Here is a 267647-nt window from a genome sequence, read left to right on the forward strand (position 1 = left end):
AACTTCACCATTATGAGTTTATTTAACTGTAAAATCCATGCTGCAGCTTGCACCTAGTTAGTATACCTTCTGGCCTGAAAGAATATAGTAAACACACCACTCTTGTCCTTTCACAAATCCCCCTAAATCTTATTTTCCCTGTGAACCTTTGACTCAGAAGGTATGTATGCATAAAATATGCATCATGTACATACATTTCGCATGATTTAAATATAGGAGGAACTGACACTGAACAAAACACTGGCTGTTAGAGATTGAAAAAGGGAAAATCCAAGGATACAACTCAGCCTTTCTTTGGTTTTCTGGAAAAGAAATTAAGCTATACCTGCAATAACCAGAAACTCCAAACAGATTCCAATTAATCATGTTACTTAATTTTTGGTGAAACATTGAGTAAGCATATCACATTATTAACCAAATGCTCTTTATGAGACCATAATTACATTTAAAACAACTTATTAAAGTGAATCAGGATTCTCGCTCCCTTTCAATCAAGTTCAAAGCAAGAAAGCAACTGAAGCTGGAACATGGGAGATATATGATGTTCAAAAACTGTACCAAGAATTGAACTGTTGGTAGACAAGAAATAGAATAATAGTCTCAATTTATTTACAGTATGTGGGTAGTTGGAAAAGTCCATGCAAAGTCAGCAAGATCACACTTCCAATGAATCTCAATGTTATTTTCATTCAGTAGCACCTATTGAAGGACCACAACCCTAGTTTCAGCCAGAGTTAGAACAATGGCATAATTTGAAAAGAATCAACAAAATTGAGTAGCATCAGACGAAACTTATAATAACGCTAAATGGGAGACTATGCTGAAAAATAAAAATGTTTTATCCTGAAAAATTAAAAAGTATTGATTTTTGCAGACTTTTCAAACGACAACCGTATTCTAATAAACATTTCACAATTTTTGAAGATGTATGTAACCTTTTCATTATCCAATTAATTTTTTGATGAAAAATTAATTACTTTGTTTATTCCTAGCAAGAAGGTACACAGTAAAGCCTATGATTTGTTTCCCACCAAAAAGAATGGGTAGGAAGGAAGATTTATCAACACCAAGGAGACAGAAAAAAAAAAGGTTGGGGATCCCTCCTCTTCACATTTCTGATGAATACAAAAAAAATTAAGTTCATACTTTATCGTGAACAGAAATAAGTTCATCTATCAAGATTTTTGAAGATGTTCACTTTGACCCAACACATCAAAAGTTCAGAGAAACTTCATTACTCGTTCCAAAGAAACCGCGGGAGATGCCGCAAAAATGACTTATAAGAGTCATCCACTAAAATATGCATTTCAATGAAACGATTTCAGAGTGTAAAAATCATTCGTATTGACCAGGATCCCGGTCAAGGCGAATGATTTTTACACTCTGAAATTGCTGCATTTTCATTACTTGTACTGAAATTAAATAATTCAAAATATTCTTATTCAAATGAAGTGCTACCCACTGGTTAACAGAATGGTAAGCACAGCAGCATTGAGCGATTTACTGGGCTTTACTATTTGAACTCAATTTATGTCCATTATGAATGATCCACAAATTCAAAGAATATTCAATATAATGTCCATAATAAGGGTGCTATCAGTGAAAATAGTCATTAGGTTTCAATGCAGCATTTTTTAAGTATGAAGATCATTTGCCTTGACTGGGATTCAACGTCTCGATCAGTGCTTTATTCAGTTTAGCTACCACTTAACACTTTGAAATTTTAGGGGCTTCAAAGGAACAAGATGTTCCGATGAAATACTGTACATACAAGGTCACAAGTATTTGTAGTTGTGTACATTACACCACCACCTAAGAGATTAAAGTCAACCACGAAGGTGTTCCTTTACCTAGAGCAAATTCAAAGAAACTGCGGGAGATGTCACGACAGTGACTTTTTAAAAGAGTCATCTGCTAAATGTGTATTACAATGCAACAATTTCAAAGTGCAAAAATCATTCTATCAATCAAAATCTTAAGTGCTTGGCTGTACATTGAGGGATCAAGGTTCGAATCCTGGCCAAGGCAAATGATTTTTACCCTTTGATGCACTGAACCGAGTAGATGACTAGTTTCCTCGACTTTTTTGAAGCTGTAAGACGTTAACATTTGTAAACTTATTTATTCAATAAGTTTTTCTCATGGTGATAATCTATATACGATATTGTATTGATTTTCACTCATGTTGAATATTCCACATTTCAAGATTCTATAATATGTTGATCAAACTTTCTCCTGATAGATTCTATTTTAGCCCACTTATCTAATTGGGTTACCAATTATTTCAAGGATTATCCATTGAAATTTATCATGCAATAAGCCCTAGGAAAGTTGATGACTGATTTGGTATGATAGGCCAGCTCTGAATGATACATCAAATCACTTGAAGAAATGGAATTATTTTAAGATGGACGATTGAATAGAAACGCATCCCATTTCTGCCTAAATCTCCAAAATTAAATCTTGTTTATATTTTAAAATTGTTATAAAAGAATTTCCTCTCCGTGCACAGCATTAATAACAAAAAAACCAAATCCACACATAATATTATTAAATAGGGTTAAATAAAAAGAGAAACAAGTTTCCATTTGGACAAGTATATTTGGAATGAAAAATTTACAGCTGATATATGAAGTGATGAAGCAGCTTTATATTGTATACACCACCACTCAAACATCCACTTCACAAAAAACTTGCGCATGATCTAGGGAACTGTCCATCACAACACTTTTTACATGAAATGCAAAACTCATCATCGCACGCATTCACACATCACATCCTGAAAATCACTGATCTTTCTGCACTCAAGCCATGATTGGCAAAAAAATAACTGGATACCAGTTATTTCATATTGATTTTAGAGACTCACACACATAAATCACCGAGGATATGCTATTATTGAAATTTTAAAAATATTTATAACAGTACTGAAAAGGATAATTATGCAATAGTATACCAGTTACAAAGACAGATATACTGCACATACAATATATATGTAGCAATAAAAAGATGCTTGCACGTTTATTTTAATAATTTAATTGTAACAATATCCAAAAATTCGTTATTTCATTTAAGTTACAAAAAAGGAAAGTCATACACATATCAAATTTCATTCGGACCAATTTTTCAATTATGGGCCAAAATGCATTTAAAAATGAAAATTTTTAACATTTTAACTTACCTGACTGATGGCACACTGTTTAAGGTTCAACGAAAACTTTCAAGTTTAATCAAAGGATTTCCAAAGGAGAATTTTGAGTGAGACAAAAATTTTGTCTACTTTAATTTAAATGTTGAAACTAAGCTCATTTAAATCACTTCCAAGTGCCATCAGTTGTTTCCTGGTTGATGAAAGCATTACACTGCTATCTGCTAAAAGGTATGTGCTACTAGTTTCATCTCACAGCCATGAAGATCTTTAGGAGAGTTGATTTAACAAAATTGAAGGTCCAATGACTGAAGGGTTCCTCAGAGAGATGGCAGAGAATTTATTAAAGCGCAAATTAGCCTACAGCTATCAGAATGAACTTTCTGAAGCTAAAAATTGAATACTTACCTGAAATTATTTAAAGCATGAATGTGAAAAAATTAATTTACCCCCCCTGAAGATAGATCTCATTTGAAATTAACTGAATATCAATTGAACTAGACCACAAACAGACAAACTATACAGTATACACACAAATATTGTTTCCACAACCGTCTATCATAGTAAACATTGCTCCCATCAATCAGAAGCTTATTCTCTACCAGCCCTAGGCATCACCTTCAGTCACTGCATGCACTTAGGATTATTTTCAACCAAAAGTAGTAACTGCAACAAGTGAACACCGAAGTAATCTTAAGTTTTGCATATTAAGGATATCAGATCATTCTTAGCCATTAGGTTCACCATTTTAAGTTGCTATTTAAGCAATAATTTGTGTCAGTACAATACTGTCCATATTTATGAAAAACAAAACTCCTTAAAGCATGGGATTATCAGACGTATAATTAATTTATTACTGGTATACCACCTTTAAAGGATGATCTAGTCTCTATGGCTGTGCCCTTGTTTCTTACTAAGCTCTACATATGAAGAAGATCTGGAGCTAGACCTTCGACTACCACCATTGTGCCGTCTCTTGTCACTCCTACTCCTGCTCCTACTCCTACGTCCCTTGCGAGGAGTGACTGAGCGCCTACTACTCCTCCGCCTGCTACCCCCACCACCACCACTCCCGTCCTTCTCACTCCCTCCACCCCTCCTCTTGTCCTTCCTCTCGGGAGTCCTACTCCGGCGACCGCCACTCCTCCGCTTATCACCCTCCCTACGGCTAGACCCACTGTCCCTCCGTTTCCTGTCATCGCCCCCTCTCCCCCGACCCCTGCTCCTACTCCTGTCCCTGCTGTGGCTCCTCCTCCTCGGGCCTTTCCCATCCCGACCGCCCCCTCCCCTCCTGCCCCTCATCATATCCTTACTCTGTGTCTCCTTACTCATTTGCCTACGCTTTTGGCTACTGTGGTGCCTGCTGTCTGAGCTGTCGGAGGACGAGCTTGGGGAGGAGGAGCGGGATGAAGAGGATGACTCTGAGGAGGAGGAGGATGACGTAGACTCCACAGAGGATGAAGACGACGAGGAGTGGGAAGTGTGACTATCAGACTGACTCGAGGTCTCTTTGCGTTTCTTTTTCCTCTTACTACTCTCCTTTTTCTTCCTCTCGTGTTTTTTGGAAGCATGTGACGTGGCATTTAGATTTTCCATTGCTGGCTGTGAGGGCTTGGGCTTTGCAACGCTGCTGGCCCTAACTTCATAATCCTTGCCCTTTGGTTGCTTTTCATCCTTCCTCTCGACGACCAACTCCTCCGCTTCTTTACTGTCGGATGATGACTGAAGGAATTTGGGCTTCTGGGCATCGTGTCCTAAAAACATAACAGAGACAGATCCCCATAACAGGACAAACAAACCAATTCTTCCCATCAATATTGAAAAAAAAGCACAAACAACAAAAAAATAATGATACCTGAGCTACGAATGAAAATGTGAACAAACACACCTCATTTGTTTGACATGTATATATTTTTTTTTATTTTTATATTTTAAGGATTTTTTTTTCTTTGGACATCTCCGCAAGAGAGATTCTATCAAGCACTTGGCAAGAGAAGAAAATGCCTCATCCCATTCAAGGGGATTGTGACATGGAATGCGTACGGGGGCAAAGGAGAGGATGGAATAAGAACTTTGAGACTTACCCTCTTGTTGCAAGGAAGGATGTTTTGTATCTGTTTCTTTCTCTACCTGTCTCTCTTCCTCCTCCCCAGCGCTTTCCTTTGCATCATTATCTCCCCCCCCTGCTTCTTCCATTACAGGAGGTTCCTCACCAGTCAACCTCCTCTCCCTCTCCCGCTCGCGCTCTCTCTCTTTCTCCTCTTCCTCTTGGAGGTGAGCCTCTATTTCTTTCTCAGTCTGAACAAATTCCTGCTTACGCCTCCTTATCTGGTCCTGGAGGGGGGAAGATACAAGAATGGTATATATTTCATTCTGTGACAACCACGATGAGGACGGCATGGAAGCTATTTCACCCACCATATACATATACATATGATGAGATGGTGCAAAGCAGAAATATAAAAATATCTGGCCAGGGAAATTTTTTGGAGGGAGAAAGAAGAAAAACAAACAGTACTCCTCTTTAACTTTTTATAACGTGTATTTAAACACGTATTGAGCTTTGTAAACATGAGTCAAAGGGAGGAAGGAAATGAAGACATAGGTTACTAACATTCACCAAATCAAATAGACAAGTGAAAATGAAAAAAATTTACTTATTAAACAGAGCTGGAAAAGAATTAAATGCCTTATAGAAGTCTTAAAACTTTTACTGAAAAGCATTACTGAATTTAAAAAGAGACATTTTTCATTGGTTCTCAATGATATGATTTTATACTTATATAACAGTGAATATTTCACATCTACTGGAGTCATTAAAACTAGTCAGAAACCAAATTTACTGTTTTTATTTCCACGAATAAATGACATTCTCACCCTCAGTTAGGACCCTATTTTTATGAGGGGTGTCTTGGTGCACAGATGGAAAAACTCTAATCATCACAATGAATATTAATTGATTCAACCTAAACGACATCTTTAAGAAAACGACAATTCAAAATGGTTTAAAGTGAACAAATATGTTTTACCCAACCCTTTTTGCAAGTTGAAGACACAAATGCAAGCATATGGACTAATGGAAAAGGTTTTCATTAATTTTAAAATTAGAGAGCTGATTGCAACTGTATTGCAATATTATGCTGGGAAAGTTGCATTTATCATAATGACCGAAAATTCAGGCTAAAATAGCATTGGGAGGTTACTAGATCATTCACCACTCTAGTTCGACTTCAAAAACTAGTGACATGACTATCAATACCTAAACCTTTTCATTCTCACAACATTGTTGGATTTCAATTCTAGATAGCTCACACCTTATTTCTGCAAATTTCAAGCTTTATTTAAATAATTAATAAATTTTTAATTGTTGGCTTGTTTTTAGGTCAAGCATATTGAAATTTTAACTGAAAATGGAAAACATTTTATTTTCCATTAAAATTTTTTTTTGAATGTGTCAAAATAAAAATTATTTTTATAAAAAGTGAATTGGGAAAACTAATCAGTATATTGCAGAAAATAGGAATAGATTGGAGGAAAAGGAGGCTAATCCACAACCTGTACATGTCTCAGACTGCTCAGGTGCGGGTGGGGAACGGGGAGTCCGGATGGGCAGTGTTAGGAAGAGGTGTAAGGCAGGGTTGTACATTGTCACCGTTGCTGTTCAACCTGTATGCCGAGGAAATGATTAAAGAGGCATGGGAAGAACTCGAGGTAGGAATGAAAGTGGGCGGGGAATTCATAAAATCAGTTAGGTTTGCTGATGACCAAGCTTTAGTTTGTCAGTCAGCCAAGGGGTTGCAAGCATTGCTTAGTGAATTGGAAATTCAGTGCGACAGGTATGGGATGAGCATCAATATTAATAAAACTAAGGTTATGCGATTTTCTAGAAAGAAAAAGGCTAAGCTAAACATTAAAATAGGAGGGCAAAAACGAGAGCAGGTAGAACAGTTTACGTATCTCAGTAGTGTTTTGGACCAATACGGTCAAAGTAGTAGGGACGTAAGGAGAAGAATTACACTAGGCAAAGAGGCTTTCACAAGGAGGAGGGAGTTGATGACGGGGACGTTGAGTAAGGATGTTAAGAAAAGACTCGTAAAAACTTTGATATTGAGCTTAGCTATGTACGGCACAGAAACGTGGTCACTGAAGCAGGAGGGTAGAGGTAGACTGGAGGCATTTGAAATGTGGGTGTGGAGAAGAATGAAGAAGGTGAAATGGACAGAGAAGAAAACAAATGAGGAAGTACTTGGTATGGTGGGCGAAGAGAGGGGTTTCTTGGGAGAAATCCTATGGAGGCAGGAAAAGTGGATGAAGACTGTGATAGAGGGGAGAATGTTGGGCAAGCAAGGAAAGGGAAGGAACAGGATAGGGATGTTGGCCGGGATGAAGGGAGGAAGAAAGTACTCAGAGCTGAAGAGGGACCTGATGTAGAGCAGGATGAAAAGTGAAGAGTCAGGCGTGATATTGTGGAATCGAGACATAATGAAAACTTCGTTGCAATTTTCCACAGTTAAAACTTTATTGCCGACCATGGTTTCGATACACTGTATCATCTTCAGGTGAGGAAAAATACAAGGAGAAGGGATATATATACACAAGTTACAAGAAGGGGTGGCAGGGGAGGAGGGAGCGGGGGAAGGGGGGGGGGGGTTTGTCATAAAAGGAGAAAGGCAGGAAAAACCAATGGAACCCCCGAAGTGCGGGCAGCTCACTCTTCGGGGGGAGGAGGGGGGGGGAAGGTGTCGTCATGAAGGGCTCTGAGGGAAGTTAATGGACAAAAGTGGGGAGGGGCAAGAGAGGAACTGAATGTCGTTAAGTAGCTCTATCTTCTGGTTTCTCCGTTGGATAATCTCTAAACTCTCGAGAGCGTCCAATTTCTTGCTCTTTTTGAATTTGTGCAACGGCTTAAATTCAAAATCCGGGGAATGGTTCTTCTCCAAAAGGTGGGTGGCAAAGATGGATGTGGTGTGGCCTAACGTATAACATTTCCGATGCTCCTTGATGCGTGTGGCGAAATTTCGTCCAGTCTGTCCCACATAAGTCGCATTACATTGGCACTTTAATTCATAAACACCACACTGTTTTTCGATGTCAAATTTATCTTTGTTTAAGCAGAGTGCTTTTGATATGGAAAAAGGGGTGTAAAATGAAACACGGAATTTATCCTTGGGTAGAATGTTGGCAATTCTATAGGACAAAGAGTTTGAGAAGGGGATTTTGCACCATTTACGCGAGGGGTTGGAGTATGGCAGGAGGGTTGTGTGGAGCTCGACGGCACTTTTTCTCAGTTTTTTCCTTAATAGGGAATCAATGAGGTCGTCGTTGTAGCCATTCCTCTCTGCAATGAACTTGATGGTGGTGAGTTCTCGGTCAAAGGAAGTTATCTGTGAAGCATGCAGTGGAAGCTTGCCAGCTTATGGGAAATGGGATGGCAAGAATCAGAAGGAATCACTAGGTCCGTATACGTGGGTTTCCTATAGATGGAAAAGACATGTTGGCTCTCTTTGATTTCAATCCCGAGGTCCAAGAAGTTTATTGACTGGTTCACTCCCATTTCCATAGTGAAATTAATTGAATTATGCCTGTTGTTTAAGAACTGCACAAATTGGCCCAACTGCCTTTCACTACCACACCAACAACATAGTATGTCGTCCACATACCTATACCAATAGACGATGTTCTTAATGAGTTTTTCGTTGGAATCAAACAGCTTTTCTTCAAAAAAGTCCATAAAGACTTCGGCTAACAGGGGAGAGAGAGGGGAGCCCATGGCAAGACCGTTTTTTTGCTTATAGTATGTACCATTGAAAAGGAAGTAATTTTGTTCCACACATATGTTGAGAAGCATAGAAATTTCTTGGATGAGGAGTTCGTTGGCTCCGGCCTTGCACAGTATGTTCTTGGCGTGTTCTAAGGCTTCCTGGGTCGGGATAGAAGTAAATAAGCTGCATACGTCGAAGGACACTAATTTGGAGTTCGGAGGTAACGTTATAGTTTTTAGGCGTTCCGTCAAGTCCACAGAATTTTTGATAGCATACTTGGGGCTGAAATTTGACAATTGGCGGAAAATTGTATTGAAGTTAAAAAAGTTAGCCTTCAAACTCAAAACAGTGTGGTGTTTATGAATTAAAGTGCCAATGTAATGCGACTTATGTGGGACAGACTGGACGAAATTTCGCCACACGCATCAAGGAGCATCGGAAATGTTATACGTTAGGCCACACCACATCCATCTTTGCCACCCACCTTTTGGAGAAGAACCATTCCCCGGATTTTGAATTTAAGCCGTTGCACAAATTCAAAAAGAGCAAGAAATTGGACGCTCTCGAGAGTTTAGAGATTATCCAACGGAGAAACCAGAAGATAGAGCTACTTAACGACATTCAGTTCCTCTCTTGCCCCTCCCCACTTTTGTCCATTAACTTCCCTCAGAGCCCTTCATGACGACACCTTCCCCCCCCCCTCCTCCCCCCGAAGAGTGAGCTGCCCGCACTTCGGGGGTTCCATTGGTTTTTCCTGCCTTTCTCCTTTTATGACAAACCCCCCCCCCTTCCCCCGCTCCCTCCTCCCCTGCCACCCCTTCTTGTAACTTGTGTATATATATCCCTTCTCCTTGTATTTTTCCTCACCTGAAGATGATACAGTGTATCGAAACCATGGTCGGCAATAAAGTTTTAACTGTGGAAAATTGCAACGAAGTTTTCATTAGAGCAGGATGTTGTGTTTTGCTAGGGGTCACAAATTATTTAATTAGTAATTACTACCTTGATCAAAAAGTTCCCGGAATAACCACCGTGTGGCGCTCCCATCGTTCCGATTTGAGTTCTGTTTTTTTTGTTAAATTGGTACATCTGTTGTTGATATTCCCTTTAAATCTTAGTGTCATAACTTGACATTTGCAAAAGTTACGTAGCCAAGAGTACATCTATCTCTGTGTGTGTTGGCGATTTTTTACAATTGCAGAAATGGATTTAAATTTGCAACAACGAACTTGTATTAAATTTTGCGTAAAAAACGGATTTAGTGGCGCACGGACGTTGGAAATGTTGGAAAAGTGTTTCGGCAACGATTCTCTAAAAAAAACGGTCGTTTACCAGTGGCACGAGCGGTTCAGAAGTGGTCGTGAGTCAATCGAAGATGATGAACGCAGTGGCAGACCATCGACATCGAAAGTCGGTGAAAAAATTGATAAAGTAAAAGAAATGTTGGTCAATAACCGCAAATTAACCATCAGAGAAATAGCGGAGGACTTGAACATTGCCTATGGATCCGCCCAAGACATTGTGGTTAATGATTTGGGTTTCCGTCGTGTAGCAGCAAAGTTGGTGCCAAAAGACCTCAATTTCATGCAAAAAAGAGACCGTGTTGACGTCGCAAAAGACATGATTTGCGAGGCTGAATCCGATCCCACATTCATCAAAAGGATCATTACTGGAGACGAGACGTGGGTTTATGAGTACGACACGCAATCCAGACATCAGGCAAGTGAATGGCGTTCACCAAATGAGCCGAGACCAAAAAAACCACGTCGTTTTCAGTCAAAAAAGAAGGCAATGCTGACGGTTTTCATGGATTACAACGGTGTAGTGCATCATGAATTTTTGCCAGACAGTAAACAAAGAGTATTATTTGGGCGTTATGAGACGTTTGCGTGAAGCAATTCGCCGAAAGAGACCAGAAATGTGGGCAGAAAACTCGTGGATTTTGCACCATGATAACGCACCGTCGCACAGTGCTATCATTATTCGTAATTTTTTGACGAAAAATGCAACAAATACCATCCAACAGCCACCGAATTCACCTGATTTGGCTCCCTGTGACTTCTTTCTGTTCAATCGAGTTAAAAAACCATTACGGGGAACGCGTTTTAGCAGCCGAGAGGAAGTAATGGAAAAATCGCAGGAAGCACTGATGGACATACCGAAAACCGAATATAAAAAATGTTTCGAGGATTGGATCAAGCGCTGGCATAAGTGTGTTGCAGTCGATGGGGATTACTTTGAAGGGGACAATATAGATTTAGATGAATAAACTTGTATTTTTAATTTTCTGAATAAATTCCGGGAAATTTTTGATCAAGGTAGTATGTCCATCCAAAACCCTACCTTAACCGGTAGTTTACCTAATAATAATAATAATTTTACTCATATCCAAATTTGATGCGAATATTCCCATTTGTTCATGAGATATAACACATAATATGAATAAGTACTTTTCACAACATCAGCATTTGTATTTGACATCTGCAAACACAACAATAAGCCTTTGGTTTGCATCCAGTTTTTGTACTTCTACTTTCGATGAACTGCCTCTAATTGAAACCCACTCTTTACCCAAATGCTCAATGATACCGATTACAAATGACTATGACTAAGGTTTCCTAGGTCCTTCGTAATTTTCCTTATATAGAACTTTTCAAAACCATCCTAGATATTATATTGAAAGCAACTTTCTACCAATATTTTACGCCCTTTCTTTCATCCATGCAAGTATATAGCATCATATCAGAGGTGTCAATCTCCCCAGTAAATTTTTATAATGACAAATTACTTCTAGTTTCTGCATAATTTTATCGTTTCCACATATGTTAAGACTTTACTCCCTATTCTATTGCAGTTGCTTGATTTGATAGTAGAAGAGGCCTTTTTTGAGATCGTTTTTCCTGGAAACCATAGGCAAGAACAGGTCCTGACCGACAGTATAAATTCCAAAAAACAAGTGTACTATAAATTCGAAAAAAAAGTGTAGAATTGTGTAAAATAAGTAATACGGCAAAATGTGTATTTACACAAACAAACAATATGTATCCTTTTGCAAGCATTGTCGTGAACAGGGAATACTGTGATTGGCTGCCTTTGGGGTGCCTACTAGGAGCTTTTCGAGGATTAATGCAAGTATTTGGTAGTACTGCCCTCTTAAATCCTCTCCCCTCCCCTTTCTAAACATCAGGCTTTGTGCGGATGAATGCCACTTAATTTTGTAAAAACTACGAAAGAGCCAAAGAATGCATACATTTTTAAAATATATTTTGCTCTGAAATGACAATTCGATTCAAATTATAGAATAATTAAATATGGAAAAACTTTGTGCAGGTCATAAAAAATCTCGCTACCTACTCCAATGCTTAAATTAGGGCCAGGCCAAGCCCTTAATGCCATCCCCTTAACATAGAACCAGCCTCAGTCCTGGTGAAACCATTAATTTTTTTAAACCAACTCCTAAATTAGCATGGTCAATCTCTACACATGCACAGAGAGAATTTTTGTCATTTAACTACCTTCAGTTCTTCATCAGAATCACTCTCGGGATCCACATTTCTTCTCCTTCCATACTTATCCCCTTTCAGATTTTCTCCATAATCACTATCCTCTTCACTGGATTCACTGTCACCATACATCCCCAACCCTGGAGCCATGCAAAAGAAAGGTGAACGGTCTTAGAACGGTTGAATGATTAACACCCCTAGGTTGAATGCATATTTAAAATTCAAATAGTCACATGCTAACAATAAATATGTACACAAAATGACACAAAATCCATTGATGTATGGCCATCAAATTTAAATTTTCATAGAAAATGGACATTGCCATGCTACTGATAATTTCAGGGTTGATTTGATCAAGACATGAGAATGACTTTCAATCATCCAGGTTATTTTTTAAAAAAAAGAAAGACATTCAGGGTAATGAGGAAGGATTACGCGAGAGATGCTATGGCTTATGAGAAATTTCAATGTATAATGCCTGAGAGCACAGCAGATTTACGATACACAGTGAGTACGTAACCACTATCAGTAAGGAACCGTAAGACGAGAGCATGTGTATGATGGATGATCACTTATTTTCTGTTTTTTTTTACACCAGGAAATTTTCATACATCCTACACAGCATCATTCTCCTCCCATTCCACTACCAACGGTAGACATATCATCTCATACTTCGCATTATTTGCCCACTTGATTTCATTTTGGTACACCATTTGGTCAATTCTCCACCATCTCTCTCGTAATGATTCCTCCTTGAGCCCCTAGATGATATGCGTGCATGGTCACTGAATGCAATGAAGTTAGTTGCATCGAGCAATGGTTTGTTTTTTTATCTTCAATTAAAACAAGGTTTGATTTTACCATTTTTTGAGATCAACAAGTAATAACATTAAAACTTTTACTAGTCTTGCTAGAAAATAGTTAAAGAGTAAAATTCTGAAAAACAAGATAAGTTACAAGTACAAAAAAACCCTTAGCTTTATTTAGGTCCTTCAAGGAGCACAAATAGTTCTAATTTTCAGCATTTTTCAATAAATGGATGAGAGAATTATTCTTGAAAAACTCCTAAAATTAATTAACTCTTATCCAAATAACACGCATGCATTGCAATTGCAAACTGCATACTGAATGTAACAGAATTTTCCATAATTCTGGAGAATCAAACATTAAACAACATATTTGATTACTATTTACAGTCATGTTCATTAAAATGGCTAGAGAAAATGACCTAAAATACATAATTATACTTGGGTGTTTCCAGTGAATAGCTTTAGAGTCAAAAACTAAATCAATCGCTTGACAAGAGTGTTCAGATGAGCAAGATCACCTCTCTCCTGAGAATGCAAAAAGACCTCTTTTCTATCGAAGAAGTATCACAATACTACATCAAAACATCTTATTTGTCTCAAGAGCTGATTGCAGCCATTAAATAATAGTCCCTAATTGTTTTAAGTACAGATCCCACTGTATTACAAATTAAAATTCAATTGGTTTAATTTACTAGATATCACTTCTTCTATTGATTATTGAAACAGGATATTTTCTGGGGTATGAGAATTAAGAACTTCGAGATGAGTTGCTTCATATTTAAGTATTATTATAATTAGAGTAACGTAGCAGAGAAGTTTCATGAAACATGGTGGTTTCATTCAGTATCATTTTTTAAAAGCCAGATCGGTTGGCATTCTTCCATGGCCAACAGGAATTGAAGCTGAAAATGCTTTTGGGAATGAAATGTGGTGCCCTATTGCTGCCCTGTTGTGTTATAAGCAATATTCAAGATCTTGATTTTCAATATCTTTACAATTTCATCCTTAATCATCTCCTATCTCTAAATGTAAATAGTAACCCATTCAACATATGATATTGAATAATTACATTTAAGGTGGTTGACCACTTGAGAGACTACACTTATTTATCATCATTAATCATTAAAATGCATAAATAATTTTACTGATTAATAACATTATGTACGTACGGCAGAATATTAATAATTCATAGAATAGGATCAAGTAAATGGTGTACCGTGAAACATGACTTACTGTTGCCATAGATCTATGCTAAATTATTTTTCATTAATATGCATAAGTAAGTTAAAAATTATTCATAAAACAGGGAACTTTTGCTTTATTTAATTATAATAAATCAATGTGGCTCTTTGGTGGTTGATCACCAATTAATCACTTTAAAACTTCAAACTGAGATATGGATCAACAAATGTCCAACATATTTGAGACAAAGTACTATGGGAGAAAGACAGTAACTTATGATGGAGTCATCCACTAAATATGCATAACAAGGCAATAATATCAGAGCGTAAAAATAATTTTCGTTAATCATTCATAAAAGCAAAACAAAACATAATATCTAAAATAAAATTTTTTTCAAATAATTGTGCTATCCCGTCACATTAAAACAAAAACTTCAATTGATCCTATCACTATCGTTCATTAGCTCATGTTAGTCATATATTTTTTTTTTTTAAGTACAGGAAAACAGGAGTGGAGAGCTCACTTATTAAGATTTCAGATGGATGAACCTACATTAAGAGATTCTTTGGTGAAATTTTCAGAATATTAAGGAGTTATCTGACCTTAGGCCAGAACCAACTTCAATAATCCTTCACCTAAACTACACAAAAGGTTAGCCTCCTAAATTACGTATTACTAATGTAACCATTTCCGTGAACATGACTGTAATTAAAAAGAGATTAGCTTGATCTCAATCTTAAGCATGAATTATCTATCTTTTGAAAATAAAATTATCCTTCAAAAAGACTTGACTTTTTCACAAACTTTCCAAGTTTGCATTTTTAAGCAATGGCTTACAGAAGGTTTTAAAGTTAAGATATAACAAATGAATAAATAAATTGCAAAAACTTTCATGAACTTACCCAGCTGTCCCGTCAAAGTGGCTAAAGCTGGGGTCTTCCGCAGTTGCAATGCTGGAGCTTTGTCATGAATACAAAATTTAGTACAGAATGTGACACACATTGACACAACTACTGCCATCAGAAATACAAACTTATCCCAGAAAATTCCATTGGTTGCTATACACCAGCCATTCTTTCAATGTTGGGCACTTATATGAAGGAAGGGATAATGATACAGATTTGGTTAGACTGGTTAAATGTTCCAAAGTGACAGCAATGAACGGTAATACCCAGGACTTCCAAATATGCATTAACTGCATCTTGAAATGAAGAGGGAAAAAAGTAAAACAACATGAACCATTTTTCCTTTGGCAATCTCGATTAAACAGCTCAATTCATAAGGAAAAACACCAGCAGTTAATCCCTCAGAAATCTAATAAAACATGGCTGTTTTAGGTATAAGGCCAAGAGAAAAAGCTAATAAAGACATTATAATTTTAAATTGCATCAACATGTCGCAAAATAAAATTTTAATTCTGGTCAATAATGTACAATTTACATTAATAGAAACTACTTAATTCATGGAAGCGTATTTCAGCAAAAACATTTGAGTGTTTGTAAACAGATAAAATATATTAACCAGATTTACCTGGGACAATTTCTAAAATAATATATATTATATATTATTTTATATGTTTATATATATATATATATATATATATATATATATATATATATATATATATATACATACATACATACATACATAAGTTAACCACATGAAACATTACCCCTTAACACCAATTAAGTCAAATTTTTAAAAACTTAGGTTGTTTAAAATTCAGTGAGATATTGCATGCATAAGAAAACCACACACAATAAATTTAATAAATAACCTTCTTTTAAATCATTTGTACTTCTTTCATTGTCTTTTCAAGAAATATTGTAACTTCTAAAAACTCACAGAGTTTTCTTGAATTTTATGTGCTTCTAGAAATATTTTTATGTCAATGAATCTTCATAGTAAATAGAATAGTAAAGGGCTAAAAATATATTTCAAATTAAAACTTTTACAACAGTCTGTAAACAAATAGTTGTTGAGCTATAACTATAGAGGAAAGAAATTAAGGAAGGGAAAGTGAGTGCTCACTTAGGTAGCATTAGGTTAGTTGGAAGGGAGGAGAGAAGCTACACTCCCATGTTTATTCACCCAAAATATTACAGCAAGCTGAAGTACTGATTCCCTTTACTCATGCTTCACCAGCCAAAATGCATATTTACCAATTATCAATATGACAGAATGGAAGACATTAACATTCACACAAGATGTAGGGGGTTATTCTTCAATTATTATGCCTGAAAATTATTTTTTGAGTTGTGCACATTATGTTTCTCAATAGGAGTGTAAAGTTATGATTCTGAATTCAAGTTTTTTGGAAGAAGGAAATAATTTTTAGACTCAAACTATTCTCACCAGTGGAAAATTCCTACTACAATAAATCAAACCATTCAGTAGCACACGCATGGGAAATCATAAAGGAAAGAAAAACAAAATGGACACAGTGGCTACTATGACAATTACATTTCATCTTCAAGAATGAAACGCGTTGTATGTTACAAATAAATCTGTGGAAAAGGGCAAATTTTTTTCTCATAATAAACTCATCAGTGTTATCTCACTGTATATTGCCAAACCATCAAGTCTCATTGGTGACAAACTGAAGAAAGCATGTTGCCCAAAAATGTTTAGCCAGTATTTTCATCTCAGGGATCAACTTACAGAAGTTATTTATTTTTATGCTTTTATATGCAAGATATAGGACATTCTCTGACCTATGGAGTAAATAGATGAGAACTGACAAGAAAAACATTGCAAATGTTATGGCAGCAACTTCAAAAAGAGCATGCAATGATGCATACTTGCATATAATTTATTGGTTTGATCATATATCTCTACTTAAATTGTCACCTATGTCTTGGTGATAATATCACAAATTTCATTGCAAGAACCTGTTCGAGTACCAATCTAATTTTCACAGAGAACCTGGCACTATACAAACTTTAGTGGCGAAAGATAAAAAAAATCTCACTAAAACTGAGAAAAGCATATTTAAAATTGATATTTTTCTCAGTAAGATAGTACTAGATACATAAATAAAATTAAGACAGTCGGCATGAAACCTATAAATTTTACTTTGAATGCATTTCTAACATCATAATCGACTAGCTTACTTATGCACTGCATAATGAAACATTTGAACAGGCTCGAGTTCATAAAGAGACCAAGTGGAACTGATGTGTTGCAATATGTATGCAAAGAGAAGAAGAGCATATAAAGATGATAAAGAAGGAATATTCTGAATGCAAGAAATAAATGCTCTCATTGATGAAATGTGATTACATGCTGCTTTTGGTCATGTCAATTAATGCAACCAATTGCTACACTAGCAACCATTTTCAAGTGCAAATAGCTAATTTAAGTTAAAATTATCACCAAATAAAAAATGGAAATTTAAAAAATTGATGCTTATAATAACACAAAAGGACAATTAAAATAACTCCTTTGAATTGGTTAGGAGGATCAGAAATTCCTAAAATCAATAATCATGAGCATAATTTCCTCACTTCACACTCAAGAAGAACTATAGCTTAGCAATGAGGGTAAAGTATAAATATTCAAAGATGGCAATAATGGAAAGGAGAAAGAAACAGTAAGAAAAAACTTCAGAAGAGGGAATGTGTTACCAGGGTGTCTAGGGATTAATAGTGCTCAAAAATCTGTATATTCCTTGCACATACAAAATAAATTGTCCGTAGATTTAGGAACATTTTTATTAAGTGTAGAAATCCATATTTTCGGTGCCTTTATATTCCAGATATGGTAGGTTTCCGTTTGACCCCAGGTTTACAATTTAATGCCTGAAAACTTACAATTTCATAAACCATCCTGGATCATTATTTCATAATTTGTCCTAGTACCAGGGGCCATGAAAAATGTACTTTTTAATGCACCATTTAATTTTTTTTGTAAATTCTTCAATACCCTGGGGAGTTTTTCCTTGGCTTTGACATCCTACTTTTGTAATGAAATTTGCTCAGGATTCTCATCAACTTACTTAAATTTCACCAAAGAGGAAAAAATGAGGAGACTGAACAAGGGATCAAAATTTTTAATACTCCCTTATCATTCCTTCAACATTTAAGGTCTGTCATGTAAGCAGCGTTAAGTTTGAATGGAACCAAACTCAAGCAAGGACTTCGGAGTTCTCATTAATTTTATTCACTCTTTATAACAACAATATGAGCAAAAAACGAATCCAATCATCTAAATCACCCAGAATTATCCTCCTCCAACAAAAATTTAAAATATACGGACCCCTCGTTTAGATTCTAAGACAGTCCACAAATAGTTAAAGCTAGGCAATGAATCTTGTCATCAGTCACTTATCCTACCAACTAACATGCTGCTATTTTACATAAACGCCACGGAAATTTACTGTTTTCACTTAATTTGAATAACACCCAATTTCATAATTAATCTAATATGTTATTTTTGCTTTTCTGAACTACATTAGAAACTAAGTCGACCGAACTTCATGGCCTTCACAAAACTTAGCAAGAACACAATTTACTGGAATGAATAATCCTTTGGTTCCTATTTGAATCTGTTCTATTTCTATTCAGACACAATACCAAAATGAAAGTCATTAATGAGTTTTGTAAAATAAAATTGCAAATCGGAATGCCAATTTCCATGTCTCACACAAAGTTGGGTGAACCAAATGAGGCAATTTTTTTTTTTCAAAGCTTGGCTTTTCTGAATTTTTCCTATTTCATTACATTTCCATCTTCCTCTTTCCTCCAGAGCCATAGGCCAATGGTCAAAGCAATATACAGGCATGAGAAAATCAAAAAAATGTTTTGAGAAAAAAAAAGTTTCTTATTCGTAAATGCTTCAATGTCAAAATCTATTAAAAGGAATGAAAGGGGTGCAGAACAAGCTCAGCTCATACCCATTACCCATGGCAAATAGTGATAACAAACAGAGAAAAAATGTGCAATATAATAAAGGAAGCAAATCATGAAGTTTAAATTTTTCTCAAGTAACAAAAATCTTACTTAAAACAGAAAAACAAGTTAATAATAAACATTTTTCTTGGTAAGATAGTACTAGACACATGAAAAATGATCAAGAGAATCTATGTGAAACCTATACATTTTAATTGGAATGCATTTCTAATAGCATAATCCACTATCTTATTAATGCATTGCATAATGATACATGTCCTATTTAAACTGGCTCGAGTTCATGGAGAGACCAAGTGGAATTGATCTGTTACATCTAAATAACAATGCACCACATTTATAATCTCAGAACAATGTTTTACATCACCTTAAGTATTTACATGAAACTTTTATTCCACAAAACTTGATTAGACTTCAGGTAATTAGTACTGAACACGTCAGTTCTTTCAAAGAACAAATATCCTAGTTAGACTGCGTCTACTATTTCCATCACTACCAATCCAGGGAATATTTGCTTTTATCTAATAAAAACTTGGAAGTTGAAAATTAAGTTAAAGTAATTAATACTAAGGAATATGTACATACAAAGTAGAGTATTATACGAGACAGGAATATAACAATGAATGCTTTCAGAAGAAAACATTAACTGTCAAACAGATAATCTACAATCTACAACTAGTAAAAAGGATGAATAGCATAGTAATTTATATATTAGGGAGTTGTCCTCAAATAAATAACTTATGTATGCATGTCTCATGTTAAATTGAATTGACTACCATCGCACACAATCTTGCAAAATTTTATAAATTGATTTCACTATTAATCTTGCATGTAATATAGGTTAATACGAAGTATTTCCGCAAGACAATGGAACCAGTAAAAGCAAAATGAAATGAGTGAGGGAACTTAAAAAAGCTAGCAAAATGAAATAACTGAGGTACATGACAAACTCACCATAAATAAAAAGAATATTGCTCTACCTCAAATGATATAAAAAAGCAAGAACAATTCTAATTTTAAACAATCTCAAGTGGGCTTCCAAAAATAAATACAAAGTGGAATGTTCTTAATTCACAGGATTATTAAATCAGAATTCAATATTTTTAATGAATGCTATGGTTAGGGATACATAGATAGATAAGAGGCATTTAATTGGGGGAAATTGAAACCTAATGGTCCCAAAGGATTGCCATGAAAAGTGGCAACTTCCTTACAGTTACTAACATATTTGTTTGAACTTATTTAAATATTTTTGTACATTCGTGCCATTTTAAGATGAAATTTAATTATGATCATACATTATGTTAATAACTAATAGTTGAAATAATGTGTGCGTTACAACTTATGTAAAATGATTGTCTGGGGGCATTTATGCAAAAAACCACACATATGAGTGCATGAAAAAGAAAAAAAAAGTAAAATTTAAAATTAACATCTGTAGACTAAATGGTAAATGTTTGCCAGAGACAATTAAATTTCACTATTACGGCATACAACCGTGCATAAAGAGCATAAGCTATATTTTATAAATTAAAAGTTAAAATAACTGAATTCAAAATTATATGAATCACTATCGTTGTTCCCACATTGTCATACTGAAAGATATTTGAGGGAATCAATTAATAATAATAAGTAATTATCCGACTTACAAACCTACGTAACAGTGAAAATTTTCAGCAGGTGAGCAACTGACATTGACTCACAAATGCTATAAGCAACATTTTGAATAACTGAATATGCTTTAATTGTGCAGCACTTACTTAGATAAGTTGCTGAGTTGGGAGTTAAATAGTGCCAATTCAAAACAACAGCATTCTTATAGTAGAAAATTTACATAATATGTATAGAAATAAAGACTTAATTGACCACAAAAATTAAGTATTTTTAAATTAATTTAGAGCCATTTGTAGGATAACAGGGTAATCAGCAATTACATGATTTCCGATTCCAAAGTTTTTAGGGATTAACATTTATCTTTTCAGGTTTTGTGTGATTATTTTTGCCAAATAGTCTCCACTGGACACTGCTAAATTTACATGAATTAATACCTCAGCATTTTCCCCATAGTAAAGACAATATTGAGTAAATTAATTAAACTTGTTTTAAAAGTCTGATGACTCACCAATAAAAATTCCCCTTACTGAATTAAGATTACCTCACTTGTAGTTTTGAAGTTCTACATGAAGAGTTTTTGACTTTTTAGCAAACCATACAATGATATCTTTCTGTGTTTGTGATTGCTAACTTTCGGGAAATATAAATAAGTAAATGACTTATGACAGCTTAATGGATTTGAATAGGAAGTCACTATGACCCTACGAGGAATTGATTTTTCCTAGAGGATTAGCAATTAAAAAATTGATACAAAATTTTGAATTTCTTTTTATTATACAACTACTAATTGGAATTTACTCAAATAAGTGTAAGTGAAAAATAATTCCTGTAATATAGAACAACTCTTCCATGCTATTCTCACTCAATGAAGTAACTATGTATCTAATAATTGCTACTCAGTAGTAATGTAGAGGTACATAAGCAGAGTTTTCGCAGCACAAGACACTATGAGCTCCTCCTATTTTGCCGAGGCTTTCCATACTATTCATAATTGATTCAACCAGAGCAGTTGCTAATTGTATAAAAATGTTAAAATAGAATTTCTCAACTAATGTGAACCCTTTCCTCAGTTATCACAGGATAAGGATCCAACAAAAAACTTAAGTTAGGGATATCCACAAAAGGAAAATATGTACATGGGAACTGACCTCAAAATGTCACCATAAGGCCTAGATATTGATAATTTCTTATTTGAATGTTGCTAAGGATCGTGATATGGTCTATTTTGATTGATTCCAGTTCACTGAAGTAAGGCCATAAAAGAAAACAAAACCATAAGCACAAAAAATATAAATTGAAGGGTAGAGAGGGTGAAGAGATTATTTTAAGAATATAAATGTTCTGGGTTGGGCAGAAAGAAGAATTCTTGAATAGGCTCATGAATACGAAAAAAATGTCACTGAATGAACCACAGGATTTAGATTGTGGATTATACAGGCAATGAGAATTAATTCCTCAAATTTAATGAGAAGTATTAATTCCTTATATTTATGCAGAAATATATGTATAAACCATAAACACAGTAATCAACCCGAAGGTCGGTTTGGTAGGTGATGATAGAGTTCACCCAGTACCAAGCCCAACGGCATGTGAAATTCACACATCAGGATATGGAGGCCAGTTCCTTTCCCTGTGCCGGTTATGGTTTCCCAGGAAGACCTGGTACCCAAAATATTACATAGCTTGGGTGGAGCTGTAGGTGCCCAGAGTGCCTTGCCCGGGAATCGAACCCAGGCCCTCCGCTTAGTAGTCATACGCTCTATCCCTGAACTACTGCCACCCACCAATATATGTACATACGATGGTATATGCACATACATAATATATCAAGCAGTGATTTTCCTAGTCCTGATAATTTATTCCACAACATTTATGAAATAATGAGCCATGCTGAAAGACCTATCCACTATCAAGTCATACTTTAATGGTAAATGTTCATATTTTCTAACCAATGCATTAAATTTGATTTTCTTGAATCCAGTTGTGGAAAAAGCAAATCTTAACCATAATTATTCCACTGGATAATCCTGGCGGGCAAACATACATGTTTGTTCCATTAATTTGAGGAACTAGATGTAAAAGTAATGGCAGAAGGGGCGACTACATGCATATGCAAACAATAATTAAAAAGCATATTGGGTGGGATCATAATAGAGAACTATGTCAGGGAAAAACAGCTGAAGGCTTCTGATGTAAGGCTGTAGTTAACCCTTCAATACTCTCTAAGAGCTCTGTGAATAAATGAGAAGCATTTTACATTTTTTTACATATCTTGTTGATTACTGGGCTCTGTGTCATTTAACATATTTTTTTTTGTACTTCCTCCACAGGAAACCGAGGACAAAAACGTTATACATAATGTTTAATTAGCTTTTATATAACATCCAATTATATTATATATATATATATATATATATATATATATATATATATATATAATATATATATATATATATAATATATATATATATATATATATATATATATATATATATATAATATATATATATATAATATATATATATATATATATATATATATATATATATATATATATATATATATATATATATATATAACAATACACAAGAGGAAAGGACAGTGGTTAGAATTCATACAACATCATACAGGAAAAGAACAGTGCGTTTCGTGGCACGCATAGCCAGAAGAAAGAGATGAGCCACATTGGCCAAATACACATTCAAACCTTTTCCTGTATGATGTTGTATGAATTCTAACCACTGTCCTTTCCTCTTGTGTATTGTTATATATATATATATATATATATATATATATATATATATATATATATATATATATATATATATATATATACGCCAAACGGCGAATAAATACTCATATATATATATATATATACATATGTTTCTGTATATATGAGTATTTATTCGCCGTTTGGCGGGATTTCGTGTTTGAATGTGTATTTGGCCAATGTGGCTCATCTCTTTCTTCTGGCTATGCGTGCCACGAAACGCACTGTTCTTTTCCTGTATGATGTTGTATGAATTCTAACCACTGTCCTTTCCTCTTGTGTATTGTCTATTTCTCCTTTGGTAGGTGAAACAGCCCCCTGACGCCATCTCTTGGCTAAAGAATCGGGGCGCTTGGCGACATATAAGACCCACGGATCTCAGGGTAAATTACATATCCTCGATAGCTCAAGTGGTTAAGAGCATCCGCCCGGCAAGTGGAAAGATCCGGTGTTCGAGTCCCGGTTGAGGAGATATTTTTACTCTTGTGATCCGTTCGATTCCGCCTTCCCCACCTCTATTGTGTTCGTCCTTTATACGTGTTCCTATCCCTTTTCCTTATATATGTTTCTGTATATATGAGTATTTATTCGCCATTTGGCGGGATTTCGTGTTTGAATGTGTATATATATATATATATATATATATATATATATATATATATATATATATATATATATATATATATATATATATATACACACATTCAAACACGAAATCCCGCCAAACGGCGGGATTTCGTGTGTATATATATATATATATATATATATATATATATATATATATATATATATATATATATATATATATAGCTATATAGCTATATATATATATATATATACATATAGCTATATATATATATATATATATATATATATATATATATAAATAGCTAAGAGAGCATAAGTTACTATCTACATCTGAGGATTAAGCACAGATTGAAGAGAACTGTCCTTAAGCTATTATTTGTACCCATGCAAAGAAAATTTCAAATCCACTCCCTATGTTTTAAGGATTAGATTTAGAGGAAATATAAGGTGTACTCAAATAGTTCCAGGACTGGACATGCACAGATCAAACAACAAAATTAAAGGACCTATTTATTATTAGGCTTTATAGTCTCCCCAAATTTGATACCATGCCTACACAAATCTTCAGGTTCATCATTGGTTCTGGAACACCTGTACTGAAATACTGTTCAATTCATTTGTCACCACCATTCCAATTGCTTCTACTGAAACGTGTTACTGCCCCTTCAACTTTAATTTCAGTTTTGGAAAAAAAAGTCAGTGAAATGGGGGGCGGAACAGGTGAGTACGCAGGGTGGTTGATGGTCTGACTTCTCGTTTAATCAAAAACTCCCTTACAACAATGAACTTATGTGCCGATGTATTATCATGCAACAACCGTCACTTGATACTGTCCAACAATTCTGGCCTCTAACGCCACATCCGTTTCTATAGTAAATCCAAGATATCTCTGTAGAATGTCCCAGTCAGAGTGGCACCTAGATGGAGAATCTCTCAGTGAATGATGCCTCGACTATTGAAAATTGTAATCAGCAACATTTTTGTATTTGATTTCAAACTTTCACTGGCCTCACGAACCACTCAAACACTCCAAAATGACTCGGTACATCATCACCATATCCAGCCTTAATCATTTCATATCCTTCTATGGGCAATTTGCCCAATTTAAAATAAAATTTGATGTTTCTTTGTAGCTCCAAATTGTTACAATGACAAGAGCACACTGAAAAACTTTACGTGAATGATCGCCTTAAGGATATAACCTGTCCAAATTGAATCAGTATTGCCTAAGGTTGTTCCAACATAATAAGATTTCTTCAGCATTGATGGCCCCACCTGTAATGTTGTCAGGGTGGCAGTCCTGGAACTATTTGTATACACTGTGTAGCTGCTGAATTAAACAAGGCTAGTGTGTCTGGACAATAAAAAAAGATTAGCTAACAAAAATTCATGCCAATAACTGCAATCACACATTAAAAGCTAACAACTACAGTTTCTGAAATTGTCCCATTTTTCCAACTTGACAATGCATTTCAGGTCAACTCCAAAAATTGAGGCAGTTATCAAGAAAGCCACTACAAATTAAGTAGTTTCCAAAAATTAAAATTAAGTCTTGATAGGTATTAAATTACTGTCATTATGTCACTTTGTCCAAAGGGAAAGGATATCAATAACTTTATTACAGTTCATAAAAGAATAAAACCGCATTTTTAAAAGCAAGTATGAGGAAAAGAACAAAATAAGGCAGCAACTTAAATTTTGGAAATGTTGATCAAATGGCTACACACAATACAGCAGAAAAAAATCAGATCATAAAAATACAAGATAGATTTAGTTGAACAATCAAGAGGGAAAAAATTATATTCTTGTCAAATACCCATGTAACATTTCACAGAGTATTTTATTCAAGAAATAAGCAGACCAAAATAATTTGTATCAATACAAATTTAAGAAAGCTGTAATAATATTGTACAACCTCATAACAAGAGAAATTTTCTCTACCCATACAAATCTTTTGTCTACGCAGGCTAATATCAAATAATCAAATATTTTGAGCTTTTTAGATTAAAAATGAATTACTGCACAATGATTTGCTTCTTCACAAGTAATACATTGATGTAAATCCTTATTGAGAAAAATAAAAACACCTAAGGTAAAAGAGGTCAAATCCTATAAAAACAATTCCTCATAGAACATGAAATATTATTCTAATTAGAAAACTTGCACAATATTAATTTAGAAGTCAATACTTTTGGAATGAATGCCTCCTACTGTACTAAATATGGATGCATACTTTCACCATGAACATATTCTCAAAGGCTGATTGGAGGATAAAACTGCAGCAGTATATGGTACATTTTAAATTTTTAAGGTCTAAAGGTTTTAAGGTTCAGGTTTAAAGGTCTTTATATTTCATGCTGGTGAATGAGTATGTGTGAACACGTATAAGGAATCTTTATATGTATAAAGAATCAATAGCACATACATCAAAGTCATGCCTTAGGAAGATCTGCAAGAAGAATTTGGCACACAAAGAAAATACAAAGCTATGGAAAAGCTATACATATACAAATACTTTTTGTATTTGGAAGAATTTTTAAAAATGCATTAATTCGTTGATTATGAAATGTGTCCACTGTGCATAGAGAGCCTCATTTGCTACCTGATGGTGTTTTTACTACAAACAAGTTTCATATCCAACTTTCAACTTGAAAGTATCCCATTAAAAATGTTGTGTCACCATACGGATGGTACATATGAAATAATGTCAAAAAATCATTAAAAAGAAGGGTTCTCAGGGACAAAAATTTTACTCAAACAGATGACTCATAAGCTTAATAGATGACAACACTGGCAATAAAAGTGATACACAATCAATGAGAGATGGCATTCAAAACAAGAATTGTGAGGGCAGCATCATATGTTTTCAATGCAATAAAATAATTTGTGGATGAACATATACGTGTACGAAATTCAGTTTTGTCATTCATTCAGGTTGGCATGGCAAACATAAAATTTAACATGAAATAATAGTTATGGGAGCTTCGATATAAAATGTTCAGTTGGCCAAAAATAGAATTATTTGTTTTATTTAAGATTTGAACAATGCATTAAGGTAAACTTTGGGATTGCAACCTAAGGCAGTTGATCACTGTCAATTTATACTGGGGTTTCCTGTGCATCTTTGATACCACTTCTGAAAGTGGTCTTTTTCTAGTTCTTCCTATCCCTTCTAGTATTTATGCAATGAAAATCATTACATGCCTCTTGGGAGTTAAACCTCACACTAGACTTACAAAACCTAACATTTGTAACAGTACCTACATTAATACGTCATGCCTAAATAGAACTAGCCTTGTACAAATCCTTTTTGCAAATAGCTATGGATGATTTTTATAACAATTGAAAATTTTGAATTTTCTTAGCAAAATGCTGAATTCCTCAACAATATTATACATACCATATTTGACCGCACCTAAAGAGCAATGCATTTTTTTTAACAATGGTAGGTCAGCTGAGCCAACCACCTAAACTACTAGTTTTCGTTTCTGCACTTTTTTGTACTTATTGCATATTTCCATTTTTAGGAATGAATAAATAATATTGCAATATTTCATCCTATTGTTCTTTCTAGGGTTGATTCTGCCACCTCTTTAAAAGCATCTATTATGCGTTTTAAATTTTTTTCTCCAAGAGCTTACCGATATATTTTAATAATTGCTGGGGCAGTGGCTTTAATTTTTCACAACAACTGCCTACAAATTAAGAACATCAAAAACTAGCTGATTTCATCAACTTCAAATGAACTCAAAAGATCCCTTTGTAAATGCTATGTTGTGCATGATAAATAAGACTACTGACCTGGAATGAATTAGTTTACTCCCAAGCCCAAATGCATGATTTATATTCTGATTAGGTGCATGCTGAGGCTAATGAATATCATATGCTAGACATTATCTACCAGGCTTCGCTGAAATCTTTTGAAGAGAATTTTGCCAATGGAGGTTTCATCTGTAGCTAAAGAACAATGGCTACATTGTTCCTTGGATGGTTCCTTGCATGAGCCATGTTCCGTACAATGGAACATGGCTCATGCAATAAGTGTATGCCACATTGATCCACCATGGTGACACATCATGACTATAAATTTCTATTTTCAATGTATTAGGAAATATCCTGTCCCATTTTTCACAGACTGACTTTTTATAGTTATGTCAGTCTAATTACTGGTGCAAACTTTGAAAAATTCTCAATGGCATGACTTGGATGTCTTGGCATCTCCATTCTCCTTCCCCAAACTTTAATATCTCAATGGTTAGTCAAAGGATGATGCAGAATTTTTTTTAATTTGAATCAATCCATTACTGAGAACCAGTAAGATGAAACATTCATATGCAGTTAAATCCAGTGGTCCTCATGTTAATGTGCCTTAACCTTCCTCAGATGAACTCGTTTTTAAAATAGAAGTGGCTATCTATTACATTCATACTATTTGATACTCAACAGTGTTTTAGAGACTGCATGACATACTATGAAAGAGTTCATGATGAATTTTTGCATGCTACAATATTTTGATAGTGGCTCACCAATTAATGAATTCATCAAATATATGATTTCAAGGTTTCCTATACATGCTGCACGAGTGAAACCAATTTACAAGACAAGGATGAATGTGCTTTCATATGGCCTAATGAAGACCCAGCGCACAAGTTATAATTAATGTAGAACTAATAAAATAAAAAAAGCCAATGAATTGATTTTAAAAATTGACATGAATAAACAAGCATTACCTGATTTATGATAAACTTGAAATGAGAGTTATTTGAATCATAAGGTAACCTGCCAGATAAGTAAAAATAATACAAGCTTATGTCTAATGCTGAATATATAATTCTAACTTTCATTCTTAACTGGTAGGTCATAATGCAAAGAAATTGAAAGATAAATAAAATCACACACACCACCATAATGATTCCTTTGTCCCCATGTGCAATTTATGTTCTAAATGTCTACTCACATATTAAACAATGCCTATCAGTGTCTCCTGAATTATATGGTTGAAAATTTCCTTTGACAGCAAATGACCTAACACACCCTCTCCTTTATGGGTGGTATATAGATTGGTTCTCTTGGAGATCATCAACATTATAGTAACAGGGAAAAATTATGCACAGCATAGAGAAAGAATGCGGAGGACATTGAGGTGGTTTGAGGTTAGGTGGAAATTTGGGAAGAGGGGAAAGAGGATAAGGAAATAGATCCCGGTTCAGGTTTCATAATTAAGATTTTGTGCATAAGGCCTTCCTCACACTCCCTCCTACATTGCTTGCCCCTCCTTCCCATGGACCACTCGAGGCCCAGTCAATTACTCCAATAATCCCTTGTTACCAATTCCATCCAGTTCCCACCTCATTATCTCCTTCCCTCTTACCTTTACAGCCTGGACCATTGTCTATAATAAACTCATTTGAATCGGTCAAAGCTTAAAAATTAATGTTTCAACTATGCAGTTTTCCATATTCAATCAAAATGAATTTTCACTATATCCACCCCATGACTTCTGTACTCATGGTTTTTAACCTCTTAAAAGATGATTTTAAATAAAAATGAAAGGTAAGAAATATAAGGTAATTCTACTAATATATTGGTGCGCAGTGTGGAGGAATAAGGGCTCTGAAAACTGCTCTGAAATCATGAGACTGAATATAATGTTTGCAAGTGTCTCCATTTAGCTCTATGTCTTTTATTCTTCAGATGATTCCATCAAGCTCCCCTATGACTGCTTCTGATTTTATAAAATAAACTAAGGCATATGAATCTATTAATGGTATGAAAGTTTCAACTTCCAGGTGGTAAATTATGGGACCATTTAAATCATAACGGAGCTGAACTTAGGATAAGCAGCTTTAAATTTTTAGTATTGTTTCCTTTTTAGCAGACCAACGCAGACAGAGTTACCAACTTCTTGATATCAAGTGAACAATGCAGTAGTAATGTGTAATGGTCAAAATTGATGGGAGAACTCAAAATCTTTAGGAAATTCAATTTTTGTGGAATCTCATTTTAACAAATCTCAAAGCTACTGGGTAATCCATATGTTGTTCGATAAAGAGTGATCATACAGTTCTTATTTGAATCATTCATTGTGCACAAATTTATTTTTATGTTGTATAGTTAATTTTGTGTGTGTGACATATGTGGCACAAGTTTCATTGGTTTGACTCCAGTATTGCAGCTACCATTGCAAATTGAAACATGCTCACTTTGCCCATGGCAAAGATGGGAGGTGATACACAATGCTTTATTGAAATTTTGCTTTAGCCAGAACAATTCACCAGCTGAGGTTTATGGAGAATAGTATGATATAGAATGCTGAGAGATGGTTTAAGATGGGTAACAATCAATTCCAAATGAAGGTGAATTCGGAACTCCAGTCAGTGAGACATACTTGAGTGCATCATGTTCTGAAATTACTCGTATCCGAACAACACACACATTAGTGTGAAGGTTTCTTCACCGTTCAAGTTGCTGTTGCTAGAAGCTCTTTCACCTCATTCAACAATAAAGCCAAAGTGGTGGCTTCCGCTAAGAAAGTCATGGTCATATCATTTTTTTTAAATAAGGGAGTGGTGTATCAGCATGATGTATCAGCACAAACTAATGTCAATGGAGCATACCAACGGGATGTATTGAAAATTCTAAATCTCAAAGCAACAAGCAGAATGCTGTATGATGATAATGCAAGGCTGCAAATTGTAAATGTTATCGCTGAATATTTTGCATTAATTAATGTGAATAATGTTCCTCTTCGTCCCCTTAGTTCAGAACCAGCCCCATGTGACTTTTTCTTGTTTCCCAATGTGAAGAAACACTTTCATTAACAGAATTTTTTACTATCAGAAGCAGCGGTGAAAGCTTCTAGCATTTTGAAGGGCCTATGCAAAAATTCCTTCCAGTATGTCTCAAGGACTGAAACAAACAGGAACAAGTGATTCCATCCAATAAGGAGTACTTTGAGAAGGAGCATCAAAATTTGAAGGAAGAGTTAAGTTATGCTGTTAAAAAAATATGATCTTTCTTAATTTAATGGCTTTCTACAAACAATGGAAAAAATTTCTTGACAATAAGAGAATTGTATTGGTCAAATACAAAATTTTTAATTTTTAAATAAATCAGCCAGCACCTATGCTCACACGCTTTTGTTTGATGTACTTAAGATACGCAACCATCATTGTCTTCAGGATACTGTTGCTATAACTATGCAACTTCATAGACAAGTTCCTAGGATGAAATGCACTTCTATATTCATCAATATTGCTAATGGAATGTAAATTATGTTCTAACTAAGAAAGCACCCTTCTATTAGCTTGATGTTCATCTACTGCATGATCTAAAAACCCTGCTTTCACTCTTCATTCAAAAAATAAACACAATTGAAGTATCAGCAAATATTTATTACTTTGAATTATTAAAAATGTACTGAATTTATAATATGGAATAGAATTGATGATATGTATTGTTGAACAATACACTATATTGTTAAAGGCATAAAAAGTAAAGTGAAGCAACATTCAAAGATTTCCTTAATGTCTATATCAAGGCTCATGCCTCAACTTGATCGCATGCATAACTTGTTTCTAAATGGGTTAGGCATTGAAAGACTGTATAATGTAATCAAATGAGACAGTATTTACCAAAAGTAAAAGGTATTCTTAAATGTGCAAAGCCTGAATTTCTCCTTGAGACTCATTTCTATTTGATATAGGGACATAAAAACAATTTTGTAAAGTAGCAACTAAATATTAAGACAAATTATCTTCAAAACTCTTTGAGTGTTTTAAAGGTGTTTTTTAAAGAATAAATAGGCATATCTGTTTGCAGAAATTAAACATGCTACTTTTCACTAAAGCAAAATTTTGCAAGTGTTGATGCTTGAACTATGAGTATTATTCAAAAATGCAAGGAAAATGTGACAACTTTGGAATGTAAATTATGGCAATATAATTTGTTAATTGAGCTCTCTATAGCAAGAGCCGTGAAAATGAAATCATTTGATTACTCATCTTACCTTTAGACTTAGCTTTACTAAGGACTTCTTTGGCTACAAGAAGCATTTCTTCATTTGTTACTTCAAGTAGAACTTCTGTGAGTATACGGCGAACTTTTAACATCTAGAAAAAAATAAAATACATTTGAAATGTTCCAAGACCTAATGTTTGGAGATTCTATTTACTATTATTCTGCTATTACGGAAAAAAATTAAATTAACAATTTTCATGCATCCACTCCCATGATTAAAAATTGTAGTTGATGCCAGGAAAATCAAATGCTAAAATAAATAAAAATATTGTAATCATGACATCCCATCAAAGTGATGTTATGTGAGATAATTCACAGCAAGATTGTTTTAAATCATATAAGTCATTCCATACCAAAACAAGGGAAAAGCTATGAAATTTTCTCTTGACCTCTGCCATTTCAACCCATCTTTTATAAGTTGCTTCGATTAGGCAATTACCATGTAAAATTAAAAGATTACATTTTCTACAAAATTATGAGCAACCTTCTTGGTATCAATAATTTTAGAACCTCAAACCTTTAGAAACCCAGTGGTTTGGTATTTGCCTGATGAAACTAAGGTTTTTTCGTTATTCCTATATCATTCCATCTGCTCAAAAGATGGTTTTGCTGACGTTTCAGTTGGCATCTTCAAGTTCAAAGATAGGATGGGGCTTTGGACTGGAAGATGCTTACTGAAATGCTAGCAAATCCATCTTCCGAATGGATGGAACGAGGGCCCCTCATGGCAGGGAGCAAGTGAATTAGCCAGCACACCATCCCATTCCCATCCCATTTCCTTTCAACAGTTTAAGAGTCTCTTGTGAAATAACATGAAGTAAAGGTTTCAAAACATTCGTTCTGACAACTATTATTTACATGAACATTTACTCTGAAAGTAACATAAGCATGAGGGTTAAACTAAATTTTATCACAGCCAAATATTTATGCAGAGCATGGGACATCATGACGTACAATATTTCAAGAATTCTTTGAGCATAACAAAATAAATAAACATCCAATAACCACTAAAATTATCAAATTTTAAATCTATTAGCACATATCCAATTTTGACACTTCAGTATTTCATTTTCTTTCAAATGAATGTCTGAATAACTGTGTAATACCAGTGACAGCTTTGCCACTTACATCGGTTTTAAAAATTCATAACTTTTCCAGGCCTAAAATCTTTTTTCTAAATCTTACCCAAAAGCACAATATATGAACCTATTCCAATTAAGATATAGCCTTAAATAATATGGAATTTACACAAAATGTAATTTTCTGACCTATCGAATGAAAATCAAAGGTTAAATTTAACCAAATTTAAAAAAATTAATTTTGATCAAAAATACGAAAAGTGAAGAGTCAGGCGTGATGTTGTGGAATCGAGACATTATAAAAACTTTGTAGCAATTTTCCACAGTTAAAACTTTATTTCGACCATGATTTCGATACACTGTATCATCATCAGGCGAGGAAAAGCACAAGAGGAAGGAATATATATACCAAGCTACAAGGAGGGGTAGTCTTTCTTTTAATTGGTCTTCTATTTGACAAGTATTGCCTGGATTAGACTGACACTTATTGTAAGATAGCTGCATTCTTTGCTCACCAAAGTAACGGATACTCCTCATAAAAGATGTTAAGAAACAGTTTTCAAATTGTCCTTCCAAAGTCATTTTGTCCTCATTGTGAAATTCCTGCTTCTGAACTGGGTACTTGATATTCAGCATTCTTCAAATATCAAATACCTGACACTAAATCAATGTTGAACCTCCTGCATCACTAATGATTAATCAAATAAGGGCAATGACCCGGTGTTTTTGTCAAGGAATGGTCTACATGAGGATATCAGAGAATTTTTAACAGTCCATGAAAGTTTATAGAAGAACTCGGTGTAATTGATTTTTACATAGCTTTGAAACAATTGAGCTGGTGCATTTGAATAGAAGTATACACTTACACAAGCATCCTTTTAAAGAAAATAATGAGAAGAATTATTGAAATTATAAAATAGAATGAAAGAATGAAGACAAGCCTAGAAAGGAGTGACATAATTTCATTTTAGTAAGACATAATAATAAGGCACGGAATGAGGACTTTGTCAAATTTGGTAAAGTCATATCAAATTAAATGATTTTAAGTTCCTAATTGAATTCTTTCCCAACATGCTTTTTCCTTTGAGTACGCTGTCAATGAGCTACACCTGGGCAACAATTATGGGCTGCAACAGAGAATGTTATTTCTTCGACAATTTTAATTATATATTTGAAAATGAATCAGGCAAAATTCAGGAGAGTAGATATACAATGAGGCTTAGTTTTAATTTTAACTCAATTTCACAAGCCAGAAAACTTTCATTAACTGTATCAATGTTTGGGCATAATGGATGTGTGCAGTACGCTGCTTCAAATTAATGACTGAAATTGGATTAGTGACGATTAATACCTAGGATAATTACATCATTCCATGATATTACACACTTCAAAAAACAGGAAAATCAGGAACTGTAAAGACAGCCTATTTCTAGTAAACCATCATTTAACTCGGGAGGTATTTTTGTACTAGTGATTTCAAGGATTGTAAACTGTGGAAGAGCAGTACTGCACCTACTTTCAAACATTCTTGTATTTAGACAGTGAGAATTATGTCAGAAAATGATGAAATAAGATTTCACAAAATCAAGACTCCAACACAAGTGATGGCATTTGGACCCTTTTCAATTATCAGTACTTATCACACCCTCAAGTTACAATTAGGAAGTTTTCCAATGGATGGCTCTTCAGATGTGAGAGCATTTGATAATTTAAAATCACCTTTAAGGTTAGGGGCATCTTTAATCTGCCCTTTTATTATGATTCATAACTCTCCCATTAAGTATATCTGACTGAGAAGCTTCTAATACACACAATAGATAAGTCATCAGCTTGACATGAGTAAGTTGTGTGTCATATTTAGGGCATTTAGAATTGTAAATCATAGATGAATAATTAGGAAAATCAGTCAATCAAAGTTAAAACCTGCTAACAACAGTCTAAAGGACTTCAATACCAATAGAATTGTGATATAAAATTGAAATCACATAACCTTCTTCTTAAAACATGAAATTTCAATATGCTCAGGTGGTAATAAGGTGAAAAGATTAAATATGAAGAGCTGAATTTGGATTCAATAATTTCAGAGTGTAAAAATCATTCGCCTTGACTGGGATCCAATGCACATTAGCAGATGACTCTGTTAAAAGTTACTGTTGCGGCATCTCCCGCAGTTTCTTTGGGAAGCTGAATTTGGATTCAACATTCAATTTCTAAAATAGGAATGGAGATTGAATTCTGAAACGTAAAAGAAGAAGTATTTGGATTTTCAGAGGTACTCTGATTTTTATTTATTTGACACACTTTTGTGTTGAGCCTCACATAAAGATCAACTATGCTTTCTGCTACAACATGAATTACTTAACCTCTACAGCTATTGACATAGCGGGAACAGATTCTGACTCCCGTCATCGATCTGGGCAACTTTTGTCAGCACCTATTTCCATCATCTATTACCAGAATATGCCATCATTTGACATAGTGTGGCAAAAGTCAACATTGAATTCGCACTTGCAAAATTCATTAGAAAATTACCTATCCAGCAGTCTCAAATCGGCTTTACGTTTATCTGCCGCCACTTTAAACACTACCATCAATCCATTTGCAATGCATATAATTTAAACTACAGCTCATTCACAAACATATCAGCTAAATAGCCACATATTGTTTTAAATGACTGTATGAACAAAAATAGTGATCAAATTTGGATGAACATTACATGGAAAAGAGAGTAAAGCTGTGTAAACCATTAACCATTTATTTCTTTTGCTATTTCAGTTGATTATACCTCATTAGAGACGGTAGATAAGGATTTATGGATACTTTTTTCCGTGACTCAAGGAATGTACTGACCAGGAAACATAGTTTAAAATGGATAACCAAAATACTTCATAATTATTTTCATGGGATGTCATTGGGGCCTTAAAAATTGGCATACAAAAGAGGAAAATGTGCTCAGGAGGAACATAACAAGCAGGTTTCACCATAATACCAACAATGCTTGCAAGGTTGAGGCATGTTTTCTGAAAAAAGTTATCTCATTTCTGGTAACTCATTATCAATTCTGAGTGTCTCTGAGGGATGAAGATTCTAACTCTTAAAGGTTCAGAGAGCCAACTAAGACTCCTACTTATTAGATTTTTCTCAAATGAATCTTCTCCAGATAATTCAAAAATACTGTGAATACATTTATTGACCTTGTGCATTATATTTTTTGCCTAGAAAGAGCATATATTTAATTTCATAGTACATTTCAAAATTTTTAGGCATTTTGAGCTCTCATATCATGGGCAAGGGATATAAAATATCCCCACTGTATTTATGATTTTCCTGATAATTTTGGTCATTGGCAACAAAATCATAAGCTTTTATACTTTTAAAATGAAACAAAGTATTCAAAACCAGCTCCGAAGAAAATACGACATTTCTTATTTCCTAAAAAAATCCATTCATGCATATTTATCCCAGGAACTAAGTAATATGCCTCTCATGTGATATAAAAGTTACTGCCATCAGGATATAGAACAATAATTAACCAATGATGATATTCACTGAGTGGAAAACCTTAGATGAAATACTTGAGATCACATTACTTAAGTATTAACCATTAATAATCAATGTGGTTAACCATTTTTAATCAATGATATTTGTTTTTTTAGAACTAATTGTGAAATCCCATGCAAACTGCTCCAAGTTCTTGAAAAATGCAGCATAAGATAGACGGATAGACATTTCTATGTGTATTCAACACCATTTTCCAGAATTTTACTCTCATCACATGAGAGTTGTGACAATAAAGCAACTTACAGTCTCCTGCATTAGTTCTTCCCGCGATAAAGTGGGAGGGGGAGTTCTTCCTCTGGTGCCATCATCCTCATCTAGGGCCTCAGGCACCTTCCTCCTTCCATTAGGATACACAGCCGATGATTTGGTGTTGATGTTGGTATCATGGGGAGAGGGGGATGGTGAACCGGGACTCGAGGCATCTTGGAAGCGAGACCTCTTCCTCCGCTTCAGTGGTCCCAAACCTGCCCGCCACTCCATCGACCTGTCATTCACTTCCTCTGCAGTGCCTTCGTCATCCTCCTCAGAATCACTCTCCTGAAAGAAATCAATTGTCAGGTTGAGAGTCAGAGAAACACCTTAACTATTTGAACTGGATAAACTATGGCATCATATTTCTGAAAAATAGAAGAAAAAATATATGGTTAGTTCCTTGCTTCACAATGAAACTCATCTTGCACATAAAAGTGGAGGGCTATGGAAAAAAGTTTTAATTATTGAAAAATATTAATTGAAAGAACTCATAATGTGCTTTCACTACAGGAACACCTCACTTTACAACAGTGATAGGTTCTTCGGAAAACATGCCAGTAAGTTGACAACCATTAAACGTGATTTTACATTTATCCCTATGGTGAAACGGTGGAAGGGTTCCTTGAACATAGCTACATTCTGATGGGGATTCTGATATTTACTTTTCATCATCTCTCCGAGCTCTGGTGATGGTTTAACAACACCAGCATACTTGGCTGGAAATTTTTGTGCAAAAATTAATAAAATAAGGCCTAAGACATAGATTTTCTGGATGTATCAAAATCTCTACAGGAATCAATATTTATTCTTAACTCGAGCACAGGCAGTGATTTTACGGCTTACAGTGTCCACAGTGAAATTTTCATCAGCCAGAATACAGCAATTTTACATTTCTAGCAGCCAAAAGCTGACCAAATGTGATTGGCACTTTGTTTTTCATTCCATATGCATGGACCTTTCTTCCACTAAAAGCCATTATCATAACGGGTGACATTAATTTCAGCACAGTTATTAAGAACACAGAGTCAAATCATGACATCTCCAACTGCAATTAGTCAGAGAGTGTCTAGCCTTTAGTTAGGGTTTGAAAGATCCTTTTGAGTAATACAAAATTACTGATTCAGAGAAAAATCACCTACAGGAGATCATTAGAGTTCACTAGAGTTTCATTGCTGTAAAGATCTCCATTAAATTCAGCAGAAATAGTTCTTGCTGGCAATAAATTCAAGACTAAAATATTCAACTCTGAAAATAATTGAAAATAATATTGGTGGGTATCACAAATGGACCACAAAAATTCAAAATCACCAGATCATTTCCTGCAGTGATGGACTGGATGGATGGATGCATCTAAAAATGTAATACATTAAGGGTGTATAAAAAAAGCATTCAAGAAACAAGTGAATGAGAAAGGCTTTATATCTATACCAATTTTATATGAGCCAAATTTTTAGGGCCAAGTTTACAAATTTGCTGCAAGTGTTGGCACTGTGTAGTTCAACCACCAAATTTAGCCCAAACATTGCATCTTAAAAACTTAAACTCAAACTATACCAGACAATATATAATTGAGTGCATCACTGCCCATTTTCACCAAATGCACAAAGTTTCCTATGCATTTCACAAGTCAACTCCTATGACATCATTAGGTAACAACTTTATAAAAGCATTACTTCAACCAATTATTTTTAGGATGCAATTCCAAAAGAATTAGTTACCTCAGTATTATTATTGTTAAGTAATCAACCGGATAAGGTAGGTTTTGGATGGACACAACTACCAATAAATATTTTGTGACTCCTAACAAAACAACCAGCAACCTACTCTACATCAGGTCCCTCACCATCTCAGTGTACTTCATTCCTCCCTTCATCCCATCTCATATCCCTATCTTGTTCCTGTCCTTTCCTCTTTTGCCTTACATTCTCCCCTATACTCCACTGTCAATCAATATTCCCTTGATCTATTTCTCCTGCCTCCTTAGGATTTCTTCCAACAAACCTTTCTCCTTGCCAACCATACCTAGTACTTCCTCATTTGCTTTCCTTTCCATCCATTTTACCCCCTGCTGACTGAAAAACTAAAGCTTGGTTATCAGCAAACCTAACTGATTTTAAGAATTCCCCATCGACTTTCATTCCTAACTCCAGTTCTTCCTATGCCTCTTTAACCATTTCCTCCATGTATACGTAGGACAGTATCGATTACAATGGACAACCCTGCCTTACATCTCCTTTTAACACTGCCCATCCAGACTCTCCGTTCCCCACTCATACCTGAGCAGTTTGAGACATGTACATGTTGCGGATTAGCCTCCTGTCTCTCCAATCTATCCCTATTTTCTGTAATAGACTCATTAGTTTTTCCCAATTCACTCTACCAAATGCCTGCCTAACCAGAATATAATCTAACTGATTCCTTTCTGAGTCACCTGACATTTTCCATGTATACCTACACCTTTTGTGGGGTCTAAACCAAATATTGGTGATGACTAACCCCTGTCTTCTACAGAACTCAATTGCTTTCTTCCCACATTCATTCCTTGAGCATAAATTGTAGTAGTCGTAGTTTTCAGGGGAGGCGACCGACAACTGAGGTCATTTGCACCATAGGGGATGGACAGGAAAGGATGAAGGGTGGAGAGAAACCTGGTGTCAGCATTAGCGTACTCTTTACGAAAGGCGCCTAGGGGTCCACAGCTTAACGTCCCATCCGACAGACGGCGTACTCACTCAAAGTGCCCTGCACACAGCACCTCAAGTAGGGATCGAGATACCTCTGAAAAATATTCAACACCGCCGGGATTTGAACCCACGCCCTCTGGGTGGGAAGCCAGTACGTTAGCCCCTGCACCATCTCGACCCCCGCCTAAATTGTAGTCCCCCACCTAATCACTTACTTCCTTCACCTACCGTCGCCTTCTAATCCCCCATCACTATCAAATGTTTCCCTGCAGGAACACACGCGATTATGCCCTCTAACTGATCGTATATCCTATCGACTTCTTCCTCCTTATGATTGCTCAGTGGCATGTATTCCTCAGTATATAAGTAACCTACAGGGTTCGTCCGGAAAATAAGTGTACTGATTTTTTCCCGCCGCTCCAGGCGTGCCCAGCACCGCTCTGACGGGCTGCGATTGGAGGGGGGGTATTGGAGGGGCAAGCGACGCTGAAAAAGGCAGTCGGCTCTGAGCTGTGGTGTAGTCAGGAGCTCTGCTAACGCGAACCTCCACGCTCGACCCACGACACGGAACGCGATGCCGAAGTTTTTGGAGCAGCGTTATTCCATCAAATTTGCGGTATAGCTTGGGAAATCGTCTACCGAAACTGTCGGTATGATTAACCAGGCTTACGGGGAGTCAGCCATGTCCAGAAACATGATCTTTCGGTGGCACAAGATGTTCGTGGAGGGCAGAGAAGAGGTTGACGACGAACCACGGCCTGGACGCCCATCAACGACACTCACCGACGAAAATGTGCAAAAAGTTCGCGATGTACTGAACTCTGATCGTCGTCTTAGTGTTCGGATGATAGCAGAGCAGTGTAATGTGCCAAAACAATAGTGCACGAGATTATTAGGGAGCAATTACAGATGCGAAACGCGGCGGCTGCATCACGACAATGCGCCGTCTCACACCGCGCTTGTCGTGTCGGACTTCTTGGCCAAACACGGCATGGCAACGCTGCCGCACCCGCCCTACAGCCCACCACTTGGCACCACCGGACTTCTTTCTGTTCCCGAAGATAAAGAGGAGTTTGAAAGGAACGCGATACGGGACTTTGGACGCCGTCAAAGAGGCCGTGACGACGTGTCTTCGAGAGGTTCCCGATGATGCCTTCGTGGGAGCGTTCCAGGAATGGGAACGCCGCTGGAACAAGTGTATCGACTCACAAGGGTCCTATATTGAGGAATATTAGCTTAAGATATGTAAAAGTGTAATAAATTTTTTTTCCTGAGCTCAGTACACTTATTTTCCGGACGAACCCTGTAATAATAACAATACATATCAATGTAAAACGAACACTTGACATTACAATAACTAATAACAAGGATAATGAGTATTTCCTCTTCAATGGAGTATTGCAAATTCTAATTGAAAATGTACAGTATCACGACATTGTGAGTTTGCACACAGACCTAAATTGTAACATGTGATAAAATAATTAAAGTAATACTTTCTCCAAAGCAAACATCAATGAAGTCTCTAAAAAGAGGAAACTGCAATTATTCCCTCTCAATAACTTAGGAAACTGCAAAAGTTTATCACAGTAACAATTACAATTGAACCTATTGTATCATTGTACTTAAGAACTTCATAGAAATAAATTTAAATGTGAACATTAGAAAATTTTGGGAACTATTGTAAGTAAAATGAATATTGATGTTGTACACTACAACTTCACTTCGTGAGCAGTAATTCAACATGAAGATACTGACTGTACTTGTCGTTGAAGTTGTGAAAATCAGTTTACTTCTACATTCATGCAAATCTCATCACTTTCTTCTTTTATGAATAAATGACATTACTATAATTTTAACTATTAACTAATGAAAAATAATGGGTAGCCTACTACAAGTATGGCTACTTGTTTTCTTAATTCCAATTCCTGGCTTTATCCAAACAAGAAGACTATTCTTTTTATAGAACTTACTTCTAAGCATCTGCACACTGATTACATATTTTTTACGTGGATCAATCCTCATTGATTTGCCTACCACTAGTATATTTTCAGAAAAGCCTAATTTAGTTGCAGTTTATGTCAGGTCTGCATTCGTAATGAACTACCGGTAACTAGGAACTGATCTCCGTGCTAAATGGAACATCACTCTAATCAGGAATTCCAAATGTCCACACCTTATTTCCAATATGCCTATTAAATTCCAATTTTTTCAGTAGAGTCAATCCTTCACCAATAGTTTAATAAATTTCGTGATTCCAAACTTTTTCCAGATTTCCCTAATTTACATATTGATTATAAATCATATTAGTAATAAAGAAAAAATACTGAAGGAGAATAATTTATGTAATTTTTCATGATTTAAAATAAATTTACGGTGTAAGCGAAATGAAATAATACTAACAAACTTGCTCCTCTTTGGGATAGTAGCCAGACCAGTTCCATCTTCTTTGTCACTCAGATCTCGCACAGCAAGCTCCTGGTCCTTCATTTTCTTTGCCATTGCCTCCCTCTCTTTCATCAACCTTTCCCTTTCCATCTGCTTCATTTTCTCCCTTTCCATCTTCTCCAACCCTTCACGAATCCATGCAGGCAGCTGTCTCCTTTTGGCAGCATCTTTAAATAAGAAATTCAATAGCAATAACTAAAATATTTATGGAACAGAATAGAACTTGCAGGGACTGGAAGCTTGCTGATATAAAGAATAGAACTAAAGACCACAATAAGAACAAAAAGGCTACATCCATTTCCCTTGAGACTAACAATGCCATTACACTAACATCATGTCAGCTACAAAGCAGTTAAAAGTAATCCGTTTGGGTCCCACAAAGGCTATTTTTCAACAACACACCTAATCACAAAAAAGGGTTGTTTTTGAATAGAAAAGCTCTTAGCCTTAGAGAAGAGGAATAAAAAGAATGGTCAGATGGAAGATTCATCTTTCTGACTGTCTTTCATGAAGGGCTGTCATGATTGAGGAACATGAACTCACAGAAGACATGCACCCTCTTTTTTATAACCATGATCACAGGAAAATAAGATACAATTCTACAGAGGTTTGCTGAATGCTAAAGGTAGACTTTCTTGCTAATATATTTCAATATTTACTTTCAACTCTTAGCAATGACAAAAATGTGAAGGTTAAAGAAAATAAAACAAATAAAGATCTTGGCATATTCTGCATGTCGGGTTTCACCGCGTCGTTGTTTGATTCAGACAACAGTTTCGCCGAAGTTGCATTCCCGGAGAACATTAACAGAGATGAAGGCTACCATCTCCACAACGCGTGGAAGAGAGTTCTCCGGGAATGGACCAATCAGCAAGCAGCCACTAGACGGGACCACCTATATAAGGGTGGCAAAATTCCGAGTCCCTCATCTTCGACCTGAAGACGCCGAATGCAACTGTGGCAAAACTGTTGTCTGAATCAAACAACGACGTGCTGAAACCCGACATGCAGAATACTTCAAGCCACTGCCGCGAAAACCTACACAGCCATAAAGATCTTGGCATTGCCATTTTCTAATTGTTAAAAATTTTAAAATACCAATAAGATATTCATTCTTCCTCAGAGCTGTATAATAATGCTTCCTTAACACTCCCATGATCTGCCTTATAGGTAAAAACATAAGTAAAGATGAAAATAATTTCCCCTTCACATAGAGAGATGAGCAAAACACCATATGAGACCTATACACCTTTTATTTTATTGAACTTTCTTGTTATTTTTCTTTCATTTACCATTTCAGAGCTGTAAATGGCATTACCTTTCCTCAGAGAAATGAATGGGCAAAATAAAATTAGCTTGAACAGCTCAAAGTTTAAAGTGATGCAACCGAAGTATCTATCCAAAGATTAGATTGATAAGTGAGGGTACACCTCACACTATACTAAGCTCAACAGATCTGAAATTCACACATCAGTGTATGGGAGTCAGTTACTCACCTTGAGCTGCCATTGGTTTACCAGTAAGTTCGGGTACAACCCAGAATCGAACCTGGACCTTCCAGGTCAATAGCCCAGTGATATACCCATCATTTAACTTTTTAAGTGATATTTTTGTAAATATATATGGAAAATGACATGATATTAACTAAGGGAATCCCTGCAATTCATAAATCTACAAAGCTATCATTAAATGAACACTTGCCTAAAACTGTGCCACCTGACTGATCTTCTTCTTCATCTGAGTGCTCAGAAGGACCATGACGGCCTTGATGGTCATGATATGGACGTCCTTGCATACCCTGTGGCCCTCTGTTCCCTCTCCAATCACCATGACGATTGTGACGAATGAAAGGAGAAGGTCCCATGTCTGCCCCTCCTTCTCCTGGACCCCAAAAACCAACCTTCAAAGGAAAAAAATGTGCCATTGAAGATATAGGACAGATATCGAAAAAATTACAATGTAGATAGCTAACAAGCACGTAATTTTCATAATTTTCTCATTAAGCAGCAGTAATGCTGGCATGATCAAAACTAAAACATTACCCGTGCATATTATTGTCTGCATAGGTATTAGTATGTTAAATTTCTCCTCCTCATACCGATCACTAAAGTATTATGGTTTCTATTGATACATCGATGCGTACAATTAAACATTCCCACAACCTGCAATTTTTTTAAATAACCTTATTGTTGTTTTAACAAGATTCAACAGCAGTGAAATACCACAGTATATCAATAGAATTTTAAAGCCACTATAATGGGTTGCTTTGATGCCTGTTGGAGCTGAGCAGAGCAGATCTTTCCAATTATTTAGGAAAGTAGATATTTAAAAAAACTCTTATTTGCCTCATTTCAAATTTCATTCCCAAAACATAATTTTTTTCAAGAAACCCTTGACGAAATAAATTAAAAATTTTATTTTCCAGGAAATACATTCTATTGCAATTCCAATTATTCTTTATCAAATTATAACATAATCAAAACAACTGACTCGCAGAACTTTTTAGTAACTCACAGACAAGGAATTTTTCTTAATTATAGTAAAAATGTGAGTTTCATGATTGCCTTAATAAAATCACAATATGGCCAAGAGAGTGACAGGCACAAAGTTAAAAATAATCAGCCATGGCTTACAATACACCGTTACATGTACATAGCACATCATAACACCAACCTGACCAAAATGGTCCACCCCTTCAGCGCCATGATTATAATCAAACGACGGAGGATGGTTTTGCTCCCCATAGATAGGGCCAGTGGCATTGTGAGGTGGGAATGGAAAATGTGCACCCATAGAGTGTGAAGGAGGAGGGACACCGACCGACACTCCCGGAGGATCCTTGCCCCCAGTTGGTGGCGCAACATGGGGGTGGGGGTGGCTGGGCGGGGGGTGCGTGGGAGGTCCAGCCCACGTCCCCGTAGCCCCTCCAGCTCCTGGACCATGCCACCCCGGTCCCCAATGCTGAGGTTGCTGCCAGTTGTTCCAAGTCCCCCAAGCGCCATCTACCAGATGGAAACATTAAGGGCTGCTTTAGTAAACTTGATAAACACGACGTTGCAAATTTAATGACACTGGCATGATGAAATATGCATCAACTGTGAAACAAGTTCTTTTCCTTCCCTCGAGAGTAAAACCTATATAAATTGGTCACCATCAGCTTTGGTGGAAAATTACCATTGAGAATGTTGATTGCCCAATCGTAGGAGAAGTGACTTAGAGAGATGGCTTCAAGAATTATGCCTGTAATAGTGCACATACAAATACATACCATAAATATCACATGAGTCTTTAGTGTGACAGTGCAAACTCCATGGGTTAATGTTCAATAATGAATGCTATTTTTACCATAAATGTCCAGTACTAACCATTTTGACTCTGTTATATTAAAATCATTATATTTACTTATATATTTTATTTATTATTCAGTTGAATAATGCTGTAGTTAGGAATGTTATTATTAGGTGACATGAACATCTTGATGCTTTGCTTCAGTGATGTTAAAAGAGGTGCTAGGAGGATAACAACTGAACTTGATCATATTTTATTACAACTAATCATAAAAGAACAGCATCAGCTCTTTACCGTGTGGAATTACTTGTTTAAAAAAATTACCCTCGTAAAAACACTGACTGTTAAAACCTTATTTCTTCTCTGTGCCCCACCGAAATGACGGTGTGCCTTATATACCACCAAATATGATACATGAAAAAAACCAACAAACTCATGACTTAATTATAAGCTTTGTGATTTTACTGCAAAATTAAAAATGCATAAACTAAGCATATTTAAGTGGAATATTGGAAGCAAACATGATAATTGATAATCAAGACTTTTTAACTTTTGAATGTCTTGTGGGATAATTACAAAAAATACCCTACCAACAGAAAGATAGAAAATACATAGCAAAAAAAACCCTGTGGGGATAGTAAACTTTCAAAAAACCTGTGCAAAGAGACATCTACCGTAAAGAAAAAGACATCATTCCAATTAATTCTACTGTTTCACATAATTTCTGTAAGCTAAACTTTAGTGATGATTGATTACCAGAAGTTGGGGAAACACCTTTATGACCATTTTCAGTCACAGAGCAGAAGCAGACTTTGATCAGGGTGATCTTTGAATCAGTATTAAATGTAATCAACATTAAACCCACTTCTGCAAAAAAACTAGTCATTAAGAGGGGCAGCCACTTAATTGGGAGTGGTTGGTAAGAGTGGTTTCAATTTACCTTGAAATTTCTATGAGTGGTGCAATTTTATTGGCTTTTATGATGAAAAACGATTCAGCTGAATCATTTTAGGCACTTTTTCCATAATGTGCATCGCGATTGAAACATTTTTAAATTTTATATTGCCAAACCAATATGTATGGTAAACATTTACAAAATATTGACTCCTAACACTGGAATAATATAGGCTAGATGGTAACATGAGTCTGTGAACTTCCAACACTGCACAACATTAAAAGGGGCACCTAGAACTTGTGAAATACCTGGTGGAGGTGCAGGTGTGACTGGAGGATTGGCAGAGGCTGAGGTGGTAGTGCCAGTTGCTGCTGATGTCAATTCTTCATCCTCCTCCTTGGCATCCATTTCCATTGGAGCCTCTCCGCCTTCTTCAGCATCCCTTGGTGTGACCTCCTTCTCCTTGACACCCTCCAGAGGGCGCTGCTGGGGTGGGGGAGGAGGTGGAGGTGGTGGGGGAGGGGGAGGAGCTTGAAGTTGCACTGGGGGGGGGACCGAATGTGATTCCTTCATCTTTATCCATTGCTGTGCCAATGCAGCCCAATCAACTGAAAGAGTCCATAAAGAAGAGAGGTCAACTAACAAAAATCTCAAATGAAAGATGTCAACAAAAAATCTGATTGGTTTTTATTTTTCAGGTAAAAAAATGTAAGGGTACATTGTTAAAACATCGCAGATACCAATTAGGCACGAAAACAAGCACAAGCAGTAATTAAAAAGGTATAAAAAGGAAGACATAGTTATTATGTTATTTTTTCTCCTAACACCAATTAACCAGAGAGGGTAAACGTCATCCAAGGCTAATATCTAACAGCAATGATGCTTTTAACAGTACATATTTAGAACTCAATGATAAAAATTCATGCTGAGAGGCTGTGGCAAATTTCACAAAAGTATATTGTATGCCTCCACATGTATTGGTGCAAGCACATACAAAAGAGAGAGGAAATTCACCACAAAAACTTTAACTGGAAGTAAACTTAGGCAGTCACTGGGGATAAAATATCAAAATCCAGTCCTAACACATTATTTTCACTGCTTTCATAAAACCTTTAAGAACTGTGCTTTCAATAGTCAGGCCAAGTTCACGTGAGGATATTCAGATTTAAATGTATGTCCACAGACAGATAATGAAAGTGTCACACAACATACTATTTTATGTTATAGGAATTAAGCTTTGTAAGTTTATTTCACATGGCAGACATGCACATAAGAAAGAATGCAATATCACGGCACCCAATAAAAATATTGCGATTCTAGGTGCGATTGACATATTTCCTCAGTATGGACTTAAAATTAAACTGAGCCGAACACTAAAAACAAAATACACAATGACATTCGTTGGATATATTCCTGCATATAAAATTATTGATTGACCTTTGAGGCATGCAGCCGACATACGACTATTGACTGCATATTCTAAAAGCACAATATTTTTTCTCTATAATGAAACCACATGCTTTTTAATGACTAAAAACATTTGCATCGATCATAACCTTATGAATCAACAATATTTAGCTCCTTATATGTATTTAATAACCAGAAATAAAGTTTACAATAGTCACCAAAAACCATTTCATAGGTGACCATTGGTGGTGGTTTAGCAGAAAAAAGTGATAAAGCAGTGACTCTTATATTTTTTTCAAGGATATTTTTTAGCTGGCAGCTGGGACCTAATACATCCTAAACTCAACACAGATAAACCCATATAACACATTAGCATAACACTCATCCTAGGGAGATGAGAAGCCAACATGCTTCTTGGGTTACATATCTTATACAAGCATCACATTGACACGATTCCTCACAAAAGCCCATTTCTTAACCTAAGTTTTAATTTTTGGACTAAACTCAAAAAAATGACCATTTTGCAAATAAATTAAAGACACTCCATCTCCCATTTAATATTGCCATCATTAAGAGTATTAAGTTTTTTAGAATAACAATTGTGAGATCCACAGGCCATTGTACATTAGTCAATCATGCTCGTCAAAGCTTATTAAGTATACTACAGGTTCTAAATTACACGGCTTCTTACCGATAATCCAAGCTGTGGCAGAATTTACTCATTTACGTTAGTTTGCAAAGCAATGCAGTAACCAATTGTTGAAGATACCAATATTTGTTAGGTTTTGGATGGCGTTCTAACATTTTCTAACATTCTTGATGGGCTAAATTTGAATATCATAGGTATAGAGAAGGGAATTTGAAGTGGGTACTTGCCTGAATTCTAGTTTCCAGGTGCCTTAAAACTGGGTTTTCACAGGAAATTTTGCTATGGTGGTGGTTGTTACAGGTAAAGTCAAATTACAAGTCCTTGTTCTATGCTCACATAGTACTCTCTAATCGCAAGGAATCTGCTCAAATATTTATTGCATCGAACTCCTCATGTTGGTTTATACTGTTCCAATGTTTTATATTATGCTAATGAGTACTTTTATAAGGCTTGCAAACTGACATGCAGCTTTTAGAAATGAATCCATAATCTTTTGGGTTTCATTTAAAAAATATAATAATTAGTCTTGTGATTAAATGCATTTAAGCCCTAGCTCGGATATTTTGGAAAATATTTTGTTTGTTTACCTCTTCTTAGGTTTTGTATTGTTGTAACAGTCATCTTTTCGTAAAATGTATATTATTCATTCATATCTGTACAGCAGTTGTCATATTAACACCCTCCTTTTATCTTCATGATCATTAAAACTCATTCACAGAAAAAAACAATAATATTCTGTCATTACAGTAGAATTGTTTAAGTAAGACAGTAGCTAACACTTGCCCTTCGATTTTAATTGGCCATATTTTTTTTCCAAAATTACGAAGATTTCATACAAATAGTACTTATAATAACGAAAAGATACTTCCGCCAATAGCACACTTTCCTACACCAACCTGTTAAGAGTAACAGTTTTTTTACTGGGCTATGTAACTTAGATATTTGTGATAAGACTTATCTGTATAGTTAATGGTATCATATGGCCTCCATTGTCAATTGAAAACAGATATAATTAATCACCTTGGGCATGACTTTGTGAAAATGTTCCCTAATGTATAAAATCAAAATAAAACTTTGCAATTCCATAAATAAAATATAATTGAAGTAGACCTATGTTTCACTGAATTTCAGCATCATCAGGCAATGGCATTTAAGTATATTTTTTAAGCGGAATTACAAAAGTCTTATTTTGATGTTATTCACTAGAGCACAGAATTGTTTCTGTATAAACAACTTTTTTAGTAGTTATTCTGCACCTGTTGCCTCTTAAGCTTCTCCCAGTCCTGGATTTGTTTCTGAGCCAGATGAAAGATTCTACTTGTCATCATATGCAGTATACTAACTAAAAGTAGGTTCTGAATGGGTCCTAGCTTATTATTCACTGTTGTCCAACTATCTTCAGTTCTCCATGCTCTCTACATATCTTCATGCCATCCAAATTCCTATTCTCTTCCTATCTAGGCCGTTAACTGAAAATTCTCCATCTATTCCTCTCATTATTTCTTGCGCCCGCTTTTCTACATTCTTCAAATTTGATCCATCTACTTACCGATAAGGAAGGATAAGCCTGAGAGTTTCCTTTTTTAATGACATCATTAGCCTTTCTCTGAAAAAGATATTTTCTCAATTCTTTTCCATACCCACATCTCAAAAGCTTCTAATCCATTCTCAAGCCTCAAAGACCAACACTCACTGATACAACTCTATACTCTACATGTAAGTTTTTGCTTATTTCTTCTTAGAATATCCATCATTTATTTTCTTCTTGCAAATGCTTCTTAAATTAGCACACCTATTTCACAATAACTTTATCATTTTAGTTTTATTTTGATTAATCTTAATCCCATAATTCTTTCATCAATTCTGTTGAGCACATACTAAATGCAATCCCTAGGCTGTCTGTTCTTTGATCATCTCCAAACCTGTGTGCCAGCCACTTTTATTCCCAACTATAGCCTTTCTCCTTCCTTTGCCACTCCAGACATTTGCAATCCATTGACAATATTGTAAAACTGTCTATTACAACAAATATAACCATAAGATTCTCCCTAATCCCAACCACTACTTGTGTTGTCTGGCTCATGTACAGGTCCTCCAAAAGATGCCGACCCCCACATTGCACTCCTATATTGTACAATACTTCCATCAACTTTGTCCACTATACTCAATTGGATAATTTCTCTGGATCTATGAAGCACACAAAGGCATCCTGGCATTCTATTTTCTTTTCTACATATTCTCACATTACTGTGATAACATCATGTGCTACCCTCTCCTTTCGAAACCTACATTGTGCTTCACACTAAGTTTGGACTAATTTACAACCTTCTAATTCTAATCATTACATCTGCAACATTTAAACTTAGATCCTGCTATCAATTTACTTTTTTAGTAATGGAGCTCCACATTGATCTAATTCAGTTTTCTGGCACTTTCTTCTCTAATACAATTTTTTCTCAATATAATATAAATTGATCTGTGCCCTTCAAAGGTGCATATCAACTTAGCTCTCTGCAAAAGCTATAATCCACCGCTGGAGTAATGAAAATTAAAGTTGGTTTTTATTCATGACAAATATAATGTCAAAATGGAGTAATTATCTGAAATAGGGCATCTACATTTCTTTCCTGATTAACTAAATTCCTCGATGCCCATTTCATGAGCTACTTCTTTTTTTTCTTCTAATTAAATGTCGACCAAATAATGGTGATGTGGCATACATGGTGTGTAAAAACAAGCAAAACAGAAAACCACTTCCACATGACCAAGAAGACAAGCCACACGTTGGACCTCGAACACTTCGAAAGTCTGTGAATCAATTTTTGAATCTCCTGGATCTAAATTGATCCGTTTGACTCTTGAATTGATCCCTCTATCTGTTTGACTCCTGAATTTAGTTGGTCACAAACTTTATAAAAACGCTATGCAAATCGGTAGGGTGACTTTAATGTTTTAATTGTTTGAATGTTACTAAACCCAACATTATTTTGGATAAAAAAGTCATTTAAGTACTCTAAATGGCGGCAATGGCAAATTACGACATTGGCCCCATACCTAGCATACACATATTCTGCATTTTCTCGAAGCATCGTTCTTATGTATTTAGATTTACCACTTCAATACTCCACTAAAACAGCCAATTACAAACATATTAACAATACTGGAACAAATTACCCATGAAATAAACCAAAACAGCCCAAGTAATCTACCCGAAGATTGGTTTAATAGATTAGGATACCCCTCACCAGATACTAAGCCCTGCGGCGTGTGAAATTCACTCATTAGGGCAGGGGGACCAGTTCCCTTCCCTGGGTCCTCAATGGTGTGCCAGAAAGAACTGGGAATAACTTAGCTTGAATGATGATGCGAGTGTCCAACGGCGTCCATGGGAATCAAATCGGGCCCTCTAGTCAATAAATCAACATCCTACACACTGTACTACCACGTCCCCATCGAAGAAATAAACAAGCCTATTAAAAATTAGGAACTTCAGCCAGATCAGCAACTGGATTAACCAAGTTGAGAATGAATTTGGAAAATCCTGCTTTCTCAAGGCACACTTCTAGTACTTACAACAAATCACACGTTACTTCTTCCAAGGGCAACACTAATAACAGAAACTGACAAAAATAACGCCCTGAATCTGTGTTCTCCCAATTCTTACAGCACGAAATATGTACTCTAATTTATTGGGATATATTTATGCTAGGATCCCACTTACTTTGTTCATGTGAAACATTCTGATACGCTGAAGGGTTGAGCGCCCATTGCGTCCACTGAGGACCACCGGACCACATATTTGATATTATAAATACCTGCAATAAAATTTCTGTCGATAAAAATATGCACAGTAATATTCAAAATGAACGCCCAAACGTCAAGTCAAACGATTCAATGATTTTTCTATCATAAGAACCAAAGAGAGCAACCGGTAACAAACGTACTCAAAAGCTACGTTCATCGGTACAAATGTGATAACCACTACCAGTAATTAATCTACTCACCGCAAATACTTATTTCGATCCACAGAAGATATCCGTCTTGTTTAGTCGGCAAATGATTAAAAATATAAATATACTACTGCTCTGGTAACGTTACATAATTGCCGCACCCATGGAGTAATTATTTATAATTTACAACTGCACGGAACAACTCCAACAAACCGACGGCAACCATTTCTTAACGATTATGAAAATCGACATCGATACATATCGTTAACAATCGATTTAGAAATAATTGAAATACTGGAAACGCCAGAAATGGTCAAGAACAGAATTGGACGGGATTTTGAAACTTATAACAGAGTGTATTTTCCTTGGCCCCAATATCTAAAGTATTGTACTGAATGTACGTGTTAATAAAGCACTCAGGGGTAAAACAATGCCTCTTGTTTAGGGTTTTATAAAAAAATATATGATCACTTTTTTCAATTTACAGCTTAAATGATTACGCATGTCTACTATTAGGGTAATGAATATTTTTCATCCGAAGTCCCTTAGGACTGTAGTGGGGTTTGTAATAAAAATTTCTTCCGTCACCACCTCCTCTAATTCAAGGTGTGTTCTGTAAACCATAATTGTATTATTTATTTGCGTGGCTGTATTGATTTCTTTGTCTGTGTAAACGTTAAACCTCATAAAGTGACTAATATTTAAAGGCTCGAAAATTATTCTACCCACGCTGTCAATGGCAATATAAACCGAGAAGAGAGGAAGACTGCAGAAAGCGACGAAATTCGAAACTTTAGTAATCTTGCTGATAAATGGTGGGATGAAGGAGGAGAATTCATGGCATTGCATTCATTAAACAAATTAAGGTTTGCATTCACTTCTGCTTCCAATATTTTTGTATGTATAGTATATGGTATTCAATTCGGCATCTATGCTAATTCTACAAAATTTTTGGGGAACTGTATGTCTAGGATACCTCTTGTTAGAGACGGTCTTGTCAATTCTGGCCGCATTGATATGAAGAAAGCTTTTTCTGGAAGACCCTTGGAAGGAATTAAAATATTAGATGTGGGATGTGGTGGAGGAATAATGAGTGAGGTTAGTATAACAAAGTGTTTGTCACAACTGACATTCTGTTAAATCTTAAATAATTTTTTTAAGACTGAATATTTAAAATTTCCATTAAGGTATCATCTCATATGTAACACTGAATGGATAACCTCTTTCCACAAAGAATATGAGTATTCGCTAAATGTATATGGCTGCTGCTTAAATATTAAGGTACTTCTGTGTCACATCTCAGTCATTATGAAGTCATGAAATAGAGAATGCAAAACGGACTCTGATAGAGTTAGTCATTTCCCGTGAAGTTCATCTATTACATACTATTGCCTGATACTTGCCGACACTAATTCAATTAAATACGGTACATAACTAAATCTCAATTACCGCTAAATTCAAAATATTTTAGGGCTGTGTCTAGAGTCTTAGCTAATTATGTCACACTTTACCAGTCAAGGATAAGTCCCTCTTCTTCAGTAATGAAATCTATAAATCTACCAAGACTTTTTCAGTCTTTGAGTATGAGGCCAAATATCCTTCCTAACTTACTGAATAGATAGATAGGAAATATAGAATTGAAATATGACACTGAACTAATTGTATCTTAAAATAATTTTCCCTGCTGAGTATTTAATAAGTTATAAATAGCCTGATTAAAAATATTATTCACTTAAAGAGGTGCAATTCAACATTTTTTTTTAATTCCAAGAAACTGCAGGGGATACCGCAATAGTAACTTTTAATGGAGACATCCGCTTAATGTGCATTCCAATGCAACCATTTCAGAGTGTAAAATCATTTGCCTTGCCTGGGGTACATCCCAGTAATAGCGTATGATTTTAAGTTGAAATTTTTGCATTGTTATCATATTTTTTTTTCTTTTATTTTAGTGGAATGTTCAGTTTATATCAATCATTAATTTCTGGTTTTTTTATTTAGCTCAATGTGGAAATTAAAAAATTAACATCAGCACACGAAACATCAACCTAATTGTTTTGCTCTGATGATCCCTGAATTAATATACCCCTTAAAATTAAATGTTACCTACATTTACATGTCTAAGAACAACTTTGAAGAATTCCATCAGGATGAAAACCCTGAGAGAACATTAATTGTACCTCTACCATTAATATATTTGCTGCCATTTATGTTATGAATTTTGATCTGTAGTAAAAATTGTTATCACATTGTTGAATGGTGCAATTGGGTATTGATGTAATTATAAATAATAGCTTTTTGTTCTATCCCTCATCATATACCTTATATCACATTAATTTGCTAATGCTATGGGTTTGCTAATGAAGGGATTGAAGGTGGATTTCTTCCTAGCTCGCCGCTCCCACCACTTTGTTTGAAGTGTATTTGTTAGTTTCAACTTTGTGTGTAAATAGAATGATTTTATGAAATATATGAGACTTTTCTTTTATTCTATTAGCCTTTAGCTCGACTTGGAGCAGAGGTGGTTGGTTTAGATGCCAGTCAAGAATCCATTGCTATAGCTAAACTTCATGCAGAAAAAATGGTTAATGGCCCGAAGTATGTGTGTGAAACAATTGAGGATCATTCTGATCGTCATTTTCAAGACTATGATGCAGTTGTCTTGTCAGAAGTTATAGAGCACATTAAAAACAAAGATTCCTGCCTTCAACTTTGCACAGGCATGCTTCAAGTAAGTTATCTTGTAAGCGTTTGTCATATAGTCATCACAGACCACTTTCTCTTATCCATATTTTATTTTACTCAGCCTGGAGGTTCTATATTCATCACCACATTTAATCGGACATGGTTGTCATGGATGGGAATTATGGCATCAGAATATGTGCTTCAAATAGTACCACCAAATACTCATAATCACGAAAAGTTCATTAGTCCCCAAGACCTGCAAATAATGCTCAGAAAATGTGAGTATGGGATCATTATATTTTCTAATTCTTTCAATGGTGATATATTTTGACTTTCTTTGTTTTACTCCTGCAGATGGATGCTCAGCCAGACTGGTACATGGGATGATTTATAATTTTTTATGCAACAAATGGAGCTGGTCACATTATACCAACGTCAACTTTGCTTTACATGCGGTGAAGCTTAAACAAGAGGAGCTATTATCCTAATATGAATGTCTCTGTTCAAAATGAATGTATATAAATTGGTAGTTGTCTGTGGTCAAAGCTGTGAAATAATAGTCCCCAAGTTAACATATTTTTAAGAAGGGAACAATCAGCAGCATTCAATAGAATTAACTCAAGGTGATTTAATCTCCACCAATGATGAACCTGCTGTGACCTTTTTTTTTGGTTGAACTTTTTAATATCTGTGTAAATATTTTTCAAATAAATACTTAAGGGTGCCGACAATTTTTGCCATGAATTATGATTAATGCAAAGTAATAAGTTTCCCATAAATTCTCCCAATCAATATTCATAGAAAATGTGTGCTATTGAAAACAAATTCCATACTTATGATACTTAGTTAATTGTGTTAATAAGTTACTCTGATGACCTTACTTCATATCGTACCACAAAACTCATTCAGGAAAATCAATCGTGCAGCAACATTCTTGCATTTCGTGTATGGGATAGTTTGCTTCTGCATACAAAAACATGCCAAGCAATCCCTTAGACTGCATTTTAAGGCATACAGCAGACAAGTGTTATCAGCACACACAGAACATAATTATAAAGAATTGTATTAGGTGTTATCCATATTTTGTAAATTACATGTGAATTTACATAATACCTCGCTCCCCATGAATCACAACCTTGATCTGTTGGAGGGTTTGCATGTTCCTATGACCCAAAGAGCTGCGCTGATAAGATGAAGATGATTGCTCCTACTCGAGTCACCCATATGCTAGTGATAAACATCTTTTCCTCAGTGAAGCAGCTGTTAAGGCCATTCGAGTGATGATGTCATGTTACTAACACTTTTGGGGAAGGCAACAGAAAGCCACCTAAATTATTTATGCCAAGAAATTATGATGGAACCGATTATGAAGATGAGTCCTGGTAGCCATGAAACAGTCCACTGAGCTGTGTTGTGCCTGGCAGTGGGGGAGGGTTTTGTGCCTCTCTTCTCCTATGTCTCCTCAGTTGTTATCTCATGAAATCTTTCCATAGCCTAGCAGATGACAGTAGAAAGCTACCATGAAAAAATCAACTTGTGATGTCAAGACAGTGCTGAGGACAGGAAAGTAGAAAATATCTCGCGAGAGATGGAGTGAGGAAATAGAGACATGCTAGCCCTATTTGAGGTAAGAAAGAAAAATAATGGGGATTATTGGAGCCAGAGTTATAGGCAGTGGAGAGGTAAACAGTCAAAATGGGGTAGCCATGCTAACAAACTGAAAATTAGGGATAAGGTTCGTTGACTAATAACAGGTGAATGACAGTATTATTTGCAGAGATAAGAGCTGACCATATTAATCTATTGGTAGCCCTGGTATGCAATCCGACAATCAGTCATGGGGAGGAATAAGTATATAGTGTATATGATCAGTTAGGTGAAATGACTGCAAAGTTACCTAGAATAATGAAATGTACAAATTGAGTAGCTTCAGGTGCGATGTGGTGGAGGTCGAACATGATGAATAACTGATCAAAGCACTTCCACTTGATAAAATTTTTTTGTATTTTACGACCGGGTTTCGATGTATTATATCATCATCAGGTTAAAAACTGAAGTTGTGTGCAGGCTTATATACATTCTGGAAGAGGGGGAGAGGACATCGTAGGAAACGAGGGAAGGGAAGGGGGGGAGACGGGCGGGTTTCCGTGGTCCATTCCATTTGTAGGGAGGTTGTTATGTTAGTGGCAAGCTTGGTCCTTTTCTTCTGGAGTAAGGAGTTGACCAAAACCTCCTTGTAACCATTGTTGACGGCAATGTGTTTAATTATATTTAGTTCGCAGTCAAAATGTGCTTTAGGCATGGGGATTTTGATCAACCTATTTATCATGGAGTGGAAGCTGGCTAGTTTATGGGAAATGGGATGGCATGAATCTGCGGGAAACACCAAGTCAGTATAAGAGGGTTTTCTGTAGATCCCAAACACTGTCTTGGGACAGGTTTCACACTCGTTCTTCGAACACTTGGAATTCCACGTGGTGCAGTTTAAAACACAATTCCCTATGTAGTGCATGTAGGTAGAAGCGCAAGGCATCTCGCTTGCTGTACCACATTTTTAGCTCCTTTTGAACCCACACCTTTTTTGCCGCGGTAAAACGACGCTTACTGGCTACCAATGGTTTATTGGAGACTGCCACCATCCACCCAATAGGACCACTTGGCACCCTAAGACTATATGTACTGTGTTTTTTAACGAGGTCAAAATGCTGTTTCCGCTATTTCTTGTGAATGTCTCCCTTGTCTTCTCCCCCCTTTCTCCCCAACCCCTTTCCCCCCCTCATTTCCTACAACGACCTCTCCCCCTCTTCCGGAATGTATATAAGCCTGCACACAACTTCAGTTTGTTACCTGATGATGATGTAATACATCGAAACCCAGACGTAACGTACAAAAAAAATTTTATCAAGTGGAAAAGTGCTTCCATCAGTTATTCATAATGAAATTTAGGTGAAGGGAAGGACAGGAGTGAAGTACATGGTGCGTTTCAAAAGTAATGCGATAATTTTTTTAGTAATTTATCGAACATTTTAATGTTAATTATAATCAATACCTATTTTAAACATCATAGTAAATGTAGAGAAACGTGAAAAAAATGCCTAGAAATATCAGTTACATTCTATTATGTTCATGGGCATATGGGCATAAAGTTAGAAATAGTGTGAAACAGTTTCCCACGAGCAAGTTTTCACAATTTAGTACTCATGAAGTGCACTATCAAATATAGGAGAAAGAGAACTACAAATGGCAGTTAATAAAAAAATTCAGAAGAAGGATTAAATACCAATCCTTGGTAAAGTAGAAGAAAGATGGGAATATCTCACGTAAGGAATAAAGAAAGTAGCAAAGAAAACAACAGGAACCATAAATGAAATAGGGTTAGGAAGCCATGAATTGCAGAAGAGTTGATGAAGGAAATGGAAGAAGGTGAGCAGAGTTCGGGAGAAGAAAGTACAATGAACTAATAAATAAATTGAGGTGAGAAACTAATAGGGTGAAGGAAACACAGTGTAAAGAGCAGTGCAAGGATATGGAGATTGCAGAAGTCGGGAAATGGGGGTGCTATACTGGAACATGAGGGAACTGTAAGAAAGGAAATTCTATTTACTCCATTATAAATGCAATATGTGAAACATTAATCGAAGGAGAAGACGTTCTGTAACGAAGAAAATGATCAATGAAATAACTATATAATTCAGAAAATAGGCCTCTGAGGTTGGATCCAGAGAGTAAATATGGTTCTGAGAGGAAATATGGTTCTGGAAATATGGAAAGAGGTTCTGAAAAGAAGAAAATGATAAATGAAATAACTATATAATTCAGAAAATAGGCCTCTGAGGTTGGATCCAGAGAGGAAATATGATGTCAATAATGAAAAGTATACTAGAAGGATGGATGACTCACCGGAAGCCTATACGTCTCAGACTGCACAGGTAGAGAGAGCAAATGGGAAGTCAAGTTGGATTAGACAGGGAAGTACTAAAAGGATGTTCATTATCACCTGCTCTTTCAAGCATAAATGTGGAGGAAATGATAAGAATGCCATGGGAAGGGCTTGATTGAAAGTTGGCTGGAAAATCATGAAATCAGATATGTGGATGATCAAGTTAGGCAGCCAGCCAAAGTGTTATAATCATAATGTAGCACATTCCAGAATAAGTTTTGTAACTTTATGTGGGATAAGGATTCATCTTAAGAAAACGACAGTGATGAAATCCTTGAGAAGTAGGAAGGCAAAGATAAACATTAAGTTGGGGTACATAAACTAGAACAGTTCAGGTATTTAGGAAGTGTTTTGAAGGGTGGGCAGGGTGATAGGAAGATAAAGAAAATAGTTGCAAAAGGGAGGGAGGTTTTGTGATACAGCAGGAGTTGATGACATGCATGTCAATAATGACATAGAGAATAAACCAGGAAAACTTTCATACATACTATAGTTTAGTATGTCTATGAAACTTGGTCAATCAGGCATTGAGGATAAGCAGAGATTGGAGGCGATTGAGATGTGGCTCTGAAGAATAATGGAAAAATTAAATAACTGACAGGAAAACAGTCTTGGACATGGTAGGAGGAGGGAGCCAGTAATGGAGGGTAGAACTCTGGGAAAGCAAAGTAGAGGGAGGAAAATAATAGGCATTTTTAATGAAAATAGGAAGTATTCAGAGCCAAAGAGTGGGTTTTTGTAATATTTAGCATAGGGTTAAGGATATTTTCTGTAATTTTGTTAGGGTTTATGAGTGCTGTAGTACTAAGATCCATTGAAAACCTACCCTAAGTTGGTAGACTACTTCTCTAAATACACTAAAACAAAGAAATAACACTAAACTCGTCGGCGATTGCACCATGGCCATGTATGTAGCAGGAAGCTAAATTGTTAGCATAGCATAAAGTCATGTCTATGTCATTGTTTTGAAAAGTGATGGGAGGCTCAGGAAAGGGCTACATAAAGTGATGACTGATGGAGTGGAATGTAGTTGATGACTTTCAAAATGAATATGAGATGTATATTTAAGCGAAGGCCATGAAGGTTAGGAAGGGCATTTTTCCAGGTAGGTTGGGAAGAAATGGTTGTAGTAATAGTAGTTTTTATGGGAAGCGACCGACAGCTCTGGTCATTTGCGCCATTAGGGATGGACAGGAAATGATGAAGGGTGGAGAGAAACCCGGCGTCGGCATTAGCCTACTCTTAACGAAAGGCGCCAAGGGGTGCGCAGCTTAACGTCCCATTCCAGTACCTTAATTTACTCACCTAAAGCCTTAGTATTCTGCAAAAAAAAACATGGCAAAAGTTACATTTTAGTCATCCCCCACGCACTAACTGGGTTAGAATATTTACCTCCTCCGCAAATAAATATCGAAAGTCAGCGGTTCTGGGCGATATACTGGTGGTTGGACTTATGAGAGTAAGGGGGCAAGTCGGATTGTGAAATCAATTAACTCCCGTTTAGACAAATGCTCGTCCACCACTTTGAGTGCACTTTGCCTGCACACAAAATAAAAGAAATATCATTATTTGTCGCATTTCTTTCTTACGAGTGCCATCATAACAGGTTAATAGATACCTTGTATCCTCTCAGATCATTCAAAATTTCCGCCAGTGTTCATTTGTTCATTTTTATTTACGTTTCTATATATAGGACCTGCCAGTGGAAAATCTTGGCAGGGAAACCAAAAATAGTACAACGAGCAAAGGAAACTAGCTTTGCACAGCGTTCGTCAAAGGCCTTTTTCAACTTCTATTTAGAAATGAAGAAGTGATAGAGATATTGTCTGTAAATTTTTTCAAGTCATAATTTGTAATTTCAACAAATAAGGAACAGACGAGTCTTAAGAAATACGACTTTATTTCTCGCTTCACAGTTTGAGATTGTATGCCTTTACACTTGCAAGTTAGTAAGTAACTGTTATCCGTCTGCATCAATCTATTAGCTGTACGATTATCAATTGTTTTTGCAGAACTATAAATTATTATCAGAGATGTCACTTTCATTAAAAAAATCTCATGTCGGCAAATGCAAATAGTGTGTCAAAATACATGTGCACTCAACGTTGCATGCTGGTGTCTATTCTTCTTACTATTTTAGCGAAGTAATATTGTTCGATTCTGAAGGAACAACATTGATTCAGCCTGAATAGAATACAATATTTGATTTTCAGTAATCAGATGATCGAGAAATGGACACTGAAGGCAATAACGAATCAGTCGTGAAAATGAACTCTACCACTGAGAATAAAGATGTCGAGGTATGGAAAAACCGTCAAAATACCTATCTTTGAATGCATTATTAATTAATCGGAAATATTTTATTGTTCTAGCATGTGAAAACATTGGAGAGCAGTCGTAAAAATAGCAAAGGAGACAAACTGCGGAAAAAAGATGATAAGAGTGTGGAACAAGTTCTGAAAGCATTGAATAGCCTAGAAACGACCGAGGAAAAATTAGCCGCAATGTGTAAAAAATATACGGACATTGTGGATGAAAACCGAAAGTTACAGGTATATAGTTTAAGTTTTTTTGTGCGTATGACTAAAATAAAATGATAAGTGTAGCTCTGTGGGTTAGGTTTTTTATTATAGAAATTCCAATATCGGATAGAAGTTGAACTATATAGAAAGTTCATGTGGACCGTTATGTTGCCAGAAGAATGTATGCCATATGGTCAAATTAATTCTGAGCAAATTTTAAATGTGATGCCTGTGTTGCGTATATTAACATTGACGCCAGCATCCTACTTTCGGAAAAATGGTGAAGCACCCTTGCTTCTCATAACTGAAGCTTTTATGAATTTAAGTTTTGGTATATTTTAAACAATGCTCGCATCATTCGCCCCACCGGTTGTTGCGTTATATTTTTTTGGTGAAAAGAATGCTTTTGTTGGAGATGCAACAATCCTATCCCATTTTATCCTCTGGATTTTATTCATAGATACTTGTACCAAAGAAAGGACCTAATCCTAGGGTCTGTATGCAAGTGAAGTTAAGAAAGTGTTTATGAATAGACAGATGTCTGTCTTTTCATAGCACCCTAAAATTGACAACAGAGTTCGGCAAACCTCTGTCCAATTTTGCTGGGAAAACCACTGTCCAATTTTGCTGGGAAAACCACTCCACTTTTGTTTCAAGTAATATTTGTAGATATTTCTGCATGAGGAAATTTGATCAGTCTCCCACTATCCCTTGTTTGCACCATCTGCCAGTTTAATTGCAGTTATTGGGATAGAGTCGGGTAGTGATTAGAAAATATAGGAAACATGCTATTTATCATTGTTGCTCTCTAGACAGCTAGAAACATCATCAGTGAATCAAGACATAAAAACATAGTTAAATTGATTTTGAAGTCGATTTTTTTCAAATATTCTATGAAAAAGTACAATTAGTAAAGGGGGTTAGGACTAATCATCACCAGTCCTTTTCCTTGATGGCTAGAGATCCAATAATGGTTTAGCACATGCACCAGTAACATTCTAAGTTGTTTTATCCATGAAGTTTCCATTGGATTGGCTTCAAATGCAAATGGGTGTACATTCCCCATGAAGAAATTGCTTGACCTGGCCAGGAACCCAGATCCTCTGATTGCAAGTTAGGTGTGTTAGCCAGTTTTGCACTCTAGTTTGCCCATTTTGAAGTGGCTAACATACGTGACAATTTGGAGAAATTGGCTCAAATTTCAAGTGACTTTTTTCACTGAATTTTCCCATTTGCACGTCCACCTTGCACCCACATGCTTGATGGTGTACAATGTTCTGCTGAGATTTCCATCGGAACTAGTGGATGGACTTAAATCTCCAAATGAGCATGCCCAAGTTACTTTGAAAACTGAACCTGTAGGACTTCATTTCTTCAGGCCTATGTATTTTATCTTTAGGTGTACTTACTAAAACTTTATATCTCCAGAAAGTCCATGTATTGAGACAATGTGATACCACCTAATTTGATGAAGTTTTCTCGCGTCTTCCACTGGGTCAGGGGTTCCATATTGACTGACATTTCGTTGCTTGACTCGTGCATTGTCCACAGGGTAGATGGGTGCCCCTCTGCATTTGGCCATCTTATGTACCTGAGCCCACGGGTCAGGTGACTCGTGATTGGTCTGTGGTGGTGGAGCCTCCCAGTTGGGAACCATGGCGTTATGTTTTGTTCATTCCTTTCATGGTCACCGGGAAAAATTAGAAATTTTCTTGTCTGAGCGTAGGACCCAATCAGCCTAAATATCCCAGGCATTTATAAATTGTGTGTGCCCATTGAGAAGTCTGCATGGGAGAGACAGGACCATTGAGACCAGGTTAGAGGAACACCAAAGACACCTATGTCTGGGGCAGTTGGAGAAATCAGCCATCACTGAACACAGCATCTGGATGGATCATTCCATTAACTTAGATGGGACTAAGTTACTTGCCAGCGCCGGTGGTTACTGGGACTGAATAATTAAAGAAGCAATTAAAATAAGAATGGCGGGACGTTATTTCAATAGGGACTTTGGTTATTCCCTCGGCAATGCATGGAAACCACTGCTGATGAAGGTTAGAAAAGGAAGGGACACAACACAATGCCATGGCATCCAAGTGGGAGGCTCCTCCACCACGGAACAATCACGAGTCACCTGACCCGTGGGCTCATTTATTTAAGATGGCCAAATTCAGAGTGGCACTCATCTACCCTGTGGACAATGCACGAGTCAAGCAACGAAATGTCAGTCAATATGGAACCCCTGACCCAGTGGAAGACCCAAGAAAACTTATCAAGCAATTATGCCAGGAAAGCACCAGATCTTACTTCACCAACTAACTTATCCCCGACCAATAAGCCACAATTTTGCTGCTTCATGATTTCCACACTTCACTGATTGTACATGGAAATATTAATACTTTTTTGCAAATGGTTATAAAGTTTCACTTGTGAATTACATTGAATGGAAAACTTGCCCAACAGTAGGTCACTGCTGATACAAACATTTATGAAAGTTTAAAATTCATTTGCCTTGACCAGGATTTTAAATCGTGTCCCTTGATGTCTGGCCAGGGGCTTTAAGCAGTTAAGCTACCAGGGTGCCCTCTTACACTCTAAAATTTTGGAGACTTGAAAGGCACAATAAATAAATAATTTAAAAATTTAATTGGGCCCCTTATCTGTTGTAGGTTAAAATTCAAATAGTGCAACCATACATATTCCTCGGGATAAATATTTAAGAGAATTTTTTTAACTATTTAACAGTTCACAATAACTTTAGCAGATCAAAAGTGGGTGGTGCTTTCAGTGGAATGTAGCAGTTTTGGGTCAAATAGAAGTATTGAAGTAAGAATGAATGTATGAAATGCTTCTTTAACCTCAACATATATTCTTAAGTGTCTAATTGGATCTAAGAATGTGTCAAGTCAAGGGATGCACTGAAAGTGAACGAAATATCAAGTTAAAGAAAATTAATGTAGATGTAAATGTTTTCATACTTTCTGTCTTTCCCCTTTCAAGTAGCTCAAGTCACTTCGATCATCATCCTCCTGTCATTTACCAGCTCTAAAAAAAAATGAAACGTTGGCTCGCCACAATTTTAATTTTTTTATTATATTGTTTAAAATACTCAAATTCCTCCATTTATTAGTTTTTCATTTCTTTGTCACTTTATTCCACAGCACCTACACTGTTATACCCCGCACTCCGAGGACCCACGTCTATATACAAGTTGGGCATTATGGATTTTCCTCCTGTCTGGCCACATCGAATGGACCCTGCAAGTTTGGTTAGGTGGTCCATCAAATCCAGCACATCCTCCATTCTGAAAAACAAAAAAAATGCAAACATCACCACCCTCAAACCTCTTACATTAAAAGATTGGTGAACGAGACTCAGCAGTTTCATCTAATGTGCTAGCAGCTATGCTAGGTATTCAAGCTGGCTCGCCATCATTGCTTCATTTTGAATTCTTTTGAAGGTTTGCATCAATATCAGTAGTCCTGGAGATTGACCACTGCACAAACTGTTCTTTAAACTCTTTCTTATGCTGCCCTGTTCTGCTAATTAACTCCAGGTTGTTAATGATAGAATCACATTGGACTCCAAGACCTGACAATCCTATGGTATGGAAAGTGTTCTCTTATCTACACCTCAGAGCAGTTGGTGGTGAAATCCTGGCTAAACTCACATTTGCCTTTATTGGTTAATCAAAGATAACTCTGTTGATCTTCTAGATTGGCTTACTTTGGCAATAGTTCTACAGAACATGGCAACAGGGGTTAGTTGGAGCTGACATTCCATTGTCAACTTGGGGGGTGTGACTGGTTGCGATGGTGAAGATCAATTTTTGGGGAGACCCAACATGGAACTAATTCAGTTGGAAATGTTTTTGTGGTATCATCATCATTTTAATCTTCCCATTGGTCTCTTAGCAGTATTGACTCCAACTTCTTAACAAGCCTTAGACTTCAAACTACCCTCTAAATAGCCTCAAGAATCTCTCCCCCATTAAGCTTGGATCTATAATCTACTCATAATATTGTTGCGACTATATGCTATGCACACCTAATATGATGCCAGAAGTGTAATTGGTTCGGCTACACAAGGAGAGAACGTGAATGGTGAGGAGATCTCTCTTGGTTAAATCTACTATTGTTTTTGTTATGTAAGACTGGTAGTAATAGAACCACTAATGCAAGCCTGCACCACAGTGTATGATAAAAATCAAGAGGTCTAAATTTAGCCAACACTTGAGTTGTTTCATACTTTGTAGTAGCATACACGTTAAGCTTTGTCATACCTGTATGTAACTCTTAAATTGCTTAATTCAAATTTAAAAGTTTTTTAAAAGTTAAGTCCTACACTGCAAGTCCTACACATTGTATTCTATGGCAAATGAGGTGGATACAATGAGAAAAAACACTGGGGAGCTGTATGCATTAAAGAGGCAGTTACAAGATGAGGAAAGTGTGATTCAACCATTGAATATGGGAACCACCTTACATTGGTGTGGTTGAAACTTTTGTTATTGGAGCCAAATCAAATTTTATTAAGCCAGCAATTATCACAGGTCAGATTATCATTAATAAATGTTACTGGAACAGGCATTGTCAGTTCTAGGGTGTATGGAGAAATGAGGAGTGTCTGCCTGAATAATATGCCTTGGGAGTTCTGCAGCCCAACCAAAACCAAACCACAGCATAAGGGAAGTTCTAGGCAAAGTTGTAATGGTGGAATCAAGGGTATGACAATGAAATTTATGTTGTCTGGCAGTCAAGGGAGTACATCTTGGCAGGCCTGCCATCACGTCTAGTGGTCTTACATCAAATATTCATGATGTAAATGTGTGGAAACAAAGACGATTTCAAGGGAGAAATTTCATTATTATTTTATCATTCTGGAATTAGTCACAAAAGGATAACAAAACCTTACATATTGCATATTAAAGGAACCAAAGTGTGCATAGTATATATTCTGAATAAGTAGCTTAGTAATAGATGGGGTCATGAGCTGAAAATAACGAAACAAAAGAGATTCATCCCATCTGTAGGGATTGAGTGACTGTGAACGTGAACCCTCTCTTTTTTCTTTTGTGATTTTTTTATTTTAATTTGTTTTTCATTCCTGTGAGAGTAAAATGGGTCCGTGGCATAGGAGAAATCCTTGCAAACCCTGAGTGTGTGTGAATGCAATTCATGAGAGTGATTGTTATTCCATAACACACCCTAGTGATCAAGTGGTTGTAAGTTTGTTTCCTTATTTATTTTTGCATTGTTTGTGTGTGATTAATGTATGGATGGGTCACTGTTTCCCAAACACACCCGAGTGATGGTGTGTTTATTTTCAATCTTCCCCTTATTTGTCACTTTGTTTTTGCCTACCCCCACCTTAAACAAACCTAGTGCCAATTAAGTGTAAGGTCTCAGCTATTTCATTTTCCATCCTAAATCTTAACTAAAATGGCACAAATTATTTAAAAAAAGAGATGTTTCAGGCGTGATATAGTGGAATATCATGATTAATTAAAAATTGGCAATGTTCCATAAAATAAAATTTAATACGACCGGTTTCAATGTAACTACATCTTCATCAGGTGATGATGATGTAGTTACATTGAAACTGGTCATATTAAATTTTATTTTGTAGAAAATTGCAAATTTGTAATTAAATAAAACACAAATTATGCTGAAATCTCATACTTCATATTATAATAACACATTCTTTTGCTCTTCACACTTTATGCTTCCCTTAATTAAACATTCTTCTCCTCAGTTTTATTGTCTTCAGCATCTCTTGCATCCACTAGTCCTGCCTTCTTTGGGTTTCTCCCAACAGCTGTTTCTCTTCCCCTATCATGCCTTTAACTTCATTATTTGTTTTTCTTTCCGTCCACTTTATTTTGTCCATTCTTCTCCACACCCATGTCTCAAAGGACTCCATTCTACACTTATCCTCTTGCTTCAATGGCCAAGTTTCTGAGCCATATAAACTACACTCCATGTTAGTTTTCAATAGTCTTTTATTTATATCTTTACTTATGATACTTGCTAACAACTCCAGCCACCTTAGAGAGAAGCTCAACTACTCAACACATTTCTTCTTTTAATTTTCTAACTACGGTCGCCAGTCATTTCATTCTGGTGGAAATGATGGAAAACATATACACTAACAGCAGCAAGCAACTGTAGCTCATGTGAAATACAGCAGGGAGGATGTTATCTGGGGTGGATGTGTATCCCTCATTGGTTCTTAGGGTTCACAAAGTTAAAGAAGGGCCTGTTCAGTGTCAATTTCATCCCAATCCCAACCACAGTAATCAACCTGAAAGTCAATTTTTCAGGTGAGTGTAGAGCTTGCATTGTACTAAGTCCTGTATGGAACCCTATCTGCCACCTAACCAATCACAGCTTGGGTGAAGCTGAGGGTGCTCAGAGGCATTACCAAGAATTGTAGCCAGGTCCTCTGGCCAGTAGTCCAGCATCCTATCCACTGGCCTACTATGCCCCCTTAACCCCAATGAAGATGTTTTATTATTTATATTAATGTGGTACAGGAATACTTGTAGGGATCTCCCAGGTTTGGCTACACTATAAATTGGAAACCTAGTGACAGTGGGCATGTGCTTGATAGGAAATCATTATGTTTAAAGGGTTAGTTCTCAGAGGAAATTATAATATCATGTTAGGAAAGTAGTTGCTACAGTGTGGTATCATGTGTTATGAGGGGGAAATTTGATATATTTGTACGAGAGATGATGTGCAAATATTGCATATGAAATACAATGGCAACATTGTACAAGCTGGTAATAGCTCCAGAAATGAGAGAGCATGGTATTAGCTGCCTTAGTGTCCATAATGCTTGAAAAGCCGTCTATTAATGGAGACTTTGCCACAATTTCCCTCAAGGTGGCAGCAAAACAAGGAGAGAAGAAGTGTTGCATTTTGCAAAGGGAGAAGGAGCAACTACAGACTGAACATAGTAAAGCTGTTCTTTCCCGAAGTCGGCTGGAAAGTCTCTGTCGTGAGCTTCAGCGACAGAATAAGGCAATTAAGGTTGGTTTGCTCCTGAAGTCATCCCAAAGTTTTTATTTCATTATTGAAATGATTGTTCAGTAAATTTTCTAAATACTATAGGAGGAGAGTCTACAAAAAGTGAGAGAAGAGGAGGAAAAGAGAAAGGAAGTCTCCACCAAATTCCAGGGTACACTAAATGAAATTACCACATTAATGCAACAGAACATTGAAAAGAATTCAAAACTGAAAGAAGAAAATGTGGAAATGGCTCAGAGATTTGGAAAGCTTGTGGAGCAGTATGAAATCAGAGAGCAGGTAGGTTTTTGAAGTTCGTGTTAGCAAAATATTGTAATTCATGCATGTGTTCCTGAACAACAAGACCTGATTTTGTATGTTGAATTATCTCCTTTTCAAAAGACATTATTAAATCAATAGGTATATTAAAATTATGTTTTGACTGTGAAATATTGGAGAGTGTACTTAGTATTCATTTTAAATATTATCCTGTAATTTCTCAAATTCTATGTATAATGTCATTGCTTAAAGGCATTTTGTATTGCATTACTAAGTTTGTCAACCAATTCCAGATGTGACAGAAAGGTTGTATGCCATTCTTGTATTTTCCAACCTTTCATTTTAACAAAAATGTGATAGTTAAAACAAAATATTAATGATGTATACATAATTTAATGTCTCATAGACATGTTACAAATTTAATCAAACGAATTTGATAATGTTACCGGCTCAAATACTATTTAAATATCTATTTTCTCTTTTTTTGTATTTTGCTTTTAAAAATTAATTTTTGTCTATTCTTTAAAGCAAGTGGAAAAACTAGTGGAGCAAATTCACATTGAAACTGAATTAGGAGAAGCTAGGATTGCCAAGGCCCGCATGGAAATGGCTAGTGAGAGAGAAACAATGCTGAGGGAAAAACAAGCATTATTATTGGTAAGATGGTTTTTAATAATGATGAAAATGGAAAAATAGTGCTCCTGTGCTAATGATTGATCTACATATACTCAAGTAAAATAATCCACTGCTAAATAAAGAGTATGGGAATTAATAAATGACTAGGTACTTAAAAGTAATACCGTGTAGATCTCACCCAATTCAAGAAATGTACTTGAGCTATTCCAGTAGAGAAAAGTGGGAAAGCATAGAATGGTTAAAACTTTCAATCAGTGCCCGTGTCCATAAAATATGAGCTAAATGTATTTAATGAGTTAGGTTGATATGGGATAGATGGCTCATTTGCAATCATAGTTAATATAATACCGAAAAATGTTACCTTTGACCATTCACTCTCACTTTTTTATTAAGCAGTCATAATTGAAAGTAGTTTCTTTTGAATTTTCATATAAAAACCTGTAGTTAATACAAAGTGGCCGAGTCTAATTGTTTTCACATTATCAGGAAAGGCATAATTGTGAGTTTATTATCCATAAGGAATTGTAAAATTCTATGTTTTTACCCCTTTTTATTCTTCACAGTTAGGTTTTACATACAGAAGTAGTGGAAAATTCAGATCATGGTAAAGTTTTGGTTATAAACATAAATTGAGTGATTTTATGCTATGTGTAATGACATTTTTAAATTAATTTTAATTTCTCTGGGGTTCATTCAAGATATAGAACTACTGTTTTTCTGTGTGTGGGTCATATGGTTTACTGGGCGATCCAGTTCTAGCTGTGAAATGGGTCAATTACTGGTTTTATGATGTGGAGAGATTAAGTTAAAGTGACATAGTCTCTTTTTTTATTATTTCTGCTGTTGCTGCAGATCTCGGGGGTTGAAAGTGATAATTTAGGTATTTGACATTCAAATTTTTAAAAATTATAAAGTTATGTACATCCCATGCTTATTTTAAATAGTTTGATTCTATTTTCAAAATATACTTGTACAGCTCACTTTAAAGACTCCAGAAAGTGTGTTGTCAACATGCATTTCATTGAAGTGTTTTTATTTAAAAATTTATTTCTGAATTACATGAAGTGATGCATAAGACCTGTAAGCTAATTGAGACCATTGTTATTAATCTGCTACATTCCTGTAATGAAATATTTGGTGGCTGAGTTTGATTCTGTACAAGTTTTAGTATCAAACAATTTGCTCTGACTGTATTCTTGACTATTGTAGCCTCATATTTGCATAATTGAATTGATCTGGGGCCCATTTATCAAGTATCTGAAATTTTGGCTTGTAAGTCATCTGTTTTGATATGAAGTGTATACTGATTTACTTTCAACAATATCTCTCTGATTTTGCTGGAGAATAGAATGAATTTTCTCATCAGTATTATAAGGGGAGAGAATTTCATGTTGCTTTGAGCATTTAAATTCAGAATAACTAAGCGTGGTAAACCAGCCACTTGTGTGGCCTCCCAAGGCCTTCTGGGTCATTTGTTGAACAACTGTTTGTGGCAGTGGAAAAAAAACAATTCTTTGAAATGCTCATGTTTGTATTACATTTAAAGGAACTTGAAGAATGCAGGGGGGAAATTCGTGGACTCCAAGAAAATGACCTAAGATTAAGGGGGCAACTTAATCTATATACAGATAAGTATGATGAGTTCAAGACAGCACTCACCCGCAGCAGTGAAGTTTTTAATGGATTTAAGGGTGAAATGGAAAAAGTAAGTACAAATAATGCTACAAAACACTGCTTCAAAATATATTTAATTCTACAATAAATATGCATTATTCATTGCTTGGTCATTTTTTCGTTTGTGTTTATAGTTCATTTATCTGCAGATAAAAGCACTAGAAGCATTAAAACTGGAGTAATACATGCACAGGAAACTGTAACAGACCAATGAAAGAAAAGATTTTAAAAAGCTAGGAGGCATCACTTTAAGATACTAACCATGGAATTACATCAAGGGCTAAGGAATTTATGCATTTCATTTAAAATATCATTTAATTGTCCCCCTAAACTAGTGAAAAAGGTTGTGGTAGTATAGGAGAAGAGCTTTGGACTACTGACCGGAGGGCCTGGGTTCAATTCCCAGGCGCATATCTATGGGTACCTGCAGCTCCACCAAAGCTGTGTGATTTTTCAGGCACCAGATCTTCTTAGGATACAGTAACCGGCTCAGGGACAAGGTACTGGCCCCCCTACCCTGATGTGTAAATTTCACATGTCATCGGTGTTAGTACTGGTTGAACTTTGCCATTACCTACCAAACCGACCTTAGGGTTGATTACTGTGTTTATGATTTCAACTAGTAAAAGTGTATCTAGTTTCTTGTTGCTGAGATACATATTTTAAAATCATTTGTGAGGAAACAGTCATTTCCCTAACGTCCCAGTAGGAGTCTACTCTCATACTAAAAATTTCATAAAGCTCTTCAAATGCATGTAAATATTTTAATTCAAAAGTATTTTCTGAAGAGATAACATTTCATTTTCTAAATGCCTATGGTGACCAGTCCATGTCTTATTTATCTTATGTAGATGATATTTCTCTATGGAAAATAAATATAATCAGAGTCAGTAAATAAAATGCAATTTTTCATACGAAATAGACTTCAGATTTTCAATGACATCTAGTACATTTTGATAGTGCCTTGAATAAAGAAAAAACTGCTGTGATGAAATGCTTCATACTTAACATTGATAAGTGAAGCATTGTTATCTTTCATTTTAATTATGAACTATCATGAAGTATGTCTTCAGTGTTGACTTTTCCTGAATTGAGAGGTTGCATCACATTTTTTAGCAGATTGTAAATTATTTCTATTTATTTATTGAACGACTTTATTGGGGCAAGATTGAGACTTCATAGTCCCTTCTTCCGCCTAACCCCTAAAAATTACATTGAAGACAATCACAAACATCCAAGCCCTGTATGGAGGATAAGCCATCTAGGCAGGAATCAAGCCCAGGACCTCCAGGCTGGCAAACGAGGACGTTACACTGCCGCCCCTGGTGCCGGCAAATCTATCATGCAGCTCTACGAAATACAATAACTTAGCTAATTAGAAATGAATACCTGAAATAATGTGATTCATATAAATAAAGTGTAAAAATTACATTTAGTTAAAAAAAAGCTTTCTTTAGCTCATGTTATTAATGCTTTTTACAGGATTTTTTATGCTTCGTGATTTCACACCCTATCGATTGAATTTTCGTCATTTATCAATGGAGCTACATTTAAAATACTATCAATCCTACTAGTTCCGTGCTTGTATTATCCTATATTTATGAACTATAATGCATGCAGGTAAAGCCCCACCATTGCAGATGGGGTTACGTATATGGTAAACTGACTGTAGCTCTTTGTCTTACATTACAGTGAACATTTTCCAACATGAATATATAAATGAATTTGTTGTTTTACTTTCATGAAAGATGTCCAAAAAGATATGTAAACTGGAGAAAGAGACAACATCATGGAAGCAAAGGTGGGAATGCAGCCATCAAGCTCTGTTGGAGATGGCTGCTGACAAGCAGCAGAGAGATGGGGAGTTGGCTTTGGCCAATCGAAGACTCACGCAAATGCAGGCACTTTGCCGTACACTGCAAGCAGAAAGATCTGCATTGCTTGCACAGGTCAGGGGTGGAAGTGAAGGTGTCAAAGTTGCGGATAAAGCGGATGATAGTATTAAAGTGCTTGATGAACCAAAGGGATTAGAAGAAATTGGATCCAAGGAAAGTGAGGAGTTGTCTGGAGCGGCAAACAGTAAGCTATCAAACCAATCCGTAGGAGTCAGTGCTGAGAGCAGTAAAGACGAGAGTACCCTATCAAGCGCAAACATTGTGAATGAGGTAAAGGAAGGGAATGATATTTGTGCTATGCCAAAGAATGAAAACCCAGGTTTGCAAACTCCCGGGCTATCTATGGAAGTGATGGATGGGATTTCACAATCAGCCGTGGTAGTTGCTGATGATAGTGCAAAAAATTCCGTGTCCCAGAGTAATTCACTTGATGTTGGAAAAGGAGAAGAGAGTTGTGATAAAGAAAGTTTTAATAAGGATGCTGTTGAGAAGAGTGATTCTGATGCTATTGTTGATTCTAAATTACCAAAGGTCCCATTCACTGGCATTGTCAATGAATGTAAGTCAGCGAATAAAGAATTATTGGGTGAATCTCCAGTAAAAGTGGACAATTCATCCGATGAGTTACTGCTCTTGCCATCTCCTAGTGACAGTGGAGATAGTAAAGAAGTTGGATCCACTGAGTTTGGTGCACAAAAGGAAAGTATAATTGAAGAACTGAACTCTTTGAAACAAAAACTTGATTCATGTATTATTAGTGATGTAAGACCCTCCATAATTGAGGAAAGTCAGAAGATAACAGTTGGTGATCCAGCATCTAACAAACTGGAAGAATGTAAACCTCAATTGGAAGCAGCACAGCACTTGGAAATGTCTTTCCCAGCAGAAGTAAATTGTGTGCAGTCAGAGAATAAGTGTAATTCAATGCCTGCAGCAGAACCTGTTGTCAAAGAATTACAGTGTGAAAACATCTGTGATAATAGTTCTGGTAGCAACACTGCTGACATGAAAACTCTGTCACTAGATACATGTGATAAAAGTGGAACTATAATATTAACCGATGAGGTTGCACTTGAAAAGAAGTTTGAGGAAAATATTGGTGTAGGTTTTAGTATTGTAGCAGATACAACAAGAAGTGCGGGGGAAGGAAATGCAGTTAATTCCCCAGAAAAATGCAAATCGGAATTAGAAGTTACGTCATGCGAAAAGCCAATTATCAAAAACTCTGCTCCTAATGGTGCTAAGAAACCAGATGCACAAGTCAATCCTAAGAAAGGAAAGGTAAGCGCCTAAAACTGATAGTCACTTGCAGTCTAAATTCGTCATGCATTCCAGTCATGTAATGGATTCTTGGCTCCTATTTTCAGGAATCATCGAGGAAAAGGAAAAGATAAATCCCATAAATCATAAAGATGGTTAGCACAATGCCAGCAGCAATCCCAGAGTAGACTTCTTTGAAGTAATTTTGGAATAGAAGTTACTATCCTACTGCCAAGAATAATTCATCTGTCAACTTATTTATTTAAATTTCAGCACATCATATTTTTTATAATTTAAATCGTTTAACATGGGAGATGCTTTGGATTTTTTTTATTTTGAAATATTTCCTCCCAGTGCTTTAAAATATGGATGTGGTATTAATTCTAAAATCTCTGTTTGAAAGTGTGGAATGATGTTCTATGAATGTGTAATTTGGTGATAAACAGGATTAACAAGTTCTTGAAAAGAAAATTATGAAAAATGAATCTTGTATTTGATTCAGTAAATTTTATCTTAATGAATGTGTTCACTTTCATTACTCTGTATTTAAAATACTGTGTCCATGGCTTGTGTGAACAAGCCATGGACATAGTACTTTACATTCTTATTTCAGTGGAGTTGTCATGATCAAGTGTTAGTGAAATGTCGACTGCTGGCACTTGTATTGATAATTTTTTAGAATAAAAAAACAATTAAAGGAAGAAAAAGATTTAGTGAATTGATGATCCAAAAATAATTTTAATAACTCATGGCGAAGATAAATAATAGGCTGAACTCAATTACCTGTATTTCCGTACTTCGCTTCCTCAATTTGTCAATTTTCAAGATTGTTCCGTGTATAATGGATTCTCTGAAAGCCCCATTTTAATAAATGAATAGAATATATACTAGTACCTATTTCTTATATGGCTCATCAGTTGTGTGCCATTGGATGCTTTTTTACCTCAAGTTTGACAGAAATCAACTTGCTCCTTGATAAAATTCATCGATTATATTCAAATTCATATCACCAGCACTACTTTTATGACAAGTACCAACAAAATTTTATCTGTATTCAGGACTTGAGAGTGTATAATGGTAGAGGCTAACTATTTACTACCGATGTGCAAAAAGTTTTTAGGCATGTTCATTTAAAATGAATTTGCACTTTGGAAAGAAACTTGCCCAAGGTAATCGGTAACTTATTTTCATTACTTGATGCCAGTTTAATTGATGGAATCATTTAACTGCGAGGGAAAATTTCATACTATGGAAAAAAATTATTGTTTTTAATTTGACATACTTCTATTCCGGTCTCTTAAAAGAAATTACTGTTCAGGTTAATTATTGAACTATATACGCAATCAGTAGAGTATACAACACCATGAGTTCCAGTAGGTAGTTCTTGCCGGGTTGGTCTTATAAAAGGTTGAAATGAATAATATGTTACATAAGAACTGCAAAAGCTTGAGGTATTTCATGGTAAAGAATTGAGTTATCCCAATCAATACAAAGGATCATATAAGAAAACCTCATCCAGATGATCATGTATATCTTAGTCAATGGCATTCTACCAGATAGGTATTGGATGGACGAAGCCTAATCAATTGTTCAAAAATATATTTACTTCTCCATGGTAACAAAACACAACCTGAAATAGAGAAATACACAGCCCCTCTTCAATTCCACAAACTCCTTTCATTCAATCCAACATGCCCATCCTGTTCTTCGCTCCTGTTTACCGAACGTCCTAACAGAGCCTTCAAAATCCCACAGCCCATTAAAATGCTCTGAATCCATTTTTCCTGCCTCCTTATGATTTCCCCAAGCAATCTTCACACCACGGTCACCATGCATTTCACTTCCTCGCTTGTTTTCTTTTCACTCCACCTTTTCCAGTATCCTTCAAACTCACTTTTCAAAAGTCTCCATCTCTGACAATATCATCATGCTTGTTTCCTCAACATACAAAACGACGCTCTATATAAAAGTTTCAACGAACCTTTCATCAAAATCCTTACTCTCTCTACTGTAATCAGTATTCTCCTCCTTGTGAAAACTTATTCGTTTAGTTAATTTCCTCACCTTCTGTCTCCCGGTCAAAGAACTATGCATATAATTTCGAATTCCTCCTCTAAATACGCCTTGCTACCGCCAATTGTTGGCGTTGTTTGTTTACATTTAATTTTTGCGATCATTCGAAGTGTGTAAAGTGTTATTTCTGCATGGTGTCCTTAAAAATACTTTACTATAGGAGTGTTGCTCTGACATTTAAGTTCTAAATTATAAAACAATTCTTGTAAGTAAGTTTCTGAATGCTTTTGTAAGTAGTCATTTCTAAGATGGAAAAGTTCTTGAAAGCCGAACTAGGACTGGAAAAGTGTGAAAGTACCCACAAGTATGCCGGAGGTGGGGGTTGTATTAGTGAAACAAAAACGTTCAATACAGACAAGTACGGGAAAATATTTGTTAAATTTCATCAGGGGTCAGAGGTACAACGAAAAAATTTTTGGTCGATTGATACTGTCAAATGATCATAGTAATTATTGCTAACATTGAAACGCCCCTTATTTTAAGGCACGCCTGATGTTCGACGGAGAATATGCTTCTTTGAAAGCCTTAGATGACACGGGCAAAGTGAGTGTGCCGAAACCTATTTCTGTAGTGGACACTCCAGGTGGTGGCTCAGCAATTGTAATGCAATATATTGAAGGGAAAAGTCTTCACAAGTTTCAAGAAAGATTGGGTGAAGACTTAGCAAGGTTAGAGGCATGAGCATATTTTAAATATTTGTAAAATCCTACCCTTGGAATTACATCCCTTATTATGTTCATAAAAAATCACTTCTCATACTGCATATATGCTATAGTTGGACTAACTGTACCGATAACCGTAAAAAAACATGGGCAAAGTAATTAAACCGTTGGTCGGTTTGGTTAGTGATGATAGAGTTCACCCAGTACTGAGCTCGACGGCGTGTGAAATTCTCACATCAGGGTTATCTGTGCGGGCTATGGTTACCCAGGGAGATCTGGTACCCGAAAAATCACACAGCTTGTGTGGAGCTGAAATTAAAAAAACATGAATTCTATGGTCTCGGGCTCAACTTTGTGGAGGTTCATGTTCGTTTAAATGAATATACTTTTTAACTTCCACACAATTTTTATTCGTACTACCGGTTTCAACGCATCGGCGTCATCATCAGGTACCTGATGATGACGCCGATGCGTTGAAACCGGTAGTACGAATAAAAATTGTGTGGAAGTTACAAAGTATTCATTTAAACGATAAAAAAACATTTCCTGCTTCTCATTCTATTGCAAATAAAAGCATATTGTTTGATTTCATGATTCATAACGCCGACCAAATTGTGCATAACGAGTTTCTCAGTGATGCAATATGCATAATTACATTCAGCAATCGATATTAGCATCTTTGAATCATCATAAGACAGTTTCATTTATTTTATTTAATGCTACCCTTTAAGTTTATTGTGCAATGAAATATTTTCTCAAATGATCTTGATTTTACAATGGAAAAATGTTGTAGGTTCATTATGTAGGTATTCATATTAACATTCACCTAACTGTCAGTAAAATTCCGATCATAAAATTCTTTATTCTAAGTGATGTCCACACTATTCATAGCATGTGCAGTCTATGATTGTTCACTGAGCTTGAGTTAGTGAAAATTTTCGTAGTTTTTGTTCTGATATTTTTGGTACCTAAATGAGGATTTTAAATAAAACTGGAAGCACAATGGAACCATCATAGCTAATTCATTGACTGAAAAGAGTAAATGCTATTGTTATCACGCTGCCAAATTCCACCAACGTTTCCCTAGGTATTTATTTAAATTTTCAACTTCCTACGTGGACAACTGAAAATCTTTTGCCCGAAGTTGGAACGTGTGCTATATGGGAGTGAAAGGCAAATTTCAGGTTGTTTCCAAAAAGAATGGCCACTTTAAGTAATTGCATGGAAAATATAGTTTCATTTTACCTGATAATTCTTTTTAAGAGTGTAAGTTTCCTTTTGAAAAAAGAATACTCTGCTCTTCACTCCTTCAACTTGAAAGAAAAGATATTTTATTAACATTTTACTCCAATGAGACAAAGTAGAAGAGCCCACGTATAGTGTTAGATGTGTTGTTACGAAGCACCTTACTGAATTATTAACTGATTTCCTTACAGACTTCATCTATGGACTCCAGACCCAAATCAGTGTGATGGAAAGTTTGGATTCAATGTCGACACATGCTGTGGTTACATTCCAATGAACAATACATGGAATGATGATTGGGTTGTAAGTAATGCCTTGAAAAAACATCAATTTTCAAACTTTATATCTTTGTTTGCATATGAATATCTATATTTTTGTAGCTCTCCGATATCAATTGGCATTCAGTTTTATATATATATATATATATATATATATATATATATATATATATATATGTATGTATATATACACATACATATATATACATATATACATATGTATGTATATATATACATATGTGTGTGTGTGTATATATATATATATATATATATATATATATATATATATATATATATATATACCTCTATATATGTATATATATACACATATATAAACCACAAACACAGTAATCAACCCAAAGGTCGGTTTAGTAGGTGATGGTAGAGATCACCCAGTACTAAGCCCTATACGGTTTGTGAAAATTCACACATCAGGGTAGGGAAGCCAGTTCCTTTCCCTGTGCCGGTTATGGTTTCTCAGGAAGACCTGGTACTCAAAATATCACATAGCTTGGGTGGAGCTGTAGGTGCCCAGAGGCTTGCCCGGGAATCGAACCCGGGGCCTTCTGGTCAGCAGTCCAACACTCTACCCACTGGACTACCGTGACCCACTATATATATATATATATATATATAGTATATATGTGTGTGTGTGTGTGTGTGTGGGCCGCGGTAGTCCTGTGGGTAGAGCGTTGGACTGCTGACCGGTGGGTCCCGGGTTCGATTCCCGGGCTAGGAACCCAAGCTAAAGTAATTTTATGGGTACCAGGTCACCCTGGGAAACCATAACCGGCACAGGGAAAGGAACTGGCCCCCCTACCCTGATGTGTGAATTTTCACACGCCATATAGGGCTTAGTAATGGGTGATCTCTACCATCATCTACTAAACCGACCTTCGGGTTGATTACTGTGTTGTTTATATATATATATATATATATATATATATATATATATATATATATATATATATATATATATATATATATATATATATATAAAATCTTCGAAATGGAACGCTCTTCGGGGACGGACAAATATATAAAAACACAGATGTAGATTTTTAGAATATAGAGACACAAAGAAAGGACACTCACAATTTGCTATTTGGCTGTCGTCTTCAGAATCTGTCTGTCAGAATGTGTCTCTATATTCTAAAAATCTACATCTGTGTTTATATAAATATATATATATATATATATATATATATATATATATATATATATATATATATATATATATATATATATATATATATATATACATACTATATATATCATATATATATTATTATTCTTATTAGGTAATCTACCAGTTAAGGTAGGTTTTTGGATGGACACAGCTACTAAATAAATATATTGTGATTCCTAACAAAATACAAAATCCAGTATCCTACTCTGTATCAGGTCCCTCTTCATCTCTGAGTACTTCCTTCCTCCCTTCATCCCGTCCAACATCCCTATCCTGTTCCTTCCCTTTCCTCTTTTGCCCAAGATTCTCCCCTCTATCACAGTCTTCAACATCCCACTGCCGGTCAACACCCCTTTCATCCACTTTTCCTGCCTCCATAGGATTTCTCCCAACAAACCCCTCTCTTCGCCCACCATACCAAGTACTTCCTCATTTGTTTTCTTCTCTGTCCATTTCACCTTCTCCATTCTTCTCCACACCCACATTTCAAAAGCCTCCAATCTACGTCTATCCTCCTGCTTCAATGACCACGTTTCCGCACCAAACATAGCTACGCTCCAAATCAAAGTTTTTACAAGTCTTTTCTTAACGTTCTTACTCAACGTCCCTGTCATCAACTCTCTCCTCCTTGTGAAAGCCTCTTTGCCTAGCGCAATTCTTCTCCTTACGTCCCTACTACTTTGACCGTGTTGGCCCAAAACACTACCGAGATACATAAACTGTTCTACCTGCTCTAGTTTTTGCCCTCCTACTTTAATGTTAAGCTTAGCCTTTTTCTTTCTAGAAAATCGCATAACCTTTGTTTTATTAATATTGATTCTCATCCCATACCTGTCTCACTGAATTTCCAATTCACTCAGCAATGCTTGCAACCCCTTGGCTGACTGACAAACTAAAGCTTGGTCATCAGCAAGCCTCACTGATTTTACGAATTCCCCGCCCACTTTCATTCCTGCCTCCAGTTCTTCCCATGCCTCTTTGATCATTTCCTCTGCATACAGGTTGAACGGCAACAGTGATAATGGACAACCTTGCCTTACACGTCTTCCTAACACTGCCCAACCGGACTCCCCGTTCCCTACTCGCACCGGAGCAGTCTGAGACATGTACAGGTTGCGGATTTGCCTCCTTTCCTTCCAATCTATTCCTATTTTCTGCAATACACTCATTACTTTTTCCCAATTCACTCTGTCAGATGCTTTTTCAAAATCTACGAAACAGGCACATACCTCCTGGTTGTGTTCTATATTCCTCTTGATTAATAATCTCATTACTGCAATGTCATCACGCGTACCTCTCCCCTTCCTAAACCCAAACTGATCATTCCCTAAGTAATCATTTCCCCTACTCTCTATACTTTTGTTTATGATCCTGAGAACAACTTAAGCTGCGTGGGATATCAAACTTATCGTCCTATAGTCCTCAAAAGATGTAGCCTTTACCTTTTTTTGGAATAGGAACTAAAACTGATCTCAGAAAGTCTTCCGGCCAGATACCTTCCTCATAAATACTACGAATCAGCCCATATAGTCTCTTCCTCCCACATTTTCCTAAACATTTCAATAATTCCGCAGAAATGTTATCCACCCCTACGGCCTTATTTAGTTTCATCTCCCTTAATGCCCTTTCTATCTCATTGTCTAGTATGCCTGGACCTAAGCTGTCTCCCTCAACGTCATATTCTTTTTCAATGTCTAACTTTGTTGGTCTAAGTTCTTTACTATACAGTTCTTCTATATACTCCTTCCATCTCTCTTGGATCTTTCCTGCGTCAACTAATACCTTACCCGCCTAATCTCTAACTGTTAGCATAGATTTCCCTTTCTTACTTCCCAATAATGATTTAACTTTGCTGTACAGTGCACCGATTTCACCCTTCCTCTGCAGACTTTCCATATCCTCGTACTGCGTCTTCCACCATGCTTCTTTTGCTTTATTTGTTGCCCGCCTCAATTTATTGTTCAATTCTTTGTACTTCATTTTGCCTAATTCTGTATTTACATTCTTCCATTTTCGCCGCTTATTCATTTTTGTAATCATCTCATCCGTGATCCATGGTTTCCTAGTCCTTTTAGCGTTAACGGTTCCAATAGTGTCTTTTGCAGCTTTAGACAACCCTTTCTTGATACATTCCCATTTTTCTTCGATAGTACTAAGCTCTTTACCATCCTCCATAATTTCCTCTACCACCTGTTTGTATTCCTTCCTTTTCAAACCATTTAATGCTTCTGCATTCCATTTTCTAACTCGCCGCCCCAGCCTTATCTTTTTGAAACGGACGCTACATTTCATAACAACTAAATTGTGGTCTGAGTCCGCATCCGCTCCCGGGAAGCTGTGCGAATTTATCACACTGTTCATAAATCTGTGTCTAACCAGGATATAATCTAGCTGATACCTTTCTGAGTCACCTGGCATTTTCCATGTATACCTGCATCTATTGTGGTGTCTAAACCAAGTGTTGGTGATCACTAACCCCTGTCTCCTGCAGAACTCAACTGCTTTCTCCCCGCGGTCATTCCTCGTGCCTAAACCGTAGTCCCCTACCTCATCACCATCTCTTTCTTCGCCTACCGTCGCATTCCAATCCCCCATCACTATCAAATGTTTCCCTGCAGGAACACACGCGATTATGTCGATCGTATGTCCTATTGACCTCTTCTTCCTTATGGTTGCTCGGTGGCATGTATACCTGAATAATAACCAAGTTCGTGGGTTCTGCTTTTATCTCTATTAGTAATAGTCTATCCGTTACCTGCTCTATGTTGACTACGCTTCTTCCTACCTCTTTATTTAATACTATGGCAACCCCTCGTTGGCTCTCGTCCCCGCCACTGTATATTATTCTATAGTTATCACTCCAGTAATCCCCGCTATCCTTCCATCTCCTTGCATAGACCTAAAATATCTATATTTCCCCTTTCCATCTCTCGCTTAACATTCTCCAATTTCCCTGTCCTCATCATTGTCCTAACATTCCATGTTCCTATTCTAACTACTTTGGTCTTCTTCTCCTGCGTCTTCTGTCCTGCTGCTGCTGGTTTTCCTTTGCGAGGGTTTTGTGGGATGACGACCGTGCAAGTCTTGCCTCCCCCGCTGCCGGACACGACACAGGGCCAATTGGGCTGAGCCCCGTAGTTGCCAGGACTCAAAATCTTTGTATTGTCCATCATATTTTTCTTGGGAATGATAATTGAGGTAGCTTCCCGTTGCCTTCCTCAATAGTGTTTTTAACGTGACACCATCACTTACTGGCCACCCCTCTGGGGTCAGACGCCATTGCAGCTGCCTCACTGAGGAACAGACGCTGCGTGGACTACCTTTATTCTGGCTCCTAACCTTCGTCCTATCTGGCATGGGTGACCCTACCAGGAGCAATTATTATTGCTCCCGCCAGCACAGCTCTAGGGGTCATCGGAACGCACAAGCCCTTCCACCACGTCAAGGTTGTAGTCTGGGGAGGGATATATATATATATGTATATATATATGTACACACACACACACACACACACACACACACACACACACACATATATATATATATATATATATATATATATATATATATATATATATATATATATATATATATATATATATATATATATATATATATATATATACCCTCCCCGGACTACAACCTTGACGTGGTGGAAGGGCTTGTGCGTTCCGATGACCCCTAGAGCTGTACTGGCGGGAGTAATAAAAATTGCTCCTGGTAGGGTCACCTATGCCAGATAGGTCGAAGGTTAGGAGCCAGACGAAAGGTAGTCCACGCAGCGTCTGTTCCTCAGTGAGGCGGCTGCAATGGCGTCTGACCCCAGTGGGGCGGCCAGTAAGTGATGGTGTCACGTTAAAAACACTATTGAGGAAGGCAACGGGAAACCACCTCAATTATCATTCCCAAGAACAATGTGATGGACAATAGAGATATTTTGAGTCCTGGCAACCACGGGGCTCGGCCCAATCGGCCGTGTGTCGTGCCCGGCAGCGGGGGAGGCAAGGCTTCCGCGGTCGTCATCCCACGAAACCCTTGCAAGGGAAAACCAGCAGCAGCAGGACAGAAGACGCAGGAGAAGAAGACCAAATTAGTTAGAATAGGAACGTGGAATGTTAGGACAATGATGAGGACGGGGAAATTGGAGAATGTTAAGCGAGAGATGGAAAGGGGAAATATAGATATTTTAGGTCTATGCGAGGTGAGATGGAAAGATAGCGGGGATTACTGGAGTGATAAGTATAGAATAATATACAGCGGTGGGGACGAGAGCCAACAAGGGGTCGCCATAGTATTAAATGAAGAGGTAGGAAGAAGCGTAGTCAACATAGAGCAGGTAACGGATAGAATACTACTAGTGGAGATAAAAGCAGAACTGACGAACTTAGTTATTATCCAGGTATACATGCCACCGAGCAACCATAAGGAAGAAGAGGTCGATAGGATATACGATCAGTTAGAGGACATGATTGCATGTGTTCCTGCAGGGAAACATTTGATAGTGATGGGGGATTGAAATGCGACAGTAGGCGAAGGAAGAGATGGTGATGAGGTGGGGGACTACGGTTTAGGCACGAGGAATGACCGCGGGGAGAAAGCAGTTGAGTTCTGCAGGAGACAGGGGTTAGTTATCACCAACACTTGGTTCAGACACCACAAAAGACGCAGGTATACATGGAAAATGCCAGGTGACTCGGGAAGATATCAGCTAGATTATATCCTGGTTAGACACAGGTTTAGGAACAGTGTGATAAATTCCCACAGCTTCCCGGGAGCGGATGCGGACTCAGACCACAATTTAGTTGTTATGAAATGTAGCGTACGTTTTAAAAAGATAAGGCAGGGGCGGCGAGTTAGAAAATGGAATGTAGAAGCATTAAATGGGTTGAAAAGAAAGGAATACAAACAGGCGGTAGAGAAAATCATGGAGGACGGTAAAGAGCTAAGTACTATTGAAGAAAAATGGGAATGTATCAAAAAAGGGTTGTCTAAAGCGGCAAAAGACACTATTGGAACCGTTAACGCTAAAAGGACTCGTAAACCATGGATCACGGATGAGATGATTACAAAAATGGATGAGCGGCGAAAATGGAAGAATATAAATACAGAATTAGGCAAAATGAAGTACAAAGAATTGAACAATAAATTGAGGCGGGCAACAAATAAAGCAAAGGAAGCATGGTGGAAGACGCAGTGCGAGAATATGGAAAGTCTGCAGAGGAAGGGGGAAATCGGTGCGCTTTACAGCATAGTTAAATCTTTATCGGGAAGTAAGAAAGGGAGATCAACGATAGCAGTTAGAGATAAGGCCGGTAAGGTAATAGTTGACGCAGGAAAGATCCAAGAGAGATGGAAGGAATATGTAGAAGACCTGTATAGTAAAGAGCTTAGACCAACAAAGTTAGACATTGAAAAGGAACATGACGTAGAGGAAGATAGCTTAGGTCCAGGCATACTAGACAATGAGATAGAAAGGGCATTAAGGGAGATGAAACTAAATAAGGCCGTGGGGGTAGATAACATTCCCGTGGAACTTTTGAAATGCTTGGGAAAATGTGGGAGGAAGAGGCTATATGGGCTGATCCGTAGTATTTATGAGGAGGGAATCTGGCCGGAAGACTTTGTGAGATCAGTTTTAGTTCCTATTCCGAAAAAGGTAAAGGCCACGTCATGTGAGGACTATAGGACAATTAGTTTGATATCCCACGCAGCTAAGGTTGTTCTCAGGATCATAAACAAAAGGATAGAGAGTAGGGCAAATGATTACTTAGGGGATGATCAGTTTGGGTTTAGGAAGGGGAGAGGTACGCATGATGCCATTGCAGTAATGAGATTATTAATCGAGAGGAATATAGAACACAACCAGGAGGTATTTGCCTGTTTCGTAGATTTCGAAAAAGTGTTTGATAGAGTAAATTGGGAAAAACTAATGAGTATATTGCAGAAAATAGGAATAGATTGGAGGGAAAGGAGGCTAATCCGCAATCTGTACATGTCTCAGACTGCCCAGGTGAGGGTGGGAAACGGGGAGTCAGGATGGGCAGTGTTAGGAAGGGGTGTAAGGCAGGGTTGCCCATTATCACCGTTGCTGTTCAACCTGTACGCAGAAGAAATGATCAAAGAGGCATGGGAAGAACTCGAGGTAGGAATGAAAGTGGGCGGGGAAGTCGTAAAATCAGTTAGGTTTGCTGATGACCAAGCTTTAGTTTGTCAGTCAGCCAAGGGGCTGCAAGCATTGCTTAGTGAATTGGAAATTCAGTGCGACAGGTATGGGATGAGAATCAATATTAATAAAACAAAGGTTATGCGATTTTCTAGAAAGAAAAAGGCCAAGCTTAACATTAAAATAGGAGGGCAAAAGCTAGAGCAGGTAGAACAGTTTACGTATCTCGGTAGTGTTTTGGACCAACACGGTCAAAGTAGTAGGGACGTAAGGAGAAGAATTGCGCTAGGCAAAGAGGCTTTCACAAGGAGGAGGGAGTTGATCACAGGGACTTTGAGTAAGGATGTTAAGAAAAGACTCGTAAAAACTTTGATATGGAGCGTAGCTATGTACGGAGCGGAAACGTGGTCATTGAAGCAGGAGGATAGACGTAGATTGGAGGCTTTTGAAATGTGGGTGTGCAGAAGAATGGAGAAGGTGAAATGGACAGAGAAGAAAACAAATGAGGAAGTACTTGGTATGGTGGGCGAAGAGAGGGGTTTGTTGGGAGCAATCCTATGGAGGCAGGAAAAGTGGATGAAGGGGGTGTTGACCGGCAGTGGGATGTTGAAGACTGTGATAGAGGGTAGAATGTTGGGCAAAAGAGGAAAGGGAAGGAACAGGATAGGGTTGTTGGACGGGATGAAGGGAGGAAGGAAGTACTCAGAGATGAAGAGGGACCTGATATAGAGTAGGATGATTGATTTTGTGTTTTGTTAGGAGTAATAAAATATTTGTTTGGTAGTTGTGTCAGTCCAAAAACCTACCTTAACCGGTAGATTACGTAAAAAAAAATATATATATAACGATTGTCCGGAAAAACTCATACGAGCGGCACAATAATGGGCTGACACAACATAACACAAATAGAAAAGAATAGACACATATAAAAGAACACTTACACGGTAAATTGTTCGAGCTTTCGGCCCACTCAGGGGCCTTCTTCAAGAGAGTCTCTCTTGAAGAAGGCCCCTGAGTGGGCCGAAAGCTCGAACAATTTACCGTGTAAGTGTTCTTTTATATGTGTCTATTCTTTTCTATTTGTGTTATGTTGTGTCAGCCCATTATATATATATATATATATATATATATATATATATATATATATATATATATATATATATATATATATATATATATATATATACACATTCAAACACGAAATCCCGCCAAACGGCGAATAAATACTCATATATACAGAAACATATATAAGGAAAAGGTATAGGAACACGTATAAAGGACGAACACAATAGAGGTGGGGAAGGCGGAATCGAACGGATCACAAGAGTAAAAATATTTCCTCAACCGGGACTCGAACACCGGATCTTTCCACTTGCCGGGCGGATGCTCTTAACCTGACGCCATCTCTTGGCTAAAGAATCGGGGCGCTTGGCGACATATAAGACCCACGGATCTCAGGGTAAATTACATGTCCTCGATAGCTCAAGTGGTTAAGAGCATCCGCCCGGCAAGTGGAAAGATCCGGTGTTCGAGTCCCGGTTGAGGAAATATTTTTACTCTTGTGATCCGTTCGATTCCGCCTTCCCCACCTCTATTGTGTTCGTCCTTTATACGTGTTCCTATACCTTTTCCTTATGTTTCTGTATATATGAGTATATATATATATATATATATATATATATATATATATATATATATATATATATATATATATATATATATATATACACACACATACACACACACACATATACATATGTATATATATGTGTGTGTATATATATATATTGGATTCCTTTTATGGTGAAAGGAGATGAATTATGGTAGTATGTAATTGAGGCAGATTAACTAACTGTGCAAAATTTACAACATCATTGTTTTAGTGTTTTCTTGTATTATTCATGTGTACAAAATTGATTTAATGGGATCAGAAAGAAACAAAATTAATTTTGAAAGTACTATAGTTGCTTTCAATCTTAAATTCTAATATTAGAGAGTGCTTTGCAAATCTGGCAGTTGATATTTACTCTGCTTGAATTGCTTAACTCCATAATTTTCATCTCAATAAAAGTTATGGAGTTCTCAGTTTAAGTGGTGTTTTATCATTTTTGGACAATGTCAGACTATAATGATATTTCTAACATTCATTTGATTAGCCATAATGTGATAACAATAACTCGTTGAATTAACATTAACATGTTTTTAATATGTACTTGGTTAGGTATAATGTGTGTATGAACTGGCGCACATATAATGTGTACATGTATTAGGGTACATAAAATGTGTGTAGGTATTAGCGTTATTTTACATGAAACATTAGAAATGTAGCCAAACAAAACCTCTCTTCAAATCAAAGTTAGATTCCAGTCAGACCAATTAAAAGAAACAGAATCCCAGTGCATGGCATAGCATCCCTTGTTATCTTGTAATGTGAGACCCATAAGTCACACATCTGTATTCCAAGGAACTGATTTAACTTTGACAGTCATTAGCAGAGAGGTAGTCTACCATTCTTCGACCAGAAGATATATTGGTTTAAAGGTCATTAGGCTGTAAGATCAATGGCAGCACCTTGTTCCAAATACATTTTCCCACATAATCCTTGTACCACAGCTCGTGCTAATTTGGAAGTGTCCAGAGGCGTTACATTTATAAACTTTTAACCCTTCCTCAAGATGAGGGCAGTATTTTTTTGCTTCCCAATATAAACATATAATTTTGTAAAACCATACAAATACACTTCTTCTGCTTAATGCAGAATAAACAGTTTTACCATCTCCTTTTCTCTATGCAGTCACATATTTATATCATTTAATAAACGGCCAAATGAAATTAATTAGTAATCTACATCAAGAGGTTATTCAGAAATCCCCTGTAACTTCAAACTACAAACTCAGTTTACACATCTTATGAAATAGCATAGAAAGTTAATCTCAGAAGATGAAGGAAACTCTTAATAGTTCAGAGACTACTGATTCATCTGCTCTGCTTCAGCTTAAGGAAGTTTCTCATTTTATTATTACTGATCCTCTTCAGCTAGCTACTGCGTTTAATGAATATTTAACCTATGCTTCTTATACGTGCAATACCCCTCCCATTCATTTTTCTCCTTGGAAACCTATTTCCTTCTCATCTACTTCTTTTACCCTAGTTCTTAGTTCAAATTGATTAATCTTATGTCCAACTCTGGTTCCAAATTCTGTACAGGTTCTGATGAAATCCTCAATTATTTAATTCATCTGTCATATAGTTTTATTCAATCCCCTCCATTGTTACTTATTGACAGTTCATAGCTGAAAGAATTTTCCCTGGATATTTGAAGGTATCCAATGGCCCTAGAAAAAAGTGCCCCGATGTGTCTTATATCTTTATATTCTGGATCTTTGGGCAAATAAAATAAATTATTATTTCATCTAATTGTAATTAATTAACAACATTTGAATATGTACTTAACATTCTAAGGTTAACCACCATATCATGGGTCAAGGTTATTCTTTAGTAGTGTTTGCTATTGACAGTATAAGTTTTGCAAGTGACCTTTTTAATTTGTATCAGAGCCAAGTTACTCAAGTGTTCTACTCGAGGTACACTTTCGATGATCCCTAATGCTCATTTATTTCTAAGTATCATGGGAACTTCCCCTACACTCTTTCTTTCTTCATTTCTTCCTAACTTCTGCCCTCCTTCTTGTTGTCTCAAAAGCCAACTCTTGTCCTTCCTCTACCTTGCTGACTGAACACTCTCCCTTCTATCAAGGCCTTCACAACGTATCATTACCCTGCAATATTGATCTCACATATTATTTCTGTTTTCCCACTACGTGTCATTTTTATTTGCTAATTGCTATGTTGAAGATATACTAATAGTAAGAATTCATGATGAGTGATTTTTAATATTTATATATATTATCAACAGTCTATTATGTTTAATTACTGGCTGCTTCAATTTATGGTCCTGTGAAGATCAGCTGCATCCAGTGAAACAATATGGTTCACTCTCATAGTGAAGTAAAAAGCATAAGTTTAGTGAAGAAGCATAAGAAGTGAAAAGCATTAGTTTTTCTTCTTCTTCATAGAAACCTAATATGAATATCAGGTCTTGATGGTGTTGATCTTCAGTGAACCTTTATCAATGAAAAATAAATTTAAATGCGGAAAAACTAAATTATAGCTTTTGTTTTTATTGTGATTCAAAAACATAGTTTTATGTGTTTTCAAAACATAGAAATCTTGACTTCATATTTAATACTGGGTGAATTTTAACTTTGTATGTCTTTTTTTTACAGAACTTTTATGTTCAGCAAAGATTGGGGCAGCAGATAAGACTTGTTGAGGAGAAGGTAAGTGCTTTTAATGCATATTAAGTTGTTTCTGTAGTCAGTGAATAAATTGGGGGTGAACAGATTTAAGAACTGAGAGATATGAAGGAAAATAATTCTTTTGGCTAAAATAACTGTATGGAAATTGTAGTCGAGTGGGTGGAGTGCTGGGCTACCAACCAGAGGGACAAGGTTTGATTCCCAGGGACCCTTCTGGGCACCCTCAGCATCACCCAAGCTGTGTGAGTTTTGTCTTCTAGTTCTTCTTGGGAAACCGCACACAGTATAGGGAAAGGAACTAGACCTATACCCTGATGTGTGAATTACAGCTATTTGTGCTTAGGATTTGGTTGAGATCTTCCCTCATCTATCAAACAGACCTATGGGTTAATTACTGTGCTTGATTGCAAATAACAATTGTAAAATAGTCTTTTTTTTTGCAATTGTACATTCTTGGTATTAAAACTGAATAAGTCATAATTAATTATTTGTAAATGAGATCAAACAGGAATCAAGCAAGCTCCCATTCTCACAGAAGGAACCTCTTTGAGTACACATCTTATTGTTAAATTGTTTTTCTTAAAATAAGATTCTAAATATTTATAAGCTGAGTATTGTTAGCGGATACAGTAAGTGGATACAACAGCTATAAACTTTATCACTTCCACATTCTTGCAGTTATGTGCAGGGCATTAAATAATTTAATCAAATAATGTGGATAGCAGTTATTAATATAGGCAAGTTTTAGGTTGCAGTGTTGAAGGAAGGGAATTGGAAATACTCTACTTGCAAATTATTGTATTGTTAGATTATGATAATCAAATTATAGAGTCCGTATCGTGACTGGTTCGCTGTAGCCTCAACGTCTTACCGGTCGGCTCGGTGGAGGGGTCCCCCACCACTCAGGCACAGTTAAGTTCCATCGCCTCCTGACATGCGTTGAGAGAGGAGGTGGATTTTTGTGACATGTGATTGTTTGTGGTGTCATCGCGTCAGCATGGAACGCACCGTCGAGTAATGCTACACTGTGAAGTTTTGCATTCAACTCAGGAAATCCACTTCGGAGACCCTTGAACTCATTAAACAGGCTTATAAGTATGATGCCTTAAGCCGCACAAGAGTTTTTGCGTGGCACAAATGTTTAAGGAAGGCCAGGAGCTTGTCGAAGACGAGCACTGTGTCGGACTCCTGACGACCACTTGAACGGATGCTCAGGTGGCCAAAGTGGAAAAAGTTTTGGACTCTGACTGGCATTTAACCATTGCCCTTATCAGTGAGGAGATTGGTCTTGCTTGCAAGGATCTTGTGATGAGGAAAGTGAGCGCGAAGCTGGTGCCGAAAATCTTGAGCATGGAACAAAAACTGTCACAGGTGGAAATTTCACAAGAAATTTTGGACTGCATCCAGGAAAATGAAGATTTTCTCGACAATGTTATTACCTCAAAGGATAGCTCAAAAGGAGCTCAAAGGATATCGGTTTGACTCCATCGAGGTGGTTCAAGCGGCGACGACAAAGGCTCTCTATAGTATTCCAGAAACTGACTTCCAGCAGGCTTTTGACGAGTGGCAGACCCGCTGAACTAAGTGTATCGATGCAGGAGGAATGTATTTTGAAGATTATTAAGTAATTGTAATGATAACTGCAATAAATTTTGATTTTTCGAACCAGTCCCGATACTTACTGTATGAACCTTGTGGCTTAATTATTAAAGCTTAACGGTAATTGATTTATGTTGTTAGATTTACTATTGTGATTACTTTGAAAGTAAATATTTTGTAAAAATTCTAGAGGAAATTTTAGTCTAATATTATAAAAATGAAATTAGTATTTAAAGACAAATGATCTAGTTTTCAAGGTTATGTAATCTTGATTGATTTAAGTTTTTGTCACAAGCATTTGTGGAGATTATGCCTATTCCAAATTACCTTGAGTTAATAATTTCCTTGTGGTATGAAAAGTTATGTTAAATGTTTGTCCAAAACAAGAACCCAATATCTTTTTGGAGGTAATATGTATTTAGGATTATAGGGCAGCATCTTTGATGTTGATGAATATATTGTGAATTTTGATATTAGCCAATTATCTATCTTCTCAGTGTTACATCATTCATTTCTCTAAGAATGCATGCCTTTTTTTATTAATGCGCTTCTATTTAGTTGTCCACGCCATTAATCTTCTCATGCATAGGTTTTTTTAACTATTTAATATAGACTGGGGACAGAGAGGCTGTTGAATTATGGTCCCAGCTCCAGCTGAAAATACCAAAGTTTTTTGAAGGAGTAGAAGTGAAACCATCATTGCTGCATGGAGATTTATGGAGAGGAAATGTTGCTGATACAAATGCAGGTCCAGGTAAGTTTTTAAAAAGTCGAATGGATTGTCAGTTTGCTTCATTATATCCTAGAAACTAAAATGATTGAAAGAAATTTTTCTGTGCCAAAGGCTACAACCGTTTCATTTTGAATGGACTCAAATTATGCTGTCTGAAATAAGTAAATGTGTTGAGTCCTAAGACATTATCTAAATGACTGGTTCTGGTCAGTTTTTTATGCATGCGTTATTTCTGTTACAGAATTTTTAATGAAGTTGTTGCATTATATTTTATATATGCTTGAAATCATTTCATATTAGGCATTACTACAGGGTAATTATACAATCAGCAAATTAAAATTTCAAAATTGGTTTTTATTTATCTGTAAAATTTCATGAGGGATATTGGAATAAATTAAAAAGGCAAGAGAATATACAGGGTATGGCGTTATCTCTCCTGGCGAATTTCAATTTTAACTACCTGTCATATGGTTCCACTGGGGGGTCAGAATTGGAGTTCTTGAAAGCTATAGGCATCTAGTAAACAGTAATAACCTCAAAGTCACCGAGATGTTACATATAAGTGCGGAGTACAATCGAAGAGCCGCTTTTATTGAAAGTGTTTGTGCTGGGCATTCACCCAGTGAAATAGTTCGATTCTTTGGGTACCCCAGATCAACTGTTTACGATATTGTGGCTAAAAATATAATGCTTCGGAGAAGTCTGGGGAAGGTCATGTGAGGACTACAGAACAATAAGTTTGATATCCCATGCAGCTAAGGTTGTTCTCAGGATCATCAACAAAAGGATGGAGAGCAAGGCAAATGATTACTAATGGGATGATTGGTTTGGGTTAAGGAAGGGGAGAGGCATGCGCGATGTCATTTCAGTAATGACATAACTAATCCAGAGGAATATAGAATACAATCAGGATGTATTTGCCTGTTTCGTAGATGATAAAAGGCATTTGATGGAGTGAATTGGGAAAAACTAATGAGTGTATCAAAGAAAATAGGAATAGATCGGAGACAGGAGGCTAATCCGCAACCTGTACATGTCTCAGACTGCACAGGTGGGAATGGGGGACAGAAAGTCCGGATGGGCAGTGTTAGGAAGAGGTGTAAGGCAGGGTTGTCCATTATCACTGCTGTTTGTTCAGTGTTTATGAGGAGGAAATGATGCATGAGTTTAAAGGTGGCTATACATCCGCAAATGATGAGCATTGCTCAGGAAGTCCAGTGGAAGTGACTTCTTTCAAAATGATTGACAAAATCCAAGATATGGTGTTGAGTGATTGGTGAATCGAGGTTACCAAAATAGTTGAGGCCACAGGCATAGCACAAGGTACAGTGTTTTCAGTCTTTCACCTAAAATTGGGTGTGAAATAAATATCAGTAAGATGTGTGCCATATTTGTTTTTGATAAGGAATAAAAGCAAATCTGTGTGGTCAATTTGGAGGCTGGTTTGGTTCTTTTGTGTCGCAATCCTGATGGGTTTCTTCATCAATACATAAATGTAGACGTAATAAGCTATATGCCAGGGACTAAGGGACAGTTGATACAGTGGGTTCCTAGAGGTGATCTGGCTCTGAAGATGGAAAAGACATTGAAATCAGCTGGAAAAGTGATTGCAATGGTTTTTTCGGATGCACATAGAATCATTACTTTCATTATTTTCAAAAAGGACAAAGGATGATTGGAGACTATTATGCATTGCGTGCATTATTGCCCAGGTGGAGAAGTGAAGAAAAAAATTCCCTCATTTGACAAAGGAAAAATTCTCTTCCATCAAGACAAAGCACATGTTCACCCCTTTGCAGCTTTGATGGAAAAAATTATGAAATTAAAGTTTGAATTATTACAACATACGCTGTATTCATCAGATTTTGCTCCCAGTGACTTGTTTATTTCCAAACATGAAAAAATGGCACGGCAGAAAACAATTCGCAAACATCATCACCAGCACAGTTTGCTATTTTGAGGACTTCTTGAAATCGTACTCATTTGGATGCCTTAAAAATTTAAGGCAAACCCTGGGGAAAGTGTATCTAGCTTAAAGGAGATTATTTTGAAAAATGAAAAAAATCTACCTAAATAATGTTCTTCTATTGTTTCCTAAGGATTTACTGAACGACTCACATATTACGTAATATTTACAAGAAACAGAAGAGGTTTGCTACTAACATGATGATTTCACCCATGATTTGATACCTTATTTTAACATGTATAGATGCCTTCTATAACATTACACCCGAAGCTTATTCAAACGTTAGTATTACCACATCTCAACTATTGTTCAGTTGTCTACGCTGATGTGAACAAGGAGCTAAGTACAAAATTACAAAGGCTCCAAAATTCTATTCTACGATTCATCTTTAATATGTGTTTTAATGAACGTGTAACTCCTTAGTATAAAATGTTGAATTGGCTAAAACTCGAACAGAGGAGAATGCTTCAAAAGGCCTCACAATTATTTAAAGTTCTGAATTCTAAAACCCCTTCATAAATACTATATATGAAAATTTTATATTCAATTCACTTACGAATAAGAGATCAGCCCACATTACAAAAACATTCCATCTTCCCAAATACCATAGGCTATATTTGAAAAGTCATTCAGTATTTCATCCTGTAAACTATGGAACTCTTTGCTTAATAAAGTAAAATCATCCAGGAACACATCCCAATTCAACAGGAACATGTTCGAATATCTGTCTACCACACTAACAAAATGACCTTATTACTGTTCTATCAAGCTAAATATTTACCAATGGTAATTATAACTATTATTATATGTATATATGCATTGTATAATATGTTTTGTTCAATTGATGTTAAATTGTGTTTTGTGACTGGTTTAATCACCTTATTCTATGCATTATGTAAACCTGTTTCACTCCATAGGTTTCAAAACTTCATGTAACATGTATTCTGCTCCAAGGGACTTTGCTCCCAGAGAAATAAAAATTGTTTATTATTATTATTCTTTTAATTTATCTTTTGGCCAGTTTATCACCCTAGAGGTGTAACAATTCCTTGTATGCCGCAAAGTCAAGTTTTATTTTTAGCCGTGCTTGTTACTTGAAAATAAAAATATGCCAAGTTTAAATAGTGATATTGTTTCATTTTTTTAGAAAATTTAAGAAATGTTTTAATAGGTTTAACGATCTATACGAAGTATTTCTAAAATATTTGAAAATTATTCATAATAATAATGCCATACTTACATTGTTTAGTAATAATAATTTTTGTTCATCCCGGGCCTTGCATTAAGAAGTACAAAATTGGTCAGCTGATATTTTACAATTTTGAATTCCTGTTATTCATCTCAAAATTCATTTACAGAATTAAAATAACTGCTAGATATTTTTGTAATGCTTCCTTAAATACAGAAAAAGTTTCAATGCTGAAGGCAGTATATTAAAAAATTTAGAACCAGCATACATATTATTGGTTTTGGCACACATTCTTTATGTACACCAAAATTAGCCTCAAAATATTCCTCTTTGTGTTGATTTCATCATTTTTATTTACAGTAATATTTGACCCAGCTTCATTTTGGGGCCACCATGAGTATGACTTGGCCATTGGAAAAATGTTTGGTGGTTTTACATCTAAATTCCACGATGCTTATCACAAAATAATTCCCAAAACTCCTGGTTTTGAATTGAGGCAAAAATTGTATGTTTTATTTCATCAACTGAATCACTGGTAAGTGAATTTGAATTTGTATCCAGATTTTCCTTGCTCCCAATCACTCCTTTACTATAGCTCAATGTCATCTTTTAGGAAAATATATTACTAACAAGTTAAGGGAAAACTCCTAAGGCAGTGAATAGTTAGCACCACTCGTCCCACAAATAAAATTAAATTTTTTGTGATGGCTTTTGGGGAAAGAAATTCCATGGGAGTGAAAAACCACAACCTCTCAAATAATTGGTGTATTTAATGCGACATCAAAAATTCATAGTGAACACCCACTTTTGGTGAAAACTTCTCCTGCAGCTAAAGTCTTTAAAATAAAAAGACATCCTTCCTCCTGGAAGAAAATTCTTGGACTTAAAAAGAGTTTTGTCTAACCAGATTTGTATTAAACTCTGTGTTATAATCTATGATCTGTTTGATGCCCAAGCTTTGACCTGAGAATTCATTAGAGGTTATTATTATGATATCAACATTCAGAGGTGAACAATGGAATGTTAACTGACAACATGGGAGAGTATTGACACTGATTAAAATTTTTGAGTCACTCATTGTCAAAGTTGCCTTAATTTTCCTGATGTGGTTACTCAGTTTTCTTAACTTGAGCTATTTCATAAAAAAGGTGGCATTATTCCCAGATCAGTGTGTTTTGGAGCATTACTCTGTCTAGATATACAGGTATGTAGTAGTTTGTGTAGTGTATGTATGTAGTCTCTTTTAGAGATCAGCAAACTAGGGATTTCTCATTAATTTTCAAACTGGTGACTTTGGTTGCATTTAAAATAATTTAGGGGCTATTCACTGAAATGGCCTAGTAATTATTTTTTGACATCCCAGTTGCTAGACTCTACTCTTATAACCACATTTTGCTTTCATTAAGTGAGCAAAGAAATGTCTTAGCTTTGATAAAAAAATAAATATTGTCTTCAGTAGCAATTATTAGGTATTTAATGCATGACACCAGCTTCTTTCATTATCCGCTATGAAAATATTGGGAAATTTGTATGTATTCCCTCTCCTATGGATTACAACCTTGACGTGGTAGAAGGGCTTCTGCGTTCCAATAACCCCTAGAGCTCTGCTGGTGGGTGCAATGATGATTGCTCTTGGTGGGGTCACCCATGCCAGATAGGTTAAATGTTAGAAGCCAGATTAAGATAGCCCAAGCAGCGACTGTTCCTCGGTGAGGTGGCTGCAAAGCTGTCTGACCGTAGTGAGGCGGTCATTGAGTGATGGTGTCATGTTAAGAACACTTTTGAGGAATGCAACGGGAAACCACCTTAATTATCATTCCCAAGAATATAATGATGGAGGACACTATAGAGAATATGAGTCCTGACAACTATGGGACTCGGCCCAATCAGCTGTGTGTCATGCCCGCCAGCTGGAGAGACAAGGCTTCCACGGTTATCATCTCACACAAACTGTGCAAAGCAAAACCGACTGGAGCAGAACAGAATATGCAGTAGAATAAGACCTAAATAATTAGAATAGGAACTTGGAAGGTTAGGACAATGTTGAGAACTGGTAAATTAGAGAATATAAAGCGAGAGATTAGAAAAGGAAATATCGAGATTTTAGGTCTATTGGAGGTAAGATGGAAGGATGGGAGGGATTACTGGAGTGATATTTATTCAGTAAAATATCGCAGAGGGGATGAGAGCTAGTGAGGGGTTGCCATGATATTGACTAAAAGGGTAGGAAGAAGTAGCAAGCGACGGACAGAATATAACTAGTAGAGGTAAAAGGTACTTAGTAGTAAAAGGTATTACTAGTAGAGGTCAAGGGAATTTGGTCATTCTTCAGGTATGCAGCCCACCAAGCAATCATAAAGAGGAAGAAATTGATAGGATTTACAATCAGTTAGAGGACAGAATCACATGTCTTGCTGCAGGGAAACATTTAATAGTAATGAGGAATTGGAATGCAACATAAGGGGAAGGAAAAGATGGGGATGAGGTGGGGGAGTACAGGTTAGTTACGAGGAATGACCATCACGGGGAGAAAGCAATTGAGTTCTGTGGGAGACAGGGGTTAGACATCACCGACACTTGGTTTCGACACCACAAAAGGCACAGGTAGACATGGAAAATGTCAGGTGACTCAGAAAGGTATCAGTTAGATTATATTCTGGTTAGGCACAGGTTTAGGAACAGTGAGATCAATTCTCACAGCTTCCCAGGAGTGGATGCCGTTATGAAGTGTAGCGTCCATTACAAAAAGATAAGGCAGGGCTGGTGGGTTAGGAAATAGAATTAGGAAGCATTAAATGGATTGACAAGTAAGGAATATCAGCTGGCTGTAGAGAAAATCATGGATGAGGGTAAAGAGCCGAGTACTATCAAAGAAAAATGGACAAGTATCAAGGAAGGGTTGTCTAAAGCCGCAAAAGGCACTATTGGAACTGTTAACGTGAAAAGGACTAGGAAACCATGGATCACGGATGAGATGATTACAAAGATGGATGAGAGGAGAAAATGGAAGAATGTACACACGGAGTTAGGCAAAATGAAGTACAAAGAGTTAAATAATAAATTCAGATGGGCAACAAATAAAGCAAAAGAAGCATGGTGGAAAAGACAGTGCGAGGATATTGAAAGTTTGCAGAGGAAGGGTGAAATTGGAGGGCTATACAATAAGGTTAAAACACTATCAGGAAGTAAGAAGGGAAGATCTTTGCTAACAGTTAGAGATAAGGTGGGTAAGATAATAATTGAAATGGAAAAGATCCAAGAGAGATGGAAGGAATACATAGAAAAACTGTACGATAAAGAACTTAGGCCAACAAGGTTAGACATAGAAAGAGAACATGTCGTAGATGAAGATAGCTTAGATCCAGGCATACTTGGTGATGAGATAGAAAGGGCATTAAGGGAGAGGAAATCAAATAAGGCTGTTGGGGTTGACAACATTTCTGTGGAACTACTAAAGGGTATAGAAAAATGTGAGAGGAAGTTTTTATGGACTGATTTGTAGCGTCTATAAGGAAGGAATTGGGCCAGAAGACTTCGTGAGATCAGTTTTAGTTCCTATTCCGAGAAAGGTAAAGGCTGCATCATGTGAGGACTCCTGCGCAATAAGTTTAATTTCCCACGCAGCTAAAGTGGTTCTCAGAATCATCAACAAAAGGACAGAGAGTAGGGTAAGTGATTACTTAGAGGATGATCAGTTTGGATTTAGGAAGGGAGAGGCACGTGCAAAGCTGTTGCAGTAATGAGACCACTGATCGAGAGAAATATAAAATGCAATCAGGACATATTCGCCTGTTTTGTTAATTTTGAAAAGACTTTTGACTGGGATTGAATTGAGAAAAACTAATGAGTATAAAGCAGAAAATAGGAACAGACTTAAGGGATAGGAGGCCAATCGGCAACCTGTACATGCCTCAGACTGCTCAGAGTGAGGACGTAGAGTCTGGATAGGTCAGGTTAGGAAGAGGAGTCAAGCAGGGTTGTCCATTAACACCAGTGCTGTTCAGCATATATGTGAAGGAAATGATTAAAGAGGCATGAGAAGAACTGGAGATAGGCATGAAAGTTAGTGGGGAATTCGTAAAATCAGTTAGGTTTGCTGATGACCAAGCTCTAGTTTGCAAGTCGGCCAAGGGATTGCAAGCAATGCTGAGTGAATTGGAAATTCAGTGCGGTAGATGTGGGATGAGAATCTATGTGAACAAAACAGAGTCGATGTGGTTTTCCAGAAAGAGAAAGGCTAAGCTTAACATTAAAGGGGGTGGAAGGTAAAAACATTGATATGGAATGAAGTTATGTATGGTGCAGAAACATGGTCACTGAAGCAGGATGATAAGTAGATATAGATTGAAGGCTTTTGAAATGTGGGTGTGGAGTAGGATGGATGAGGTGAAGTGGACAGAAAGGAAAACAAATGAGGAAGTGTGGTAACTCATGAGGTGCCAAGAAAAATAAATGAAAAACATATTATTCGGCAGTTGGATGTTGAAGACTGTGATAGAGGAGAGAATGTTAGGAAAACGAGGACACGGCAGGATTAGGATAGGGATGTTAGATGGGATGAAGGAAGGAAGTATACAGAGATGAAGATACATCTTTATTTTTAAAAAAGATGTATATTTTTTATTAAACATGGAGCTCACATTTTTGGTTATCTGTTGATGATTTTTTATTTAATATGTTTTTATTGGTCACTTTTTAGTGCAGTCCTTCTTATTTACTTTCAGTTGTTGTTATAAAAAGCTTTTGTTTCATTTTCAGGAATCACTTTGGGTCTGGATACAGGCAGAGTTCACTTTCAATTATGAGGACTTTACTGGCAACATGAACGAAATAAACTAAGATTTTGACATTATTTGTTACGCAATGCATCAAATGCATTTCACATAGTTTGATTGCATTCATCATTATTGTAAAAGGAACTGCAATATTATCTTTGCCCTGAAGTTCATGTTAGCCTGGTTTTAAAAAGAGTTTTCTGGAACCTAATTTTAGATGCTATGAATGGTGTAGAAACTTGTAAACTCTTAATTATATAAGAATATACGCTAGAATTCTAGTAATGTTGCATTCATTAATATAGTCTATATTTTGTATAAATATTCATTTAATTTGCTCACAAGTTCAGTTGGTCCATCTGTTTAAAGTACTTGTTAATCACTATAAAATGGCTGTGGCATTTACTTATAGGTCTGAGTTCAGTTTTTGGTCTGTACAATTATTTTTTTCCAAGATATTTTAGATTAGTTGTATAACGAGGCAGTCCATTCCAGATTATAAATGTCATTGACCAGCAGATGCACTTTTATATTTAGTGATGTAAATGAGAATAATACTTTCTATCAATCATTTTATTACTTTCAATTTTATTTTAAATTGGGGGTAAAGAATTTTCTTGTGTACTGTTAGGTCACCTGTTTCATTGAGGTTGAGTTTAAATATTGTTATGTTGACAAATGCTGTTAATTAAGTGTATTTGCAATGACTTCTCATTTATGCACTGTCACTTTAGTACATATTTTATTGTCAGCTACTAATTAAAGCCTCAAGTAGAGGTTATTGTTATCTATCTGATAAAATTTTCATTTACTGACTTTTACCAAGCAGCGGAGGATGCTATCAAATGTTAATTAGAATTTAAAATGGTTAATTATACTGTTAAAATGGACCACAAAGGAGATCAATTAATTTAGGGATGAAATGGCTGGAGGATTCGGCACATTGAGGGGTGCATAGTTTTTCTCACTCATTTCCCACTAATTACTTCCTAAGCTGAGTAAGCTGGAGGAGGTGTGGATTCAGATTTCTAAAGCTGGGTCTTATAAGCCTTCTTTGGAATCTGAGCAAAGTTAAATTTTCAAAACCGTAGCTCATCCAGGTTCCCCTATCATTCACATTTCCAACAAATTTACCTTCAATGCATTTGCTCATCAATGAAATATAATATAAGTGTGCAGAGATGTATGTCACAATAAATAATTGCTCTGCATAATCCATATATTTTTATCTGTCCATGGCACTCAGTCACATTTTGAACAAAATTGAGAGTAATGTTCAGAAGTACATATTGCTCAAATTTTGTTGGTCGCTAATCCTTTAGGAATCTCACTATGTAGAACAAGCCATTTCATGTTCTTGTTAAAATAACCCTGTAATATTTTGTCCAATGGTTTATTCCCCCTGCTGCAGTTACCATATGCAATAACTAGGAGTTAGTGACTTAATTGCAAAAAAAGCAGCAACTGTAGGGAGAATGTTCTGTGGAGTGTGATAGGCAAATAGATTGATAGGCAAAGACAGCTCCAGAAACCTTGGAATGCATGGTTTTATTAGGCATGGATGGATCTGTGATAAAGCTACTGAAAACATTTCAACTACAAGTAAAGTGAAAGGTATTTAATATTATTTTTAAAATGGAGGAAAGAGTCGCTTATTCCTGTTTTAACACTGAATTAATGACTACCAATGAAGAATAATTATGTATTCCTCCTGATGTATATTCAAAATATACTTTCAATACTGCGGTTGGTAATAATTGTCCTTTTGACACAGTAAAACAATACATTATACATCACTGTAGTTAAATATTTCTGTTTGAATTATTTTGAATGAATGCTTTTTTTGTGAATTTATTTCTTGTAATTTTATTTCTATCCAGGAAAGGGGAGTGGGTGTTACAAACCTGATATTTGGTGATCTTCACTAATCATGCTTATCTAACAAACTGATTTTGCTTTTTAGCCTCAATATCACAGTTGTGGAAGATCTTTTAGACTATTGCTGCAAATTCTTAGAAACAAAATGAGGGAAGAGAATTAGGATTTTTGAAGTCATTTTATTTCCTACATTTCAGGTAAATGTTCTAGTTTGCACTTTGACAGTTCTGAATGGCTTGCTTTGTAGCTTCAAATATTCGTTGTATATGGTAGCATTCTGTTGAAAACACATGGCATATTTGGTCGTGATATCCTTGCATATATCAAGCATATGTCACTTATTAATTATTTTTCTTCTGACTTTTCTATTCATAATGTTTAAACATTCTTCAGCCTTGTCTATATTCATTTTGTATCTACTACTCCTGTAATTTACTTAACAACTTTCTCGCTAGCATCATCACTCACCATTTAAGTTGATGATAAAGCGTGAAATGAGGCGTGAAAGGGCAAACTTCATATTTTATGTAGGCATAAAGTTCTTTCAGTTTGTGGAACAGCGACCAATATAAAAAATATTATCGCTGACTCAAAACTTTCTCCATTCATCTGTTAGTTGCTATTTGAAAAATTAAGTTAATTAAAAATCAATAAGAGAAAATCTGTTTGTGATTGTATTGATTCTTACATATTCTCTTTCATTCATTTGCCTGCAGCTTAATGCTCTGATGTAAAACATTGATGTAATTTGGAAAAAAACATTCTGAATAAATATGTATATTCCTTTTATGCATATTTTTTTCAAAAATGAAGCACCCATTGAAGAAAGTTACTAAAATGTGAATAAAACCTAGATTCACCACAATTAATGGAGCTCACTGTATATGAAATAAGGTAGGTGCAGCAAGGTGATCGGTTTCATTTAGTCATTCCTGGGAAGAAAGATTTTAGTGACAGGTGCTGACTTTATTTGCATTTACTTTCACTGTTTAGATACCTGTCAATTCATCATAATAATGTATGCCTTCAATTATTTAATGGTAGATGATCTAGACAAGGAAACTAAGTGCAGAAGAACATACAGAACAGTTCCCGGATGCTTGGGTAACATAAACTGACAGACACTATATTTTATAAATGAGTAATACATTATGTCCCATAATATATGTGACAATTACTAGTTATTTGAGTTTTGTGGATTTGTGCGCTCATACCTTACTACATTAGTAAGAAACTTATTTTCATTGAAAATCAAATCCTTAATTCTGAAAATTGAAAGGAATTCATTTGACCAAAAAATGCATGTCAAATTGCCAATTAGCACTTGCATTGTACTTAGTACTTTATCAAAGTGTGTATGCTTCCAAATTGGATATTATGATTTTCTGCATTATCCTGTATGAAATACTAACTCCATGGCCAAAGAAACAGAGATGGATAAATCATTGTGGAAACATTGTTATATGGCTGGTCATTGCAAAAATGGTGCGTACAAATTATTTTTCTCCACTTACCTGATATTATTTTTATTGACTTGCTGAACTACCCCTGACAACACATGCTAGAGTAAAATACTATGAAATTTCCAGACTGTGGTCTTCATGCCTGTACCAATCGTAAGTAGCAGACTCTTTTTGTTTCAAAGTGATGCAGTAGTTGGAAAACTGATTCATGATTAACTAGAAAAATTTAGGTTCGGGGACTGAGCTGGTTTGGCCCTTAACATCATCCCTTTCAATGAAATGAAAAATCTATTGAACCCAAATAAAGTCCCAGTGTCAAGAGATAGAAATAGAAAAGATAGAACCTTAAATTTTGGAATCAAGTGTAGCCAATTTTTCACTTAACATGTTATGCATTTAACTGCCTAGAGATTAAGGTGTAGTTTATTTTTTGTTATAGGAAAGGTAATAGAACTTCTTTTGGCAATACATGGAAAATTCTGAAAATGCAATTCATATACCATCTGAGAATCATGAAAGGAATGAAAAGGTATGCTATACCTTGAAAATAACATTTCAACTTCAATATTCAACTTTATAAATCTATGCTGGCTCCTTCAAGGGGTGCAGAACACTTCCAAGTTTGAAATGTAATGAAATAATTGACTTTGTAATTCCACACCCTTTATTTTAAAAACATGACCCAGGTTTCGACATTGAACGTCATCATCAGGTCATTTGGTCAACAAATTTTACTTCCTAGTTTCCTGGTAGGCCTTCATATGATGGGTGTAAAAATCATTTGCCTTGACTGGGATTAGAACGCAGATCCCTTGATGTCCAGCTGAGTGGTATAGCTAGCTAATCACTGGCATCCTCTCTAACTCTGAAAAGTTTCAAGGGAAATGATTTTTACACTAAAATTGATACATTGTAATGCATACACTTGGCGGAAGACTCCGTTAAAAGTTACTGTTGAGTTATCTCCTTTCAGCCCTTCAGCTATGAAGGGCTGAAATACCTGGCACTGGGGAAATATCTACCCTGATTTACCATTTATTGATATGTTACTTTTGATCTACAAATACTGTCAGTGTTTTTTCTTAATCCCCAGAAAATATATTTATAAAACCTTGGATATTCATGTTGGAGGCATAGATAATTTCTTTTTCTGGGTTTGCTTAGCTCTCCTTAAGCTCATCTTATTGCATATATTTATCTTGATGGAATATCAAGAACTGCAACCCATTTCCCTCTCCTGGATCTTCAAATAAACCTTGACTTGGGACTAATTTTTAAATACATCGCACACTTATACCCTTTATAAGAAGGTATGGAAATAAATTTCAATGCTGCATCTTTAACCTCACTGTGTATATTTTCATGCTTGCCCCTGGACTGGTGCCCAATGCAAGGCTTTTTGGATTTACAAAAATACCGCTCATGCTTGGTCCCAAGGATTTATGAGATTTTATTGTCTTTATGGGAGAAAACTTATTTTGAAATACATATTAAGAGTGAAAGTTGAGAATTGGCCTCCCTCTTGAAAGAATCAGAGCAAATGTGACTGTAGCATATTTTTGACCAGTTTCAGTAATAAACTTCAACCTCATGTCCCAGCTTCATTCAATAACTGGTTACTACTGATGATGCTTTTACCCTACATCATGCACATGATGAGCAGACCTGGTCAAAAACAATAAGTTCTTGCTGAGAAATCAGAAACATGGAAAAGTATAGAGGATGTATTGGACAGTTAAGGTGCATAAAGCATTGATTATTTAGTAGCATAATTTCTTTCGATATACATACATTTATGGTCTGGGGAAGTTCAGACCTTATGAATTCCCCCTGATTGTTACATGTACTCCATGATTTCATCATATTGACATAGCACCAATAAGATGTTCTGGTATTCAACTACTCAAGTTTCAGTATAAAATGCTTTATGAAGTGAATCTATAACCATAAAGTCAACATGTTAAAAAGAGTCCTCGATTGAATAAGTATCTTTGAGGGGATACAAATCTACAGCCTTTATGATATAAATTTTCTGTTAATTTGTCCAAATATTTATCAAAACAAATTAATTTGGCTGTTCACGATAATAGTTTATGTGAATATTTGAATGGTTAAACATAATGTGTGTTGAGGAGAGTAAAGAAAATACAAGTGGAACAAGATATTAATTGTCAATGAGTGGAAGCTCAATGAAGTGACTATTTAAGAAAGGCAGCCAATCTATTTTTTCAATGCATTTGTCATCTCGATAATATCTTCTCAAGGCTAAATTCCTTATCAAAAACAGTTTCTGTTTTTACAATTTAATATTAAGAAATGGAATTCATTTAATAAACAAGGTGTTTTATGGATAAATCATTAAGAATTATGAAAAATAAGTTTCCTGGAGTCCCTGCATTTGCTTGGCATATATAAGGGCCTACTAACAATCAGTATAGCATTGCAATGGTATTTCCAAAGGAAGTGTGGGGCCATTTGTCCCTCTTGTTGGAAATTAGCATTTTTGGGTTATCTCCAGTCATCATCTGCTGAGATGGTCAATTTTCAGGGACGTAAAAAATGAATTTAATTTGATTATTTCATGGTTATTATGTTAGACATTGATTTTTCAACAAAATATAAGATTTCCCCTTTAAATTTTGTCAAATTGGAACATTTGGGGAGCATTTAGCATTTATGGGTAAACACCTGGAGAAAATGGCATTTCAGCGGATGTTTGGACTTACTGAAATTCCAATGAGAACCACCTGGTTGGCCTACATATTATCCATGTAAAAATAATTTATAGTGGCTGGTGGAGTGCATCCTAAAAGTAATCAATTTACAGCCTCCAGAATGCGTTCAGACATTAAGTAACTTTTAGGGCAAAGAAAATTGCTGAGAAGGCCTCAAACAATGAAGAAAGAGAGAATAGAGGTTGCTTTCACAGTGAGAGAGCATCAAGCCAAAAACAAGCTATTCACAAATCACAGAAATAGCAGTTGATCATATCAATGAAGAATATCGGACATAATTAAAAATCCTGTGAATGAGTTAGTGGTGCTAATAATTATTTCATCTTTTTTGGATGTGTTGAGTTGACATTTCTTTTAATTGTGTTCAAGTTTTGATATTGCACCTCATAAGTCTCACATTGACTTAAGAATGTTTTGATATCCAGTTCCTTACCACTAGTATGCACTCCACTTTTCTATCTCTTTAAGTTTGTTTTTATTATCCATAATTCTGTTCGCAAGAAATAATCCTTCCTTGAAAGACCTGCTTATCTACTTCATGCAAAATACAATGCTTCTTGAAATTGCTTCCTTTTTTCCGAGAATACTGAAATTTGGAAATTCAACTTCCTCTCTTCCATTACAAATTATTTGTAAAAGTTTGCACTTTACTTGAATCTTTTAAATTACAATAACCACATTTTTGTAGGTATCACATGCACCTTTAAAAAACACACCCTACACAACGCACCCCAAGTAGGGATCAGGATACCACTGAAAAATATCTGCCCCTACCAAGATTCGAACCCTGGCCCTTTGGGAGGGAAACCAGCACATTAGCCACCTCACCATCCCGATCCCCCTTTTGCATTTGATGTTCCCAAAATTTGATTCTCTTGCCATTTTAATAAAATGTAATCTTTCTCTGAAAAAATTCTGTTAATTCATGAACTAAACACTTTTGACTAATAAAATGAAGCAGAGACAGTTATTAGAGTCATTATCTTGGCTACTTCTATGAGACACGGTGCAAACATCACCATATACCACTGAACTCAAACAAGTTCTATAGCATCAGCAACTTTTAGCTGCAAATATCAACCTCATGAGTTGAGATGAAACATTAATGGTAAGTCAGACGACAGGAAGTGAGTAACAGTAAGTTAAAGTAAGTGTGAAACAGTAATCATCATCATTGTCCATAACATTTTCAGGAACAAAAAATGCCAGAAAATTTTTAACATATTTTTTATTAAAAATAGCTCATATCACAAAAAATGAAATTCTAAATAATGTCAAAGATGTAGTCTGGACATGAACATATGATAAGACAGTAATACTGCAAATACAAATGAAATCATGGTGTTGGAGAGTATGTCTTCAACATACTTGCGAATGATATTTTCTCTTAATGAGTTTCAAATGACATGAAAAACATACCTGATTCGAGTCATTGTATTAAGGCTTTTCAGTTTGGCTTCAAATTCTTATTCATAATAGCATGTGGAACTAGACAATGATGGTAACTAGTAGGACAGAAACCTTGGACATGTCACAATGAAGTATTAAATTGGTTTAACAATCAATTTTATACGATTGTCAACTGGTATTGATCTTGGTCTGATTTTATACTCGGGACTGATTTTTGATCAATGGCTTTAAAAAATATTTAACCACAGCTTTAATGGATTCTTGATATACATGTATAATACACAATGAACCAAGGCAAACTTGTAGGTTTTGTGGGACACAATCTTCCTTGCTAATGCAGAGATTATGGGATCAATATAAATTAAGCATTAACAGTGCATTGCTGCATAATTGAACTTTTGGCATTGATTACAATAAAGCCTGGAAAAATCCTCCCATTGTGAAGTAACTGAAAGAACTTTGGATTAACAAAGTGCTTGAAAATATTAATATTATAAAAACTATTACCTGATTGTTTATAATTCCTCTACAATAAGCAGAATAAAGAAATTGATTTTACGTTTATTGCCAAGAAAAAACATTGCGTTAGTCATGCATTTTAATAATTTTTCACAACAAGGCAAGAACAAATGATGAACAGCATGGAGCTTCAAATACTTTTTATTGAAGTTTTGATCAAGTTTCTCTGCATCCACGGACTTATCCTTGCCAATCATCCTAACTTCTCAACTTGTTTTGGCTATTTAATATTGATCGATGAGGAATCGCTGATCACCCATTAAATTTATAAATGTTGGGTAGAAAATTATTTTATCGATTTTGAAAAAATATATCAAATCTGAGAGAAAGACCTGTTTCTTGTATGAAAGGAGATTCAAATTGACAATTTCTAATAGGCAAATCTGTGATCTTACAGCTAGTCCATTATTTCACTAAAATAGTTCATTAAAAACTACACAAGCAAGCAGAATGGATACAGGCCATTATTCTTTGTTCAGTTAGTATTAAATACCATTTTGTCATACTCTGTAAGGTAACGTTATTATAATCTCAATATTGGTAAAAACTTGATTTGACAATGTTTGTAGAAAAGATAACAGTGGATATTTTTATCAACTGCTTGGACATTTTAAAAACAACACAATATAAACAAACAGTAATCATCGATTGCAAACCAATACTCTATGTGCTTGGAAAATTTGAACATCAAAAAAACCAACTAACAACTAATGCAATAATATATGCAACATGATTTAGTTTCCACATAATTTTTGTATAAATGGCAAAACAAGAAGCAAAAGGCAAATTACATTTATACAGTCCTACTTTTTACCAATGTTTACTTTACAAGCAAAAATCCATGTACATTTGTAATGAACTTTTCAAAATTATCTTTGAATTTAAGTCGATTTTGCCGTTCTGTGTTTAAAACTAATCCTGTAGTCAAATCGTTGAAAGCTCTTGCCAAACGTTGTGCTATGGAAGGATCAGTTTGTGAGTTAATAAGATCTTGCACCATATGCTGATAATCATCCTGCAAAGGGTCAATTGTTCAAAATCAATAAATACAATACAATGAAATAAGGGCCAAGAATTATTCTTGGATTATGGTATATCATGAAGTGCATTCAAATTACATGAAAATCAAGCATGCATTACAAAACTCTCACAGCCAAAGAATCAAATAACCATAGCCCATATCTTATCCTAACAATTATTTCCTTTGAATTGTGAATCTCCCAGTAATTAATTCACAGCTTGCTTGCATGAGGCAGGCAGACAATGACAGAATTCAACTCATGTGAGTTACTTTATTATAAATATTCACTTCTAAATCATAAACAATGGCCAAATTCACCCAAAATGATGAATTCTGAAAACACATAGATTTTAGACAGTAACAACATCCTTTCTTATCATCACTTTTGTTCAATACATATAAGACACTAAACCATGCCTTTAGAGAATAAAGACATATGCATACAGTTCAAATGTCATTAAACACAGGGGTGGATACATTGTTTTTGTGAGTGAAAAATGGGGCATGACCATGCAGCATAACACCAAAAAAAAATTTAACTCAAATCAGTTAACATTATGTATCACACTTTTTAACTAAATTCTTTCTGCAGATTCCCTTATTATTATCCTTAGTTAAATAATCATGAAGAAAGTTACAAATTATGCTAGGAAATGTAGGAAAGAGAAAGAATGCCACTAGTGGTAGTAATTAAGAGAGGCAATCGACACCTAAGATCATTTGTGCCATTAGGGATATGTAATAATAATAAAACATTTATATTGGGCCGAGATTGAGACTAGATAGACCCTTCTTCCCACCTAACTTCTAGATCATTTGGAAGAAAAGTGCTCTCTGCATGATACCCCAAATAGTGAGTGGGATGCTACTGAAAAATCCAAACACTACTAGTTCTGGAACCTAAAACCTTAGAGGAGGAAGCTATTACAATGTTTACAGCATAAACCTGATCCCCTTAAAGCTAAACAGTAAATATTGTATCATGGTATCAAATGGAATATTAGATACACATTTAGATATCTGAAAAAATAATGAAGTTTTCATGAATTTCAATTCTTAAATTACTTAGAATCTAAAAAAAAAACATTTAATATTTAGTAACAAAAAAATACACTTCATATTAATTGCCCCATTGGAATATTTAAAAGAAAGTTATTTCCCTAAATAAAACATTTTTTTCTATCTTCATGAGGGCTGCATACCTTACACATACAATAGTATCCACACCTGATTAAACATAAAATTATTACAAAATGAAGCACAATCAGAATTAATTTAAAAACTGCATCCATGACATTGAAAATACAGTTCAGTATTGCCTACATTAAAATGAGTTAAAATTTATTTTTACCTGATAGCAGCATATGAGAACATACATGGCAGCACTTGCATTAGGTATGAGATCCGAGTTGAACTGCTGTGTTAGAATTGAGCTCATAAATAACTGAAAGCAATTATGAAAAAAATTAAAAGTTACTTGAAATAAAGAGGAGCCTCCTTAAAATATTAATTTTTGTGAAGTGAAACATCTTACTACACAAGCAATGTACAACAAAAACAACACCAATTTCCAAGATACTGCGGGAGATGCCGCAACCAGTAACTCTTAACTGAGTCATCCCCTAATACACATTTCAATGCAACAATTTCAGAGCGGAAAAATCATTCGCATTGAGAAACAACCAATTCCACTAAATCGGAGAGTGATGCAATAATTGTCCAATGAACTAATTACCAAGCAATAATTACTAACATCTACCTCTTAAATTAATATACGGTTTTGTAGAACATTTAATTAAGGTGTTTGGGGAAATGGCTTTATGGGTTTTGAAAACATTTTCTTCCCACCAACTTACAAAAGTTGACTTTCAAAATAATGAAGCCATGGATATAAAATTAACCGTGTTAAAATACAGTGCCTTAAGTTCATCCTAGAAAAGTTGGCATTGGATAGGCTTGCTGATTTGAATATTTTTGTTTACTAATTGCATTTTATGAGATACTCATGTTTCATCATTTCAAGTTCCCCAATGTACTTCATAATTACTTTTGCTACACAAAAATGATATTTAAAAAAAAATGTACACTATATACACATGCATGCATATATTGCAGCTACTGTCAAATATAATTTGGCAATGCACATACTGCAAATCTATGTCACTAAATGCAAATATGAACAAGGTGAATTTTATGCACATTTTACTTGTTACAATACTCTTTAAGAGCATATTTTTTGCACACAATTAAGGTATATTACTCATTCATATCAAAATGAATATTAATACTTTTTGAATTAATAAGCAATGATTGACTAAAAATAATGGAACGGAATGTTCATGATGGGGATTCAGAGTTACAACCCTAACTATTTCCTTCAATAAGAAATGAATAATGGTTTTCAATGGGTTCAGCTTCAAAATTAACCTCAACCTGAAGACAGTAAAAACTTTAATGAAAAAATCAATAGGTTACTAGTTAACGCTTGTAAACTCCCTACTGGCAGTAACAATAGTCCTTGGCAGCATTCCTTTATTGACAACCATTTTAGTTCTTTATATATTCATAAATCGGCACACAAATTTGTTTTGTGTGACTCTTGCCAAGGTGGAATGGCCCCATTTTATTTTGTTTTTGGTATGAATTCAGGAAATCCTACCCCTCTGCATGGATCTTCAGATCACAAAAGTAAAAATAAGGAAGTAAACCATAAGTAAAATCAAAGAGAGTTAACATTTCATCATCTGTGAAGGGAAGTGTACCAAAAATATTTTCCATAACCAGGGAAAGTATTTGCTTCATTCCGTATTACTGTTGAGATAAATAGTGTTCAAAAGTGTAGTCTTTGAAAGAGCTAAAGGATAAGTTTTACATTATTTGTTCCACTTAATTAATGCGATAAAGGGCTCTCCAAATGTATGCAATCTTACACCTAAAGAGTTTATTAATGATGGACGAAGGAAATATTTAAGTACCTACTTACAACTATCTATTAAATAAGAGGATTTGAAACTTGAAATCACTTATTCCAATTCCAATACATTCAAAATATATAAAATGACCATTCTTAGGAATGCTCTTACCTTTAGGAATGCTCTTAAATCTTCATAAATTGGGGCTCCATTAAGATGACTGGTCAAAACATGGCTTCCTAAGACCTAAGTGGAGATGAAAAATTGTAAAATAATACAAAAGTGACTGATGCTAAAAATAATGAACGAGGGAAACAAAATGGGAATTTTTTAATATTTTTGTAATATTTCAGATCCACTGTTTATTTATGCTGACTTTATTCACAACTGGCAGTGCGAACATCAAGACTAAATGAATAGTAACTGAAGGAGTTTGATATAGTAGATAAAGGCAAAAGGATGCCAGAAAAAGTTTTAACTTGTTTTTTATTAAAAATAGCTCAATCACAAAAAAATGAAATGCTCAATATATGTTAAATATGTAATCTGGACATGAACATGATTTTAAAGACAGTAATAGTTAATAATTTATGCGAGGGATGTAGCCCTTTTTTCCACCATATGATTCTTATGACTATCAACCCTGCTTTAGTTGACTACCTGTCAGATATATATGAAAATTAATTGTACAACATTTTTTTTATTCCTTTGTCACCATTCAAGCGTAAAATTTATGGAGACATTACAACTCTTGCAAATTTTATTGCTCAAATGTTTGAAAATTTGATTCAAAAGAGAGTAAAAAAATTATTACAGCATGAATTTAAGAACTTACTTGAATGAAGTCACAGCAAAGAGACACTGCTTCTGTGCCGTAAGAGCCTCCTAGTCCGAGTTGTATGGATGCCAGGAGGGGCTGGGAGAGGGAACGGGGCAGAGAGCTCATCTTGCCCGGGAATATTTCACATGCAAATGTAATTACACTGAAGTAACGGGAACATAACGATGGGAAGCAGAGCAACTCAGGAGAGACAAATGGCATCAGAGTAGAGAGACCCAGCAAAATGACATCTGCTTGCGACACTTGAGGAACACCAGCTTCTAACATTGCATCTGTCAAATATGAAAACGATCAATGTAGGACTGGTATACAGATAAAGGTCAACATGAAGGCTCACAGATTTAAAATCAATCTTGATCGACTGTATTTTCCACAAATTTATTAAACCCACCATGCATTCTAAATGAAATTACATTCTCTTTGAAATTTACGTACCCCTACATAACCACTCTAATAATCACTACAAATATTTTTGCTCCTGTTCTCCCAACACTTTCTTTCCTTTGAACTTGGGAGCAGAGAGCACACCATAAAATTTATTACATATGACACATTATTTTATAATGCTCAATTTAACGCCTTACTTTCCTTACTCTGTTACTTTCCTCTTCTTACCTTTGCATCTCCCCTGCAATTGCTCAGAGAATGCTCATGGGAACATCTGTTTCTGGTTTAAGTAAGGACATTTGTTCAGCCTAAACTAATTACCATCATAAAAGCAATAAACATTAAGTCTTACAGAATATTTAACAGGCTTTTGTGTAGGATTAAATATGCATGTCAATATTTATATGGCCCCAAATGTGACAATTTCTATGCAACATTAAATATTCAATTTTTTTTTCACAGCCAATATTCTCTGAAAATATGAGAACAAACTTATTCCTGCTGCTCCGTATGTGAAAATCTCTTAACCATAAAAGGTGATGTTTGCACCTATATCATACTGTTTCTTTAAGAAATTTATAAATATTATGCTTCAAAATTGAATTGATGAGACATCCCATGGACTTGGGTCACTAAAATCATGATAATAACTAAAGACCAACTGTTTTGTTCAACGTGGATTAGATTGTAATTTGTGCTAGAGGGTGAACAGTTCTTTCATAAGGCATGGCATGAAAAGAGAGAATGCTTGTAACTTCTAATGTCTTGATGGGTCCTTTTCAAGCAACCAAGAGTGAAAGGATACTACAGTTGGTGTTTTTAGGCTAGAATTTGATGCAGGATTTTGCCCATCTCATAAAATGTCTTATTCGATCTGAAACACTCTTGATTGGTCAGTTTAATTCTTTTGTTGATTGCATTTTCTGGTTCTATTCAGCATGTAACTGTCTTCTTTGTTAGTATTCCTTCTTATCTTGACTAGCATTAAATGTTGCAAATAAATCATGAAAATTGCACACAATAGCATACATGCACAAGTTCATGCACAAGACAGTCCTTCACACAAATTATGACATTACATTTTCCTGTTTGAATGACTATAAGATGGAATAAGGTCCCCCACACTCCATCTCCATATTTAGGATACATCTCTCCAAATGAGGTGGTCAAATGTGTCAAGGACTACACATTTCTGTTGTGAGTGCAACAGACCTACACTGCTGACACCGGAAAAAATTCAAATGCTATTCTGAGAAGCGATGAAAATGTCCATTAGCAAAAGCTTCCTTATCATGCACATTCCATAGCGCTTCAATGATTATATAAAAGATTTCAAAAAAAGGGCTGATAAAAAAAAGTAAAAACTACAACAAAATAAATGTCACTTTTTGAATACGAGTACAATTTCATAATTTAGATCAACCTGAGGACAATATACATCTACATAAAACCTGGGGTACAAAAAAAAAAAGGGAACAACACATAAAATATGAATTATTCCATTGTTGATCACATTTTTAGCATTAGAAAAAAAGTATCCTTAGGGATCAACGCGGGGAAACTTGTTGGGAAAAGTTTGCCAGCATCACATTGATGTTGGCATTCTAAAGTTTAAATCACGATAAATGACTAAATTAAAAACTGAATGGCATACCCGTTGATACAAGTTCTATGAATCCATTAAAGAGTAAATTTGTCAGGAGTTCCATAAGAAGTAGTATGTCCTGGTATGTCTCTTCCTCAGCAGATGCTTCAATTGTTCTTCTTCCAAGACTACATCCAGCATATGTCCTGATCAGTTGTAGACACCACTCATACATCCTCTGAGTATCTATCTGCAATTTACCACACCATAATAATGAATACAAGCTTTCCAGAGAATGAGCACAGATGTGCATCACTCAAAAACAATTTTTACCAAATTTTTAAGCATGGAGACATAAGATTCCGGGAAGGTAGAGAAATCACTACACTGCACCAAATATTTATGAATACAGTATGAGCAGTTATTAGCATAAATATAATTTTTTAACCAATGCTAATGCATTTTACTGTAACTATTTATGGGAGTTAATTGTATAATAAATTAACTTTTACAGCAAAATCAATTTCCATCACAATTTTTAAGCTAAAAACTGATCTCTTATATGCTAATACATTTTTTCTACCTTTAATTTACTCACACTTTAATTCTCTTAGTAATAAGAAAACCCTAGAGCAACAAAAAATTTGTTTTTGCTTATACTAAGTTTGCTGTAAATCATTATGAGAAATTTTATACAGGTACTGTCTAAGAGACAGTGGGATGTGACAAGGCAGCCAAAGGGGGAAACCCAGACATATTTCAGTTATCAGGGCCAGAGCTAATGTGTTAAAAGCCTTTTCTAAAATGCCAGATAAATAACCTATTAAACAATAACCTTATGATAAAAAAGTAAGAGCTATAGATGTGAAAAAGGTAATTACTATGACGATCAGAGGTTCTGATTTCAACAAAACCTAATATTTTTAAAAATTCAAATACTAAGAAAATTGGTCTTAAAAATGCATAGGTTCAAAATTAACTAAAAATTTTTAAAAATGATACCTATCCTAGTGGTTTACATAGTAAGATGTAGGCCATGGTAGATTCAACCACAACTTAATTTAAAATTAAGCTGCAGTAAATTTATCAAAAGGACATGAAAATAAATCAGTGAATTGGTGAAAGTGATACAGATTCTATCACAGGCAATGGCTGGGAATCAAAGGTGCATCATAATAACAATATTGGAATGAGTGTATTATTTGTGCTACAGTTGGAAAAAGTCGAGAGGAAAAGGATGATGATGGTTGAGGTTGGGAATAGTGGAATCAATGGAAGGTTAACCGTTAACCCAGGTCTGGGGGAGGCAGTCCCAAAAACAGGAATTTCATAACCCAATTCACAGATGGCACCTCTACCCCAACAGAGAGAGAGAGATATACTACCTTGATCAAAAAGTTCCCGGAATAACCACCGTGTGGCGCTCCCATCGTTCCGATTTGAGTTCTGTTTTTTTTGTTAAATTGGTACATCTGTTGTTGATATTCCCTTTAAATCTTAGTGTCATAACTTGACATTTGCAAAAGTTACGTAGCCAAGAGTACATCTATCTCTGTGTGTGTTGGCGATTTTTTACAATTGCAGAAATGGATTTAAATTTGCAACAACGAACTTGTATTAAATTTTGCGTAAAAAACGGATTTAGTGGCGCACGGACGTTGGAAATGGTGGAAAAGTGTTTCGGCAACGATTCTCTAAAAAAAACGGTCGTTTACCAGTGGCACGAGCGGTTCAGAAGTGGTCGTGAGTCAATCGAAGATGATGAACGCAGTGGCAGACCATCGACATCGAAAGTCGGTGAAAAAATTGATAAAGTAAAAGAAATGTTGGTCAATAACCGCAAATTAACCATCAGAGAAATAGCGGAGGACTTGAACATTGCCTATGGATCCGCCCAAGACATTGTGGTTAATGATTTGGGTTTCCGTCGTGTAGCAGCAAAGCTGGTGCCAAAAGACCTCAATTTCATGCAAAAAAGAGACCGTGTTGACGTCGCAAAAGACATGATTTGCGAGGCTGAATCCGATCCCACATTCATCAAAAGGATCATTACTGGAGACGAGACGTGGGTTTATGAGTACGACACGCAATCCAGACATCAGGCAAGTGAATGGCGTTCACCAAATGAGCCGAGACCAAAAAAACCACGTCGTTTTCAGTCAAAAAAGAAGGCAATGCTGACGGTTTTCATGGATTACAACGGTGTAGTGCATCATGAATTTTTGCCAGAAGGCCAGACAGTAAACAAAGAGTATTATTTGGGCGTTATGAGACGTTTGCGTGAAGCAATTCGCCGAAAGAGACCAGAAATGTGGGCAGAAAACTCGTGGATTTTGCACCAATGATAACGCACCGTCGCACAGTGCTATCATTATTCGTAATTTTTTGACGAAAAATGCAACAAATACCATCCAACAGCCACCGAATTCACCTGATTTGGCTCCCTGTGACTTCTTTCTGTTCAATCGAGTTAAAAAACCATTACGGGGAACGCGTTTTAGCAGCCGAGAGGAAGTAATGGAAAAATCGCAGGAAGCACTGATGGACATACCGAAAACCGAATATAAAAAATGTTTCGAGGATTGGATCAAGCGCTGGCATAAGTGTGTTGCAGTCGATGGGGATTACTTTGAAGGGGACAATATAGATTTAGATGAATAAACTTGTATTTTTAATTTTCTGAATAAATTCCGGGAAATTTTTGATCAAGGTAGTATAATTTGCAAGCTACATATGCGGGAACTGGCAGAGAAGTTTCCATTTCACTGGTTGTACTAAAGGGTTAAAATATGCTAAGTTGCCACGGGGCTGCAGGTTTTCGAATACAATGATGCCATTGCTGCTAAAATCCATGGTGAAGCCAATGAAAAGGATTTACAAGTTCATTAACATGCCAAAGACAAGAGGAAATAAAATGCATAGAACAACATTGATAGAAAAAAATAAACAGACTATACATTGTATCACATTATTTCTCCCCTTCATTTGCCCAGATAATCCACAGTTTGCTGAACAAATTCCTGAAATGCACAAGAAATGTGATGCTTACTTAAGATGACCTTGCCCAAAAAGCTAATGGCTATTGACAAACATTTTATTTTATAAAGAGAGGGTGAATGTAAGGTAGGCTGGAGTTGAAGAGTCAGTGACAGACCTGGCATTATTATATATATTCAATTGATTTCAAATACCTGTGAGAGATGGTAGAGCATATGCTTCAAGGCTTCACAGTAGCACTCCAAAATCACTTGAACTAATTGGGAGTAGTTGTGAGTGAGAGCAAGCAGAGCTGGAAGTTCACCCAAAATTGGAGCCAGAAATTGAAACAGGGAGTTTGCTGTAGACGCTTGACTTCCCTGAGCTACTCCTGCGAAAAATTTAAAGGTTTGAAAGAGTTTAACCATTGGAATTTCAGCTACATGCATACAAAATGATTACCAAACATAAAATGAATCAACCATGCATATATATTTTGCACAATTTGAGTTTTTACTATACATTTTCGATGAAATGGAGTAAGAAAATATTATTATTATTCGCAGTCTACCATTCAGGTAGGTTTTGGATAGACAAAGACTGTTCATCCTTAAATTTCTTAGTTTTATCAAAAAGATAAAATCTACCCACGAAGTACATTAAACTGCTCTTGTATTCCACACTTTCAACCCTCCTTTTTGTGTTTGTTCTCTGTTTCTGTAAGTTTTCTTTCCAACATGGCTATCCTTTTCCCTTTCCTAGCCTTGCCTTCCTAACATTCTCCCTTCTATGAAATCTTCAACATTCCTTTCCCAACAAAATACTCTGCATTCACTTTTCCTGCCTTCTTTGAATTTCTCCCAAAAATCTTCTCCCCTCCCTCACTATGTTTAGTACTTTGTTCGTTTCCCTTTTTGTCATTTTATCTTTTCCTTTCTGCTCCACACACACATCTCAAAAGTCTCACCTTTATGTAGACCTATCATCTTGCTTTAACAGCTGCTTCCATAACGTACAAAATCATGCTCCATATAATAATGCCCTCACTCAATGTTCCTGCTAATAACTCCTTACTCTATGTGCAATTCTCCAAAATCAATTCCCTTTCTACTGCCTGACTACTATGACCATCTCCATTCAAAACTCATCCAAGATACATAAACGGTTCTATCAGCTCTAGTTTTTGCCTAAGTATTCTAATGCTTAACTTAACCTCCATCCTTCTCAGAAGCAACATCACTTGTTTTGTTTAAATTGCTTTTCATCCCATACATAGTCCAATGATTTTCTTATGCACTCAGCAATGACTGTAATCCAAGAAAGAAAGTATGTCAAGTTAAAAAACGGATTATTGTAATATGTAAATGGTTAAAGGTCTTCAGTGGCATATTAGGTAGAGCTTGTAGGAGTAGCAGTACTTAATCGTTGAATCAATCACAATCTACCAAATAGCTTATAATCATTTCTTTACAAATAAAGTATTTCATGTGAAAAAATCTAATGTATTTAAACAAAAAACAATTCTTAAAAAATACAAGAGAAGCCATTAATATTAAGTCATTTTAAACTGTAAAAAGCTTTGTTTTAGTCCTTCAATTTTCCTCTTAATAGGCTGAACAGGGCTTAAAAAAACTTAGCAGTCATACTTTAACCATCTTTGGTCAGAACGTTATGTTATGCCTTGAATTCATATCATATCACAACGCACAATTCATGATAAGGCCACACACTAAATGTTTTACAGTGACAATTGTAATTACTATTATTAAAGTTACCCGCGATCACTCTTTATTCCACCAACCCGTTCCCAGATTGTCCCTCACCAAACATTCCCTTTTCTTTCGTCTCCCCGCTTTACTGAATTCCCTTCCCGAAAGCATTGACCCCCTCTCACTCCCAGCCAACACATTTATAAACCTTTCTCTGACACATCTCTCTCGAAAGAACTAGCACAATCTCTCCTTTCACTACCACATCCCGGTTTTGTTCCTTTCTTTCACTGTTTTTGTTATTTCTATGAAAATTTATCTCTAATAACTGCTAATTTTAGTCTTGTTGATGTTTGTATGTTTGTGTCCTTATATGTTGCTGTTATACGTGTCACTATAAATTGGCAATCCTGCTGTATGTGCACAATTTTTACTAAATAAATAAATAAATGACAAAAGGTGATATTTTTGACTAAGGGATCATTTCCCTTAATTAGCATACACTCATCTTTGTGCACATTATTTAAATCAATGTGCACACAATTTAGTAAATCACATTCGGCAAAAGAAGAGGAACGGAGTCCCTCACTTGACTAAATGGTGCTATTCACCACAGAGGGAGAGGAGTAGTATGGAGTTGATCTTCATATACCAATTAACTAATGAGCCTGGGTCCATGTTTTCTTCACAAAAACTAACTCTCATTAAAAGGTATTAATTATTTAATCAATTGGCAAATACATATTGCTCCTGTTGTGCAATACTGAGAAAGTACAGGGAAATACATTGCTAAGGACTCTGCGGGATTATAAGGCATCAGCTTCCATTTCTGGCATTCAGCTGCTGAAGTCCACAAGTAGGTCAAACAAATCTCACACCAAAAGCTGAATCTTATACATATCAGGAATTTTCATGAAGAAACCATCCCACTTCTATTTATTTATACATTGAAATTTAAGTTCACTTTATGCTTACGAAGATTTTCTTTCTTTCTTTCATTTCCTGGGGATCGAGATGGTCTGGTGGCTAACGTACAGGCTCCTCACCAAGAGGGACGGGGTTCAAATCCTGGAGAAAAATATTTTTCAGTGCTTTGTGGAGAGCACTATCAGTGAATTCGACCTCCCATCGTATGGGACGTTAAACTACGGACCCCTTGGCACCTTTCGACAAGGGTAGGCTAATGCCGACGCCGGGTTTCTCTCCACCCTTCCTTTCCCCATCCATCCCTAATGGCACAAATGACCTTAGCTGACGGTCGCCTCCCATAAAAACTAATACCACTAAATTTTTTCTGAAACTGCCAATAAATGGACAATAAAGAAGACATTTTTGCATGCACTATAAAGGATGAAAATTTATAAAATTCTTACCAATGAAGGATTCGAGGAGATTAATAAATTCTGCCCTTATTTTTTCCTGGTGAAAAATTCTAGAAAAATTTTCCTGACATATAAGCCTCTTAAATTTCTCCTGGAGAGGTCTAAGCAACTGCAAGAATGAGAAGACATTCACCAAAGTTTTATACTTTGACTTAAGTAATTTTGGCATATGAAAAAACTATGATAACATGTGAACAGAAAGAAGATAATCATTCCAACCTGTCCCCAATAATCGGAGCGTGCTTGTTCACTCTCTGCAGCAGCACCAGCAAGGACCAGTGCACGATAGATTCCTCTTTTGGCCGACTGCGGGATTGCCCACTCTGATTCATCCAAGCGAGCCATTTTTGCTAAAATATTCCATAGCCCTTCGCACTTAAGAACATAAGTGCCTCTAAAATGAACATGGGAAACATAAGGATGTATGTAAGACTTCAATGGAAGGAAAACTTAGCAGTTGCTATTCTATTTAGACCATTGCACCAAAAAAATGGCTCATTTTTTGTGGACAAAAATATTGGAACAACAAACTTTTCTTTAGAAATAGCTTGAAATTCTTGATTAATTGACTCTCAATTTTTCTGAATTAATGCAAATGGGTATACGTAAACTGCCAGTGATATTATCTCCCCAGATGCAGCTGAAAAACCATGCAACTAGAAATGAAATAACTGGAGCTCCAAAAATCATTTTGTAATGTGATCACATTAAGTGAATGATAGTAATTACAAAGTGGTAACATTAGAGAATGCTATTAAAAGCCCTTTCAAGATCTATAAACGATTATGAGAATTATGCAGAAATACCATTAGTTTCGTTGAAATTTATGGAATATACATAAAGTGATGATAGAGCACATAAATAATAAACGTAAGCAGGGCAGAAATTAGACAAGAAAAGAGGGAATTAACTTTCTCTAATAGGAAACTGGCATTTCCAATTGGTGATTGGTATTTCAGTCCAATTTTAAAATCTATGAAGCACAAGGAACATCATCGGACATAAAGAACTTGCACACTAAATGCAATTAGCCATGTAATTATAATCTCACAACAATGATAATGTAAAGGGGAAGAAACTTTTGCAAAAAATGTATTTTCACATATTGCATTACTAACACGAAATTACTATTAGAAACTCTTTTCCTCTACTAGGAATAGTGAGTTATCCCAAAAACACACTTGAATTTATCTTACTTAAACGTACTCTTCACACATCACAGACCACTTCTTTAGATAATATGAAACACTGATACAGGAATTAATACAAAAAAAACATACTTGTCTTTGGTTTCAACCAGTGCAGACAACAGGAGTGTAGTATCCTTAATGATCCCTGGCTCAGATCCACAGAATTGAAGATTAGACTGAACTTTTGATAATATGAAGGAGACAGTCCATGAGGCTGCTTCTGTGTCTCTTCCAAATGCATTCACAAGGGTCATACTTATCTAAAACAAAAACCATCAAATCAATACATAAATGCCACTGCATCATTAAAATTTGATGATCTGAAAATTACCAAATGCACCACCTGAAAAACAAACCCTAAAAAGGACTTTTTGGGTTTTCTGTCTTGCAATATTGTATATAAGCTAAATAAATCATTATAAATTGTTAATAAAATATCCAATTTAATAATTAATCACGAAACAATGACTTTCCACAACATTAATAAAAATAAACTTCCAGAGCATAAAAAATGGTTAGGTTGTCATTAATTCTTATCAATGATACAATTACTGACCTCTGAATAGAATGTCTCATTGGGAAGAAGGTATGAAAGAGCCCATCTTCTAAAAAACCAAAGAAGTGTACAGCTAACTTCCGGGCTTAGTAAGTGCCCTAAGTTCCCTTCATAAGCTTGCCGCTCCACTTCACTAACCCTAAACATGGCTGCAACTAACCTGTAAAAAAAGAGAACTTCATCATTGCATTTCGGACACAAATGGGTCATTTTTTAAAGTAAATAGAAGAAGAAATAAAGTTAAATACACTTTTAAAGGTTGGTTCTTTACAGAGGTTGGATCCAGAATTTTTTTTTAGCAACCAGTCTCCTTAGTTCTCTCCTCCACTCATACTGAAAAAATAGAAAGTACTATTTTCATTGAATGAATTTATTTAAATGCTATGTTTGTAATGTTAAGAACTAAATGAAATGGACACAAATGCATCCAGTATTATTAGCAGTACTCTATCAGTCAAGGAAGGTTTCCGATGAACAAATGAACATTGTTTTATTTCTTTTTCCACGCCTAAGAACAATTGCACTAACATTGAAATAAGCCATTTTTCATCTCCACATACTAGCTACCTTATTGCCATACAAAACGCCCTATCTTTCCCTTCCTTGCCTACTCAAAATTCTTCCCTATAGCAGGGTCTTCTACTACCTCTTGATATCTCCTGAATCCACTTTTACTTTTCTTCTTTCAAAGTCTTCCAATTACATTATTGATTACCTCACCATTCCAAGCACTTTTCTTCCATTTTTTGTTCCACCCATTTTCATTTTCTTAATTCTTCTCTATTACCATGGCTTATAAGCTTCCTATCTACAATTATCATATTTCCTCAATTATTGGTTACAGTTTCCATACTTAAGGGCCCCACTAGTGACTCTTTCTCTCCTGAATATACTTCTTCACTGAATCATTTTTACTAGGTCAAAGGTATGCTCTCCTTTCATTTGCTTACCTAGTTCTTAGCCTTTAGAATCCACATTAATTTAACCATCTCATAATTTATTCTAAATACGCATATCTCACATTGATTCTATAATGTTGACAGCAATTATTGCAATTCCTTTTGCAGACTGGCTAACCAGAAACTTGCATAATTCACAAATTTGGCTTTACCAGTTACCCACCTATTTTCATTCCAACCTTCAGTACTTCTTAAGCTTCTCTTTCCATAAACTGATTTTATATTAGCATACACAGGTGATTATGGACAACTCTGTCCCTTATCCTATACCCTTACCAGTATATTTCCAAGTCTTATAGAGGTTTTGAAAAAGTTGCTATTCACTCCAGTCTCCATGACTGTTTCCTGTAATTTGCTCATCAATTTTGCCATCTGAACTCTGTCGAATACCTTCTTGAAAATCACTAAGCAAACAAAAACACATGTTATATTCTATGTTGGCATATCTTGCTTCATAAGGCATAGGTTACTCAGAAACATTGTTTAACCGTCAATAAGCAATTGGTTCATTAAATGAGGAAAACAATGTATTTTTTCACTTTTCTTTACTTTGGTATTACTAGTTTCAACACTTAGCCATCATCATCAGGTACCTGATGATGATGCCTAATCGTTGACACTAGTTGTATGTAAATAAATAACAGTGGAAATATACATTTCATTCATAAATATTCATTTAATGAACATGAACTTCCACAAAGTTGAGCCAGAAACCATAGAAAACAATAGGTTCTTTATTATTACAATGAAATAACTGGTGTATGCCTTAAAATTACACACAGATTTTGATACTAAAATGTTATGGTCTTAAGGTGCATAGCTAACTGCATTCTTACACATAATAAATTCATTCACTCTAATTCTAACTAAAGAACACATTTTATATCCATTGCCAGACAGAGTGTACGTCATCACACATGAGGTGACAGAGTTGTACAAATGGAACATGAAATATGGCATGACATGACAGCATGTAGACATGAAGCAGTTGAGACTATGGCATGAACTGCAAACATAAAGCTTCCAATACATTGATTATGCAATTGTTTAATCACTATCTCTTAGTAAGTCAATTTAATAATGAAAACTTACAAACCTGCCATTCACAGATAAGAAAGGATTGCCACAATGCTTACAATATTGTTGTAAGGAATGACTTAAAAAGCTTAGAACTCCTGTCCTCCACCTATAATACTCTGTCTCTGATGTTAAATTATGAGAGGTGAATTAAAGTGAAAATTTTCCTTACAATTTCAACCATATTCAAAGTAGACACAAATCACCAGAGTTCTACAGAAACAGAAACATTTATCCACAGAACTGCAATTTTTAAATTTGTGAAGCAATATAATGCCCTACTCATGCATTTGCATTAAATGATGATTTCACCATTGTTTCATGCACATTACACCTAGTAGTCAGGTCACTGATATGCTGGGTTTCTTAAAAGCACCTTTTAATACTTATAAAAGTTTGATAAATTTTCCCATTTTATCAGTTTAATGTATGATTTTCCAGACAAATTACAAAGAGGTGTGCGTACAGCATAATTACAAACAGCTTAAGCTTAGTTTTCATCAAGTTTAAGGAGTTGGCTTTAGGTAATTTTTCCATGAAGTGACACAACACAATGTAAATTGAATATTGGAGCTGAATTTGGCTGTCATTATGACTAACAGACAATAAGCAAGGGCTATCAGGATTCCTTTCTACCAGCTATCTTATTATCAGTATTTTATAACATGAGCCTTTGTACATTATATCTCCTCTCATAGGTAGTCATCTTGTCTTATTTCCATCTTTTTGTTGGTAATCCTCAACTGTTCCATTTGCCTGGGCTAAATTTAACTGCTTCTTCAACAATAAATGTCTATTAAACCTATCTATACTTCAGTATTAAATTACTTTTGTCTCCTCCTATAGTCCTCCTCCAACAATGGTGCATTTCACTCGATCGGGAGAGAAAGCATTACCGAGTCAACAAAGCCATCAGGCAACACTCTTGTAAACAAAAATCATTCAAACAAATTCAAGGGCCACACTGATGACTTTAGAAAATGTGACATAATTCAAAACAAAATAGCTTGGCCGAACTGGATCCCACCAGCAACTCTTGTTCATGAGAAGACCTTAACAAAACTTGCAGAAGGTTCATAAATATTGGCACACTTAAAGCTTAAAAACCATTTTATCATAGAGTTCCTCAACTTAACAAGTGTAGCTGTTAAAGAAATGGGGTGCAACAGTACCAAAATTCTTCAAGGTTGACTCTAATAAAAATTTACAGAACATATTTTTACTCAATTTTTTGACAAATAATCCTAAAACAATCGCTTCCCGACAGGTAGCAAATGGAAACTACATAATTTTCTCCTTAGTTATATTCCAAGTAAATGAAATACCTTATTATAATTTAACTCTTAATAACACTTTCCAGCGATTAGGCTTGAGCGATACTTGATTGTCAATTGCTTAGGGTTCACTTTCAACTTCATTCATTCAGGTGGTGCATTATAAAGGCCATACAGCTCTACATGAATGAAATTAGACTTTTTTGGATAGGTAATAGGTATGTATGATATAAAGAGTAGAGGAATGGTGCTATTTCACAGCCATTATTCAATATTAGGACTATATTCTAGGTATCAGAAGACGAGAGGAAAGTGACCATAAAGGAATACAATTCAGTTCAAAGATGACATCCAGATTGATAAAAAAAAGTTACATGATGAAAGTAAGAGCCATCAAGTTACTACAGGCTGACAGTGGAATTTCTTATTGTATTTGAAATGTTTAAAAATACGTTCTGCTTGCACTTTCCTCGCATACCATGACTTGCCCCTTTTACAAGGTTGGGGACAGAATAAGTTTGGTCAATCTCTTTCCCCAAGAAGTCCAATAATGCAGGTTCGAAAATTATCCATTAACATTTGACTTCTTCCGAGGAGGTAACTACTGCATGGAGCAGTGTGCCCAATACTTTTATAAAAAATATTACTAGTTTTTTGACTTCTACACTCATTAAGGAGTACATACATAGTTGAATTAACCATTCATTATAATGCACATCAAGAAAACACATTTTGGGGTTATCCAAAGCTAGAAATCATTTCTGTTTCAAGCCAATCCATGTAATGTAGCTTAAAAAAGAAGAGGAGAATTAAAAAAAAACTTAATCAAAAGGAATTCTTAGGTAAATAAGTGCTTACAAAAAAAGAGTAAAAAAATCATTGAAAATACCAGTAATGAAGTTGAGAAAGCAAAAAACTTGAAAAAACACTCCATACCTTACTACATGATCACTGTTTTCTAATTCTAAGGTCTCTTGAGGGGGTGGGGGGAGAGATGGCGAAGATGCCAGGAGGCGTAGTGAAGCTTGAACAATCGGTGGCATCCCACTGCCACCACCTGGCCAACCACCACCACCATCTAAGGAGTACTGCGAAACTTGCTCCATACTGTGGTGCATTATTTCTGTCGGTATGAGTGGTGTTTCCCCTTCGCTCACCATACAGCAGGTGTGCCCTGAAGGAACAAAACACTTAAATTAGCCCAAAATTCCAGAATAGTAGTGGCCTTCCAACTCCTTAATTTCTATTAAAACGAACTGACCCAATCGAATACTTGCCTAAGTCTCAGTAAGAATAAATGGCAGTATAATAGTGAATCATCATAAACCATTTCACCACCGATATAAAATGGCAATATTATCATACAACCTTACAATTTGAATAAAAACTGTGGAAGAATGCCCCCAAAGGAGAATTTTTCAGCAGTGTTTTAAATTGAAGTGAATCAAGACCTCCTGGAAAACCACAGATGGCATGTATAAAGGAAGTGAACCTCTCTGCAATGATTGCATGAATAAATGTAAAATTTAGTATCAGGTGACATCTAATCAAACCTATCAACTGTGTATCACCATAATATAGATAATTAATGCGATAATTTTTTTTAAAAGTAAATCAATGACATTGAAGCCCGGTTCCAGTAGCACTTGATTTATCTCCAATCACTCAATCAACTCTCACGTCTTATTCCTGATTAAAATCTAAGCACTTTTCATTAATTTTTGAGAGAGATACATTTAATGAGGATGAGAAATGATTAGAATTATTAAAATTATAAGAAAAGAATTAAATATCCACATACTTCATATGCATTTTAGTCACTGTCCAACATCCATAACTTGGTTACTCAATAATTTTAAATAAAAAAAAAAATTAGCATTCACAGAATTCTCTCTTTTCCAGGGCTTCATTCAGAGGGAATTTTAATAATATGGTAATCATTTAATTAAGCAGAGCATTTAGGGGAGGGGTAGGGTTCTATTTCATTAAGTTTTATCAGGGTGTCAGGAATCTTATGTAGTTAATTACATTGTATTATTTTAGCCATTCTTATTAAGAAGAATTAAAAATTTCCTGGATCATCAAAGATGACATACATAATAAAAATGCAGAGTAATGAAACTATGGGATCAGCATTGTTTCACCCATTGCATGCCAGGAGAAAATACTTAAATTTATGAGAGAAATGCCAGGCTATTTTTCTGAGCAATGCAGAGTTATTAAAAAAATTGTCTACAACAAATGTGCTGAAAATTTCATGAAATAAAGTAAATACACTCTTCCTTTGTAGCAGTGCTCTTTGATGCAATTTAGCAAAGAAATTATTGAATCCAAACTATATTGTTGTAATAATTAATTTAGGAAAAATAAATTCATCCCTTCAATATGGCTTTTAAAGTATGGTCCACATTTTATGATCTAGACCATAAAGATTGGAGATGCCCAGACCAGGTGAAATCCAGATTATCAGGAATTTCAATGCAAGTAACACTGTGGAACATTTTCCCCTTGAATTTTGTAAACCATTGATAGCCACTGACTTGTAACAACTTTGTATGATGCATTAGAGCCCAAAGATCCCATTGAGTATGAAATAAAATTATTTAAGTAAAATATATCACCGATTTCCTTCAACAATTATGTTGTAGTAAATCATTTGAGTCTTTGAAAAAAACAACAGCAATGAGTTCTTGCTGTGCAATGAGATTTTTTCAAAGAGCAAGGGAAAAAGAGAAAAAGCAATGAGATTTTCTCATTGCTTTTTTAAGCATATTTCCAGGCCCATAAAATGCACTTTGATTTTTTAGATTAGAATTTACAAAAGAAATCTTGAACCAGACAGAAAAGAATTCAAGCATTTTAATGTTAACACATAATATGGAAAAAAATTAAATTTTTACATTAAAAAATTGGCAACTATATCAACATTATTTTATTGTAGAATCCCACAAGTGTCATCACTGCAACAAAATCTTTCCCATGGTTTTTTTCACTAGGGTTGTCACTTTCCTCAAACACTATGTAATCTTCACTTTAATCTAGCACATCACTAATTTCACATTTTAAAAAGATTTTATGATCTTCCACGATTTTTTCAACCGAAAAAAAAACACTAGAAATCGACGGCCATTTCATTCTTCCTCTCGGTGATGTCATGAGTTCGTGGTTTATAAATTCTTTCATATTCAAATGGCAGTATTAGTGCTATTATAAATTTGGTGCAAATGCACACACCATTTCCTTCATAAATCTCTTGCACTATGATGCTGTCCCAGAAAAGTCAGCAATGCGCATACCTATCTCTAATTTTACTAATTCAATTAAAATAATTATTTTTGAAACTGTAATCTCATATTTCATGAGATTTATTATCCATTCATGTTCCTCAAGCTTTGGTCATTTGATGGCACACGAAAGTAAAGCATTTTACTCATATAAATACACCTGCTTCCTCTATTCTCTTCTTGCTATATGCTTTCCATATCATCTTCTCAGTCGGAGGTGGACCAAAGTACCTTTCAGCTGCCATGTTTCTGGGTTCTGAAGAGGAAGCTATGACTTCAAGTTTAAAGAAATACTGTGTGACAACCTTCTCTTTTAAGATTCCATAAGGTTTTCGCACTGAAGGTAACCATTTTCTATGTCTTTATGACACTTGTACTTCACTGACATGAGGTCGACATACACACATGAACACATGTGGCTTAGTGTCTGTCGACTCCTAGTTTATCGGAAGGTTTATAATGAATGCATTGAAAAGATTTAATACCGGAGGGGTGACATTCCCATTAGCCCAACATTTAGGAGTTTAGCAGCAACACAACATGAGAGATTTAACTAACACCTGCTGCACTCTACACATTTACAATTTATTTGGGAATTGTTTAGCTAAACATTTCAGCTAAATCGACTATCGGGAAGCATTCTTGAAAGTGTTCCAATCAGCCAGGATGAATTGCTTTTAATGTATAGTACATATAATTAATCATGCAACACTGGGTTGAATTATTCACAACAAAAATAACTTAAAAAATTCTTATTCCACGCACAACCAAAATATTTGGCTGAAAATGAAAGTCAATCAACAAAATATCTAATTAAAAACATTGAAAAAGTTATCGGCCTGAAAGTCAGTTTGATAGGAGATAATTGAGTTCAACTTGTACTAAGCCCAATGGCATGTGTAATTAGCACATCAGGGTAGGGGGGCCAATTCCTTTCCCAGTACCGTCAAGGGTTACCAGGAAGATCTTGAACCTGAAAAATCATACAGCTCAGGTTAAGCTGTGGGCATTCAAAGCCATGCCAAGGAATCACACCCAGGGTCAGTTGTCCAATGCTTTAAACCTGGACCACCTTGTCACCTAAAAATATTGTCAAATTAGAACCAAGATCAAAATAAGCATAGATACCTGCAATGAGTACCAGCCAATGAATATCTTCGAAAAGACAGTCCAATGCACTAGTATCTGCAATGGTGATAACAGTTCCTCCATGAGATCCACTGTTGGGACCACCACCAAGCTGCATCATTTTCTGCAGGTGAGTTTGCAGTCTTCTAGTCCTTTCTTCCAGAAGTCTTGATAGGAGAGGAAGGCTGTGACTTAAAACCTTAGAAATCAAGACTTTTCATTACATTTAAGGTAAAAAAGATCTATAACATATGTACAGACGGAAAGATAAGCACTTCAATCAACAAATCCTACATGACCAATTTTCATTATTAATATTAACTAAACAATTTGATTTAGGTAAAGCTGGAAAGTACCAGTGAAGTAGATACACTGTTTCTATTCAGTTTAGTTCTCTGTAGATTATACATTAGTTTCATTTGCAGTAGTCATGAACTTGGAGGCATGTATTTTAAATAAGTTCTAAATATATGTGTTGGTATTTATGACCGAATTTATAATTTTAACTGGAGTGGATTGTACCTCATGGATCTCCAGTTAAAATGGATCAGGAATGTCAAATAAAAAGCGGGGTAAATCTTGGGTAAGGAGTGGAAGATAAACCCTCTCTTTCATTCCTCTTGAAAATTTTACTTTTGTCATTTAATCAATACTTTTCTTTCATTTCTTGATCATGCAAAGCCAAAGTTCAGTCAAACAGTTCAAATAGCAGAACTCCACATGATTATTTTCATGTCTAATAAGATGCACACTCAATGATAATTCAAGTCTATGCAACTTCTCATTCCTTTAAGATTATGATGACAATGACTTAACCAATTATCGAAACACTTCCACTGCCACAAGGAAAATGATTACATCTTCCAATCCTATTCAGTTTTTCACAAAATAACAGAAAATTTTCATGCAGCAAACAATGGGGTCTTCACTCCAATGCAAAATCTTAATTTTATTCATGAATTCAACATGTAAGACTAAAAAAAATGAAAATGGAAACTTGAAAAAGTCACGGGCCACTTAAGTGCAACCATTATTTGTGCATCATATAGTTAGCCTAATCTCTACCGTTAGAGATTAGGCTAACTATATGATTTCCCCGGCAGATGATTAGTAGTGACTTTAGTTTTTGGAGGCTTTATAAAAGTGATCATAACTTCCAAACCATGGTGGCCTCCACAATTAAAGGAAGAAAGGAAGAAAAAGGTGGCCTCCACAATTAAAGGAAGAAAATGTCAAGGATTTCCAAAACATGTTATTTTTACAGGATTTTTCCCACTATTTATAAGACAGATTTGCCATCTATGCAAAATAATGAGAATCTACAATAATCATTTTCCAAATAAAAAGAAGTTTAATACTCTCTTAAATTTTGGGAATTCAAAATAAATTTTTGATAATCATTTACGAGATGCAAAAAATTAAAGTGATGCAACAAAGCTACATTCATCACTGTTCGAAGAGATCATTTCATTTTGAGTTCTGAATCATTCTAAAAACTGACAAATGAAAATAAAAGAAAATAATTTCAAACTTTAAAGGCAAACACATGAAAAATTATGCATTTAAAATATCAAGTCAAAATACAGATTTAAATACATTCCAATAGCCAACGTAATAAGAATAGTTCAGTTTAACAATTTTGACTGTTTAAGGAATTTTGAGGATTCTGCTTGATTTACACATACACTAATATATATATACAGAACACTATATCAAGAGCAGCCTTCATTTATCATTTCCTGTCATTTCTTAGGAGAAAATCTAAAATTTCAGTATGATGCCTGCATGCTTCTGAGTTTCATCATTGATTTCCTGAGTCCCTAGGTAATTTTTAGAAAGGAAGTTTCAAACTTTTTCACATTCATATCTTCTGTAGCATCCTTTTCTTACTTCATTTGGTCCTTTCAACTTAAATTTTCATTTTTTAGGTACACATCTTTCAGGCTTCTTGATTTACTGAACTATTCATTAACATCATTACTCGATCACATTTGATCATAACTTTGGAAAAAAATCCACAAACTACATGCCTGCCAGTCAACATATGCATGTGTTTTTCCACTATCATGCCCTAGTTGATTGAGAAACCAAACTTAAGGGCAAAGGTCCATACTCATCATTTTATTGCTTAGACTAAAACTTTCATAAAAAAACTTTAGGGGTAGGTCTTCAAGTTGTTTAGAGGTATTTTTCAAGGGCATTTGTCCTACTCAAAATCGGTCAAAACATAGGGGTTTTCTTGTCGTAGTGTTTCATAACAGTGCCAGTACCTTCTCTCAAGTTAAGAAACAAAATACTTTATGACTTGATCTCATACATATATTCTCTGACAACAACTTATTCTGGTATAATACTTCTAAAGGCTTATTTTATCATCCAAAAGTGTTTCCCTAAAGACAGTCAAAAGGCATTGGATCAGGATGGAAGGGTAAAAAAAGCTTCACACTTTGCAAGTAGTGACTTTATGAATCCAGGCACAATTCTTGAAGCAATAAAATGCAGTCATTCATTAAGTTTTTACCAATTAGAGAAGTGAACTTTATAAGTTTCACTATTACATTGCAGGTGAACTCAATTTCCAGCAAGTTCTTTGGCCATTCAGGTGAATTGTCATAGGATTGAGTGAAGCTTTAAAATATCTTGTTGTACAAAAAATTAATTAACAAATCTGACATGATTCTTAAAAGATTAGAAAACTAAAAGGGAACTAAGATGTATTACTTAGGTATTCAGTAAGTAACAGTTCAACTTGGCTAGCAACAACTTGAAAACCTCATAACGTTAGCAGCTTGTAATCCTAGGTGATATAAATTATCTTACAACATTTTGTGCATCTCATAATTTCTTTAACAAGGATCTCTGACTACCAGGAATTAGTTTTCCAAGGCCATAAATTAATTTACAAGTCATTTTATTTGCAACAATTAATATCATTTTTCGACTTACCATACAATGTGTGTTAAGTACATTTACATAGAAATTCTGACTTTCATAAATAATTCGATGCAAGCCACATTGGTTGTAAGCTAGTTAATGATTACTAGGGGTTTTTTTGAGAGCTTGTAAAATAAATAGCTAGTAGCAATGAGGAGTGAATACCTGGCAGTGTTAGATGACAAGTCCAAATAAAAAGAACAATAATTTTGTATGCCAAATTACAGTAAAAAAATATGGTTTTATTATAAGTATTTAGTTAAAAAATACAATTAGTTTTAAAGGAATACCATGTTTTTACACAAATTATTACCAATTTCTTCAACATGACCTAAGCCACAAATGCCCTCTTTATAAAGTTCTTTAACTATCATGGTTTTGTGGGGATCACAAAGAGAACCAAATACACTGCAAACAATTTTAGATTTCACCAAAAAATTATTTTTAAAAGTTAACTAAATTGACCTGGCACTTATGAGGAAAAAATATTGACATACCTGCCTCCCAAATGCACCAATAGCTTCAAGTTGATCTTTGAACTTGGTCCTATCATCTTCTTCATTCTCATCAATCTCTTCGACATCTATTTCTCTTCCCTAAAGAGAAGTAATTATATACATTAGTGCATGACATAAAAGTATTGATTGCCATCTGCAATTTAAAAAATTATTACATACTGTGTTCTTTCTAAGTTAATATTTACATTAAATCATAGTTTGTGACAAATTAGTCTCATCACAATGTGCAATTTATTATTTCAATATTAGCTCCTTAGATTAGTCTTCCAATTATCATGTATCTAAAACAATCTTACTCAATGGGCTTCAAATTCCAGCAATTGTTAACACACTACTCCATTACCATCATTCAAATGAATATTTGTGTTGACGGCACCCATTAGTGAGGAGCAAAGGTAGTAGTAATTTTAGGGGAGGCGACTGACAGATGAGATCATTTGCGCCATTAGGGATGGATGGCAAAGGATGAAAGATGGAGAGAATCCCTGAGTCAGAATTGGCCTACTCTTAATGAAAGGCACCACGGGGTCCGCATCTTAACGAATCATTCAACAAACTTCGTACTCACTCAAAGGGCTGTCCACAAAGCACCTCAAGTACGGATCGGGACACCCCTGAAAAATATCTGTTGTCGCCGGAATTCGAACCCGGGCCCTCAGGGCGTGAAGCCAGTACGTTAGCCACCACACAATCTGGATACCCGAAATGCTAAGGTCAACAACACTTAAGAGCAATTTTCTCACACAGAAGATGACCATAAAAAAATATACCATGAGAGAAAATTTTAAGAAATTCATCCTATGATGAGTGCACGCTATCCATGAAGTGGAACTTATGGGAGAAATTGTATTTGTCATGAGTAATGTTATAAAATCACAAATGTTTCCTTCTTTTGTTTATTTTGCTGGTCACTTTTATATTGCAAAGACTATGACAAATTTATAATTTCATTTTTTACTGTCAATACAACTGGTTTAAATAGTTTAATCAATTTAATATTTGGCGTTTTATCATTCAACCATGCACAATGATACGAAAACAAATTGGGTTCAGGGAAGTAGGTTCTTAAACTTGCCACTGACATCAAACATTGAATCCCATCAAAAATAACTTACGATCCTTCTGATTGGCTGACATTTGTTCCTACAGTCTACATCCTAGTCATGAAACACTTATTATGAAATGGAACGCACTGACTCTCAAGGGAAATATATTTTTAATGAAATAAAAGTTAGTTATTATTACTATTAAAGAAATAAGAATAATAAAACTTTAACAGTTAGGTCCATACTTACTTGACCACGATTTCCATCTGGTGGCGATAAATGGCATTTAAGATAGGTGTTAAATATTTGCATAGAAGAATCTTGCAGAAGATGTCGGGGTAAAACATGAGAATCATGAAGCACCAACGTCCAGGCTGCCAACATATAACCAAATGCTTCAGTGTACATGTGATCTTCAGAGCATGTCTAAAATGTAAATTAAAGGTTCAGTGACGGTGACATTTTGACAGACAAGACAAACTCAGCTGATATATGAATTAAACTGATAAAATTACCACAAATTGTATTTTTTTAAAAAAGGCTACATCTTTGCAAGATACTCATTCAACAAATTAGCAGTTGGCCATTCTATACACTTAATTTATGCATCAAGTTCAACTTTTCAGGGCATCAAAATTATAACATGCCATCCATAGAAGTTTTTAAATTTAACACTCTATTTTCCATACCAATAACACATAGGGTTAACCCAGGAGAATGCCATTGAGTTCAAATCAAAAGAGTCATTTCATTAAAAAAAGGATATGAAATTAGATGCATAATCAGAGTTACCTAAAGCAACTGGAATTCTATACAAAATATGGAAGAGCTTTGGAAAAGGCATGAATTTTTGTGGAATAAGTTTTGAGTGCAATTATTAAGGAAATGATATTGCATTTTCCTATAAACACCACACAATTGGTTAAATACATGATACACATGAGGGATGATGGCGAATGACCTTGGCTTTTGATGCATGTTAAAAATTCTAACACTATGGTGGAATATGGATCCTATAAATAATTTACAATTCTTACGCATATAATGCATTCTGGCATATGTAAAAGACATTCTCCCTTTGATCTTCCAGGTTAAGGAATACGTACAATTTTTTGGGGAAAGGCTTAGAATGTTAGTGAGACACAAAACCAGACCATGGCTGAAGATATTCATGACAACCAATTTCCATATATTCATACTCAAAAACACACCAAGCGTTATAATTTTGGCTGAAGATAACAAATTAACTCTGAATATCATAATAGGCATTTCAAATTAAGTGGGATCAAAACATGAAGGTTTTAGTACTCATTGCAACCTTATTAAAGCAAAATAATTGTAAAAAATATAGCATTGGGGATAATATACCCTAAACTTGGACATCTGGTGAACTGTAAGCCATTCTTCCTTTTTATATTACCTATTATACATTCTATTCCTGTGACTAGCATTCAGTAAAGAAATCTTGTTCCTACTGCACGATTCTTAGGACAATATCAGACTTGGAATTTAACTTTCCAAAGGGCATGAGTTGGGGAGTTCACTCTTGTGGAGTTGGGATAAGTTGCCACTTGATTTTGTGAACTTCTGCCACATTAGCTCAAATCTGAGGCAGAACACTGGCTATCCATTCTACCAGAGACACATTTTTACATTCTGATGCCACTTGAGCTATTACAAATCTTATATTTCTTTCAATCACAAAGAAAAGCATTTATAACAACACATTTAAAAACACACAACACTAACTATTAAGGCACACAAATTTTACTGCAACCCATTTGTTTCTACTCCTTTAGCTGCATACATCTTGGGTTTCACAGTAATTCCCAATTAATTCTGAAAATCTTTCTGCACAAGGGCACAAGTGGTTATGCTATTTGATACTTACTGATTCCTCTAAAGCTGCTCCCATTGCAAACTGGCATGTCAACTTGGTCATTTGATGAAGAAATGCATGGAAGAGGTGTTGTTCTGTCTGAAATCCCATTGAAGGGGAAGCACCAGCAATCGGAGAAGATAATGGAGATGAAGGTGAATCAACAGGTATAGAGGGAAGGCCAAGGAGAACAGGAGGGGGAGAATAAACCAATAGCTTCCTCACAATATTTGAGATCCCCAGGGCCTCTCTATCCATTATTTGAACACTGAAATTTAAAATGAATATGTTTATTGAATAAATGAAACTCACAAGCACACTGACAAAGCAGAAGAGCAAAACTCGTCTATTCAAAGCATTTAAAGTTTTGAACACATGCACATCTTAGGTGCAATAAAAGCATACATCACTGAAACTAAACAATGTTGTAGCCTCACACAATATGTACACAAGGAATCGACAACATAACGTAAAAAATATTTATCTACACAAATTAATGATTATCCTCCTTAGCTCTTATGTCAATATCCCTTTCATATTATGCTGCAAGTTTCCAATTGCTCCGGGTACATTGAATCTTCAGATTCAAATTCTGAAGTTCTTGATTTTGAATATAAAGGCTGCAGACTTCATGCACTGTAACAACTGATAATTCCACACCAGAATAAGATAGAGGAAACTCTTGTACGAGTTGTGTGTTTAACAACCATTCTTCCTTCTTGGCTTTAACCTTCTACATCCCCACGTTTTTACAACGATTGCCCACGCACAGCAAAAATACCATTCCTACCCACACCCATCCCCTCCTCTACTTCACCCCATCCTTTCACTTTGCTCTATATACACACCAATTGGAACTTATTACACACTACATGCACTCTACATGGTGCGGCGGTTATCCCCAGACAAATTTCAATTTGAATTTCCCGCCATATCATAGTTCCACCGGAGGTCGCGATTGGCATTCTTGAGATCTATAGGCATCTAATAAACAGCCATAACCTCAAAACCACCGAGATGTAATGTACAAGTGCCGATTACAACCTAAGAGCCATTGTTTTTGAAAGTGTTCGCTCTGGGCATTCACCCAGTGAAATAGTTTGATTCTTCGGGTAACCCAGATCAACTGTTTATGATATTGTGGCTAAGTATAATGCTTCTGAGAAGTCTGGGGAAGGTTTGGCTCACCTAGCAAGGCAACCTCATTCGAGGAAACGCTCAGGCACTGATTTCAGAGGAATTTTGCAAATTTTGAAGAATATCGTAAAACTGTGGATGGTAACTGTGGTCTTGGGAAGACTATATGTCTATCAACAGGATGGTTTACCAGCTCATACCAGTCATTTAGTCCAAAACTGGCTCTCAGATAACAATGACATGTTCTGGCCAAAGGAGTTTCCGCCCCCAAATAGTCCGGACTTGAACCCCCTCGACTATTATGTTTACAGCGTAGTCAAAAGAGTTACCAAATAGACTTGGCACCCTAATGTCCCATCTCTACACACTGCTATCGTAGCAGCATTCGTGGATATGGACAGAGCTGTTTTAAAAATTGTGTGGGATCGATTCAGGACAAGATTTGAGGCGGTCATTTCAACTGAAGGGGGTTACATTGAGTAATGTTACTCTTGACAGATTTCCCTACCTGTAAGAAAAAGGATTTTCATTTTCATTTGTATTTTTTTAAATACATTTGCTTTTAAACAAAGGTTTCATTGGCCCAGATTAAACTGCCATACCCTATATACATGCTATCACTGTATTTTCTTCCTTTCTCAACCTAAACTGGCCTTCACCAGTGCCACCACATTTCCATGACAGGAGCATCTAAAAATGCAACAAAAAGAGGCTGAGAGTTTTTGACTATCAGTTCCAAAAGTTCCCTCCAAAAATAGGTTCATTACATTTCACACACTTTATTCCTATTAAATCTACTGAAAAATCAAAACAAAATCTTAACTAAGGGAATGGGCCAAAGCTAAATGAGTTATGTACACAAGCTAACATTTATATTGCAAATTTCAATGAAAATGGTGAAAATAGGCAAAGCAGGAATGACAACAAATTCCTACAAATAACACACAAATGTTATTCTGATGTAATAAATGCACACAATGGAATCAAGAAATAGTGCATTCTATTGGTCAGATTTGGTAAAAAAAACAGGATATTCTTTGAATTTATATTCATCTCAAAATGTTTTGGACAATTTTAAGATGATTTTTTTAATTCAAGAATAAGGTAAAGAGAAACAAAAAACAATTGGCACAATGAGTGCAAGTAAGCACACAGAATAAAAACATACATATCCAATTCTCAATACTTGAGAGAATCGCCTCATAATCAAGGTTTTGGTCCATAATTTCCTATTCAAAGGAAGAATCTTGAAAAGGGTGGTGAGCTAATCAACACAAGGAATTTTGCTGATGCATACTGGAAAATAAAGCTAAATTCAAGGTTTTTGGTAATATCACATAATTTAATCTTCTGAGGCGTGAAACTTTGTGCTTGGGTCAAACAACAGCTGTGATTAAGTGAAATTTAGGCTCCGAAGCAGCAGGTAAAGGAGATGTGGTCTACTGGGAGTTTCTGATAAAAGATACACAGAGTTAGGAATCTGACCTTGTTTCATTGTACAGGTATCTTTGAGACTTGGCAGGCAAGAAATGTAGCTGAGAGATTCTTTCAGAGGGATGTGTCTTATTACCTTTGGGCCATTCTCAATAATAAGCCCTTCGTACTCATGCAAACTTTTTGGCATCAGACCACAGTTGGGCATGGAAGAAAACTGAACTTAAATTTGACAATCTTTCCTTATTTTCCGCAGTTACAATTAGTCAGAGAGAATTGAAATAACATTTGGGAAAAATAAAGACTTCACAAGCTAGCAAACAGGATAGGCTTTGCACGTGCAATCAATATCATTGGGAACCTTACATGAAATCAATATGGAAAAGAAGGGCCGGAATCAACAAAATCCTTCTTCAAAATCATATTTGCGAGAGGAAAATCATCGTCTTCAAGTCCTAAAGATGAAATATTATGCCATCTTGAAGCAGACCTAAAGATTAACATAATCTGTCAATACCTCTGAGAGGTGTAAATATATTTATAGTGCAATTTAAAAACTGCTTTTATTTTATTTTCAATAATGAAATTAACAGTGAATCCTGTTTCGATGCAACTCAGTTTATGAAATGATAAGAGAAGAAGTAAACTATATTCAGGCAATAAATACCATGAAGAATATATTAACCATTGCTTTAAATGAAAATAGAATTAAAGAAAAAAATTGTTGCATGATTTTAGATCCATGAATTGTAAAACAGATGTACATTAGAATACAAGAGGTCCCTAAGTTAATTATAAGCTACTTTTCAATTGTTTATCAATACTAATGCTAGGACTTTGGAACTGAATATCAACTGATTCCTCCATTTCAAGAACTTACACACAGGTGGTAGCATATGGAAAGATTTTTATTACACCTTACAATTTAGAAAAACCAGGAAGAGAAAACTATTTAATGTGCCATAGACCAAAAAATTAAACAAATATACAAGCATGTCATTCACATCTACAATAGTAAAAATACATTTTTTTACGTGCTATGAAATTTGACTGTTAATTAATTTGAAATTTAGGAGTATAATGGTAGAATTAATTTTTGCATGCAACTTACTTGTTCACCAGCTTAAGGAAGGCTTGTATGTAATGCGTTAAATAATGGATACGAGTATCTCCAGTTGACACCACGGCCCCATTGAGTGATGCCAGCTGCGTGAGGCAGGCAAGAGATAGGTGAGAAAGGTCAGGATTCTCTCGGACCTTCCAGTGGATCTGAGAAAAAATTACATCATCAGGACAGCTGTTTCAGAATTGGATTGAGTAAATAAAATGAAATACTGACAATAAAATTTTAAAAAATTAGGTTGGCTGCTGATTTTTTATTCCTATTTCTTTCTCTTGATTTTTATGCGAAATATGTGTACGATATTTTCTCAATTTCCAACCAAGTATATATTAGAAATCGTTTTACATTTATGTCATGAATTATTTCTTACAGGTGGCACCGGTATCACCACAATTGGTCCTACTCACAACTTCATTCAGACCTGCATACATGATGGCCTATGCCAAATTTGAACTGGCCTCAAAACTAAAGGAGGAAACATCGTTTCCCTCAGGATTTTCGAAGTCTTTTATCAAATTCCAGATTACTTCAACATAGTTTGCTCTTTTCCTGATTTTCCCAAATATATGAAGCAATTGTGTACATGACGACTTTGTTCCAGCTTAGTGGTCACCATGTAAATGATAATAAATAATGAAAATACCAACCACAAGTGCCTAATAGCGTTGAGGTATGCTCTAAGTTCAAGGAGGTATTGAATCAAGGGCAATGGTCTTATGGGTAAAGTGATCATTGACATAAGCTAAAACCTAGCAAACCAATTTTAGAATCACAGGAAAGAAAAGTGGATGCGTGGGCCAAGACTATCATCAATCTACCAGTGTTAATCAAACAGCTTCATATGTCCGACCACTCCCAAAACTAGTTGAAAAAATCCGAAGAGATACACAAATTGTCCCTAACAGAATTAGTGACAGGTGTCCATTGATGCCAAAGCAAATGAACATCCAAAGGCAGTCTGCCCAACCTAAGTTTCAGTACATTAACAGTCTAATGAAGGATCTGCCTTGGGCTTTAATTTGAGGAATTCCTGCATCATATGGATACATAAAAATAATTCCACAGGATTGTTTAAAAACACATAAAAGGACCTAGCTTCGACAACAACATCCTCATCAGGAATAATGCCAGTGTCCCAAACCATAAACATGTTTTATTAAAATATGGAATGGTCATGTTTCCATTAGCCTCATAAAGACTATAATACTAATAATAATAATTTTATTTGCCCAAGGATTGGTGTAAAACAGCAATATAGGACACGTCATAAAAAATAGTAATTCACAGAAGCATTCAAATATGCATTTTTATCATATATACATAGGTCATCTAAATAGATTATACTTAGCACATATGAGGATTGGGATGGTGCAGTGACTAATGAACTGGCTTCCCATCCAGAGGGCCCAGAAGCAGGTATTTTTCAGCGGTATCCCGATCCCTACTTAAGGTGCTTTGTGGAGAGCACTTTGAGTGAGTAACCTGTCCGTTGGATGGGATGTTAAGCTGCAGACCCCTAGAGGCCTTATGCCAGGAGTAGGCTAATGCAGTCTCCCTGATTTTCTCCACCATTCCTACTTTCCCATCAATGCCTAATAGTACAAATTACTTCAGTTTGCTCGCCTCCCCTAAATCTCCTACCATTACTTTCCACATACATGTCATACTTAATCGTTAATAAATCCAGACATGCTATAATAATTTTACTCTGGAATTTTTTGGGCATTAAACCGAGTTATGTCTGTTATGTGCTTGTATTTCTGTGATAATTTAAAAAATAGGTTCAGTCCCAATGACTTTGGTCTAAGACTTAAGGCTTTGGTTTGATTGTATATGACATGCAGGTTTGACTGGGTTCTGATTTGGTGACTTTCTTAGTGGGAATTTGCATGGAAGTCTGACAAATGTTTCATAGATGTTACTATGAATAGGATGTATATGGATAGAAGTGGTAGGAGCTCGAGATCTTGAAACATTGGATGGGCAGATGAAATTGGAGGTTTAGATGCTATGATGCAAATAGCCTTATATTGTAGTTAGCATTTAACTCAAGAGAAAGGAAATGAGTCCCAAAGAATGATTGCAAAACAGTTGTAGATGAGGCCATAGTGAATTATTCGTAGCATGTCTCACTGTTTTCTTCTAAGTTCTTTAGAAGAAACATGCCTAAATTAATTTACCTGTAAAACAGTTTAAAGAAGGTCGGTCCCAAAAGTGGTAGGACTGAGTCAATCAAAGGAATGGGTTTGGATAGGTTGAGGGAAAAATATATTGGCTGGGATTTTTCATTGTTCAGTTTCAGAGAATTTTCTTCTAACCAGTATATTGCCAGCTGCAATCCTGATGCACTCTTTAATGTGAGTCGCAGAAACTAATATACTGATTGTATCACTATATAAAATTGGTTTAATCCCATTTACTTTAGTTAATACCAAAGGCAAGTCATTCATTTAAAGTTTAATTCATTTAATTTAACTCATTTAAATTTACTGGACAAAGAATGGGGCCTTGGAGTACACCTATGAATTTGGAATAGCCTTCTGCGATGTATTAAAAAACACTAGCTGCTATAGGGACTGTATCCTTGAAATGTTTTAAATATGACTGAATCCACAGCCTTTGTGCCCCTATTATTTCATAACACAGCAATTTTTTCACGAGATGGCCAAAATCTATTGAGTCAAAGGCTTTCGTTAGATCGAAGAAAAGGCCAGTTATCACATTCTTATTATTTTAGCAAACACTGTTGTATTGCAATTGATTTGTAATTATTAGGATAGTGCTTGCTTCCTTAATTTTTAAAAATAGGAATGAAGTATAAAGAGGTTTTAGGAATACACCTTGGGAGAGGGATTCATTAAAGAAGGGAGAGCAGAATTTAATCACAGAATCCTCTCCAGGACTACAGTTTGTACACAGTTGATTCACTGCAGTACCTAACTCTTTTTCCAGACATGGATACAAGAAGAGAGACCTAATTCTACTTGGTATGTGGGAGATGGTATTATTATAGGCATTATAGCAAATTTTTTTACAGCTAAACTGATAGTGAAGTAGTGATGAAATATGTCCAGGATTGGTGACTACATTTCCTCTTGGAACATTTACCTGGAGGGGCATGTGAGGGAGTGATCTATTTATCCTCCAGGATAACTACTCCAGGATTCTTTTAATATGGTAAGCTTAGCTGTGACCAATAGATTTTAATATTTCTTTTCGCAAAATTTTTCCTTCGATATGGATGGTTTGGGAGGCAAGTATACGACACAAGTTCCAGAGTATGTAGAAATGCTCAGCATTTTATTCCAGAGTGTTATAATATGCAAGTTGTATTTACTTTTATGAATAAAGTATATACCCAGCAGCAATATTCTAGTTCTAACCAGTAGAATAGACGGAGATAATATTTCTTTAAGCTAGTATTCTGGGTATTGTGCAAAGGCCATTCTCTGTGTAATATTTCTTTATTCTAGGGGACACAAAATGGATCAATTAAAATCTCAACACACAACTATAGGAAACGTGAAATTATCATTTTTAAATGTAAAGCATTAAACTTATATGTTAAATCTGACATTCATAGACTTTCTCTGATGCTGAAGACCTTGTTAAGAAATAATTCATTACCCTTAGTACACCATCTCTCACAATTTCAAAATTTACTACAACACAATGCATATAAGAATGATAAAATAATTACCTCAAAGAACAGGTTAATGACATTTGGGTCAAGAATTATGTCCTTCCACGAGGCACCCAATCTCAGGGCTGGACTAGGCTCAGAGTCTAAGAGTGATTCAAATACTCCTATCAACCGCTTTGGCAGTGCAATTAATAAGTCAAGGGATAACACAAGTATGCTTTAAATAATAAATTTAAAAGAATACAAAATCTTGCAGTTTGAATCCTGAACAAAGACAGAAAGCCAAGTATTCATTGTAGTCCACTGGCTTGTTTATCCACTTGCATCTTCACAGAAAAACTCAAAAAATGGAAAAACATTACCGTATTTCTTGGTCCATACGACGCACCCTTATTTTTCAGGACAGAATTTCAGAAACAATACTTGCCAGGTGGAAAAGATAAAACATTTTTCTGTTATCATTTTTAGTTTACACCTGACTCAAAACAGTAATAAAATAAAAATTTTTAATAATAGTAACCATTTTCCATGCTTTATACAGGCAAAAATATGTAAAAGTAAGTATTTTTCTGGCGAATCAATTTGTGCTTATACATATTATACATGCATACATCTTGTACTAAAGTCTTATGGTTGTGAAAAATAATTCAAACTACGGAGTTACATGGTGTTAGCCAACAAAAATATAGAAAACACAAAAAGGAACATTTACACATATATTCCAAATTTTTGATGTCAAAACCACTTTCCTCTGTCAGTCCCTTCTTTTCCCAGAGGAAGGTGGTCCTGCTACTAAACATTTTGGAAGAAGAGTGTGTTCTTTTTTATGGTGTTTTCCTATATTTTTTTTGGCTAACACCATCTTGCTCCTTCATTTGAATTATACATATAAAAAATTATATTTAATCATTACTGATGGAGGGTCTGAGTTTGATTCCCAGTCATGCCTTTCTGGACACACTCAGCTCGGCCCAAGCTGGGCATTTTCAGACACCAGATCTTCCTAAGTAACTATAACCGGCACAGGGAAAAGAAATTGCCCCCTATCCTGTTGTGTGAATTTCACACGCCTGCAGGCTTCATATCGGGTGAACCATACCATCAACTACCACACTGACCTTCAAGTTTATTACTGTGTTTATGATTTTATATTACATACACACACATTTATGAATAGATATGAAAGAGGGAACGCACTCCTCAAAGATAAGTGGTGTTGTCAACGAAAATTTTGTAATACATGCATCCTTTTTTATGAATTATTCTATATACTTGTTGGCTAACATCATCTTTCTCCTTCGTTTAAATTATTATTCACAACTGTGAAACTTTCATGCAAGATAAACACATACACACACAATATATATATAATACATACACACACACACAATGATAAATTTTTTTTAAAGGATATAGTAACTAGAAATGAATCCCCATGATAGAACTGCTTGCGCAATTGATAAAAGATGATGGAACAATGGGAATGCTTGACCACCAATGTTCTCTTCCTTCACCAGCTGACCAAAGGCTTGCAAGCAGAATTGGAAAATGCGCTTTAAATCAGTAGCCTGAAAAAAGTCAGAATCTGGTGAAATACACCTATTAAATTCATGGCTACGTATGTGCAATATCTACCAAATTCACACACAATAAATTTAAGTTTAAATTACATTAAATTCCAGAACTTGCTTGTTATGTGCCCACATAACAAGCAAAGATAAGCTATCAACACACATCTGCACAAGCCATAAATACATATAAACATACCTGAAACTGTTTTTTAGCTTTGAAATGAGTTTCCCAAGTGAGACCAACATCAGAAGATTTTACAGTTATCGCATATTCCTGCATCAATGCAGAAATTATGCTGCAAGCCACCAGTTGCTGTAAAAAAACAATAAGTGTAAATCTCTCTGTATGAAGTTAACCGAGAAGATGAAGATTAATGTAGATTTTACTTGAGACATATCACAAAAGAGCATGGAAACACCTGTTAAATAATGTTAAACACCTGTTAAATTAATCTTTCCAATTAATTCAACAAAACAAGAAAAATTAAGCAATATCAAGGAAAGAAGTGGATTTATATGTTCATATTGAAATGAAATTATCGACTTTGTGATTCCACACACTTTATTTGGAACAAGACCCAGGTTTCGACATTGAACGTCAGTATCAGGTGATGACGTTCAATGTCGAATCTTAGGTTGTGTGTGGAATTGCTAAGTCAATAACGTCATTCCAATAAGTCATGTAAATTCCATAAAGTTACACCAGAGACAATAAATTTCATATGTATATGTTTAATCTGCTTTTATATAATGCATTTGTTCATGACTTTTGAAGGTGACAGTTGTAAACTCCACATATATAATTATATTGTTCAATAATGCTCACACTAATTGTTTCATTCACATGGATTTTTAATAACCTGAGCACCAAAATGTATATACATGTCAGTACATAACTGGCAGTATTAGTAAACTCAAGCATTTCAATCCAGGATTGAACTTGAATAAAGGCCCTACTTCCCTTATGAGCCTTAAAGGAGGCAAATATTTTTCGAACAACTTGCTTGAAACATTATGAGGTTACTGATGATTAAATGCAGTACAAAAATTATTATAGGCTGTTATCCTTCTCATCCCTGTCACACATCAATGTGTAAGCTATTACGCCTGAATATTATTTAGATACACAAACATGACCTTTTTTAGACTGACAGTGTATCTGTTTACATGATAGTTATTAATCAATATGAAAACCATATTTTCAATGATTTCACATAAATACACAAACAAAGTAGATTGTACAAAATTTGAATAATATCATATATCCATAATACTAGGTTTTTTTTTAAAGAAATGATACTCAGGCAGGGAAAAATATATGAAAAAGAATAAAATAGAAATAATCAGGTATTATTCCATCAACTATTGCCAAAGTATAAATAATAAAGCTCTTTTGAATGCATTCTGCAAACACACAATAACAAGAATTATGGGGTTTTAGGACATCCACCCCTTAGGTTTTTCAAAAGAAATTTCTTGACATAATAAAAATTTACTTAAAAAACAACCCCATTGCTGTCTCAAAACATTTAATTGAGTACATAATTGGCATCTAGTAAAGATGGCCAGTATATACATATATGTTATAAATACGTGAAATGAGACAGGCAAACAACAAAAACTATTTGAACAGTAATTTCCAGCAGAAAAAAGAGAATGTAGGGGTGTCATAGTGTTGAATGGAAAGCACAAAAATTTATTCAATGTTTTACTGGATTAACCATGGCTTTATCATACAAAGGAATGCCATCAATGAAGGTGCCGCCATTCTTTGAATTGTTTCCCAATGCTTTTGGAAGTTTCTCCAGACAAGACGTAAATGTAGGTAGACACTCTTTCTTACTTAAAAATCTTCACCTATATGCAGCATAATTTACATTATGATGGATGTAGTACAATGAGAATATATATGTGGGCGTGACAAGGCATTCAATTGTGATTGGGTATCTTCCTCTTGGATATAAACTACGAACCACAATATAAATCAACGTGTCTCGCTTTCCATAAAAAAACATGTAATGACGTTACAGTTTCTCCCATTTAACTATTTATTGAAAGAAATGGTAATTTTTTTCCATTAACCTCTTGCGGAGGACTGGAGAAACTGTATCTAACAGTCTTGTTAGCATGACAAGACGCCAACTTTATTTCCATTACTTACCATTAATTAAGTGAAGAAAGATGAGTAACGATTCAAACTAAAGTTAGAAAAATAAACTGTTTGCAAGGTAATGTTGGCACTAACAACATGCACCCATGAGGTTGGTAATCCCTTAAGTAGGTGCCATAATGGGGAATTGAGAATGATTCAGCCTTTTGCAAGATGCTTCTTCTCAAGCAGTGACCTGGCTTTTAAAACATTAAGCAGGAAGAGTGCTGCCGAGGACACAAATGTCACATCATTGTGGTTTGAAAGGTGACCAAAACTTCAGAAGTGACACTAGGTGTTACATAAGCATGATGCTGAGTAAATACTTGTTAAATAATAAAGCTTGTCGTGCAGCGGACCAAAGGCTGTCATTGGAAGGAGAGTGTGCCACAAAAATAAAAGACTAGAGGCTACTGGCAGCACAAGTGCACACAAACAGAGATGCTTCTGGGCGCCATCATCTTCATCCAAGATGCTGAGTATTCAGTTATCAGATCTTTCTGGGATACCAAATATGGCATTGGGAAGGGAACTGGCCCCCTATACTGATATGTGAACTTCACATGACAGTAGGCCTCAGGTAGTATCACGTTAAAAATAAAGTAAGGATATAACATTTTCCCACCAAATAAATGTTTAATAAATCAAAAGAGAGATGGTACTTTTTTCCACACTTTATTTTACAAGTCGACCGGTTTCTGAGATGATGTCGCCTATGCGACGAAACCGGTCGACTTGTAAAATAAAGTGTGGAAAAAAGTACCATCTCTCTTTTGATTTATTAGAATGGATTTCCACAAAGTGAAGCCTGAAACCATCGAGTTTAAATAAATGTTTATTGTACGACATGTGTTTCAACTCATTGAGCCATCCTCAGGTACAAGATATGGATACAATGAAATCACTGAATTTATAGCAAAAAGGGTAGAAGTAGGGGGACGAAACCTAAACTGGCAACCACCCTTGAGGTTATACCTCCAGTAATATTAGGTTAATTATGACTTGTACCTGAGGATAGCTCTGTGAGTCAAAACACATGCCATGCAGGAGTGTGATACCTTGAAGTTAGGATATCATAACTATATTTATATTATTAGGTTAGTTCAATGCTAACCTTCCAAATCAATCCTCCAAGTGATTACAGTAGTTCATTGGAAATTTAAAAAACTGATGCTTATAGATAGATAGATATAATTTATTCGCCATTGAACAATACATAATTGTATGGGCCTCGTGACATGTTAAGCGAATTTAGCCTTTGAAACGGTTGATGATGTTCGAGATTTTAGGGGACACGCCTAAGTTAAGGACAGCTTTAAGAACACCCCATAAGTTCTTTTGGCATCGGTGCATCCACTAGGTAGGTAGGTATTTGACTCCACACCCATATCTCAAAAGCAGTCAATCAATGCCTACGACCGTGTTTCCACATCGAATAAAAACATAAACGTAGTAGTAGTAGTAGTTTTTTAGGGGAGGCGACTGACAACTAAGGTCATTTGCGCCATAGGGGATGGACAGGAAAGGATGAAGGGTGGAGAGAAACCCGGCGTCGGCATTAGCCTACTCTTTACGAAAGGCGCCAAGGGGCCCGCAGCTTAAAGTCCCATCCGACGGACGGCGTACTCACTCAAAGTGCCCTCCACAAAGCACCTCAAGTAGGGATCGAGATACCACTGAAAAATATTCAACACCGCCGGGATTTGAACCCGCGCCCTCAGGGTGGGAAGCCAGTACACTAGCCCCCGCACCATCTCGATCCCCCAACATTAACGTTTTCACTAGTTTTTCCATAACACCCTTGCTCAACATCCATGTCATCAGCTCCCTAGTACAAGCTTCTTCGCATAATGGTACTCTTATGTCACCAGTACAGTGATCAACTTGGCCTTAACACCCCCTGCCACACACCCAAGCGGTGGCTTGCAGGGTATAGAAATAAATAAACCACTGCCTTGATAAGTAAATTGTCCCACCTGCTTTGCTTCTCCAACTATAGCGGTTAACATTCCTCTTTTAAAAAACTCACAGGGTTTTATTGGGTTTGAATGCATGCTTGTAATATTGCTTAGTACAACATAGCAAAGGTTCTTACAATAATACCATACGCCATCGCGGGTGATGTGTAATGTAGTCAACAAAAACCAACTCAAAACTTGAAATGACCAATTTCATTCGGAATTTGTGAATGGAATGAAACCCAAGGAACAAGGGAATAAATGAGAGGGGTTAATATTCTTGTTAAATTACAAGATTGAAGACCCGTCTTACATATGATAATTTATCTTCCAGTTTTTGAACGAATGGATATTAAACATACCCGAGGAGGGTCACCGCTTAAGATGAGATTCTGTACTTCATTTAGTATCTGGCTCCTCTCACAGCCAAAATCTTCTACACTACTCCTTTTTACCATTATTGCGGCTACCTATAATTAAATTTGTCATTAAAACAACGATTTTCCCTTGAAATATCACCGTTACAAAATCAAAACAGAATTCAACACAAATTTGTAAATTATACAAACCTGAACAATCCTCTCTCTTACAAAAGAGGGAAGAGACGTTTTTTCCATTACATAGCGCAACAAATATTGGCGTAATGAGGCAAGGTCATTTTCTTGTAGCGTAGACCATTCTCTAATCAAGGCATCTTTAAGCAAACTTGCAGCCTCGAAGAGAACGTAGTCATTCGTCGATGTTTCTAGTGGAAGTAAACAAAGTTATGAGCATTATAGTTTCCCAACCACGGACTTCAAAATTGAAAATTAAGCTCGAAAATAACCCAGTATCTCCCTGCAAATGTTGTAAGGTGCTTTGGTTTTCTTAAAATTAAGGAACACCGCTTCTGCTGCATGCCGCTGTTCATTATTTACGACGTTCGGTGGGGCCTAACCGAAGAGAAGTTTATTACTATTAAAAATACATTGCGAAAACAAATGTGGTAGAATTTAAGATGGTAATGGTCATAAACATCGCAACGAAACAAGTGATATACAATGACGAGAAATTAATTTCTGTAACTGACCAACAATACTTGCGCTGCAGTTTCCAGTTCTTTGACTGCTTGACCAGCCATTGCATTCCTATCGAAGCAGCTGTTTGAGTGAACTATCGCAATATATGAATCTATCGAAGTCTTTCGAGTTATTGCGATATCCGATTCATAAGATGACGTCATAAATATTAGCCAATTGGAAGCGTCCAAAACTGAAGCGTTGCTCGCGTCGGTTTGGCTTGGTCCTCTTGTCGGCCATATTGTACGCTAGTGGCAGGCGTCCGCAGACGGAGGTGTTTGTCTTAAATTGAGTGAGAAAAACCGAAGTGTCTGCTGTGAATTTTTGTTACTTTAATAAGTAATGTCAGCAGTAGTCATGGAGCCAAAAATGGAGAATGATAGAGATACCAGTGGTCCAAAAGATCAAAGTCCTCAAAATCACCCTGGAGGCAGAGGCGGCGGCGGGCGTGGAGGAATGGGAGGTGGTGGCGGAAGAGGAAACAGATTTAATAGACAAAGAGATGATATGCAGAATTCCAGGCAACAATATGTAAGTTAAAGTACAATTTTTCATGATTAATTCTATATTATTGATGTGAACTAGGCGTGCAGTATGGCGGCCGATTTGTTGTTAAGATGGCGGTTAGGAAGCCTTAATATGTACCCCATTTTGGCGAGCTCGAAGGGTGTTTCATTCTGGCTCTGGCATTGTTCGCTTGTTTCCATTCAAATAGTTTTAAAAGGGCAGGTTATATTTATGAGCCGGAATTGTCTTGCAGGAACATGTCATCATGGATGGGGATATACTTGGGGATGGTGGGGAAGGTAAAGGACCAGGGAATGTCGGTGGCATGGCTGGGAGAGGTAGGGGTAGAGGTAACCGATATTGGGGTGGAAGAGACGAGATTCGCGGTGGAGGGGTTGGTGCTGGGTTGAGAAGTCAAGAGGTTTGTATTTTTTATGGAGGATTTTTGCACTGATTAAATGTGACGTGAAAATACGATTTTGACACTCTTGCGGTTTTTCGGGCCTGTAATTGGAAAGCAGTGTCGGTGTTCATTTTATGTAGACTATCATATTTTGTATTGGAGTAATGTTAGTTTCAAATTTTCTGTTTTGTGCTTGATCCCAAAGGCACGCAAGAAATTCCACTGGGAAAATTGTTAATTTTAGGCAATTATATTTAACTGCCCGGAATTAACAGTAAATTTCGAGACGTACTACTCAGCTAAATTTTTTAGGGATTTAATTGTAGATTTAGCCGAAGTGGTACGTCCGTCGTGCATGTATATATTTGAATTTTGTGTTGAGTAATCCAGAATTGTGCATGAAAAGATAAAGACTAAGATGTACCGATTTTGATGTTTGTTATTTTGTAAAGTTCGTAGACTCATAGTGCCGATAGCAAGCCCCAATGCCAGATATTTGAAATTTCTATAGTGGCGGAAAGAGTAGGGTACATATCTTAATAGTTCAGCACCCACCGTTGATTTGGTGCGTAGTAACCCTCCGATCCGCTCTCCTCTGCTGGTGTATTAATTGTTATAATTTATATCTGAGACAAGTATTTTAAATTCATTACAGTAATGATTGAAGGGATTCGTGAGATAATTGTAAAATTTGACCCTAGCATTTTCTGGAGTAAATTGGAGGAATGATTTTGTGCATGTGCGTTTGTGCTTGCCTCACGGAATTACTTTTATTTATTAGAATTGAGTTGGCCTTGTTGGATATGCTTAAATGAAACTTTTGTTTTCTGGTATTGATTGATATATCTAGAAAGCTTTAAAATGGCTTAATCAATTTGTCTCATTAAGTAAGTCCAACTTGGCCAAGCTATTCTTCTTAATATAATGCTTTTGCCCATTAACGTTTTAATAGCATCATGGCATAGCATTTTTATTAAAGTCTGTCTCTCAGTAAACTTGCTGTGTTGCATTAAAGCTTTTCTCAGTGGATTTAAATTAACAATTGTATTTACTCTTTGACGCCTTAAATATGTTTTATTAAATTTGTTAAAGGACCGCCTCAACGAAAGGATATTAGCCCTATCTGGTCCAACGCATGATCTGCCACCACAAGATGTTCGAGAAAAGAAGTTTTCTGGCAGGTGCCGTCTGTATGTGGGCAACTTGACTAATGATGTGACGGAGGAGGAAATAAATGGCATGTTTACTACATATGGTGAAACATCAGAAGTGTTTGTTAACAAGGACAAAAATTTTGCATTCATCAGACTTGTGAGTTTATTGTGAATTTTTAGTCTGCATGTTTTGATTGTAATAATTGGATGAAAAAATAGATCATTTATCATTTTATCCTTGTTCTTGGTATTTTCATTTATTGCAAATTTTTCATGTTTTAATTTGTTACAGGACTATCGTGCAAGTGCAGAAAAGGCCAAACGTGAATTAGATGGTCATATTCGTAAAGGCAGAGCTCTTAAGGTGCGCTTTGCACCTCATAGCGCTGCCGTCAAAGTTCGCAATCTTACGCAGTGGGTTACCAATGAATTGCTTGAAAGAGCCTTTCAAGTTTTTGGAGAGGTATTATGATTTTATTATTAAGTAACTAATTTTTAATGCATGGGTTGGTTTAGTATTTTCTACATTCAGGAGTGTTGTAGGAAAGCTTGCATAATTGATTAATTTAAATGATGATACAAGGAATTACCGGCTGATTACTGATTAAATATTCTTGGCTGCAATTCTTCTGACAACTTTTTAAGTGGTGATCTAAATTTATTTTGTCTTCAAGATATTTTGATTTTATAATTTTTTTCCCATAAGATCGAGCGGGCTGTCGTGATTGTTGATGAGCGTGGAAAATCAACTGGTGAAGGGATTATTGAGTTCGCAAGAAAACCTGGTGCTCAAATGGCACTGAGGAGATGCACTGAAGGCTGCTTTTTCCTGACTTCGTAAGTATAGTGTGTTGAGTAATATTATAAATGATCCCACTAAAAGAAATTTTTCCTTATAATTTCCTTTTAAATCCTTTTAAGATATATATATGATGATGACTTCGCCACGATTTTGGTCGGAGAGGATCTATGGCTATTGTGATTTTATGTATTAATGGGGGCCTGAGAAGGGCTGTCCTTTTATGTAGGGATTGTCATATAATGAAAAGATTTAGAATCACTCATCAGTCTAAACATGCTCGTTTGCCCATTGGGAGCTTTGCTTTGAGTTAATTCTTTCGCCCCTACTTTTATAAGATACTCAAATGAGTGGGTGCTAGGATACATCTCATGATACTCAGTAGTAACATTGCCCAATTAATGATTGAACTGGAGAGAGGTTTGTTGCAATGAGCTTGTGTTGGGGGAGGGAGAATTATTAGAATTCAAAATTTTGATGAGACGAAATATACAACACCGATTCAATTCAAAGGCTGCCTTTGGATACCTAGTGTTGAATTTCCACTTGCTATACCATTCACTTATATGTTTTAGTTGTGCACTTTTGTAAAAAAATTCTCTTCTAAATTTCCTTTTAGATATATGGTTCGTTATGTCTGTGAATTGGAATGACATTTAAGTGTTTAGGTCCCCCTGGATTAGTGTAGTTCAGACCTAGTGATTGGGTTAGTAACTTTTTAAAATAATGTTTCCTCCCTTGATTTCTCTAGTTCTCTTCGCCCAGTGGTTTTGGAACCTTTTGAACAAGTGGATGAAGTTGATGGATACACTGAGAGAAATTTGCCCAAGAAGAACCCAGAGTACATAAAAGCCAGAGAGGTATGCCCTGCATTTTTGTAAATTTTCAAATTAGCTAGAAGATGATGAAAAAAGGAATTACCGTCTGTATCTTGATGATATATTCTTGGCTGCTTTTTAGCTGAACTAAATTTAGTTGAAATGAGGTTTTCCTAAGTATTGCATCGTATTTTAATGTGAAAATGTTAAACAGGTTGGGCCAAGATTTGCTGCCCCAGGCTCATTTGAATATGAATATGGAACTCGTTGGAAGCAACTATTTGAGCTCCGTAAGCAAAAGGAAGAAGCACTCAATCGTGAATTGAAAATGGAAGAGGAAAAGTTGGAAGCTCAGATGGAGTATGCTCGTTATGAGCATGAAACTGAAATGTTACGAGATCGTAAGTTGTTGTATTTATGTTGGTCTTGATAAATTGCTTGCTTGAGTTAGATGTGCATATAAATGTTGTCTTACTGTGTGTATTTAATGTGAAATACTCCAGAACTGCGCATGAGGGAGCAAGATCGTGAGAGGCAAAAGCGTGAATGGGAGCTGAAGGAGAGGCAACATGAAGAGCAGCGGCGCCAAGATGAAGACATGATGAGACGACAACAGGAAGACATGGATATAAGAATGCGTCATCAAGAGGAAGAGTTAAGGCGTCGCCAGCAGGAAAATAGCCTCTTCATGCAGGTTTGTGTAAACTTGAAGTTAATAGTTTAGTCATATTGTGCGCGTCTTTAAAGTTATAATTATGATATCATGCTTATTTTATAATACTTATCATAATATTATTCTGAATCAAGAACCATATAGCTAAATTAGGTGTCCCTTGTTTTATTCTAAGAAATTCAGACTTCTCTTTCCTTGAGCCTTAAGGTAATGAAATTAAAAGAAAAGTTGATATCCAGGGGGTCAGGGTTATGCCAAGTGGTACCATTACCATGCTAGCTTTAATATAAGGTTGTAATAGGTTAACGGTGGTAACTTTCAGACCCTTGGTGGAATTAAATACGAGATACATCTACAAATAATTAACTTCACCTTCAGGAAGTTCTTCAAAACTTGGCCTCATAATTATACCCAGTATGTGCCATGCTTTGAAGGTAATTCTTTCTTTGCCCTTGCCACTTATGCTAAGTGGGCTATTCTGAATAGTTAATGATCTGGGTATTCTCAGGCTCACCAGCTGAACAGTTTGCTTGAACAGCAGGAACAAGCATTGAGGCAGGCTCCTGGTGGAGGTGGTGGCTATGACTCACCTCTTCCTGCAGAGGCATCCATTCGAGAATATGATGCTGCTATTGGAGGTATGTATACCAGTTTCCTGTTTACAGTTGTCTGACTTATCTAGTAACATAAACTGTAGTGTTAGTTGCAACTAGTAGTGTAAATATTTCGTGTCTGAAACATTTTATTGTGCAATTCCATTATTTCTCTCAATCACTACTTCACTAAATATATGGGTTCATGGTTTTGTGTGCATTCAAAATTAATTTAAAACATTGATATCTATTTGAATTAACATGTGCTGAATAAAATGTTAACTATTTCAAGATAGTATTCGTGCATGCCTGAAAGAAAGGACATTTGTTGTCACTCTGACAATTTTTGCACTGCATATATGTTATGCAATTTGTAGTTTTTGGACGTTGTCTAATGGGTGAGAAAATGTGACCTTACAGTGCGTAATTGATACTACTGTTGATGTTATTGGTGCATGATGATAGTGAAGTGTTTGCGTTAAATTGAGATTTTTGAGATTAGTGATAGTCCATATTCTTGCTTTTTCCTTAATGGAAAATGTTGGTTAATTAAGTTATATCAACTTTGGTACATTTCGACTTGGGTATTCAAGCAATTTTTTTTGTGATTTCAGGTCCTGTTGGTGGTCCAGGAAGTCTTCCACCGGTAATGTATTTTCAGCCTTTTCATTAACTCCTGTGAATTTAACCGAGTAGACTCTCAACTCCTCTGTCAGACTTATCCCAAACCCAATATATCTGAAAGTGTGAAAATTATTCTAGTGCGAATGTTGCCAAATAATCGGGTGTGCATGTGCTGATTGTTTGTGCAAACAGTTCAAAAACGTCTTAAAATCAGTTTTCATTTTTCAAATTATTTACTTTAGTGTCAGAGTGTTTGACAATATAGACATCTATCTTCTGGCAGGGGTTTTTTGCTTCTTCAAATATTTTGTCCAACCAGTGTCTTTCAATTAGCCGTGTCAAATATTCGGAACAATTTCTATTCTGACAAAATGTGATTAGTTCTTTACAGGCTGATTAGCTTTTAAAATCCCTTTCTCTCCTTTTCAATTTGAATTGATTGACTCTGGCCCATTTCCATGCCGCAAGTATTTTGTTAACATCCGTCAAATTTAATTTTCTATAATAAGGGAAATGCTTTATAGTTCACATTTATTAAATGTGTGATAATTTCTGGTAGTAAGTGTTACTATCAATTAAAAATTGTTTTGTATTCAATGGTCTTTATTAGGTTCTTTTTGAGTAATCCATATTTTTGTTAACCATCTCCTGGATAATCAAGTCTACTGTAGTTGAATTGAGTTTCTCACAATGCACTAGAAAAATTTCTTGTTTTTATTATGAATTACTATATCTCTTTCATGACTAGAATGTGAAAAGGTTGGACTAAAAGGAGGTTTATACTCTTTTATAGACCGTAATTATATATGGATTTTTAAATGTGGAAAGATTAAAATGAACCGATATTCAAAGTGCATACATTGAGCATTTACTATATGTTAAGTAAATGAATTAGTCATATTTTGGAAGAAAAAAGTTTTTGACTTATTTAAATGAGGTGTATGTTGCGAAGGCTTTCTGGTGTTAAAAAAGTTTGATGGTTAGGTTTTTTTACTTCTTCTTGGATGTATTTATTATGAAGTTAATTCAAGAGGTTATTTCAATCTCAAAGCTGCTGAATGTTTATTCAAAATTCTATTATGTAATCGTTTACTGATGATGCCGATGTTTTTCTTAGTTTGTACATGGTAAAAAATTGCTCTATTCTTTTTACTGCTTTAATTAGCAGCAAATTAGGTTTATCGGAAACCATATTTTTCTGTACTTATTGAGCCATATCGTAGCTGACTGATAGCTGTCCCCATTCAGCAAAAAAATAATTTAAATCTGAATCTGCCATAATTCTCCATAACTTATACAACTTTGCGTTCGTTTGAACCTTTTTTTGGTTTAATATTAGTAGAACTTGAGTTTATTTAATTGTTTGTGGTTTTGAAATGATTGTGAAATGAAACATAGAAGTTATTTTTTTAGATATTCTGTTCTGTCAGTTGATTCTCAATTGAGCTACTAAAACCAGCTGTTCTCAGGATTTATTGTGAAGCTGTTAAATGCTGTCATATTTATTATTTTATTTTATTAGGTTTTTAATTTGAAGTACTTGTCAATTTTTTTGTTAATTACTCTAAAATTATCTTTTCAATAAATCTTGGAGTGAAACTTATGGTAAATACGATGGAATTGTGTGCAGTGGAGTCTCATTATATCAAGTTCTCATTAGTCCAACTCTCGCTCTGTTGGACTTATGAAATGAAAAATAACTTATTTCCTAATGACTCTTAAGTCAGTAATGCAATCGCTGTGTTTGGCAATCATAATTATAAAGATATCTGCCAGGAAACTGAATAGTGTTTCTTTGTACGATTTATACTGGATTTCTGTAACATGCATTCTCATTATGTATTTATAATGATGATAATTTTTTGTGGTTGATCTCAATACCTCTGCTAGTTTTGTGCCAGGAATATAGCATGTCATTAGCGAGAGGTTTTCTCTCATTATGGAATGGATTGCTATTTAGTGACCCAATAATTTCTACTCATTTTTGTTTCTTCTACATTTAACCCAATTTATGCAGAAGTGTAAAACTTCAAAACATAAAGAAGAAATGTTGACAGAATATATACTGGACATTAGAATGACTCTCCATCTTTAAATTGAATTTCATGACTTTCTATGTTCTCATTAAGCAAGACGCGCATGCATTTCCAATCCAGTTGGTATTGGCAATTACATCAACTGCTGATGTGTTCAGTTCTTAATTAAATTCTGTGATAATAATAATTATTATTTGAATATATTTCAAGCCATGATGCTGCCATGAATTCATTGATATGGCCAGATCTCACAAATGAGCCTTGAAAAGTACTAATGCTCAGAAGATGAGTGGGCTAGCTAGGTGGTGGAAAATATTTACACTTCTGCATAAAATGATGCAATTGCTATTTTTATGCTGAGTTTGCTCACTTCTAATATTAATCGACCACCATGTAATATGATGGTCTAGTTTTTACTGGTATATGAGGACTCCTCTGTGTCATACTTCTTATTTTAGGATTTATGTGATTTTGTGAGGTATAAATATGAGATAAAGTTGATTTTCTAGACTTGGTTTTTTCTATAATTCATGTAGTTAAGCATAGTCGATTGATTTATTGAAACTTCACGTGGTGTTTCAATATTGTTAGTTGGAGCATGTCCCCCCCATTGTGGGTTCTGAGCCTAATGTTTTTAATTCCTGGACTTGTTACGGTATGGATTATATATTCGAAAACCTAGTGTATGGCATTTCATTTCAAAGAATTTTAACCTTTGTAGCTCTAAGCGAAGTATTTGAGGCAATGCTCCTCCTCAGTTTGTATCTGTGATTCAAGCAATTCTACTCCTTAAATTTATTATCTCCTATCAACTGATTATGATAGATGCATGGGTAATACCTGTGGTAGAGAACAAGATTGCTGTGGGAAAACATATTGTAATGTTTCGTCAAGTAATTTCGTTCTTGGTTGAAAATGGTGATGAGAACAGTCAATGCTATTTGCTTCCCAAGAAAGGCACTTATTATATCAATTATTGCTTCAACCGGGACCTTTGTCCTTAAATGATATCTATTTTCAATATTTAAGCAAATTTGTTTATAAATTCTGGAGTTGCATAAATGGGAAAAAAAGTTCCATAGTCTTATTTTTAATTGCATCCAGGTTTATGGAGTTAGTGTTTCCTTGGATAATTTAATATTTATAACTTACTGGTGGCCTCTTATATCCTTGAAGCCAATGCTATTTTAATTCCATTCTATGGTGGACATAGAAACCATAAATATTAAGCCCTCCTATGTTCCCTTGGCATGGGTTATTTATTTGCTTATTCATCAGGTTTTTAATGCAGTAGAACCACCAATTTTCACCATCATGCACCTTAATAAGTGTTTGCATTGGCAATAGTTTGAGTTAGCTGATATCCTAACAAATGACGTTTTTGATGCAAGTAGGTGGAAACATGCCTTTGTTTTTCATTAAGATATTGCCTATTGGTCAGATTATGTATCACTTAATCTTATATTTTCTACTGTAATTGTCGCTATTATTTGACTTTCCACAATATTTGTTTCCATTGTATGACATCATGTTTCATTAACGTGTTGAAACCTAATTTGTTGCTGATAGAATATTGTGGTGGAGGTGTAACCCATGCATATAAAAATAAACATTCTTGTATTTTTCACATGCCTTGTGGTTAGGGAATAGTCTTTTAGGTGTATGATTTTTTTTCGTCTCTTTTTTATTCATTTAGTTTTTTAGTCATTTTTAGTTCTGCATTCGCATGCAGTACTGTCATGGCTTGAACTAATAAAGAAATAAATGGGTTGTGATGCAGTTCCTAAAATGCAGATTGACTGCTGTTAAAACTCAATTTAAGTTTTGATTTAGTTTAGGTAATTTAAAGCAATTCCTTTTTCCATTTGGATCTTATATGAAACTTCTTGTCGAAACCCTAGTTCCAGATCTTTTGGGATGAGATAAAATGGATGCTTTGATTCATAATCTTGAGTTAATAATTTGGAAGTTCTACTGTACCTCATCACCATTTTCATTACAAATAGGATCTTCAACGTAAACATGTGACAGCTCTTATGGTGCACACATCCTTGATAGATAGTGTTTTCACCCCTTGTCATCATGTGTGTGTGCACTGGGATTAGCAATGAAGGTAGTAAAACCCATAGCAACACTAAGCAATATACGGTCCAATTAGCCATTGTGTTTAAGATGGCAAATATCAGACTGTACCGCTACAGGATTTTTTGTGGGAATTTAGTGTAAGCTGGTATTCTGGGAAATACAATACTTACGTGGCTAGATTAATCTCTGGGAAGGATTCAAGGTTTCTGCCTTGGGGAAGAATTTGCTGTTCATTGCTACGCTTATTCTTTGAAAATGAGGCAAATCACTATTTGCAGGATTGTTGCACCGAGCAAAAAATATTGTTTTCTTCGCTTATTGTGTAATTGCCATTTTCTCTGATAGTCCTCGTTGGTCTTGTGCCATTTCAATGGTGATGTCTGCTGCTGAATTTCTCCAAAGGTTAAAAGCTCAATTCCTTTCTTTTGGATGTCGATTCTGAGGCTACTGCAATTCTCTAGCTTATCTCTAGGCTCTAAGGAAATTTTTCCTCTTTCTTAGTTGCACATCATTTTCAAATAAGGATTGACAGTATGAGTTTATTGTGCCATTTTGTGGTCTAGCAGAAGTTTCAGAATTGGCTTCAGCCATGTTTTCAGTATTAAACATTGTTGGCTCTATCATTAATGCATTTACGTAATATCTCCTTTAAACATATATTCTTAACATGTGAAAGAAGAAAGGTCTTTTAGAAACCTGTCAGGTGGTGGCAGTCCCATGATCTTACAACAATATGATTCTTGTGGTTCATGCACCAATGTAAAATTCAACTACTACTTAGTCCATTAATGATTTGCTCCTGTCTATCAGCCAATATGCTGTTGGACTGGGCTAATTTTCTTGGGCTAACATGTGCGAGCATGTTGCCATGTTTTGTTCAAGTACATAATGAAACTAGCTTGGGAATACCATAACATAGTTAGAATGTCACATGCCATACATTTTTGACTTATAGCTTTTATGCTAGGTAGGTGAATTTAGTGTTGGAACTGCACATTTTTATAACATTGAACGCATGCCAGTGGGTACATTTTACATATACCATTGGAATGGATGATTGACTAGCCTTTTCAAGCGTTATGGTTATGGGAAGTGTCACTTGCATTTCTGCGGGATGAATTGGAGCATCTTAGTTGTGTGTACGTGATTTTTACAGAAACGTCTGCATAGACTGTAATAGAGCTCTTCAATTATGATATTCAGATTTTTGATACATGAATCCTATAGTTTGCTGTATGTATTGTATCAGGTGTTGAGCAATATTCATTTATTGAGACATTCCCTATCATATTTTCATGAAGTGTTCTATTACGGTTTGTGCTACAAAATTTGGCCATGGTATGCCAAACTCCATTGGTGGTTGGTCCGAGGAGGCTTTGTATGCTTCTTTCTGGCCATATAAAGTTGGAGTGGCTACGGCTTTATTCATCATGCAATTTTACTGAGGGAAATTGCCATGACCTTCATTTGTGTTTGTAAGCTGATTTAAGTTTTACTGAACCTGGGAAATAACACTGGAGTAGGTGTGTAAGGAATTTGATTATTGCTAATTTTGCCAGTGTTCATTTAAGGGGGGCTATTGCGTATATATTCTATGAGCTGTGTAGGCTTATCCACAGGTCGTGTGTAATGTGACATTCTTGATGGTGTATGGTCATTCCCTGGTGCTATTTTGTTCTTAGTTTCAAGAATAGCCAAGCTGTGAATTGTTCTCTTAATGCCAGTGTCAGCATTTGATGTGGTTTTTTCATTGTGGTAAACAAAAAACCCCACTTCTGTAACTGTGCAAGACTTCTAATTATGCTATGCCAATTATTGTATGACTAAATCTGTGAGATTGATATTGCCAGGAATTTTTTGCACCACTGATATGGGGTTTTCTGTTTCCATGGCACTGGGGCCCTTATGGGCCATTGACGCATGCGCTCCTTTCATATTATAACATGTGTAAGCTCTGGTAGGATGACACCTCCAGTTGCAAGTCTTGTATCAAGACTAACGGTTTCATTTTTCCCCTTTCTTTTCTATGTGGTAATCATGACGCTGGCGGATATCCTTGATCCATTTACCTACATCCCACATCCAAATAATTCCTTTGTTTCTGACCTAAAATAAACTCTTCCCTTGTATCCATTTACCATTCCTTGTCTGGCATCATATGCACCGTTAGGGGGTCCAGGACCCGAAGGCTTTCATGGATGCTTACGACCGTGGCCAGGTGCGGTATGAGGGTGGGGGAGGTGGAGGCCGTGGGGACATGCATGGCATTGATGAAATGGTTCCTCCTGGGCCCACTGGCCCTAATGGAACTGGGCCTAGGGGTAGCATGGTTGGGGGAGGTGTCCCAGGCCCACGTGGACGGTGGGGAGGGAATGACCGCAGGGGTGATGAGTATGCCCCCAAGCGAAGGAGATTTTAAAATGAGGATAACTTGGAGACTGAGACGACCACCAGGATGCACATTTTCTTGCTAGGATTTTATAGTGGAGGGAAATGTGAAGCAGTCATAGGTTGTGAGACAGTGAGCAAGCTAAACCTATAAAAAGCACTGCTTCCTTTAATGGTATATGTGGCACATTAATTCTGGAGTAGTTCAGCTGCATTTTTACTTGAAAGGTTTGGAGTGACTTGTTTTTGCTGTAAACAGACATTCTGCCTGAATTTTGACATCAGTATATGTGCCTCTTTGATTTAAAAAAATGCTCCTTTTGAGAAATATTCTTTCTGCAAATTTATGGCGACACCAATATAAGTTGTTTCCCCGTTTGCCAGTTGTCTCTGGCTTATAGCATGGAAAACATTTTGAATATTGTCTTTATGCTGATTTAAGTATTATTTAATGAATATCTATATCTGACTTGAATTATTGCCAGGAACTTTGACTAAAGTGGGTGTTCTATCCTTGTATACTTATACAATCATATTGGTAATGTTGTTCATGTGATCCTTGTGACTTTTGGATTTGATCATGTCATGTTTCTTAGTTTTCCATAGCTATACGTCATTTCAAAATGACATGTATTTTTTTATTTAGAAGGTTATTCTTCTGACATACATTCTCAACTGTGTATTGATGACTTTTTTCTAACATTGATAAGGTAGATTCCATGGTTTATTTTCACTTACAATTAGTGATATAGATCAAGTTGTCATATGTAATGTGTCTTGACAAATTCTTTTAATAAATGTTCTCATTTAATTTGGTTCCATTTCCATTTATCAAGTCTTTCCATTCCCTTGCATTTCCCAGAATTGTCAATTGCATCAATGCTTGGTTTTTAAAATACAATGTTAAGTGAAAGTCCTTTCAATGTGCACTTTATGCTGATGTGCACCACGTTTTACCACAAAATATTCATGCGTGTCCGCCAAGCCAAAATTTTGTTCAGTTGATTAGTTTGGTTCTCCTTGTGCTCCAAATCTTAACTTTCCATCAATTGGTAGGGGTTTCCGATCCATTATAGGTAATACTGTAATGGAATTTCCAGATAATTCTTTTACTCATCCGTTCATCCCTTTTCAATATTGTTCATTATTAAGTGAACTGGCATAAAATATACATAGCCTTATGCTTATTTTCAATTTTGCGTTTTGCTAATAGGCTGCCATTTAACCCCGAAAAAGATAGGCGAAGATGTTTTACTGGTGCTGTGATTCTTTTTCCTGATAAGTAATTAGGGTTCCATGTCAAGTTTTATAAGTAATGACTTCCAGGCTTTTAAATATTAGGTTCATTTGTACTTAGTCTTGTATGTATCCATTTATTTGGTTATATTTATGACATTACTTCATTTTTCTGTCTATGACTGTGCACTCTTATGGAACAGGAGTAGTTTCCCATTGGCTGACATTTAGTTGCAATCTCATGTATTTTTTTAGGGCAGTAAAGTGTTTTCATTTCGGCATAAAAGTTTTGCATCATCGACTGATTCACGATTTATGTGATGTGATTTTGAAATAGTATATTCCTGAATATCTTGAATCTCAAGTCCTCCTGTTCATATCTTTGGGGTGAACATTTTTTAGGTTGGCTCAGTCTAGAATTTTGGGGAATTCATGTAAACATACTCCGAATATCCAGTATCCTCTCTGCATTGCAAGTATGAATGAATGAGCATTTTTTATTTATAGCACCCTCTAAGGTTGATGATTCTTATCACTTGTCCATAGGGCTTGTGAACTTAATATGACCTCATTGCCTCCTTTTGAGTGTTTTTCTTGAATCTCTAGCCCAGAATATTAGTAGTGTAACTAGAATGGTTTCCTGTTAAAAATCTGCCCTCCAGTCAGTTCACCAGATTTAGTCTGCTTTAATTATCATTTGCTCTTTCAAGTAAGACAAATGCTAAAAAAGGTTGTTTCCATGGGTGGGTAATGCTACTAGGTACTAGGGTATTTTTCACATAAAAAATTGTAGGAAGTGAAAATTTAATTTACACAGTAATTGATTTTCATTAGTTGATTGATGTTGAATTTGAGGCAACTACTTTGGGACTGCAGATTAGGAGGAATGATTCAGTAAGCATTTAAGCTAAGATCCAGTTGATTCCATTTGCAATTCCATATTGTTTTGCCTGTAAAGGATTAATGAAACAATATTGCCGGTAGTGAACTTGTTAATCCTTTGGTTTTAATTAAGTCATTAATAGTATAGGGTAATAACACCAAATAGTGATCCTTCAAATGTAGGCTTTATTAGGAAATGTCTTTGGGTGATGAATTACTTAAATTGTGGCAGATTTTAAGGTACTAAGTCCAACTACATCAGTAATCGTGATCTAGTTGCAGGAAAAAACTGCTTCTTAGGCTACTAGTTCTTAGCAATGTTTTGATTGATGATTCATTCATTATATGACATCAGGTAATAAGAGTTGTATTCCCTCATTGAAAAATAATTTCTAACATTGTATGGATAATAACATATTCAGCCTTCTTAGAGGAATTTGTTGATTCGAAATAATTTGGTGTGGCAAATGTTATGAGACTTATTGATGAAAATACATGAAGGAGATCATCGTCAAAATCTTGGGTTAATGAAAGGAGGTGATTAACTATTTGTGTCCCATATGCTTGCATATTTAAACGTTTTCCGTCCTGTTGGGAGCATTGTATGCACTGGGAACTTGGAAAGATTTGGGTGTTGCGTCAGTTGCCTAGTTGGTTGTAAAAATCATGACAAAATTGAGGTAACAATTATCGCATATCCAGCAAAGAGAATCTGATAATTATACAACCTCAATTGCTTGCAATCAAATTTCTGAGCCATATTTCAATGTGCTTAAGAAGTTTTCTGGCACTAATGGCTAAAGTATCAACATTTGTTTTATATTGTGTTACTTTAAATGATTTCCTTTCTGGGTAATGTTTTGGTGTTAGGAATCCAAGGTTATGGTATGTAAAGGAAATAGATCTACTTGAAATAATAAAAAAAGTGGAATTTGCATTGAGATTTTTTTTTATTTGTGGCGAAACAATTATAGCTTCCACTTGTTGACCAAGAAGGCCAAATTTAATTCAAGTCAAAACGGTTACTTTTATATTTTACTGAAGGACTTGCAAAAATATTATTAATAGTATTCTCTTTCATTTATTTAGATTTAAGAGATCTAAAACTTAATATGCATTGGAAATATGGCAGTAACCAATGATATGGGTGTGCGACAGCGAAGTATTTTGTGGGGGGGGTTATATTCATTAGCACTTAATCTGTCTTCGTCAACGAAGTTGGTTTACTCCTATGTTTATTTCAGAATTATATGAGCATTTAAGGCTAATGCATTTGAGATCATCCTGATGTAAGCCTTAAATGTCATTCTTAACTCCTATTTTTCGATGGTCACTTGGGATTTATAGCGTGGGAACATTAACTCTGGCCAAGTTAGCTGTTTTTTTTGCAAACTCAGTAGTTAACTTTAAACCTTCATATTAGGAGTGCATGTGGTGACCAACATGCATTGATGTTCTAAATCTAGCTTGAGTTACCTTGTAAATATATTAGGGAAATGTCCATGGTAAAAAGCAGAATGGTTTTGAAAGGGGTGGTGAACTAGCTAGTTAAATTGGCTTTTGATGTCTATTGAAACTAGGAACTCAACATTCCATTTTGTGCTAATTAAATTCATTGCATCTCAATGCAAACGATTCCTAATTTTTACTATGATTCGTTAAACTGACAATTTTTATCAATTATTGCTGCTCTTGGGGACTATTATATTTTTTATAATCGCCATTTATTTACCCTTAATCGAACCTGAAGTTACTTCAAATAAACTGGGAAAAGCACAACAATGATTTTCATTATCTGGTATTAATTTATGGAAACCTTGTTACCAGTATCAAGTATTATCTGTTGTGGATTTAAAACTTAGCTCCTTAAAAAATCCCATGCGCAAGTGTATTTAGGGTACCTACCTTTTCCTTCCATGGCGAAGTTCTATTTTTTTCAGCTGTTACTGCCTGCATTGATGTGATTATGTAACACACTGCCGCTGTAAGTATGTATTTACCATCATGGGTTAAATTATTTCCATATGAGTAGGAGTCTCTGGAGGAACTGATGTAGACAATTTTAATGATTCGACCACTATTCTGCCTCAAGGTGCAGTAGTTTTTTTGTTAAAAAAACTATATTGGGTTTAATGGGCTTTTGGTTATTGCAATTGGAATCTATTGAATTTTCAGTTAAATAAGCGTATGCAAGTTTTCCCAGTGACCACCTTTGTTATGGGAATTAATTTTACCCAGGATTGTATTTATGGTTTGTATAATTCTCAAAAAAGTAATTTATTAACCTTCATGGTTTATGTGATAGCGTGGTGACTTTTCAGTTCAAAGTTATTTCTTTTCTTGGCGTGTTTGCGCATAAGAAAGTAGTGGGTTGCTAAAAGTTTGGGAATCAATTTAATTGTTACCTCGAGTTCATTATATTTTTCGTGCAAATTCCTTGAAGTTCGCAGTAATGAGAAAGTGTGCCCAGAAAATGAAACTCTTTTGAAAGCAATCTCTCTATATCTGACACCTATATGCCGAAATAGTGTATTCGTAGTTGATTTTGACAATGAATGGCAAATTGCCACTATTTGAACATTAAATCTTTGAGCTATACCTGTTGGAGTGTGCACATGGCACAATCTGTGCATAAAATTTTGGATGCTCTTGGCTAGAAAAATTTTTAGAGTTAATAGTGGAAATCCATTCGTCATCAAAATCTCCTGCTAGGCATACCCTTAATGGTGGTGTGATAGGTAAAATAATTTTTTTGCACCGGTGGCATAAGCCTCAAGCCATTGTGTTGTCAAACAAAATCCTGTGTTTGCAGTTCAATGATACTGACATTATTATTATAGTTTTCTAATATTTAATGGGGTGACCCGTTTTTTTGGGGTGATGGATAACTTGGCTAATTGATGTTGTGCTCTCCATGATCAATGTGCTCCTTTCACTTTCCTGCTCCATATTTTTTTCTTCCTCTATGTCCTTTCCTCTTTCTTATCTAGTTTTGATCCCCATTATTATTAATTTTGTCCTCTCCATGATTATATATCTTTGATGACTTGTCGAATTTGTTGAGGCATAGTGGTTAAAGACTTGGTGTGCCATTTGGTTTCAAATCAACAAGTTAATTTGAAGTATTGATATTATTTATCTTCTCTGTAACTTCAATATAGTGTTCTTATGTTGTCCACTTGGTGCAACTTCTCTTGGCAACCCCTTGCGCCTATTACTTGACAACCCATATTACTTCTTGAGATAATCCCTGGCAAGGGTCAAGCAAGGCCTAATATCAGCCTGGCAAACTCGAGCAACGCTACGCCAGCCTTGGGCTTGTTTCTTCAGTAGATTTTTGTTACTAAGTATGTGATCTAGTGGTTCCATCTATTGATTGTCTTAGGCAATACATGCATCTGTTATAGAGTACAGATTTTGACTTAATTTTTCTGATGCATTCCGTGCGTAAAAATAGTTTTTCCAACCAATTAGTTCTGATCACCTTAGAAGTGCCTTTGCCAAAGATATTGGAAAACTATAACAGTATTTCTGGTAGAATTTGTTATTTCAATCTCCATAACTTTTACTCATGAGTTATATACGAGGGTCATCCGGAAAGTAGTACCCGTTCGTGCCGCATGAAGTGGTGACGACGCGAGTAGCCGCTGGACGAGGTCAGATAGCTTCAGTGGCTTGTCTGCCTTCTCTGAGCCAAGTTGCGTGACGCTAGCATTGCCTGTGTTGTTTCTGTGATTGTTTACAATGTTTAAAAAAATTGAGAACGCCGCCAGTTGTGAAGTGAGGGCAGTGATTAAATTCCTCAATGCAAGAAACGTTCGCCCATGTGATATTCATCGCCAATTAAAGGAGGTTTATGGAGACAATGTAATGGACGAGTCGTCTGTTCGGCGGTGGTGTCGCAACTTCAACATGGGGAGGGGGAACACACACGACGATGAGCGTTCGGGGAGACCGTCTGTCATTACAGACCAACTGGTGAGCTCAGTTGACGAATTCGTGAGGAACGATCGGCGCGTCACAATTGATGACATCTGTGAGCATTTTCCCAATGTTTCTCGAACAATTGTTCATGAAATTGTTAAACACCATCTGCATTATGCAAAAATTTGTGCAAGATGGGTCCCTCGCGTATCTCAATGAGCTGGCGGCGAAGGACTATGCAGCAGGAATACAGAAACTTGTCACACGTTATGACAAATGCCTTAATTTGCTTGGAGATAATGTTGAGAAGTAGTTTAAAGTATCCTCTTTCAAATAAAATTTTTTATGTTTGTTAATATTTACTTTTGTGTCTTTATTTCACGAACGGGTACTACTTTCCGGATGACCCTCATACTAAGAATTTTAGTAGAACAAGGAAATTTGCTAAAACAAAGGCGGCCTTTTATGAACTTTGGTGATACTCTGTGTGAGTGTAATTAACACTTAAAGAATAGCAGAGTGCTATGAAGGAATACATTTTTATAATGTAGGTCATTTTGTATGCTGTTTTCCAAAACTCCACTTTTTATATTGTTGCATACATATGGGAATTGTCTTCTCGCTCTAAATTACCTGGGATCAAAATTCCCTTAAATTGCCCCTTGATTTTTGTTTCATCCAAGTTCTTTCGCGTTTCATGTCTAAAGTGGTGCCGGATTGTGGTCTTAATATTTCAAATGAATCAAGGTTCATTCTGCTATTTTGTTGAATGTCTACTTAACTAGAGATTTTGTCATGGATTGGTAGTGTAGCTTCATTAAACCTAGGTAAATTCTTTTCACTGCACTACAAGAGTCATAACTTAACTGAGAGTGTTGATGATTGGTCACTTTTTTACTCTTAAATTATTTGTATTTTACGGAGATATTTTTACTATGTTACTAAAGAGTAAATATTTCATTCCATTTATATAATTGGACCGGGGTGAATTGTCTGGGTAAATACAAAGTCATTCCTCTGTGATATTTCTTCCTAAAGAGAGAAAGATCTGATATTTATCAGTATTTTTAATTGTGTAATCCTTATCCATTGCGCCTATAATTAAGTTCAACAAAAAAAGTTTTGGTCCAAAGGCTTGTCTGTGAAAAATCCTCCCGTACTTGATTCATCCTATATATTTCATGATTGCATTCATTAAATCATCCCATTCAAACTCAGTTGCATGAAACCCACCTAATAGTTTCCAGTGGTCTGATGCCTTTGCATAGGCATTCATGATGTCTTGCTTCTTTGAAGCTAAACATAAAATTGGAGATGCATTTTTCTTCATGATCTTGAAAATGCATAGAAAGGGAATTAATATTCATTTCTAATTACAATTTCGGATTTTAAGTTGGGTTTCTTGGTAATAGAAATAAATGTTGATGAATTCTACTTTTTAATGTAGGGTATCATTGCATCAGAAATTTCTGCATTTCATATTTCCTTTTAATTTGACTTTATTGATTGAGTTTACTGATTTGGAATTAGATGAAAGGGCTAGACATTATGGTAGTCACATAATGTGATAATTATTTCTTATTAATGTTTAATTTGACTCAATTCGTTTAAGTAATGTTTATTTTTTACCAAGGCCAAAATGGCATGTAATGGATTTGAGAGGTTTTTGGCTCCCCAGTTATGCACATATCTACCTCAGCAGTGGTCAACATGGCATGTTTAATGATCATTCATGAGCATATACATTCTTTTATCTCTTCTTCAGCCAAAATGTTTCTTTTTCCATGGGTTACAATCTTGAGAGAATCTGGCTTTTTTAATGGTTATTCCTCTCTTAAATTTGAATTGTTCTTGCTTCCAAATCAAGTTATCTAATGCCATAGTATATTAGGGTGTGGGTGGCTGTAGCCCAGTGGGTAGAGCGTTGGACTGCTGACCAGCGGGTCACGAGTTTGATTCCCGGGCAAGGCACTCTGGGCACCTGCAGCTCCACCCAAGCTAAAGTGACTTTTTGGGTACCAGGTCTTCCTGGGAAACAATAACCGGCACAGGGAAAGGAACTGGCCCCCCTACCCTGATGTGTGAATTTTCACATGCCGAATAGGGCTTAGTACTGGGTGATCTCTACCATCACCTGCTAAACCAACCTTCGGGTTGATTATTGTGTCAATGGTTTATTAAGGTGTATGTAAGCGAGATACACTATTTTGGCCATGTTCAGACATTTCTCAACTACCACAAATGATCACAGAATGTTTATTTTCATGTTTTTACCAACATAAATTAAATGGGTGAGAAATGTAATGATTTTTATCATGTGCACAAGTGTGCAGCTATTCATAGAAAATATAATTAATACATTTTGAATTGGCAGTTACGAGTACTCATTTGTTTGCTCAGACTTCTTCATTTTCTGCAAATTCATGGTGTTGTGGTTTTTGCACATTTTCAATAATTTCTACATTACCCCACCCATGTGTTTTGGCACCTGTAAACTTGTTTTCATTCACTATTACTACGTCAGTTTGCCATGTTTGAAATTTAACCTGGACAAGCAGTTTCCAGTTGCGTAGAGATTTTCAGCAGGAATTTTTGCTATTATCTGGCTAGATTATTACATTTTACATATTTCTGCATTTCACAATTAATATTTTGTTGCCTTATGTTAACAATAGAAGCCTTGCAATGTAGCCTGTATGTAAAAAGTTTAATGATTCATTTTTGATAAACACATGCTTGATCTAGTCTTCATAGTCTAGTCATTGATATAGTCTAAATAGTGTAATGTTCACTTTGCTGTTTATTGGAGAGTATAGGGGTATTAGCTGTTCCAGTAAATTTACCTCGGGTAGGTTAGTTTTAAAACTTAAGCATCAAGCTGTTGAACTTTATTTTATATTATGTATAGGGTTAAATTTGGATCTGCTCATCATTTCTGCTGCTTTGACATTAATACTATTGTATGGAAAATATTTTCAATGTATGAGAAATGAATAGTGATTCAATCCATAAAATCTTAGAAAAAATTTTCCCTGAAAATTTTAGACTGACGCGGAAAATTTGGTTGGTGATTTCATTGTGGCTGTAGTATAATTTGCCCCAAGTTCTGAATACATTCAGACTGATTTTCGAATGTACAATGGGCTATATACTCGAAAAGGTTTCATGTATTTGCATCATGAATACCATATCCACTCTTGTTGTACATCTCATTCTGGAGTGGATGGAAAACTTGACAATGAAATTTGTCATTTAAGATTGATGCAGTTATTTCAGTTAAAGCTTGCAAAAGTTATTGTTAATGCTTATAAACCGTGTTTATATGAGTGAACCACTTAAGTTCCATGTTGCCAATTGAAGATTGCATGCAAAGTGCAATACCAGCGCCAGTAAAGTATAATGGATCACTCATAATTTGATGAGCAGCTAAGTATGTTCTTTTATTTTTCAGTAGCTTGGATTTGGGCATTCTTACATTTAAGCACACGCCTTGCAGTATCTGTCTTATTGCTCTCTATTATGGCATTATCCTTTTTTGATTACCCCCTTCTCTTTAATCAGTTAAAATCTTCAAGATTTCTCCTAGAATTCTTTGTCCATGCTGCCTCATTAGTTGAAGGGATGATATTGGGTGCGTTTTTAATTGAATGGAATCAAGGACTTGAGAAAATGAGAAATATTTATCCAAATAATGTTTATTTGGATAAATGAGTTTAATGAGTACTGGGTGCAACTCGCATTAAGTCAACTAAATCTTCCAAAGTGGAAGTTCATTCATGACTTTGGTCTGAGATTTTAATGTCAGCACGTAGGAGCTACATTTATGTTTTCTATTAACCAGCTCAGGAATAATGATAGGACCAGTGGGTAGTTATGTCACTGTAGTAAGGAAGAATGTATTTCATCATCTGAAAGTGAATTTTCATGAACTTCCCATGCTTAATTTGTTTTCATGGTGCACTATTTAATGAGCGCCTTAATAAGCTGAAATGCTAGCATTGATATGACAATCTGGATTTGCTAAATGATTTTAGTTTTTTAATCCATATTTGTACTGCTGCTGTGACTTTAGCAGCCCAGTTCAGATTTCTAGAAATTTGTCTTATATCATAAATGAATGTAGGTTGTAAGGTTGAATACCAATACCATATTTTTGATGGTCAAAGTGTATAGTTAACCTATTGCTTGCTTCCACATTGATTTTCATGGGATTTATTCCAATTCATTTTAAATTTCAATGACTTACTTAAAATATTTCCTCCGAAAAGCATGCTAATTGTCAATACTGTCATTTTTTTGACTGAGGGATTTTTGGCATATCCTATATTTTGCAACTATCATTAAACATTACTTAAATTTAAATGTCTGATAAGTTTGACTCAAATGTACACATTAAAATTTTGAGTGAGAGTGAAATGTTCCATTACCAATTGTGTTTTATATATCCAGTTGGTTTGAGGTTAGGCAACGTTCAAAAGTTCTAGAACCAAGGGGTCATGGCAGGGGATGTAGAAATTAAATAATATAATTTGTCTAATAATGGGGAGTAGTTAAATTTTAAAGTTTGGTACGAGTATACCACTTTTAGAAATGAATTTAGGAAATGAAAGGGATCGGCAGAAAATGTCATATTAGAATTCCTTAAGGTAGCAGGAAAATCCTTTTTTCTTCACAACCTGGGAATAACCAAGACACTGATTAATAGTTGGGTATCCTAGCTAGCTAATGGAAAGTGGTGTGTTGATGTAAAACTTCTGAACATGGTGGAGGTAGATTTCTTATTGCCCTGGTGAAAAATTGAAAACTTAAATCGTATGGTTTTCCAAATTATTTCCCTTCTTACAGAACCCTCATCTCCCAGATGATACTGGTTTTTTGCGATTTTCCCCTAATGTCATATATCTTGCCAATACTCCTTACATTTTACTATATTCCTTCTTATTTTCCTGCTACATTGTTTTTGGTATTTGTATTATCATACCTGCCATATATACTGAAGTACTGTTTTTCATGTTGGGATGCAAAAGCATAACAATTCGTATGGTAGGTCTTGATGATATATTTATTCTTAAAATTCTTGTTTTCCATAGACACATTTATACTTCCTCCGTGCATATTTCATGTGCTGTTTCATAATTTTACGTTTACTGCAAATACTTGAGGAGCTGCATATGTTGTGGCTCCATGTGCCTTGGCAGTTTGAATAAAACAGCATTTTATGTAGGTAATTCAATACCGTTTGACACAAGATGATGTTATATTGCCTGCCATACAATTTAACGGTGAGATTCTTACTGAGTTGCAATGCTTTTGCTGTTTTCTATTTTGGTTCAAGTTATCTAAAGCTGAAATTATTCTGGGCAAAACCCAACTTTCCTTGGTATTTAAATTTGAATTTGTGTATCTCTCCTGTGACAGTACAAGGGTATTATATTATTCTGGGTAGTGGTGATATATGAGGGAGAAATATGAATAAAAAAGGCCTTAATAATGAAACACACAGATGTCCAGCATAACTGTTTTCTTCCTGTTCATAAAGTGTACCATCCTTGGGCTTTGCTTTAAAAATCTGCTTACTCTCGAAACCTAAACTCTCACCTTCTTGGCTTTGCTCCAAGTGAAACCTGCGAGACCTGTGGCATGCATGTGTGCCACAGTCACGGAAGGTGTTCCTATTCTTTGGTGAAGACAAGGTCGTTGAAAAATCTTGGTTTGCAATTTTGTTAGGATTTGAAGTACCTTTAGAAATTAATTTATTTTTGGAACCTAACATTCTATTGTATCATTCTTTGAATTATTCCAAATCTGTCCAGCAGTTATACAAAGTTGCGGAATTTCCTTGGCTATTGCCATATCAAACTAAAATGATGCCGTTCCCATTGAATAAGATAAAAAATGTTGACGCTCATTGAAACAAGAATCACCGGCAAAGCTGGATGGATCAATTAATGGTACTTAAGGGCAGCATTTGTCTTTAAATAATGGCCAAGTGGTTTAAAACTAATAGTACTAGTATCCTATCCAAGGGGAAGGTTAGCCATGTGTCAAAACAGTCGAGTCCAATGATCCAGATCTCACCATTAAAAGGGTGGGATTAAAGCCAAAATTCATAATCCTGAACAGTATACCTCAGCTCAGAATACCTATTTTAAATAAAAGCTTTGCAGAACTATGGCATATCCTTCTGCAATATTGCCATCAATAATACTTGCAATTGGATGTATTGCACTTTTTGTGGAATGGTTTAGGGTGAGTATTGTTAATATAGGTTACCAGGTTTGTTCCAGATGTGCAAGATGCCAGAAGATGGACTGCTGTATTTAATATGATGGATGGAAATTATGATTTGGCATTGAGCATTTCTTAAAAAAACATATAGTACACAAAAGAGTACCTTTGAATCTTTCTGGAGAAATTCATTCTCCTTCCAGGTCATGAATTAAAATTTGATAGCAAAATCATAAATTTTTCCGAAAGTGGTTTTGCATAATTTAATTTTTAAGTAAAGTAATATTCGTGGTTATATTTTTGACTGACGCATAATACTAATTTATGAAGAAGTATAATGCTAGACATATTGCTGATTAGCAATAATGGCCTAATCTCAAAGCAATGTAGTGATTTCAATTGCCTATTTTTGTTAATTGAATATCGTTTAGGAAATTGTTAACCTACCGAAGTTAAAATATTTTTTGGCCGATTAAATTCTGCTTATTTTGTCATTACAGGATACACTTTACCGTCCACTATTTATTTCATGCAAAACGATTGTGGTAATAGGTATGTCAATTTGATGCATACTATATATTTTTTATGTCCATTCAAGTGTAAAAATCATGACTTAGCATTTTAGTGTATACTAAGAGATGACTCTTTAAAAGTTATTGTTATGACTTGGGGTGTGTGCAAAAATGTTTCTTATAAGGAGACATTTCTCTTAAAATTAAAATTCTTATTCATTAGTTTTTCTGCACCACACTCAATTATGGTTCAGCTTTTGGATTCATTGATCCTGGAAACCTTTTTAAGGTTGGCCCTTTTTGTGGAAGTTAATTCTTAGTTTGCTCTGTTATGATTTTTATTTTAACATTTGCGCATGTCAGATCCAAATAAAGATTAATTGATTATGAAGTTGTTAATGTCCAGGTCTGATGCGAAAGAAAAACTTAGTGAAATATTTGAATATAGGGCTGCACAGTTCATGTCTGGCTCCCTTGGGATTTCATAAGACCCCTTAGGAACTACTTATAAAGCATTTTGAATAATGTGAAAGGGAGAATTTTTGTTAATTTCTTCGTAGAGAGAAGACTTTGGCCCAAATACCGGACTCTACCGTTAGTGTTACTAACAATACTAATTTAATGATGTTGATAGTAATTCCAAAAAAGGGCAAAGGGAGCAGTATGTTAGGACTGTTAAGCTATGTTGCAATGCTGTGTGGAAGGTTGGCCATTAAAAACCTTCTTTAAAGACTACTCTTCCTGTTGAAAATTTGGTGGGATAGTTAAATTTCTTAATTGTTAAATCCAAATTAAAATAATTAATGCAGGTATGTATTAAGATAAAATCTTCACTAATATGAAAATTGATATTTGAGTCTGAATTGATAAATTTTTTGTTTTCATTGTTTATTTTGTAAATCGTGGTTAATAAGGGGTAACTGCTTATTTCATCTTCATGTACTGGAAATAATAGCTATGGATTTTGGTAGTTCAATCAATTTACTTTTTTTAAGCCGTTTATGATGAATCAATTATTGTGAAATCATGAGCTGAAATGTTTTACTAAGCTCCGAGTTGATCTTAAAGTTCAAGGAGTGCAGTGATCTACAGTTATATTCATTGAATTAAAAAAAATGTGGTAAAAATCAGCAGCCTAGTGGATCGAGTTTGACTATGAAGCCACAAGTCCTTAGGTAAATTAAATGATTCCTCAATGGATTTGAATTACACCAAGTGTTTGAAATCTCACTATGTCCATCTGCTGGATGCTGAATGCCTTTAAGAGAGGTGATCATGCTTCATATATTTTACGAAAGTTTGAGCACAGGAGCTTAATTTTTATCGACATCTAGAATAAAGTGTTCAGATTGGTTGCTTTTAAATGCCTTCGAGATATTTATCCAAGGGCATAAATGTAAGTCTTTAAGGACTACTACTTCACTTCTCGATTGTACATATTTAAGACTATAGGGAATGATGATTGACTAGTAAGAGTAGAAGACATCAATGAAGGAAAACACTTATTGCATTACATAATGCCATGCATTAAGTCAAAATTGCATAATTTTAAAATTTGAGTAGAATGCTATGTAATAAGAGGGTATTTTGAAAAGTTCTCGGAATGGAATAGAAATAAACAGCTTGCCTGAAAACTGTGAAACTTACCTCTTCAATGTAGTCACCCTGTACATTAATACACTTGGTCCAGCAATATTCCATTGTCTTGACCTCGTTTTGAAAATTAAGATTCTTTAAGGCCTGCAAAATACCTTTTTACTTAGGCTGTTAGTGCTTTGTTTGCAGCGAATCTGTGTACTGAGAAAAATTTTGAGTGTGGGGAGGAGATGGAAATCTGATGTAGCCGAATTAGGTCGGTGTGAAAACAATTTGTCAGAGTAAACATATTTTTGCCATGGTGATGACACTTGGGTGCATTGTCTTGATGAAGGATGACTTCCTTTCTTGCCAAACCTGGCTATTTTTTGGTGAATCTTTGGCTAAAGTTTGTTCAGGAGGATTGTCCAGTAATTCTTTGACCTCTGGGAAAATGATTTATCAGCAGGGTCCCTTTCACATATCAGGAAACTGATGCCATTACTTTTATGGCTGACCGTATTGCCTTTGCTTTCTTTGGTGGTAGTGAATCATTTTTTCCACAGCTGTGAGTGCTGTTTTGTCTCTTGGGTATTGTAGCGGGCCAAAATTCCTTGTGTGGTCACAAGCTGTCACAGATAATCTTGTTGGTTGCTCCTCAGATAGGTCAAACATTGTTCGAATGTTTCCATTCCAATGAATTTGTGATCCTGCGTCAAGAGTAGCAGCACCCATCTAGCTGATAATTTTCTCATATCCAATTCCATTATTGAAATGTTGTCTGCCCTGTCAGATGACATCCCTATGGCTTCAGTGATTTCCTGCATCTCGTTGGCGATCCTCCATGACCATATTATGCACGTGCAATAATTTCTGGGGTAGTGGCACTTCTGAATGGCCCCTACATGGGTCATCATCTGAGCTGCCCGAACCTAACTGAACTTGTTTGTCCATTTGGCAACAGTTTGATGTGATGAAGCTAAGTCCTGCAGTGTTCTTAATATGGGCATGAATTTCCTTTGTTTTCATACCTTTCTTTATGAAGTATTTAATCACTTCTCGAATCTCAATTTTTTTATCTTCACTAACCACTGCACTAAAACAACAGAGAGGCATCCATTCCACAAATATCTTCCCAGAGTACTGTTGCATAGTGTGTGCACCGATACAGCATGTTTACTCATAAAGGATTACCTATTACTTCGCACTAATCACTTTGTGCAAGTGCTAATTCTGATGGTGAATCCGAGAAACTTTCAAACTACCCTCGTAGGTCTTACGATTAGCGAGTTCTGTTGTCAATTGATAAACCAAACTTTGCATTAATTGCTGTAGTTGGTTTTGCTTATTACTAAAGTTTAGAATGTGTCAGTTGTGGGAGAGTAAAAAAATGTGATTATTTATGATATTCATTCTTTGCTGTAACATTTTTGGGAAAAGGTGAGTTGACTCAGTTACTTATGTACAATGCAGAACCAATTGTTTACCCTGGAGTTTTTGGGAAACTTAAGCGCAGGGTTTTCTGCAACAATGTGGCAATTTGCTTCTGCCACACTTATGTTTCTGCCATTGCTAGATTACTGGTGATTCATGGGCGACTTACCACTCATGTTCCAGGTTTTAATTGTCTTGCGCCATATTATTAATTTTTTTTGCATCAAAGCTTAACCTTGGGTACATGTGAACATCACTTGAAGCATGCTGAAGTACCTTGTGGCCATTCTGTTACTTTTATCAAAGCATTTCTGACTCTGCTGTGCAGTGGGAATGTATGCCTTTACCCAAAGTGCCGCAGCCCCAAGGATAAAGTGGTTGGCACATCCTCTAAATACTTAAGAAGTGAGGAAATGGAATGAAAAAAAATATAATGATAACCTGAACCATTGGCTCCCTTATGAGCTTAAAGGAAGAATTGGAATGGTCTTGAGAGAGTTGGATAGCCTCTTGCTCAATTGGGAGACAAGGGAGCAAGTTTCAGGATCCAGTGAATTTATAGGATTAGTTGAACTGTTGGTTGTAACTTGAGGACTAAAAATGTCCGATTACTCATTCACCAGATTGATAAAAATTTTACAACAATGACTAATATATTCAAGGTCTACCTATTGGAGGTAGGTTTTGGACGGTTCCTGTTGACTATTATGTACTTTGTACCATGTAAAATTCACCTTGTTTTCTCTGAATTATTTTGTCTTCTTTTCTACCTGCCGTCAACTTTCCTAAAAAGCCTATTCTCTCCCTTTATATCCCCTATTTTTCTCCGATGTTTATCATGATGTTTTCTGTTTAACTTCCCATTATGTTTCAATATTTCCTTCATCCAATTGTCTGCTCTCAACCTATTTCAACTGTTCATTTGTCTTCCTCTCTTTTCTATTTATTTCTCCATTCTTCTCCACACCTGCATGTCAAAATCATCCAGTTAACACATCCACTTTCCATGAAGACCATGTGTTGAATCAATGGAATGCTATTCTCCTTATAAAAGTCTTAACCAATCTTTTCTCTTCTTTATATACCTGTCATCAACTCCTTTCCTTTGCCACCACATATCATCTAGTGATGTCCCCATTATCATGCCTATTTTCCAAAAAAATATTGCTTTTAAGTAGTTTTACTCCTCCCCCTGCCTAATTTATTCCTTCTTTTGTTTAATGTAGCATTCCTACTTATTGTCTGTAATTGGGGTATGGGTATTTAAAATGTTGGTTGTCTTCCTCTGCAACTAACACTCTTTCTTGATGTTCGCATCTCAAAGCTCTAACCTTCATATTATCTTTTCTAGTTTTTTCTGTAAATAATTCCACATTAATAAAATTAAATTTCCTTATAATATATGATAAATATGAAAAAAAATTATAATAGATGTCATCATGAATATGAAAATTCGCCTCAATTTTTTATTAGCTTGAAATATAATCTTGATTATGGTAAAATTTATTTCACTCATCCTTTGGGCTTAAAATCCACTTATATATTGCACAGAAATTTTCTTTCACAAATTTATCGATACATTATTATTATTAATTATTCAAATGAATAAAGTTACTAAAAAATCTGCCCTTAATATTCACATATTTTTCATAACTTAAGAATTATATTTTGTGGAGGAAATGAAATTTTTTCCAGCTCGAAATGCTGCAGGAAAGGGCTAACTTATTGCCATATCAGAAAGGTGCTGCTCCTGTAAAGATGTTATAAATGAGGGAAGGGGTTTATACAACTGCACCATGCTGGAGTACGGAAGATTGGTGTGTCAGATCAACACTCGGGAGGTTGTGGAGTGTTTTCCTTGCGGTTTTGTGTATATCATGTTGAAGCAAATAGTTAAAATATTAAGAATTACTTATTTGATAAGTTGAACTTTTGAGAGAGAATATTCTCTTTGGGTGATTTTTTAAATGCATTTCTTTTCAAGGCCTAGAGGTTCAGTGGAGGTTTAGTCAAATACGTGAATCTTTTCCCTTCACATAATGTGTCACACTTAAAATTCAACAACATCCCCATTGTCCTAAATCTCAATTTTGTCTCTGTTTCGGCACATGCTCACGGTCATGTGCCCAGTATACCAATTATCTATTATTCCGTTCACATCGCTTGTTTCATCCACGATGGATGGCATATTAATATTTGCAATTGAGCCATCCTCGTCTGTTTTTGGTGCCATGAGCAATTCATGTACCGTAGTCCACATCATTTAAATTGTAACCCTGATAATGTTCGTCATTATTCAATAAATTTTACATTAATGGGATGTTTGATGCTGTGAATCTTATTTTTTCAAAAACTGTATCGGAAAGTGACACTAAAAAATTATCGATTATCATTTTCAGTAAATCCTCTCTTTTAACCTTACTCGCAGAATCCATATTCCTTGTAGCCAGTGGTGATGTTATATTTTGGCATGCAATGTATTATTTTACTCTTCTGATCGGACGAGGACATTTCAGAGGGGGAATTGCTCCTGACAACGATTTCATCCATCAGATAAAATTTGACTGATGCACCATCGGTTTATGTACCCTGAAACCCAAACATTTGGGCAGTATGTTGCTTATTATCTCCAACATTTCGTCATCGAGCATCGCATGTAGGGATATGGTCAAAGGTACAGTTTTCAAGGAGCAATCTACTTCCTCTCATGAATGTTGCCGGAAGGTGATGTTCAGTTGATTAAATGGCAACGGTCTTTCCAACAGCGACTCACTCTCGCCTTCAGGGATGCTATGCTGCCCTGAGTTCCCCATGCCCCCGGAGGAACCCCTGGCATCGTGTCTCATTCTCTGTGTGGGTGGAGGCATATCTAGGAACTCCTCGAATGGTCGTTTTTTCATCTTACTTCTCAGCATATTACATCAATCCCCCTGTAAACACCCAAGACCCAATCAGCAAATTGTCCGAGAGCAATCAAACAGTATGGCTTAAATTCTACATTAAAAGCAGATGTGTTCATTTGGTTTTGGTTTTCATTGAAGGCATCTTCATCACTCGGTTGTAAGTAACCCTTTCCCAACCAAGCGTTATTACCCATCGTTAATACTGGCGTTCTTATTAATTTCTGCTTGGATATATACTTTTTACCAATTTCAAATGGTGCACCGGTTAAAATACTTCTCTTATCCTCCCATGTGTATTCCACCAGAAACGGTTCCTCTATTACTATTAATGATTTATTTAAAAAGTATTTGTATGCAAGCTCACTCAAATGGGAACTGGATACTTTTTCTGATACAAAATGACGTGTAATGCTTTGAACTACAAAACTCTTTCCATTGGTAATTCTTCCACAGGGGTACAAGCAATTGATCTTTCTCTCCTCTTCATTAAATATTGTCGTAAGCCAGTTAACAAAAACAATAGGAGAAATAGAATTTCTAAGAAACAGTTCAGATATTGTACTTCTGCTCTTGCTACTGCCATTATCTGCACATGACAATAAATATTCAAATCTCTCTTTTTTTCATGTACAATTGAAAATTGAGATTACATTCTTGCGTTAAGTTGGAACCGTAAAGGACCAATGAATCCACCCATTCATCAACATCCGTAATAATCATAAAACTCACTCCAGGAAGTGGCCTTGTATTTCCGGATCAGCTCACTTAAAAGACTTAAGAGCCCTTGGAGGGTCCTAATTTGCCATCCACAGGTTTAGGTGACGCAGTGAACACAGCTCTTTTCTGGGTCAGCTCCAAGAACTCCTGACTCGGGCCTCCGAGTTATGTGAAGATAATGGACTGATGGCGAATTATGGCTCCCAATTGCCAAACTTGCCCCTGATGGTCTCCCCTCTCATTGAATACAGTAATGACAAGCGAACGGCATTCTCCCCTTTCCTCAAACTTCATGTGTGACCATACGAAGACATTGCTAATGAGGAGAATGATCCTTTAAGGACAACTCGCCGAGGTCTAATGATTGTATCAACCAATACAACGGAATAAATAAGGCAGACATCGCATCTGATGTGCCCTCCATTGGAGCTCGTTTTATAATGTGAGATGAAGTAACATGCATTTAAATGACACATGTTAAATTGCCATCATTCTTTGGTTGGCCTTGCCCTCGCTCAATTGGATAATATCAGTAATCGCCTTATTTAGTGCCCGCCCTCAGCAGTGCCCATCCCCAGCTGGTCTGAAACAATTCTATATATTGTGGTCTAGCCCAGTGTTTGGTTTGGATGAGGGCACAGGCAGTGATTCTACAAGAGTTGTAACAAAATGGACTCCCACAAGTTGTATGATAGACCCACAGAAACTAAATAAGTTGTCACTGAAAGATGTGGAATGACGATCCTAATGACAGCATTATACCTATTGTAACAGATTGGGTTTTGATAACTGTGATGAGACCAAGGGTTGCTTGAACAGTTGTCAGATGAAGGGGCTAAACTTGCCCTCAAAATACATAATTTTTAAAACATCCATGGATTAAGCTATTTTTGGATGATGGTCCTCGACACATATTAGTGGGTTGAATTTAAGCTTTAACAAGCTGTTGTATTAAAACATGCATTTGAGAAATAGGTGTTCAGTAATCCAAAAGGGATGTTACATTTTGTATTTGATTCAATACAAGTACCGGTGATTATAATGCCATTCAGATTCTTATGATTAAAATGTCTGGAGTAAGATCATTAGGCTTGAGCAAGCTGAGCTATTAGGGTAGGCAACCAACAGCTAAGATCTTGTAACTTTTCGTGAAATTCTTGATATTAGTGGGCAAATTGCTTAAAATTAATATAAGTCAAATTGTTATGTATGGTTTACATTCTGTGTAGAATAAATACTCTTTGCAGAGATATTTTTTGCTAGAACAGCATTTGTGCAAATTGAAGCCAAAAATTAGGTTTTGTGGTGTGATGATAAGGCTGGAGAAGAATGCACCATCGTTATTCTATATTTTAATATTTTCATCCCATTCTAGTAGGAAAGAGAGAATGAGCAAAAAATATATTTTACGGATGGGTCTAAAATGCATTAATGATCTGCAAATCAAAATAGATTTAAATTTTGGTTTGAGGTAGGGCATCATTTGGTTTTTTAACAGTGAAATTCCGATGATAGACAGATACCATGATTGTTAGGACATGTTATCGACATACCTCGTGGTATGATCAAGGTATGAAAATCTCAGCACTTGTGGAAACTGTAGAATCTCAGATTTTAGGTGATTTGGCAAAAATGTTTGTTAATATTTTACATGATTGACTGTTTAAGTTAATTGAAATTTACCTTGGGAAACACTGGGGTTTCATTGGGTTTTAAATATTTCTTTCAATTGTACAAAGGTAATTCCAGAAGTACCAGACCCAACAAAGAAAACAAAAATTTTGGACAAAAATGTATTTATTTTTCAACATAATCTCCAATCTGCTCTAAAGACTGCCCAGAGATTTTCAATAAGTTCGATACCCTTTTAATAATAAGCACCATCTTGCTTTTCAAAGTAACCATTAGCTGCCGACATCACTTCTTTTCGGTTGAAAAATCTTTGACCGCCAAGCCATATTTTCAAGTTTGCAACGGTAAAATAAACCGAGGGGGGCTAAATCTGGTGAATTGGGTGCATGAGGTAGCAGTTAAGTCATAACCAATTTTTGGCCATTGCAATGACGGATTTGTGAGCTGGTACATTGTCTTGTTGAAACAACACTTGCTTCTTAGCCAAATGCGGCCACTTTTGCTTTATTTCTTTACTCAAGGTTGCAATAAGTTTGCATGATACTCACTGTCCATAGTTTTCCATTTTTTAAGATAGTCAATGAAAATTATCCCACGCGCATCCCAAAAAACCAACGCCATGACCTTGCCTACAGATGAAACTGTCTTCGCCTTCTTTGGAGGCAGTTCTCCTTTGAAATCCATTGTTTTGATTGCTCTTTTGTCTCGGGTGTGAAGTAATGGACCCATGTTATTCCATAGCCATGGATCCATGGCTATGGAATGGTGCAAAAATTCTGCTTTGTTGCTGTGAAACTTTGCTAAACACTAACTTCACGACACAGGTTTGCTCAAGTGTGAGCGAATGCGGCAGCCATCTTTCACGCAGGTTTCTCATGTCCAAATCTTCAGTTAATATGCAATGTACCACACTTCTTGAAATGCCTACTATGTCTGCTACCTCGCACACATTCAGTCGACAATTATCCAGTATCACTTTTTGGGTTTTCTTCACTGTTTCTGAAGTCATCACCTCATTTGGTTGACCAATGCGATGATCGTTTTGACAGCTTGTCCTGTCTCGTTTAAACTCTGCTACCCCGTATTTTACTTTTGTAAACAAAGGAGCGTACTTGCCCAGAGTAGAATCCAGTTCAGCTTTTATAATAGCTGGGCTGAGGCCTTTCAAATAAAAGTATTGTACCACATAAGGATGACCAAATTTCTCTATTTTTACAAATTCACTGTAAATGTTCTCCATTGATGGCTGCCAAACAAATTCTAAACAATGTGGCATCTTCAAACTTGAAACATATGCTTTATAGTGCTATCTCTAGGTCAGGCCGGGTGCTTCTGGGACTACCATCATAAGTTTAGTATTTAGGTCATCTTCTGTTAATGGTGAATTCAAAGTTTTTATTTGGATGCATTATTCTCTGGTAGATCTAACAGTGACACAAGTAGGTGAATTATGCCTGCAATATTTCTATCCACAACATGCTTTTCTTCAGTGGGTGAATAATTGTCCTGTATTAGGAGAATATAATGGCCATCAGTGTGAGTTGCTTTTGAGGATTATTTGTTTTTAGTCAAGGGCCTACTCAAAAATTGTGAAGGACCCTGTAAGCAAGAGCTGAGGTATGTCGGTGTAAAGCAATTCTGTTCAAATCACTAGTAAATTTCTCTGTAATGCATGGTGTATACTTGTGTTGTTTTAGAAAATATTTTCAATTCACCTAATAGTGTAGTTGACCTTGTACGGGATGTGACCGCATTACTTGATGGTTTACATTGGTTTTCCAGTCAAAACCCATCATGTATGCTGACTCACCCTGTACTATGCAAATAATATTATTTCTTCATTAAATTGAAATTGTAAATACAAAACTAAAACTTGCCTATCAAAATAATCTGAATATCACAGTTTTCTTTTTGGCTATTATACATTTTGTGAAAGCATGCCTATTTAAGAAGACAAGGTGAATAAAGATGATTAGTATCACGTTTTGATAAGACCCTTGTCTCAGTCTGTTCTAATTCAAATTATAGCCCATCTGTTTTAATGGCAAAACCGGTAAAAATCACATAACTAGTTCAAGATTAGTATGTACCTAATAAAAGTACAGCACGTTAGAAGTAAATAATATACTGAATCAATTGCTCTGCAATAAAACTTATGTATAATTGTGGTGTTGTTGAATCATTTATTTTCCTCATTGATGTTATATAGTGATTTTTGTCAAAACATGAAATCTGACAATTTATTACTAAGCATCAAATGCTATCAGATATCTGCTGTCGCCTGGAAGCAAGGCTGAAAGATGAACACTTATGTAACTATGAGCATCTATTCTTTTATGTATCTTAACTGAGCCTGTGTCTTTGCTCCTCATTGACGTGCCTTATATCATGTACATACTTCACCCACCTGGTATTTTTGTATTGTGATCTCTGGGCAAATAAAAAGTAATAATAATAATAAAGGGTGATGGGAACTATAGGACTGTATAGTTCCTTCAACATCGAAACATTAAATGAGTGGATTGAAAGTTTCAAGCCTTGGATAAACAGTTCTTATTCAAATCCTTGCGGCTTCATGGCAATAGTGTGTAGAGTGCTCAGCTACTGTATCTCCATACAGCAGCTGAGCTCCTGGATTTGTATTTGGGGGATACTCCGCATACTCCTAGCTCAGCCCAAACGTTTGGGATTAATTGGATGCCACATCTTCCAGGAAAAGTCACATGGCTTGGAAAATAACTGCCTTCCATATCCTGATTGTTGCATTACACATGCTTTAAAGCTTGGATGAGCACTTTCTAGAAAACAAAGCACCAGGTTGATTATTGTAGTATTGGAGAGAAATCTTATAGTGCATAATGCTTGCCGCAAAACTACTTATGTAATCGGGTGAAGGAACTTCCAAGTAAATCTTCTGATGTGGTTAAATATACCATTCTCATTTTATGATTGGTCCTGTTACCAAATCATAAATTCCTCTGGATATGATCAGCCTTTGAAAAGGGATTGAACATCTTAAATGTGGTCTTATCAGGGCAACGTGAGAAGGATGGATCTAGACAAACCCTGGGTGAGTTTAGATGCTGTTTAAGTTCAGTTAAGTCACTTGTTCTCATGCTCATCAAGTAGCTTGATTTTAATAGATGATCGTCATCGTTAGACCCCGTGACGAGTGGATCCTGAACCTACGAAAAGTTGAGGACTAAGCTTCGGAATTATTCATGTATTATTTAAGTATATAGGATGATACTTTATCCCGAGTAAGAATTTTGACCAAATCATTTGTCAGAATAATTTAACATTTATATTTCATTTAAAAATTGCCAGAAAATTTGTCTTTTCACAAGTAAACTTGAATTGATGACACTGAAGGTCATTGAATTTTTCTTTCACCAAGAGTATAATTGGGAGGTGGGGGTAGAGTTTCTGTCTGTGGTACGGAAGGTTGCTGGTTGGAGCTGCGTGACCAGTGGAAATTTTTCAGTTAAGGAAAAATTAAATGGTTTTTCAGAACAAGGCAGCAACGAATTAACAGGAAAATCCTCAATAACGGTGTTTCGGAACAAGACAATGCAAAAAAATAAAGTAACTAAAAAAGCTTCCTTGAACCCATGGTGTAAGGCAGCAGTATCACCACTAGGCCCTGGTGGTGCAGACCGAGTGGGTTGGCCCAGTATCAGCTGCAGGCGAGAAGTTCACGGTATTCGCCACAGTACTGTGATACCACATTATTCTCCCTAGAAAATGCAGCCTTGCGTCCAAAAATAGTATAATGGCTGCATCAAACCAATCTTAGGATTGCAATACTGATGATGAGTATAATCAATTCGGATGTGCATTATAGTACTTCAATCTTTTTAAAGTGCTATTTTGTTTAATATTTGGCAATTTTTTAAATTATATATTATGTGCTTTCGGCTTTTTGTATGAAATCTTGACTTTGTCCTTTGCTACTACTCCTGAGAGATTTTGATCATGCAATATGAAGTTATTGCAAAACCCCATCGCCATTTCATGATAATATTATGTCAAAAGAACAAGGGTCATAACCATTCCATTGCTTGGTAAAAATTGAAAATGCTTAATTCATTTCAGCTTGGAAAATTAATCTCTTTGTTTAGTTTCCCAGATTGAGTGTTTTATACAAGTAGTAGGTTAAGGTGCAGAAGTTCTTGCTGTGACTCCGGCTTGAGTCTTGAATTGTGACTAGGTTGTCTTCTTATACGATGGTTAATGGTAAAAAATTGAGTTTCAAATGGCATATTTCAATACTGTCATTCCAGCCCTTAGATTTTTTGTGTTTCTGGAGTTTTTTTCTGAGAAAACCCATTGATCCCTTAAAAGATGCAGGTGACTTTTGAGTAACAGTGGTTTCTTATTTTTAAATTGTTAAATCTGCGGAACTGTATTAAATAAATCCCCTCAAGTAACTTTTACAATACCTAAATGTGAATGTCGTGTTCAGAAGTTTTTGTCCAACAAAATGTTACACTACAAATATTTATCCAAATAGTAAATGACTTTATGTTAAATAATGTTTTATATTTTAATCATCATGTAATTATGAATGCACTTTAAAGCATTCAATTGACAACATAGTCACTACTGTAATTAAGGAAAATGTTTTGCCAGTATTTTTGTCATCCTTCAAAATTACTTCAGTTGCTATCTTTGGATTGCTACTTCCTTGAATATAATATTTTAGAAACATTTTAAACTTTGAGTTAACTCTCTAGATTATCCAAATAGATGTAAATGAGCAAAAAATAAAACTCGTAACTAAAAGAAAAGGGAATTAAATAAGTAGAGGTCCAGAAAATAGCACAGAACTTAATGAAACAAAACTTTTGATAGTGGTATATTTTTCAATATGGAGTTCAAGAAACTAATTATTAATTATTTGGCAAAATTTGGAATCCATGCATGCCTGTGCTAAGTTCTCTTGTGTGAAATGATTTCTACAAGTAATTCATCATCATAGTAGGGAAAGTTTAAAATATTTATAATTGTATGTATGATTTATACAAATTACTAGGAAAGTTATAGAAAATCACTATATTCTAAATATTATATATTAACTATTTTAATGTTCCTCGGTGAGTAAAAATGATATCATAGTCATACCCAACATTAGTTGAAAAGTTGTTTCCAAATAAACCAATAATATTGCCAGCATCATAGAAATATTTTGATAATTCTGGCAATTTACCAGTATTTCCTTGTAAAAATAATAATAAACCGATAGATCCTAATATTGAAATAATGAGTTTAATTTGCTCTTCCTTTGAAATAAACTTTTAATCATGTAACTAATTATTGAAAACATTTTTGCTTAAATTACTACCGATAGTTTTTTATATAGTGTAGGAAATGAATTAAATATTAGCATATAATGGTCTTTGTTGCAATGCACATGCCAATAACTAATAAAGTTCATATTTCATCTGTTTTACTTTGCCAAACTACTCTTGTCGTGGTTAAAAACTTATCCCTTTCCCATTAACAAGCTAACGTCATAGCAGTTATTGTATGAACACATTTGAGTAAAATTTATGCTTGTGGAAATTTTAGATTTAAATCGTATTTCAATCCAAATGAATCGCAAGACTACTTGGGAGTCGATCGTTAAAATTGGAGCCACCATATAAATAAAGTCAGTTAAACTGCTTAGGTAAAAATATGACAAATGATTGTGTGATAAATTGATTGGATTTTTGTGAGTTGATGGTAAATATGATTTGTCTCTCTTCACATGATTATCCATTATAGTTTCTCATTGTAAGGTCCATGGATTCCTGTGTAGTTTAGATTAAAGTTTAAAATTTGAATTAGTTGAAAAGATTAATTTGGTTCTCTCTGCTAGTTAGTCTTATGCAAATGCCAGACTGATGGCAGTTCTATAGTACTTAATTCAATCGATAGTTTTCTCTTTCAAAACTTGCTATAGCTCTCCTATGCACCTCAAAATTCCTAGTAAATCATAGTAAATATTCCACTCAAAAGCTGGTTTGACCTTATTGTTAAGAGTATTGTGTGTCTCATGATCAGTCCCTGAATATGACTATAATCATTGCAAATTCATTGAGGAGAACCTCAAATGGGTTTTTAAAGCTGCATGGTATATCTTTACAATCCCCCTAAAAGACCATTAGTTAGGGGAAATGTATGCCAAAAAATTTGTGGCATTGCTACAGACTTGAGTTTTATTATTTTCCTTCAAACGAAAGCGATAATAAACAGTGTGTTAGTCACTTAATATTTCTAAGATGACAATAAACTTGGTGAGATATGTTTTTCGAATCTCTGGCTTGGCAAGAGGGAATAATCAAATTTTCCGGACAATATGATGAAAATTTATTAATTTGGCAGCATGTAATGTAAAATGTCTTTTTGCTAAGACATTTAAGGGCAATCAAATGAGACCACTCTCATTTTAATTTGGAAAAATTATAAACTCATGTTCTTTTTCATGCATGTAATATTTAAAAAATTTTCCTACCCTATGTCATAATTAAATAATTTAAATGTGTCTTAGCAGAAATGCTTACAACACTTATTATCTTACTTTGACTCTGTAGAAGAGTAAGTAACGGATGAACAAAGATCCTGGAGTAAAACTTTCATTGTGATTAATGTTGGAATGAAAACCCATTATTACCAAAACCTACCCTAAAATTTGAAAATTGTGCCATATATTTTAGGGTCATTTTTTCATTAAGGGTCATTCTCTTTATTTGAATAATTATGAAGTTAGTGGCATTTTTCAAATCAGAACTTCACAAAAAGATGGTCATAATTGGTTTCCATTATAGGTCATGATTTAAATTGCATGTATTTTTTTACTTACATTTGGTCATTAAGCCTTCCGTGCCCTGGTTTACTGAATTGGAGATTACTTGGTAAATCAGAATTTTATTTTTGTTGATAATCACCAATAATAATAATATAAATTTACAAAAAAAACATGCATGTATTTTCATCTTCATTCATTTAAGTGTTCATTTTGATACTATTAGCTTTCTTGAAACTGGCCAATAGAAACTCGCCTTAACAATTTTCTTGAGAGCTTCACCTATTAAAAAGCCACTGATATATAATTACAAAATTTTATGATCCTCATTTTTTATTTACATGAAGACTTTTCAATCTATGTAATCGAGTCTTGTTAAGATATTTTTTCAATAAGTTTATATTACATGGCCATTTTTCCATCATTAAAATTTAATATTTTGTTATGTTCATACACTTGCATGCAAAATTACTGTTAGTTTTCCAAATAGTTTCCACACCAGTAAACTTGGTAATTTAGTACAAATAATTGTTAGTAATAGTATCATTTAAATATAGTGATTAAATTATCAATATATACATACTGTCAAGTAGTTGCATGACATTTATTTCCTATTTATGCATCCTACCAGTGTTGGCTCATTATTTCTTCCATGTCTAATAATTTCTTAATGCAGATTTTGAGTTTAAACACTTTTTTCATGGTTAGTATCTACTAGATTTTCTCAAATGCCCTGGGAGAAGAATCTACAAAAATCTTTGCCAATTGTCTACATAAGCTTTGCAGGCAAATGCATAGGTTTAAGTACCTACTGTTATTTCTAGCATTGATAACAGATTAAATAACATCCTAAAATTAGGAACTCTAAATTGCCAAATTCTGGTCTATTGATGTACGAGGTACAACATTTTAGTATCATCTGCTGAATTGAATGCATAAACAAATCAGTTCTTAATCCTGTCAGACAGTGAAGAAAATGGGTTGCCGAAGAGAAGTGTAAGAATGCGTGCTGCCTCTTCTCTTGGGGTGAGGTGAGAGAGGAACATTCGAGGTCTAAAAATTCTCTTGTCATTGGTAAATCATGATATGTAAAGAGGTAAGCAAATGTACTTCGTCTTCCCACTGAGGTCGTCGCGTTGCCTAATTCTGTGTCTAGATTCAAATATACACTCATTTTCATTCTAATGAAGTACTGCTGCATATTTTGTTGCTTTTAGAAGTTATGAAAAGCATAACAACGAAGCACAATAATCCTAATGCATGTAATGTGAAAATCAAGTGACGAAGGAAATAGTGTTACATGTTTAGTTCCTCTAAGGAGATAAATACGGTTTTAAGAAAAAAGAAATGAATGGAACTTGCTGACAGAAATCTCCATGGGATTAAAAGAAACCAATAAATATTTCCTATGAATCAATTGACTTCAGTGTTTATACTTCTGTGGGAATAATTTTATCGTAAAGTTGAAGTAGCCATTTCGAAATGTAGAAGGTTGTGTCATGGTACACAGAATGAATATCTATCCATTGGAGTATGTTAGTCTCTAATAATTTTCTTTTGCAATTTTAGTTGTTCATGAGCTTTTTGACATGGCATGATAATTTTTGTCAAATATTAGGAAAATATAAATTGCTACTTGTTCTAGTGTTTTCTTTACTGGGTTCAATTGTAGATAATGACTTAGGGTAGGAATCTAGTATCCATTAAATGCTAACATATCTGAGAATATGTGGATTAGCAGAATGACTGTGGGTGATACCCGAATGTAAGTTGTGTGTGGCTGCAAAATACCAAAATATCTGTCATTAACCGTGATGTTTTAGATGATTTCCTTTGCAATAAAAATGACTGACCCTTGCAAGTATGCATTTTCTGTGTTTTGTCCAGCCTACCTGTTGAGAAATAAGCACGTGGGTAGGCCTTTTTCCAGATAGTTCCCTACCCTTGTACCAGTTATAGCTGGGATAATAAAAATAACACAGTGTATTGAAGGGGGGGGGACATGTAGTTGGATCCTCAGTCTCTAAATCTTATGCTTTGGAGCTGGAAGGAAAAAAACTTGAATTTTGTTGGGAATAACACGAGACAAAGGAGATTTTAAGTAACTCGTTTTGCTTTAGAGTAGGCTTATGAGCTCCTCAGAACTTCTTTCATTGGTTACTCTTTTTGTAAAATATGAAGCATATGATACTGATTGCAAACTCGGGTCTACAGCAAGGGACTGGGGATAATGTCATGTATTTAGTTAAATTAAAATATTCAAAACTTGAAATGTGTGGGAAGGAAACTTGTAAATATGAGATTTATTTTCAGTTCATATGTCCATCAATGTCATATTTATGTACATTCAATGTATAGGGATCCAGATCTTTTTTAACTGATCATTCTATTTTCAGAAATGAGTTGAAAAATTTTGATATTTTGCAATTATTAATATGAAAATATTTGATCTGGCAGTGCAGTTGTCTGTTTTTAATTGGGTAATAATTTGTAATCCATGGTGATATAAGAATGCTTTCGAAGATTAAACTAGGAACAATTACCATTTTTACACCATTACTTCACCCAATTAGTAGTTGGGGTTTTGAAGTGGCTACTTTCAGAAAAATAAATACTTGGTTATTTCACATATATTTTTTTTAGTAAACACGAACCGGGTTTCAACTTATAAAATGATCATCAGTTGATGATGGTGACTTTATAAGTCGAAACCCAGGTCGTGTTTAGTAAAAAAAACATGTGGAATAACCAAGTATTTATTTTTCTGAAATAAATCGCTTCCACAAAGTGATGCCTGAAACCATTCTGTTCATCAAGTGACTACTTATATAATTGATACCGTAAGTCATTGCTGGTAAAAAGTAATTGATTGAAGAAATGTAATTTCCTTGAGATCACTTGTTAGGTGTGAAATAAAAAAAACCAAAAATTTCCAACCTTAAAAATCTTGAAGTAATTTCTGATAAAAGGATTTTGTTTTCTGATTATATTTTTGTTATCCGAAGGAAAGTCTTTGCCATCCCAATTTTCCATATGGTATCTTTCTTTCTCTCTTTCTTCCCCTGCAAATGATTGTTCTACCTAAATAAGAAAACTTTTACATGTTGCAGTGTGTCCACCCCTATTCCCATTTAGAGATTTTCGTCCATACTTCTCTACAGACCTTATGTTTCATTCCTGGCTATCTTAAGGTTGTACTTTTTTATTCCCTCCATGGGAAATAGCCTTTTCAGGTCTCCGTAAATGTAGCTATGTTGTCCACAAATTGGAGTATACAAATAGAGGATGCACTACACTCTCCATGAATTCATATGCAGCATCTATTTTTCCTTAATTTTGTTAGCTGCCTTAAGTATGCACTTAAATGATGAGGGACCCTGTCCAACTCCTTTTGATATTTCAGATTCTTCCCTGCTTTCATCATAACATGCATTGGCGTTATATTCCAGCGTATTTTGTGTTAAGCTTGCTCCAGATCAACAAAGTCAATATAGATCTTTTGATCTCTCGTTATCCTCCTTTCTGTGATGAGTCTGAAAATGAGAATAGCTTCTTCTGTTCCTCTCTTTCTACATCTCAACTGGTCCTCATTTAAATATTCTTCAACTTCCTTCTCTATTCTTCATTAAATTATTATTGCCATAATTTTTTATGCACGGACCTTTAAGGCTTACTGCTCTTTAAGTTTTCACATTTTCCACACTTTTCTTATTTTGGTATATTAACAAATTTTTTTTCTTGAAGTCCCTCAGCATTTCTCCTATTATTTTCTCATACCATATTAGGTTGAATAGCTGTGTCATAGTCTTATTTTCTAATTTTTTTGTTGCTTCTGAAGTTCTGTCATTCATTTCTGAGACGTGTTTGCAGCTATTCTGTAAACAATTTCTTCCAGGATTCCTGCAATCATTTCTTTTCTGTTATGAAGAGGCACACTAAATTCAAACTTGTGCATTTCTATTCATAATAGCCTTTGATGGAACTAGTAAAAGAGGGAAGAGGAGTACTAATGAGAAAATATAGAAATATTTTTTTTGGCACTACGTGGGTAGGCTGGAAACTAACGTACACATGCTTGTAGACCTCAAACAAGATGACCTTCAGAAACATTCCTGGTGGCCTGTGGAAGTAACGTTCCCCCTAAACTCACATGTGCAGGGATGAGGTTTATATTCATTCAGTGCATTTTGAGAAACGGAAGTATGGGGACATGTTCTAGTGCTATGTCAAGGTGAGGTAAGGTTTCTGTTTCTCAAATTTATGACTTGACAGCTGCCTTCACTTCATCATCCAAGGTGTAATGATTACCCTTGAGGTGTCTCTCAAATTGAGGAAAAAAATTGCAAGGCACAAGATCAGAATAAGGAGCATGCCGAATCTGTTGCAAGTGTGGTGTGTGGCGAGACAGTGGTACCATCGTGCACAAATTTTACGGTATCACAATTGTTCAATAATGAAGCCGACATGTTCTTTGGATATTCCACTATGGTTTGCGATACGCTTTTGAGTGATTCGCCAGTCATTTTGAATCGAGTACTACCCATCGATGTACTGTAGACCTATCACCAGCGTCATCACCATAAACAGCCTTTGAATGACGATTAATCCCAGTAGGAGTCACTTTTTCTGCAGTTAAAAATTCAATAATGGCATGCTGTTTAACTTGCGTTGACATAGCACTAGATCACGTCTCCATACCTCCGCGTCTCGAAATAAACTGGATGAATGCAATGACCTCAAACCTGTGCATGCGTGCTGAGGGGGAATGTTACTTCCACATGCCAGCAGGAGTGCTTCTGAAGGTCATTTTATGTGTGGTCTACAAGCATGTGTTCATTAGTTTTCAGCCTACCCTCGTGTTATCAAATCTAAGAATATTGCTGGGAATAATGCTAATAATGTGCCTCCTATTAATGTGTTGTTTTAGAATTCCAATTTCTAAAAAGCACATTCCAATTGAAACAAATGCCACCACAATGCCACCAAATGCCACAATTGATGTAATGGCTTTCCTAGTTCAGAATTACCTTGACTTTATTTGATACCTCGAGCATGGCCCTTGCCTGGGCAAATTTTTTGGTGGGCCATCGCTTTACTGGAGCCCCCATTACCTTGGTGTTTGCTGTTTCCAATTTGGGTACAAATTTAATCGCGTTTGTACATGACATTTTGAGTGAATGAAATTAGAAAGTGGCTGTCCAATGAAACCTTTGCACTTTAAAGGTCATTGTTGAAGGAAGTCAACCCATCTTTAAGGCACTTTGTAATGTGTCACTCGTACAACTGTGAACTCATTCATTGCAAAATATCTCTGGAAAAAACGGAAAAATTTCTATGAAATTTATGTCTGCATTGTAGGATACAATATGTCCTTCCAATGTATCCTATACACTGTTTAAACAGCCATCTACCTGTATGGTTGGGGACCTAGTAAGATTACCATTAATCTAGAAATCTGGATATTTTTCTGGAGTCAGGAGCAAGCAGACATGAGTCACGATTACCTGATGTGAACTGTGCCATTCTTCCAACAATTCACTTAGTATTATTGCTGTTGAGTATATGTAAAAACTTGCCTGAAAAAATGGGGTGATGTGGATAAAAACTGAATTTCATTCTTGCTACTACCATAACCTGATGGAAATTAATATTTTCAAGAAACTTAGGAGTAGTATATATTTCTCTGTATGTAATATTTCGAAGCCACACTTTCTATTTAAATTTGAATGTCAATCATTGCAATGGGTTTTGTTGCAAATTCTGAACTGCTCCCATGGTAGCTGGGCAACACTTAAACAAAAATTTTGATTATTTACTGAAACATTTAGGGCCAAAATTGCTTTATACAATGATATACTCGTATGTATTGAAAATGTTGTTGGCTTTCATCTGATTTATTGAGATAGCGGTGTTACTTAGTTGATCATAAGTGAAACCTTGAAAGCATGGTTGTATACCAAGATTAAAGGTATGTAGCAATTGAAAATGCTCCAGTCAGTTTTAAATTGGCCCATAAACCATTGTGGTGTTATCATTCTAATTTGGTAAGTGCTAGGCTTGAAAATTTCTGTAGATATTAGGACCCATATAATGTTGAAAGAATGAAGTGTCTATTTCACTTTTGTTCTAGGCGTTAAATGTTTCATCCATTTCTTTACTTGCTGGTCCCTTGAGTTTTTTTGCAATATTTCATTATTTCATGTATTGCAAATCTAATAATCTCATGGGACATTTACTGTCAATATAACAATTTCAATTACTGCATAGTAATTTCATCTTCTGGAAAAGGTCACTTAGGAGAAAGGTGAGTCATCATTCAGTACAAATACTAATTAGTTTAATTAGGCTTTGTTACTCTAAAAATAATGTCATTTTTTATTCTTTATGATGAATTCAAATTAAAATAAACTACAGGATTATTTCACAGAGTGTTTAGTTTTGCATATTACTTGTCCTTATCCATTCATTCCTGCTTCCCCTATTTTCTCATGTATTTCAGTGACATGATCTTTAGTTTAGTCTGTATATGCTTATGCAGAGGTCATACAGTAAAGACAATGAAAGGTATGCATTCGATTCAAAATTCATGGTGAAGGCCAATTAAAAATATCTTTAAAATGTTTGGAAGCTGCAATGCCAGGAATATGGAAAGATGCTGAAGGAAGGAGGGATAGGGGTAAAGTCAAATAATGGGGTGATACAAAAACCAATCTTTTTCCTTAGTTTGACGTTTTTGCATCTCCTCATTTCTTTGCTATTATGCCCTTAAAACTCTGAACTATATTTTGATAGCTTTAACTGTGATGTGTCACCCTTTCAATGAATGATTTCCATCCAACCCTTCTTTGTGACAGGTGAACTGAGGGATGGTCAGTTCTTGTACATCATGGACATTTGTCCATTTGCTCTTAAACTAGCAACACAACTGATGCACAACACTGTCCCTAATTAATTCGTCGGTCCATAGCACAAATGTCCCAATGAATATCAGCAGCTTTGAAGTAAATTGCCAGTGAAAACCTTATCACTAAAATGATTTTACATTTGGCAGGATTTCTATTTGTATTGTTCATTTTGACTCGGTGCTGTGAACGAATAACAAGCAGCATGGCCTTCCAAGCACTAGCTTGAGGCATAGTAAACATTCTGCTCCCCCCAATACTTCACTCGCTATATATAAACGTGAGTTACTTTCCCTGTTTAATGTGCCTTAATTATGGCTTTCAGCTTCACTCTTATTATTATTATTATTATTAAAATTTACATGTGCAGATAGACAGTGTCAGGTGGCACAGAAGTCTCAAGTTATCACAAAAGATAATAAATAAAATCAGTCGGTAAAAAAAGTACACTTAAAGGAAACTTCAAAACACAAATCTCTTTCACAAAACAAAAAAATCTCCATCTCATTAACATTAAACAATCAGCAAGAAAAAAAGATAAAATAAAAAAAATAAGCTGTTGCATATAATTTCACACCACACATCAATCAAATTATTACATAAATTGCTTACATCTTTTCCTAGAAGTTTGCACTCTGTTCGGTCAGTTATTCGTTTAATGCATAATGTTCATCAAATCATTAGCAATTGACGGCGGTCTTTCTCTTTTAAATATGACATGATAAAATAATAGTCTAATTAGACAATTTGAACTGGGCCTCTTTGGAAATAATTTTAGATAGCCCACCCATCGTTAAATAAGCATATGATCATAGTAGTGTATGCATCCTCTTAAGTAACTTTTATTTCATAATATTTCTTAAGAAATGTTCTTTTAAAATGACTTTAAATGTTTGAAAATAAATGTTAAAATTGTGTTGATTTTCCACGGATTCGACTTAACATTGTTTTCTTCACAGGAAGAAAATTTGATGTTGAAATACAAAGTTAGTTGAAACATAATCTAAGATAATTCCACCTAATATAGAGAGCTATCTGGTGGCTCATTGTATACAGGTATATGTTTATTGGATGCACTACACTGAAGTGTCTGTGGATTAGAGGGAAACAATTTTGTTTCAATACCAACCAAGTAGAATATTCGAATATGATTTATTATTTTCCAGGGGCCAGTTTTGATGGCGCAGGGTTCTAATTTTATCTCGTGTAGTACATATTCAAACAAATTGCATTATGCAATTATTCTTAAGGTACATCTTAAAACGGAAGTTTTATGTACCTAGAATTTATTTTACAAATACTTTCTTTTTGTGGAATTCATGTGCTTGAAATAATAAGTTGATTCAGAAACCTTGACTCGAATGAACTGAAAAGAACTAAGGAAAGATTGGAACTGAAGTCTTTTCTTTAATTGCGTCTTTTTAACATGAAACTTCAATGTAGGTTCAAATAAGAATAACCGTATGGGTTCTGTGTTAGCTTATCATGGCGATTAAAGACGTCTAAACTTGTTAAGATTTTTTAAAATAAGTTTTTTTTTAAGAAAACAGCTTTAAAGCTAGGAATTTAAAAATTATCAAATCATCCTTGAGCATTCTGGGTGGCATGGTGCCAGACCAGCCGTTTTGAAATGCCTCATGGCTCAACTGGAATTGATGCTGATTTTGCCAAAGTATTTAGTGTTCCAAGCATTGATGTCAGCATGCAAAGAGTCTAGAACGCATTGCAGAAATCATAAAATATCAAAGAATTCACTTCATGTCAACCCTGACCCCATGGTTTTTCTTATTGTTCTTTAAAATTTATTGACAGCCAGGGAGGAACATGTGAAGTTGCCACACAACAATTTAGGTTATTGCCAAAATGTGTTGTTATTTCCTCATGATTTATTCATGAAATTTATCATCCTTTAAGTTTTGTTTCTAGCATATTGCTGCTGCTCAAACATCATTGAAACACTGAAGAATTACCATCCAATGCATCCAAGTTGTGAGATTCATTTGACTATATAGGAAAGAAAATTATTTCAGAACAACGATTTTGATTTTTGTGTTCCATGGATTTCATTCAGAATACATCTTGGTTTAATTTGAATTTATTCTTCCGTGAAGTCATTGAAGACTATTAGTTCTTACTCCTTTTTGGTGAAGTAAAGGCATAGAATTTAAAAATTTTTATGCCCCTTGGATTTTCCATCTATCTCCCAACATAGGTAACCACAATATTTTATTGTTTATATGCCGGTAGGATAATGTCTTTTTCAGTCCACAGTTAACATTTCAATTATCCCAAAAAGCCTCCAATATCTGCTGTAAAGTTACAACATTCTCAAGAACACAAATGGACTCTAGCCCAACTCCACATAAGAGGAAAATATTCTTCCATTGGAAAACTTTGAGTTAATATACTGTTAAAAATCAAGTGTGTTAAAATTGTCCTTCAGATGTATTTTAATGTCACCACAAAATCTTCAGTACGTTAATACTGAGTACATATCTTATTTCTGCCTTTAGGAGGTATTCTCTTTCCTTTAACTTGGTGACTGATGCCAGTACCGTTTTTCCCCCATCATCTATGGGATGGAATCAATTGCGCACATCTCATAGTGATGCCTCATTGTTATAAGTTTACAATCTGCATTTAAGAGAAGGGTAGGAGGAATGATTCCTTTGCAACAGACAAGTGAGTAGTCATATGGAAGATTTTAAAATTTGTCTTGCTCTAGAAAAGTCTGTAATATCCTCTAGGCGGCGGTGAATGGAAGCTTCCATCCAGAGGAGGGAGTCTGCAGGCCAGTGACAGCCAGATGGAGAGAAGATGAGGTGGACGCTGAACTACCTTCCATCAACATTTATCCCCCTTCCACTCTAACATCACTGTTAGCTGCAGTAGCCCCCTTAGTTTGCATGAACTCGGGTCCTGTGACGAGGAGCAGCAGGAAGATGAATTTTTCCAGGAAAAAGCACAATCAGAGGCGCAGAAGTGCCAACATTATCCGAAAAAGACAAATGATCAGGGATCAACTCGTGAAAGTGCCTAGTGTGGATGCCGATGCTGTAGTTACATTCTGATATTCATAACCATGAATGGTGACCATAACTCTTGGTCTTCCTTCTTCATGAATTCTTCATGAAATTCTTCAGACTTGACTTGGTAATGGTTGTGCATTCTAACTTCAGCATTTCATTTGACCATTTTAACGTGCAATTTGTTGACTCTGGCGTATATTTATGGAATTCGCGTAATATATTGAAATGAGATGTGTAACTTTGTAATTATACATAGACCCAGTGTATGTGTGAAATTATTAAGTTACTAATTTCATTTCAATATAGTAGTGTGTGGTGTAAGTAATTTAAATACTAATTATAGATGTTGCTCAGCACCCAAAAGAGCAGCAACTGTAGAAGGATGGGTTGACGCGGTGGGTTATGGACTGCAATACCCAAAAGGCACCGCTACCTATAACCAGGTGGAAGCCTTGGCAAAGAAATTAGAAAACCAATCACTTCAAACAGAAAATGCCCAAAGTGCCTGACACATTCCTATGTAGCATATCCCATGCCTTTAAGAGGCATGATGATGTGATCTCTAAAATGGGAAAAGATCTTCAGATAACTTTGGGTAATAGAATGGTTTGAGGCATCACAATGTGGAAGCGATTCATATCAGAAAAGAAGTACCTAGTTATTCCTCATATATTTTATTAAACACGACCTAGTTTTCCGTTTACAAAAGTCAAAACCTAGGTCGATGATGTCAAAACCTAGGAAACCTGATGGATAATGACTTTGTAAGTCAAAACCTAGGTCGTGTTTAATGAAATATATGTGGAATAACTAAGTATTTCTTTTCTGATAACTTCGGATTAATTGGAGAGAAATGTGGAAACTTAAGCGAAGGCTATATCACGGACTTATTTGGCTATTAAGGCACGTAGTCACAGCCATTTTTATGGACTTTTAAGCCATATTCACAGATAAAATCATGATTGCTGAACCTTTCGTCTTTTCTATTCTCTCCCAGTAGTCTCCAAAAGATCACAAGCACATATTTAGTGAAGCTCTCACTTGATTGGTCGCTTCCCTGCAATCCAGATGACCAGGAGATGGTCTTGTATGATGTGGGTCATGTAAAAATGCGGATTGATGAAACGTATATGTCCATATTGAATAACTCTGAAAAATCTTGAACGTCTCTTTATGTTCATTTCCAAAATAGAGTTCCATTCCCATAGTATACCTACCATTCTCCTTTCCAACTTGGAAATGTGAAGTTCCTGTCTCCCCTGGGCACACATTTCCAATGCATTCAGTATGCGGGTATCACATTAATGGGAAAATCACCAGTTTAATATCTTTTATTCCGGTCTATGTGCACTCTAAGCAGAAGGTTATGCCATCTGTGGACCTTTTCCAACCAAATGTGGCCTGTGAAATATCGAAGTATCTCACTATTGCAAATCCATCTGTGAATGTGTATCGGAATGTGGCACACCAAGTGACATTTGTGCATGTGCTAATCTTCCCCTTTATGGCCGGCAGACTGTGTGCAATTGTGAAATGCAATTTGTGCGGGAACTATAAACAGGGAGAAGTCCAGTTGTGGATAGCGCTGTCTTAAATATATGGTTCACAGGTGAATTAGAATAATAATGACCATGACAATACGTGAAATCAAGAGAAAAACAATTCGTCAACTTTGAATGTGCCATATTTTTATAAATCTCACCGTGGGGGAAATTAATAATGAAAGTGAGTGTGGGCGATAGAGAATGACAATATTTAAGTCTCCTTTGGATTGCATTCCTGAACAACTGTAAACAACTACAATAGAACAATATGTTCACAATCTAAAAGAAACACCTCTCTTTGAATATGGTAATAGGGTCAGTATTCCTAACTGATACTTATTTTGCGAACATTGCAAATGAGGCTGTAGAACCATCTGTATAATGTGCTAGTTTCTTATGCTAATCTGAAATTAAAATCTGCTATTGATCCCACAATATGCATTGCACTTTTATGCACTAGGAGCGCACAAGGCATGCCTAAGCTGTTCTCATCCCCTGTCACTTTAAAGTCAGGGAGATGTAGCAAGGGCGTTTAATGTTCCAAGCAAGAACCCATCTGTTGAATGCGTTTCGGGGAAGAACATTCTACTGGACAGATTCACCCACAATCGGTCGGTCTTAGCCCTCCAGGGCAAAGGCACTTGAATTGTCGGTCCTGAGCTCAGTGCACAACCATGCCAAAGAGTCACTGGAAATCACTACTACGTCACCAACGCGAATGATTCACAGCTGTGGCTTGGCTGCCTTGCTCTCTCTATGAAATGGGAGCTTCGCCACACATCCTTATGTGCTGGGAAAAGCGAACATGAAGGCCAATCCTCGTGGCCAGGGGGAGTTGTTTGTGTGACCCTGTAAGCTGCAGTCCTCCTCCAGAGGGACTTCACTTGCTGCAGTCACTGTGCTTTCCTCCCAGATGGGCAACCCTATGGGCTACTGCCCGTGAACCCAGATTGAACTATGTCAACACGACAGATGGTAGTAATAACTCCTTTGCAAAAGGCAAGTGAGTAGTCATACAAAAGATTTGAAATTTATCTTGTTCTAGAAAAGTTGGTAATATGCTCAATAGTGAGTGGCCTCTTGAATTATGTTTGGCCATTTTCAGCTTTTCCTTACCCTTGTAAGGGTCCGTAAGATATTAATCTCTCTTCCTTTGCCTTACTTAATTATTGGTGCTATCATGTTTTGAGGCTGGAGTGGGTTGTGAGATCAAATGCAGAGAAAAGTCGTTTAATTGCATTTTGATCGTAAAATAGGTGAACCATCTCTGGCAGATGTTGGATTGGTGGCTCCCCTTACTTCCATCAATCATTTTGTGTAAAAATGCATGAAGAATCGCAGTGGTCATCTTATTAACCTTGTTGAGCTACACCTTTCTCCCTTTCATTTTAAATTGTCAAGCTTTTGGTTTACACTCAGTTGCAGTAATGGTGTAGAGAACTTATGACTTCTTATCATTAAACTGTAGCTTTTGGAACCTCTTTTCTTGTGTTGATAAGAGATCATTAGAGCACACCTACTCTTGGAGAATGATGGCACAAACATTTCCAGTCATCAGTTTTTCTTTTAGCTCATTCTGTTAGTTCATATTTTAAAGCTTTGGATGTAATAACATCCTGCTGTATTATAATACCCCATGTGCAAGGAAACATTTTCAAAATTTCTTGGTTTCCAATTTTCATTTTATGGAGATGATATTAGAAATAAAAGCGTGGGATACATCAGTACTTCATTTTCAACTTTGGAATTATATGGAGATCAAGTTGATGTAGTGGCTACTCTACTGGCTTCCTACCCTTAGGGCCCAGGTCTAAATCCTGGAGGGGGGAAGAACTTTCCAGAGCCTTTCTAACCCTTCCAATGGTGTGGTATGGAGAGCACTTCAAGTGGATAATGCCATCTGTCGGATGGGATGTTAAATTGTTTGATCCCTAGAAGTCTTAAATTAAGACAGTAAGCTGATGCTGTTTCTCTCTCCACCTTTACCCTCTTTACTACCCCAGAAAATCCTACCTCTACCCCGTTTGCCACCTAATTGCTCATGGTGTTTGTTTTTATCCGTAAGAACTGCTTCTTAAATTGTGCGTTTAAGTGTTGAGATTGTTTCAGCATGATGACATAAATCATATAAAGTGAGAAATTTCATTGATGAAATTATATTTAAGTGTTTGACTCTACATATTTTTTTCTATTTGAATGTTACAGTAGTTCACTTGGACTGGGATCACATTAAGCTGCACATAGACCCCCACAGTACCTCTCCCCGAGACAAAAAATACCCAACAACTTATGGTTGTGAGACGAGAACATGACCTATGATATTAACTCAGTTATGTCAAAATGGTTGAAAAATCTCTTGACCTCAGTGGATCTTACTCAACTGGGTTTTTTATTTTGATTCATGCATATTGGTTCTTTTGAGTACTCCATATCGACCCGATCAGCATTTGTTGACCATTCATAATGTCTTCACATCAGAATTTCTTAGAAATCTGTCTTGAATACCATCAGGAGAAACTGCTACATTTCTCAGCCATCTAATTCTAGAATGTACTGTGGAAAATTTGTTAATGTTTGTTTTATTGATGCTTCCGATAGATCTTTCTAATAAGGTATTCTTACCATCGTTTAATATATTTCAGAAGTTTAATAATATAATTTATAAATAACATTTTCAGTTGTGATATGAAGCTATAAGATGTGGAGTTATTATATTATGGATCACAAAGCTAAAAATGTCCAGCAACTGGCATCGAGGACAAAAAATCCAATGCTTTGTAATATTTTTCTCTAGGTTAATGGCTTTACTTTTCTCAATTAAGATCCTAATTCATTTTTAATATGCATACATTTTATATTGATACATTTTTACTTACAAATTCATGTGTAGTTTTCTTCAGTTTTCCATTTTATTGGTCCCAGTTTTGTTGCTGGGCTTAAGCTAGAGGCCCCTGGGCTTTCTCATTTACATGAAAATGCAGTTGCAGTTCTTTCTGAGTGGTTAAGACTTGATATGATGAGTTGTTGGAGGGATGAAGACCGGTTAATCATTCCACCTTTGTTTTTTTTGATATCCAATTGCACAAAGTGATGACATGTAGATGGTTCTGACCTTCCGCCAGACAAATGTAAAAAGTGGTCGCAAAACTCCCCTTCTTTGTCAGTGTGAATCTGATAAAAGTTGTATGTGAAGATAATACTTAGTCCAAAACATTAATCTGCAAGTTGATCTTATGAGTTGTTCAAGAATTTAAATGTAAAGGAGAATATTCTGGAATTCCACAGTGGTTTTGTAAGTTGAGTTGTTGGATCTCGATGATGTATTTATTCTTATCATATTTTCCTTCTCAATTATAGGTGTTGGCTGTCATGAAAATGATGCTGTGCTGTTTAATACGTAAGTACATTTTTTGCATTTGAAATTTCTTCATTCCAAAGTAAGTCAAAATTATTTGATGACATTCGTCATATTCCACTCATCTTTAAAATAAATGCTCCTTTCCTAAAGAATTGATGGGCAGTTGAATATTAAAACAACTGGATAATTGGTGGAGGGTGTAGGGATCTAATCAAAATTACCCATTAAAGTTAATTTTGCTGTCATATTTTATCATGGTTTGTCAGTATTTTCATACTAGGATTGGTAACTCTTGTTCCAGGAGTGAGATGTGTTTAAAAAAGTAGCCCATGTGAAAATGTTCTATTTTTTACATTCAGACATTAGTTGAAGCCCATTACAAAGATAATTAATGTCAAATGTAATGTGAAGCTGGAAGAATTTTGATGGGGTCGTTGTGAAAAAAATCTCATATATTTTTCTGCCATTACAGGTTTTCTGTTGGACTTCTATTCGTGTGTCATCTGTGTTCTAAATAAGAAGAATTGGAAATCCTATTTACATTTCTCTGGCTCATTCAATGCTTTGTATTGCAATCACTTCATTCAATTTGCTGCTGTCACTTAATGCCATTGACTGCCAAATATTGATATTTGTACAAGGGATGAACCCTAAGGTAATATTCAGCTGAATCAGATGCTTCTCAAGTACAGACCATATCAGCTAATAAATTTCTGTCCAGATTATCAAGTCCAAGGTGTGTACAAGACTTGCTTGCAAATAGATGTTCACCTTAGACTCTAAAATATATGGATAGCATGGCTGGTTTCTCAAGAGAAAAGAGGGCTGGTATTTGGTAGAAAGCCATATAAAGATTGCCCAGAGGTGAGATTTTGTCAGAGCTTTAAGCTGTGTCCAAACTCAACAGTTGGGCACCTAAATTACTCAAATTTAGGGAGGATACCATCTTTAAGGATGTCCAAACTTATTTGTCAGTGAGGGAATGGAATAATTTAGGCTCCTAGATGTAGGACACAAAAAGTGTATCCTACAGGTATCCTGTAAATATGTCATATTAAGACCCCATAATTCGAAATGCTGGAAGTGTGGCAACCAGCAGAAGAATAATCACCATGGCAGGATGAGGTATTTATTTATGTAAGGTGGGCAAACCAGATAAGCATGCGGCATTGGAGTGGATGGGTTGTATTTTGTTAATAAATATTTGAAACCGACCTAGTGGTCAAGTTCAGCCCGTACGAAAGGAGGCAATTTTGTTTGTGCTGCTTTTCTGGTTTTAAAAGTCACTAAGGAATAGTAAATGGAATCTTTTTTGGATTGGGTGAAAGGGAATACCATTTTTCAGTTATATGCATATGTTTCTCATAAAATTCATCATTATTTAATCAACTATGCATGATTTGGTATTTTCATTGTGTGGATGTGCTATTATAAAGCATTCTTGTCATGTTTTCATCAACTGTAAATAATTAAAACTTGATTGATCTGTATCCATCATGTATTTCCATTGTAATCATCCATGTATTTCCATTGTAATATAAAACAAAGAACATGATCAAATAAATATATATATACAAATACTTCAGTTGTATTGTGTTTATTTTTACTCATCTACGAGGATTTTACTTATTTTTTTAAATTCTTCTTTTTATCTGTTGATTTGGAGAGATACCGGCTATGAGGATAAATTGACACTGTTGAGATTTCCAGGGTTAATTTGAAAGAGTTGGAATGGTTTTCATTTTGTTTCCCAACCTACTCACATCATTTGGATAGGATCTTATTGTTCTTTCTTAGTCTGTGACAATTCTGTCCCAAAAGCCCTAGCACATGCTTTTCAGGTGCTATTTAAATGTTGTTGCTGTGGTAGCAATGGTCAGTGGAGTGGGCGGAGCTGTACAAATTATGAACAATTCATAAATTAAAAGGGCGAGATTAACTTCTAAGTGGTGAATCACTCCTGTTATTGTCACAAATTCTACAAAATACCTAGTACACTGTACTAGAACAGTGTAGTTTTAAATAGTCATTTCATAATATGATTATAAAATAAGTTTCTACCAAGGTATATATTACTATAGTAAACCTTTTTACATAGGCTAGGAACTTGCAGTAGATAACCATTATATATCTAGGTATCTCAGATGTATTAAATTATAAACAAACCTTAATGGGCACAGGGTTAATGCCAACATAAATGATTATTGTTATCTTGGCAAATGTTTCTTTATTTATGCAAACGGAAAAGTTTTAAAAGTTAGTTGACAGAAACCAAACTGATTGCTCTCTGATATTTTGGTTAATATTTAGCCTCACTAAGAAGCTTATTCCCAAGAACGAACTTCTTGAATGGGTGACAGGTAAATATGGCTGGTTCTTAATCAGACTTCACACCATGATTTCATGTGTCACAGAAATGTATTAGCATGCAAATGCCTCATTGGTGGCAGCTTTAGGCTGGTGACTTTTGACTAGAAATCACTTGAATTTTCTATTCCAATTATTTGCATTTTGAATGGTCATAGATTAAAATGAGTTAACCCTGTGTCCTGACCCTGGGCAGTTATACCATATGAAATTGGTTTGAACGGGAACAACAGGGAATATCTTTAAGAGGAGTGTTGGTGAGAAATATTTGTTTCTTTGGTGTGACTTGATTACCCAATTCCTAGAATTAATTCTAAATTTTCATTTAATTTAAAAGGTTTTTCATGGAAAAGTCCATGAATCTATTACTGTAGTAACCATGCTCTGACAGAATATGATTCTTGAATTTTGGAATCTGCCTTAAGCCTTGCTTTCATACAACTGTTCTTGCAATGCCACAGATGGTGTAGATAACCTGGAAATATATTGCCACAGCAGAAGTTGCCTTTCTCTCAACTCTTTGAGGTGCTGCAGTTGCAGCAGCAAGTTAAGCTGATGGATACTTTGTTTTTTGTTTATCCATTCCATGCTGTTTGCGGTCATGAAAATGAGTTATGAGGTGATGTCAAAAATAGATTACAAAACTGGATGCATGAAAACAAAGCTTTAATTAAGATCAATCACACTAATTTCTGTCATTGAGGTTTGTTCCTGAAATTTTTGGTTCAGTTTTTCGCACAATCATGTATACAGTCAAAAATATAAATAACCTTAAATCCATATTCAGAGAAATATTTGGTTTGTATAACGTTTACTGAGCAAGTTAATTTGGAAGTAATTCAATGGGGTATTAATTTGGCCTATGTTCAAATATTCATGCATTCTTAGAAAACATCCCAAGTTTTTTTAGAAGATTTCTGTTATCATTTAAAAGCTGGTGGAATGTTCTCCTATTATGCGAACAGAACTGAAATTGTGCGTTGTATTATGTACAAGAGAGTAATTATAAAGTTAAACAATCATATCTTTTACTTAAATATTAACCCTACTAGGTTCACGTGCATTTATTCTGAATATCCTCTTCTATAGTGAACAGAACTTCTACTTCTTTTACTCAACATTTAGAGATATTCATGAAGCCCTTGGCATATAAATATGCTGCAAAATTGGAAATGAGAAGTCCTATGAGATGAGTGTCCAAGTCATAGGAATTCAAAATTATCTCAAACGCCCTGGTGAATTCCAGAAAATGGTATTAAATACTCTCATAGAAAAATATATATGTAATGAAACCTATGATTCAACCATTGAGTGATTCACTAATGATAAAATTTATTTTAAATGATAAAAATGTCAGAAGCTATGGTCTTGTGATTGTGAATACATATTAGGGAAACTATATTAATTTTCAGTTAGATTAATGCTGACCTAACTGATTTACTGTTCAGGTGTAGATATACCAAGAATCCCAGATTTACATGTACTGCACCTGTGGAAATGTACCTGTTTCATGGACATAATCATTACTTTTGCCTTTGCTTTCAAGTAATCATGTATGTGGAAAGCAGTGCGTGGCTATATGTTAAATTCTTGTGCTCATATGTAAATACAACATTTCATGTATGATTAATCTAGATGTACAATTTCCAAATTTTACATTAGCAAATGCTGAGTTGTAATCATGACCAATTTTTTGAAATCCCATATTAGTATTTCATTAGATAGTGTATTCATGGTTGCTTGTCCATTCTCATTTACATATTTACTTTTTTTGATGATAAATTATACATTTTATTTTATCACTGATGATTGAATTAAGGGGAGTTTGCTCTAATACTGTAATAATAAAGCAGCATTGGCAAAGATATGAATACAATTAACCAACAAAAGTATGATTGGTGTGGCTATTAAAAAGTCTTCATACTGGATTCAGTTAAAGGTTCAAATTTTAATGGAAGTGATTTATTTAGACCTATTTTGTTCCATAGTTAGGTGTAGGTGCCACTTAATAATATACCAGGGAGTGCCAAAGGTACAGTTATTTTTCTTTGCAATGATGGCATTATTAGTTTTTCATCTTCTGACGACCTCCAGTGAAGCTGCAATTGAGATGCAGGTGATTATGTAGAAATGAGCAGTTCATTCAGAGAAACTACTTTAGTTCACCAATGTGTACATTATGGCTGACCTTTTATTAGGGTGCCCATTAACAAAGGAAGATCAAGAATACTTACCAAGAGGGATTTAAATAATTACTAAAATTTACATAGCATCATGAAATGTAACACTATTTTCAACACTCCCTATTAAGTAATGTGGTGCAACAGTTAATTCTTCCTCAAAAGTTCATAATCGGTATAACAAACTAGCAACAGAAGTACAAAATCTGTTGTTCAGCTGCAAAAGTCCTTAACTGAATCTTTACAAAAATCACTGCATGTGTGTTTAAATAACATCCACAGACTTACCACTGCAAATAAGACACAACAAAAAAATAAAAGATGAAGTAATGAAAATACCGTGGAAGAAGTGCAAATAAATTGTTCGTCCTTGAAATTAAAAAAATACCGAAGTTCCAAAGAAATCAATGGCAAATTTTAAATACAGCATAGCAGGTTTGGCTGTAATGGACTTACACCTGGATGGACTTACTGCTGGATAGACTACTCCTGTAATGGACTTACACCTTACAATGGATGTTACACCTGGTAAAGTTTTTGTCATCATCAGCCAAGTTGCATTATGATGGCAAGAGTTTCAGGTAAATCTTACCATTCTTTAATACATATCTCACAAAAAAGATACCATGTCCTTTGACCTGTTTAAAATCGCTTTGTTCTTGGATAGTTCAATGACACCTTGATTTTCTCCAGGAATTACACTTGGGATCTTACCAAATAGTTGTTCAATATCATGTGTTTCAGTCAATTTACATCCTTGACTGCTTCACCCGTAACAATGTATTCTACTTCACTCATGGATGTTGCTGCGACTCCCTGCTTTCTGCAGTACCATGAAATGGCCCCCTCCTATCATACTTATTATGAACCCTTTAAAGAACTTCGTCTCTTCTATGTTGTTGGCCTAATAGGCATTAGTGTAAACTTTCACTGTTTGTCCTGACTTTTGGAACATGCGGTCAACTTTTTATATGCCCTTCAAGCACCAAAATATGTTTCACTTCTTTGTGCCCCCTTGTTGCTTTGTTACAGGACTGGCTAGCCAAGAAAGTGGCAAATATTACATTTGGTCTAGGGCATGTTGCAAGAACAGTTGGTTCTTTCATCAAATTATCAAACTAAAATATGATTCCACAACTATTTCTTGTCGAAAGCATGCTGACGTCACATGCTTAGAACGTCATTACATCTGATTTGCGTAACCCAAATTTAAACCACTGAATGGAAAATCATTTGCTGATTAATGCAAATATGCTACTTCCCCCTCATCAAGGGTAGCCTACATTTTGAAATTGACCTGAGGACACGACCTGAGCCAACAAAGGTGGGGGTATCGTAAGTAAGTATTTATTACTCAGAAACAAGCGAGGTATCTGGTTGAAATTTATTTTACATATTGATTTATCCGAAAGTACACTGGATGAATGTAACGACCTCAAACTTGCACATTTGTGTTGAGGAAGAATGTTACTTGCGATGCTGGACCATAGTCCCTCAAGGATTTCGAAATCTGTACCATTGTCCCTCCAATTCCCTTTGTCCCTCCAATTGTCTTTTTGTCCTTCCACCCTAACCCCTCGGTTATTGTCGTCCTTTTATTTTTATAAACGTCACTCCCGATGTTGCCACATCTACCGGACTGACCCAAACTTCGTTACGTTCTTCCACTCACATGTCTTCTTTTGCCCTTGGAACAAACACAACTTAGGTCAATCTATGGGTGTGTGGAAGTGGATTGGCTGGCTTTGCAGACCTAATGGGTGCACTGGCGTTTATAATGCAGCTACATCAGTGTACTCATTTGGAAGTAAGCTTCTCATAAGATCTACCGTAAGAAAGGTGGTCGCTGTCAGGGTGGTGGATGGGAAAAATTAGGGTAAGGTAAGTAGCCGGAATGAAGTCTTTAATAGGGGAGGCCCTCTCATGGACTACAACCTTGACGCGGTGGAAGGGCTTGTGTGTTCCGATGGTCCCTAGAGCTGTGCTGGCGGGAGTAATAATTATTGCTCCTGGTAGGGTCACCCATGCCAGATAGGTCGAAGGTTAGCAGGCAGACGAAAGGTAGTCCACGCAGCGTCTGTTCTTCAGTGAGACAGCTGCAAAGGCGTCTGACCCCAGTGGGGTGGCCAGTGAGTGATGATGTCATGTTAAAAACACTATTGAGGAAGGCAACGAGAAACCACCTCAATTATCATTCTCAAGAATATAATGTTGGGCACAATAGATAATATGAGTCCTGGCCACTACGGGACTTGGCCCAATCGGGCGTGTGTCGTGCCCAGTAGTGGGAGAGGTAAGGCTTCCGCAGTCGTCTTCTCATGAAACTCTTGCAAAGGAAAACCGGCAGCAGTGGGACATAAGACACTGAATAAGGAGAACAAATTAGTTAGATTAAAAACTTGGAATGTTGGGACAATGTTGAGGACAGGAAAATTAGAGAATATTAGGCGAGAGATGGAAAGAGGAAATATAGATATCTTAGATTTATGCGAGGTCAGATGGAAGGGTAGCAGGGATTACTAGAGTGATAATTATAGAATAATATACAGGGGCAGGGATGAGAGCCAATGAGGGTTTGCCATAATATTAAGTAAAGAAGTAGGAAGAACCGTAGTTAACATAGAATAAGCAACGGATAGAATATTACTAGTATAGATAAAAGCAGAGCCGCCGAAATTGGTCATTTTTCAGGTATACATATCACCGAGCAATCATAAGGAGGAAGAAGTCGATAGGATGGTGACTCAGAAAGGTATCAGTTAGATTATGTTCTGGTCAGGCACATGTTTAGGAAAAGTGTGATAAATTCGCACAACTTCTCGGGAGCGGATGCGGACTCTGACCATAATTTAGTTGTTATGAAATGTAGCGTCTATTTCAAAAAGATAAGGCATGGGCGGCAGGTAAGGAAATGGAATGGATGTAGATTAAATGGGTTGACTAGGAAGGAGTACCAAGAGGCTGTAGAGAAAACCATGGAGGATGGAAAAGAGTGCTATCGAGGAAAAATGGGAATACATCAAAAAAGTGATATACTCGCAGAGAGCCGCAAATGAAACTATAGGAACCATTATTGGGAAAAGGACAAGGAAACAATGGATCACGGATGAGATGAGAAGAAAGATGGACGAGAGAAGAAAATGGAAGAGTGTAAACACAGAGCTATGAAGAAGGAAGTACAAAGAGTTAAATAATGAATTGAGACAGGTAACAAATAAAGCAGAAGTAGCATGGTGGAAGACGCAGTGTGAGAATATGGAAAGTTGGCAGAAGATGGGTGAAATTCGTGCACTGTAGAGCAAGGTTAAATCACTATTAGGAATTAAGAAGGGAAAATCTGTGCCAACAGTTAGAGAGAAGGTGGGTAAGATAATGGTTAAAACAGGAAAGGTCCAAGAGAGGTGGAAGGAATATATAAAAGCACTCTATAGTAAAGAACTTAAGCCAACTAGGTTAGACAGAAAGAGAAAATGACGTAGAGGAAGATAGCTTAGGTCCAGGCATACTCAACGATAAGATAGAAAGGGCAGTAAGAGAGATGAAATCAAGTAAGGCAGGACAAAATTCCTGTAGAACTACTTAAAGGTGTAGGAAAATGTGGGAGGAAGAGGCTATATGGACTGATTTGTAGTATCCATGAGGAAGGAATTCGGCCGGAAGACTTTGTGAGATCAGTTTTAGTTGCTATTCTGAAAAAGTTAAAGGCTACATTATATGAGGACTGCAGAACAATAAGTTTGATATCCCACGTAGCTAAAGTTGTTCTCAGGATCATAAAATAAAGGATAGAAAGTAGGGCAAATGATTACTTAGGGGATGATCAGTTTGGGTTTAGGAAGTGGAGAGGCATGCGCGATGCCATTGCAGTAATGAGATTACTAATCGAGAGGAATATAGAATACAATCAGAACGAATTTGCCTGTTCCATAGATTTCGAAAAGGTGCGTAAGAGAGTGAATTTGGAAAACCTCTTGAATATTTTGCAGAAAATAGGAATAGACTGGAGGGAAAGGAGGCTACTCCGCAACCTGTACATGTCTCAGACGGCACAGGTGCGAGTGTGGAACGGGGGGTCCGGATGGGCAGTGTTAAGAAGAGGTGTAAGGTAGGGTTTTACATTGTTAACGTTGCTGATCAATGTATATGTGGGAATAAGGAAATTGTTAAAGACGCATGGGAAGAACTGGAAGTAGGAATGAAATCTGGAGGGACATTCGTAAAATCATCAAGGTTTCCTGATCACCAAGCGTTAGTTTGTCAGTCAGCCAAGGGGTTGCAAGTATTGCTAAGTGTATTAGAAATTCAGTGCGATTGATATGGGATGAGAATCAGCAGTAAAACAAGGAACGAAACCCTATTTTCCGCCTGGTATTTCCAGTATTGGCCCCCATATTACTGCTTCCAGCATGCTATTACCTCTCAGTATCCCCTGCATCCACTTGCATTGTCTTCATAGAATTTATTTGAAAAGCTGTCTCTATTCCTTTTATCATGCCTTGAATATATGTAGTCATTGTTTTTCCTTTCCATCAACAACAGGTTTGCATTCTCCCTAAAGTGATCATAACAAGGAAAATAAGATATACATAAAATGTTTTATAACACCATTGAAGAGGAAGAAAGATGAACCTGTTCATTACTAAACATGAAATTAATCATCAAAATATTTGTGTTATTACCATGTTTTTAATAGTTGTGCGAGGTATTCGTAATATTTAGTAAGGTCTGAGAACTTTCCAAAGAAACTGCAGGAGATGTCGCAACAGTAACTTTTAACGGAGTCATCTGCTAATGTGCATTTCAATGCAACAATTTCAGAGTGTAAAAATCATTTGCCTTGGAACATTCGTACAATGTTAGAGCTAACTATACGAGTTGAGTATGATATTTTATAGGTATGATATCACAGTGATGTTTAGCAAGTAGATACTATTTCATAGCGTTCTAGATGCTATTTCATAAACAAATGATCATTAATTCGCAATAATATTGAATTTAAGGTCTAAATTAAGTATTTCCTTCTCAGGACAATGTGAAGATAATTGTTTCTTACAAATCAGCACACAAGACAATAAGTATTTAAGAAATACGTAATATTCATTAAGTTATAACTACAACCACTTACATATTGACTGACCACTGCTTTGGGTATATATGTATTTGTTATGTCCAATTTTAATATTTTCTTTTACATCGGCGCTCTAACTAACTAAATATCCTTCAAAGGAAAATACTTAATTTGGACATCGTATCTCACATTTAACTTCACTTAATTTAAGAATTACTTGCGCATTTATTAAAAATAATGGAAATTGTCATATTATTTAGATGATTAATCGCGTATTTGCTATTAATTACGAAGAAAATCGCGACTAATGCGCGCGGTGGTCGAGGGTAACCTGGAAAAAGCACTGCGCGGCTGTGAAAATCAGGGTTTTTTGAGATTTCTATCCGGCGCGCATAACCCGCTAGGAGGTATCCTCTTAGGAGGTGTCGTTGTAGATGGTTCCACTTGACTCCTGGTTCCACGGGGAGATTACCTCACACCACTCCACCATTCGTTGGTGGCCTATTGGCTCAATGGCTAAGTAGGCGGATCCTCGGGTTTCCTCAAGGAAAACTAACCTCCCACTTTCCTGGGTGGGAGATATAACCGGATTGGCTGATACACTTTCTTTCCACATTAAACTCCGCCTTCATTGTTTACTGCTGCTTTCTTCGGCCAATGGCGTACCGCCGGGGCGTGAACGGAATAGGAGAAATTACCCATGGTACCTTGCGCCGGAGTCAAGTGAACCTTCTACGAGGATACCTCCACGCAGGTTATCTTCGCCGGATACCACACTTCTGAAACGCTAGATTTTGATACTCCGTACGCTTACGCTGGTCGTACGCTTGCGCTTACGCTGCCAGTATTTTCTGAAACGTCTCCCAGGCTTACAATACAAGCTTTGATGTATTTTCTATATATTTGATGATGAATTAATTTTATTTATATGTTTTCCATTTTTTCAGATATTTTCTCGGATTCTGAGCATTCGGAAAGTTATAACAAAATTAATTCAAAGTAAACCTACCTAATACTCAATGTCACCTACCGCCTCTCATATCTCTTTTTTAGATCATTGCAAAAGTATGATCTACCGTCGATGTTACTCGTAATTTTTAAATTGGCCTTTCTCTTGGTGCTTACAATTTTTTAAGTACTTTGCCACAATTGAGTGCCTTGCCCTACTTGTAACGGTATCCACGATTAGTCGGTTATTGAGAAATGGCGTATTTTTAATTATTGGAAAACATTTTCGGAACCTTATTGAGAACTAGAGAATGTTTTACGAGTTAGCACAAGTAATTCCATTTTAAATTTAGATGTTGATACATTTTTGGGAATTTCACCCATGCCGTCAGGAATACTAATTTACTTTATGCTCACGTCATTCAATTGTTTTTCTTTTATTGTGATATTTAAAACCTTACGTGAAATAAACATTTCCGAATAAGTTTGGGAAAAAAATTAAAAATTATCACTGATTGAAATTCTGAGAGGAAACTTTATTTACTCATTTATTTCTTTACCAACAAGCAGCTCAATGTTATCTAAGAATATTTTGAACCTCGGCCTGCAATGGCAAAGAAGACCTTTTTTCCGACGACCGCCACTTTCTTCATTTACCGCATTAATTCTCCCTAAATAAAAAAGCAGTCCACTGCAAGCAAAATAAAATATTGGTTCAGGGTACCCTACCGCACATTTTAGTGATAAAAATGTGGCATTATTTAAAAAAATAAATGACAGAGTAGAAAATGGATCATTTGACACTTCACATGCTGAGCATACATTGCATGCACGTGTACTAACTAATCCCCTCTCCTATACTGGTGGTAAGATATCGATCACGCAAGACTCCTCATGAAGATTGAAGAAAACGGACATTATTTAGACATTTACATAGATTGCTATAATTTTGGCCAGTAGCAAAGGTATTACGAAATTTAATGCATTTTTTACGTTCTTTTTTTTATGCCTAAATCGCTGCGTGTTATCATTTTTGTCACCATCATATACGTGTTCAATGTTTTAATGTACAATGATTTTAAGTTTTCAGATGTGATAATACTTGCGGTGCATTTTACGGCTAACATTTCGTTTACATTTTAGGGTAAATAAAGAGAGTGTATTTCTTTCCCCTCTGTTAAATATTTGCCATTTTATTTCCGTGCTCAGCGATCAATACCCTTGCAGTTACAGTGAATAATCTTGTGATGCAGACGTGCCTTTACGCATTAAGGCAATCTAATGCATATTCCCTTTATTTCCTATCGGCTGAAGGATATTTGAGAATGATTTACATATTTTCCCTGCCTATTTTACTGCTTATTGAAGGTCATTTCGTGCAAATTATAGCATTTAAACGTCAGGATAGATTTTTTCATGTAGATTTTTATATTTATTTCTTGAGATAAGAATTACACAACAGAAAAGCTATAGAATTTTAAATAAATAGTAAAATTTATTGTTCTTTGATGCAAAGAAATCCAAGGTCCAGCATTCCAATGATTTAATAAAACCTTGGTTAATAAAAATAAGTCATGCATAAATTGTAATAATAGCTTGTAAATTTCTAACATTCTTTTTCTATCATCAGCGTTTGAACATATTGTTGTATTAATAAGTAACAAAACTTGCGAACTAGAATCAAAGGCGATTTCACTTAAAGACCAAGTCGTTCATATGATGTTGTCATTTGAGTCCTCAAGTGCACAAAAAGCATTATTTCTCAATGCGAATGTATACTCATTGCAGGTATATATGGCGTCATTTTAGGCTGGTGGCACGGATGAGATGCATGGGTTCTTCGACGGATGCGATGAAGAAGACCCTACCAAGAATTTGTACTCACATTTATTCTTGTAAATGTAATTTTGTAGGTATTTTAAATGTAAGGGTTATTTTTTCATGTTATTATCACCACTGTCACATTTCCACTCATACAGCCATTACATTTTAGGACAGTCGCCAACACCTGATGTTATACAATCGTAGGATACCCATGGTGTCCTTGAACGCGAGTGCTCATGCATATGTGTGAATGCATTTGTGTGAGACTAACGAGTAGATGGTTGGGTTTTGGACCACATAACTACTTTTAGTGAATAGCATTAGTGGTTGTAATAGTAATAATTACACTGCGTGAATTTTTACTACTTAAGTGGTGGTTGGTGCGAAATACTCACTCTTAACAAACGGCAAGCTCACAAAATGTCACCTCAGTCTGTGTGGGTTGTTTAATGATTTGAAATTGTGTTCATATGCAGTCCACGTATGTGTTCATTTAAATTATGTTATCGTGCTGTAAAATGTACAGTATTTCAGGCGGCCTATGAAGGTTTTTTACGGGTTTCCCTTTAGCTCGGGCGAATGCCAGGCCAAATGCCACTCCCGTTAAAAAAAAAGATTGAAGTTTTGGAGAAACAATCAGAAACGATCCTCAGTTTTAATTTTACGTTTTTGGTGAATATTAGGTTATGCTGGCCAACAAAATGATTTCTGGTGTAAATTTGAAAAGGAGAAAATAATTTTAGGTAAAATCTCTAACATATATTTTGAGAATTTAAGAAATTTACTTCTCGAAATTGAAAAAAGTGTTTAAGTTATAGGGTAAAACGTTTATGGACGGTATTTAGTGATTATGGAGAATGTAAATTTATATTGTCATTATTAATATATATTCTTGAGAAAAGACAACTGGAACATAAGATTACTGAAGTAATTGATAAATAATATTAAATTTATATTATGAATAACGCATTTTGACTGTCATCGATAGACGATGAGAAGAATGCATCTGTACTTAAAAAGTTGATCAATACCCCTTTAACATCTCAAGTTAAGATACATTATTGCTGTCAACTATACACTATTCTTTGTTGTAGCCAGGAGCCACTGTAGGTTCATAACTGCTGGGATAGAAACGATACTATCTGGATGCTAATTATCCCTTATGAGGGTTGGTTGGTAGCGTCACGTCGAAGATGTAATTCGGCTTTATTTTATCAAGTTTCCCTTCAGTCCAAAGCTCTCAAGAATCGTCGGCTGGCGCATCTTCAGTCGGCGGATCTCGTTGCCTGGCCGATCGCTTGCTTGCATCACTCCGGGCTTCCCCCTTCTCTGTTGCATGAACTTCCGGACGGTGCTCCACGCGCGCTGGGCTTCCTCGAACGGAGCGATTTCCTCCTCGACAGTCATCTCGTCATCTTCGCTTTCCACCGGCTCTGCACTGCACAGTATCTCCTCCGCAATCTCCCCCAGCGTGAAAGACGCCAGCGTCATTCGCGAGGCGCTTGTCGGCTTCGAGAAAGTCAGACAGCTCGATCTCCCCGTTCTCGTGTATCTTTTCCTCGGCAGGCAGAGCTTCCCAGATCTCGAGTAGCTCCGCATCCTGTGCCTCAGTTTGGATCTCCTATTCGATGAACTTGGTCTTCACGAAACAATTCCTGATCGTCGACTTGCCGACCTGCTCCCAAGCACTCTGGGCTTCTAGTAGAGCGTCGAGCAACGTGAACTTGAGCTCCTTTCCCTCGTCCATGGCCTCTAGCCGGCGGCATAACAGGATCTTCCTGTAGTGGTACTTGAGGTTCTCTATGATTCCTTGATCCATTGTTTGCGTATTGGCTGTCGTGTAGGGTGGGAAGAAGACCAATTGTATTTTGTTCAGCTGGAGTTCGGAAGAGCGGCCAGAGAAGTTATCGAGAGAGACCAGCACTCGGCGTTCCTGCTGGCCGAGTCGTCCGTCCCACGCACGCAACATCTCCTCGAAAACCTCCGCATAAAATTGGCATAGTAGCGAGAGTTGGGGGTGGCATAGTAAATTAATTTTGCATTGAATTTTGTCGGGACCGAGCAAAAGTGGTATGTGGCATAGTACCGAGGTGGCATAGTAACGAGATTTGACTGTATATGAAAAATATTTATTCAATGCTGATGGAAAATGATTCAGTTTCAAAGGCATTTTACAAAATGATTACAGCCTTTAATTATATATTTGATGCACTCCAAAACTATCCAAAAAACTGCGCGCCGAAACATTCTACACTCTTCCTTCAGCGCTGCTTTCGAACAAAGCTGCAAGCAGAGCTTACTGCTATGAAACATTTGAGCGGATGAATCATTTATTTTATATACTTAAAACAATGCACCATATGTGTATGCCATACTTAATTACTTTCACCTTGTCGCAAACTTTCTAGGATCATTGGCTTTAGTTTATGAATTAATATTCCATTGAACACCAAGAACACGAGGTGGTTGGAAACGTGGGAAGTAATGCCACACACGTTACTACACCCACGGGACTCGGAGGGTGAAATCCAAGTAGATCCATGGCAACGATGTACCAATAGAAATATTGTAGTTCGTACTTGGCTACGTCTCTCTCTCTCAATAGTTTCTAGTCGCCAGAAAAGAAGAATTAATGCGGTAAATGAAGAAAGTGGCGGTCGACGGAAAAAGGTCTTCTTTGCCATTGCAGGCCGAGGTTCAAAATATTCTAAGATAACATTGAGCTGCTTGCTGGGAAAGAAATAAATGAGTAAATAAAGTTTCCTCTCTAAATTTCAATCAGTGATAATTTTTAATTTTTTCCCAGACTAATTCGGAGATGATTATCCCACGCAAGGTTTAAAAGATAACAAAAAACAAAAACAATTGAATGATGTGAGCATAATGTAAAGTAGAATTCCTGACGGCATGGATGAAATTCCCAAAAATGTATCAACATCTAAATTTAAAATGGAATTCTTTGTGCTAACTCATAAAATATTCCCTAGTTATCCAATATGTTCCAAAAATGTTTTCCAATAATTAAAAATACGTCATTTCTCAATAACGGACTAATCGTGGATACCGTTACAAGTAGGGAAAGGCACTCAATTGTGACAAAGTACTTAAAAAATTGTAAGCACCAAGAGAAAGGCCAATTTAAAAATTACGAGTAACATCGACGGTAGATCATACTTTTGCAATGGTCTAAAAAAGAGATATGAGAGGCGGTAGGTGACATTGAGTATTAGGTAGGCTTACTTTGAATTAATTTTGTTATAACTTTCCGAATGCTCAGAATCCGAGAAAATATCTGAAAAAATGGAAAACATATAAATAAAATTAATTCATCATCAAATATATAGAAAATACATCAAAGCTTGTATTGTAAGCCTGGGAGACGTTTCAGAAAATACTGGCAGCGTAAGCGCAAGCGTACGACACACGGACGGGAGTATCAAAATCTGGCGTTTCAGAAGTGTGGTATCCGGCGAACATAACCTGCGTGGAGGTATCCTCATAGAAGGTTGACTTGACTCCGGCGCAAGGTACCATGGGTAATTTCTCCTATTCCGTTCACGCCCCGACGGTACGCCATTGGCCGAAGAAAGCAACAGTAAAGAATGAAGGCGGAGTTTAATGTGGAAAGAAAGCGTATCAGCCAATCCGGTTATATCTCTCACCCAGGAAAGTGGGAGGTTAGTTTTCCTTGAGGAAACCGAAGGATCCGCCTACTTAACCATTGAGCCAATAGGCCACCAGCGAATGGTGAAGTAGTGTGAGGTAATCTCCCCGCGGAACCAGGAGTCAAGTGGAACCTTCTACAACGACACCACCTAAGAGGATACCTCCTAGCGGGTTATGCGCGCCGGATAGAAATCTCCAAAAAAACCCGATTTTCACAGCCGCGCAGTGCTTTTTCCAGGTTACCCTCGACCACCGCGCGTATTATTCGCGATTTTCTTCGTAATTAATAGCAAATATGCGATTAACCATCAAAATAATATGACAATTTCCATTATTTTTAATAAATGTGCAAGTAATTCTTAAATTAAGTGAAGTAAAATGTGAGAAACGATGTCCAAATGAAGTATTTTCCTTCGTAGGACATATATTTATTTAGTTAGCGCCGATGTAAAAGAAAACATTAAACTTGAACCTAACAAATACATATATACCAACGCAGAGGACAGTCAATATGTAAGTGGTTGTTGTTATAACTTAATGAATATTAAGTATTTTTTAAATACTTAATGTCTTGTGTGTTGATTTGTAAGAAACATTTCTCTTCACATTGTCCTAAGGAGTAAATACTTAATCTAGACGTTAAATTCAATATTATTCCGTATAACTGATCATTTGTTTATGAAATAGCATCTAGAACGACAATGCTCGTTAAAACATCACTACGATATCATACATATAAAATATCGTACACAACTCGTATAGTTAGTTCTAACATTGTACGAATGTTCTCGCACCTTGTTAAATATGACGAATACTTCGCACAACTATTAAAAACATGGTAATAACAAATATTTTGACGATTAATCTCATATTTGTAAATGAACAGGTTCATTTTTCTGCCTCTTTCATGGTGTTATGAAACATTTTATGTATATCTTCCTTTCCTTGTTATGATCATTTTGGGGAAATGTAAGCCTGTTGTTGATGGAAAGGAAAACCAATGACTACACATACTCAAGGCTTGGTAAGGAAAGGGAAGAGAGACAGCTTTTCAAATAAATTCAATAAAGACAATGCAAGTGGATGCAGGGAATACTGAGAGGTAATAGCATACTGGAAGCAGTAATAGAGGGGAGAATGCTGGAAGAACAACGTAAAAAAGAGGGAAGAATTGGAATTTGAAATGAAATTAAGGGAGGTAGAAAGCAAGCAGGGCAAAATAATGAGTTTTTGTAAAACATACCAAGAGATCCAAAGGTATTTTGTTGTATAAGTTGGAATTTCAATTTAAGTGCACAGGGTCAGAATCAATCCAAAAACTACCCTGACCTAGTAGACTACTCATGATAATAACCTACTCATCTCTCCCATGTTAAATTTACGAGGGACATTGGTAAACATCCTCAGGTGCCCAATACCCATTGCTGGTATTAGTTGGCATTTCTGTTTGTACCTCTGCGTACCCAAAGTTCACTCTATATGATATGAGGATGAGTACATACATATATACGTAGTATACACTGCCTTTTTGGACACTTGATAAATGCATTTGTTTCATATACTCGACATGCTACGGTAACCTTTCTTCCAGCATTCACATGAATAGAACATATGAAATAGAATATTGATGCATTTAAAAATTATTTGTACGGATTTAATTAATTAACAGCTAATAATGAGTTTCGTTAAGAGTTTTTTCTCTTAATTTTGAAGCTACGTGCCTTTCGCCGTAAAGAAAGAGCTCTTATCAAACAGAGTAAACTCCTCCTTAATGAGGAATAAATCGTGTTTAATGACTCGTGTGCAGCCGTATTGTGTTTTAGCCAACTGTGGAGTGTAAAGCCATGATTGTACCTGATTGGCGAACTCAAGAACTCGTTCTCAGCCGTGATTGAGTAAATTGACGACCTAGGCAGTCTTTAAGATTTAAAAGATGAGCAACATGACCAATAGTGTTTCTGGTTATATTGAGCTGTTGGGGCGTCATATGAACAGCCCTGTTCTCAGTCATATCCTCAACTCCAAATATATAAAGGGCTTACATTCGATGTCAATCGACGTTAATAGTGTTACTCTTCAGTCATATACATGGGTATGACACACCCCTACCATCTACTTCGCATATCCAGGCTCTTAAAATTGAAAAAATCACTTTAAATAGTCATGGACCAGTTTAAATAACCTTTTGTGATGGTGTAACGAATGCAGATTTTAAACATTATACGGTGAAATAAATATTAGAAGTGCCGCGTAAAAGATTTATTCCGAGAATGATATATGTCATTAAAACCGAATAGCTTCACGATACACGTCGGGAAACCGGCAAAAATTGCTATTCATGCCGAAAAATTTCACTATATTCGCCAATTACCCCATATTTTCTGCTAGCGCTCCAGAGATCGCCACAAACATGAGAACAACTGATGTCATCCGCACCTATGAACCTGCATTTATCGGAATGAAACCTAGATTCGATAACATGATTTATGGTTCCTAATCATCTTCACAAAAATTAACGGTATAAGGTCTCACTTGAGCAGCAACCTTAGATTATTCGCAGAAAATAGTAAGATTTACAGAGAAGTAGGGTACAATGAGAGGAGGTAGGTATAGAGTTTGGGGTAACCTCTTGTGATTTGGCACGGCCTTAGAATACTATATGCCCTGGGATATACAATAAAAACAGAGAGATGCAAGAAATGGGAGGTCGGAATTTAATATGAGAAAATGTACAGTACCGAAGTTTAATGAATAAAATAAAAGAGAAATAAAACGTAAATAATAAAATACATGGATATCAAATTAAGCAACTCAGAACAGGTAAAATACTTGCACCAAAACTTGAAGGGGTACACACATCAGAAGAATATACGGATCAGTCTTAAAAACCATCTACCTCACAAAAAGGTAGCCATTATCTAAACAAGAAATTACTATTGATAAATAAACTAAGAAATTTCTTCTACTCAAATGAAATGGACTTTTTATCTTCAGCTGCGAATTTTTGTGTGTTGAGCACGGCCATAAACCTCTCGCTTGAAACTAATGCTAATTTCATAAATGACAGTAACTTTAATTTTCCAAGGTAAAATATATGAAGCGACGAAAGTTGTCTAGCAATGACACTCAAATATCTGCTGAGATTTCCACATCGTTATATCTGCATCCTTTCGTAATCTCAAGAAAATCTATATACATCCATTCATAAGAAATTATATAGATGGGATTACTTGTAAGGGAATATTGCTGACGATGCAGCATCGCAAAAAATATTTCGTTTGATTTCAATCAATCATAACATTCATCTATGACACTCCCAGTTCGTGATCAAATTACTGCATAATACAATTTCCCTCCCCATCACCATTTTACAGATCGCACCATCGACTATATTTCCAAATAAAAACTGAAATGGTGGATAAAAATCAAACGAATTTGGAGAGAGGTACTACCTTACGTATAGATTTGTAATGTATAAGTGGATCGAAAATAGGTTGTATTGTAAAAAGAAATTATTCCATTAAATGCAATCGTTTTCTCCAACAATAATAATAATAAAGTGACATTGACTTCCTTATTTTTCCAATTTAAAATTACGATTTGTGAAATATTCATTGTGCCATTTATTTTAAAGATATTTTTACTACTACCATTCGTAAGTTTTCAAAGTGCAAATATATTGTAATGGCTTAACCCTAAAATTAATCACCTCACCTTAAAATGAAATACAATCACTTGAAGCATTCTATTTTTTTCGGAATCAATATTCTAATTTTAGGAAAGAGCGAAAATTATTCATAGCATCATTTTAGATAGGAAATCAGTGCCAGACTTTCTATGTGTTGAGGTTTTATAACGATCTGCGTTTTAAGCACTTCAATGGAGTTGAATATAAATATCATAATAAGTGGAACTTAATGGCATTAATATTTCCGGGAAACGTTATGACAAACGTATTTTCTAATAGTAGTCCTTTTGTCATTAAGTTAAATATTATGTAATAATTTAAAGTCTGCATAGTTTAAGGTTATCAATTGTGTATACATTCATTTTTAAACAAAATTGTATTTATTAGCTAATGTATAACTGAGTTTTCTTTTTTTTTTGAGGATGTTTCCCTTTCAACATAATATTTATTATTATGTACACGTCTCAAGTTTGCTTATTCTAAATCATTTGTATACATTTACTATTAGAAAAGAGTAGGTAGAAAACATTTTGAAAAACCTAAAGATATTAAATATTTTCTTACGTAAAACAAACTTAAAAACTTCCTGTATGAGTGGGCGGCTAGTGTGTGCCCGTGCAATATGGGATAGTGAGGAGGAGAGACTCCTATATAAGGGCGGCTGACTGAGAGCGACTTCACCATTCATAGTCCACCTGCTGGGGCGAGAGGGCCTTCCTGATTCTTGAGAATGATTTTCAAAAGAGTGGGCATTGTTCTTTTGCTGTGTTTCTCGACAGCCTGCTACGGAAGAGTGACTTGTTAGTAAATTTATTTTAAACTGTTGAAAGTTTGGTTGCATTCTCATTTAATGCTGACTATTTTCTTATAAAATATTCCTCTTCTGCTCTTACCGAAACAGAGAGAACTTTTGAGAACCAGAGCTAAATGGAACGATTCTTAAGTTTTAAGGAAATAGTTCTAACTTCAATAATAGTTCAAACACTGTTCAAAACTAATACTACAGTCAAGTTTTACACATCGAATTGTACTGAGAATATGCTAATGCTCGAAAATATCTGTTGATGAATACTTTTGCGTGTTATTAGTTGTTAACTGATGATAGTTTTCCCCAGTTATATCTAAACTGATGAATATTAATTCTGGGTGAAAAGGAAAATGTACCATTAATGTATTTAAATACTCACTGACTACTGTTGGCAACTTATTTTGAAGTTAATTATAATTATTTTTAATACAATTGGCAGATATTGAAATTAGCGTTACGTGCGTATTTTATATCACCGCAATGCTTAAATCTCCCTTCATTAAGAAGAGTATTCTTATTGTTGAAATTAACGTACGTCTCTAGTAGAAAATTGCTTGTATCAGGGCTCACTATGTATTAATGGGAAGACAAAGATCAATTTAATTTAAATTGAGTAGAATATCCTTCATTATTATGTCTCGCAAGGTTTATGTTTAAATAATGTTCTTCATTTGTAGTAGATGAGAAGTACGAAGGAAATGCTGAGGAAGCTGGCGAAGGAGACAGCTCGGAGACAGGTAATGGATTGAAACTGGCAGAAAAATTGCACGACTTTGACGAACCTACCCTTCTTGAAATTCCTGCTATTCTGCGAAACAAGACATAATAATCTGTTTTATTTCACTATTATTTTAGTGCACATGACTACGTGTATAAATATAGTATCACGACTATGCACAATTTGAACTCTCTTCGTTAAATAAATATTTTGTAAAACGCTGACTTATTTGGATGTAATTGTTGGCGATGACATCTAGTGATACTAATGCTAGACTAGATTGTATTCATTATTTATCACGTGCATCTATGATTAGAAACAATAACAAGAAGATTCAGGGAATGATTTCAGCAATTTCTGCCCCTGGAAAGTAAGTAATGTTTGGGCTTGTGACATGAAGTTGGTAATTTTTTCGGCGTAGTGTAAAATGGCAGTTAATATGCTAAATGCTTGTCATGAGATGAAATTAGGCACTTTCATGATGCGGGGAATCGTTTAAATTTAAATGGTGTTTTTTGAGATCTGAGGTGGATTTGCTTAATTTATGTTCGCGGACGAGAGGTTTGAAAAATAATTTTTAGTGTGGCCAACTTTCCATTTAGTTTTACGTGGACTAATATTGTATAACTCTTCTGAATTTCATTTTTTTTAAAGTAAAGTAAAGCGATGGGTGATTCTGGGGTAAGAATTAAAATTTGTAATGAAACATCGAGCGGACTCGCACACGTTTTGAAAGTGAAGAAGAAATATAGTTACAATTATCTGCATACTTGTTGGTATGACGAGGGTAGTCTGAAAAATTTCCTACCTAACAAATAAATAAGACATTTTTTCTTCAAATTTATATTTATTTGTCAAAATAGTCTTCTTTTAAGTCGATACACTTTTTCCAGGAATGCTCAAACATTTTTTACTCTGCCAGAGAGTAGTTGACTCTTTCCCCGAAAAGTAAGCGTTTACGTATGCAATAACCTCCTATTCTGATGAAAATCTCTATTCTTCAAGTTTAAATTAAAGGTTAAGAAACAGAAAAAAAAGTCGCTGTGAGCCAGCAATTCACAGCAGATTCAGAGCAGATCTGGTGAATATCAAGCGAGATGCCAACCTATTCGAAGAGCAATTCGTGAATATTAGCCATGGCGACCACCTAAGTGTGAGCTGGTGCGTGGTCCTGATGGAAAAGAACTTTCTTCTTCTTGAGATGTGGTCATTTTTATTACGATTTCTGCCTTCAGCTTGTCAAGTAATGCGCCATAATTTCACGTTAATTTAAAGATAATCGATTGACACAAATCCGTGACTTTCCCAAAAAAACAGTCGTCACTAACTTCTCGGCCAACGGAACCGTCTTCGCCTTTTTTGGAGCAGGTTTACCCTTTGCAGTCCACTGTTTTGACTGTTTTTCGTCGTAAAAGTGTAGCCATAGATCCAAATTTCATATACAGTTATGAATTGACGCAAAAGATCTGACTCGCTTCGCTTAAATTGCCCAAACGGGGCCTCGGAAATGTTCATTCGAACGGTTTTTTTGGTCCAAAGTGAGCAAATGTGGCACCCAACGCGTGGATAGCCCAATTCTCAATGTGTTCGTTAATGTATGACAATCGCGTTCTTTCTAGATGCCCATTGCCTCTTCTGTCTCCTAATTACTAATGTCTCACTAACCTTAATTCCACGGAGGTCCAGTACCATTTGCTGAACTTTTTCGATGTTAACGGTGGTTGTCCAAGTTTTTGGTCACCCTGAACGCTCATCATCAGCCAAGCTGGCCCGGTCACGTTTAAATTCAGCTGCCCAAAACTTCGCGGGCGTAAATGATGCTGTAGAGTCACCGTAAATAGCATCCAACTCGTTTTAGAGTTGCGTGGGCGTATTGCCTTTCAAAAACAAATACTCAAGGCAGCTCTTTACTCATTCTTTTTCCATTTTTAGGAAAACACTCACAACGACTCACTCAAACGATTGTCAAACGACAATCGTTTGAGTGTACAAAATGACTGAAATTTGTTGAATACCTTCCAACGCATGCGCAAAACCCAACCCAACTTCTATTTAAGAGTGCTGCCACATTCATGGTGAGGTGGGAAACTTTTCAGACAAACCTCGTATGCTTGGCAATGAATTTTAAAAAATAATTGAGATATTTATCCATTTCTATCCTCGAACACTCATGTGCGAATTTTAGGCTGGGGTCTGTCTGTTCCCACACAAGTTTTATTATTATTTCAATTATATAGGAACTCATAAAATATATTATTTTAATCATGAATGGGAAGTATGATAGCCGGTAATGGTATAAAAAACAATTCTTTGCGTGACTACATCTTCAGCAATATTCTCTCATAATCCTCTATAATTTCTACTAAACCAATTTATACAAATTCCTTTGCGATTCAAAATGCATGCAAATATGAGACTTGTTTGAATTGGAAGTGTTCAGTAAGCATAGCTTTGCTGATATGACAAATATAATTTATAACGAGTGGAAGATCGTTTATTATTTGCTCATAACGTTTTATTTCATTTCACTTTTTCAACTTAAGTTATTTGGAGGGACAAAGACATACCTGAGAAAGCTGCAGAAGAAAAGCCCTTAAAGATAAAGGAGGAAGGGAACGTAAGCTACCCTGGCAGCCTCGACTTCCACGGTAAAATCGATCAGTTTCTGCCGAATATCGTTGATATTCTTCAGCACACAAGTAAGAATATTGTTCAGACCATACCATTATTGAATGCATGTATATGTTTTTATGTCATTCAAATGTATGTGTTCATATATATATATATATATATGTATGTATGTGTATATATATATGTATGTATGTGTATATATATGTATGTATGTGTATATATATATATATATATATATATATATATATATATATATATATATATATACACATATATATATTCCTTGAGAAAGGTGGCATGGACCCCCGAAAATTCGAAACCTAGTGAGCTCCTTTTCTTTTTTTGTGTGTTTCTGCGTTTTTGTCTTTGTCACTAGTACTGACTTCATATACATTTTGTGTATGCGTGTGTGTGTGCGCGCGCGGGTAGATTTTAAAAAACGTTCGATGCAGTGAATGGGCTAAAATTCATTAATATGTTGTTGAAAATTGAAGTAGATTGGAAACGGTTAAAGAGACACGGGAAGAATGAAAGATAGGAATGAAAGTCGGCGGGGAATTCATAAAATCGGTTAGGTTTGCTGATAACCACGCTCTAGTTTGTTAGTCAGCCAAGGGGTTGCAAACTCTGCTAACTGTATCAGAGAGTCAGTGCCAAATAGTATGGAATGAGAAAAAATGTAAAGAAAGCAATGGTTATACGGTTTTAGAGAAAGAGTAAGGCCAAGTTACGTTAAAATAGGAGGAAAAAAATAAGAGCAAGTGGAACAATTCACCTACCTTGGAAGTATTTCGTATGAAAATGATTAAGGCAGTAGGGACATTAGGTGAAGAATTGCATCTTTCACTAAGAGAATAGAATCGATGTCACGAACGTTGAGTAAGGATAAACATGACAGTTTCAGGTTTAACTTTGTGGAATTCCTTCATTATGAGGGTAGAAAAGAAACTTTACGCTTCCACAATAAAGATTTAATATTTCAGGACCATGGTATCGATGCTGCGCATGGTCCTGAAATATTAAATCTTTATTGTGGAAGCGTAGAGTTTCTTTTTACTCACATAATGAGTAAGGATGCTAAGAAGAGGCTCGTCAATGATTTTTGATATTAAGCGTTTGATATGAAATGCAGTTTTATATTGCGCAGAAACATAGTCATTGAAGCAGGATGATAGATTTAGGTTGGAGGGTTTTGAAATGTTGCTGTGGAGAAGGATGGAAAAGGTGAAATGAATTTAAAGGAAAACAAAAGAGAATGTGCTAGTCAAGGTGGGGGAGGAGGAGATAGGATTGTCGGGAGAAATAAAAAGGAGGTATGAAAGATGGGTGTAAGGTATTTTAATTGTAGATGGGAGTACCCTGGGGAGAAAGCAACAGTTCTGCAGGGGTAAACCATAACGAACACTTAGTTTAGACACCACAAAATACGTAGGTGTGCATGGAATATGCCCAAGGATTCAGAAAGATGTCAATTAGACTGTATTATGGTTAGGCTGATATTTAGGAACAGATTGATTATAATAAACCGGGGCGCGAAACATTTAAGGTAAAATAAGCGTGGTGTAAGATGCAGTGCGAGGATATTGGAAGTTCACAAAGAACGGGGAATTTGGTGAGCTCTGGAGGATGGTTAAAACACTGTCAGGAAGTAATAAGGGAAAATCTGTGATAAACATCAAAGATAAGTCAAGAAAAATTATCTCAACCTGAAAGGATTCAAAAGAGATGGAAGGAATGCATATGAAAACTATATGGTGAAGATATTAGGTCAGCAAACCTAGACATAGAAAGAGACGTAGACAGAGATTGCTTATGTCCAGGCTTACACAATAGCGAGATAGAAAGGGCATTAAGAGAATTGAAATAAAATAGGGCCGAGTAGATAGAAAAGTAAGATACGTTTATTTACCGGCGATGCAGTGATTTACAGAGATTTCCGTAATCCTGAGGATAAAGCAGCTTTTGCAGATGACCTAATGGCTATACAAAGCTGGTTCGAAACATGCAATTAGAATTAAACTTTAAAATATGCGTGGTGATGATTTTTTTTAAAAGAGCGATTCCCGTTGGCGCTGGAGCGCCATCTTTGTCAAGTTTCATCATAACTTTTAAAACTGTTTTTTTTTTTAACTTTCAGTTAGATTTATTCGTCCCCTTAAAGCCGTTATTGGAGGAGTATTTGTGTGGCTCGCTAAATGTGCGTTGACTTTTAAGTATGTTCCTTATTTTGATTTGGAATAATGTAAAGGATTGTTATGCAAAAAAAGGTATTGCATTATTTATGACTGTTAATAATTGGGAGGAATGAAACCGCGAACGGATAATAGAGTAATAAAATTGGATTGTACAGCAACAATTTCGAAAGAGTTTTCGGTATCGAGAAGATAAAGAGCGTATGACCGAGTCTTTCTTTTGTGGATAGAAGATGACATGTTTCGGGATGAAGATGAAATGTTTCGAGAGTACCCGAGAAAATGCAAATCTGGTGTTCGGAGAGAGATAGCTGAACAGCCATGTATCTTTATCTTCCATTAATAGATCTTCTTTGTTTGTTTTCATTTCCGTCCATATCATTCTCTCTATTCTTCTCCATTTCTGTATCTCGGAATCCTCCAAACTGCGCCATTCACCTGTTCTATGTTAACTATGCATTTTCCTCAGTTCAGTGCAATGGCTACCCCTCCTTGACTTCCAACACTCCGCTGCATGGTATGTTACTCAGTGACATTTCCGCCAATAATCTGCGGAATCTTTTCATAAAATCCTAATAGGCCCATGTCCTCCGCTGTGGAGGTGGTATATACATAATATTCTTAAACATCAAATGATTTCATGAAAAAATTATGATAACTATAAAAAGATTCAAACATGACTCTCTTTGCTTAAGTTTGTTGTGATATGCTGTTCTCAATGTACCTGTAATAGGTGATTATTTGCTTCTTTGAAGTTGTTTTGTTTAGTCTCATAGAGGCTGCTACAGATTATGCATAGTTCCGGTCATTTAGATCGGTTTAGATAGCTGTAATGAACCCCAAATCTTGCCATTTAAGAGAAATATATAATAATAATTTTCTGTTTTTTTTTCTATCTACAGAGAAAAATGAAGAAGAATCTAATTCTACCACAGATGTTCTAATAACCCTCGTTGATGATGGATTACACCTACTTATATTTAATGACGAAACGAGCGGTTCGAGCTACCTCAAAAATGTAATGAAATTTATTAAGACCTTATTTTCTTGCCTGAGCGAGGGAGTCTGTTTAAAATCTCCTCCAGATATAATTGATTACATTATTCAAAAGTATACCAAAAATATAATTTCTTGTTTGTTAGATCAAGAATGTATAAATACTGTTGCCGTTCCAATAGCAAGCATTGTCGACCCGGGAAGAAAGCCACCTTCTCTTAACCCTTTCTATCCAAATTTCTTGCAAAACTTAATGCAACATATAAACAATATTTCGCATTGCGCGATTAACCCAGAGTGCCTAAAATCTATTCCTGGTTTATTGATCAAATTACTTCATTATGGTAATGGATCAATTTCCCAACCCTCTTCGGAGGATAGTTTTCTGGGACAATTTTTCCAGGAGAGTGAATAAGAGTCAATCGTGTACTCCATCGGAGTACACGATTCACTCTAATTATCGGAGCTATTACTTTTAATATAGGATTTATTGTGATTAGATAATCATTTTTCGCTACTGAGTACGAAACATCATATGTGCTCATTTATTGTGTCTCAAACATTGTAATATATTACTCAGAATGAGAGAACCTTATAAGCACTGGATCAATAAACTTTCAAAATGTATTCATAAATTGTGTAACTCATTTCACCTTGGTGTAGTGCGTATTTTTAATGAACTTGGCGTGAGTGAGTACATTTTATAATTTCAAATAATATTTAATTTTGTCAATAAACTCCTTCTGAAACACTTAACAGTAATTTAATTAACCGTTATTAAAGATTCCTATTTTTAAATTGGAATTTGCGAAAGTACTTCTATTTTAACAATTGCCATCGCCGTCTAACTAGAGAAAACCATTCGATATTTATTGTTCAAAACGCAAGCAGTATTATGTGAAAGATGAATATTATGTCTTATTGAAGAACGTTTGTATTTTTAAAATCTAGCCAAAGAATTCTTCCTGTCATTGCCAAACATTGTGAATTTTATCATATTTTTCTACATCTACGTAACTGTGTATAAACCTATTATGATGTGAACCACAACATGCACCAAACCTTGGAAATATCCTTTAAGTGCTCGCTGGATAATATCAATAAAAGAAGATTCAATGAACACCACAGTTATCAACTCGAGATTCGCTTTAATAGGTGAGGTTAGAACTCACTAATACAAAGCCGTGTATTGTTTGTGTAATTCAAACATTAGGATTAGGAGGCCGCTTCCTTTCCCTGTGCCGTATGTATTTTTCCAGAAAGTTCAGCTCTCCGAAAATTCATGTAGCATGGGTGAAGCTGAGAGTGCCCATAGTTGTCACTAGAGAACTAATACACCTCCGGTAAGTGGCTCAGTGCTCTACTCGCTGGACTACCGCATTCTATTCTTAATAACCTAAAACAAATTGTGAAGTAAAATGAAACTCATAACTAAAAACAGTACATTCGAAAAAAATCGCAAAAATGTGTAATAAATGAAGAAAGACTTTGAATAAGAGAGAAAACGAGAAGAGAGGAACTAATTGGGAATATTTTGCGGTACGGTGAGACAAATTATAACCAACATTGAAATGAAAGGACAGGGGGAGGATCCAACAATCCCTAAGTTTAATTTCTCTCTAATCTATTCAACGGGACTCGGGTTTAATTGTAACTTGTTCTTACTGAAGCAAAAATACCCGCAGGGCCTCCTGCTGCTGGGGATGTTGCATTCCAACCCTTGAGTGCCAATGTTTTGCAGTTCTACAGTTTTTAGTCCTACAGTTTTACCTTTTCGCTTCAAAAGTTTACAATTTCAAAAAAAAACATTCACTCATGATGACTATTAATAAGCGTCAAGGCTTAAACCTCAAATTTATTGGGATATCCGCCGTAGGCTTTCCACTATTGAGACTGTGCCATCCTTATTCATTTTAATGACGAAAAATCAGTTCACTTCCCGAAGTATTATAAAAAAATCATTATTATAAAATATATTGTCTCATTAAGTAGTAACCGTTACATGACATTATATTATGCTTTATTTTATTTTTTGGGTACTGTTTACGAAATATATCACTTCCAGTACTTCCAGATTAGGTTACACCAATGTCTCGGCCGAGGTCGATATGGGATACAGTAATAATATGAAAAATGTATTTTCTTAAAATCGTGTTTAATGACTGATGACCACCAATGGTTACGTACAGAAAAAATACTGAGATCCTTGTCCGCACTCTACCTAAGATTTTCAAAGTTTGAAAGCCAAAATTAAATTGATTATTCAACGAACTGTTAAATTATTCATCATTCTATCCTGAATTTTGCCTCAGCTTCTGTCATGGCGATTTATGGAATTTTAGCTACCATATATAATTGTGATTGATGATGTTTACACGTACTTGTATGCTGTTACAGCAGTAATTTAAGTTTCATCAGAATATGCGAATCCTAAAAGATCATTAAAGCTGTCCTCCACCATTTAAATTGATAGTTTTGTGACCCAACAGAGTGGTGTTGTCGGCAAAATAATCTGAGTTTGGTTGATCGCGGTCACCTTCGGAATTTAATCCTGACAATTGTGGTGCATTCTTTGGAAGCTTATAAGTTAATTCCAAAAGAAGGTGTTTCTGCTTCCCGTATTGGACATCACTCTAATTTTATTTCACTTCCTTCCCATTCCAAAGCCACCTGGCGCAAATGAAAATCTCACTCATCATAAGTGTCCAAAGAGTATAAAACAGAAATTCCATGTATCGCCGTAAAAAACTCCAAAAAATGAATCCCATTCATCATTTTACTGTATTTAAAACAGAAGTAATTATTTTACGCCCAAACGTCACCCCAAAGTATAAAGTAAACCTAAGTGGATAATTTCATGAAGAGTGATTATCGGTAACATTTATCTAGCGTTAAAAAGAGTTATCAGAGTGGCAGGACTGTAATAAGCTTAGAAAAAGCAACGCCGATTATTGCCTATCATTAAAAACTTGAAATAGAACTATAATCAATATTCTGCTTAGTCCATTACAACAGAAATTATAATTGAACCAATATATATTATAAGAAATTGCAAGTTTACTCTAATAGCTGACCTAATACACCTTGCCCAACACTTTCTCGTAGGCTGGCAGAGTAAGATTTAAATCAAGAATGTGGCTGCCAGGAGCCAATACAGCGGTATTATAATCTGTAATGTTTTAAATGGTGTTATAGCACAGTTAGGTTAATATCGTCATGAACGACATCAGTCGCCAATCCAGAAGTCGATTTTGCACTTATGCAAATAAACTTATTCGAAAAAATTTAATTATAGCAGACTTCCAACCCAGCATTACCTTACCCTATTCGAAAGGCACCAAAGGATCCAACAATTTAACGTCCAAATTCGATTAACAACGTGCTCGACTTGAAGTGCTCTTCACATGGCACAACAGTAGGGTCGGAACACCTTAGAAATATTCTGCCACCTGAATAAATCGAACCGGGTCCATCGATGTGAGAAACCGTCAGGTTTTTCTCTATTACCCATCTTCAATTTCCAGGACACTACTGCAATCATATTATCCACCTATCCTTAAAGGCGGAAATAACATCCACTGACTGTCGCCTCCTATAATGAGTAAAAAATACAAATTCCAAGAAGTAATTACGAAGAGACGGGGGCGACGATGGTATAATCAAGTAGTAGTAGTATTTAGGGGAGGCGACCGACAGCTGAGGTCATTAGCGCCACAGGGGATGGACAGGAAAGGATGAAGGGTGGAGAGAAACCCGACGTCGGCATCAGCCTACTCTTAACGAAAGGCGCCAAGGGGTACGCAGCTGAACGTCCCATCCGACGGACGGCGTGCTCACTCAAAGTGCCCCCCACAAAGCACCACAAGCAGGGATACCACTGAAAAATATTCAACACCGCAGGGTGTTGTTTCTGGGTGGGAAGCCAGCACGATAGGCCCTGCACCATCTTGATCCCCTGGTATAATCAACAAACTACTTTAATTCCACTACAAGGATACAAGGCTCAATTATCACAGTTACTTATATAACAATAATATAAATGTAAAGGGCTGATTTGAATTAAAGGTGGTGTGAAAACTGCTTCGAGGGTAGCGGGGGAACAATTTGTTATTGAGGTGAATTGGGTATTGCATGCCACACGGGGATGTGTTGTGTTGACTGCCTATACTTGAGGATGATGCAATAAATTTTATTTCGAGCATGGCCGATATTTCTACTTTAATCCGCCATTTATTCGTCCTTCTATCGAACATGTCTGGCATCAGTCTACCAAAGATGTAAATTTGATTCCCTAATCCCGATAAAGCCCTTCAAAATTGTCCTACTAGCCTTCTGATGCCTCAATAAGTTTTCAAAATTTTCGTCAGGTGCGTAGACGACACCTCGCGATTATTTATTTATTTATTTTATTTATTTATTCAGTATAAGCCCGAAAACAGCACATTTTGGCCTTTACATCGAACTATTAACAACGATAACAATGGACACATTTACAAACACCCAAGCCCTAGATGGAGGGAAACTCACCCAGGCGGGAATCGAACCCGCGACCCTTGGAATGGCAGACGAGGACGTTACCCCGCCGCCACCGGGGTCGGCCTCATTATGACCTCAAATGGATAGAAGAGCTGATGAAATTCCTGCAGCTAATCAACAACCAAAATGTCTCGATTCAAATCGATTTGCAGGTTGAAAAAAAGAGCATGCTCCACTTTCTAGATTTCCTAGTCACCAGGAAACAGGACGGCAACTTAGGACACTCGGTTAACAGGAAGAATACACATACCAACCGCTATTCGAATTCCAATTCTTACTCCACCATCGTGAGCAAAAAGCGTATTATCCAAACCTGTAATAAAAATCAAATTACCTTGCTGACGCGGATACCCTCACTAGAGGAAAACAATATCTCCTGACTGCACTGCAACACCATGAATACAATGGCATCACGCGTACATCTCCCTTTCCTAAACCCAAACTGATCATCTCCTAAGTAATCATTTGCCCTACTCTCTATCCTTTTGTTTATGATCCTGAGAACAACTTTAGCTGCGTGGGATATCAAACCTATTGTCCTGTAGTCCTCACATGATGTAGCCTTTACCTTTTTCGGAATAGGAACTAAAACTGATCTCACAAAGTCTTCCGGCCAGATTCCTTCCTCATGAATACTACGAATCAGCCCATATAGCCTCTTCCTACCACATTTTCCTAAACATTTCAATAGTTCCGCGGGAATGTTATCCAACCCCACGGCCTTATTTAGTTTCATCTCCCTTACTGCCCTTTATATCTCATCGTCTAGTATGTCTGGACCTAAGCTATCTTACTCTACGTCATATCCTTTTTCAATGTCTAACTTTGTTGGTCGAAGTTCTTTACTGTACTGTTCTTCTATATACTCCTCCCATCTCTCTTAAGTGTTTCCTGTGTCAAATGTTACCTTACCCGCCTCATCTCTAACTGTTAGCATAGATCTCCCTTTCTTACTTCCCGATAAAGATTTAACTTTGCTGTACAGCGCAGCGATTTCACGCTTCCTCTGTAGACTTTCCATAGCCTCGCACTGCGTCTTCTACCATGCTTCTTTTGCTTTATTTGTTGCCCGCCTCAATTTATTGTATAATTCTTTGTACTTCATTTTTCCTAATTCTGTATTTACATTCTTCCATTGTCTCCGCTCATCCATCTTTGTAATCATCTCATCCGTGGTCCATGGTTTCCTAGTCCTTTTAGCGTTAACGGTTCCAATAGTGTCTTTTACGTTTTTGGACAACCCTTTCTTGATACTTTCAAATTTCTTCTTCGATAGTACTTAGCTCTTTGCCATCCTCCATAATTTCCTCTACCGCCTGTTTGTATTCCTTCCTTTTCAAACAATTTAATGCTTCTACATTCCATTTCCTAATTCGCCGCCCCTGCCTTATCTTTTTGAAACGGACGCTACTAACTAAATTGTGGTCAGAGTCCGCATCCGCTCCCGGGAAGCTGTGCGAATTTATCACACTGTTCCTAAACCTGTGTCTAACCAGGATATAATCTAGCTGATACCTTTCTGAGTCACCTGGCATTTCCCATGTATACCTGCGTATTTTGTGGTGTCTAAACCAAGTGTTAGTGATGACTAGCCCCTGTCTCCTGCAGAACTCAAGTTATTTCTCCCCGCGGTCATTCCTCGTGCCTAAACCGTGATCCCCGACCTCATCACCATCTCTTCCTTCGCCTACCGTCGCATTCCAATCCCCCATCACTATCAAATGTTTCCCTGCAGGAACACACGCGATTATGTCCTCTAACTGATCGTATATCCTATCGACCTGTTCTTCTTAATGGTTGCTTGGTGGCATATATACCTGAATAATAACCAAGTTCGTCGGTTGTGCTTTTATCTCTACTAGTAGTATTCTGTACGTTACTAGCTCTATGTTGACTACGCTTCTTCCTACCTCTTTATTTAATACTATGGCAAACCCTCGTTGGCTCTCGTCCCCGCCGCTGTATATTATTCTATATGTGTCACTCCAGTAATTCCCGCTATCCTTCCATCTCACCTCACATAGACCTAAATCATCTATTTTTCCCCTTTCCATTTCTCGCTTAATATTCTCCAATTTCCCTGTCCTCATCATATATATGTATATATATATATATATATATATATATATATATATATATATATATATATATATATATATATATATGCACAGACACAAAACACGCCTGTAAAAACCATAAACACAGTAATCAACCCGAAGGTCGGTTGCCTTGCCCGGGAATTGAACCATCCGGTCAGTAGTGCAACGCTCTACCCCTGGACTACCGCGATCTACACACATGTATATATATATATATATATATATATATATATATATATATATATATATATATATATATACACACACCTGTATATACCTATACCTATATGTATATACTTATTTATATGGAAACAGATATAAAGAAAGGGGATAGGAACACACATAAAGGACAAACACAGGAGTGTGGGGAAGGCGGAATCAGGCAGATCACGGGTGAAAAAATATAAATGAAAATTTGTTCGCCGTTTGGCGGGATTTTGGGTTTGAATGTTTATATATTTTTTTATACATTCAAATTTTGAATGTGTATATATATATATATATATATATATATATATATATATATATATATATATATATATATATATATATATATATGCACGTGTAATGCGTATGTAAATAAACACGCACTTACACGCATAAATATCAAAAACAAACGCACTTACTCGCATATAGAGTAAGTAAATGGTATTCTAATGAAAAATATAAATACCCAAGCTTTGAAGAATCAAAAATAGTTTAGCCAGCAAGCTTTAACCTAAGGATAGTTTTTGAGGCCATAATCCTCCCTGGTTCCATTAGTTTCTTGTTATCACGATTTCTTCTTCCTGCAAAACTTAAGGAGTGGAAGTGATCTTCAGTTAACCTAGAGGGTAATTGGGGATCAATATCCAAGAAGACATTTTACGAATCGAAAAAAAGAAATATCCCTTATCGAAATAAATATAATTAAACCATGTATCCGAAGTTTTTAGAGTGAGCACAGGGGAAAACACTTTTTCAACGGCTTGATACGGTTATTAATTCTATATGCAAAAATACTACGTGAACTACACAACAACTGAAAAATGCAGGAACCGCGGTAGTAAAATACGAGTATTTGCCAAGTTTTTCTTAACATTTCAAGTTTTACGCACATACTTAAGCAATTCTCATTAATTTGTATGAAATTATTTCGAAGGGATCTTTGTGTAAAAATTTTTTTTTAGAAATTCTATTCATCGCAACCAATGGAATTATTTCAGTTACTTCCCTTTAAAAATATAATATTAATGAACTGCCCTTCAGGAAACAATACAGGCAATACGAACAATATACTGCCCTTCAGGAATCAGTGACGATTCAAGAGTGTGGCGGCCAAAGATAACTAAAAATTCTAAACAGAAAATTGCAAAACAATGTGGGTGGATGAATCCCACCCCAAATATGATTCAATAACGAAAGAACGATGTAATGTGACCTTGTTGCGAAGATACTTGGTTTTCCAAAACAATAGGGCGAGAAACATAACAATAAGAAAAAAGCAAGAGAAATTCTCCCGTACGGAAATCATTATTTAGCTGCAGATAGACCGGCTCAGCTCAGGAGTGAGACAGCTATTGGTGAATTTGCTCTCCGTCCGCCGTCCTTATATATGATTCTCCCTCCATTGCCCCCAATTGCCCAAGAACTTGTCAGCTGCTCACCCAGGAAGTTTATATCTTCTGACTAGCAAAATATATACTGCATAAAATAACTCTAAACGGAAAATGACAACGCAAAGTTGAGGTCACCATCATTAAAAAAATGGCAAACAGTACGCGGAAATTCACAAACAAAATATGTTGGTGGAAAACAATTTAACATGGATAAAGAAGTGTATGGATGACCGAAGTTGAGAAAACAATCACATGATAAGGCTTCAATAATTGGGTTAGGTTTTAATGGTTGTAAGTGAGAATTGAAGGTGAAATGTTAAATTAATAATGCATCAAACTATTATTCTCTGAACCTCCAATGGTTTCAATACTAAATTTACGTGGAATTTTAGCCTCGTTTTAGATAGCGTCCTCAAAGAGGAGAGTGAAAACATCTTTGGTTGCTCCCGAGACGAAAGTTTTTCTTTCGCACTCATCATTCATTCTTCACACCCAGAAAATAATGAAAAAGCAAACTTATATTTTGGTAAAACAAAATGGATGGACATAACTACAATTTTGACCGAGCGGAACAGACTAACTATTATCGTACATTCATTAAACGAGAACTGAGAGAGGAAATTAACCACATTTGAATCGCCATGCCTTTCTTCTACTCTGAAAAAATGAAATGGTATACCTCCAGTTCAGATAAGTTTGATTAGGAATATTTGAGAGTCGAACGTTTGAGAAATTGAAGACGATGAGAAACCAGATGTTGACATAAGCTGGCTGTCAAGCTCAGGGGTCAAGTTTCGATAACTGGCTGTGTCAGTTTCTTTCATTTGTATCCAGATGACTAATTAGGTGCCATGTTTAAGAGCACTTTAAGTCTAGTACACCCTCCGTCGGATGGGACGTGATGAGCGCGACGGTGGGCGAAGACAGATATGGTAGCGAGGTAGGGGGAATACGGATTGGGAACCAGAAATTACCTCGGAGATTGAAATATACAGTTCTGCTGAGTTTAGGGTATAATCATAAAGAACAGTTGGCTTAACCACCACAGTAGGCTTATTTACACATGGAAAATGCTCAGGGATTGAGAAAGATACTAGTTAGACACTCTTATGGTCAGGAACACATTTAGGAACAAAGAGATCAATTTGCAGTAGAGCAGTAGTCCAACGGTCTGCCCCTGGACTACCGTGATAGACCATATTATATAGGTATATATACAATATGAAAATACCGTTTTTTAATCTTTTACGATGATGAAGGAATTTCTTTTTTCTACCTTTTGGGGAGTCTATGATTGGAGGGATTTTCATTTGCGTCAGCTGGGTCCCGATATCATGTCAATAACTGCTATATATCATATTAGAGAGATGTGATGTTAAACATTAAGACGAGCTGCTGGCCTTGAGCATCCCCGACCGAAATCTTTAGCTGACTGCCCCCACGCCCGCCCCGCGCGTTAATATATCCGGCCGACCAATATGGCCGACGGACACATTAAAACGCGGGTACGGCCCGTGAGGGCTCGTCTGCCAGATTATCGGCCGTGGATACCCAAGACCAGGTCACTGTCTGCGACTGTACGTTCTTTATTATCTCAAAATACATATTGAATAACAAGGGGCGTGTCCGGAACATGACTCCGTTCCCTTTTTGCAATGTATATAATGCACTCGTATTATCCAAGTAAACCTTAACGTTAACATTTGTCAGATTTAAATCGTTTAACAGGAGAATGGTTTCGGTGAGGCCGAACAATGCTGCGTAAAGTTCTGTTTCGTTGATGTGCCAGTCTGTTGGAACCGGGAATGACCGAGATAGTTGCCACTGTGGTATCACTATTCCGCCTTGCGTTGGGGTGGCGTCTGTGTAGATTTCGATGGTCTCGGTGGGCTGCGGCAAGACTACCTCTTTGGAGAAGATGTCCATCTCCAGGAGCCGCTTCCATGCCGCATCCTCTCGTCGGTACACTTGGGATATCAAGCATGGCGGAATGCGGAGCACCCAGGCGACCCAGGCTAGGTAACCTGCCGCTTTGGGGATGTCTTGTTGCCGAAGCCGGGCCATAATGGGGATAAGAGCGGTCACTCGCCGGCGCGCCTTGGCCGTTAATTTCAAACTTAGATCACAGGTGTTAATTTGCACTCCCAGGTATTGCAAGGTTTGCGTAGGGGTTAATACTGACTTACGTATATTTACTGTTATACCCAGGGTATCTTGTAGGAACCGGGATACTTCATATCCGCAGACCTTTGTTTCGGAATATAATAGCCAGTCATCGAGGTACACTATTGTTTTGACTGGGAATTTTCTTCGTACGAAATTCATGACGTCCTCCGCCCAGCGCTGCAGGATTGCAGGGCTGAGTGGGTGGCCCATTGGCAGCCTCGTAAAGGCATATGTATTATCCCCGTATCGGATGCCGTAAAATTTCCAATGACGTGGGTGTATTGAAATTTGAAAGAAGGCGCTGACCAGGTCTATTTTAATCAAGTAAGCGTTACGAGGGATGAGGCTGAGGGCCCTTCCTGGTCCTAACAGAGAGAATTTTGGTTTGATGACGTGAGGCGTCCATGGGCTGAGGTCCTGAATGAACCGGTAGCCGCCATCTGCCTTCGGGATGGCAAAGCATTTAAAGCTGCACTTAAGGTGCCAAGGTACAATTATCCCGGATTCTAAGAATTTTCCGACAAATCTGGACAGCACGGGTGACCGTCTGGTCCGAAATGAGATAAAGGGAGAGTTACGCGGTTTTGGTAGACTGGCTCCGATACGGGATATAATTTCATTTACCTTATACGTGTATGCGAAGGGTTTGATTGGTGTCACGGCCGGGACCTCAAATTCTTCCTCGGCTTCTGGTGGGACCTCCCACTCCTCCGGGTCCGGGAGTTCCTCCGGGAGCTCGGTTTCCGCGCCGTTGTCTGCGAAGGGCTGGTAGTCTGGGATGATTCTCCAGCGCCAGGCGTCGGATTCCTCGTATGACACCTCGTCGTCCTCGTTGTCGTGGTCGTTGTCCATGTCCGGATCCGACGCGTTTGAACCGACGCCGGATGAGGAATCAGCGGAAGAGCTGGTTTCCCAGGCTGTGGGGTCTTCGGGTTCTCCGGAGTTGACCCACCGCAGGAGCTGCTCTTCGCCGGTTGAGATGGTTGCTTCAGGCAAGTGGAGCTCTGCTTCGGCCTCGTTGACCCCGTCCGCGGCCACGCTGGCGGGCGGGGTATTGGCGAAAGGGCTGATAGACAGGTGGTGGTGGTGGGGCGGGCGTCGGCGGTTGTTGGCTAAGGGTGAAGCCGGGAGGTAAGTGCAATAAGTTGACTGGCACCTCAGTGGCCATACGCAGCGCATCTCCCCATCCCATTGTTGCCACTGCTAACAGGGTTCGCGCACGATTGTAAAGTGATTTCTTCTGGATCTCATTAAGGCCTTCCCAATTTGAGGCCATGGTAAGAATGAGGTTGATCTCATGCAAATCGCGGGCCTTAAGCCTAGGACTGGTTTTCCGGGAGCTCAATGCCGAGAACAATTGCAATACCTCGTTATCTGGCGGAGGGTCCATTCCTTCGGCTGCACCGGCGGGTAGCAGGGCTGCGAATGATGGCGGAATAACTGCCCCGGGGAGTCCTCGTTGGTTCATTGCCTGAGTAAGTAGGGCTAGTTGGCTAGCCATAGCCGTAATTTCTGCTCGGAGTTCCTGTGTCTCGGTCAAAGGCTGTGAGGCTGTCGGTGGGGATGCCATGGTTGATACTGATTCGTTAAATGTTTCGAATCTCTCTTCTATTTCTCTCTGCTCTTCGGATGTATAAAGGTCTTCGCTGCGTGGTTCACGGTCTCGTGAACGCGTTTGCATGACTTTCAGCTGCTGCTGGCCTTGAGCATCCCCGACCGAAATCTTTAGCTGACTGCCCCCACGCCCGCCCCGCGCGTTAATATATCCGGCCGACCAATATGGCCGACGGACACATTAAAACGCGGGTACGGCCCGTGAGGGCTCGTCTGCCAGATTATCGGCCGTGGATACCCAAGACCAGGTCACTGTCTGCGACTGTACGTTCTTTATTATCTCAAAATACATATTGAATAACAAGGGGCGTGTCCGGAACATGACTCCGTTCCCTTTTTGCAATGTATATAATGCACTCGTATTATCCAAGTAAACCTTAACGTTAACATTTGTCAGATTTAAATCGTTTAACAGGAGAATGGTTTCGGTGAGGCCGAACAATGCTGCGTAAAGTTCTGTTTCGTTGATGTGCCAGTCTGTTGGAACCGGGAATGACCGAGATAGTTGCCACTGTGGTATCACTATTCCGCCTTGCGTTGGGGTGGCGTCTGTGTAGATTTCGATGGTCTCGGTGGGCTGCGGCAAGACTACCTCTTTGGAGAAGATGTCCATCTCCAGGAGCCGCTTCCATGCCGCATCCTCTCGTCGGTACACTTGGGATATCAAGCATGGCGGAATGCGGAGCACCCAGGCGACCCAGGCTAGGTAACCTGCCGCTTTGGGGATGTCTTGTTGCCGAAGCCGGGCCATAATGGGGATAAGAGCGGTCACTCGCCGGCGCGCCTTGGCCGTTAATTTCAAACTTAGATCACAGGTGTTAATTTGCACTCCCAGGTATTGCAAGGTTTGCGTAGGGGTTAATACTGACTTACGTATATTTACTGTTATACCCAGGGTATCTTGTAGGAACCGGGATACTTCATATCCGCAGACCTTTGTTTCGGAATATAATAGCCAGTCATCGAGGTACACTATTGTTTTGACTGGGAATTTTCTTCGTACGAAATTCATGACGTCCTCCGCCCAGCGCTGCAGGATTGCAGGGCTGAGTGGGTGGCCCATTGGCAGCCTCGTAAAGGCATATGTATTATCCCCGTATCGGATGCCGTAAAATTTCCAATGACGTGGGTGTATTGAAATTTGAAAGAAGGCGCTGACCAGGTCTATTTTAATCAAGTAAGCGTTACGAGGGATGAGGCTGAGGGCCCTTCCTGGTCCTAACAGAGAGAATTTTGGTTTGATGACGTGAGGCGTCCATGGGCTGAGGTCCTGAATGAACCGGTAGCCGCCATCTGCCTTCGGGATGGCAAAGCATTTAAAGCTGCACTTAAGGTGCCAAGGTACAATTATCCCGGATTCTAAGAATTTTCCGACAAATCTGGACAGCACGGGTGACCGTCTGGTCCGAAATGAGATAAAGGGAGAGTTACGCGGTTTTGGTAGACTGGCTCCGATACGGGATATAATTTCATTTACCTTATACGTGTATGCGAAGGGTTTGATTGGTGTCACGGCCGGGACCTCAAATTCTTCCTCGGCTTCTGGTGGGACCTCCCACTCCTCCGGGTCCGGGAGTTCCTCCGGGAGCTCGGTTTCCGCGCCGTTGTCTGCGAAGGGCTGGTAGTCTGGGATGATTCTCCAGCGCCAGGCGTCGGATTCCTCGTATGACACCTCGTCGTCCTCGTTGTCGTGGTCGTTGTCCATGTCCGGATCCGACGCGTTTGAACCGACGCCGGATGAGGAATCAGCGGAAGAGCTGGTTTCCCAGGCTGTGGGGTCTTCGGGTTCTCCGGAGTTGACCCACCGCAGGAGCTGCTCTTCGCCGGTTGAGATGGTTGCTTCAGGCAAGTGGAGCTCTGCTTCGGCCTCGTTGACCCCGTCCGCGGCCACGCTGGCGGGCGGGGTATTGGCGAAAGGGCTGATAGACAGGTGGTGGTGGTGGGGCGGGCGTCGGCGGTTGTTGGCTAAGGGTGAAGCCGGGAGGTAAGTGCAATAAGTTGACTGGCACCTCAGTGGCCATACGCAGCGCATCTCCCCATCCCATTGTTGCCACTGCTAACAGGGTTCGCGCACGATTGTAAAGTGATTTCTTCTGGATCTCATTAAGGCCTTCCCAATTTGAGGCCATGGTAAGAATGAGGTTGATCTCATGCAAATCGCGGGCCTTAAGCCTAGGACTGGTTTTCCGGGAGCTCAATGCCGAGAACAATTGCAATACCTCGTTATCTGGCGGAGGGTCCATTCCTTCGGCTGCACCGGCGGGTAGCAGGGCTGCGAATGATGGCGGAATAACTGCCCCGGGGAGTCCTCGTTGGTTCATTGCCTGAGTAAGTAGGGCTAGTTGGCTAGCCATAGCCGTAATTTCTGCTCGGAGTTCCTGTGTCTCGGTCAAAGGCTGTGAGGCTGTCGGTGGGGATGCCATGGTTGATACTGATTCGTTAAATGTTTCGAATCTCTCTTCTATTTCTCTCTGCTCTTCGGATGTATAAAGGTCTTCGCTGCGTGGTTCACGGTCTCGTGAACGCGTTTGCATGACTTTCAGCTGCTGCTGGCCTTGAGCATCCCCGACCGAAATCTTTAGCTGACTGCCCCCACGCCCGCCCCGCGCGTTAATATATCCGGCCGACCAATATGGCCGACGGACACATTAAAACGCGGGTACGGCCCGTGAGGGCTCGTCTGCCAGATTATCGGCCGTGGATACCCAAGACCAGGTCACTGTCTGCGACTGTACGTTCTTTATTATCTCAAAATACATATTGAATAACAAGGGGCGTGTCCGGAACATGACTCCGTTCCCTTTTTGCAATGTATATAATGCACTCGTATTATCCAAGTAAACCTTAACGTTAACATTTGTCAGATTTAAATCGTTTAACAGGAGAATGGTTTCGGTGAGGCCGAACAATGCTGCGTAAAGTTCTGTTTCGTTGATGTGCCAGTCTGTTGGAACCGGGAATGACCGAGATAGTTGCCACTGTGGTATCACTATTCCGCCTTGCGTTGGGGTGGCGTCTGTGTAGATTTCGATGGTCTCGGTGGGCTGCGGCAAGACTACCTCTTTGGAGAAGATGTCCATCTCCAGGAGCCGCTTCCATGCCGCATCCTCTCGTCGGTACACTTGGGATATCAAGCATGGCGGAATGCGGAGCACCCAGGCGACCCAGGCTAGGTAACCTGCCGCTTTGGGGATGTCTTGTTGCCGAAGCCGGGCCATAATGGGGATAAGAGCGGTCACTCGCCGGCGCGCCTTGGCCGTTAATTTCAAACTTAGATCACAGGTGTTAATTTGCACTCCCAGGTATTGCAAGGTTTGCGTAGGGGTTAATACTGACTTACGTATATTTACTGTTATACCCAGGGTATCTTGTAGGAACCGGGATACTTCATATCCGCAGACCTTTGTTTCGGAATATAATAGCCAGTCATCGAGGTACACTATTGTTTTGACTGGGAATTTTCTTCGTACGAAATTCATGACGTCCTCCGCCCAGCGCTGCAGGATTGCAGGGCTGAGTGGGTGGCCCATTGGCAGCCTCGTAAAGGCATATGTATTATCCCCGTATCGGATGCCGTAAAATTTCCAATGACGTGGGTGTATTGAAATTTGAAAGAAGGCGCTGACCAGGTCTATTTTAATCAAGTAAGCGTTACGAGGGATGAGGCTGAGGGCCCTTCCTGGTCCTAACAGAGAGAATTTTGGTTTGATGACGTGAGGCGTCCATGGGCTGAGGTCCTGAATGAACCGGTAGCCGCCATCTGCCTTCGGGATGGCAAAGCATTTAAAGCTGCACTTAAGGTGCCAAGGTACAATTATCCCGGATTCTAAGAATTTTCCGACAAATCTGGACAGCACGGGTGACCGTCTGGTCCGAAATGAGATAAAGGGAGAGTTACGCGGTTTTGGTAGACTGGCTCCGATACGGGATATAATTTCATTTACCTTATACGTGTATGCGAAGGGTTTGATTGGTGTCACGGCCGGGACCTCAAATTCTTCCTCGGCTTCTGGTGGGACCTCCCACTCCTCCGGGTCCGGGAGTTCCTCCGGGAGCTCGGGTTCCGCGCCGTTGTCTGCGAAGGGCTGGTAGTCTGGGATGATTCTCCAGCGCCAGGCGTCGGATTCCTCGTATGACACCTCGTCGTCCTCGTTGTCGTGGTCGTTGTCCATGTCCGGATCCGACGCGTTTGAACCGACGCCGGATGAGGAATCAGCGGAAGAGCTGGTTTCCCAGGCTGTGGGGTCTTCGGGTTCTCCGGAGTTGACCCACCGCAGGAGCTGCTCTTCGCCGGTTGAGATGGTTGCTTCAGGCAAGTGGAGCTCTGCTTCGGCCTCGTTGACCCCGTCCGCGGCCACGCTGGCGGGCGGGGTATTGGCGAAAGGGCTGATAGACAGGTGGTGGTGGTGGGGCGGGCGTCGGCGGTTGTTGGCTAAGGGTGAAGCCGGGAGGTAAGTGCAATAAGTTGACTGGCACCTCAGTGGCCATACGCAGCGCATCTCCCCATCCCATTGTTGCCACTGCTAACAGGGTTCGCGCACGATTGTAAAGTGATTTCTTCTGGATCTCATTAAGGCCTTCCCAATTTGAGGCCATGGTAAGAATGAGGTTGATCTCATGCAAATCGCGGGCCTTAAGCCTAGGACTGGTTTTCCGGGAGCTCAATGCCGAGAACAATTGCAATACCTCGTTATCTGGCGGAGGGTCCATTCCTTCGGCTGCACCGGCGGGTAGCAGGGCTGCGAATGATGGCGGAATAACTGCCACGCCCGCCCGCCGCTGCTGCAGCTGCTGCTGGCCTTGAGCATCCCCGACCGAAATCTTTAGCTGACTGCCCCCACGCCCGCCCCGCGCGTTAATATATCCGGCCGACCAATATGGCCGACGGACACATTAAAACGCGGGTACGGCCCGTGAGGGCTCGTCTGCCAGATTATCGGCCGTGGATACCCAAGACCAGGTCACTGTCTGCGACTGTACGTTCTTTATTATCTCAAAATACATATTGAATAACAAGGGGCGTGTCCGGAACATGACTCCGTTCCCTTTTTGCAATGTATATAATGCACTCGTATTATCCAAGTAAACCTTAACGTTAACATTTGTCAGATTTAAATCGTTTAACAGGAGAATGGTTTCGGTGAGGCCGAACAATGCTGCGTAAAGTTCTGTTTCGTTGATGTGCCAGTCTGTTGGAACCGGGAATGACCGAGATAGTTGCCACTGTGGTATCACTATTCCGCCTTGCGTTGGGGTGGCGTCTGTGTAGATTTCGATGGTCTCGGTGGGCTGCGGCAAGACTACCTCTTTGGAGAAGATGTCCATCTCCAGGAGCCGCTTCCATGCCGCATCCTCTCGTCGGTACACTTGGGATATCAAGCATGGCGGAATGCGGAGCACCCAGGCGACCCAGGCTAGGTAACCTGCCGCTTTGGGGATGTCTTGTTGCCGAAGCCGGGCCATAATGGGGATAAGAGCGGTCACTCGCCGGCGCGCCTTGGCCGTTAATTTCAAACTTAGATCACAGGTGTTAATTTGCACTCCCAGGTATTGCAAGGTTTGCGTAGGGGTTAATACTGACTTACGTATATTTACTGTTATACCCAGGGTATCTTGTAGGAACCGGGATACTTCATATCCGCAGACCTTTGTTTCGGAATATAATAGCCAGTCATCGAGGTACACTATTGTTTTGACTGGGAATTTTCTTCGTACGAAATTCATGACGTCCTCCGCCCAGCGCTGCAGGATTGCAGGGCTGAGTGGGTGGCCCATTGGCAGCCTCGTAAAGGCATATGTATTATCCCCGTATCGGATGCCGTAAAATTTCCAATGACGTGGGTGTATTGAAATTTGAAAGAAGGCGCTGACCAGGTCTATTTTAATCAAGTAAGCGTTACGAGGGATGAGGCTGAGGGCCCTTCCTGGTCCTAACAGAGAGAATTTTGGTTTGATGACGTGAGGCGTCCATGGGCTGAGGTCCTGAATGAACCGGTAGCCGCCATCTGCCTTCGGGATGGCAAAGCATTTAAAGCTGCACTTAAGGTGCCAAGGTACAATTATCCCGGATTCTAAGAATTTTCCGACAAATCTGGACAGCACGGGTGACCGTCTGGTCCGAAATGAGATAAAGGGAGAGTTACGCGGTTTTGGTAGACTGGCTCCGATACGGGATATAATTTCATTTACCTTATACGTGTATGCGAAGGGTTTGATTGGTGTCACGGCCGGGACCTCAAATTCTTCCTCGGCTTCTGGTGGGACCTCCCACTCCTCCGGGTCCGGGAGTTCCTCCGGGAGCTCGGGTTCCGCGCCGTTGTCTGCGAAGGGCTGGTAGTCTGGGATGATTCTCCAGCGCCAGGCGTCGGATTCCTCGTATGACACCTCGTCGTCCTCGTTGTCGTGGTCGTTGTCCATGTCCGGATCCGACGCGTTTGAACCGACGCCGGATGAGGAATCAGCGGAAGAGCTGGTTTCCCAGGCTGTGGGGTCTTCGGGTTCTCCGGAGTTGACCCACCGCAGGAGCTGCTCTTCGCCGGTTGAGATGGTTGCTTCAGGCAAGTGGAGCTCTGCTTCGGCCTCGTTGACCCCGTCCGCGGCCACGCTGGCGGGCGGGGTATTGGCGAAAGGGCTGATAGACAGGTGGTGGTGGTGGGGCGGGCGTCGGCGGTTGTTGGCTAAGGGTGAAGCCGGGAGGTAAGTGCAATAAGTTGACTGGCACCTCAGTGGCCATACGCAGCGCATCTCCCCATCCCATTGTTGCCACTGCTAACAGGGTTCGCGCACGATTGTAAAGTGATTTCTTCTGGATCTCATTAAGGCCTTCCCAATTTGAGGCCATGGTAAGAATGAGGTTGATCTCATGCAAATCGCGGGCCTTAAGCCTAGGACTGGTTTTCCGGGAGCTCAATGCCGAGAACAATTGCAATACCTCGTTATCTGGCGGAGGGTCCATTCCTTCGGCTGCACCGGCGGGTAGCAGGGCTGCGAATGATGGCGGAATAACTGCCCCGGGGAGTCCTCGTTGGTTCATTGCCTGAGTAAGTAGGGCTAGTTGGCTAGCCATAGCCGTAATTTCTGCTCGGAGTTCCTGTGTCTCGGTCAAAGGCTGTGAGGCTGTCGGTGGGGATGCCATGGTTGATACTGATTCGTTAAATGTTTCGAATCTCTCTTCTATTTCTCTCTGCTCTTCGGATGTATAAAGGTCTTCGCTGCGTGGTTCACGGTCTCGTGAACGCGTTTGCATGACTTTCAGCTGCTGCTGGCCTTGAGCATCCCCGACCGAAATCTTTAGCTGACTGCCCCCACGCCCGCCCCGCGCGTTAATATATCCGGCCGACCAATATGGCCGACGGACACATTAAAACGCGGGTACGGCCCGTGAGGGCTCGTCTGCCAGATTATCGGCCGTGGATACCCAAGACCAGGTCACTGTCTGCGACTGTACGTTCTTTATTATCTCAAAATACATATTGAATAACAAGGGGCGTGTCCGGAACATGACTCCGTTCCCTTTTTGCAATGTATATAATGCACTCGTATTATCCAAGTAAACCTTAACGTTAACATTTGTCAGATTTAAATCGTTTAACAGGAGAATGGTTTCGGTGAGGCCGAACAATGCTGCGTAAAGTTCTGTTTCGTTGATGTGCCAGTCTGTTGGAACCGGGAATGACCGAGATAGTTGCCACTGTGGTATCACTATTCCGCCTTGCGTTGGGGTGGCGTCTGTGTAGATTTCGATGGTCTCGGTGGGCTGCGGCAAGACTACCTCTTTGGAGAAGATGTCCATCTCCAGGAGCCGCTTCCATGCCGCATCCTCTCGTCGGTACACTTGGGATATCAAGCATGGCGGAATGCGGAGCACCCAGGCGACCCAGGCTAGGTAACCTGCCGCTTTGGGGATGTCTTGTTGCCGAAGCCGGGCCATAATGGGGATAAGAGCGGTCACTCGCCGGCGCGCCTTGGCCGTTAATTTCAAACTTAGATCACAGGTGTTAATTTGCACTCCCAGGTATTGCAAGGTTTGCGTAGGGGTTAATACTGACTTACGTATATTTACTGTTATACCCAGGGTATCTTGTAGGAACCGGGATACTTCATATCCGCAGACCTTTGTTTCGGAATATAATAGCCAGTCATCGAGGTACACTATTGTTTTGACTGGGAATTTTCTTCGTACGAAATTCATGACGTCCTCCGCCCAGCGCTGCAGGATTGCAGGGCTGAGTGGGTGGCCCATTGGCAGCCTCGTAAAGGCATATGTATTATCCCCGTATCGGATGCCGTAAAATTTCCAATGACGTGGGTGTATTGAAATTTGAAAGAAGGCGCTGACCAGGTCTATTTTAATCAAGTAAGCGTTACGAGGGATGAGGCTGAGGGCCCTTCCTGGTCCTAACAGAGAGAATTTTGGTTTGATGACGTGAGGCGTCCATGGGCTGAGGTCCTGAATGAACCGGTAGCCGCCATCTGCCTTCGGGATGGCAAAGCATTTAAAGCTGCACTTAAGGTGCCAAGGTACAATTATCCCGGATTCTAAGAATTTTCCGACAAATCTGGACAGCACGGGTGACCGTCTGGTCCGAAATGAGATAAAGGGAGAGTTACGCGGTTTTGGTAGACTGGCTCCGATACGGGATATAATTTCATTTACCTTATACGTGTATGCGAAGGGTTTGATTGGTGTCACGGCCGGGACCTCAAATTCTTCCTCGGCTTCTGGTGGGACCTCCCACTCCTCCGGGTCCGGGAGTTCCTCCGGGAGCTCGGGTTCCGCGCCGTTGTCTGCGAAGGGCTGGTAGTCTGGGATGATTCTCCAGCGCCAGGCGTCGGATTCCTCGTATGACACCTCGTCGTCCTCGTTGTCGTGGTCGTTGTCCATGTCCGGATCCGACGCGTTTGAACCGACGCCGGATGAGGAATCAGCGGAAGAGCTGGTTTCCCAGGCTGTGGGGTCTTCGGGTTCTCCGGAGTTGACCCACCGCAGGAGCTGCTCTTCGCCGGTTGAGATGGTTGCTTCAGGCAAGTGGAGCTCTGCTTCGGCCTCGTTGACCCCGTCCGCGGCCACGCTGGCGGGCGGGGTATTGGCGAAAGGGCTGATAGACAGGTGGTGGTGGTGGGGCGGGCGTCGGCGGTTGTTGGCTAAGGGTGAAGCCGGGAGGTAAGTGCAATAAGTTGACTGGCACCTCAGTGGCCATACGCAGCGCATCTCCCCATCCCATTGTTGCCACTGCTAACAGGGTTCGCGCACGATTGTAAAGTGATTTCTTCTGGATCTCATTAAGGCCTTCCCAATTTGAGGCCATGGTAAGAATGAGGTTGATCTCATGCAAATCGCGGGCCTTAAGCCTAGGACTGGTTTTCCGGGAGCTCAATGCCGAGAACAATTGCAATACCTCGTTATCTGGCGGAGGGTCCATTCCTTCGGCTGCACCGGCGGGTAGCAGGGCTGCGAATGATGGCGGAATAACTGCCCCGGGGAGTCCTCGTTGGTTCATTGCCTGAGTAAGTAGGGCTAGTTGGCTAGCCATAGCCGTAATTTCTGCTCGGAGTTCCTGTGTCTCGGTCAAAGGCTGTGAGGCTGTCGGTGGGGATGCCATGGTTGATACTGATTCGTTAAATGTTTCGAATCTCTCTTCTATTTCTCTCTGCTCTTCGGATGTATAAAGGTCTTCGCTGCGTGGTTCACGGTCTCGTGAACGCGTTTGCATGACTTTCAGCTGCTGCTGGCCTTGAGCATCCCCGACCGAAATCTTTAGCTGACTGCCCCCACGCCCGCCCCGCGCGTTAATATATCCGGCCGACCAATATGGCCGACGGACACATTAAAACGCGGGTACGGCCCGTGAGGGCTCGTCTGCCAGATTATCGGCCGTGGATACCCAAGACCAGGTCACTGTCTGCGACTGTACGTTCTTTATTATCTCAAAATACATATTGAATAACAAGGGGCGTGTCCGGAACATGACTCCGTTCCCTTTTTGCAATGTATATAATGCACTCGTATTATCCAAGTAAACCTTAACGTTAACATTTGTCAGATTTAAATCGTTTAACAGGAGAATGGTTTCGGTGAGGCCGAACAATGCTGCGTAAAGTTCTGTTTCGTTGATGTGCCAGTCTGTTGGAACCGGGAATGACCGAGATAGTTGCCACTGTGGTATCACTATTCCGCCTTGCGTTGGGGTGGCGTCTGTGTAGATTTCGATGGTCTCGGTGGGCTGCGGCAAGACTACCTCTTTGGAGAAGATGTCCATCTCCAGGAGCCGCTTCCATGCCGCATCCTCTCGTCGGTACACTTGGGATATCAAGCATGGCGGAATGCGGAGCACCCAGGCGACCCAGGCTAGGTAACCTGCCGCTTTGGGGATGTCTTGTTGCCGAAGCCGGGCCATAATGGGGATAAGAGCGGTCACTCGCCGGCGCGCCTTGGCCGTTAATTTCAAACTTAGATCACAGGTGTTAATTTGCACTCCCAGGTATTGCAAGGTTTGCGTAGGGGTTAATACTGACTTACGTATATTTACTGTTATACCCAGGGTATCTTGTAGGAACCGGGATACTTCATATCCGCAGACCTTTGTTTCGGAATATAATAGCCAGTCATCGAGGTACACTATTGTTTTGACTGGGAATTTTCTTCGTACGAAATTCATGACGTCCTCCGCCCAGCGCTGCAGGATTGCAGGGCTGAGTGGGTGGCCCATTGGCAGCCTCGTAAAGGCATATGTATTATCCCCGTATCGGATGCCGTAAAATTTCCAATGACGTGGGTGTATTGAAATTTGAAAGAAGGCGCTGACCAGGTCTATTTTAATCAAGTAAGCGTTACGAGGGATGAGGCTGAGGGCCCTTCCTGGTCCTAACAGAGAGAATTTTGGTTTGATGACGTGAGGCGTCCATGGGCTGAGGTCCTGAATGAACCGGTAGCCGCCATCTGCCTTCGGGATGGCAAAGCATTTAAAGCTGCACTTAAGGTGCCAAGGTACAATTATCCCGGATTCTAAGAATTTTCCGACAAATCTGGACAGCACGGGTGACCGTCTGGTCCGAAATGAGATAAAGGGAGAGTTACGCGGTTTTGGTAGACTGGCTCCGATACGGGATATAATTTCATTTACCTTATACGTGTATGCGAAGGGTTTGATTGGTGTCACGGCCGGGACCTCAAATTCTTCCTCGGCTTCTGGTGGGACCTCCCACTCCTCCGGGTCCGGGAGTTCCTCCGGGAGCTCGGGTTCCGCGCCGTTGTCTGCGAAGGGCTGGTAGTCTGGGATGATTCTCCAGCGCCAGGCGTCGGATTCCTCGTATGACACCTCGTCGTCCTCGTTGTCGTGGTCGTTGTCCATGTCCGGATCCGACGCGTTTGAACCGACGCCGGATGAGGAATCAGCGGAAGAGCTGGTTTCCCAGGCTGTGGGGTCTTCGGGTTCTCCGGAGTTGACCCACCGCAGGAGCTGCTCTTCGCCGGTTGAGATGGTTGCTTCAGGCAAGTGGAGCTCTGCTTCGGCCTCGTTGACCCCGTCCGCGGCCACGCTGGCGGGCGGGGTATTGGCGAAAGGGCTGATAGACAGGTGGTGGTGGTGGGGCGGGCGTCGGCGGTTGTTGGCTAAGGGTGAAGCCGGGAGGTAAGTGCAATAAGTTGACTGGCACCTCAGTGGCCATACGCAGCGCATCTCCCCATCCCATTGTTGCCACTGCTAACAGGGTTCGCGCACGATTGTAAAGTGATTTCTTCTGGATCTCATTAAGGCCTTCCCAATTTGAGGCCATGGTAAGAATGAGGTTGATCTCATGCAAATCGCGGGCCTTAAGCCTAGGACTGGTTTTCCGGGAGCTCAATGCCGAGAACAATTGCAATACCTCGTTATCTGGCGGAGGGTCCATTCCTTCGGCTGCACCGGCGGGTAGCAGGGCTGCGAATGATGGCGGAATAACTGCCCCGGGGAGTCCTCGTTGGTTCATTGCCTGAGTAAGTAGGGCTAGTTGGCTAGCCATAGCCGTAATTTCTGCTCGGAGTTCCTGTGTCTCGGTCAAAGGCTGTGAGGCTGTCGGTGGGGATGCCATGGTTGATACTGATTCGTTAAATGTTTCGAATCTCTCTTCTATTTCTCTCTGCTCTTCGGATGTATAAAGGTCTTCGCTGCGTGGTTCACGGTCTCGTGAACGCGTTTGCATGACTTTCAGCTGCTGCTGGCCTTGAGCATCCCCGACCGAAATCTTTAGCTGACTGCCCCCACGCCCGCCCCGCGCGTTAATATATCCGGCCGACCAATATGGCCGACGGACACATTAAAACGCGGGTACGGCCCGTGAGGGCTCGTCTGCCAGATTATCGGCCGTGGATACCCAAGACCAGGTCACTGTCTGCGACTGTACGTTCTTTATTATCTCAAAATACATATTGAATAACAAGGGGCGTGTCCGGAACATGACTCCGTTCCCTTTTTGCAATGTATATAATGCACTCGTATTATCCAAGTAAACCTTAACGTTAACATTTGTCAGATTTAAATCGTTTAACAGGAGAATGGTTTCGGTGAGGCCGAACAATGCTGCGTAAAGTTCTGTTTCGTTGATGTGCCAGTCTGTTGGAACCGGGAATGACCGAGATAGTTGCCACTGTGGTATCACTATTCCGCCTTGCGTTGGGGTGGCGTCTGTGTAGATTTCGATGGTCTCGGTGGGCTGCGGCAAGACTACCTCTTTGGAGAAGATGTCCATCTCCAGGAGCCGCTTCCATGCCGCATCCTCTCGTCGGTACACTTGGGATATCAAGCATGGCGGAATGCGGAGCACCCAGGCGACCCAGGCTAGGTAACCTGCCGCTTTGGGGATGTCTTGTTGCCGAAGCCGGGCCATAATGGGGATAAGAGCGGTCACTCGCCGGCGCGCCTTGGCCGTTAATTTCAAACTTAGATCACAGGTGTTAATTTGCACTCCCAGGTATTGCAAGGTTTGCGTAGGGGTTAATACTGACTTACGTATATTTACTGTTATACCCAGGGTATCTTGTAGGAACCGGGATACTTCATATCCGCAGACCTTTGTTTCGGAATATAATAGCCAGTCATCGAGGTACACTATTGTTTTGACTGGGAATTTTCTTCGTACGAAATTCATGACGTCCTCCGCCCAGCGCTGCAGGATTGCAGGGCTGAGTGGGTGGCCCATTGGCAGCCTCGTAAAGGCATATGTATTATCCCCGTATCGGATGCCGTAAAATTTCCAATGACGTGGGTGTATTGAAATTTGAAAGAAGGCGCTGACCAGGTCTATTTTAATCAAGTAAGCGTTACGAGGGATGAGGCTGAGGGCCCTTCCTGGTCCTAACAGAGAGAATTTTGGTTTGATGACGTGAGGCGTCCATGGGCTGAGGTCCTGAATGAACCGGTAGCCGCCATCTGCCTTCGGGATGGCAAAGCATTTAAAGCTGCACTTAAGGTGCCAAGGTACAATTATCCCGGATTCTAAGAATTTTCCGACAAATCTGGACAGCACGGGTGACCGTCTGGTCCGAAATGAGATAAAGGGAGAGTTACGCGGTTTTGGTAGACTGGCTCCGATACGGGATATAATTTCATTTACCTTATACGTGTATGCGAAGGGTTTGATTGGTGTCACGGCCGGGACCTCAAATTCTTCCTCGGCTTCTGGTGGGACCTCCCACTCCTCCGGGTCCGGGAGTTCCTCCGGGAGCTCGGGTTCCGCGCCGTTGTCTGCGAAGGGCTGGTAGTCTGGGATGATTCTCCAGCGCCAGGCGTCGGATTCCTCGTATGACACCTCGTCGTCCTCGTTGTCGTGGTCGTTGTCCATGTCCGGATCCGACGCGTTTGAACCGACGCCGGATGAGGAATCAGCGGAAGAGCTGGTTTCCCAGGCTGTGGGGTCTTCGGGTTCTCCGGAGTTGACCCACCGCAGGAGCTGCTCTTCGCCGGTTGAGATGGTTGCTTCAGGCAAGTGGAGCTCTGCTTCGGCCTCGTTGACCCCGTCCGCGGCCACGCTGGCGGGCGGGGTATTGGCGAAAGGGCTGATAGACAGGTGGTGGTGGTGGGGCGGGCGTCGGCGGTTGTTGGCTAAGGGTGAAGCCGGGAGGTAAGTGCAATAAGTTGACTGGCACCTCAGTGGCCATACGCAGCGCATCTCCCCATCCCATTGTTGCCACTGCTAACAGGGTTCGCGCACGATTGTAAAGTGATTTCTTCTGGATCTCATTAAGGCCTTCCCAATTTGAGGCCATGGTAAGAATGAGGTTGATCTCATGCAAATCGCGGGCCTTAAGCCTAGGACTGGTTTTCCGGGAGCTCAATGCCGAGAACAATTGCAATACCTCGTTATCTGGCGGAGGGTCCATTCCTTCGGCTGCACCGGCGGGTAGCAGGGCTGCGAATGATGGCGGAATAACTGCCCCGGGGAGTCCTCGTTGGTTCATTGCCTGAGTAAGTAGGGCTAGTTGGCTAGCCATAGCCGTAATTTCTGCTCGGAGTTCCTGTGTCTCGGTCAAAGGCTGTGAGGCTGTCGGTGGGGATGCCATGGTTGATACTGATTCGTTAAATGTTTCGAATCTCTCTTCTATTTCTCTCTGCTCTTCGGATGTATAAAGGTCTTCGCTGCGTGGTTCACGGTCTCGTGAACGCGTTTGCATGACTTTCAGCTGCTGCTGGCCTTGAGCATCCCCGACCGAAATCTTTAGCTGACTGCCCCCACGCCCGCCCCGCGCGTTAATATATCCGGCCGACCAATATGGCCGACGGACACATTAAAACGCGGGTACGGCCCGTGAGGGCTCGTCTGCCAGATTATCGGCCGTGGATACCCAAGACCAGGTCACTGTCTGCGACTGTACGTTCTTTATTATCTCAAAATACATATTGAATAACAAGGGGCGTGTCCGGAACATGACTCCGTTCCCTTTTTGCAATGTATATAATGCACTCGTATTATCCAAGTAAACCTTAACGTTAACATTTGTCAGATTTAAATCGTTTAACAGGAGAATGGTTTCGGTGAGGCCGAACAATGCTGCGTAAAGTTCTGTTTCGTTGATGTGCCAGTCTGTTGGAACCGGGAATGACCGAGATAGTTGCCACTGTGGTATCACTATTCCGCCTTGCGTTGGGGTGGCGTCTGTGTAGATTTCGATGGTCTCGGTGGGCTGCGGCAAGACTACCTCTTTGGAGAAGATGTCCATCTCCAGGAGCCGCTTCCATGCCGCATCCTCTCGTCGGTACACTTGGGATATCAAGCATGGCGGAATGCGGAGCACCCAGGCGACCCAGGCTAGGTAACCTGCCGCTTTGGGGATGTCTTGTTGCCGAAGCCGGGCCATAATGGGGATAAGAGCGGTCACTCGCCGGCGCGCCTTGGCCGTTAATTTCAAACTTAGATCACAGGTGTTAATTTGCACTCCCAGGTATTGCAAGGTTTGCGTAGGGGTTAATACTGACTTACGTATATTTACTGTTATACCCAGGGTATCTTGTAGGAACCGGGATACTTCATATCCGCAGACCTTTGTTTCGGAATATAATAGCCAGTCATCGAGGTACACTATTGTTTTGACTGGGAATTTTCTTCGTACGAAATTCATGACGTCCTCCGCCCAGCGCTGCAGGATTGCAGGGCTGAGTGGGTGGCCCATTGGCAGCCTCGTAAAGGCATATGTATTATCCCCGTATCGGATGCCGTAAAATTTCCAATGACGTGGGTGTATTGAAATTTGAAAGAAGGCGCTGACCAGGTCTATTTTAATCAAGTAAGCGTTACGAGGGATGAGGCTGAGGGCCCTTCCTGGTCCTAACAGAGAGAATTTTGGTTTGATGACGTGAGGCGTCCATGGGCTGAGGTCCTGAATGAACCGGTAGCCGCCATCTGCCTTCGGGATGGCAAAGCATTTAAAGCTGCACTTAAGGTGCCAAGGTACAATTATCCCGGATTCTAAGAATTTTCCGACAAATCTGGACAGCACGGGTGACCGTCTGGTCCGAAATGAGATAAAGGGAGAGTTACGCGGTTTTGGTAGACTGGCTCCGATACGGGATATAATTTCATTTACCTTATACGTGTATGCGAAGGGTTTGATTGGTGTCACGGCCGGGACCTCAAATTCTTCCTCGGCTTCTGGTGGGACCTCCCACTCCTCCGGGTCCGGGAGTTCCTCCGGGAGCTCGGGTTCCGCGCCGTTGTCTGCGAAGGGCTGGTAGTCTGGGATGATTCTCCAGCGCCAGGCGTCGGATTCCTCGTATGACACCTCGTCGTCCTCGTTGTCGTGGTCGTTGTCCATGTCCGGATCCGACGCGTTTGAACCGACGCCGGATGAGGAATCAGCGGAAGAGCTGGTTTCCCAGGCTGTGGGGTCTTCGGGTTCTCCGGAGTTGACCCACCGCAGGAGCTGCTCTTCGCCGGTTGAGATGGTTGCTTCAGGCAAGTGGAGCTCTGCTTCGGCCTCGTTGACCCCGTCCGCGGCCACGCTGGCGGGCGGGGTATTGGCGAAAGGGCTGATAGACAGGTGGTGGTGGTGGGGCGGGCGTCGGCGGTTGTTGGCTAAGGGTGAAGCCGGGAGGTAAGTGCAATAAGTTGACTGGCACCTCAGTGGCCATACGCAGCGCATCTCCCCATCCCATTGTTGCCACTGCTAACAGGGTTCGCGCACGATTGTAAAGTGATTTCTTCTGGATCTCATTAAGGCCTTCCCAATTTGAGGCCATGGTAAGAATGAGGTTGATCTCATGCAAATCGCGGGCCTTAAGCCTAGGACTGGTTTTCCGGGAGCTCAATGCCGAGAACAATTGCAATACCTCGTTATCTGGCGGAGGGTCCATTCCTTCGGCTGCACCGGCGGGTAGCAGGGCTGCGAATGATGGCGGAATAACTGCCCCGGGGAGTCCTCGTTGGTTCATTGCCTGAGTAAGTAGGGCTAGTTGGCTAGCCATAGCCGTAATTTCTGCTCGGAGTTCCTGTGTCTCGGTCAAAGGCTGTGAGGCTGTCGGTGGGGATGCCATGGTTGATACTGATTCGTTAAATGTTTCGAATCTCTCTTCTATTTCTCTCTGCTCTTCGGATGTATAAAGGTCTTCGCTGCGTGGTTCACGGTCTCGTGAACGCGTTTGCATGACTTTCAGCTGCTGCTGGCCTTGAGCATCCCCGACCGAAATCTTTAGCTGACTGCCCCCACGCCCGCCCCGCGCGTTAATATATCCGGCCGACCAATATGGCCGACGGACACTGCACGAACGACATCTCCACGGAGTGACCGGGGTCTTGAACTCTTCCGGAACTGCTTCCGCGTCCTCACCAATCAGACGATCATTCTTGTCCGCCGCACTCCTCGGCTTCCGAACCCAATCCCACTTCTCGGCGAGGATGTCATCGTCGTCGCCCAAGGGGAAGATCAGCTGATCCCGGATGCTTGTCTCCTTGGCGACGGGCCGCTCGGAGATGCGCGCGGAGGTTTGGTCAGCGATCCCAGGTAGGTGAAGTAGCCGCCGCGTCCGCGTCACGATAAGGGATCAGAAAAAAATTGTCCGACCGTAGGGGTAAAAATATTCGGGTCAAAATTAGTTTGGTGTGTGTTCACCCTCTGCCACGCACCCTAGCGGTAGCTTTCAAGGTACTAAAAATAAATGAGAACAGGGTGAATTAGACTCAACCTTATCCGGGAAGAAGAAACACGACTTACTTCCCAAGAAAAATGAAAACCATCCCCACGAATGCTAGAATTGTATTCCGAAAGAGACCACGATTATACAAACGCGTATCCTGTGCCAATAACAGGGACTTTGGGCCAGAAATTACGCTCAGGATACAATAATTGAAGAAAATAGAAATAATTAGGAGGTAGGCATGCTGTATATTTAGAGAAATTTTATTGATAAACATAGAATTTGCAATTGCATGCTTACTCTAAGTATATTTTTTACCTTTCTGAATTTACTATAGTGATCAACTTAAATGTGGTACGACAGATTTAGCCAAGCTATTGTATTCTAATGAGCCTTATATTGATGCTTCAAAAGTTTCATTGTTAATAATTACTATTCCTTACGACGGCTAAAATTCCCATGCATCGTGGAACGGAAACCCTGAGAAAAAACCAGGGAAAATATTTTTACACATATTTAAACATAATCCCATCTAATTCTCACTTATGTATACTTTCGTGCGGAAATACATTTGTATTTATGTTTTAGATATATAAGTGAATCGACGTTATTTATTTAAGATTTTCTCCCTCGCATTTACTATTTTGTTTAACATGACTCCTCAAGTATACTCAATAATTTCTCATCTTCATTGGTTTGGATATTTTCTTAAACGGTTCATATTTTGCTAATCAGAAAACATAAACTTCCCGTGCGAGAGAATGAATGCCGGTGCTTGGGCAATGAGGGGAATGGAGGGAGAATCATATATAAGGACGGCGGACGGAGAGGAAATTCACCAAACGTTGTCTAGTTCCTGAGGTGAGTCGGTCTTCCTACAGCTTGACAATGACTTCCGTATGGGTGACCCTTACTCTCCTGGTCTTTTGCTCAGCGCCCGCCTGTTTTGGAAAACCTGGCAAGTCTTCAGAAATATTATAAACAGCTCAATTATTCTTTGAGTCTGTACTTGCTCTGAAAAACTTCGGGGAAACAGTTTCACTTGATATTATTTCATGAAGTATATATATATATTTTATTTGATTCGTAAAATATCTGTGTTTGGATAATGGTTCCCGTTTATCCTATAGGTGAACTTAAGATCACTCCTAAAGATGTGGGGGAAATCGTTTTTACACGAGATGGAAGTAGTCAAGCCGTTAACCAAGTTACCAAAACTCACACCCATATCTCGCCCGATACAGAGGAAGAAGTGCTGGTTAAACTACACGCAGCTCTTGAAAACATCAGTAACTAAATTTTTCATTCCAATACAATTATTTTGTACATATGAACAATTGTCTATATTTTTAGACAACTAAATCGTAAAATTTAGGATCTTTAAGTTTTATCTATTTTATAAAATGTTTTTTTAAGTAAATGGTGAAATATTTGCAAAACATTAAGTGAGCGTAATTAAAAGTCATTTCTGAAGATTTATGCTTGAGTTAGTTGTATTTATATTGAATCAGTATGGTTAAAATTAATCTTATAATCGAAATAAAAGTCAACTTACACTTACTTAAGATGTCCAACAGTAGATGTAGGATATATTTTGAAAATTATCTTAAAGATTATTATAACTATTAGGGAGAGATTAAAGATACCATTAGATACATTTTTCATTTTAAGTCAAACTTTTTCACTCAATAGAATTTTGGATAGGGAAAATTTACTAGTATAATAATCCTTTCTGATCGTGAAGTTGGTTTTTTTTATAATTGCAGATGAATTCAATCGAAGTTTGAAGGAAGTAATGATAATTTCGAAATTTCGATGCATATGTGCTCCTGGGTATTAGAGCCAAGGGGTTTAGTCCTCGTGGAGGAATATTCACTAAATAATACATATTTCTCATATAGATAGAAATTTACTTTGAACCATGTTACCAGCGATAGGAAATCGAATGTGAAAATCCTAATCCTAATGTGTGTATCCTAATGCTGGTTATGTCCAAAACTTTAGTGCGGGAATCTATCCAATTAGTGCTATGCTATCTCATGTTGTGAATTTCCTTCCGGATAAACGTGCGTCTATGTCAATGAATTTAATTGTGAAGACAAAGTGGTATTGTGAAAAAAAATATTTTGGTGTAGGAATGTTGAATTAAATATTAATTCCCCGAAGGAGTTTCTTCAAGTACCTGGAAGAGTATTAATCATCCGTTCATCATACTCAAAGGACAATTTTATCCAGCTATATCAGTATACAATATATGCTATGTTCGTTAGTTTTACATGGAATAAACAATGTACCCAGTGTAACAGAGTGACTCCCCAAGACATTGCCTCATTCCATTTTCTACCGGCAGTAAGTAGTATTCCTTTTATGCTAGAGTCACTTTTCAAATATACTTTCTTATAAAAATATACCGCCAATATGCAGTACTACCAACTGGAAAGAAAAAATAAAGTATAATATTGTTATCATGAAATTGGAGTAATTAGAATAGACCAAATGGATGTCACAAATAAAACTGAAACAAAATAAATTTGCTAGAACGATTTCGTCACTTATATTCGATTATAAAGCGTTTCTTTCAAAATTTTTTTGAAATTAACGTAGAGAGATATAACAATTTATTGCATCAGCACTCGCTATGAGCAGCCTTAATTTAATTTTTTTTGACTTAAAGATCCTTCTTCATTTGCTTCGGCAGGTTTTTGTTAAGACAAAACTTACTTAGTTTTTCTCCTATAGGTGATCCAGAGCCCACCAAATGCCCGGAAGAACCGGAGGAAGGCGAGGCAAGGAACCTAAGGAAGTTAAGCATTGGTGGCCTCGATTTGCGTGCTTTGGACAAACACACGATGGATAAACTCGTCTATATTCTTCAGCACAAAGGTAATAATATCACCATCTTTAACCCTTATTGCAACAGTAGATGAAGTGAATGGTAATTATATGCGAGTATATTTATGATGTAACTAAGTCATGAAATGACTTCTCGAATCTTACTTTAAATAGTTCATAAAATGTGGTAATATATTTAATGGTGAAATAGATCGAGAAAATTGAGTGGTCGTTTTCAACACAATGTGGGATATTTTTGAAAATAATAGTCCACATTCATGCGGACCAGGTTAGAGTCATTAAACTTGTGCAATTAATTAACTGTCCATGATCGTATTAAGCATCGGCATGGAGAACAAGCATTTGATTACTCTGATGGGGTCAACAGCATTTTGCAGTGTTTTTTTAAATGATCATGATTATTTGGGTATTATCATACTAAATTATCCGATTCAATGAAATGTTGGTAAATCGAAATATATAAATACCATTAAGGTATTTCCGTGTGATTTATAATAGGAACTATCGCTCTAAAACTATTAATCAAATAATAACTCTCCAAAAAACCAGGAAATAAACGAAAGGGAACAGAAATTTCACGCTTTCATTTTGCTTTTTAATTAAGACACGGAGTATATGAAGTCGTGCAAGAGATGTTTCCAGGTCCGTCCAACGAAACGTACGAATTTAGATTTCCACGTCCCCATGACGTAATGACGATATGACAATCGGGAGATGAATTGCTGTTTCATCGGAAACGTGAATGTTTTCCTTATTTAAATGGGTACTATAAATGCAAAAAATATGACCATTTTACGCGTTATTATTCCTTTCCGGTCTATAACGGATTTCTTAATAGATTTACTTTAGTAATTTTTATCACGTAGTGGGGGTCCCAATCTGTCGAAACAAAAGGAAAAATATGGAATGGCTATTTATCTTTAAGTGAAGTTGGTTTCTGTCAAACCACTTTTGTCACAGTATATCACGCTCTAATAACTTTGATATTTGTTACTTATACTTTTCAATAGAGATAATTGCGATGAAAACGCAAATATAATCCATCCTATTGTTTTATATGTTTTCGAACTGGATCAATTATCCGCGTTTCGATGTTCGCATTGGTGATCATGAGGTACCTGCGAAAGTCCACCTTGTATTACGTGGTCATTTTCACCTGAGTGTAAATGGAGAGTGACAATGTTTCCCCAATTAATAGATTTATAACGATTAAGGAACGCGTTCTTTTTTGGTACCTTGTATAATTTAAGTGCATGATGATGAAATGCGTTGAAATCAAAACGTGTTATAAGCAGTACTACATTGTTGGAAATCACAAAATCCTTTTCACATGCGTAATTTGTTTTCAATGGTGCATGCATAGATTGATTCTGGTTAAGGAGTCGAAACCACGTGGAGAAATATACGGTATTCATTAATAGTTTCCTCGGTAAACCTCATAACTACCGACCCATCAACATTAGCGCCGATGATGTTACATGCTTTAAACGTCACCAAGATGGTGACGCCCGAGAAATTATTTTTCCACGCGGATTTGAAAATGTCACATACGAAGCGCTACAGTGGAAAAAACGACCTGTTCTCAAGGTTAAACTCTCCAAAATCATGCCCATATACGCTCTTAAAGTCTTCCGATCAATAATCAGTTGGAATAGAGTGATTCCAACATAATTTAATTTGGAGAGATACAGGAGGAAACGGTGATTCAAATGTGGGTGATTTATCCTCGGCTCCTTTTAGCAATAAACATGTAGTATTTAGTCTGTTTCGTTCCGTGAAAAATACTGCACCGAGATCATTTCACTTTTCCAGGGAAATGTATGCTAATTTTAATGTTCTAACTATTTTCCAGATAAAATTGGAATACCTACTTCCGTCGCCGATGCGCCCCATGATGTAATTGCCGTCTTTGAGAACCTCGTCAGTCTGCTCATACCCAAGGACCTTGCGTCCGCTTTAAACCCTATGGTTTTCTTCAAGAATCTAATTACGTTTCTCAAGTCCTTA

The 267647-nt window shown here is 37.1% G+C and overlaps 6 protein-coding genes across 14 annotated transcripts; 4 read left to right on the forward strand and 2 right to left on the reverse strand.

The window, feature by feature from the left end:
* Positions 1-314: 314 nt before the first annotated feature.
* Positions 315-52724, reverse strand: LOC139690778 (arginine/serine-rich protein PNISR). Its single transcript, XM_071588378.1, has 13 exons — positions 52567-52724; positions 52284-52377; positions 46815-47114; positions 44997-45325; positions 44025-44223; positions 42279-42490; positions 37186-37479; positions 32292-32394; positions 15307-15363; positions 12426-12553; positions 5233-5482; positions 4234-4902; positions 315-325 (listed from the first exon to the last, which is right to left on the reverse strand). The coding sequence occupies exons 2-13, from the start codon at positions 52357-52359 to the stop codon at positions 315-317; spliced, it is 2628 nt and encodes an 875-aa protein (XP_071444479.1). The 5' UTR covers positions 52360-52377; positions 52567-52724.
* A 77-nt stretch (positions 52725-52801) lies between these two features.
* Coq3 (ubiquinone biosynthesis protein COQ3, mitochondrial) lies at positions 52802-55932 on the forward strand. 2 transcript variants are annotated; one of them, XM_071583660.1, is made up of 7 exons: positions 52802-52909; positions 53000-53118; positions 53204-53378; positions 53484-53610; positions 55010-55243; positions 55319-55475; positions 55552-55932. In XM_071583660.1, the coding sequence occupies exons 3-7, from the start codon at positions 53350-53352 to the stop codon at positions 55683-55685; spliced, it is 681 nt and encodes a 226-aa protein (XP_071439761.1). In that variant the 5' UTR covers positions 52802-52909; positions 53000-53118; positions 53204-53349; the 3' UTR covers positions 55686-55932. The 2 variants fall into 2 exon arrangements, with proteins under 2 accessions (XP_071439761.1, XP_071439760.1); XM_071583659.1 differs by having other exon boundaries at positions 53220-53378.
* Positions 55933-60879: 4947 nt separating this feature from the next.
* Positions 60880-74934, forward strand: LOC139694327 (alpha-taxilin-like). 3 transcript variants are annotated; one of them, XM_071592823.1, is made up of 9 exons: positions 60880-61086; positions 61351-61437; positions 61510-61689; positions 68547-68693; positions 68775-68969; positions 69477-69605; positions 71131-71289; positions 73007-74434; positions 74521-74934. In XM_071592823.1, exons 2-9 carry the CDS (start codon positions 61369-61371, stop codon positions 74545-74547), a joined length of 2334 nt encoding a protein of 777 aa, XP_071448924.1. In that variant the 5' UTR covers positions 60880-61086; positions 61351-61368; the 3' UTR covers positions 74548-74934. The 3 variants fall into 3 exon arrangements, with proteins under 3 accessions (XP_071448924.1, XP_071448933.1, XP_071448941.1); XM_071592832.1 differs by having other exon boundaries at positions 60880-61082; XM_071592840.1 differs by lacking the exons at positions 60880-61086; positions 61351-61437; positions 61510-61689 and adding an exon at positions 65706-65762.
* Positions 74935-76582: 1648 nt separating this feature from the next.
* LOC139694346 (ketosamine-3-kinase-like) lies at positions 76583-101394 on the forward strand. The gene is made up of 7 exons (XM_071592852.1): positions 76583-76884; positions 76970-77154; positions 78585-78696; positions 90309-90362; positions 92553-92694; positions 96189-96363; positions 100587-101394. The coding sequence occupies exons 1-7, from the start codon at positions 76735-76737 to the stop codon at positions 100651-100653; spliced, it is 885 nt and encodes a 294-aa protein (XP_071448953.1). The 5' UTR covers positions 76583-76734; the 3' UTR covers positions 100654-101394.
* A 6496-nt stretch (positions 101395-107890) lies between these two features.
* On the reverse strand, positions 107891-151411 carry LOC139694356 (exportin-4-like). Its single transcript, XM_071592862.1, has 23 exons — positions 151351-151411; positions 151108-151213; positions 150851-151026; positions 150644-150751; positions 146371-146487; positions 146018-146171; positions 144661-144785; positions 140949-141106; positions 137279-137534; positions 135637-135813; positions 134321-134419; positions 130890-131088; positions 127414-127651; positions 123168-123327; positions 122702-122871; positions 121641-121815; positions 121413-121530; positions 118546-118721; positions 115424-115604; positions 113377-113654; positions 112713-112787; positions 110981-111073; positions 107891-109623 (listed from the first exon to the last, which is right to left on the reverse strand). Exons 1-23 carry the CDS (start codon positions 151399-151401, stop codon positions 109429-109431), a joined length of 3585 nt encoding a protein of 1194 aa, XP_071448963.1. The 5' UTR covers positions 151402-151411; the 3' UTR covers positions 107891-109428.
* A 160-nt stretch (positions 151412-151571) lies between these two features.
* Positions 151572-207640, forward strand: LOC139694366 (hrp65 protein-like). Of its 6 annotated transcripts, XM_071592907.1 has the most exons (12): positions 151572-151870; positions 152100-152267; positions 153342-153560; positions 153696-153866; positions 154110-154240; positions 154954-155062; positions 155235-155421; positions 155524-155714; positions 156202-156331; positions 156901-156932; positions 206085-206124; positions 206558-207640. In XM_071592907.1, exons 1-12 carry the CDS (start codon positions 151682-151684, stop codon positions 206689-206691), a joined length of 1701 nt encoding a protein of 566 aa, XP_071449008.1. In that variant the 5' UTR covers positions 151572-151681; the 3' UTR covers positions 206692-207640. The 6 variants fall into 6 exon arrangements, with proteins under 6 accessions (XP_071449008.1, XP_071448974.1, XP_071448982.1 ...); XM_071592873.1 differs by lacking the exons at positions 206085-206124; positions 206558-207640 and adding an exon at positions 200902-201240; XM_071592881.1 differs by lacking the exons at positions 206085-206124; positions 206558-207640 and adding an exon at positions 200902-201240 and having other exon boundaries at positions 156232-156331.
* Positions 207641-267647: the final 60007 nt, after the last annotated feature.

The sequence above is a fragment of the Hetaerina americana genome, unplaced genomic scaffold (assembly GCF_022747635.1).
Source record: "Hetaerina americana unplaced genomic scaffold, ioHetAmer1.1.p SCAF_1, whole genome shotgun sequence".
Lineage (NCBI taxonomy): Eukaryota > Metazoa > Arthropoda > Insecta > Odonata > Calopterygidae > Hetaerina > Hetaerina americana.

Excerpts from the sequence above, each read along its gene's own strand:
- LOC139694327 (XM_071592823.1), top strand. The coding sequence starts at position 61,369 with ATGGACACTGAAGGCAATAACGAATCAGTCGTGAAAATGAACTCTACC. Across the intron at positions 71,290-73,006 it reads TTAAGGGTGAAATGGAAAAA|ATGTCCAAAAAGATATGTAA; the intron begins GTAAGTACAAAT and ends CTTTCATGAAAG. Across the intron at positions 74,435-74,520 it reads TCAATCCTAAGAAAGGAAAG|GAATCATCGAGGAAAAGGAA; the intron begins GTAAGCGCCTAA and ends TCCTATTTTCAG.
- LOC139690778 (XM_071588378.1), bottom strand. The coding sequence starts at position 52,359 with ATGTGGTCCGGTGGTCCTCAGTGGACGCAATGGGCGCTCAACCCTTCA. Across the intron at positions 42,491-44,024 it reads GTCAGGTGGCACAGTTTTAG|ATGCTGCCAAAAGGAGACAG; the intron begins GCAAGTGTTCAT and ends TCTTATTTAAAG. Across the intron at positions 15,364-32,291 it reads TAGTAAAGCTAAGTCTAAAG|CTCCAGCATTGCAACTGCGG; the intron begins GTAAGATGAGTA and ends TTCATGACAAAG.
- LOC139694366 (XM_071592873.1), top strand. The coding sequence starts at position 151,682 with ATGTCAGCAGTAGTCATGGAGCCAAAAATGGAGAATGATAGAGATACC. Across the intron at positions 151,871-152,099 it reads AGAATTCCAGGCAACAATAT|GAACATGTCATCATGGATGG; the intron begins GTAAGTTAAAGT and ends ATTGTCTTGCAG. Across the intron at positions 155,063-155,234 it reads AGTACATAAAAGCCAGAGAG|GTTGGGCCAAGATTTGCTGC; the intron begins GTATGCCCTGCA and ends AATGTTAAACAG.
- Coq3 (XM_071583659.1), top strand. The coding sequence starts at position 53,015 with ATGTCTACTATTAGGGTAATGAATATTTTTCATCCGAAGTCCCTTAGG. Across the intron at positions 53,119-53,219 it reads ACCACCTCCTCTAATTCAAG|GCTCGAAAATTATTCTACCC; the intron begins GTGTGTTCTGTA and ends TAATATTTAAAG. Across the intron at positions 55,476-55,551 it reads GCAAATAATGCTCAGAAAAT|ATGGATGCTCAGCCAGACTG; the intron begins GTGAGTATGGGA and ends TTACTCCTGCAG.
- LOC139694346 (XM_071592852.1), top strand. The coding sequence starts at position 76,735 with ATGGAAAAGTTCTTGAAAGCCGAACTAGGACTGGAAAAGTGTGAAAGT. Across the intron at positions 90,363-92,552 it reads TAAGACTTGTTGAGGAGAAG|ACTGGGGACAGAGAGGCTGT; the intron begins GTAAGTGCTTTT and ends TATTTAATATAG. Across the intron at positions 96,364-100,586 it reads TTTCATCAACTGAATCACTG|GAATCACTTTGGGTCTGGAT; the intron begins GTAAGTGAATTT and ends TTTCATTTTCAG.
- LOC139694356 (XM_071592862.1), bottom strand. The coding sequence starts at position 151,401 with ATGGCTGGTCAAGCAGTCAAAGAACTGGAAACTGCAGCGCAAGTATTG. Across the intron at positions 122,872-123,167 it reads ATGAGACATTCTATTCAGAG|ATAAGTATGACCCTTGTGAA; the intron begins GTCAGTAATTGT and ends TTTTTGTTTTAG. Across the intron at positions 121,531-121,640 it reads GCTCCGATTATTGGGGACAG|TTGCTTAGACCTCTCCAGGA; the intron begins GTTGGAATGATT and ends TCATTCTTGCAG.